The 288,358-nt window shown below is 37.4% G+C and overlaps 2 protein-coding genes across 2 annotated transcripts; one reads left to right on the forward strand and one right to left on the reverse strand.

The window, feature by feature from the left end:
- Window positions 1–4,298: 4,298 nt before the first annotated feature.
- On the forward strand, window positions 4,299–98,319 carry KLHL32 (kelch like family member 32; the record flags this gene model as incomplete). The annotated part of the gene is made up of 10 exons (XM_084202353.1): window positions 4,299–4,321; window positions 6,853–7,033; window positions 25,901–26,008; window positions 36,392–36,490; window positions 59,870–60,085; window positions 81,232–81,958; window positions 91,522–91,580; window positions 93,984–94,176; window positions 96,267–96,361; window positions 98,158–98,319. 10 exons carry the CDS (start codon window positions 4,299–4,301, stop codon window positions 98,317–98,319), a joined length of 1,863 nt encoding a protein of 620 aa, XP_084058479.1.
- Window positions 98,320–107,123: 8,804 nt separating this feature from the next.
- On the reverse strand, window positions 107,124–194,338 carry MMS22L (MMS22 like, DNA repair protein; the record flags this gene model as incomplete). The annotated part of the gene is made up of 24 exons (XM_084202840.1): window positions 107,124–107,208; window positions 109,480–109,647; window positions 110,746–110,842; window positions 112,261–112,427; window positions 114,732–114,943; window positions 121,492–121,661; window positions 124,671–124,830; window positions 124,988–125,130; window positions 125,890–126,032; window positions 128,758–128,908; window positions 131,330–131,520; window positions 162,922–163,431; window positions 165,816–166,036; window positions 166,459–166,578; window positions 171,846–171,908; window positions 177,302–177,481; window positions 178,480–178,593; window positions 182,433–182,563; window positions 184,545–184,638; window positions 185,781–185,958; window positions 186,060–186,147; window positions 188,713–188,765; window positions 191,941–192,066; window positions 194,160–194,338. The coding sequence occupies 24 exons, from the start codon at window positions 194,336–194,338 to the stop codon at window positions 107,124–107,126; spliced, it is 3,744 nt and encodes a 1,247-aa protein (XP_084058966.1).
- Window positions 194,339–288,358: the final 94,020 nt, after the last annotated feature.

Below are 288,358 nucleotides of genomic sequence, written 5' to 3' on the forward strand. Positions count from 1 at the left end.
AATGTTAGTAAATATATCAAAATGAGATATTGCTATCTGAAAAGATACATTATCTGTACCCAGAGAAATGGAAAAAACCCCACATTTAATGTGAAGTTTTATGGATCAAAGAGCTTTTTATGGTTACTGACAAGTAAAATGAAGTTTTGGAATATAACTAACAGCTACTTATGTGAAATGGGATTAAAATCTGTGTTTAAATACTCAGGGTTTGGCTACGTGGTTTGAGTGAGTTAAAATTAATGACTTGAAATATATTTTTGCTAAGCAGCATTGTTTGAAGTAATGTGGTAATCGATAAAAAATGGGTGCCTTTCCCAATACAAAGTAAAAATTTCAAGAAATTAGAGGGCTTTTCATACACTGGAGGACTTTGAAGGCAGAGCAGCACTTAACTAATGCAGTGCCATTCTGTGAAGTTTAGTGGTAAACAGTGGCTGCTTGAAGACATGCCCAGGGCTTCTTGGTTCTTCTAGCTCCCTCCAAATGTGGATTATCACCAGAGCGGAGATTGCATCTGGCTGCAGGGGAGATTTCTGTATGTTGGCAGCCTGGATCTCAGAGAACAGTTTGAAAGATATTTAGCTCAAATTTTATGTCGCATTTTTTCGCTGTTAAGCTATTTTCTTTATGTGGGATAAAAGGCACCAAATGCTCTGTAATTTTCCACCCTGTCTTTTAAAGGAGTTTTGATCCTGGCCGTGTTTGCAAGAGAACATTTCCTCTGTCTACAAAAGCATCTTTTAGCATCTCTTGAATCTTGTATTAAGCTGAACTCTGTGAAGTGGTGGTTCCCTGTGTTTCGCTTTGATTTTTTTCACTTTTTTATGTCAGTCTAGCCAAATATCTGAGGAGGGCAGAGTCTCACCTCTCCCACCACAGCCCCGTGTGTTACCTAGAACCATGGAGGCAGTCAAGTGGGGTTTTTCTGGCTCCTACATAGGTAATAGAACCCTTGCTTTCCCCTAAACCTAGTCTGGGGCTCAGGGGATGGGAGTGGGATAGTTTAGTGACTCCTGCCTAAGAAGTAACTACCTTAGTGAAGAAAAGAGTACAAGCTTTTTGTCCAATGCTGTTTTGTTTTCGTATTAAAACAAATTTAAAATCAGGATTTTAAAATAATTCTATTTTTGACCTAACAGAAATAATGCTTATATCAGGTTTTGTAAGTGAGTTCACGCTGAAGTTGATTGTAACTCAGTTCTTATTTACTTACAGCAAATGGGAAAATTATTGATGAAACCACCAAGGTGGTAATTATTTTATATAAGCTTGAATTGTGTAGAAAACCTGCAAGTTTTCAGGCATTATTAATAGATTGTCATTTCCATTATGAATATACATTGTTTAGTAGTTTGCAAGACAAAGAAAGCATAATTAGGGTGGAAGAAATGTTTCTTAGGTACCCAGTATAAAATACAGAGACTGTTTATGCAACAGAGTAAGTTTTGTGATGATCTGGACTATGGTTTGGGCAACTCTGTAAAATCAGATATGTGAACTAGGGAAAAAAAGCTTGTTACATCAATGGAGAGGAAATAGTGAATTTTGGGACATTTAAGTTATTTTCAGAAAGTAGATTGAACATAAATTTTATTTTGATCTCCTACACCTTTCCCCCCTTAATCTAATCCATATTCTGGTGGCTTGAATTTTCAAGAATTAATAAAAAATATGTTCTCGCCTTTAGTTTGTTTCTAAATGACACAAGATGAACAAATAACCCCCCCCAAATAAACCCACCAAAAGGATGGGAAAAGGTGTAATTGAAATTCTTTCAATGCCTCATGCATTCTGTGTAAATTGGGAACATGGTGTTGGCTCCTCAGGATTAATTTAAATGAACAAGACTTTTTCTGGAAAAGGGAACATGCATTCTGCCAATAAATATTTTGGATACTAAACTACTTTGTCTAATATTTCCAAACCAGTGCTATATCCGATTAAAATAAAGGAAGAAATACTACCTGCTTAAGTGTTTTTTTTTTTTTTTAGTGATCTTTGAACAAATAATTCCTGAACTCCCCTGGTAATTTAGATTAAAGTGGCATAGCCTAACTGTGCAATGGATGTGGTAGAGTGACACTTCATTCCAAGATTTCCTGAGAGTGCACAAAACCTACTGTTTATTTTGCTGTGTCATAAGACTGTGACAAAAATGTATATAGAAAGACTGACATTTCATTAGGCAAACAGAGCAAACAGTTTTAGTGTATTAGTTTGTCATGATCATTTGCATGGGCACTGTGATTTCTTTTGAATGGTTTACCTTTGAAATCCTTAGATACACTGTGTTTACGTAAGGAAACTACTGTTGAGGGTTTTTCTTTTTTCCATTTGGGAATGGTGCACCATTCCCTACCAAAACAATATGTTTTTCCAGTGCTAGCTAGATCATTACTAGTTTTATTCATTTGCAAATTTTTAATTTTAGCACTTTGCTAGGATGTGAAAAAACTAATGGAGCAATAAGGAAACAAATTTTACTATATTATTGGGAATTAGTGTTCATCACAAAATCATAAAGAGTAAAATAATATATTATTTTTAAAAATGCTTTATAGCAATTTTAGCATGTATCTCAAACCTAGGATGTAATGAGCATTTTCTATCTGGCCTCTATTTTTCCTGTTTATTTCCAGCATTAAGGAGTATTTCACTATAACAGAAGGATTTAGGTGGATTTAAAGTTTTCCATTTAAACCAAAAGTCTTATCTTTAAGTTTATAAACTAATCTTTTAAGCCGATTTGATTACTTAAAGGAGTTAAATAGAAAGACAATAGTATGTCTTAAACATTCTAATGCAAAGAATTTCCTTAGGTACCAATCACAGTTTATATGATGGAGATGTATCCAGCTGTCTGAAATAGAAATAAAGTCTTGGTGCGAATTATTTTAGGACTGTTCTGGCACAGCTTATCTATGCAACAGGTGGAAGTGCCTCCTTAATTTATTTTTTTTTTCAGTAGGGATAAATAATGCTTTCAAATTTCCCATTATTAAAGATGTTTAGCTGCTTTAATTCTACATGGATAAATAAAACCAGTTCTGCTTTTTTTTTTTTTTTTTTTTCCTGTGTATGGAAAGAGAGTTTGGACTTCTAAAGGTTGAATTTGTTCTCTACCAGTCTCTGGATGGTGTAGGATTTCCGAAGGGCTGACATCAGTATTGATGTATGGGTGTATACAAGAGCAGGTACATTGATGAGAAGTGGTTTTGGTTCCTTAGCTGAGAATACCAACTTAATATGCTGTGGTTTTCTGTCTCATGAAGGATAAGTTGAATTGTCTTAATAGAACTAGAATGGTGATCCTCGATGGAGAGAGTGAAATGATCTGAAACCACCATGGGAAAGCACTGGAAAGCACCCATTTGTTTAGTATCCCCCTGAATCATCAGCATAAGTTCTCTATGACCTCACCCATTTGCTCAGAATTGCAGTCTTTTTGGAAAAGAGAGAAGAATATGGAAATTTTTCCCATTCTCCAGATTTTGCTGAATTGTAATACTGAGTTAAACAATCCACACATGGTTAAAATAAGCAAAGTAGTGTACTTTTCTTTTTTGACTATTCAGTTAAAACCTATTTTTTCTTTTATAATTCCGATATGAAGTTGAAATGTCATGTCAGCTGTGCTGGCTGCTACACCAGTTAAAAATTTGCTGTACAACCCTATTTTCAATAACTTAGGTCTTTGGACACTTCAGCTCTTCTGTGTTTATGTATATGGTCACTTTAGTATTTTTCCTTTTAAAAAAAGAGTTGTTATGTTTATAAAAATGATTTTACTATACTGCTTCTATTTGCCAGGAAGATTATAGCATCATAGAGTCATTTAGGTTGGAAAAGACCCTTAGGATCATTGAACATAAAAACTCTGTGTTACTCAGGGAAGAAAGCAAACACCAATACATGTCTTTGGCTTACTCTTCATGTTGAAGGAATTTTGGTACACTTACTTCCCTCCTCACCATTCTTCAGCTTTTTTGAAATGATACGTGTTCCTGAGTTTGTGGAAAGCATTTCTCAAGGGCAGCAGGTGGAGGACGTTCAGATGGGAGGGTGTGAATCTCTAAAAAAGACTAGAGGAAAGGCCACTTTCTTACAGAAAGACTGTACTCAAATCTAGACTCTGAAAGTTGCTTTTGAATTGCACATCCTGAAAGTATTGATCTTTAAGGCTGAGGCTGTGTATGCTTTGAATTTTAATGTTCCTCTCCATTCTCTTTTTCTAGCTGGAACACTCACAGCTTTCCCTAGAGGATTATAAGTTTTGATATTCAGAAGACTGAAGGATGCCATCTGAGAGGTGCCTGAGGTACAGTACTTGGTAGTGTGTAGGAAGTTATTAACATTTAGGATGATGTTTACCAAAGATTCAGTTAAGAAAGTAGAAAAAGTAAAACTCCTAGTTTTGTTCATTAGATAGGAATTCACATTATTAAACACATATCCATGTTATAATCTGCAAAATATTACCTTGTTGTTGCTTCTTATCTCAGGCGAGGAAAACTATGCCTGGGATTGATTGGAGGCCCACAGGCTCCTCATACCTTATCTTATTTATGCCTTAGTCTATACTTGGAATTTTTGATTGTGAAGCAACTGGCATTTTTGCATCTGGAATGGTGGCTGGTGATAATTTTCGGTCTGTTCAGTGTTCCACTGTTCGGGACATATTACTTTTCCAGTTATGTGAAATGTCTTCCAAGATTCTCTCCAAATTCATCTTTCTGCCTTCCCTTGTGTCTCCTTCCCAATGTAGCCTTTCTCATTTGTTTGTACCACCCATTCCTGCAATAGAGAATTTGTCATTTATAATTTAATTACTTTCTGGGAGCAGAACACGGTTCTTTCTGACAGAACACTCTGCAGAATTTATTAACTGAATTGGTTTTCTGCAGAACTTTGCAGTAGTGTGATATGCTGGTGGTTCTGTTTTAGAGTAGTTAACACTCTGATCTGGGAGCTCAGAAAACTCCCTGATATGACTGGGACACCTTATCATTCCAGTTCTGTTCCCCTTTCCCTGCCATGCTTCTGCAGCAGAAAAGAATCAGAACTTGCTTGCTTTTATAGCTATTGAATTTATCAACTGACAATATCACTACAAATAATCAGTCATGTTATGTTTAATTATTCTATGTATTTTCATTCATAAATTCCAGTTAAATTGCCTTTCATGTGTATCCATTCTTCATATGTTATTAGCACAAGGGTTACAGGCAATTGATTTTTCACTTTGGTCACTGAATTGAAAAATGGATTATGATAGAACTCAGTTTAAAATCCCAGATAAGTTCTCTATTGAATGAAATAGTCCTCTGGATGATGGTGAAAAAAGCAAGAGGAATGAAGGTGTTGATTTACAACACTGGGAGAGAGGCTAATAAAAACAGAAGTAAAAAGAAACCATCTCAGGGTATTCATATCATTAATGTATTATACTTGCCCTAGTTTTAGTCACTTTGCTATAGAAATTACAGAAGAGAAATAACCATTACAAATAATTCTCTTGTGTTTAGCAAGTTAGATTTCTTGATAACTGTCATTTAGAATATGAGTTGGGTTCCACAAACAGAGCAATGAAAAAAGAATAATTTGAACGAGTCCTTTTGAGATGTATTTAGGGCATGTCCATATGTGAAACCTGAACTGTCAGAGAGAGAGTAAAATTCAGATACATTCTGTTCCTGTGTTATTTCTCTTTGGCCAGCCTTCTTCTAGAAGTAATGTTTTAATTGTTGTCTTTCTAAAAGGGCAGTTTAGATTAGAGCAAACAGTCTGCAAGGCAGGTCTGCAGTAGTTTACAGGTGCCCGAGGTGCAGGAGTAGGATGGGCAGAGAAAGGAGAATATCACAGCCACACAGCTGCTGCATAGTACATGTATGCAGTGAATTACATGATGGTGCTGGAGAGATGATGGGTTATTCACTCCTTTAGAAAAAAAAATCTTTACTTTGATTTATACTGACATGACTCTCTGTAAACTATAAATGTTCTATAAACACATATGTGGATTCTCTGGCAATTTAAATTGGTAGTCTCACAGAGCTCAAATCAATTGCATTGTTTTGTACCAAAGAGGATTTGCTGATATGTTTTTATTTGTTTCCATTTGCATCAACAGTTATCTTGTCTCTCCTTTTACTACAGAGAAAGGAATCTGCAATCAGGCAGTCCTAGACTGGATTATATGTGAATCTTATATTCATACATGGAAATACTCAGAGGTGGAGAAGGCATTGGCATTTTAAAATTGAGCAAACATCCTCTCCCTTCCCCCAACACAAAGGAGACAATCAAAAAAACACTACAACACTAAATAAATATGAATATAAATTTGAGGTGGTCTGAAAACATTCAGTGTTCAGACTTAAACATTCAGCATGACTTAAAAAGGCCACCTGAGACCATGAGGCATCATACTTTTTAGTAGAACTTCTTGCATACATAGATATACCCTCCTTTTCACCAGTGCTTCAGTTTTAACCACTTAAAGTTTTCTGGTGGTCCATTGACCTAAGCCCTCTATTGTTCTCATTTAATCCTAAAATTAATTAATCCTGTGAGTTCAGCTGACTTCTGGTACAGGAAATGAGAAATCAGAACCATTGAGGTTTTTAAATTTGAGTATATAATCAGTTTTCATAATGCTTTGTTATATTGAGCTTTTCTTCTGATGTCTACGCTGTTTAAAGATTTTTGCCTGACAGGGTTCATGACTTTTGCTTTCCGAGAATTATCAAACTACCTTGTCTTGTTCTGTATTCCTGACAGAATGTGCTTGTTTTCTACTTTTGTGTTTTGTTTTGTTTTTGACAGAATCTTTCCCCTTTCCCCTCTCAGTGTTCAGGAAATGCTGACAGGTCAGAGGCTTTGTCAGTCTAGCTCCCACAACGATGCTGTCCTGGCAGCTCTGAACCAACAAAGAAGTGATGGCATTCTTTGTGATATTACCCTTATTGCTGAAGAGCAGAAATTCCATGCACATAAAGCAGTCCTGGCAGCCTGCAGTGACTACTTCCGAGTAAGTCCCAAGATTTGTCTATTTATGTAATTATATTAAAAATTATCATTGTGGAAGATGGAGATGATTATATATATCATATTGAACAAGATTTAAATTTGAACCTTTGGAAAATGCAGGATTATTGCACCCTCTGTATACAACTTTAAATATCCATAGGAAAGAAATGTAAAGAACAAATCAGATTTTAAAAATAATTATTTATAGTAAGTCTTCCCCTCCCTCTGTCCCCAACAGAGATAAGCAGTGCACGTCTTTCTGTGAATTTAATGTCCCGGTAAAGCGAGAAAGATATTCTAGTATGCAGAAATTTTTGTAGAACACTTGAGATCTGTGATTAGAGGATGGGACTCAAGGAAACCTCATGAATCTGAGTTGAGACATTTAGGTTGGATATCAGGAAAAGTTTTCACCCAGAAAGTGTTTGAGCACTGGAACAGGCTCCCCAGGGAAATGGTCCCAACACCACACATGACAGAGCTGAAGAAGCATTTGGACAATACCCTTGGGCATGTGGTGTGACTCTTGGGGTGTCCTGTGCAGGACCAGGAGTTGGACTTGATGGTCCTGGTGTCCCCCTTCCAAGTGAGCATGTCACTGGAAGTTTACAAGGCCAGGGTGGATGGGGCTCTGAGCAACCTGGTCTAGTGGGAAGTGTCCATGGCTTGAAACTAGGTGATCTTTAGACTTTCAACCCAAGCCATTCTATGATACCATGATAAATGCAATTTATTTCAACTTGAGATTGGATTTTTGCCAGATGTAAATGGTTGCTCTCAAAGAGGAAGCCATAGTAATTTCTTAAATGTGATAAAACTTATTTTCAGAAACAAGTGTTTCCAAGACGTAAAATAAAACATTCCCTGGGAAATCTGATTCAGACCATTCCAGTCTAATTCCAGTCTAGAATTGGAATAACTGAAAAATTGTGTTTGCTGATAGGAGAAGTATCCTTTATATGAGGCAGTTCTACTAACCTTTATTATAATGTGCCCACTCAAAATGTTGGGCCATCTATAGCTCTGTAGTTGACTGGTGTTTTTAAGTGTGAGTCATCCTGTTAATCAGAGACTAAAGCTGAAATTAATTTAAAGGTCTATTTTCTCTAACAAAGTAAATTTATTAAATATTTTGTCTACACAGTAATTGTAGTGTGATGAACTTCTTTATGGGGATCTTTTTGTCTTTTTACAATAGCAATACAGTGTATGACAACTTCTCTGTATCTCCGATTACCTGAGCAGGGTTTTTATCTTCCTGTCAAATCTCTCTGACTTTTGGTTAGAATTTAGACTTAATTTATTCCATGTATTTAAGAAATGTTATTAACCTTGATGTGACTTTTGCTGTGATGGTGTTGAGCCAATTGATTGCTCATTTTTTGAGCTTATCTGCATGCTTCTGGGTTCTGCTACAGCATAGTTTGTACTGCCACGGTTGCTGATGTTTCTTCATCATGATGCCCAGGCCCTGCTCTAACAGAGATTGCTTTGCATTTTTATTTCCTTTAACCCCAGTGCACAGAGAGGTATTCTGGACCTTTCTACTTGTAGCAATGGCTATTATACTTGCAAATTATAAATATAGTGCCTGTTCTGGTTTGGTTGAAATATTTTCATAAGGGTGCCATGTCATCTGCACCTGTGACACTCCTTCCAGAGCTTATTGTAACCTGTGCATAGAAACATCATGAAAAGAGCACCTATGCCCAGTGTTTCAACAGTGTGGTAGGAACAGCTTCTACTTTGGTCACTTATTGATTGATGTTGAGATTTGGGGCACTGTGATTTATCCTGTTATTTCCAGCTGAGTTACTTGATATTGACTGGACTGTAATTGCAAATTAAAATCTTAATGCTCTTTATTGCTACAAAATATTTTTTTATTTAAAAAGTGTTGAGAGAATGCTTTATGCAGCATTGAGTAATTTGGTCTGCCTCTAAACTCTAATGGTTTGGTAGGATGTATTCTTCAGACTTTAGATATTAACTGTAAATATGGAACCTGTGCTTTCTGAAATCAGGCAAACAGGTTTTTTATTAATAGACAAAAATATTTTTTTAGAATATTGTGAAGTAAGATCTATATTCTGGAGGAGAATGGCAAGAAAGTTACACTATGTTCCTAATTCTAATAATTTAGAAAAAGCAAGAGTCAATTAAAAAGTAATAATGTTTTGAGAGAGATTATTGATCTTTTTCAGTCTAGGGAGATTTTACCTAATTTGAGCTACTTGGGTATTCTTTTTCTAAGACTTAGAAGAATGAATCAAGCTTAATTTTAGAGTTGGTAAAAAGAAAGAGGCATTTACAGAGGATGATAAAGGAGAATAGCAGAATGACATGAGTGATGATCTGGAAGTTCTGCATCTCTCTCAAGTGGCCATAAAGGCCAGAGTCACGTGCTCCAAACTTAGCTGTTATTATTATTTAATTTTTACCCTATTTTTTTTTTCTGGAGGAAAACTTTCAGATTTTCTAACCCTAAAGTCATTTATGAAGAACTCATTGCCATGTGAAATTTACCAGGATGGACCTGCTGCCGGCCAAGGCTGAACCAAGCAGAGGATGATAGTAGCACCTCTGTAATCTGTTAAGAAGGGGAGGAAAAAAGTTACTGTACAGATGTAATTGTGGCCAGAGAAGAGCAGAGAATATGGGAAAGGATCAACTGTACACCAAGGTCGGTGCAGAAGGAGAGGCAGGAGGTGCTGCTGGAGCTGACGTTCTCCTGCAGCCCATGGTGAAGACCGCGGTGAGGCAGCTGTGCCCCTGCAGCCCATGGAGGTCCATGGGGATGCAGATATCCACTTGCAGCCCCTGGGACATACCCTAGCCAGAGCAGGTGGATGCCTGAAAGAGGTCTGTGAAACCCTGAGAAACCTGTGCTGGAGCTGTGGAGAGAGAAACCCATGCTGGAGCAGGTTTGCTGGAAGGACTGGTGGCCTTGATGGGAGCCCAGGCTGGAGCAGCCTGTCCTTGAAGGACTGCTGCACATGGCAGCAGTTTGTGGAGAACTGTTGTCTGTGAGAGGGACTCGCACTGGAGAAGTTCTTGGAGAACTGTCTCCCCTTGGAGGGACCCCACGGTGCAGCAGGGCGAGGACTCCCCTCCCTGCACAGTGGGAGAAACTGCTGGTGATGAACTGACCACTACCCCCATTCCCTGTCTCCCTGCACCTCTGGGGGAGGAGGGAGAGCTGAGAAGGAGGAAGAGGCTCAGGGAAATTGTTTTTAAGGTTTATTTTACTTCTCACTATCCTGTTCTGTTTTTCTTAGTAATGAATTTTGTTTAAATCCCCAGTTTGGGTCCATTTTGCCCATTATGGTATTTGCTGAGTGGCCTCTCCTGTTCTTATCTCAACTCATGAATTTGTCATTATATTTTCTCTCCCCTGTCCATTTGTGGAGGGGATTGAGAAAGCAGCTTTGGTGGGTGCCTTGCATCCAGCCAGCATCAGTCCCCTAGAGTCTTTTTTTCAGGTCTCCAAAAATATGTTCAATTCTATGCAGGGCTCTATCAGAATGAATAATATGTTTTTACTTTTTTGCCACTATTTTAAAACAGTTTCTACAAGAGAATTGATGTTTGCTTTCCACGGAGGGTTTGTATAGTTTTCTGCAGTTTTGTTCTGTGTCTATTTTGATTCAGATAAATCTACTTCTTAAATTGTAGTGTTTTCTTGAGCAGTATATTTTCTTAGAAATTGATACTTGTCTTTCTTTTACTGGAAAGAAAAGTTTGTTAATGCTTTAGAAGGATAACTAAATGTGTGTCATTTTACAGACTGGGGCAATTGAAGCCACTTGTGTGAGGAAGAGTGGACAGAGAAGGCCAGAAGTTTCCTTATCAAATTTTTTTGGGGATTATAGTTTGGAGTAAAATCTTTTGCTTTCTAAGACAAGCTGGAGACCTGGGCTTCAGCAAAATACTTAAAGGCCAGCCTTTTAGGGTATCAACAGGCCTTACATTCTTCCTGTTGGTAGAGTCTCACAGTTCCAGCTGTGCAGAAACATTGAAGTTTAAGTCCTGACTAGCTCCTGGTTTGGAAGTTTGCTACATTAGTACACCAAAATTTTGTGGGTTTTCTCGTTATGAAAAAAAAAATCCCTTAGGGAGTTGTATACAAAGACTCTGTACATGGAGTTAAACTGCAAGATTAGACATTTGAAAATTAGGAGTTTTAATTTGTTTTCTGCTGCTGAAGTACCTCTTCTTTCAAAATGTCCAAAGGAATATAGTAGTTATCTCCATACTCTAAGAGACTGCTGTAAAGAATAGTAAACATCTATTTTTATGTGTTCTTTTTAAAGCAAGAAACATCATTTTAGGCAAACTTTTCCATATTGACATGCTATGATTTGCCGTTTGTCTCGATCTATTGCACTGAGACAAGGCAGTTGAATTAATATGTGTAACTGTGATAGCTCTAGCAAGCTAAGTCATTTCCAATTAAAAGATTCCTCTGCTTTTTTCCCCTCTGGGAGCAAAATGAAATGTTACTGCATGACTTCATTAGTAGGTATTTACAGTGTTGGCAGGGATTATATAACCTCAAGATTTTCTTCTACAAAATGCATTGGTTTTCCAGTTAGAAAAACCTCTTCTTCTTCCTTGCTTTTCATTTGAGTGGGTTTTTAGTTGCAGGACTTTGATCTTTCTCAAAAAGATGCAGATTTTGCATCTAATTTAGAAGAACAATTATATCAATTATCTGTAATAGATTTTAAAATGTCAATAATATTCTGATTCTCTTTCCACGAGGAGCATGCTCAATTCTCTAGGAGAATTTTTCTTATCTGAAATGAACTAGTGATAATAATTTTGCACACAGACTTTGTACTACGAACTGCCACAGTTGAATCTTAGGCACTTTCTTCTCAGGGGTTTTCTGTGCTCTCTTTCCTGTCTGTTGTCAGATAGTTTCCTCCTTTGTCCACAACATTGCTGATCATATTTTACAGTATATTGCATTGTTTCATGATAAGGTTAGGAATTAATTTTTATAAACCAATTTTTATAAACCAAGGATTGAAAGGGTGATTGATGCAAATAGCTTTCCAAGTTCTGTTATATTAACCATAAAGAGGAAAAAACTCTCCCTGGTATGTCTTAGAGACAGCTCTAAAAGCCTAGTTCTGAGAAAGCAGGGTTACCTGCTGCTTTTGCAGTATAATGCATTTTGTCTCTTTGTCTTTCGATATTTTACAATTGCTATGTGTCAACTAAAAAAACCCAATATCTTCCTTTCTATCATGCCCTGAAAGTGATGCTACTTAGAAATTGTCTTTCCAGATAACCTTTAAAAATGTAAGCTCTTCCCATTGGGCCAAATCAGCTCTGTTCTTCCAAACAAACAGTAGTTCTCCTTGCAGTCCTTCCCTAGCCCCAAGCCACATATGGATAGGTATGGCTGCCTCTAAACTTCCTTCCTGGAAAACAGGATAAGGAGCAATGGCCATACATTTAAAAAGAGAAGTTCCACCTCAACCTGAGGAAAACTTTTCATTGGGGTTATCATAGCACTGGAATGGGCTGTCCAGGGAGCTCTTGGATCTGCCTGGTTTTGTGAACATGTTACTTACATGCCACCCTGTTGAAAGGGAGAACTCAGTGCTGCTTGCTTCTCATTAGAAAGAAAGGAACTGGTCTAAAATAGGAGGAGGCCTAGAAAAAAATGGAGTTAATTTACTAGGATATTTTAAAAGTTTAAATACAAATTAGAAAGTTACTACTAATTATTCAGTTATTCCAGGCACAGTTAAGTGTCAAGAAAGCTGCACATGCCTTCACTTCTCAAAATATTATTTGACATAGACACTTCAGTTGTTTTACTAAATTGAATCAAAGCATTGGAAGTCATATAGCATGGACAGGTGTGAGGTGTCTTTTATAATGTTCATCTGAACAAACTCTTACACTTCTGCTTCTGGAGTATATACGAAAATGGTTTGCAAATTTTTTTAAGCTTTCTAAATAAATACTTTAATATTCTTTCGAAATGAAAAAAAAAAAGGAAATGGATCTGGGTTATTTTATTTTGTTCATCCTTATCTTTGTATATAATGAGTTTTTATTCTGTGAGGCTCTGAAGCAATTTTTCTTTGCTGCAGATAGAATTCCCACAGCTCAGCAGTGTTGGTTCTGACAAAAACATCTACAAGAATCTTCTCTTTTCTGAATTCTGTGTTCAAATTCCCAACAGTTTTTATTCTGCCTGTGTAAATATGTTTCTGTTGCAATTCTCATAGTTCATGAATGAATTCATTGCAGTTGTTGGATGGACAGTTGAATAGACAATATGTGGTGGTATCATCTTGGTTTGTTTTGGTTTTCCTTTTTTGAAGTGCCTGTATGGTAAGTGTGTGCACCGTGGCTGTATATGGCAAAATCAGCTCTGCAGTCAGTGAGATAGGCTGTGGCTCACTCAGATGAGTGTGATAACAACATGTGGTGTTTGGCTACTGGATTGATGCATTCTCTCAGTTTAAAACCAGGAGAGAAAGGAGTTATTACAGCCACGTTCCTCTGGTTGTCCATTTTCTTTACTATGTTCTCTGCTTGCTTCAGGCTACCTCAGTTCAGTTTTGCAGTGCTGCCATAACAAGTATTATGAGTGTTGGCTGGGATCAAGTGCATTTCTATGTGGCTTAGTGTTTGCCCATGCAAACCAATTTACTGGGGCAGGCCTGTGGCAGAGAAGCATTTTGTACCTGTGTTCTTCTCAGCCTCTATAGTCTGGTGAGGAAATCTTGTGTTTCAGAGCATTCTTGGATGCAGTAGATGCTCTTGTATATCTTGTAGTCTCTGTCAGTATCTTCCTACACAACCTCTGGAAAAATAAAATTATTCTGTGGGCGTAGTGAAGCTGAAAATACCCGAGGGAATTATTTGGGCAGCAAATCACTTTAAGCTTCAGTGACTAGGACCCACATACCATTCTGATAACATGACAAGTATCCAACAAAAGAGACAGAGAGGTGTTAGAATTTTTTAGCATTCTTGAAATAGCTATTTTTCTTTAGGATACCCCCTCAGGGAGTGTTCCAGTCTCCTCTGTTTGTATAAGAAGCCCATTACAATGCAATTCTGGCTTTTGTGTTCCACAACATGCTTGTTTGAAGTTTATAGGAGATACCTTTCTTTTAATAAATTCTTCAGTTGCTTCATTGTCAACAGTGCCATTATTTTACATCCTTTTAACACCTTCATTTTAGTAGACTGAAATTTGATGTTGGTGAATTGAATTCATTTCACTGTAAGCAGTGAATCTTGTGAAAGGTTGGATTTAAGCAGTGGAACCTTTGCATTTGACTGTCCTGAACAGCTTTGTAAAGTGCTGCTGGTTGCTTATCTTTGGCAAGAGTTAGTCTGCTCCAGTCAGCCAGGCTGCAAACTTTAGACATCAAAAACTTCTCTAAATCCCAGTCCTCTCACTGAACGACCTAATGTGTGAGTGATGACTGGATCAAACTGCTCAGTCTGCTACCTGATAGGTAATACCTCAAAGGAGAGAGATGCCCTTAGGAGCCTTAGGTGAGACCATAGGAGCAACCACACTGAGTTGGATCATTGGCTCCTTGCTTTAGCAGTAGCTGTTTGTGATGTCTGGTGTAAAAGAGTAAATCCAGGGTAAGTGTATGTGGTGTGTTCCAGGGAATTCCCCGGCTGTTTTCATCTCAGGGGCATTTCAGAGCAGGGTGTGATTCCTGCCTGTTCAGCAATCCTTACTAGGTCTTTCTTCTAAGCTTTTACCTTCTTTCCCATTGGGGCTGTGTGAGATTTCTCATCCACCTTACAGGGTGGCCAACTGCCTGTTGTGTGAAGATCTACTTTTGTTTATAGTCAATCTGATTTCTACCAATTCAATTTGTTTCCTTCTAGTTCTTCTATTGGAAAAGATAACCATTGGTTCTTCTCATGGCACTCAATCATCTCTTTTCCAGGCTGGGAACATTTGTCTTAATCAGATGCTATTTAAATGGAAGCTGTGCAGGATGCTTGGGGAAGCTTCTTGTCCTTCTCCAAAATTTTGACAGCTCTGGTATATGTTTTGTGAGCTGAGGGTAAAGGAATTGCATGCAGGAGGCAAGGTGTAAATTTCTGTATGGGCATAGGATTGATTTCTATTTTGTTGTCTCTTGTAAAAAACATTTCTAAGCTTTGATTACCTTTGTTATTTTTTTTCATTTTTATTGCTGAGGACTGGACTGATTTTTTATTAAACTCATATGTTCATTTTTATAATTGCCATTTTAGAAACCAGCTGCTTATTCCATGCAATCCTTTTACGGTTTATCACATTATCCATGCCTTTACTACTTTGCATAGCTTTGCCTCAATGGACTTTCTACCTGCAGTGCTCTTGCCCTTTTCCAGAACTGCTCTGCATATGTTGAACATGAGCTGCTCCACAGGAATCATCACTCCCTGTGAAAACTGCCCCATCTTTCCTTGTTCACTGTTTTATGTATTCAGTCACTTACCCAGGCAAAGATCTCTTTTCTCTCTTGCCTAGTTTGCCTTCCAGGCATCTAAAGGCCTCTGTCAAAAGCTTTTTGTGAATCCACATTGTGAAAAAGCAATGGTTACAGCCCAGCATAACATACTCTTCACCATTAGGTTGCATCCATTACTCCTATATGTATAGAACACAAGTTTGTGTGTGTATGTGTGCAAAAATCAAATTATCATGTCCTCAGACAAGTGGAACATTCTTAGCTACTGATGAAATAACCTGCCCTTCTAGGGCCACAGAGTGCCAGTTATGCAAACAGGCAACAAATGTACACAAAGCCCATTTTATATAAAAATCAGGAATATTAAGACAACATATTAAATGTTCATCTGCATTTTCAGAAGCTCTTGTAGCTGGCACTTATCATCTACCTTGGCAGGGTTGATTTCAGCCAAGAAGGAATAGGTATCAAGCCTGGAGAATTTATGGGAATAATTAAATTAATGTTGTTGGGGTCTGTTAGCTCAGAAGCTCTGTTAGCTTGTTTGTTAGAGTTGAAGGGAAAGCCAAAGGATAAATGAGCATGGTAAAGTGCAGACAACTAAAAATAAAGTGAAGAGATAATTTAATAGAGGCATTTGTTCCAAAGGAAGTAGGTGATGGAGGGTAGAGCTTAGCTGATGATGAAAACTGCTGTGACAAATGATTCCAACATTAGGACGAGCTTGGTTAGTCAAGTCATTCTTCTTTTATTTTGCAAATTGTTACTGTTTGTTTACTTTTTAAGGTTTTTATCAGTAGAAGGGTGTGAAAGAAACAAAGAAAAATAGTCAGTAAGCTGGTTTTATTACTCTGCCTTTGTATGAAAGAGTTTAATAAATATGTTGGTGGGAATTAAGGGTGGTACTTTAGCAAAATTGTACTATATTTTTAATGAAAAATAAGATTTAGAATCATGATGGAAAATAGAATTATTTTAAAGGATATGAAGGTTATCTAGTTCAAACCCTCATAGAATGGGCCAGATAGGGAAGATAGCTAGTGCAAACTCTCATAAAATGAACCATTTAAAATTTCAGCATTAGACTTCTCACATAACAAGTATGCTTTTGCAGTTAGGATGCAGAATAGAAGTAATTGCCATAGTTTACTATTGCTTGGAACATTTGGATGTCAGTGCCTAATAACATTCACATCCCATTATATAAATGGCTTCTTAAAAAGGTAATTATAATAACAGCTAAGATTGTTACTACAGTTCTGTTCGATTAGGCCTTGCTGTACAACTCTTATATTAGAGCCTGCATACACTAAGGTGGGACACTTGTTCTAATGGTATTGAAGCATATTTTAAAAATGAAGTCCCTTAAAGGTGTCCAAGTTTGGATCATGGTTTTTCCTTGGAGAGGGAAAAATATCGCAAGAAGCTTTGCCTTCCTGAATTAAATGTAATGTGGTAGTTAAAATGCTAGTTCGAGAGCTAAATGACTTTTATTGCAATTTTATTCTGGGCTTGCTTTTGATATCACTTGCTAAAATCATCGAAGGATGTGAACAATAGGCTTATGCATTCACAGGGAAGCATTAAACCAATTTAAGCCAAAATTTGCAAATGTGACTCATGCTTTTCTGTGCTTGACTGGAAATGCTGGAAAAAAAATCTGGTTTTAGTTATGCTGCTTTCTTTATTCTCCAACAGGCAGGCCTGCTTATAGGTATCTGTTGTTAGGACAGACTGTACATTATCGGAGTTTTATGCAGTGCTTTGCACAGCAGTGTCCTTGCAATTCAGTTTTCTTGCCTCTGCCATAAAATAAACAATAATCTTGATAATCAGGACCACCTGTGGTGACTTTTTCATTTTGAAATATTGGAACTAATAACTTTACTGTATCTGTAATAGTTCACAGTTTTGTGTGGCTTTTTATTCTGATACCAAGTTGCACATGGAAATTGTAGAATTGTTTTGTTTTTATGGCACTATTTAGATTTGGAATATGAGTCTGTTTAGTGATGATGCAGCAACTCATTATGAGCAGCATGCTACAGAGTGCCTTTTTCCATGTGGCTTAAATTATGTCTGTGTACCTAAGCAGAACTTTGGGGAAGACACATTGCACTGTTTAACTCTGACTATCAAAACATGAATTATGTTTGATGCAGGTTCAGTCAAGGATATAACTTGCTAGCAACACATTTTTGATTTTTTTTTTTTTGTTTAATTTGAGTTTTTTGTTTGTTTACTTTTGTTTTGTTGTTGTGGTGGTGGTTGTTGTTTCAGGTTTCTTTTGTTTTGGGCTTTTTTTTTAATCTTGAAGATTTTATTTTGGCTAGGAATAAGGACCCTGTGCCTTGTTACAACCAAGTAAATCACTTTGTTCTTGATGGAATGTCCAATATACAAACAGAAAAAAAAAATCTCACATCCTTAGGTTCCCTAAACAGTAAGGTTTAGAGACTTATATTGCAATTTTCATTACTTGTTTTGAAGGATACCAAGAAAGGGATATCTTTTTGTATCCAGATGTGATGTAACAAGTGCCTTGCACATATCCTTGATTTGGTAAGCTCTTTGGGGCCATGTAATTATGTATCACTGTCTGACACTGATGTAATAAAAGAAACTCTAAAGGTTCAGTGGAATTTGCTTTACTAACGGTAATATGTGACACTTGAATACTGTGCATAAAATTGTATAGTTTGCTGCTCAGTTTTATTTCTTTAACTATATATTCTCTTAAACTATGAATGATAGCTGACCTTTCCATTTAATGGGATTCATTTTAGTTGCTTGGCAAATTCTTAAAAACCAATATTTAGGTAAATTTCATAGAGCAGATGAATTACCGTAGGCTCAGATATCAGTGACTGATGTTATGTGACATTTTCTCTGTGAATTTATAGGGAACTTTTTTCAGATGAATTGTGTAATGAGCCTCTTAATCATATTTCATGCAATTGGTATTGATGGATATGTTTTTCAGTGTTCAAGAGACTCCAGAGGACATGGCTGATTGGCTGATGATTGATTTAGGATAGAGAGGCTTGAATTGGGAGGTAAACAAAGCTAGTTATAAGAAGAACAAGGCACATTTTTACATGCTGTAAAGAAACATTCACATATTAAATTGGTTATTTGGATAAGTATACATTGCACATCTAGAGCATAGTTGATATTTGATGTGGGCATGGTCATCTGTCAAAGTAGTATTTTGATTCCTGTTCATAGATTCTGAATGTGTTCTTTTTTGTTATGATAGGTGAAAACAGCAAAGAAAAAATGACATGGCTTATGTAATGAAGAATAAGAACATGAAGCTAAGGACATCTAAAGGTTATTTCAGGAGTAATAGAACAAAGTAGATGAAATAGATTATGATTTATTTATTTATTTAATATTACTGTTACATGAACAGGGAATAGCTATTTTTAATAGAAACTGCAAAGTGTAATGTTTTGGCCTGAAAAAGTTTATAGCCCAGATAGAAAAGAGTATGTCAGAACTGGATACTTAGTAGCCCAAGTGACAGATAAGCTGAGGTCCCAGTCAGAAAGAATGTGCCATTGATAACAGATCATTGATCCCAGTAAGATTTCTCACAGGCTTAAAGTCACACGTGAAATGAAAATAATCTTGAGGTACCACATCATAACTAAGTTTCCTGAGCAGTGTGGGAAATTGATCTGAGATCTCTGAAGTAACGGTTTACTTTCTTCATAGCTTTTTTGAGGCCCAAGAAGAGAAGTACAATGAATTTCCCATAAAAAAAAAGGCTATGGAAAAGATGAATGTAGAATTAAGTACATTCTCCGTATGATGTGGGAAGTAAATTTGAATAAAATACTGCCCTTAAGGAAGATGCCTGTCTATTTTAAAATAATTTTTAAAAGAACTCAAGTCAGTATTGTTTATTTGTGGGGGAAGAAATTTGAGATGACAAATCAGCTCTTTCCAGAGTAAAACAATACTAGGTAGTGCTAATTACTCAGACAATTCAATGTAACAAGGTGAATAGCTAAGGAAAACCTTGGTGACTTCATTGATCAGTTCTTTAGCAATTAATTTGCTAAGTGGAGGTAATTCTAAAGTATCCCAGGATATCATTGTTGTGCAACTAAGTCTGTGGTTGAACAAGAATTTGTGTAGGTCAGAGCTATGCCTTGGTGGGAAGTTCCAAATGTTTGTTTTGTATTGTAGTAGAGTTGGATCTAGGGCTGCTGGTTGTTACCAAAGCAGTGTTTGAGAAATCAGAGGGAGGAAATGTTACTCTTGGAGTTACTGTAGGTTGCTGTAGCAAGCTCAGCTTACTTGTCTGTTTTTGAAAGCTTAGCTTTCTTTTCAATGTTGCATTTAAATTTGAATTGAAAAAAGTGGAAAGTGAGGAATGTTTCTTCACAATCTTGCTGAGGGAACTTTGAGATATTTTAGATGTTATTGCTATGCACTGGTACCATGTACTTCTTTACTCCTAGAAGAGGGAGGGTATTTCTTGAAAGCCTCAGGTCACAGCAAATAGTTACTTATCATTTCAGTCACAGTGCTGTCTTTTTAACAGCATAAGGCATAACCATTTGTTCATTTTACATAATATACCTGTCTCCGGACACTGCATTGTTTTGATTCTGTTTCTTGCCTTTAAAAGGCCACTAAGATATGTGGAATTCACTTTAAAAATTTGCTTGTTTAAAGTACATACAACTTGGTTAAGTCGTTTTGTGATCATTTGCTGTTTGCTATGACTGACATGGCTGTAAGGTTGATGTGTACAAATGAGGAAAAGCTCATTACCCTCATGGATATGGAACACCTGAGTAAGTAAGAAAATGACTCAAAGGCAAGGAGCAATTTGTATGTCACCATTGTGACAGTGAGCAATTTGTATTTTGGGGATTTTGACACACATCTTGTGTGTGTCTTACCCACGTATCTGTTCCTGAAGTGGTATGTTGTGAAGGAGTCCATATGTGTTTCTGCAGTGCTGCCTGACTGGTAAAATCAATGTGTCTGGACATTTTAACAGTAATACATTATTCTGATTTGGTGTTATTTTACAGCTATTGTGCATTTTGTTTTTGAAAGCTAAACAACATGCTGAGCATGGCAAGTCAGACACAATGACTGTGCTAAACATCTTTTACTTTGACAATTCTGCCTGGTTGCATCAGATCTGTTCACATCTAAGTCTATACACCCTGTGGTTGTGTTTCATTCAGTTTTGAGCTCTTGTTCACTTTTGTATTCTATGTTTGTAGAAGAAAATGTTTTTATGAAGGTGCTTGTGACTGCTCAGGGCCATGTTGTGAAACTACAGGTGTGCTCTGTGTTAAATGCTCACCAGTTTGCCACATTTCTTTGAAGTCAAGTTTCCAAGAGTCTGAGAATTTTTTTATGGCTTGAATATTTTTATCTAAGGACTGTGTGTTTTGTTTTCTTTTTCCTTTGGGAAAAGGAAAAAGCTTTGTTCTGTAGCTTTGTTTCTGTTTCAGGCCAAGATTAGAAGAAGAATGGAGGGTTGATTCCTTCCTTCCTCCAAAAAGAGGAACTATGAAAGTATCTGCCTGCCTCACAAAAATAAGGCCATCCAAATCTGTAGTATCTGAAATAAGTGTGACCACAGGTGGAATTCCACAAATGGAATACATCCATTTGTGTCAGCATGTTGAGACCTGAATTTTGGAGCAGTTGCCAAAAAATGGCAAGTGGGTTGTACTTACTTTGCATTGGGGGATTTGCTTTACTTAGTTAAAATCTTAACTGAAGTATCAGAATGTAAACAATCAATCTATTTACCACAATGTTGCCTAATTATACGATTGGGTGGCAGAACAACATCTGGATTATTAAGAAGCTAGAAAAATTGTAAGTTCTCTCATCAGTGGGTTTTATTATAAAAGGGATCTTTGGTTAACAGTGGCAACTTGTACTTTCAAGTCTTATAAAGGTCTTGAAGCAGAAATGAGGCATAATAAAATATATTTTATTTCAAGTTGAAATGTTTTAAAGTAAAGTATAATAGCTTTGTTGAATTAAGTCAATAAATAACGTTGTTAACATTTCATGCTTAGTCAAATTTGGTAGCTTTTCTGATAAGGCTGTCTTTGAGTTGTGCATTTGTCCTAATATTTTGTATTTCATTTGTTTTTCTTGTCTGTCGCTTCTGCATTCACCTGAGATATTTATCTTATTGCCTTGCTTTTAATGTACCCAAGGGAAAAATAAAGTAGGCTAGTAGCCTTGTGTTAAAAGCATGACTGATGGATCTATATAAGCTCACAAAACCTCAGAGTGTTTTCAGGGATGCATCTGAAATTGGAGTTTAACAGCTTAACCATAACTCATTCTCCAGGTATTGGTGAAATCTCAAATCAGAATGTAATGGTCCATTTTGTTTTTACAGCTGAAACTACAATATTCAGGTACAGGAGTGCAAATTAAAGGCTGAGTTTGAGTTCAACTAATGCCTATGGTAGAACAGATTTTTTTTCATGCTGGATTAACCTCAAAAACAGTCTAACAAGGAAATTTGCCTGCTGGTGAAGGCAGTGTGGATCAGTGAGCAGTACAAAGTTCATTTAAGTGGGAGATTACTTTCCTGGAGGCTAATCAAGTTCAGCTGAATGTGAACTGTCTGAGGACCATTGCAGGCCTTGTCTTTTCATGAAATTATTTTTTCCTGAAAAATAGATGTAGTTCTTACTCAGTTTCAAAAACCTTCACAGAATATTTGAGGTGTGACTACCCCAGTGACAAGGGAAGAGCTACAGACATCATCTATCTGAACTTCTGTAAAGCCTTTCACCCAGTCTCCCACAACATCCTTGCCTCTAAATTAGAGAGCTGGATTCAATGAGGGGAATGGTAGATGGAGAAGAAAGTGTTTGGACAGTTGCTTCCAGAGGTGAATGGCTTAGAGTTCTGATGGGCATCAGTGACAAGTGATGTCCCTCAGGAGTCTGTATTTGGACCAGTGTTATTTAATACCTTAATCAAAGTGATTGAGTGCCCCCTTGGCAGTTTTGCAGATGACACCAAGCTGGGTGTTGCAGTTAACACACCTGAAGGATGAGATGCAATCCAGAGGAGCCTGGACAAGCTTGAGAAATGGGCCCATGGGAATCTCATGTGGCTTAATAAGACCAAGTGCAATGTGCTGCACCTGGGTCTGGGCAGCCCTGGTATTAGGGCAGGCTGGGGGAGGCACAGATGGAGAGCAGCTCTGCTGAGAAGGACTTGAGGGGGATGACTGGACATGGGCCAGCAATGTGCACTCCCAGCCTGGAAAGCCAAATGTGTCCTGGGCTGCATCCAGAGCAGCGTGGCCAGCAGGGAGAGGGAGGGGATTTCCCCCTCTATTCTGTTCTCATGAGACCCCACCTGGAGTGCTACATCCTGCTTTGAGGTCCTCAGTATAGGAAGGACTTTGACCTGTTGGAATGAGTCCAGAAGAAGGCCACCAAACTGAGTAGAAGAAAGGTGTGTCTGTTCAGCCTGAAAAAGAGAGGCTTTCAGGGTGTGTGTCCTTTCATTATGTAGAGAGACTCTTCAAGAAAGCTGGAGAGGGACTTCTGATAAGGGCATGTAGCAATAGGAGAAGGGGAAGGCTTTCAGTTTAAGTGAAAGAGAGTAGGTTTAGATTAGATATCAGAAGAAAGCCTGTACTGTGAGGATGGCCAGAGAATTTGTGGGTGCCCTGGCCCTGGAAGGCTTCAAAGCCAGGTTGGGTGGGGTTTTCAACAAGCTGGTTTAGTGGGAGGTGCCTCTGTCCATGGCAGGGAGGTTTGGAAATAGATAACCTTTATGGTCCCTCCAACCCAGACCATTCTATGGTTCTTCACAAAGCCACAGTTTTGTGTCTTACTGGCAGCTACAGTTCTGGTAGCCCATTGCACTCCTAGACTGTAGTTATAAATAAGGTGAATGAGGGCTTGTTTTCTGGCCCTAAAAGGACTGGCATAACACGGCTTGTGACAATATGGCTAAACCTCTGTGGACATTTTGGCTTTGTCCATGCTGCCTATTTGGAACAGCCATGGCTTGAATTGTCTCCTGGACCGTAGTCTGGGCATTGCCTGGGAGAGTGCTAGTTGGCAGGGGTCAAAGCTCTGCTGGAGCTGTGCTTCTTATGCACTGTGGGTGATTATGGACAGTGACTGAGTTAGTGGCCTGATCCTGCTGAGTTTACTAAGTTAGGTGTAGTAATAAACCCTGTGTAAAGACCATGTTGGAATCTCTGTGTTAAAATAATCTCCTTAAGGTAAAGTTAGTAAGTGTACCCAGAAGTCATATGGAATGACTCCTGGTTTACAGATAGCATTCAGTTAAGTGTTTCTTTGTACTTGTCAGCTTAACTCATTGTGTGGAATGTTATCCCATGACCAGAATAAGAGCTGTATTAGTAACCACATTGTCTTTAGATGGTTCCTATGCGCAGGTCTGTAGTTGTTACTGTAGCATGGTTGGAGGACACAGAGCATCTTTTACCTCTCAGCATTCCCAGCCTTTCTGCAGAGAGTCAGTGTCGGGGTTGAGCATACAGAAGGTGTGCAAATCTACCCCTCGGCAGACAGGTGCTGCTTTGAGACTTGACTCTCTTTATTCAGGAATTGGTGTGTGAAAGGAATATTTTCCAAAATATTTATCTAGTAGTGAATTTCTGAGAAGAGAAGCTTATCTCTCCCAGACAGCGAGTGCAGGTCTGCTTTTCCAAAGAGTAGGTGGCTGATGAGTGCCTTGCAGCTCCTGGCAAGCTCTGAAACCTCACATTAGCTACTAGATGACAACAAAATATCCACCTCTAATTACAATTTTAATGGATAAGAAAAGTGGCTGAACTTGTTAGAAGTTTGTTGTTTTTTTGTTTTTTTTTAATCCCTAAGTATATTTCATGGCTGTGTCTTACTGTATTTGTTTGATAAAGCTTTTAAACTATTTGTTACTTCTTTTCTGTTGCCAGTTTGGAAGAAACCCTGGTATCACTTTAATTCAACAGAAATTTCAAACTCAGAGGGAATGACTGTATGATAAATGTCATTCTTGTTTATATTGGATGATTTCCAGGAAACAGATTTATGCCAAATTATGGTGTTTCAATCATGAAAAGTACTAATATTTTCTGAAGAAATTACTTATTTGCAGGAAGCACTCACTTCTTGAAGTCACCTGAGTCTAGGTGAAACATGGAATAATTTGGGTAAAGAAGATGTTGTCATTCATATGTGCTAAATATTTAGGGAGGGTAGGGCCTATTTTTTCCCTTCAGATTCAGCGCTGCTTGGTGGACACATTGCACATATAAAATCCAGTGGGGTTGTTGACTGTCTCAGCTTCTGCAGGTATCAGCCAGAGTATAGAGAGAAGGTATCAGGGGTTATGTCCATGAGAAGTGCTTTGTTACTGGAGCTCCCCAAGGTGCAGTTTGGTAGCCTCCCTAAAGACATCGAGTATAGCAGAAAGCCTCCTGGGGATGAGTTTAGACTTTCTTTAGTAATGGCAGATGGCAGAAGTGTTCAGTTTATTTGTTCACAGTTTACTGTTTAAAAACTCTGAGTGGTGTATTCTGTTAAAAAAGTGTGGGAGGGTGCCAAAGAATGGAGAATGGGGCTGGTAAGTGGGGAAGGAGTGGTAAGTAGAGGTAGTGCAGCAGGAATGCAGGTTGGGAGGGAAGAGTGAAGGGCAAAGTTGTTTAATGGAGATGAGAAGAAAAAGATTCTCACAAGAATTCAAGGGACTGAAGAAGAATTCCAAGGAGACACTGAAGACAAATGATCTGGAAAGTAAGGCTGGATGAGAGGGAGAGTTGCTCTCCTCAGTGGTATATTCAGGGAAGTTCCATAGCACCGTGCCTGTCTTCAGTTTAGACTGTATGATATGAGAAACTGAGGCTATAACAAATAAAGGGAGGTTGTGAGTTTGGGTGTCTGCATCTCCATCATTCCTCTTCATTTCCTAAATTGACTACTGCATTGCTCAAGTTCCAGTCTCAGATGCTGAATTGAAAAGGATTGCTTATAAAAGACAGTTTTAACTTCCCCTTCTTCTCAAAGTAATTGTGTATGGCTTACTGCTCCTTCTTATAGACAATGATACTATACATAAGCATTGCTTTTAGTGATACTTGTGTAGATTATTGTTTTCCCAGAGTCCAATTACCTTTTTTATTGAATGATACCTTATTGTGTGACTGTTCTCACTGATTTCACCTGAATGACTTAATTAAGAAGAAGAAAATTATTTCTCTCAGTTTATCTAGAATAAGTTTTGTATTTCTTTAATGATAAAAGGACTCATTTGATTGCTTTGCTATGGTGTTACTGAAAACTTGATATAGAGCTCATTCTAATTCTCAAGGCTGCTGCTATTTGGAATTCACATGCAAAATTGCTTAATGGCCTTTCTGTTTTTTCCCATAGGCAATGTTCAGTCTCTGCATGGTGGAGAGTGAAGCTGATGAGGTGAATTTACATGGTGTCACAAGTCTTGGTTTAAAACAAGCCCTGGACTTTGCATATACTGGACAGGTATTGTACAGTCCTTCAAATTAAGAAACACTATCAAAAGCAACTGCAATAAAAACTGAGTCTGACCTTTTTAGAGATCCTAGAAAATATTGTTCTTGTGCACTGCTCAGTACAAGCTATTTGATTTAACAGATCTTAATTTTCTTATACTGTGGTGGATTTTTTTCTTTAGAAGGATTGTTTTATAAAAACGCTGCTTGAAGTGCATCATTGTCAGGTAGGGAACCATGTAGGGCTTGCAAACCTTTTTTATGGTTGCCTGACTATTCATAAAATCTTAATGTGAGTTAAATCTCCTTGTTAAATTAGATGTAAAGAAAATTGTTTCCCTTATAATAAATATTTGCAAACTCTGCTGTGTTTGACAAATACTATAATTGAGGGGAAAAGTAGTCTCTTACTCTCTGGACAGATGCAGTTGAGGCATCTTTGTAAGTGCTTGTAAGTACTATGCATCTTCCTTTTGGCCCATTCATTATGGTACTTCAGAAAATGCAGAGTGATGCTCCTGTTCCCTCTGCCTCTTACCAAAAAAAGCCCCTCAAAACAAAAAAAAAAAAAAACAAAAGAAAAAAAGTATTTATGACCTGCCATATCTCTGCACTGTATGCTTGGAGAGTGTTGCTGTGTGACTTTGTCTCAGTTCAGAGTTCATGGCTAGTGAGCTCAGAACACTCAGCTATTTTTGCTTTGGACTTAAAAATTCTAGATAACCAAACTATTTCTGGAATATCACTACAGCAGTTGAGTCCATTGACGCACTAGTGACGTTTATTAGTTAATTTTGAAAAGGAAGGCTTAAGTCCATACTATGATATTCTGAAGAGTTGTTGGATTATAAAAATTTAAGGCATCTGCTTCCATACTGTGAATTGAGTATATGTCCTTATGTGGGGGTTTGTTTGTTTGTTTGTTTCTGTTTTTTGTTTTTGTTTGGGTGGGGTTTTTTTGTTTTGTTTTTCTTTTTAAATAAAACTAAGTAGAAATAAGGGGGAAAAAAATACCTGTTTTAAAGGAGCTATTTTTGTCACCAGCCCAGAAAACAGTTCTGCTTTAGCATTGGTCTTGGATTTCTTGAATTTCTTTGAAAAAAAATTGTTTTGGAAAACATGATTTATTCAAAGATAAATTTGATTTAAATGATAAACAGACATGCCATACTGTATTAGTGAATTAACTGAAGATCTCAGTACATGACTTGTCATTGGTATTCTTTTTTTTCTTTCAGTTGAAAGCTTTTGTTAAAAATTTGATGTCTTTGGTAAAAATGAAAATGTTAGGTACCTATACATCATCATATTAGTAATTTAAATCTACAGGTTGATTATTCTGAAGAGAAAACTCTGGTTAAATGAAAGTATCATTTTAGAAGACGAGTTGTAATTGATTTCTATCTGACCCATCCTCTAATCTGTGATTAGAGGCATTCCCCATCTTTCTGCAAAATTCAAAGTGCAACAAACCCATATAAAATATATTGAGAGCCTTTGAAAGGATGGATGTGACTTTTATGTAACCCAGCAAATGACCCCAAGTTGCTTCCAGGATAAAATCCTCAGATCCCTAGGAATTATGTACCTTCTGTCATTGGTCCTTTAGAGACTTTTGAGTCTCATTTTCAGGCATAACCTACTTTGAATAAGTGAGTGGGTTTCCTGAGTTAAGTATAGATGTGCACGTACGTAGTCACTCCTATAAGTGATTATAAGGCAAGGCTGGCTCTGTGTGTCTGTCAGATGCACCAAGTGCTACTTTGATGCACAGACAAATGAGAGGCATTCTGTAGGATTTGTCGTGTAAAGATGCCTTTGAAGCACAACTCATTGAAATGTGGGTCTGACGTTTCCCTTTCATCCTTGGAATTCTCTTCTGGCACTGTGTATGTATTGAGCATTGCTTGTGCTCTGACTCAGACTGACAGAATCTGGGTGAACATTTCAAGGCAGTGAGTGGGAGTAATCCACAAAGGCTATTAATAAATAACTGAATTACTCCATGCTTATATGGAGAGTTCTGAAAACAGATTTGTCTTTAGCTTGGTTTACAAACTCTTCCTGTTTTTATAAGACAAAATATTTCTCAGTAATCCGACAGTCACTCATGCCAAATATAACCTTATATTGCTCTGAAAATATGGGTATCAAGATGTGAAGTGCCTCTTAAAAGTGAAAACCATGAACTCTCTCTTCTTTTTTTTTTTTTATTTTTTAAAATCATATTTGGCCAAAATGTTAGTTCAAAATATTGGTGTTTGCCTAGGTAACACTGTGGAACTCCCTAAAATGTCCATGTCTAAACAGATAAGTAATTAGTTGCAGCTTTCTTCTCTTTACTTCTTTAATATACTACACTTCTATTTGGCACATTACACTTCAAATGGAGTGCAACTTTCTGTGTAAACTAATATGTTGGAGACATCTGGTGGAAATATTTAATATTGCACAATGGTAATATTTGGTGTCTGCAGTTTTTGAAAGTTATTAAAATGAAGAAATTTAATTTTTAGGATGACCATGAAATCTGAAATTAAACTCTGTCATCCTTACCTCTTTCTGTTAATTTGAAATCTTCCTGTGGACTTCAAATACAACCTTCATTGTCCTGGCCACTTAGGCAGACAGTACCTTATTATAATTACTGTTGAAAATATTTTGCTTTATAGGAAAAATTGATTGTTCAGAAGAAAATAATGTTTCAAAAGTCAAGTTAAGTATAAATAATATAACTCCAACTGAACTAATCTATTACTATGGTCCTAATAATTACAAAGAAAGAAATTTTGGTACAGAAATAAATAAAAACTGACAAAAGGAAAGGCAGTAGACTTTGATTTTGTTCTTTGCATGTATGTTCTCAGTAATACTTTAATAATAAAATCTTCAGCAAAAAATGTCGTAGATAGATTTCATCTTGTCCATAGGCATTTTACTATGTAATCCCCATATTCAGAATTCAGAGATACAACTCTTCTCCTTCTTAGGTGACTCTTTTCCTGTTATAGTTGCTGTATCCCTTCTTCCCAAAAGGGCTTTTATGTCATTCTCTTTTACTTCATAGCTGGCAGTGGTAAGGCCAGGCAAGAGTCTCAGTGAGCAGATTACTCACCCTTTCTTCACACAAGGGCATTTTGTGAGTCAGATGTGCCTTGGGAGGGAGATGGATCAAGTTCCAAATCAATTTACAAACTATATGTTTTAGAATACTCCTGTAGAGAAGCATTTCTAGGCAAAGAGTTTGGAGCTCACAATTCCTGCTGTCAAAATAAGAGCCTAAGTGTCAGAGACTCGTGGGCATTGTCTACTCTTTTTGACTACCTTTTAAAATTTTAACTATTTGTTAGAGACATAATCTTACTTGGAGGAAAGGGGTAGCCACTAAATAGGCCAGTGTAGTTGGCTGACAAGTCAGAGGAGCACTGGCTTTAATTTGCAGTGAATGGTTGTGATCCTAATTCAACAAAAATACAACTAGAGTCCCATGTGTACTGAAATGCTACAGACTTGGATCTTCCTTCTTTGTTAATATGTTCTATCATATGTCTTTAATCTATGGTAAAAAATATTTTGTATTTAGATAGAATTTTATTTGAGGACTTCAGAACACATTACAAAAGCAAGTAATCCCTGTCCTTATTTTTTTGCATCACAGGCAGGAAATTAATTTGGAAGAAAATAACTTTCCAAAGACAGCACAGGACACTAGTGGCTTCTTAGTACATAATACCAAGTTCTCCTAAGTCCTATTTTCCTGAGTGGCTGCTCTGTTTATTCCCCTAACCTCTAACATTTTGGTTTTTGTATTATTAGAAATTGCATCTTCCTTAAGTTATAATATTATCCTGAATTAGTAAAGCTGAAATGAAAGAATTACTGAGGAAGCCCTTATATATAAGGCTTTTAATGTTCACCTCTTTCTCCCATAGTGAATTTTGAGGTAATTTGTCCTCTGATGCTTTCTTGGCCCAAGATTAACACAGCCCTACTTTCTAACTATGGCAGTTGAAATGTTTCCTTTTATTGAAAGCCACATACAAAGTTGCACTTACAATGATTCAAAAATAGGCTTTAAACTTTGTTATTAGCATATTTAACAGGTTTTATTTTACTCACAAAATGCTAATGTAGCAGCAGTGTTTCAATAAAGGTAATATGAGTATATTATTCCACTTACAAATCTAGAACTTCATTTTATTTCCGGGTATGTTGCTCCTAATATTACTTCAATGCATTTCCAGTGTGAATCCTATTTAACTATTGCCTATACTTTGTATTCAGGTGGTTTGAAACCTATTGTCCCCTTAACAGCTATTATTACTTTACCAAACAGGAATTGGTAGAGTACCATCACGTGATTTTTCAAATTCATGCACACAAACCTCTGATTAGTTAAAGCATTATCTTACAGCTCCTTTTTAAAATTGTTCTTTTAGTTTTGCTATTTCTTTAAAAAAAGCCATGAAAGAGTAGAAGATCTTAGATAGTAAAGAAATAGTAGAAATAATTATTATTTCAAAGTAGAACTATTTCTCCTTATGATTTATTGGATTCCTTTGTAGCATCTTGGGTTTTGTCTCTCATCTGCTCCCCTCCTCATCTGGTGCTGACAGTTTTTCTAGTGATCAACCAGTATTTCATCTGCCATTTTTAGTTAAGACCAGGCTGAGGCAGCTGTCAATATCTTAGTGCCCCTTATTGTGTTAATCCTCTCTTGTGGGTGGAGGTGTATTACAAAGCTGTATTGTGATGGTTGATTTTCTTGGATAAGTGACCTCCTGCATCCTGTGCACAGCAGTTCCACTGGCTGCTTTTAGATTAAAATGATTCAATTAAATTACCTGCTGTCCCTAGAAAAATGAATTCAGCTCTTTTCTATGGGGGACAATATGCCAAAGTGATGGATAACTGAATACAACAGGTCTGTGTCTTACTGTAAATACTTAATATCATTTTTCAATGCAATTTCAAAGCAAAAAAATATGAATTTGATACTTAGATTTGGGCACTTCTTTTTTCACTTCTCTCAGGATAATCTTCTTTCTGTATCTAGCACTAGGGGTTACAGATACTAGGTCCTAGGTTCACAATTCAGCTAGAGATTGCCTAAAAGGCTTAGACTAATACAGAGCTTTAATTAACTCACTTTATGTAGTTAATTGTAGAGAAAATTGAATATTTCACTTTTTTTGCTCTGGACAGGAATTTAGCTAGAGACAAGAGATCTTTCCTAGTGCTGAAAGTGATTAACCTCACCAAAGAATAGTGAATTTGCTTGGAGTCTTGCTTATCCAAACCCTCTTTAATTATAGTAATGGTACATAACAGTGGTATGTCAGGGAAAGTTCAGGCTGGCCATGATGAAAAGGTGGCAGGTCGCTGGTACAGCTTCTCCAGGGAAGTGGTCATGATACCAAGCTTGTCAGAGTTCAAGAAATGTCTGGACATGTGTTTAGTTTTGGATAGTCCTGCAATTAGCAGGGAGATAGGACTAGATGATCTTTATGTGTGCCTTCCAAATTGAAATACTATATAATTTTATGATGCGTATGCTGTGCACTTAACATGGATTTTCTTCCAATTTTCTGGGAAAATACTATGATGTATCAGAGAAATGCTGGTCATGATGCTTTCTGGCATTGGCTAATGAGACATCTGGATTTTGTAGCAAGTGCTACCAAACATTGTGTGCCAGGGCTTTGGGCAGTTGCCTGCAGGGGACTAGAACGTTTCTTTCCTCACTGGCTTTTTTTAAGCAGCACTTGTCAATGTGCAAGGAGCTCAGTATTCAACTGAATCGTGAATGAGCGGGGAGACAGGCAGAAGTGCTCTCTGGTTGGGAGTGAAATGCAGTCTAAATTACTTTAAAAGAAAAGTTAAGGTGTTTGATTGCTCTTAAGCACACAGAATGATCTCCATCAGGCAAAAACAACTGATACTTGTGTTTGATGCCTGTCTTGTTTGAAATGCTGATCAATGCAAGTGGAGTCAAGGAGGAATTTTTTTTTCATCAGAGTGGCAGGAATCTTAGAAATTTTTTTTCATGTTTTCTCCATTAAATTCCATACAGTTTATTTTCTAGAATTTTCTGGCAGGGCTGCATATTTCCTTATTTTTGGAGAATGGGACTTAGGAGAACTTGGTATTAAGCACTAAGAAGCCACTAGTGCTATGTTTGGAAAGTTATTTTCTCCCAAATTAAATATGGCTGCACATTTCCTTACTGTTACAGCACAATACTGGTGTATTTTTAATGTGAATCATGCCACCATCTCACTTTTCTATTGTCCCACAAACAGCTGGATGGAAATGAGAAAAATATGGAGGATATATGAGTAGCTGGAATGAAGGTGATAAAAATGCATCTTCAACCTGCAGTTTAGCCTTCTTGGGCCTAAGCAGCTATTGCTTAGTGTCTCTAAAAATGTGTGGATAAATATAGTGGCCTGCAGTATTCAGGGAATAGAATGTTCTAGTTGTTCTTTCCAGATATTAACCTCATGAGACTCCACAGATGTGACATTTAATCTGGATCTTAACTTCTCCCTCAGGCTCTAAGTTGATTTGTTGGAAAGGACAGTTAAGGAGTTTCCTTTTTATTCTTTTTTGACTGCTATTGCCCTCTTTGCTCTGACCTTAATTTTTTTTTTTTAAATTTTTTTGGTAGGCCTATAAGGGTTTGCTGGCTGTAGGGGGGTGGGCTCAGGAGGCATTAAAAGACTAGGAGGACATTTTTGATCTGGACAATGTGGAGGTGAGGCCTGAGTAGTTGTTGTTAGGAAAGTGTGGTGGTTCTTATACACTCTGTTGCCACAACTCTCAAAGAAGATTGAAGAGAGAGGCAAGATACACAATGCCGGTTAAGTATTTTCCCATGCTTACCCATTGTCCTAAGGTGTTGAAGGGGATGCAGGTTGAGTTGGGAAAGGAAGAAAGAAGTGTTGGGCTAAGAGGGAATAAATTCTAATTTTGAACTGCTGGCTGGAGGGTAAAAATATGGGGCAGGGTGTTAAGGCACGTGTGTTTCTACAACAATGGGACTGGTTACAAAATTCCTGTTTCTGCCTCAGTATTGTGCTTTACAAAGTCAGGTTTAATTTACCATTTTCTAGTTCTTGCATTTGAAGAGAAACTTTCTGCAATATATCCATGAAGTATAAGTGGATAAGTTTCCAGATAGATTAATATTGTATGTCTAAAAATAGTGGATCTAAGAAATTACATAATCTGCCTTTCTGGGTCTTGTGACCTCAGCATTCTGTTACAGACAGCCAGATTTTGCAGCGCTTTCATCCCTTGGGTCTGACCAAAGTAGGAAATTAGGGACCAGACTGTATTTAATGTATCCTCTCTGGGGGGTTCGTGGCAGGATGGAGAGTAGAAAGGCAGCTTTGAGGAACAGGTTTCCTGTTTGAAACAGTCATTGGAAGAGCAAAGTAGTTTGTCAAAGTAAATCAGTTTGAAAAGGAGCAGTATGTCAGGCTTGATGGCTTAGGAAAGGAAGTTACTCATGCATCACAAGATCTGCCTGTTGTATACAGGGAAAAGGTGCTTAAGGAGATTTTCTTGGGTAACATCAAATGCCAGAGAGAAGTCAAAAGTATAATGAAAATTAACCCCTTGAGATAAGGGTTGGATAGAGGGGTGATTGCAAGGGGCAGCCAGGTGCAATACCTGAATTGCATCTAATTAATCTTAATGTAAAAATAATACAGCAACCAGTCTAATATAGCCTGTGTCATGAGAGAGCGCATTCTTCACTGGTGAAGGTTGCAGTGTTTGTCTGAATTTGATGAGTCCAAATTACTCTTAAGTTTCTGCCCCAGTAATTATGCCTCATAGTGCTTGGGTTGAGGATGGATTAGAATGATTAAGCTTCTCTCTATTTTTTCACACTCAAATTTCTGATGAACTTTGAAGTTGTGAATCTAAAGAAGACCTTGGTTTCACTCTCCTTAATTTGCAATAAGCATCATTCTGTAGACCTCAGATCTGTTGTTTTGAGAGTTAGACAAGCAGAGAAGAGTCAGTCACTGTGTGTGCTTGTGGTGTGCATTTGGTGGTATTTATGTGCATTTACTGTTAATATGAAGCTGGAAGACCTGTATAACATATAAACACCTATGCTGGTAAACCCAAGCAATTTCTTTTGTGTATAAAAGCTCAAAGATGTGGAATAATTGTGAATTACCCCAGTTTCAGCAGAAGGAAGGCTTGCAATATTTTCTTCCTTCTTTACTTATCATTCTCTTTTCCTTGTGGATTTTACCAGCATGCAGTTTCCCAATGGTGAACATTTAGCATAGATGAAATAGTATTTTTTGCCTATATCCAAGTGAATGTTGAATAAAAGTTCAGATGGTTCACTTTAAAGCAAAGTTTTGTGAAAAGATAATCTAGACTTTCCTCCCCTGTCTTGGGAAGCACAAAAGTGATTCTGTTTTCTCAGTAGAATATAGCTTGCATGGTAAACGAGGGCTGTAAAACTGGAAGAACATGTAGGAAATACATCTGCCACCTTGAAATGAACTTATGTTGATGACTTTGTGCAAATCTTCTCTAGACAGTAGCCAGCCACCCTCCTTGCCTCTTGTCCTACTCCTTATCTCAGAATGCTACTAGTATTATTTGTGGATGGATTGCTGTAGCTTTAAAATGCATGAATATTATTATCACAGTTAGATATAGTCTGTCTGTGCCTCCAAGGTACCAATCTGATTAGAGTTCTGGTTCTCTGGCTGACTCTTAGTAAGTAATGTGCCATAGGATGGCAGCTCCCTCAGTGTCAATCATGTCTGAATAAAAAACACTGCAGGGTCTATACCAGCTTGTTTTGTCTGACCTTGAGTTCTCACTTGAAATACTTGAGAATGACATGCTTTTGTTTTTTGTTTGTTTGTATTTAATATCTGTGTCTGTTGGAGATATTTTTATTACTGAAATCCATCCTAACTTTCTGTTAAACTACCTCTCATCATTCGTAGCAACCTCAGTAGCACCAGCCAAAAACCAGGATTGTGCTGGGCCTGCTTCTCATTTACAGTAGGATCCTTACATGGACTTCTGGCTAGATAAAGAACCTTCATGTTTTATATAGTATGTAAATGACATATAACGTTCACTTAAAACCTAGCATTAATAAATGTAGTGATTTGCACAAGCATTAAGGATTTACACTGCCAGAACTCAATGTAAATGAGTTCTTGATATAAGCAAGGATCGATCGCCTTCTCTCCTCCTCCTAATATGTCCATATGTTGGAGATATGTTGTGGTTTTGCCTGAAGAAATGTATACACTTTTTTTCATTTTCCTCCAAAATAGTTAAATTACAAAAGATGCAGTATCTTTCCTTTTGTTTTCCATTTTCCTTATTCCACTGTACTTGAGGTATACAAATGATGCTGCGAGATAAAACTGAATTGTGTGAGCAGAAAGGAAAGAATCTGAAAGTAAGCTTTACTTCCCTGTGGAGCAGTGAGAGACTGACCTCATGTGGTGTGAAAGCAAAGTTGCCAAGGGAAGTACAAGGATAAAATTGAGTAAAGCGAGCAGCTTTGAAAATTTAAGTTTTCTCATGCATTTCTGATTTTTTTTTATGTTGTGCTACTTAAAAGAGTTTAGTCTAGATAGTTTTTAGTCTGATTGCTAATAGGAAGTTGACTAGTGTCCATATTCCCAAAGACATTTTTGTGTCCCAAAAGAGATGCTCTAACAAGCTGACCCCAAGACAGCAGTCTATGAGCTGTGGCCCAATTATCCTTACTACTGCCTGTACATGATTTTAATTGAAATGAGTAGGAGTTTCATGTGAGCAAGTAGCTGAAATAATCAGTCTTGGTTTCCAAGCCCTTTCTGGCACTTCCCCAGCAACATGCTCATTGTGCTTTCAGAGCCCTGCTCTCTAAAATGAAGACAGTGGTTAGGAAAATTATAAAGTGGCACCATGCAGAATAGGCAGGATGTTCCTAGTCTGTATATGTTTTACATGCATGAATAATATTATTTGTGGAGACTTCTGAGTCAATTCTGTTGGCCTGATTCATCAGTGTATGTGGAAGGATCTAAGCATACAGATAACAAAAGGAGGTTCTGTTATTTTGAAAAGTCTCCTCAAACACATTTAGTTTCAAAGGATTAGAGGGTATTGTGGCTTAGGGACTCTCACAGGAAAAAGAAAGTATATTTTAAAAAGTTTCAAAATCCTTTGGGAAATTCAGATGAACTTTAGAAAATCTGTCCCTATTTTGTCAAGACTTCCCTATATGCTTAATTGTATTCCGTTCTTTATATTGACTTAAATATCTGAAATAACAAAGGCCTTTAATATACTCTACAAGTACTCTAAGTACATCTTCCAGATGACAAACCTTCCATTTTCTTCTTTACAGATCCTCTTGGAACCAGGGGTGATACAGGACGTCCTAGCAGCTGGGAGTCATTTGCAGCTGCTGGAGCTTCTCAGTTTATGTTCTCACTATCTCATTGAGGTGAGGCTTTTTGGCCTGATCAGCTGTTTCTGTTTGGCACACTTTTGTTTCAAGCCTAATTTCAGTAGGAGACTATTAGTACAATACCTGGTGTAATCTATATGGCAAAAACTGGATTTCAGGAGATCTGAATTCTGGGTGTAATTTGGGTATCAGTCTATGGTCGATGCTTTACCCTTCCATCCATTTGGTCCATTTCATTCCTGAAAACAGCAATGGTCCACTAATTAATATGAGCACATGAGAGTTTGATTCCTCCTTTTACCAGGGAATTTGCTTTCTTCTACTTCAGTGTACCAAATGTGAAGATATTTCCCTATTAGGATCATGAGTGTTGTGACAAATTCAGATGTGTAATTCACAACAGAGCATTGACATGTATTCCAGGGCACTACAACCTCTCACTGAAGGAAAAGGGCTTATTTTAATGGTACCTTATTTTCAATGAGCTTTATGCCTGTACTGCCAATGCCTTTATCAAACAAAAAATTTGAGTTGTGGTAAAGATTTTTTTTTTTCTGCTTGGCTTGTATAGGAAATGGCTTATGATGGTAGCAAGAACACGGCTTTGACGGGTATCTGTGAAAAGCCTTCTAAAAATAAAACGGCAATAGCAGTTCTACAGAGCTGTTTGCTCCTCTCAGTAACTTTTCATCACTTTCTGAAATGGGATGTGTTAACTGCACCTGGGCAGCACTCGGGCATGGAGATGCACATCAGCACAGTGCTCTTGGTGTGCACTTGCCTTCCAACAGCGTGACTGCCTTTGAACAGTGGGAGTGTGCTTGGCAGCACGCTGAGCTACTGAGCACCAGGGGCAGGCAGCATCTCGTGTTAAGAACTTCAGGATGTACTTGATGGCTCTGTGTCTTACAGGGAAAGAATCTGTTCTTTGAGTGTTAACCTTAGGAAATCCTTTAAAATGTATATTCAGATAAGAAGTTGGTATTAGTTTGTGTATTATAAATTGGTTAGAAAGTTAAAGGAGCTGACAGAGGACTGCAATTGGTATATTTTAATTTTTTTTAGGAAAGTAGGAAGAGATTTAATTTTTCTGAGAAAACAGACATGGGTTGTGATGGGAAAGATGGTTGGTTTGAGAAATAAGAACTGCAAGATACCGGAAATAAGAACTGCAAGATACCAAACAAGCCGCAAAACCATTTGACCTACTGATTGTCAGGCAGGTATGAGAAGGGGTTGCTGTAAGGAGAAAGATACAAATCTAACACTGGTAGTCATATACAGTGTATTTAATAGTCCTCAAACAAACCTGTCAGTGTGAGTACGTCTTTGATGCTCATGTGGCTCTTACTTTGTCAGAAATTGAACTAAAGAGACTATTACAGCAAAAAAGCTATAAAAGATATTAAAGAGTAGGAAAAAGGTTGTTTGTTGTGCTCATCAAGTAGGGATGTGAGAGGATGTAGGTATATACTCAACATAAACCCTTGTGCTAACTTTTTCTGTTTAGGCTAAACTAAAACTTCTTTTCTATTTCCTGTGTTGAGTAGCCTCTGGTATTTGTAGCTCTTGTCTTAGCACCATCTTAATACTTTTAATCCTGATGCCATTGCAGGGGAAAGACAGACAACTACAGAGTTAGCAGTGCTTTGAATCTTGTCCTTAATGTGCAAGCTATAGTCAATTATTTAGAAATAGATTGCTGATTAATTTAAAAAACAAATCAAAGCCAAAATCACACTAGCCCCATAAAAAAACCAACATTTTGGAGTTAGTAAATATTTATTCCAAATGACTCTGTAATTAACAAAGCAGTGAAAATTTTCTGGACATGACAGTCAGAGAAATCTTTAGGTTGGAAAAGCCCTTTAAGATGAAGTCCAACCACAAAATAACTTGCAAAAGAATCAGAGGCATTTTAATTCCTGTCCTGCTAATGCTTTCCCTGTTGATCTCATGTTTTAATTCATTTTGTCTCATGGATATGTTTATTTGCATGTTTTTTTCTATTTCTACAATTTACAAGGTTAGTATATCTTTCATGAGTCATAGAAAACACAACTTTGTGGTCTGTAGTTGCTGTAGGATGTGGGAAAGGTGTGAAAAAGCAATGTTGTGCCTTGAATAGTGTGCCCAGGTAGGACAACTGGAACTACACTGTGCTAAAAATTAAGAGGAAGTGGGACCCAGTGTCCAGACTTACAGTAGTGGAGGTAGGGAATAACGTAGGGGATGAAGGGGAAAAAAGAGGAGAATATGTGTTGGAAGACAGAGAGCAGTGCTAGTTCTGTAACCTATTTTTGAATCAGGGTCCCATCATAAAGGCTTGGAACCTGCATGCACATCTGTGAGGTGGCTGTAGCTTGTATCATGTTGGGATGTAGGCTGTATTTTACTCTTTTTACAGTATTTTTTTAACAAGTTCACATCAGCAAGGCCTACATGTAGACAGATCTGCAGTCTGAATAGATCACAGTAAGAATTTACCTGTCCTGTTTGTTTTGTACGGTTGCAGTCCATGCAAGTAATCTGCCTTGAGTGGTTGCTGCAAGTCTTTTTAACCGAGGTCAGCAAGGTACTGCACGTTAAAACTGTGATATCTTTCAGGTCCAAGCTAATTAAATCAAATATCTGTTTATGTTCTACATATTGCTGTGTGACTTTAAAAAATAGCTCTTGCTTTATTGTAGCACTATCTGCAAATAGAATCCAAGTAGATAAAGAAGGCTTCCTTAAAACCACTTATCATCTCTGGGCTTGCTAACTGGGGTGTCTTGTCACCCCACGTGCTGTGATACGGATGCTGGAAAGGGAAGCTTGCCCTTTCTCTTCTCTCTAATGAATGAGTGTGCCAGAGTTCTTCATTTTCAGTGGTGCTGAATTTCTTTCATGCTGTTTTGAATTGTTCAGATATCATGAACTTAGCTTAGTTTAGCCTGAATTCAGGAAATACAGTGTGTGGGATCTAGCTGTCATTTATTGTTGTGTAATGATGACACAGAGCTTTAACTTGTTAGGATTGTTTCTAACTGTTTTGATTAGACCAAGCTTTTCCTGTATGAGTGCTGCTCTTATTGTTAGCACTTGTTCCAGCTCTTCTCTAGATATTCCAGCCTGACAGTTCATTGGAACTGTCTTGAACACTTTCATCTCTTTTTGATACTTTTATCTGGGACCTGTAATAATGCCATGCATTTCAATAAGGATGGGGTTTTTTGGCTACAAATGCAATTGGCATTTCCTGTTCATATATCTGTTTCAAGGCACATTGGTAGTCTGTGAGGTTCCAAAGAATACTGTAATGATCTGATTCATCTAAGATGATTGCTGAAGTGTCTGATTGTCAAGAATTATTTCTAGTTCACTGGGGACAGAATAATTTCTAGCCAGTGCTGGCTTTTATATTGACTGGTCTTTAAGGAATTTCCTCTTGGTTGTCTCAGATTAAACAAAATGTTATTTTGACTATGACAGAGCCTCCTTTTTACAGACTAAACACTTAGAGGACTTTAATTTTTTAATGAATTTCAAAAAAAATTCTTTAAAAATTGTTTAAATTGCATTTCTGGCAATTTTTTATTAGAGTTCTAAATCAAAAGAAAGACAGGAAAAAGGAGAGGAACATTTTCTCCCTACCCTCAGTTCAGCAATACAGTGGAGGTTTCTGACAACACTGCTAGTTTATTAAATGCCTTTTATCATCTATAAACTTCTCATTATCAAATGTTCTGTAGCATCTAATGTTGATTCAATATTTTCATTTGAGAACTCATGCTCGTTTTAGATTGATAATTTACTAGTTTTCATTTTAAATCTGTAGTAAATCATATTTTCTTTATTTTCAGACAACAGAAATGCCCAAGTATTCCTTACTTTTGGTCTTAATTCCAGCTTTGTGCAGCACAGACTTCTCCCCCCATATCAGCATTGTCATACCTTGAATTATTATTATTCCACAACCTCTGCTGTTTGGGGGTTTTGTTTCTAGCTTCATTTGTAGAAGGGACTCTTTTGAAGCACGCTGATGTATTTTATTTGAGATACATACATATTCATGAATCTCTCATGTCATCTGCATAATTCTCAGGTACATTAAACATTGAAACAAGGCTTGTAAGAGCACACATCTGTCTCAGGCTGAACGAACGGTAAGGCAATGCATTTTCCTTAACTGCTGCAGAGGTGTGGGAGAGCTAAAGACTTGAACTCTGTGTACCTTCAGTGGCACTGAGGTCTGTGATCGCTCACACAGCGTTTGCTTGCAGCCTGCACATCCAGTTCTCTTAGGCTCTTGTTTCCCAAGTTCCTCCTCCAGCTCAGGTTGATTGTCAGTTTGGGCTGAGGTTTTTTAAAGGAAGCTAATGCAGAGTGCTGCAGCCAATAGGCAAACTTTGAAATATAACAGGAATGGGTTGTCTGAATATCTCCTTTACCTCTTAAAAGCGGACCATATTTGTCACATGATATAGGAAAAGGCAAGAGATAAGTAGTTAAAGGCATTAAATGTGGTGGCCATCTGAAATGGGACTTTTTAAATGGAATGTAGAGAACATGGTATTAGGTAATGTGTTGTGATGACCTGTTTTGCACTTTAAAGCTTGTGAATGTTTTTCTGAAGGATACGTGACAACTTTTTTCTTATGCAAGAGAATAAATGTGTTAAAACATTTATTCAGAACATAAAAATGTTTGTTTCATGAGTATGTCTGAGTTACATAACTGGTTGTAGATCTAAGAAATTTTGTCTTTTTCCTCAACTGTTTGTGTATTCAGTACCAGAGAGCCACAAACTGCAAATTATTTCAACAATCAAAGAGTCTTGATAAGGAGGGAATGCTATTGAGAATATAAGTTTTTAATGGAATTTCCTTATACTGATCAAGAACAGCTCAGTATTGTGTGGGTAGTAATTGGTTTTTAAAGCAGAGGTTGATTTCCACTGGTATTCAGGGATCTGGGATATTGGACTGCCCATAATTGAAATCTCAAAGCTAAGTGATTTTTGTGTATATTCTGAAGTACATTTTTTTTTTTCAATGAAGTTCTAGTTACATCCTGAATTACAGTCAAGGTATGATAGTTGTGGGTGAGGAGTTTAGAAGTTGCAGAGCAGCCCAAAGCAAAGCTTAGACTCATTTTTGAGAGGCAGGATGTGGCATGATTGTTAGATTGCATTTATCCCTTTAATTTTCTGCTGCCAGATTAGACACCTTTCGTGAAGAACAAATTAAATTTACACACTGGACAGTTGGGGATATAAATTATGTAATGTATATTGGTTGGACAGTGGCATAGTTTCAGTACAGGCTTATTTGAAGTGACTGTCCTTGTACTTAATTCTGGAAATTATTTCTTATTCTCATAGTTCTAGGAGGAGCAGGTATAGTAGACATTAGCAGTGATGATCCTTATTGCCACTGAAATTATTCTGGCTTGTAAAAATTCTTCTTGGGATCCTAAATGTTTTTTGTGTCAAGTGAACTTGAAGCTTTGATGCCAATTTTCCTACTAGTTTTCAGTGCATTAGGTTCCCTGCTAAATGGTAGATGTACCAGATTACTTTTTAGAAGCTTCATTGCATTAAATGAAACTCTGCTGCCTTGCTACTGATGTCAGTCATACCATCTTTGAAGACAGCTAATTTAAGATAAAAAGAAAAGAACATTTTAGGTGAGTGACTAAAATAAGCCTGGGCACAGCATTGTACAAGAGCAGTCATCTGGAGTTTTCTTGGAACTGCCTCTGTCCTGCTCTGGATTCTTGTATATAAAAGCAGACAGTAAGGAGTATCAGACCTGGGATACAAAAATAAGGTTAATCAACTGACAAATCCTTCTGGAATAATTCATGGCAATAATTGAAGCAGGCAAATTGTCTTGGGTAGGGGCATTTGATTTTTAACCTTCTACTCTAATGGTCAATTTAGGCTTAAAGAACAATTTTTTTTCCTGGTGTACAAATTCCTAATGATCTAAATATTTTCTTCTTCTAATTTTAAACTATCTGAATGTGTTGTAGATTGAAATATGTTACTGATTTTAAATGGAAGAGGCTACAAATGAATTTGTATGTGGATTAAAAGGAGTGTGCATGGTTTATGTATGTGGGTAAGCCAGAGCTTCAATGCTATTTATTTTTTGTAAACCCAACTTCTCCATTTGGAACGGTGCCAATGACAATCCCAACTTTCACTAAGATAAACTCCTTCAGAGATGAATTAATTCGTACACCAGAGATTGAGAGCATCACCTTTGTATTGCTAGAAGCCCCAGATCAGTTGGGATTTTAGCTCCTGGGTTTTTCATATAGAGTGAATTAAACTGCTGGAAAGAAAATCTAAAGGTCATCTAGCAACCAAGGCTTGCTTTTTTTAACTAATACTGAGTTTTTAATCTAAGTACATGCATGCACACTCTGCACACTCCCCTCAATCCCCCAGAATTAGTCACCACCAGCAAGCTTAAGTCTACCAACTTTATCCTGTGGTGCAGTAACCTCCCCATGCTAAGAATACAAAGTAGACAAAAATAATGTCTTACATTTTCCTGTTTATAAGTGTTACACAACCAGTTGTTGCTGTGCTAGCCTGCTATTTTTTGAAGGACCAAGTTTTGTCAGCTGTTGTCATTGAGCTATTGATAGTCATTAGAACAGTTCTTGTCTCAAAACTCAAAAATAACTTGGGGAATTTTTTTCTGTTACCTCTTTAATATACTGATACATTACAGAGATAATAATCTATATATATGAAATGTGGTTGCACTAGTAAGGGTTCCAACTTAAAATGGGACTCAGGAAAAAAAATGGTGGTTTTTTCCATTTTTCAGTTGGTATCAGTGAGGAAAGTGAAAATATACCAAAGTGACAATACCCAGTCACTTGGAATCCCATTCTTACTGCAATCCACTTGCTGCTATTTATCTGCAGTGTGAATTGAAACTGATGATGAATGTGTAAAAAAATGATGCTGCAACATCTAGGTTAACTGTTGCTGGCAAGATCCACGCTCCCGAGCTGTCTAGGCAGTTGCATGGATGCACATTGCCAGTCCTCTGCAGCAAAGTTACAGGAGAGGTCACAAGTTGGGAACAGGCAGTCAGTGCTGTATCTGCCATCTCTTTGCAGATGCTGTCAGGAAGGGCGAGCAGCTTTGGTGTGTGTTTTAAATAGGAGCAGGCAAACTGTGTTGCTTCACAATTTCCCTCCCTGCCCTTCTCATGTTGTCATTCTAGCCAGTGTAGACTCCTTAGATGACTTTTCTGTCCATCATTCCCTGAAAGATTTCTGCTTCTGGAGTTTTTCCAGTATTTTTATAAAGCTGCAAACAGGGCCTGATTCATGCCAGAATGCTTACTGTACAAAATTCTTCTTTGGTTTTATTGCCGTCTGATCGATACTAATGTTTTATATTCTCCCTGTCCCTCCCTGTCCCCAGTGTATTTCACTTTAAATTCTCCTTACAAGTTGAGGCAGTTTGGATGCACTTCCAAAATGGAAGTATTTGTAACTGGGTGGTGCAGCTATCTTCATCTGCTTTTTGTTCTCAGCGACATGTCCACTTAGAGGTCTAGAGGAAAATTTTCTTTATTGTAAGAAATGACACCCAGAATGGCTGAACTGGAGTTGAAATGAGGCATTCGGGGCCCTTCCTACCCGGGCCTGGGCAGCAGGTGGCAGTGTGAGTCCATAACAGTTTCAGCAGAGAAATTCAAGCTAAAATCAGAAAAAATGAAAAGAAAAATTATTTATTTTTACTCCGTATTAGTCTTCTGACCTAATCAGTAAAAAAGTCATTATTCACACAACACTGGGCAATATGCATTGTAATTTTTAACAAATAATAGGAAACTGTTAATGTTTTCACAGGAAATACAGTTCTGTCTCGTGCAGCAATGGTCATTTATCACTGCACTTTGTGAAATCACTCATTTGTTCTAATTTGAATGTAAATGACTCTAAGGTTTTACAAATAAGGTGACAGACTCACATAAATGTAATTGCAGGGTTCATCTCTCTCTTTTTATATATCACTCATTAAGTTATGAATTAAATACATCGTATTAAACCAGGGGCATGTCCAATGATGATATTGTAATGGCAAATTACTCTATGCTATTAGAGGTGTATTTTTTATTCATGGACATTAATTTGTCATTAAGCGGCATTAGTTTAGCACTTTTATGTGGAAGACGTGACCTGAAAGAGGAGAGTTACAGCTCTAATGTGAAAGAGGAGGAATATAGGCACCAGACATAGAGAGGGGTGTTTTACCTCCTGGAAAGAAACAGAGAAAAATTTTACTTAAATTTGTTTTCATCTAAAGCACTTTGAGTTGTATTAAGCCATTTTAGTGAAGGTATCTCTGAAACAAGAAAATCCTTTGATTATAAAGTATTTACAATATGGGAAAAGCCAGAATGCTAAGTACGAAATGGTGACTATAAATCATTGGTAACCTGTGAACCTGGAGAGAACATTGGGCTTGAAGTGAGCTACAATCTGATTTTATCTCAGAAGTATCACTGTTGTAGAGCTAATTGTTCATCTTTTCCTTCCTCTATACTAGCTTACCCAAAGTAGATCTGATAGTTTTCATTCTTCATTATGAAGTAAATATCTTTTACCTCTTTTCTACTCTATTTTTAGATACACTGTTATTATTTTCATGGGAGTCACTTTCAAATTCTAAATGCAATAGCAAAACCTTTCTTCAGAAAATGAATGAGAAAATTTATTATTTATTGGAATTTCAGGAGGGAACTTAGCACCTGAAGCATTAGGCTAAGGAAAATAGTGAATGATTCAGTCTGCTCTGTCTTAAAAAGATGTCAAAAAGACCTTGTCAATTTAATTTTAATTTTTCAGTCAGCTTGAGAGAAGAGACTTTCAAAACCTTGTTTATTTAATGGTGAAGAAGGACTGAAGTAATGAAGATCCAAGTTGATACGTTCTCCAGTTATGCAGTATTTGCGTTTTAGTCTTTTTTTGTGGACCATCTCTCATTAATGGCATAAAAAATCTGGACTTGTATTATACTATGGATGTATATTGGACTTGTGTGATACTATGTATTTAGCAGTTGGTACCATGCCCCACCAATTTTTATGTTTTTCTGATGGCTTAATCGTTGCTGTGTGATCCATCTACCTGAACTACTTACAACATGCTCAACTAATTGTGCTAGTTAAGAAGAAAGATTTGTAAGGAAAATAACCTAAGCCCACGTTATGTATAAGTAGCTTTAGAAATGGAAGAATTCCAGATTATCATCTCTTTTAAATTACTGTTAAATACTGTTAAACCATTTGTGTTTACAGGGGACCACAAAGAAACAAGTTCCAATAAGGCTATTGATGTTTTCCAGTAGATCTTGTAGCAGCAGTAAATGAAACAGTATTTTAGCACATTCCATCATTTATGGTATTTTGTTTGCACAACTGCATGAGTAGAATTTGTATTTTGCTTTAGATTAGTGATGCAGACTAACTCCATTTAGAATAAAGATACCTTCCTGTCCAAGGTACTGAATAGGCCTTGAAACCTGAATGAATTTAAATGTATACATGCTGTAATGGCTTACTGAATCTTCAGCCAGTGTGTGATCAGAGCTTTAAAAGTTATAAATTGTCTTCATTCTTCTCACTGATTCTAAAAATTAAAGATCCATGCCTACAGATTAGTGGCATCAGTTTTATTAACCATCAATAATGTCCTGTGAGTGTGTTATTTCAAACATGAAAAACATGAGAAATGCCTATCACTTCATTCACCTGTTTACTTGTGTAATATATTCAAAAAATCTGTTTATTAATTTGGAGGAAATTTTTGCTAAATTTCCCACTTGTTTTAACAGTTTTATGGAATTTGTGATTTCTGTCATAGAGTGTGTCTAGCTTTATAAGCAGCATTAGATCTTAAACCAGGACTTTTATTTACAATTCAGTAGGAACTGAACTGGTAACACATAGAATTCTTTCTCCTTGTTAATTCTTTCTTCCGTCTTCCTTGTGGAATGTTTTCTCTTTGTTGATTGGAAGCACTGTCTATTCTAATTCTGTATATAAAGGGCCTTGAGTTTCCATAGCATCTCAGCACACCTGACTATCATGGGAAAGTATGTTCAGGTATATTCAGTTGGCAGCAGTCACTAGGATTGGAAATCCAACTGACTTGAGGTGGCATGTTGTGGACATGAAAAACACCAGGGGGACAGGCCTACTGTCATACACCAAGCCCCAAATCAGTGTTTATATGTGTTTGCATTTGGGTTTGCCTGCCTCTCAGTGTTTTTACTCATATTTGCCGCATTACCATCTTCATGGGTGACTGAAGTATGTAGGAAGTGCATGTATGCAATGATGACATCCAGGACCCCCAAGACTGCTACTGAAAGTTTACTGTAATCAAACACTTGAAATTATTTGACTTTCCTAGGTACTATTGTGAGTCTTAACTTCCTGATCAAGTTCTAGACTCCCATAGGACCATTCAGCCCTGGACCAAAACTTGAACAGGTTAAAAAATTTCTTGAAAAGGAGCAAAGCAAGTAGCAAAAATGATCAATGTGTGAATATTTTGAGGTGACGGGAAAACAAACAGTATTAGACTATGTAACCTGTTATAAGCTGTTGGTAGGGTTTTGCTTATAAGTGTGGTTGAAATCTTTGAAATTTGAATGCTTCAGCAACATTTCTTATTGAAATTTGTATTTGAAAAGGACTAACTTTTATAACATTGCATGGAACAATCATTGGCTAAAAACTTCTTCAGTAAGCTGTAGTTAATTTTTGAAAGCAGTGACTTTTCTGCAGAAGTACATTCTTTTGGAAGCAACTCAGCTATGTCTCATTTTTAAATGCCCTTCAAAGTTCTGTGAAAGAGTGTTACAGAATGGGTTAAGTTGGAAGGTTAACGTGGTGGGTTGTCTGGTCCAACCTTCCTGCTCAAGCTGGGTCATCCTGCAGCACAAGGAACAGGATTGGGTGCAGACAGTTCTCAAATGTTTCCAGTGGTGGAGACTCCACATCCTTTTTGAGCAACCTGTTCCATTGCTCAGTCACCTGCACAGTAGAGAAATTTTTCCTCACATTCAGGTGGAACTTCCTGTGTATCAGTTTGTGTCTGTTGCCTTTTGTCCTATTGCTTGGCACCACGAGGAAGAGCCTGGCTCCATTCTCTTGGCACTGTCCCTTCAGATGAGGTCCCCTCTCAGTCATCTCTTCTCGAGGCTGAACGGTTCCCTCAGCCTTTCCTCATCATACAGATGCTTCAGTCCCCTAAACATCTTGGTAGCCCTTTGCTGGACCTGCTCCAGGAGTTCCACGTCTCTCTTTCTGAGGAGCCTGGGGTTGGACACAGCTCTCCAGATGTGGCTCCACCAGGGCAGAGTAGAGGGATAGGATCACCTCCCTTGACCTGCTGGCAATGCTCTTCCTGAAGTACCCCAGGGCACCATTGGCCTTTTGGCCCCCAGGACACACTGCTGGCTCATGGACAGCTTACAGCCCACCAGGACTGCCAGGTTGTTCTCCACAGAACGTTGCTTTGCTTGATTCTATTACCTTTAAGGGGAAATACTGGAGAGGTGCCTTTCAAACTCTACAGGATTGAAGTCCTGGCGTGTACCTGTAGTTGTGAAGACTTAAAAACTGAGCCTACAATAAGTTGTTCAGCTTATAGAGGTTGGTGTATTTTAGGTGAAATCTTGAAGTCAGTGGGAATTTTGTCATTTGGTTGTGTTAAATATATGGTCCATTGAATAAATGTTCTTCTCTTCTCTGGGGAAAAAGAAAGGCTTTATGCTAAACAAGAGATTCTGACTGTAAACTGTTTGAGATTTGGAAGTGAGGGATTGAATTATTTTTTATCCTTGGTAAGAACCGCTAGAAACAAATGGACCAGGGTTGTCATGATTTTTGAAGACTCATGGATTCCTGCTGGTGCTTGGCACCTTCAGCAGTGTGAACAATCACATGTATTAGTTTGGGGAGGACTTGTGACTTGTTTAGCACTACTGAAGGTCAGATGGAGGAAATCAAACTGGATGTTGAGTCAAGGCCCATTTTTTTCATTTGGCCTTCACCCTTTCCAGGTTTTCTACTTTTGAAAGTCAAACTTACAATAATTTCTGACTAAAAGAATGATGGGTAAATCCCTAGTCAATAATGTTTAAAATGTGCTTAGTCTGGAAAAATAAAAAGGAGGCTCAGAGGAGACCTTATCACACTCTACAACTACCTGAAAGGAGCTTGTAGCCTGCTGGGGGTCCATCTCTGCTCATAGGCAACCAGCAACAGGACAAAAGGACACAGTCTTAATTGTGCCAGAGGAAGTTTAGACAGGACCTTAGGAAATAATGCCTCATAGGAAGAGAGATTTGCTGTTGGAATGGGCTGCCCAGGGTGATGGTGGAGTCGCAGTCCCTGGAAGTGTTTAAAAAAGACTGGATGTGGCACTTAGTGCCTTGATCTAGTTAACAGAGTGGAGTTAGTTCATAGGTTGGGCTTGATGACCTCAAAGGTCTTTTCCAACCTAGTTAATGCTGTGATTCTGTGAAAGACAAGCAAACTCCTCTTATCTCCACATGTCCAGATTTTTTTTTTAAATTCAGTGGTTCATCCAGATTTTTCTTATTCTTTTACTTTTCTCTCTATTTATGGCCTACCATTATCCCTTCTAGTGCTGTATATCTCCTGAAATCGGTCCTGATTAATAAATTCTAAACCTACTAATAACACAGCTCCAAGTTGTGGGGAAAAGAGATGTTCTTTTCACTGTATAAATCTGGGGAAAGACAGTTGTAGGGAGTTTTTGGTTCGTTTTTTTTTTTTTACTGGGGTATAATGCCTATACAATATACATTGCAGATATTTTGCTAATATATTGAACCGTATATATAAGTTAAAATTCTGTTAAAGTTGGTGAAGACAGGAATTATCTAGCTACTAGAGCGCTGGAGTGGGTTCCAGGCATTTGAGGTTCTCTTCTTTGTATATTCTGCATCATGGGAAATCTTTTTAAATTATTCTTCTGCTTCTCCTTTTTTCCTCTGTAAAATGAGAGTTTGCCTTGGTTTAGTACTATGAGCAACAAAAATAAAATTCTTAGTGATTTTTGAGCTGAGGTCAGATATTGCAGGAGCACAGAGATACCTGAACAAATAACAGTTTTCCAAATAAAATGGAAATGTTGCCTTTTTATCATTCACATACTTACAGTCAGGTTCTTTTAACTGCTGAGTACTCTCATATCTTCCTGCAGCTGCAACAAGTCTCTTGCTTTTGAGAGGAATGAGAAACCATTATAACCCCAGCAGTCCAATTGCACAAATATTTCCTTCTTTACCTGTACAGACAGTTGTCCAAAAAAACCTAGTTTTATTGCAGTCATTTTTTTTTTTTTTATGCAGAGCTGCAAAATGTACATAATCCCATGAAGCCAATGCAAACAATCCTGTACTTTCTAGTTCCTTGTCCAGGGCAGCTCTGATCCTACATTCATGCACCAGAAACTATTTTCTGAAAATTTAGTTAGAGCTATTTTTCCTTTCATATAGTCTCTCCACGTTATAAATATCTTTGCTCAAGACCAAATCCTCCAGGAGTCTTTCTTTAAAAAACTAAGTTGAACACCTGAAATCTTGCAAGGTTGGTTTTCCAACTTGTAGATTTTAAGTATCCTTAAAGTTTGGACTTTAAGAACTGGGACCAATAATTAAAGATTAGGTTTAAAATGTAGTATTGAAGCAGCAAGAGGACTTGTTTCTTTTATTGTGCAGCACTGGGTGCATTTTGTGACATGAGCTTTTTCCCCTTTCCCTTTCCCCCTCCCTTTTTCCACAGCCCTGTTTTGAGAACTAATGTTACTATTTAACTGCTTCTTAGTGCTTCCTGATGGCTTGTCAGTGTTGTTCCAAATAGAGCCTGGTATAATTTCTTTATTATGTTACTGGGTCCCAGATAGCTTGACAATAGTCATGCTGTCCTTGCAGAGTCTTCTGCAGACTCTGCAGACCAAACATCATTCTGTACTTCAGTTATGCTGTTAACAGTATTGGATCAAAATGGATTCCTTGAGGACTTTTGTCTATCAAAGTTATACTCATTATTGAGTTATCCTGCACTGCATTCAGCGTTTCAGCAGATGGAGTATCAAATACTGCCTTAAAATTCTAAGGAAGTTTTGTTGCTTTGGGTTCTTTTGCAAACATTTCTGAGACTTGAATTGATCTGTGGTAAATAACCTATTATTCCATGTATTTTAGGCAATTTGTTTAATTCTTTGATGTTATTAGATGACCAGCTCACTTTTCCAATTCTCAATTCTTAATAGCTGTGTTTTTTAGCTTTGTAATCCTTAAGCATTTGGTGACAGACGGTTCCCTGAAACATGTTTTTAAGAAAAGTGGCTCCTTGCTGGGCTTAATACAGAGCACATGTACACATCAATGAAATGTTCCAGAAATAAAATGCCATAAAAACATTATGAAAGCATTGTTTGTATCATATTATATATTCTTTGCGCATAAACATCCTTGTTTTTATTTATACCTGGAGAGTTAACATTAGTATATGGATAATTTTAAATATGCTCCCTGTTATTTAGTGTAATGTCTTCAGTCATGAATGTTGCCTTCCTTTTTTTAGTTAGCGATGATGATGCTTTTTATCAGTTTTTATCACTTTTTACTTACGTATATTCAGAGTAGTTGGAGGAACAGTCACTCAGCCTCCTCGAGAAGCCGTGTCTTCTTTGACTTCTAAATCCCCTGCTATATTCCAGCACTGTTTGCCTCCTGTAATCCTAGGGGTCTGAATCTGCTCTCATGTTCTTTGGTCTGGGATTTTTTCATGCTTCTGCATCTGAAAGTGACAGTGTCTTTTTCTGATCTGCTGGGTCTCCAAAGTGGATCCAAGCAGCACAATAAAAATAGACTTTTGGCATTTGGGTTTTGTTATTGGGATTAGGCTCACAGTGCACTGTGATGCAGACATAATCTTGCTTAGCTGTGGAATAGATTATGGGCAGTGCAGCTAAAATGTGATGAGATTTTGGACTGAAAAGTTCAAACAAGGTGTTGCTGAGCATATCCAAATTATTTTTCTATAGGCTTAATGAGGGGTGTCAGTGGAAGTTGTTCACAGGGATGGCAACTCCTATGATCTATTTCCATTCTGAATATTTTTAATATGGAAGAGCAATGGTCTTCTCCTGTCAGGCTCATTCTTAATAATGTATAATATGCTTTTAGGGACATTTTCAAGAGGTTTCAAGTGATTCATCTTGAAGCTGGAAAACTTCTGCTTGACTTATTAAATGTTGGCAAAATAGCAAGTTATTTAAAAAAAGGCATTGGGAAGGGAAAGTGTTAGGTACACTAATACCTCTATTAACAGAGATATCAGGAATGTTGATTTAAAATTTTTTTTCCATCTCCCTCTGTCCTCCGTGCTGGTAATGGAGATATGAATTAAGAATAGAAATTGCACTTTAATGTACTGTGAATTAGAAATAATTTTTCTTTTTCTAAAAGTTTTCATACTTAATACTGATTTAAGACTTTGGTTTTCAGTATATTAAGGAGGATTTACTTACCTAATTTTCAAAGAATAGAATCATAAAATCATTAAGGCTGGAAAATACCTCCAAGATCGAGTCTGACCTTTGACCAAACATCACCATGTCAATTAACCATTGCACTAAGTGCCATGTTAGCTTTCTTGAATGCTTCCAGAGAAGGTGACTCCACCACTTGTCTGGGCAGTCTGTTCCAATGCTTTAACCACCCTTTCAATGAAAAATTCTTCCAGGTATCCAACCTGAACCTCTCCTGCTGCAGCTTGAGGAAATTTCCTCTTCTCCTGTCACTGGGAGATGAGACCAACCCCCACCTGGCTACACCCTGTTTCAGTTGTAGGAAGTGATCAAGTCACCCCCAAGCCTCCTTTTCTCCAGGCTAAACACCCCCAGCTCTCTCAACCACTCTTCCTACCAGTTACTCTCTACCCTTCATCAGCTCTGTTGCCCCTCTCTGGACTCTCTCCAGCCCCTCACGTCTTTCTTGAGGTGAGGGGCCCAGAACTGGTCCCAGCACTCGAGCTGTGTCCTCCTCAGTGCTGAGTACAGAGGGACAACCATTGCCCCAGCCTGCTGGTCACACTGTTCTTTATCCAGGCCAGGATGCCATGACCTTCTGGGCACACGCTGGCTCATGTTCAGCTGCTGTTGACCAGCGCCTCCAGGTCCTTTCCCACTGCACAGTTTTGGAGCCCCCAGCCTGTGGTGCTGCCTGGGGTTGATGTGACCAAAGTGCAGGACTTGGCCTTTTGAACCTCACACTGTTGGCCTCAGCCCCTTGATCCAGATACAATTTGAAACAAGTCTGAAAAAATCATTGAAATCATTTCCCCCCCAGTAACTGGTATGGAACAGGACAGTAACAAGATCTGTTACTCAAAGACTGCAATTAAAGAAGTGATTGGAAAATAGTTTCTGAGCATCCTCAGTAGAATCTATTGCATCATAATTCTCATTTGTAATATGTTGCATTAGTTCTGTCTGGCCTGCCAGAGAGGCTGTTTCTGATGGCTGTTTCTGTGTCTCACTTGAGGACCAAGTTCACAGAGACTTTTCATGTATTAAATCATATGATGACTAAGAGCTACTAATGTCATGGCATCAAGAAAAAGGCAGTTGGACTTTCATACAAGTTAATTTATAAAGCTAAGGAAGTATTAATGCTACTTTACAAGGTACTGCTGAAAAATCAGGAGTACTGGGAAGAGTTTGTCCATGCAGAAGAATAAGTGAAATCAAAACTGTGAGAGGTGTAGAAAAGGTCAGCTAAGATGATCAGGAAGGCCTGCTGTACATGAGGAGATTAGAAGACCTTTTCTTGTTTAGTCTAGTAAAATGAGGGCTGAGGAGGAATATAATTGTTTTCTGTAACTATATCAAGGGAGTAAACATTGAGGGAGGGAGCAGAGAGAGAAACACTGTGCTGTTAAATCTAAAAGATAATTTTGGCACAGAAACAAATAAATATAAACTGTTTGAGTAAATTGAATGATATTAAGAGATGGAGTCTCAAAATCGGCTGAGACTTCTTGTAATACTGGTTGGGAACAAGATGGATCTTTCTTAATTTATGCTGAAGATGTTTTGATGAGTTTGTGGCATAGTAGAGGAATAGACTCCCACTTCTGTATTCACATGGCCTTAAATAGGAGCCTGTAACCAAAAAAATTTAAAAAAAGGAAGTAATAGTATCAGAAAATCCTATTTTTTTTTCTTGAGAATGCTTGCCATAAAAAATTACTGCTTGTTGATGCATTAGCCAAATAGTTTTCAGCTTTCCTTTTAAACTGTAGTAATTCCAAGGAGCTAGCAAAAATGTAAAATGATAAATCACCTGTAGGGACCATATTCTGTTAGAGTAAAGGATATATGAATGTGTATGAGCAATGTTATTCCTCACAACATTTTTGAAGAAAAGGCAAGCTCCCATAATTGGCAAAAATGGTAAATGTTGATAAATTTCGCCAAATCCTTGCTTTGTGTTTCTACTGTGTGAAATGATAGAAAAGTGCCAGGTGAAGGGTTAGAAGATCTCCATGTTCCTTCATCCCTGTACTTTTATTTGCTAAATACAATATATTGCTACAGTTATATTGCCAGGAGTAGCTGGTAAGATGTGAAACTTTTCATTTAGGGGGTTCCTATGCCAGGGACACTTAAAATAATTTTAAAAATTCCTATAGCAGCATCTGATAACCGAGGGAAAGCAGCTATTGAAACCTCTGCAGAACCTTACCTGTAGTTCTTCCTCAGGTACTATGAAAATTTAACTGTGTAGTCTTAATATTCCATTATTTTATTTCTTTCCATGATACATATAATGCAGATTATAAAAGTTATATATAATCAGGGTCACCTAAAATATTTAATTGGATTGGCAGTTGAAGATATTTTTACTATTTAATAATGCAGATCAATCTGAGTTTCTAGAAAATGTTTTCTTTTTTTACTTTTACATATGGCATGCTTCACTTTCTTTTTTTAAATACCACACATTTGTGTCATCACATGAGCAATCTGAGAATGTCATGTCTTCCCTCTGTGCTTGTGAAGCTCACAGGCCTCCTCTGTGCCTTCAAAGAGGGTTCTCACTAGCACCAGCCAGCGGGATTAAACCTGAAAACTGAGCAGATGTAGAGAAACAATAAGTGAGAAGGGAAATGAATTCTCATAGGGTAATGGAAAAATAATATGTCTGAAATGTTTTGATATTATTGGTCTTTTACTTAGCTCTAGACCTACTTTGAAACAGCAGCAAGGATGCAAATTTACTTTTCATGCTCAAAGGAGGAAACAAAAGCAAGAATCACACCACTGGAAGTGGTGAGAAAGCAGTGATCTATCAGAAAAATTAATTGTATAAAACGAGTCACTTAAAGCCATCTTTTACTTTGTCTACAAACACATCTGCAGCCTGCACTTATTTCATAATAAGAGTAATCAGTTTAGCACATTGAAAAATTCTGCCAGCTGTTCCACTGAGACCAGGCTTCAGCAAAATGCTTTTAATGGCTCAACTGGATGACTTTGGTGTTTAACAGAGGCAAATTTCAAACAAGATCTAAAATATACTTTTTGTGCTTAGGCTTATTATGAAATGTTTCTGTCTGTTGCTGTGCTGTTGAGTGTGTGCCTGATCTGTTAGTTCTTAAGTAAATGTGTGAGGTTTTGCAGAACTAAAACCTTTGATATACAAAGAAACAGTTAGACCCAGCAGAACTGATTTTCTTTTATCTTAAAATTGTGTTGATCCCTTTTTTTTGTCATTACAATTTTTCATTTTGTTACTACCCCTTATCTATTTAGGGTCCATCTTTGCTATGATTATTGTCAAGGATTTTTTCTGAATGGTACAGCTGGTTCATAGTATTTAATGTGGCAGAGAACCTGGAGGATGTAGGGTCAAGACCTGTTCTGCTTAAGGATTTTGAATAGCTATGTCCCTCTCTCAGAGACCTCACACTTGGGGCTGGTGGTTTCTTTGCTTTAAAGAGGCTAAACCCTTTTTAGAAAAGGGGGAAATAGTGTCACCATGCAAGTCTTCCCTGCTACAGCAGCAGGGCTAGTCATTTAATACCTTGATTTATAACAGCATTGTAATCTAGGAAGCAGGTGGAGTTACAACTGGTTACAGTACTTTGGATATTAATGGCTTGGCTTGGCAGTGGAATTCTAAAGCTGTATATACTTTTGCTGTTTTAATTATGCATTCATTAAAAGCTTTTATACCCAACAGAATAAAGTAAATATTGTTTGATCTCCATAGTGTGCTCCCAGACTGTAGATTTGCACAGCAGGGTCTTGATAATCTGAATAAATTGTATTTCCCCAAGGAGTTTATCTTTCAAATAAGGTCATAAAGAAATGCATTCTTTCCCCTTAGTTCTCCTTGTGCTTTTTCTGCTATTTATAACACAGAGCACAGGAATAGAGCTATATTGTAGTCTGCTGTGTACTTGGTTATGATTAACTCTAATTTATCAATCTGTTACATCCTTTTCTGTGGCTTGTGCAAGGCAATTATTCTTTAAGGTACGAACAAATAAAGATGGTTTTGGAAGCAACTTAAACACAATGTTTATATCTATTTTTCCTCTTTGACAATTTATCATATCTCTATATTGAAATACACCTCTGTATCAAAATATTCACACTGTCACATCATTTATTTTGAATATTTAATATTGTCATCTTTCAGATTATGTTTGTTTGTAGAAAATATTTTCTTTTATGAGGTTTTTAAATGTCAGCTCATTGTTGAATTGGTTTGGCATATAAAGGTTGATACTACTGAGTCAGAAGACCCTTGGTGTAGAGTAATAGATTCCCTTGCTTCAGTGGGGGGATGCACACTAAGTAGAATTCATGGGATCTAAGGTAGTTTCTTATTTTAGAAGTAGACACTGATAAATAGTTTGGACAATTTACTAAATTGGGTTGAGCTCACTGTGAGATTTCAGAACTATTTAAACTTGGCTTTAAGTGCTGTACCTGTAATTTTATGCATATTTTCTTAGCCTGCATGTGTTTCAGTAGTGTAACAAGCATCCTATTAGAAAAGGCAGGATCACTACCTTCAGCACTCAGTGACAGTTCTGCTTGTGTCCATATTTCATCCTTCAGTTCAAAAAAGAGAAGTGGCATATACATAGAAGTGTATGAAAAAGGGGTTAAAAGTTTCAAAAATTTACATAAGCCTGAGTTGGAATGCCTGTTTTCAAAGAACATATACTGCAATACAGTACCACAAGGAAGTCACACACTACTTCAAAATTTTGTAGTTGCTCAGTTAATGCAATATAATAAAATCTATGGAAAACAGAGACTGCCAATACTCTTACTCATGAACACACCTGAATTTCGTGTTTAGTAATCTATTTTACAATTTACCAAATTTTTTAATTCAATTGAGGTTTTAGCATGAAAAATTTATTCAGATCAGACTGAGCTGACAGTGATTGCTTTGATCCTTCCTGTGGGACTTTTTTAAAGCTAGAAGATAAGGTGCATTTTTCTTGCAACTAATTTATATACTTCATTTTAGACTGTTTTTGAAAATTTTACCACTTACAAGAGCAAAGTTATGTGATCTAGGATATACATTGAGCAATCTCGATGTGACATTTTTGCCCTCTAGGATCATAACTGAGGCAGTAGTGTATAGTACTGTATAAACTTGATTTTCATTTGTAAAACCTAATGCAATATTTGCCTCTTTGTCTGTGAAATACAAACCTGTAGATCAACTCTAACCTTACAAAATTAGAAATGAACATTACTGATTCCAGGCCAAGGCCAGTTTAACAAAACACACTTTCAGTATTCATTAACAAGTAGACTGGAAGTTCAGCAGGTAACTAACACATTATGTTAGGAAGCATCAAAAATCATCTGAAACTTAGCAATGAAAATAAGTAAACACATAACACCTCCCCCCAAAAAAAGCCCAAACAACCACATACATAATAAGCATTTGAAATGAGTGACTACATGCAGTATAAATAACTGGTGAGATTTTATTTATAAATCCATGAGTATATTTGGCCTCTTCAACTGTAAGACAGCTTTCATAAAAACAACTTTGATTGCTGCTGATTTAAGAGGATAGGGGAGTTTGGAGCTCATGAAAAAATATACAAACCTAAAATGAGGTGTCTTTCAGATTTCACTGAAAATGTGAAGATTTTTCAGGGATAGATTGTATTTGTGTGTCCCATTACTGGTTCTGTCTATAAGGATTCTGTTATGTTATCCTCCAGTATTTTCCTCCTCTGAAGTTTGCTAAAAGCCACCTCTCCTTCTCAACCAACACTCAGTGGGGTTTGACCAGGCACATATTTTAGTGGGACTGTTGGTCCTCAGCTCAGAGTGTTTGATTATTTATTTATTTATTTATTTATTTATGTCCCTAGACATAGCCATTGACCACAAAAGAGCTCAATAAATACATGCTGAGCTCTTCTAAATTTTTTTCTGACATTTGGGATTTATTCAATCGGTGAGTTCTTTGAAAAAATAGTTTTCTGAAGCAGGGACAATAGACTGCGGTTGTTGCTTGTCAAATACTGTGGTGTTTGCTTGGATTAGACTCCTATGTGTTGTTGTCACCATTGCATGGCCATCACAGGAGTGGGGTTGTGAGGTGCCATCTGTGATCTGAAGATAATAAATCACCAAGTGAGCACAAAGACCAGATACTTTTCATGTAAAATTAATTCTTTTATCTTTCTTTCTGCAACTGCAGATTTAGTCTTACCTCCTCTGAGTTAGTGTGAGGAGGAGCTGACACTGGAATAGCTGTGGCTTTTGGGATGATGGCTGTTAGTGCTTGTTCTGACAATGTAAAGAACTTACCTTTGTTCTTCCAAGAAAACAATAGGAAACTTATGCAGAAGTCTAAGTAGATAATGAGTAGGATTTATCTTTAGTGTACAACTCTGCTAGGGAAGGTGAACTGTTCAGACTAGGAGATTATGTAACAAGCAGGAACCTCCAGAGGAATTTGATTCCATTTCCTCCAGTACTGACTCCTCTGAGCAGGTTAAAAAATTCTTTCTCCACTCTCCATTGCATATGCATAAACAGCTCCACAGTCATCGGGACAGGCACCCAATTCACACGTTCAAGATGTAGTCCATAAAACATTCCAAAAAAACCCCTCTTCGCACTTTCCCATCTTCCCTGTTGCTCTGCTCTATCTGCCAGCCGTGCAGCTCATTTGACATTTACAAGATTTCTTGTCAGTTTCATTTGGTGCTGCCATTCCATCCAGCAGAGCAGTGAAAGTGAAATTGACTTAATTTAGTCTGTTTCTCTTCCTTGCTCCAGTCCCCGTGTTAACTCACCAGCAAAGTGAGACTGACGAGGCTCCTTGTCATTCTCACACATGGGGCTGGTCAAGGGGAAGGCGGTTGATAGGGAGCAGTGCGGTAAATTGGAAGATGAGAACCGGGATTGCGGAGGAGAGGTGTGAGCATGCAGCAAGAACAGAGAAGATGGGTAAACATGATTCTTTCCCAGGTGCCCTGGGTACTTTTGTCTAAAAGAGGTGAATTCTTGGCCTGTTCCCTGAAGGGAGCAGCGTGGTCTAGAACAGCGGTAGTTAGTTGTCTAGGTACTAATTTATGAGGGATGCCAAGTCGAAAACATTAGTCCATAAATATTGATCATCTGTTAGCAGAATGGGCAAAGCTTTCTGCCTTGAACCACTATAGCTTTTGTCTCCTCACATTTCCAGCTGCTAGAAGGAGAGAGAAAGAGTAGGAGGCCAACATCCACTATATTTTGATGCCAGTGGTTGGAGAAAAAAAAGGGTTCATTTGTTCAATGAAGAAAAATTCATACATAATAAAATGTAGCTCAGAATCTTGTATTTTGTGAGGTTTCTTAGAACAAAAAGTTGTGCTACACAGGTGCTCTAGTTCAATCAAAACAGTAAATAACAAACAAACAATTGCTTTGTAACAAACCATTGTAGTTAAAAAATGCATTTTTTTAATCCACTTGTTAGCTCCTGTGAGCTCTTGACATACAGTGTAAATCATGCTGGTTTATTATATTATGCTCTAATCCATATTTCTTTCAGATGCTTTATGCATATATAACCTTAGGAGTTGCAATATAAATTCGTACTATCATATATATTTGCATATGCAATGGTAACACATATACATTTTGAATGAGGCTGTGTTAATTAACTTCAAGTTATATTGCCTTTCTTCTCCACAGCTCCAAAAGAATAACCTTTTTTCATTATCTGATACCTGTGTGTTTTAATGTTCTCTGTTTCCTGTTCGGGATATTTCTGTGACGTGTATTTTGTCTGCTTCATCCATTTAGGAATTAAATAGTTTTAATTACTTGGACCTGTACAAGCTTGCAGATCTTTTCAACCTGACTTTGTTGGAGAATGCCGTCATTGGCTTCTTAGTAAAACATCTCTCTGAGCTACTGAAGAGTCATCCTGAAGAAGTTCTGGCACTCCCCTACTGTCTTCTTCGAGAGGTTTTTAAAAGCGATAGACTCACTTCACTCAGTGAAGAACAAATCTGGCAGGTAAGGAGACTGGTGAACAACCAGAATGTGTGACGCTCTATAAACCATAGCAGTAATCTGTTGTTTGAAACCCTGGAGCAATCTCGAGGGAGAATAAGCACTTGAGCAAAAACTGTGAATAACAACTGAGGGAAATTTCTAAACGAAATTCTAAAAATGTTGTGTTGTGTTAATGCAATTACTTTGTTTGAAAGAGAAATTTGTCATGCTGTTTAACTTCTGCTGCTTAAATACAGCCAGAGATTTTCCTCCAGATTCAACTTCTTTGATAGGACGAGATGGCTGATGCATGCAACTCAATTATAATTGCCTCTGATGAGGCCAGTGCCGTGAGTCTGGTGGCAAACCTGCTTCTGCAGTCTCTCTCCTTCACTTCAGACAAATTTAGCTGTATAACTTAAATAGTCATTGAAATTGTTTGGGCCACCACAGCTGACGTTGTCTGAAGCAAATGAGAGAATCATCATACAGGCAGCACTGCTCCAAGATGAGTGGAAACTTTGATGGAAGGTTTGTGGCAAGAAGCCTGAGATAATTTCTTTATAAGAAGTTGGATCTAGAAAAGGACCAAGTTGCTAGCCACAAAGTATTAACAAGATAAAGTGTTGTGTTGTTACCTTTAGTGTGTATGGGCTGGAGAAAACCTAATGTGAGAAAAACACATAGCCTGTTAAGAGAAACACAAAAACTAAACCAAAATTTGTCCTTGGAAATGTTCCCATCATATGTCTGTAAAAATTCATTATGGAGTGGGAGGAAATCTCTGTAATATGGATTACCCAATGATGTTTTTCTGTTTCTTTTTTGCTGTCTTGTTTTAGAGAAGAAAGTATTTCAGTGTATTTCGAGGTAGAAGGAAACTTGCTGAAAAGAAACCTGTGCATTTCTTTTAGGAAGTGGTTTATATTGGTCCAACAGAGAAGACTGTGATTCAGAAAACTGATTTTTTTCTCAACCCCTATTGTTTATCTATCTTTTGGATTATTCTAAGGAAATAGCTACATTTAGATGCCATCAGTTTCTCAAAGTGCAAAGTGTGCATTCATCAGTGGGATGATTCATGGTCTGTGGATGAATAATGTCGTGCAGGATAAAATATTCATTCTTAAAAAAATAAAAATATCAGGTTAACCAGTATGAAGATGTAACATAGCCCTTCAGTTATGTAGCAGGCATATTTTTTTCCAAAATTTTGAGGCTTTAGATTATGGAGTATGTTACAAAGATGATACTTTCTGCAAATACCAAAAGGAAGTTTGACTTTTTCCTGTCCTAGTCCCTGGAGGATGCCAGTACAGCAGAACCTGCAGTACACTACACATGATGATGGGTTGTGTTTGGTTTAGGTTTTTAAGGCACACTACTCCGGAGTCCTAGCCCATATTCCCTTTATCAGAAGCAAGTTTTGATGTACAAGTTTGTGCATGGAGTATGGATGATTGGGTTTCATCATAATTTCTCTGCAGAGCCAGTGGAATCCCCTAGCTACATGCTTGGGTATACTTTTGCTAGAAGAGTTTCTGTGGCAAGCCGTTTAAGTATAACTCAATACTCACTCAGTAATATGCCTCTGTAACCTGCTATAATGATGTTTGGGAAGTGGGAGTTTTCAAATCCTCTCTAACTGTCCTGTTCTGCAAGACTCAGACTCTGAAGTAATTTTCTTAATTGTGTGCACTCCAGTCAATGAACACTTCATGAGGCAAATGTGACAAAGCCTGTGTTACTGTTTCAGGGTCATACTTGGGAGAAATAGGTAATATGCTGCTCTCTGAGTGGCAACAAACTCCACACTGTCCATTTAAGTGTTATCATAATAGCCTCTCTAAAGGTTACTCCTGCTATTCTGAAGATTTTTTTTTAACTAGGTTGCTGCTGCAGGCAAAATGTGCATGCATCTTTTTAATTCAGTTTGTAAAACCAGGAATAAATATATATTTATAAATATTCCAGGTTCCCAGAATGGATTAAAAGACACATATAAATATTTACCAATTTGGACATTCAGAAGGCAATAAGAAACTGGTTTCTTGCTTTATCTTAGTAAATAAGTAATTCCCTCATAGTCAACCCAATAGAAGAAAATCAAATCAGACCAGCTATATTGCCTCAAGTGTAGTTAAGTTCATCATTTTTGCTAAGGTTATAGTGGTAATGCAATATACCATGGAAGAATCTAATATTCAGCCCAGGGTGAAGATTGGGTATGCCAGAGGATTAGTGTCAGGGTGCTTTATAGAAGTGAAACTTGATGGACAGGCTGGAGACAGATCTACAGAATCTCATTAAATTGCTGAATTGTTCATTACTGAGCACTCTCACTGTAATAAAGTGCTCATTGACTTTGACAAATCCCCATCCCATGTCTTAAGGAAGAACAGCAAAGCAAGAGGTGTTGGGGAAGCTGGAGGAAATTTGCACAAAGTGGGGCAGATAATAGAAAAGCTGATGGGGGGATGCTACCATGTGCTTGTCTGTGTCACCTGTGACTAGTGTGGCCTCTGCACACACACATGGCTGCATGTCACAGCAATATGAATTCAGCATGTCCCCAAGGCACCTTTGCTAGTAGGGCTGCCATGAAGCCCTAAGCACAAATTAAAACTGCCCTCAGAGAGGAAAGGGTGCCACTGGCTGCAGAGCAGAGTTTTTTACGCCAGTTTGAATTCCCAATGTCCACTGGGTGATCTGATCCTAGTGCACACAAAGATTAAGGTGGTTATTTTAATGCATCAAAAGGTGTATATGGAGTGATGCTTGAATATTATTTAAATGAAGTGATTGCAGCTCTTACCTGTCATACTTTGGATTTTTCTAGGCTATCAATTCACAATTGGCTAGTACTAGTGAGTGTGGTGAAATATAACTGTGAACAAACCAAGTCTGAGAAAGTTAAATTAATATTAGTGGCAGTGTGCTAGGCTGTGGGTGACTGCCAACTACTACAGAAATTCCTGTTGACTTTTCAGACTCTTTGGCTTGATGTGTCCTATTTTAAGTGGAGACAATAGACAAGGACCATCGTGATGCCTTTCTTAAAACAAATAAAAACCAAAACCCCACCAGAAAGCCTGTGTAGGCTGTAAAATTTGATCAATTTATGAGCCTCTTCAATCAGGTCTTTCTTAGGTAAGCTAAGATAGTAATTATAGTTATTAGTTGACATATGTTTTCATGTTGATTTTTACATTCTATTAGCACATGAGATTATGAAGTATTTTTTTTTACATAAGAAATTTTTGGTTTGTCAGCTGCATTAAAATGTGTAAAGTTAAGTCAGTGACGCGGAAAAAAGGATTAAATTTAAAAAATGAAGAAAACAAAGGAAAGAATCATGGGGAAAGTGGAGGAAAATAAACTATTTTTTCTGGTTTGTACTTTTTCATCATGACCTGTGAAGCACCCTTCTTTTTTCCACAGGAAGCAGTCATGACAGGGACATAAATGTCTAGTTTGTCATGAAATGAAAAGGGAATCTTTCATAATTGACCAGTACAAGAAAGATTCATTGGCTGTACTTCAAGGAAGCAGGTGAATCCTTTGCCTTGGTAATTGAAAAAGTAACCAACCCTGTAAGATGGAACAAGTTTGCCAGAGAAATAGAGCAGTAGAGGGCTTGTTGTTGGAACCTTAGCAAGTAGAAAACAAGCCAAAGATTTAAGTAAAAAACTAATGTTAGCTTTAGTTATAATTATGCCTTATATTTGTTATTAGAAACTTCAATGTCACGAGGCTTAAATATTCATATTTCAAATATAATACTAATGGTTAGAGAGAGAAATATTTACTGTATTTTTCTGTCTTCCTGCAGTAGATTGGTTAAATGGGTCTGTATTAAATACTGCACTTGATGCAAGGTGGACTCTTAAATCATATTTGGAAAAAAATCTTAAGTGAGATCAGTATAGATTAGTTTCTTCCATCTCTGCTACTGTTTAAGTAGGTTGTTAAAGGATACGTATAATTTTTAAACAGCTAACAATAAAGGCAGGTCAATTTTAGTATTTGTCAATACTTCTTCAGAAGCAAGGTTAGAAGTTTTCCCTTGGCTTTCTTTGGCTTTTTTTTTCTTTTTTTTTTTTTTTTCCTTTTGCTAAGCAACTTGGTTACTTGGTAATCAACTGATAAGCAAGCAATCTAGGAAAAGCTGGTAGATAAAACTGCTTGAGTGGTTTATTCAGCTAGGATGCATGCAAATGCGTTGTGCCTTTTCCAAGGCGTTCCTAAGACATTCTAGCCCTTTTAAATTCCTCATGTGTAACTTCTGGACTTGTGTTCATGCAGTAATATGTTCCATGTGTGAAAGTGTAACACTAATTATTCCTTTTATCCCTGTGGATGTGCAAAAACAGTGTTTGGTCTCTGTATTGGAGAAATGTCTTTGCTTGAAAAAATAGAAAAATGAGGGACAAGAAGACTGCAGTGTTATAGGTCAATATGAGCTTGTAATGTATCTTTTATAAAAATAAATGTACAAATCCAGTTTTCTTATTAGAGTCCTGTTTATCCTCTTCTGTGCCCTATTTTCAACAGCCTTTTCTTACTTGAGCTCCATTTTGGATTTCCTGATGGCATTTGTGAAGGACCAAAATTTTTCTCCTGCAGAAATCCCACATTTCAATGCTGTAGGAAATTTTGTGGTGTACACATTGTGGCAGCCTGATATGATGGAACAGTGCTGTGCTGATGACAGGTCCAAGGACATCTTCCATACATCTGCAATGATGCACACATTTGCCTATGCAGAACAGCTTCTAAAGTGGATTGTCATGTTCTGGTACAAGCTTGCCATTCCTTCATATCAGTATTTGATTTTTTCTCAGGGGTATATATATATCTTAATGAAACGTGGCCTAAGTGCCTTGCTAAATGTGAACTTAGATTTTACTGCCAAACAAGTAACAACATAAAATATATGTGAAGGAAAGCATCTCAGTAATCAATGTGTTTAAGCAGTATGTTAGCCTTTCACTATTCAAGAAATAAGCTTAAGTGCTCTCTTGGGCAATAAGTGAAATAATGCCTACTCTAATGCTTGTTCCTAGTGAGTATTTTCCCTAAGCAGAAAACTACCTCTCTAAAATGTGGCTGTCAGCCTCTCATCAAGAAGGGCATAGAAGAGGGAAAAGGGGCTTGATGCACATCAAGGCTGAGGTGAATAGGTGAGGCTAAATGAGAAAATGAACATATTTCCCATGTGTGTTTTGCTGTGCTTTTACCTCCTCTTTTGTACCCTTTTCATGAAAGTCTACATAAAAGTGCCAGAGAGCCACCTGTGAATACCAGTATCCAGTGTGCTATATCTGTGATGGTTGTGCTATGTGTGTCAGGACACACTGAGCAAGCAAAATCACACAGTTACCCTCAAATCAAATTAGTATGAAAACATAACTTCTGACAGGCTGCAGGTTTCTTTTTCCTTAGTCTAATCCTGGAAAACATAGGTGTCTCACCTGAATTGTCTCTGTGCAGTGGTGTATTTCTCACAGTCTCTCCAGACTGGGTGGGATTAATTTTTATAAGGAGTGTGCAGAATTGGTAGGACATCCATTATAGATAGGCCAAGCTGGTAGCTGTGGCCCAAAGTCTGCAAGGAGGTTGGTGTCCCCTGGAATTGCAGACTGGCCAGGGTTCATGCAGGATACAGAGGGTCAAGCAGTGGATGTAGGCAGCAGGAACTCACACTGCTCAGCTGATGTGCTCTGGTCACACACTATTTTCCTGATATAATTTCTGCATCATTTGTAATAGGAATGGCATTTTGGCTATAGGGAAAATGAATGCTGTCCCTGTTGGCATTGTTCCCCTATTTTATGAAACACCTTTCTCCTTTGTCTACTTTGGTTAAATTCAAATGGGCTCCTAATTTGTCCTTTACAGTAATATCTTGTGAACTTTATATATGCTTTTGTTCTGAACTTTTAAAAGTTTCCTGTTTTTTGAGTGCTAGCTAATATATTTACTGTAATTTATCAAGTATTACAGTATAGAAAGTGATTTTCAGTATTAAAGCTGTGCTAGGAGGTCTGTTCTTCTTCTTTTTGATATGTGTCAGAAGACTGGATTATTTTGCTGCTATTGTTGTGAGCATTGGAGAATAACTAGGGAGCATTACTTTGGTCTTGCTGTCCTACAGTAATATTGCCTCAGTTTATTTATCCCAGATTACCTTCAGAAGTGCACAGAGCATCAAACCAGTATTTAGGAAGGCTGCTGTGCTCACAGCTCTTGGATTTAGGTCACTTCTTCAGCTAAGCAGTGGATGTGCATTTTGATTTGGAAAAAGACACCAAGGTGTCCACACAGCAAGACTGCTTCTGTGTTACTGCATTCTATGTTTGAATTTGTCTGCTGTGGGGGGATTTGTATTGACTGTTGCACTCCTTGTGGCTCGGACCTGTTGGATATTATCTGAAGTATAATTACATAAACATACAGATATATGTGGTTACATTGAAAAAAAAAGTTGCTGAAGCTGTTTTGAAAGCCAGGTGTGGCTGAAGATATACATCAATTTTTAAGTTAAAGACAATAACAAAGTCTAAAATCCGCAGATAACACAGTTGATCAAATACGGCAGTCTGTTGTTACTATCTCAGGTAATGTCTTCCATTCACACATATAAATGTTAGTAATCTTAACTCTTTCAAAATCTTAGTAAAGCTGTTTAACACTCTTTCCAGTGGGTTTAAGCTTGTGGAAAATGATAGGAAATTAGAAACTCTTCTGAGAATTCCCAGCTCTGTATTTCAACAGATTTTCCTTTGGGAGCTGATAGAAGTATTACTTTTAATTGTAACCACAAAGCCAAAGAAGACGGCGGAAGAAAACTGAATTCCATGTTTCCTGCACCCATGCACATGGTCATCCATGTGTTGGGATAGCTGGAGTCTCATCCTGGGGCTGAGTGCCCGGAGTGCACCCAGTTAGATGCAGTGAAGTCGCACTCGTGTGTCTGGACCTGCTGGCAGGTGTGCTGGCTCGGCACGGCTGCTGAGAGCTCAGTAGCTGGTGCCCTGTGCTATCACTCCCACCCCAGGAGCAGGACTTTGGTGGCCCCAGGAAGGTGAGGAGGCAAGGGGATGGAAAAGCAGTGTCACTCCTGCACAGCCTTTCTTACTCCAGCTGGGACACCCTTGGCAGCTTCCAGATGTGCAAGTGAGCTGCAGAGCTGAGGGTTTCCTTGCCTTGTTACAAAGGGTTCCTTTTACTCCTTTGATCACTTTGGACTCCCTCGTGCCAGGGAGAAATGGAAGGAATTAAGACAAATAGACTTGTCAAAAAGATCTTAGGAAGATTTCCTGTGAAGTGGCTTCCAAGCTAAAGGTCTATGTGGGATAGTAATGACAGATTGAAAGATCACAGTCTCTGAAGTGAAAATCTGTGCTGAAGAGATTTCAAAGTGCTCCTTTAGGGTGGAGCCTATTTCAATGTTTGAGTGAAACTATAGGTCATAATTTTACAAGGTTTGTCTTATAGCAGTTACAGGTGTTTTAGTTTGCTTCAGGTATTATTTAGTAGCTTTATATAACAAATTCATTTTTGTTTTAATCTTGTAGTGGGGAAGCTCTGACATTTCCAATTCATTAGATACTTTTGGAATCTCAAATGCAATTACAAATGTGGCTCAAAGTGTTTAAGTCACTTTTTGAAAGAAATAGCTTTCTTAGAACAATTAGTCGATTTTGAAAAATTAATGCAGGACTCATTTGTTTAAGCAGTGAGCTAATCTGAAGTCCATCATGTGGGGATTAAATCAAAGTCAATCAAACTGACTGAGAGAGTGGGGGTTGTTCAGCCTGGAGAAGGCCCCAGGAAGACCTTATAGCAGCTTTTCAGGAACTAAGGGGGCAGACAAGAAAGATGGAGAGGGGTGTTTTTTAAGGGCATATAGGGATAGGACAAGGGGAAATGGCTTTAAACTGAAAAAAGGTATATTTGGATCAGAGCTACAGAAGACATTCCTTATTGTGAGGAAGGTGAGACACTGGCAGAGAAGTTGTGGATGCCCCACAGTGGATGTGCCTGGCAGTGTTCAAGGTGAGGTTGGATGGAGTTTTGAGCATCCTGGTCTAATGGACACTGTCCATGACAGGGGGTTGGAAGTAGGTGATTTTTAAGGTCCCTTCCAGCCCAAACTGTTCTGTGACTTTGGTTGGAAAATTTGGCATCAGGGGTTCTGTAGTAACACAGTGTGTTGAACAGATGCATATTTATAAACCAGCTAAGGAGAGCATGTACTCTGAGGTATGTTTTTGTGTGTGACCAAAGATATTGATGACATACAAGTCCTGTACAGCTGTTGTAAAGATTATTACAGAAAATGATACATTTTTTTTGTGATTTGTTGGATTTGCCTATTAAATCCCTAGAAAATTATACCCAAACAATAGGGAAGAAAGGAATAGGAATCCTTTTACATTCAAGAACCATTTAGACTAATTTTCACAGAGATGAATTGCATTTTTATAGAATTTTGTCAATTTTGTGCCTATTTCATTTTCTAACAATTTTTTTACTGATGAAATCTTGTAGGTTCTTGTCTCTGGAGTGAGCTGCCACACTTCTAAAATATATTTCAGAGGGAAAAATAGCAAGAGAGGAATAGCAATAAAAACAGTGTGTATCAGACTGTAAAAATTGTCTTTTCCACTTATTAATTATGTACCAACTTGTTTTGGTGCTAAATGTGGCTATGTAAAGTTCCAATGCATTTCATGCTGACCTGAGTGTTTTCTGTAAAAATAAAAATGAGCAATTCTAGATTTTGAAATGATGGCTGCTGGAGGTAGGTCCTTTTCTGCCTCCCATGTTCTCTGTCCTTACCCTGTTTCAGAAAAGATAAATGCTATTGTAAACCCTAATCTCCTTAAACTAAAATCAAATCACAGTTAAGAGCCCTAGTTAAACAGCTGTGTTTATGAAGGGATAAGCTTCTGTTCTTTACAGCTTCAGAAAACTTATCAGATATAAAGCACCTAACAATGTTGGTTCTACCATCACAACAAATGATGGAGGATCCAAACTTGAGCATTTTTTGATGCATTTGAAAAGGCACAGCAAGAAGTTGTTACCTCAGATCTTCTTGTTATTTTATCCAGTTATTAAAGAGAGGCAGGTTTTATGGGCCTATGAAGCTACATTTTAGGAATGTTGATGTGACGATGCAGAGTGACGCAGAGTCCCCAGGCAGTGCCAAGGAGAGCTGCTTTATTGCAAAAACCCAGCCTTTTTAAGCAGTTTGGCCTTTATCAGCTTCATAGCTTTAAATCATAGCAAGCATAATTCAACCGACCACCATGCACCACGATGTGAACTCACAGTGGTTACAGAACTTGTTTTTCTACCTCTAATTCAGCTGAGTCACTCTCCCTTTTCTGCTTAGCCGAAGTAACAGACCATGGTTTTACCTAGATGCAAAATGTTTATGGTGAGGAGATTGATTTCCTTGTAATTTCTAACTCTCTGTGGCTGGACTTGTTTGAAAGGAAAAAGTTGAGATTGCGTCTCTGGAAAAAGCAAGGTTGAGTCTCTGGATGCCATATTACGGAATTGGTTTTATTGGTTTGCTTTGCTCTCGTTTCGTTGGCTTTGCATTGTCATTCTCCACACTCCTTTTTGATGATCTTGTTAAAAAAAATCTGCCTTGATTCCAAGAGTAAGCAGAGCCTTTCCAGTGTGATCATTCCCAGCTCATTTATTTTGTGTGTGCAGACTCCCAGGTGTGAGAGCCATTGCAGTGCACGGAAAACAGAGTGGCTGTGAGTGGTGGGCTGGCTGTAAAATCTGTTGCAACAGAAGCTGCACACAAGCTCATACAGCTTTTAAACACAGGCTTGTACAAGTGGAGTGCCACTGAGAGGGGCTGCCCAGGGCCTTGGTTGCCCCTTCTATCGCAGTGGAAGAACCAGTTAGGTGTGAGAAGCGCGTTTGTAAATCTGCCTTGGTAGAGAAGCTCCAAGTGACTGTAGGGGAAACTCCTCCGTGGCTTGAGGACCTGATCACACAAGAGAAGACTTGTCTTGAAGCACATTGTGGGACAGTTTTGTCTTTGCTGCTCCAAGGTTAAGAAAGGATGCAGTGTTTATTGCCTGCATTGCCTTGCACTTTTCAGCTGCGAAAATATCCTAAGTACTTTTGGCAGACGATACTTAGGGAATTGTTTTGTCCTCGCTTTCAGATACCTGCATATCACCAGACTTTGTTCTGTGGAATGAACGCCAAAATTTCTACTGGATTTTTGTGGTAGAATAGAGACTCAGTTGGACAGACTGAGGGGACAGAAGATTTTGGTTAAGACAGCAAATTTTTCCCTTAGTTCCCATTTTGAGAAATTGGTTGAAATGTAAACTTTTCTCAGGGAGGCCTGAGTTTTACTGCTTATAATTTGCTTTTAGATACTTGGAAGGAATGTTCTGTATAATTTTGAAGTTCAGAGTCCCCAGAAGGTGTAAAATGGCAAGCTGTCATGAGTTGTGATAATTTACAACAGCTGAGAGTTTACCTTCTCTCTGTACCCCACTTTACTTTGAACTCCAGTAGATTAGAAGAAGAGTTTTTCTATTATAGCAACTCATTGCTTTAATAGGATTACTTACCATATATAATATTATACATTAATGTAGTTCAGCTAGCCTTTTGTGAAGCTGATTTGCTATCATAGTTATTTTATTGTAAGTCTAAAAAGATGGAATATCTTTATTGAGTTTAATCAATGTCTTCTAGGTAAACTTCTTACTCTCGTGACTAGTAAATATAAGAAATGGAGAAAGTGTGCAAAGGAAGTGAATGTAATTCTGAATGCATACATTCTATTATTTACTTTTGTTGCAAAACTGGCATTTTTTTCTATGTGTTTCATAGGAAACACATACATAAAAAGAGGAAACTAGCACTGTCTTTCTCTCAAACCTTTTTTGTAAAATAATGTCCCTTTTGAGAAGGCCACTATAATTATGTAGCACTAGGGGCGAAGGAAGCTTGCAGTAAAGCACTGAACTGACAATGCAAGAGACTGTATTGGGTTGGTGGAGAGTTTGTCTTTGACTAAAGAATTCCTCCCTTTCTCAGAGGATGCTGGGCAGAAACAATTATTAAAAATTTTGGAGATGGAAATACAGGTGTTAAAGTTGTTACTCCTGAAGCTGTTTGATTATGAGTAAGAAATGTGCCAAAGATGTGTGTGTTTGTTATCCTCCTTGCACCTATTGAAACGCTGGGCAGGACAACATTTCTGTCCAGCAGCAATTGGTCATGGATGCTTTACTGCTTAAATGCTTTAAGGAGGTAGATATTATCAGCAGTTATTATTATCACCTGAGAAAAATTGAGAAGTATTTTTAATACACTGTGATTGACTTTAATGCTGTGCATTTTTTATAAATGTCTGTTGTTTTTAATACACCTGCATTTTCTGTCTCAGCTTTAATTACAGCATATTATCATGAAATGCATAATTTTGGTGCTAGAGACTTTGACCAATAACTCTGCTTGCTGCAGTGTTTTTCATCTGAAAGATCAAAATCAAACTTCTGCCTCTTGCAAAGCGGCTTACAGACTGCAGGGCTCATGTTCTGAAAGTTGCAGGTTGTCACCATGACATCACCTAAATCCCAAACCAGCCAAGAGATAGAGCATTTCTTATTTAGGTCAACAGTTCCCTCTGTAGTACTCTGGACAAATCCACTGCAGCTTCTGCAGAGCCTGATCAGAAGTCAGGAGGACATGCTCTAACAAGTGCTTTCACTCTCCAGAGATAATGAACCTTGGTGTTCTTTAATCTTCCTTTGGGGCTGTGTATTTCCTGAAATCAATTCATTTATATTTGGCTTCCCTCTTTATTGCCAATGCCTCAGTCCTCCAAGCCCTGTCCATTTGTAAAGCTGAGAGTCTGACTCCATCACAATGATAATATTTGGGTCTGGAAAGATGCATATTTTTTCTTTCCTGCCAGCTGTGATCTTAGTCTTCAGTTTGGGAGCAGACTCCAGGGGCACCCATGTACACAATACCAGTGCCACTGCTGAAGCAGAGTTCTAGCAGTAGTGTGGACTCGGCTGGGTAGGAGTTGGGGACAAATAGCAGAATGACACAATCTTTGATTGTGTGCAGTGGTCCCTTGTGGTGGGGAAATGTGAATTTCTGAGACACCTCTCTTTATGTAGAGAAATGTTTGCTTCGGAATCTTCTTTCTGCTGCATCCAACAAAACACATGTTGGCAGCTTCCCAAACTCTTACTATTCTTCTTCCCTTCAGAGGTTTGTGAGAAATGTTTTGGGTTCATTCCCAAGAGTTCACTATATATATGTGTGTGTATATATATATATATATATATATATATATTTCATAAACAGTGTCTTTATATTTGGAAAAGTATAGACTTCAATAATTGTAAATAGCACCCTGTGTGTCAGTAAGGATGTGCAAGCCTGCTTATAGCTTCTTTTGCTGGGGACACTTCCACTTAGCTGAATGTTCTGCCTGCCTACAGTCCCAAACTTTTAAGGAAGTAAAACTTCCCTTCTGTAGTGTAAGAAGAGATACAGGACATTAAATTTCTTAAAAGCCTTCAGTGTTTGGATCAAACTTCTCTATCCACTCATCTTTCAGACAAATCCTAATCTTTGCTTCTAGGCTATATGTTTTGTGCTTTGGTATGCTGATGTGAACATTGGTATGAATTTTGTAATATTTGACAAACTAGAGAACATCTGATGATGACCAAGACCACAGAACAAAAGATTTACCACTCACTACTTGAAATACTTGCTTCTTTCAGAGGTACAATCCAATTGGATTATTTTTATTTACCTCACCTTCGTTGCAGCAGCCTTGTGAGAAGGGGAAGTCATATGGGCAGAGCAGGGTGAGTCTGGGAGAGGAAGGGAACCCAGGAGAGGAGGTGCAGGACACTTGAATCTTTCATTCTTTTCAAATTTTCTGTAAGCAGCCCCTACATTTTTTCCCTTTTTTTTTTCCTGTTCACTTCTGAGACACCCTGAATCAGTGCTGATGAGTAAGGTAAGAAACACCTAGTGGGATTGATTAATTTCCCATCCTTTAAAATGTGGGAATGAACAACCCAACCCACCAGAAAACTAAATATTGATGCTGTCAGTGGCATGATAATTGGTCTCTCCTTTCATCTGCAAACAAACCCTTGCTTGGATTCTATTATTCATTCAAAGAGGAAAAGGGTTATTAATGCAGTGTTCTTTAATTTATATTTTTATTTTGTGTGTGTGTGAGAGAGAGAAAACAGGAGAGCAGTAATACAAGAAATATATTGGCTAAGAGAAAACATTTGAAAATGATCCCTGCCCATTTTTTTAAATCTTCTCTTATCATGAAGAATGTGAACTGTGATAAATTGTTCTGCTAATCAAACAGAACTGAAAGGTTAGGTCATTGGAAGTCTTTAGTCATTTTGTGCTTTTCAAGAGTGAATTTGTTAAAATTATGCTGAATACCCACTTAAAGCCTGGGCTGAAAACCCTACCTGTGTTTTATAACTCTGCACTGTCAGAACCCATAATAAGTCAAACATTCTTTCAGAGGTACTCATAAGGGAGAAAAAACCCCGTAAATTCAAGAGTAATTTCAGATTGTAAATGAAAAAGAGAGGCACGACTGTTCATTTGCACCAATCATGCCTTCCTTTCATCTGCTCTGATTAGGCCTGGTGCGGTTTCATCAAACTACTCCATCACTGAGCTGTCACTCCAGTCGTCTGTTGATTGAAAACAATCAGGGCTCTGATGGCACAATTATTCTGACCCTTTAACTAGAGGCTGCTGTGATAATGAAAGGTTGATTATGATAGTTTGTGCCTCTTTCAGTTTGCCAAGAAGGTTAATTTGGGCATCAGACGGATGTTTAATGGGCGCTTGCTGGCTACACTGAGGTAAATGAGAACGTGCAGTCTTCGATATTGCACGGATATAGTTTGGCTGTCAATCATTGTCATTTTGAGTTTGTGCCTCACACTCTGGAAATCACATTTTATTTTTTCCTTGGGATTTAATTTATTCTGTGCCCTGAGGAAGTTCTTTCACTCTGTGACCTTCACAGTAGCTTTCTCTGTCTTTTTTCGCTTCCCTCACACGGAGCCCAAAGGCATAATACATCTAGAGGAACATTTTTCTTTCATTTTTTACATTAAAAAAAAAAAAAAAGTGAAATTTAAAATCCCTGTTTATCAGCTCACCCTGAACAGAGCAAATGTTTTAATTCTGATTGTAGAATCCAAATGTGCAAATGGAAGCACGCCTGCTTGCTAACGCAGCGCCACACAGGGAGCCGCTTACGTAGACACACATTTGTAAAACTGACAAACAGGTAATTTAAAAATGTCTCTGTGTAAAGAGACTGGGGGATGGCACAGCTTTATTTTCACAGGATGCACTCCTATGCCTTAGCTCGGTGCCTTGTAAATGTGGTCTCAGTCCCTGCACTGCAACTTTTTGCGTTAGAAAGTCTCTCTTCAGGGTTCAGAGGCAGAAGGCATTTCATTGCTGATTCATAGATTATTAATATTTACTGTGCTCAGATTGAGAGAATCATATGCATGATTTTGTAGTTGTTTGGCTCAAGGTGCAAAAGAAATGCAAATACCTCATAATTTTGATTGTTCCACATGCAGCTCATTAGAGTCTTATTTTTATGCACATTTTAAATTCAAAATAAAAAGAAGAAAAAGATTTCTATCTTTAAGGCTGTCTTGCATCTAGGCTCAAAACACTTATTTTTCCTGCTGTCCACAACTGTGTAAGATAGTACCTGACTGATAAAATTGCAGGAGTCTGGAGGCTGTGCCTGCATGGTTACTAACTCCTAAAAATATTCATGTGTAACTCATGGCTTTGAAAAATTGTGTGCGTGTGTTTTGTTGTGTGGTGGGACTTTTTCCCTCAGCAACAGTTCTTACATTTTTCATCTTAAATGGATGATACAGACAAATTGGGTTCATCCTGCTTAAAATGCTTCAATGAATATCCTAAATCCCCTCAATTTTGTCCTTTGTAGCCTCTAGAGACAGAGAGAGGATGACCTCTAGAGATTCAAATTCAGGCCCTTTGGAAATCCCTGTTCAGGCCCTTTGGAATCCCTAATTTTAGATTAGGTGAAAGTTCCTCCATAGCTCTCAATGGACTTTGTTCAGACCTTTGGTAAATGTCCTGGTTTATCCATAGATTCTGCTCCTCTACTTGAAATTTGAAGAGTCAGGGTGTTGCTGACAATTGCCAACTGAAATGTGGTTTTGAGACAGGAGGTCCCAGTCTGGAACAACTCAGACTTGCTGAGTTAGATAAAATCTCATAAAAGGCAAAATTATGTGTGAGTTTACAGCCAGAATATATATCCCTAATGTTTCAAAGAGTGAGCTAATAAAGTCCAAGTTTTGCTTTTTGAAGTTCACTTGGTGGTGCTTTAAGGTGATTACTGTTGTAGTACTGAGTTGCTTTCATGACTCTTCTTGGCTTCAAAAATCAATAGAATCAGGTCTACAGCGCTGTCCAATATGCTACGGACACAAAGATATTAATTTGATTTCTTTTATTGCTGGCCAAAAACTTTTGCCTCTGTTAAGGAACAGAAGAACTGTTCAGGTGAGATTTATAGTTCTTTCTCTTCCTCTGATTTAATATAATCATCAGATTGTCACACACAAATTGAGTCATTTATGTTGCACATATCTGATCTCAGTCCAGGAAAATCTGTCTTCCCACTTGTATCTTTCCACTTTTTTTTCATATTTAAAATTTTGTTTTCTCCTAAAATGAGAACGTTCACTAGGTTATTATAATTAGGATTTCCATTTGTTTTAATGAGACAGTGTGAATTGTTTTAAAACCTTAGAAAATTTGTTTCCTTCTATTTGTTGTTGCTAAAACAAACAAAACACAAAAAAACCTCAACACTCCAACTGCCTCATTTTTTCCACCGCTATCACTTTTTGACTTCATCTCTTTTGCTAGACACCTTGGATGATATAAAGTAGCATATTTGCAGTCCGTTGGGCTACAACGTGAATATATCAACTAAAGAGCAGGCCAAGATGACTTTAATAGAGTTCCTGTGGCCCCTCACAGAGCCCAGGTTTAGGTAACTTTTTTCTTTCTTGGAACTCTGTCAACAGAAACTTTCCCTGACGTTGGCTTTGTGACTTAGATTTGTTTCTAAGCGGACCTGAGTCTGATAAATACGAGTATGTCAGGCTTTTTGCACTCATGGAGTGGCTGGGCTTTTCTGGTTGGAGGACTTGGTGTGGTGTCAAGGGAAGGTCTGGCACCTTTCCCAGCAGAGTGGCTTGACAGGACTGCAGGGGATGAGGAGCAGGCAAGGCACAGGAGTGATGGGCTCTCTTGCTCCCTGGGATAGCTGGCAGCCCAAAGGACCAGGTAGCTGCTTCTTGCAGGGCTGTCTTCAGTAGGAGTGAAATTCCTGGTTCAGCTTTTACCTCCCTTGCCTCCGTGGCCTCTCTGGCTGTGGGATATATGTGGTGTGTTCACTGTTAACAGCAGGGAGGGAAGGACTGTGCTGCAGGCCTGTGACTTGGACTATTCAAGCACTGTTCTGGAAGCAGAAGCAGGTGTTGGAAAAACAATGAACTCGCTATCCAACATGCAGATGTACTTTGATGTGTGCTCCAACTGTGCCACGACATATTTTTCCATCTCTTTTCTGCTGATTTGAGAATGCACTCCATTGATAGATCACATAATGTAACCTTGGAGAAGAAAAATCCTTTGGGTTAGGGCATTTGAATAAGAGAATTAATCTGGTTTGAAAATCCTGCCCTTCTGAGGGTCTACTTTTGTCATTTACTTAGTTTAGAAGATGAATATGGCAAAATATATTATTTATTAAAGTTGATATAGGCACTAGGCTGTAGCTTCCTTTACTCACACACTCATACATTAAAATTAATAGAAAAGAAGCTTCTAGCAGTTTAAACAGAATTTGCCTATATAGGAGTAGGAGTCTTTCCTTATTTTTGTAAATTATTTAGCACTGATACAAATATTTTAAACCTCAAAATTGTAGATTTTTTTTTTGCTTGCTTGCTTGTTAGCATTTTAAGCACAGCTGTAATTTCAAGTGCTATTGGTATTTTCTTAGAGAAGCCTTAAAGTGTCTTTTTTTGCAGCATCATAAAGCCTGTAATGGCTTTGAGTTTATTTTGCCAATACTGATTATAGTTGCTAATTATTACTGCCAGAGAGGCGAAAACATAGGCACAATAATCAATGTATAGATGGGGTGAATTCTGCAGTTTTTATGTAGGCACCAGCTTTTTGGGTCTAGATTAAACAAAACCTGAGTAAAGGTGTTATCAATTGTGTTGATTAATGTACAGATGTGTGCTGGTCTCATACATGGAAGTTTGTGTCTGCCATATGTTGATGAGAATTATGTATGCCTCCTTTGCACTGAAGGAAAGTTAGAACTGTGTTACAGTCCACCAGTGACTACTTCTGCTACAAGTGAAAGATGTGTTTGGGAGTTCAGTTTTCTTTCTTTTGAACTTTTTCAGCCCTCCAATACTGCTAAACTGTTCACCCACACCCAGTTTTCTTTCATGCCTCCACAGCGTGAGACACCATGTTTTGCTAGAGAACATGGAAACAATGTGCTGCAAAACCAGTGTAGAGGTCTAAGGCTCAGTTGATGAGTGTTCCTGAAACCAGAGCTGTTCCATAGCCTTGTGTCACAATTTAGGAGTTTGTCCTGTATTCTCTAACTATAGATATAGATATAGATACATACATTTGTAAATTCAATTCCTAGCACTTGTTTTTAAGTAGTGACCCAAAATGAATTTTAGAATTGAAATTGTCACAGATACCAAGACAAAGTGATAAAAACAATATAGCTTTTATCTCTTAAGGCCTTTTTTCTGCCTTGGAGCGTCACATATTAGGTGTGGGTCACACAGGGCAGGAGCTTCTAAACACATTGTGATTCACAGACCTCTGTTGCTTCCCTAAGACTCAGTGAAGCTTCTCTGTGTTCTGTCACATGCCTACAGAGCATCCTGGTGGTGTGCAGGGTTCTTAGCCCTGCTTTCTAAACTCATACAATAAAATGAAGTCTTCCACAGCAAACTGACCTCAGACATGGAGTCTGGTGAGAGCCAGTAGCACCCTACACGAGAGACAGCCTGGGAATCACATTGCCCTCCCCATTGCTGCTGCAGCTGCTTGTCAGAGGGGAAAGGTGGAAGTAGCCCTTCCAAAGATACCTTGGGGTGCAACATGTAGAGAATCCCAAGCAGGCTGCAATGAACTTAATTTGGAAAGGTTCAAAGGTTTTCATAAAAAACGATGCAGGACAGGTGAGTGGGTATAAAATAGTTGGAATGGATAGAGAAGGTTTAGGTTCAAGACTCAGAATAGATTGTACATTTCATATGAATGCCAAGAGAATCTTTGTGTTGCTTTGGAACCATCACTGTAGTGGTTTGGGGAAAAGTTAAACATTACTGGTTTCAGTGAAACATTTTTTTACAACTCCAGGACTATTTTCAGTAGAGACATAATTCAGTACAAACCAAGTTGCATATGCCAAACTACCTACAGCAGAGAAAATATAATGTAACAGAGATATCCATGCCTTCTGTGCAGATCACACACCCCATACCCAGAAATGAATGCAGGTACCCTTTCTTTGAAGTTATGTTAGCTAGTATGTGGTGTTGCTCGTGTGTTTATACAGTACTTATTGGGGGACCAAAGGCAGGACAATGAAATGAAAGCAGATGGATGAAGTCCTAAGATAAGGCATTAATATTAAACTTCCTCTAAAGGACTTGTGGTTACCAAGTCCTGGTTTAGATTAGTGCCTGTCTTTTACAGAGTCTGTAATGCCCAGATGATACCTCTGTGATGCCATTTTAGATGTGAGCAAAGGCATGAATTTATAGTTCCAAAAGTCTGTTGGACGCAAGGGCTGATAGATAAGAACTCACTTTTTGTAAATTCTTCTATCTTAACATGGTAATCCACATATCATTTAGTTGATGTGTGCTGAAGCTAGCCTGAACTTCTCCTCAATTGCAAATGACTGAGTGATGAGAGCTAAGTGCCTTTCAGGAATCATTCACACGGCTAAAGACACAGAATAGGAAGTTGCCGGATACAACTCAGTAGGAGACACCTGACACGTGGGTTTGGTGGATTTAGAACACCTGACTGTAAAGCTCAATGATTTCAAGTTCAAATACATTTTCAAATACATTTGATTATTGTCTTTTTTGCTAGCAAGTCAAAATACATATAGATAATGCATGCATTTGAAACTCAATACAGCATTTAACTGACTGAACTGCTGTTGCATTTTTGATGCCCTTCATTGATTCTTTGTTTCACAGGGGTTCACAGTGAGGAAAAAGTGTTTCAAATTAATCTTGGCAAAAAGGTGGTTTTGGTTTTTCATCTTCCCTCTCTGACAGAATACAGAAACAGTAATAAATTTAATACATCATGTATGAAAGTCATGAATAAGAGCAGCCTTTATTTTCAGCTTTTTTTAATGTGGCATTCTCAACAACAGTACAGGGCCATAAGATTTAATTTTTTTATCGCTCAACTTAGAAACACCCACTCTATAAGTTCTGTGTCAGAATGATTTAAAGTATCAAGTAGAGTTAGTCCTTATTCAGAACTAGTCAATGTCTTTGATAATGACTTGGATGAAAGGATAATAAGGGATTTATGTTTCCAGAAAATCAGAAGGTGAAATTGTTTTCTAGCACTTTTGAAAATTCAATTTGGATTGAGAATGATCTTGACTGGAGCAGTGGCCTAAAGTAATAGTAGAGAGTTGGGTAATGGCAGAGAAAGCATGACACCCTAAATAAACAAACCAACCAACCACCAAAAAAAAAAAAAGTGCTCAGTCATAAGCTTAAATATGGATCAGCAACATCACAGTGCACTGACAGTCTTATGTGGTGATGTACAAGCAAGAATGGCATAGATTGTTACATTCAAAGAGATTCTTCCAACCTATTCACTACTACTACACCCTTTTGAGGAAGATTATGTCCAGTTTTCAGCAGCAAACATTAAAGATTTCAGTAACAGAGAACTCTGAGCCAAGCAGCAGAGATTTAGAAAATATGACCTAAGATGCATTGAAATTCATTTTTCGTTCACTGAAGAGGAAACTCACACCAATATTAAAATGCATCTGAGGTGGAGAAGGAAAAGAAGGTAACAAAATGCTTTTCATCCTGTATGGATGAATAATTTTCAAGGGTTGCTCTGCAATATAAACCCAAGTGTGAAAAATGGAGCGATGAGTTTAAGGGTTTAAAGCTTCTGCATGTGTAAGAGGAAGATCTGTCCAAGAGGACATGAGAGCATGGGGATGGTTTTCCTGAGGAAGTTTTGGTATCTTCATTACTGGATGTTTTCAAAAATAACTTACTCAACAATTCCTGAAATGGTTTAGGCCATTCCTAACCTCTTTTTAGGACTAGTTGGATTCAATAAGCTTTATGTGATTTGAATGTTGATACTAACTACAATTGGTGAATTTTTGCTTTCTGTCTGCCCCAAACTAGCAGGGCCTCTTCTGTGCTTCTCTTTTCTCTGACTTAATTTTTTTGTTGCCTTACACCTTTCTCCACTTTATAAATAAAATAAATTAAGAAGAAGAAATATATTGAAGGATTCAGTGTGTAATGTGTTACATTTCTTCAATATTTTGTCATAAATAGGATGAAATAGGGAGGGCAGAAAAGGCTTTTTTTTTTGTAGTCTTCTGACATTAGTCTTCTTTCTAGTGTCCAGTGATCCCATAGCCCCTGTGTTAATATTATTTTTCCACTCAGGGATAGTATGGTCTCCAGCAGCACTAGCAGATTGCACAATGAGAGTATTGCATAGAGAGTATTGATAATGCTGTGGAAATTGTTTAGGGGAGCTGGTGCAGTACAATGCTTTTGTATATACACTGTACCTTTTCATGTGGACTAACAGGCTTTCACAGCTGCTTTTTAGATGCATAGATACCACGACTGAGGCAAGTATATATATCTGCTTTTGGAATGCAGGCAGATTTCAAAAGACCGCGTTTTGACAGAATTGTGTGCAAATAACGCGTGTCTTGTTTCTCCCTTCCTTCCCCCCGCTTTTAGCTGGCCGTGAGGTGGTTGGAACACAACTGCCGCTACCAGTATCTGGATGAGCTTCTCCAGTACGTCCGCTTTGGCCTTATGGATGTGGACACACTGCACACTGTAGCTCTCACTCATCCTCTCGTCCAAGCCAGCGAGACCGCGACAGCGCTCATTAACGAGGCCTTGGCTTACCACCAGAGCGTCTATGCACAGCCCGTCTGGCAAACTGCAAGGACAAAGCCTCGCTTCCAGTCAGACACTCTCTATATTATTGGAGGGAAAAAACGGGAGGTCTGTAAAGTGAAGGAGTTGCGGTACTTCAACCCGGTAGACCAGGAGAACGTGCACATCGCGGGGATCGCCAACTGGAGCGAGCTGGCGCCCATGCCTGTGGGCAGGAGCCACCACTGCGTTGCTGTCATGGGAGACTTTCTTTTTGTGGCCGGTGGAGAGGTGGAGCACTCGACAGGGCGCACGTGTGCCGTGAGGACTGTCTGTCGGTACGACCCCCGCACCAACTCCTGGGCAGAGATAGCTCCGATGAAGAACTGCCGGGAACACTTTGTGCTGGGAGCCGTGGACGAGTACCTCTATGCCGTGGGGGGCAGGAACGAGTTGCGCCAAGTGCTGCCCACGGTGGAACGCTACTGTCCCAAGAAGAACAAGTGGACCTTTGTACAGTCCTTTGATCGGTCGCTCTCGTGCCACGCGGGATACGTGGTGGATGGTCTTCTTTGGATATCAGGTAGAGAACGTTTCACACAGTTTGAGGTACTAACAAAATACCAAAATACTGCCTTGAATTAAAGTAATAAATCTTTGGTTTATATGTCATGATAACTTTTCTCTGCGGAGAGGACAAAGAATTGAAGCCTCATTAGAAGTATAGGAGCGTAATGTATCTTATACATATACTCGGTATTTCTGAGCTGCTGATATCATACGTGCTATCTCCAGTTGCCATTCATAAATCACAGTGAACTGGAATGATAATGCACTTTTGGACAAATTTCCCATGATAAATTCTGTGTGCTTCCTAAAAACAAACTGAAAAAGACTTTGTTTCTGTAATATGATCTGGTGCTTTTGACAGTCACAGGACTCGAGGGAATGGTCTGAAGTTTTGTCAGGGGAGGTTTAGGTTGGATATCAGGAAAAGGTTCTTCACCCACAGGTTGATTGGGCACTGGAACAGGCTCCCCAGGGAGGTGGTCATAACATCACCCTGACAAAGTTCGGGAGGCGTTTGGACAATGCTTTCAGGCACATGGCGTGGTTCCTGAGCCTGTGCAGGGCCTGGAGTTGGACTTTGATGATCCTTGTGGGTCCCTTCCAATCCAGAATATTCTATGATTCACTTATTCCTGATGATGAAATAGAAAATTAAGTGCATGTTAGCTTGTGTTGTTCCAGGGCTTGAAGGCAAATGTATGATTTGCTCCCACTTGCTCTTCAGAATATTAAAACACGCTGAGATGGCCGTTTTTGGAAATCATCCGTGGCTCTGTCCATAGCAGTGCACTGTCTGATGTAATAATGGCTTTACGGCACAGATAGATCAATGTATAGACCCTATAATCCTAAAAGAACGTGTCATTTGCAACTGAGTTTTTAGTTGTTATGCTCCATTGATGGGTGTGGGAGGATTTAGTTACCTCAGTCCTTGTAGTGGTTATTAGTTATTTTGGAATACGGCTGATGCTGTCTACAGAAAATTTGACAGAAAAATATTCCCCCTTTACTAAGAAGTGTGCCACGGAAGGTTATATAGTTATAATATTTATTAAGGAAGCTAATGAGTAAATGGGGCCAGCCCTTGAGGTAAATGTTCAGTGATTGGCATCTTCACCATAGATACCCTCTGGGGATTTTAATATGGTCTGGAATGCCTGTGGTGAAAGGATGGAATATGAATGGAAGATTAAGTTAGCTTCTTAGGCCTGTGCTGTGCTTCTCAAAGTGTGTCGTTTAGCTAGCAGATGTACCTTTCTGTCCCTATGGATTAAGTGCCCCATGGGAATGGATTCCCAAGCATTGGCAGCAGAATTAGCAGGTATCTCTTTTTAATACGTATGCACTAAAGTCATGAATGATGGCTTTGGAGTTAAAAGCAGGACAGAACACAGCAAATCACCAAGATCCCTGGCAGGTACTTAGGGTCATTTTCTTTAGTGACCATCAGTTAGGGAATCTTGTAACAAGAGTTTGTGCTGTGTGAATCCTGAGGTGAGACCCAGGCAGAGGTAGAGGAGCAGGATTTCTGTGTTAGGCTATCAGCTGGGTGTATTCAGAGCATTATCATGTTCATTCACTACTTTTCCTATTTTATTAGCAGAGAGGGATGTGTGTCTGCAGTGGGCACTTCCAATACATGGATGTTACTACTGCTGTGTCTTGATTGCTGGTTTTTTTGTTTTCCTGTATTGTGGTTTACATTTGTCACTATTTATGAAGAATAGGATCTTTTAAAAAATGGTATTATGCGTTTTCACATAAAATCATTGAATGTGCACTAGAAATCTATCAGTGCGGTCTTTCCTCCAGTAAATGAAAAAAGTAATATTTTTTGTCTTAATATTATGAAAAAAAAAACCCTAAACAGCAAAACAAAACAATCAAAACTCAGAAAGTATTTGATAGCAGTTTTTAAGTCAAACAAGAAGTTGGTTGAAGATTAAATTTAATCTTTCTGCTAGAAAAGGGGAGATTATCCTAAGGATTAATTCATGTGCCTAGTTATGTAGGTGAAATGTGTGCATGACTGTCTGTTTTAAGTTCCACTTTTGTTTTGAAAATGATGCAGTGTGATACTGTGTTCAAGGATATGCTTCTAACAGAGCTGTAGAATCAGTGGAAGAGGTAAGTGGAAGCCTACTGGATGAATTCTTTAAAACTGGGCAAAACAACAAAAAATATGTTATCAGTATTGCTCCATTTATATTTGGAAATGCCACCAACAGTGGAATAAGGTAGACACAGCTTTTCATTTTGATATGTTCTGAGAAAATGCTTAGAAAGTTTTGAGTTGCTCAATTATGACAGGTTATTACGAAGTACGAGAGCACACTTACTGTGCTACACTTCAGTAGATATCGATCTGAATTTTGTCCTCTTACACTGAAACCTGGTTGTGTATTGAATAGAGTTATTTTAAAAAGAAAAGTGGATGGAGATGTAATAACTATAGCTAGCTTTCTCCTATTAATTAATTGCTTAGGATCAGAATGTAACTTGTGGTACATGTACATTCAGGGGCAGGGGAATAGTACAGAGAGATGTTTTATTGTATCATCGTCACTGCTGGAAAATCCACTGTTCATCATTGAATATAAGATGTTAGCATAAAAGTAATTAGTAATGCAGGAGGGAACCTAATTTTGAAGTATGTGGCCTAAAATTAAGTAATTAAAAAATTAGTCTGAGTTAGAATTGTTTCTGAGCTGTATCCCTGCTGCTTTTTCTGGGAAATACAGGTCATCAGCAAAGAGCTCTCAAAGTCAGTCTGCTACTACCAGCTGGCAAGGGAACCATGGAAATGTGCCCAGATTTTTAGTGAGGGAATAAATTAAATAGTGATAAAAAAGTTTCAAGCCCTTCTATTTGTGGAGAGCATCATCAAAGCTTGATCTGCACACTGACCATTTACTTACTCAGTGCCTCTGCTACAGCCCCATGCCCTCTTAAAGGCTTTGCAGATCAAAAGCTAACTAGGCTTAAGGGATTTCTGTTATTATTGGGATTCATTTTCAGCTTTGCTTTCATGGTCCTTTGGGACAAATATGACAAGGATTCAAAACTAATAGGCAATAAAATCATGGCAAAGGCAGCAGGAAAGGAAGATGGACAAAACAAACCACTGTTTGAGTTTATGCACTGGCAATAGTAGGTGGGTGGCTGGTGTTCAGGTGACAGAGGGACTCCTAAGCTGCCACCACCTCTTTGGGGTTTTTAACCTGGCAGAAGCAGAATAAAAGAGGGAGCCTTTTGCATACTGGAACTAGTCACTAGTCAGTCTGCTCTGCACAAGGGGGTTCAGCCCTTGAGTTTTTCAAGCTCCATATTTTCATATTTATGTCATTATTTTTTGTTTTCCCCCACAGTTCTCATTTTATTGTCTTATTTAAAGAAAAACAAAACATGGGAAGTTCTTAAAATAATGTGCTGGTTTTGACTGGGATAGAGTTAGTGTTCCTCATAGCAGCTGGTCTGGGCAGTGTTTTGGATTTGTGGATTTGGATTTGGAAACAGTCCCGGTAACACAGGAATGTTTTTGTTATTGCTGAGCAGTTCTTCTACAGAGTGAAGGTGTTTTTTACTTCTCACCCCACCCTAGCAGTGAAGAGACTGGGGATGGGCAAGGGTTTAAGAGGGGACATAGCCAGGACAAGGGGATGGGCAAGGGTTTGAGAGGGGACATAGCTGACCCCTGCTGACCGAAGGGGTATTCCTGGTCCTGTGGTGTCATGCTCAGCATATAAAGCTGGGAGAAGAAGGAGGAAATGGGGGACATTCACAGTGCTGACGTTTGACTTCCCAAATCATCATTATGCTTGATGGATCCCTGCTCTCCTGGAGATGGCTGAACACCTGCCTGCTCATAGGAAGCAGTGAATTAATTCCATGTTTTGCTTCACTTGTGTGTGTGGCTTTTGCTTTACCTCTTAAACGCTCTTTATCCCAACCCACAAATTTTCTCAGTTTTACTTTTCCAGTTGTTTTCCCACCCCATTCTGGGGGAGTGAATGTGTGGCTGTGTGAGGCTGAGTTGTTGACTGGCATTAAACCACAACAAATAAGTTCTCTGTACTGACATTGCATTGGGCAGATGGTTTGGAAATTTTATAGAAAGGTGATTCTTCCAGGCCCCAGTTAACATCTGGTGCCATGACCAATTTCACAAACGAATTGCATGCCACAATGCTTGTAAAGTGAAGTATTTCAGTGAAAGAAAAATTAAGTGCACTAAACACTTTGGAGTTCAGCATGGCTAACAATCACTATCTATAAAAGCGGGGAGATATTTTCCATAGGAGTGAGGACTTGAACTATGCCCGTTTCCCAGCATCCTCTGTGGAGTGCACATGCAAATCTGGAGACCTCCTTTTATCCACGTTAACCTTCCTCCACCTGTATGGGTCTGGTGCCCCTGGGGACATCGAGGGACAGGGAACCTCTGCCAGGCACTCCAGCTCTGGGCCATTCCTGCACCTGCATCTTGGGATAATGACACTTCCCCTTGCCTTAGGTGCTCCAGAGATTAGCACATGAAAAGTCTTGTTTAAAACACAGTGTTACACTGGTGTTTTGCAGAGGCCCAAGTTGTTTGACCCTAAGTGTGTCAGCTAAAATAACATCTTGACATGCACATAGAAACTCAGCTTGGGGGAAGGAGGTAAACAAACCATCCCTGTAAAGTTGCTTTGTAATTAATATAGGAGATAATTTTTTTTTTCAAAATTCAAGATTCATTCTTTTGGTTTTTAAACTGTTGTTTTTTCCCCTAATGGTGAAGATTTTGACCAAGGAAATGATGGTGATAACATATCTTGAAGAATTATTCAGAGTGTGTGAGTGATTTGGGATGAAAAGTATGACCTTACTATCAGTATATCAGTATGTTGTCGTGAAATAAAGAATTTTTTCTCAGGAAAAATCTGCAAAATTTTTTTATGAAAAATAGATATGGAATCATAGGAGTTTACAGAATATATCCAAACCAAGTTTTACAGTTTGGCTGGCACAGGATTTACTGGGAATGGGAGGTTAACAAGCGCATAAAAATTGCCTCAGTGGCCCAGTTGTAGTCTCTGTATGTTCCATATAAACAGACTTAATTTTTCCTGTATTTGAATGAATGATCTCACACCTTTCAGTGCTAGGACATTATTGGTTTGATGCCATTGATTCTCCTTAGACTGAATGTAGATGTCCAGCTTTAATCATTTAAACAAACCTAGGGCTTGTGCCCCTCTTGTTTGTGGCTTGATTGCGTCTGGAGTCAAAGAGCACAAAGCAGAGCTGCTGTTGGCCTCTTCCAGGGGGCTCCTTGCCTTGGGAGAATGTGCTCCAGCTCAGCTGTCCTCACTGCACCTGGGCTGGCTGCAGTAAGAGGCAGCAAGTTTGCTTTGCATGTTGAGGAAGGATTATCCTGTGTTTATACACACAGATTATCTTGTGTGTATCACACAGACACCTGAGAGAGGAGAGATTTCTGGTTTAGAATAGCAGGGCACCTTAGGGTACATGTCGTGGGTTTCTGTATATTCCCTGGATTGCTGCAAGGAGCACACGTGGGAGCTCTTTGCCAGGATGTGGTATTACACGTCTCCCAGTGAACTCGGATTCCTGCTCGCAGCCTCGCGCTTGGGGACTGCTGTGGGGAGAGCTGTGATATTTCCTGGGGGATTTGGATTGGAGCAGGTTTCTCAAGTCATATGGGGGCCTTGCTAGGCCACGTTGTAAGTATGGCTTGTAAATTGTTCTTGAGGAAAATGTGGAATCTACTGCCTCCTACCCTTCTCTTTTTAGAAGTGTGTCTTGAAGGTGTTTTGCCATGTGGTTTGTGGAGTGTTTGGGAGGACTGTAATAATTCAAACTGTTTATCAAGTGTGGGAAAGGGATGGACGAGGTGTGTTTTGGAATCCTTGAGCAATTTCCTCATGTAGAGGAGCACTGTTGCATGAGTTGGGAATTTACAGGTCTTGGATGGCTTAAAAAGCAACATTTGCAGCCTACAAGGGAGTGAGAGAGAGTTATTGTGGCAGTGTAAAAACATTGTGAGCCCATGGGTTGGATGGTGGCCTTTCCATGGCGGTGTGCTCCTGTCTGTAAGAGCAAGAAAGACAGTCTTGTCCTGAGGGTACTCCTTGCTTCCCAGGAAATGGAATCCTCAAAGCAAGCTGCTCATGTAAAGTGGTGTAATCATCACTCTGTTTACAAAAACAGCAAAAGCTGACCAAACTGTAAATTTTCTGTCATTTAACCAGACAGACATTTTTTTTTTCTCTTTCTCTAACTGTTGGGTTACTACCACATTAGCTGTTATTGCTTGACATCAAATTTAATAGCATAGTTTGTATTTTTAACTACTTTCTCTCATTATGATGGCTTTCTATCCTCTCCTTTCCTCATAGAAAACATGACAGAGAAGTGTAAGAAATTCTCTCAGAACTACCCCATTTCTTTTCTGAGAAAGTGTGTATTATTTTTAGTGCCATTTAAACTCTTTTTCCCCTTCTTTTCTTATTTTTAAGAGACATATTGCTGCTCTTTCGCCCTTTCCCAGCTGTCTGTAGTGTTTAAAAAAAAATAGTTCAAGAGGACATTGCAAACTTGTTAAGTCTGAATTTTGGCAGAAAATTTTAAACTTTTGCTATAGCACTTCAAAGTTAGAAGAAACTAGAGTTTGAAAATTGATGCAGATATAAGATGGCATATTTAATGACAGATGTATCTATAGAAACCTGTTAAGATGCAGATTATCCCCCTGGGGAGGGGAGATCAAAACTGCCAATCTATAAAATATACTTGTTAGGGGAAGGCATGGAATCTATCTCTGCGAGCACTTTGATTGCAGGGGACAGTGTAGCAGCATGTGGCATCATAACCTAAGAGCAGACAAATCAGCTTGATGACTTTCAAAGCCAAGAATACTGCTGGAGGCAAGGGTACTCCAGTCTAGAAGAAATTAAAACATATAGAGACTGTTATTAATTCCAGATCTATTTTTGTGTAGTCAAATCTGTATGCAAATCCTTAGCATCTCATTTTGGCAGATTAATCTAAAAGTGAAGAGCAGTATGTGAAGGGAATGTAATGATAAAACACCAGAGATGAGCAATATTGCAGGGGAAAAGATGTAAGCTGTGTACTTGATATGAGGGGCCCTTTGTGAAGAGAAGGAAACAATTTTGCTTATTTTATTACTTTATGAGGAAACAACACTCTTCTTTCTCTTCTTCCGTCACATCTTTCCCTCCAAATTAAGGTGTCCTTTCAGAATGGAAACATATGACCCAAAATTGTGTTTCAAATGTGTCTCTTGTAGTGTAACATTTTGGAGGTAATAATTCAAATAACTAGGATTTTTATTTTTCAAATTACTAATCTGATGTCTCATTTTAGACATTGTGCTGGAAGTGAAAATAACTATATGTAAAAAAAAAAAAATTAAATTACAAAACAGATATTAGAAAAGATTGTTTTGTCTGCCTGGCTGATGACCACTAGCAATGTGAAGGCTGCACAACAGTGTGGAGACAAATAACAGATTGTGAGATCAGACACAGGAGCAGTCTTTGCTTTCCAGTGCCTGTTCTTGTGTGTGCATTTCACATGTGCTGTGATGGGCAGGGTGTGGCATAGTGTGACGGGAACAGTTTGGAGAGACTGCATCTCATCCCAGCTATCTCTCAGCCTGTGAGCGTCTCTGAGCGGGGAGCTTGGGCTGCCAACCCTCTGGAGATGCCCAGCACAGGCTGGTGCTTGCAGAGATGCACCCAAGCAACAGCATCATTTCTCCTTGCTGCTGCAGTTGAAAAAAAGACTCTAAAGTAGATACATCTGTAGTTTCTGCTATAGATTCTTGCCCCCACTCAAGTTTTTTTGGGTGAATAGAAGGTACTTCCATGTCAGCAAGTAGCTCAGCCCAGCAGGAGCAGATCAGCAGGTAAAACCTTGGCACCAAGTTCTCTGTGTTCACTCCATGTACCCCTCACATTTTTTGCTTTGGGCTAGGTTTGTTCTGCTCCACTGGCTCAAATGTTCCCAGTGCTCAGATGGTACAAAGCCAAAAGACCAGTTGTTATTTTGGACCCTTATGCTGCCATTAGGAACTGGAGCACAGATGGTGCACATCTGGAGCAGAGTGCTGGTTTGACTTGAATGTACACAGTCCCAACCTACAGCCTAAAATGACATGGAGGAGGTGGCAGAGTTGCTTCAAAATCACAATATGGCTCTGAACCAAAATGCTGCCCTCAGCCTAGCTGGAGGCTGGCAAAATGAGAATTCCCCAGCACAGAGCTTGGGGATAAAAGGGAAAAAACCAACCCAGCAACCTTAGTGGGACTGGGTCATAGCTCAGCCAGCAGGAATTAAGTCACTGTGCTACTGCCCTGGCTGGAACAGAGCATGCCCTGACAAAAAGGGAAATGTCAACAAAATGAAATGTAAGATGGAAATCCTTCCTCTCATTGCCGTGGATTTTGTCCACTTTTGGTGTGGGCCATTAAAACTGTAATGTAAATAGTTTGTCTGTCAGTATGAGTGTCACTGGTGTGTGGCCACTGACATGGCCTAGTTCTGCCCAGAGCTCGTGGCAGGATGAAAGTGGGGCACAGCTTGCAGGCATTGTTTCTGGTTCCATCTTCCCATGGGCTCAGCGTGGTGACAGAGGGGGACTGGGAAGTGTGGCAGTGCTGCAGTGACACCATGTCCCCAGAAGGCTTGAACACATTCAAAAACATGTTTGCACAGGTAAGATTACAGACTGAAGAAGTTTTCCATGTTTACTTAGTGAAATTTGCCATTTAAAACAAAACAAGAAGAGGATGATTAGCTATTAAACGTCTGTTTACTGTGTTGAGGTAAACAGCTGGTTTGCAGCATCTGCTTGGGTCAGAGTCTATTCTGAGCTTTTCTGAGGTGCTTAACACCATGCTTTCCAGACCACTATTGAAAAGTAAATGGTAGGGCTGTTTCTGGTCACTGTGGAGGAACCTTCCAACCTAAGTTTACAACTGAATGAGATGTTTTCTATAATACAAACTAAGTGCAGAATTTCTTTCAAATGCATAGAGAAGCGCAGTTGCAGAGGCTTGACCTGTGCTCTTAACGGGCAGTGGTATCCCCGTCGTGTTTCTGGTAAGGCAGAGCTTCTCTGTGACCTGTTCCTTCTCATTGATGCAAGCCCACCTCCTCCTCTTTTAAACCCTGTCACACACTAGATGATCCTCGGAACAGGAATGGGTTTTATCTTTGTGTCTTGATGAAGGTTGAATGCACAGTTATGTATAAAGAGATCCATTTTTTACTCACTTTTGGCCCATAGAATTAGCTTTACAAAAGAAGTGTATGGGGGCTGTTTATTAACGCTGTTCTTTGTTGCCATATGTTTGACAAATGGGGCTGCTTTTTCCCTTGTAACCAGATTAAGAAGTGCAGTGGAATGTGAGCAGAAGTGGTGGTATGTAATGTAATTATTATCTGCAGATGAACTATAGAATTGGTTATTTTGCTGTACCTGATCTTTCTTGGTCCTGGCTTTGCCTATATGAAAAAATGTAACCTGTATAAACTCTTTTATAGGAGGAGTAACAAATACTGCACAATATCAAAATAGACTCATGGTCTATGATCCTAAGCAGGTGAGTATCTGTGTTGTATATGTTTTGTTTTGCTTCAAATACATCTCTTGGCAAATACATACAAAGATTTTGTAAGGCTAAAAATGCTGACCATTTTAATTAGTGGTGTTTTAAATTCACTTTGTACTGATGTGTGAGTTTAACAGAGTGATGGAGACCCTGACAACTTATTATGTTTGTTAAGCCTATAGGAATTAGAAACATCCTAGGTTAAATACAGAAATGTGCTTTAAATCCCCTGTATTTATCAGTATTTATTTTGCTTGTGGTTTTTTTTTGTAATCCAGCAGCCCTGGGCAATGTATACTCAAAGTCAGCGTTCCAAAACCACTCCTTGTCATTGGCATTTCTGTTTTGAATTGCATATATGGGCCTTTTTGTTTCCTGAATACTTTGAGAACTGTACTACCTGGCCGTGACTTACTCTGCTGACTGCAAGGGTGCCTATCATTTCATTACCCAAGCACCTAAAATATCTTTTAGGGATTATTTCATACATAATGTATGTGTTTTGATTAGGTTAGCACGGCTCAGTAACCATTTCAGAGGGTTAGGGCATGGTTATGCCCTCTTGCTTGTATTAGGAATTAAAAGTCCCAAGCTTGCAATCAGAGTTGCATAGCCTGATTTACACCCACGTGGAAGAGTATTGACTTTTCTGATTGTAGGATAGGGGCTTTGATTGCTGTATTTGGAACAAAATCGTGCCAGGAGATACTTCCATGTGGTTCCCACTGACTATTTAAAGCATAGCACATACGAGGCCTGAAGCAGAAAGCAGGAGATGACACACCTGCCTCATTCTTTTCGAGGTGCAGTTTTGTCGTTGACTACAGATGCTGACTGTCCTAAATCCGAGTAGCTATTACAGGCAGCAATCCTACTTTGCTCGTGAGGGAGGCACGTATTTGGATACCCGGTCTCTGTTGTGTACCTTTCACTTGGCATTCTTCACTGGCTGATGTGAAAGTTGCACCCCAAATTGCCGGTGCTGGGGCAGCCTCAGCGTGCCGCGCTGACGGCGCGGAGCCCGGCCCGGCGCGTGAAGAGTTACAGAGGAATTGTGCACTTACATTCTTCAAACGACGTCTGCCTCGTGTTTGTACACACAAGCTCTTTTTAAGAATTCTGCTGGCATATTGTTTACGGTGGGTACTGGAAACCATCACATCTGCTCGCATCTCGCGCGGAATCTCAATGGCTCCATCACGGAGCGCCGGCGCCCGCTCCCGCGCGCGGCCTTTGTGGCGAGTCGATAATGCCTGCCATCTGCCACCGAGCACACAGCTACCTGCCAGCGAGCCGCCTGCGCTGACCTCTGCTTCCCCACCGCTGATTAGTATTCACACGCCGCCTTATTAGAAATGACCCTGCCAGGCCCCTCTGTTTCGCTGCCTTTGCAGTGCTTTGAGGCTCACCTGGCAGGCACTGCAGTGGAGGAAGCTAAAGATATAATCAGGGGATGCAGGCAGGCTTTGCAAAGCAGATGGTGTCTATAGTCTGGTGTTAAGAGACTGGACTACTAATGCAAACATTAATGCCTAATATTCAACTATTACACATTGAAATGTATAGCTATATATTGTGGAGGTTAAAAGACAGAAGGCTTAGAGACTCTGGAGTTGCTGCACACGTATCACAAAAAATTTCCTCATGGATTTTTAACTTCTTTCACTTAAATTAATCTTATCCCTTGCCAGGTTGTTTGGTTTGGTAGGCATAGCAGGAGCAATTGATTTCTCAGGTATTTTATACCTGCTTTAATCCCTTGTTTTCCATGTCTTCCTGTCTCTCCCCTATACAGGTAAAATTCTTGAATATTGTTAATGAGTAAGAAAAATATGCAAAGGGTTGGAACTTTGTGAGTTGCCACAAATGAAGGGTTGACATTAAACCAAATGAATCATTTCAGCAGATTCTTTAGGAAATTATTTTTCCTGTTGCTTTATTCCCCAAGGATAAGATCAAATAAGCATCTGAATAACAAAAGGCAGAAGAATCTCTCTTCTCACATAACAGAGCTCATTGGTACAGATAATTTTAGCACTGTATGCAAAGGAGACATTTAATAATCTGGTTTAAGGAGAATTTGCTACTGAGTTATAAAGGGAAAAAAAAGACCTTTGAAACCTGATGAGCTAGACAAAAAAAAAAATAGAGCAAGAAATGCCATTAAATTAATGAACTTAAGTGTGAGAATTATACCAACCATGTGTTGAAAGTCCACTATGCTTATTCAGAGTTACAACCAGCACACATGTTAGGCATACAACCAGAACCAGCATATGCACTTGTGGTTCCTGACCCAAGGGTAAGAAGAAGCCAGTACTGTGCTGCTGTTCCTTGCACTGCCGCTGTAGGTGTGCCTTTGAGCAGTGCTGGACAAGCCCTGTCTCGTTGCAGAACAAGTGGTTAAGCCGTAGCCCGATGCTGCAGAGGAGGGTGTATCACTCCATGGCCGCTGTCCAGAGGAAGCTGTACGTGTTAGGGGGGAATGACCTCGACTACAACAACGATCGGATCCTGGTCCGGCACATCGACTCCTACAGCATCGACGCCGACCAGTGGACCCGCTGCAGCTTCAACATGCTGACAGGTGAGCATTGTGCAAAAGGGGAACTGAAACATCTTTTCCCTTTAGATGCCTTTGGTCTGGGGAACTCCATGACTTGGTGACAAGTGCTTCCAATTTAGGGACCACTGTTAGCCTAGAAGACATTTTTCATTACAGTTCAGTGGTCTACAAAACATTTGTTTTCGTACATTGTACATTAAATTTTGAAGAAGTTGCAGATAAGTGTCATTTAATTAAGCAGTCAAAAATAATTTGTCATAAGTACTGTTTTTTAATTGTCCAAAAGCTTGTCTGTGGTATTGGTTTAACCCTGGTTTGAGTGTACAAGAGACTGATGTGTCTTTACCATGTAGCATCGTTTTGTAGTGGTTTCTGCTGGCATTATAGGACAAAGCTTTCACTGAAATCTGTTAACTCTTGCTTATTTCTAAACAGTATCTTCTTAATAAATTACCCAAAAGGACATGTCCTTGTTAGAATTCCATCAAGTCAGAAATTAATTGAGCACTTAGTTAACTACAGGATCTGTAAAGTTCTTCTTGACTTATTAGGAAGAACTGTTACAGCTGGAACTTGCAAAACACTGCAGCTCGCTGTCCCTGCCACCCCAAAGTTCACCTCCACCTGATACAATTCCCAGATGTAGTATCTCCTTGAATCCCAAGGAGAAACAGAATTATAGAATGGTTTAGGTTGGAAGACACCTTAAAGATCATCTAGTTCCCACCCCCTGCCATGGGCAGGGACACCTCCCACTACACCCATGTTGGTCAAAGCCCCATCCAACCTTGAGTACTTCCTGGGACTGGGCATCCATAACTTCTCTGGGCAGCCTCACCACCCTCACAGTAAAGACTTTCTTCCTAATGTCTAGTCTAAACCTACTCCCTTCCAGCTTGAAGCCACTCCCCCTTGTCCTGTCACAACATGCCCTTTTAGAGGTCCCTCTCCAGCTTTCTGGTAGGCTCTCTGCTGGCAGTGGAAGGCCACAGTTAGGTCCCACTGAGGCGTTCTCTTCTTCAGGCTGAACAGACCCCAGTGCTATCAGCCTTTCATCCTAGGAGAGGTGCTCCATCTCTCTAACTAACTTGGTGGCCTCCTCTGGACTTGCTCCAGCAGGTCAGTATCCTTCCTGTAGTGAGGTCCTGTGAGCTGGACACAGCACTCCAGGTGGGGTCTCACCAGAGAGAGCACTCACTCACCAGAGTGGAACAGAGGGCCAGAATCACCTCCCTGAACCTGCTGGCCACGCTTCCAGACAGGCATGTGACACATTCTTAGAGAAGCACCAACAGTAGGGTTGCTTGGTTTCCAAGTCAGGCCATCAAAGTACCTGATGGATGCTAGGGAGAGAGGCATGGATTAAAAAGGAATTACACGTGGGCAAACAGAACTAGTTTTTTATGTGTCTTTTGCTCACTAGTTAATTTTTTTATTATGTGGAGAAACAGACAGCCTTTGAGAAGGATGTCATCTGATTTGCAACTGCAAACCCTGGCACTGCAGGGGCCCTCTCATTCTGGAGCTGACCCTGTCCCACTGAATGCTGAGGCAGCCTCCTCTCTCCACTGCCTCCAGGTTGCTTCCACAACCTGCACCTTAAGAAGCTACCTAAGCCTTTCTTTCTGTCAGTACAACTGGCAGAAAATGTGCTTGGTGAACTGTGTAGTGCAGATTTTTTTTTTAGGCTGTAATTTTCCTTCAAAACTCCAAACTTGTTGGGAGACTGTTGCTATGGGGATGAACTTGGGCAGCAGCTCCTGTGATTTTCAGTGTACTTGTACCTGGAGGAGCGGGGCTGCACAGGTGTGGGCAGCACGGCAGGGGCACTCGGTGGGGACTGTGTCTGTCACCTGTGGCACACCTGAGGAGGGAGCTGATGGTCCCCTGCACAGCCACATTAATGCTCATCTGGGCAGCACCAGGCAGGGCTCCTGTAGAGAGCAAGGAACTGCCCCCCCACGCCTCATCTTCCATCTGACATGGTGGGAATTGTGAAACAGTCAAGTCACTGCCAGGAGTGTTTGCATCCCATTTCAGAACTCCGGCATTTGGTGTTAAAAGGGTTAATTAAACACTGAAAGTGGTTTCTATTTCCTTCTTTGCTTTAGGTCAAAATGAGTCTGGAGTTGCTGTCCACAATGGTAGAATATATTTAGTTGGTGGCTATTCGATTTGGACAAATGAGCCTTTGGCATGTATCCAGGTGAGCGACTCAGGTTTCTTTTAAAGTCTTTTCCAATAATCTTGCAAGTATAAGTTTTGCACAGTGGTTATTAAAAAAGGAAAATACATGTGAAGAGGACAGATTAAGGATATTTCTTATGCAGCCACTGAACTTGCATAAACAGAGGAAATACTGTAGAAATTAAAAGTATTTCCAGATGAGCCAATAGATGCAATTCCTCTAAGATATTCCAGTAAACCAGGGTTGAATTGTCTTTCCTTTGGCAAGGTTTGGATAAAATAACGTATATATATTCACCGGTTATACAATCAAGTTCAGAATTAAAAGGGTTGCAGAAATGGATGATGGGGCTAAGAATTTTTCAGTCCTTACTGGGATTTTTCTTTTCTTTCCAAGTTGTGTTTCTGAAGGGCAGCCAGAGTTGTTCATTGACCAAGTGCAGTCAGCCTGCTACCTGCCCTACTGCTTACTGCCTTAAAGTTTCAGTGGAAGTTTTTTGATCCCTGCCCTAGGCAATAGGTTGTCCTACAAACTCATCTGCTCCCCCATCTTTTATAAAAACAGCTCACCTGCAGATCCATGGCTTTCAGGTATTTTGGTACAGAAATTAGGAATTCTTATCTTTCTGCATGTTTCTGAGTGAAGCAGTTCTGCATCACAGCCACTGCTTTGTCACCAGCTGGGCAGTTAAAGGCAGAAACTCCTGTTCATATTTCAGTTTCTGCACTTTTGCTGATAAACAGCATTTTTATTAGCTTCCAACTTTTTGGATTTTAGAATTTCACCTCCAAACTGTCCCATAAGACTTGAAGTTAGGCTTAGCAGAAGAAGGGAGTATATTGCGTTGCCAAGCTGCTGGTCTGACACTGAACACATAGCAGCATGAATTTGTAAAGAGTAACATAACTCAAGATAAAATGTTAAAAATGTGTCTGGTCACTAGTATAATTGTGTTTTAGCAAGTTGTTGGATACCACACCAAAAAAATTATTGGAAAAAGTCATTCAGGCTGGCTTGGATATAGCTGACATAAAATGCTTAGATGGAGTAATAGCACCGTATAGAGGTAGCAGCTGTGCTCCACCAGTGGGCTCGTTTATAATCAACAGGTACTCTGCAGTATTGCACCTGGGTTTTAATACGGCTTAGTGACAAGCAAAAATAATCCTGGGATCTTGCTTTCTTAAATGGACATTTGTCCACATCCCCAGACTGGTTGTGAACTGGCAGCCTGCCTGACACAGTACCCACATAAAAGGGAAAAGAAATATAATGAGTGATTTGGCAGAGCTGTGTGTGCTGTCCCTCCTCAGCTGTTGGCAGTGTGCCTGGCTTTAACCAGCAAAACTAGCCCTTTTATCTGCCAGTTGAGGAAAACTGAGGTTGCTCTCTCCTTTGGAAGAAAAAATTCCACTTTTTCTTTACATTTCTTTGCTTACTTTAAGTCAGTCATTTATTTGGCATTCCCTTCTTCCACAGAGCTTCTGTGCCCCCTAAATACCTTGGAGCTGACAATTTGTGCTCTGTGCTAACAGGAGCCCTTCTGTGCAGAGTAACCCACTTGCATGGCTGTGCATTCTCCTGCCAGGAAGCAGGATCCAATGTCATTGTTTGCTCCCGAGTGGCTGAGCACTCAGGTTTTGGGTTGGGTGATGAGAACAGCAAATGGATCACCAGATCCATAAATAATCTAAAAATGATCTGAAACTACCTTTATGCTGGGATTAATAGTAAATACATGAGGTAGGTGCCAGCAAATTTGTTTCAGCTTTCTTCTGTGATCCCAAAACTATTTTGTATGCTTTGCCATGCAGGTGCTGGATGTTAGCAAGGAGGGGAAGGAAGAGGTATTCTATGGGCCTACGCTCCCCTTTGCTTCCAATGGAATAGCAGCCTGCTTTCTTCCAGCTCCTTATTTCACATGCCCCAACCTTCAGACTCTGCAAGTGCCTCACCACAGGATCGGCACAATGTGACACATTCCTTGCGCTTCACGGAATTGGAAGTGGAGGAGGAAAACATCAAACCCCACAGGGTTTGATAGAAGGGTTTCTCTGGGTCAGTGAGAAGAATCAATCCACTTGGGCTGCTGCTTTACCATCACACATTTGTCTTAAAGTCAGATCCCAGCAGGCAGGAAGGAAGTCCCAAAGGCTGCGTGCGGTTTCTCTCCTCGGCCTCAGACGTAGCAGCAGATCTGTGAGCGCGTCGTGCGTTTCTGCCGGTGACCACTCGCTACGTGTCTTCTTCATTTCCTTATGCAACTTCGTCAGGCGCTGTGGATGCTCTCAGCTCTTCCTGGGCCGCTGCTCTTTGGAGTTTGCACATTCAGTTGTTCACCAGTGGCGCTTTCAAAGACAATAAAAAAGCTCTGTTTATGTTGACAAAGATGATATAATACTGTGCTAATTATGCAACTTACTCAATACCTTTGGCAAAAAGAATAACAAATGTGTTGACTTCCAATTCCGAACTCCATCGTTTACAGTTTCTCATTTAATAATACTTCATTTGAAATTTAAATACTTCAAAACAGATTAAAACAAAAATAAAAAACAAACAAGCCCTATAGGGTACGAGGAACAGATAAAAATTGTCTCAGCTGAAAGGCAAAGAAAATTAAGCCTCACGGTTAAACCCAAGTCTGAACTGAATGTGTTTGTCTGAGAATCTAAAGATTGTTTGGGATGTCATTTACTAAGGTCTGTTACCAAATAAATGTTACCTTCTGTCATATGATCAATTCTTCCTGACAGCTGGAGTCTTTTAATGGTGGAGATCAGCCTCTTTACTGTATAATTAAAATGTGCCATTTACTTAATATTTTTAATATCCAGTTTGCAAGGGGTCACCACATTTACAATTATCAATGAACAGTCTCATTTTGTCCAACATATGGTCCCACAAATCACTGGTCTCCAGAGGCTAAACAGGTGTAGAACAATGTCAATATTTATTTATTTATTCTTTCAGTTTATATAGCGTGTCTCCTTTCCACTCTCCAGGCATATGCCAGCTCACAGCAAATACTCTAACCTGATGTATTTTGGCTTTGCTTGGCTACTGCAGTCCCTGTCTCTTATCTCTGTGTTTTATTTACATATTGAACAAAAATGTCAATGTTTGTAAATATTAACCAAGCATGTAATTAAATCTTTCTCTATTTCTGATTTATGGATACTCTGCACTTCTCTGCCTTACCTACTGATCAGCTCCCTGACACTGTGCTGCCTGAGCAGACCTATCAAATTCCTGCTGATGCTCCTGCTAATACCACATGTGGAATGTGCTGCAGCAGTAGCCCGTGCCTGCTGGATAGGAACAGACTTGACTTCATCCAGTGAGCAGCACATTCTAATCAAAACTATCTTTGAAGGGTCTGATACAGGGAGGTAACGTTATTATCATTTCTGTCTCCCGCTGGGCAGTGTGGAACATCCCCTTTCCTTTTCCATACTTATCAGGTTAGAATGTTTTATGGTTGGGTTTTTGGTTGTTGGTTTTTTTTTTTTTCTGAGCTTCCTCACTTTCCTTGCCTCGAGCAGAGCTGCAGCTGCACAGTCTTTGCCTGGCACACTGACTCGAGCTGCTAACACCATCTCCCTCTGTGCACCAAGCACGCCTATATCTAGGCAGCACTTTTCTCTATGCTGCGTGGGAGCTGGATAGGCTGTACATCAAGACATGTTTTAATTTCTTGGTTTCATTTGTTTGATCTCCTGGAAAGCTGCATGCTCTGACAGCTCTCTGAACAGTCCATGTACAGAAATTGTTTCCCTGTGTGGGTAGCAGGGCCCAATCCAGGCAAGTATACAAACTTTGACTTAGGTGTGGCTTTCAGGGACACAAATGGAGTGCATGTCTCATTTCCAAGAGGAGAGTGGCTAAAATAATCAAAACCTGTGCAGGGGCTTTGAGTCTCATCCTAGAGGTACCACACCAGGTGAGTGATCCACTTTTGTTTCGGGGGCAGAACTGACACTTCCTGTTAGCAAAGCCCAGGGCACTTCTGGACAATTGTGCAAAGTATGTTTTCTGTGTCTCAGCTTAGTTTGGAGACTTTTATTCCTAGGTCTCATAGCTTACTATGGCTGTAGCAATGGAATAATATCTAAACTGCTGCTTCTGGAGAGCGGGGGGAGGGATCAGGATGACTGCTGAGCAGTGGCAGAAAGTGGCAGCAGTGGCCTTTGAGAAGCAGAGGGGGGCAGCTTCCTTATGCAAAGCAGCATGCGCCTCTTGGTCCGAGGTCTGAAAGGCAAGAAAGTTGTTTATCATGTTTGCTCTGCCCTTTAGACACTTCTACTGCTCTGGTTGTTGTCACCAATTGTCTGCACTGTGAATGGCAGTTTTAAACAGCTGTGCAATTGCATTATATTGGTTAGGGGTGCCTCTGCCACAGAGCCTCAGGACAACACATATGCTCCTATTAGTGTCAGGATCCTGCTCTGGCTCTTAATCATCAGGCTCCACTGATTACAGAGGTCTTTCACAGCAGCCTCTTAGTCATTTAAGTTTTTGTGTCACACTTTCCTATCTGGGTCTTTCTGCTTTTGTTGCAGGACCTGCAGGACAGATGGAGGGTGCTTTGCTGCACCTGAAGTCAGAAAATGCCTCATAGCCCTTCCCAGGTGAGCAAAACCCAGTTAATTATTGCCAGGTAAGAAAAGAGAGGAGTGTGGATGCAAAGAGCAGACAGAGAGCACCCTGCTGTGGCTGAGGGGTCTCAGCTGGAAGGAGTGAGGATGGGAGAGCAAGGCTGGCTTCACCTGGCACCTGCAGCTGGGCAGGACTCCTGCAAAGGCTGCCTGGTGAGCTGAAGTTTCTGAATCATCATGTCCTCACTCTGCCATCCTTCCATTGAATGTCTCTGGCTTCTAAAACTGCCAAGATTGCAGAATCCTGTGTATGACCTCCCGATCCACCTGTGATGTTCTAAATTTTGTACCATTTTGGGCAGACATGACTCTGAACCCAACCTTTGTCCCTGTCCAGCCTGCTGGTTTTGGTATGTGTCTCTCACACAGTTTAGCTCAGTTTTTCCACACAGCCTTAAAGTTGTCCAGAACAAGAATATTATTTTCATGCTTGCTGGTTCTGTTGCCAGTCTGACCGTCTTAGTGGGAGAGCAGATGCCAGCACAAGTCATTTATCCAGCTAGGAGTGTGCAAGGTAAGGGGACAAGTTGCAACCAGTGAGAACTCTCTACTGCTTCAGGGAAAGAGGTGTTCTTACCAGCAAATAATGCAGCAGTCACTGACTGCCCTGTTTGGAAAAAAGTGCAGTTCTGTGCCCTGAATTCCTTAGATTTAAACACTAAGGCTATGTATATCTGCAGCTAAGACTTTTGGGCCACAAGGTCTTGAAGAGCTGTACTGAAGAGCTAGTCTCTGATCTTTTTCAGGCCACACCCATAATGAATAATATTCCATCCTTTATATAGCTTTCATTAAAGTATATAAATATATATACTTCACAAGCAGCAGCAGCACTAACATCCTCTTCTGCCACTTTGGTGTCTCTTGAGCATTTCACACCCAAGTGCTGACTAAAGGAACACTCACATTTGATAAGCCAGTGTGCAGCAGTTCTGCTTCTGTACAGTAATGTTTTTGTAATCCTTTAACTTCTAGTTGTAGCTTACGATTTTCTTCTTAGTTTAGCAGCTTTGGAGCCAAGTTCCTGACTTTCAGAAGAGCTGAAACTTCTGTAACTCTTTTTCATCTAAATTTTGCCTTCCCCAGTTACTCTCCCCCAAACCTGTACAGACATTTAGTACATCAGTCGCAGAATGGTGGAGAAACAGATAATTGAATATTCACACATGCAGAAACAACCCAGGCAGAATGTGGAACAATGTGGAAACAGGCGCGAAAAGAGGCGGCATCTGTTTATTGAAAATTAAAATGTAGAATAAATTAAGAGGGCAAGGTTAAAACACTTCATCTGCAGACAGAGTTTGTAGGGGAAGAAGACTGCAGGAAATTTAGCACATACACTGTGTATAAAGGACTTATGCAGTTCTATTTTTGCAAAATGAGGAGTTTTTTCCCCCTCCAAGGACATTTTATAAAGGGATAAAGTGTCCACATAAAGAATGGTTTTCCAATAGAGATGATTATATATAGCAGTTTCACAGTAATGCCAGAATTAAAATGCTTAAAATGTTAATGTTGCAATGCTTCAAGTACTGAAGAACAAAGTATTTTTAGCAATACCCTCAATTCATGTAAGTAAATGCTGTGCTAATTTTTCCACCCGTGCCTCTGCAGGTCATGCTGGGCCTTTCTAAAACAAATAATGAATTTAGCAAATTTTCATTTTTAATGCCTGTTTTGGTGTCATTCTGTAAGGAGAAGGGTAGAGCCAAGATAGTGTTTGATGGACTGAAAAATGCAGTGAATTTGGTTGTAATGTGGAATTACTCTGCTAGCATTTCCAAAGGCCTGTAAAGATAGTACATCTACAAATAGAGGATCTGAGCTTTGGCCTTTTTTTTTTCTGTTTTTGTTCTGTACATATCTTTGTACATCAAGCTTGCAAAAGGTTTATCACTTTAAAGCTGCTCAAGTAGACAAAAGCCATATCCTAGTCATTCATCATAAAACCAGCTTAATTATGCTAGGACATATTGACACTGCATCAGATTTTTAATCTTCACCATAATTTTATAACCATTGCTAACAGATGGGCTGATTACACTGAATTTGAGTTTTAAGTAATAGTTAAAAATTCTAAAATATGATTAAACTGGAAATACCCATTGCATACCTAATTTTCAAAAAGCTTCTGAAAGAAGGAAAACCAGAGTGCAGTAAAATCTCTTTTTGTTTCCTGAGGGAACTGTATTGCATTTAAGTGCAGAGTTATGAAGTTCCTTAGATGACCAAGCAGTTTATGCTATTGGCAGCTCCTCTTCTGTTCAATTATAACAGATAGGCCAGGACCTTATTCTTTCCACGGGTCTGCTGCTCTATTCCAGCATAGAAGATGTGAATTTTTCTATTTCAGAACCTCTTTTTTATCAAAACATGTACCCTCCCCTTTTTTTTTTTCTCCATGGAAAATAAAAGCAAAGAGTAATTTAAATTAGGATGTTTCTGCTCTTCAATAAGAATAACAAATGTAAAATTCTTATGAAACAGAGGGACAGCTTTGTGGGACTAATGGAAGTCACGTGTGAATTCTGAACAGAAGGTAATTTTTTTCATGTTATTTTGTTAAGGTTACTAAAGGGAAGATAAGCCAGTCTTCCCTCTCCCTGCCTTGTTCATCATGTGCTGGACATGTGTTTTATATCACAAGGGTGATAATGGGTCAGAGGTGATTGGTATCCTGAATTCTGCAATAGGGGGAATATAAAGATTAAATACTGTCTATTTAGATCTCAGTGCTATACACTGCAGAAGAAAAAGGGTGCTTAGGTTAAATCATCACAACACATGCTCTTATATCCTGGGAACCATCCTCTGGCCAAGAAGATCATTGTGGAAGATTCCGGCAAGGCTCATGATGGCTAGGTTTCAGACAGGTCTCCCATCACCAGTATTAGCATTTCCAAATGAAAGGACACTGTTCACAGACTGAGGGCAAGAAAAAGCATACTGAAATTAAACATTTTGTTAAAACTCCACTGACAAACAGTGAGTCTATAGTTATGAGTAATTAATTAAGATGTCTGCTAGTTTTGGCTGGGGTGGAGTTAATTTTCTTCACTCTATCTTCATAGAGATGTTTCTGTTATTGCTGAGCAGGACTTACATAGAGCCAAGGCCTTTTCTGCTTCTTGCACTGCCATGCTGGGGAGGGGGCTGGGGGTGCTTGGGAGGCTGGGAGGAGACACAGCTGGGACAGGTGATCCAAACTGACCAAAGGGACATTCCAGACCATGTGACATCATGCTCAGTACATAAAGTGGGGGGAAGAAGGAAGATACATTTAGAGTGATGGTGTTCATCTTTCCATGTTACATGCTACACTGTTACATGTGATTGGGCCCTGCTGTCCTGGAGATGGCTGAACACCTGCCTGCCCTGGGGAAGCAGTGAACTTATTCCTTGCTTTGCTTTATTTGCATGCTATTCCTATTTATGGCTTTTGCCTTCCCCATTAAACTGTCTTTGTCTCAACCAAGCAGTTTCCTACCTTTTACCCTTTCAATTCTCTCCCCAGTCCCACTGGTGGGGGAGCAGCTGTGTGGGGCTTGGCTGCTGGCTGGGGTTAAGCCATCACAACATTCAAAACCACTTAATACCACCAACTTTTCATTATACAGATGGGTTTGAATAATGAAATTTTTCTGAATTAGGTACCCTAGCTCCAATTTTATTTTCAGGATCTTTTCACCATCCATTGCAGAATTTACAGCTGCAGAATATGTTCATCCATGCAGCAGTGGTATTTTAAAACAACATACTGGAAGACATCCTTGCCATCCTATAAGTAAAACACCCCTGCAATGAGTAGCAATCTTCAAATGAGTGAGGTTGCTTAGAGCCTTATCGTACCTGAATTTCAATGTTTCCAGGGATGGAGTGTCTACCAACTCTCTGAGAAGCCTATCCTAGTGTTTCACCATCCTCATAATAAAAAAAATTCTTTCATATATCTAGTCTGAATCTACCCTTTTTTAAACCAAACTATTCAGTGTAAAATACTATAGAAAGGTTTAACTTAAATGATGTTTATTGCCTTAAGCAGCCTCTATACAGACAGCATCTAATAAGATATATATTTTCTTTAGCTTTTAGGTTTTTCTATTTTAGTTAAAACCAGCATTTTCTTCGTTCCTCCTGATTGGTTTTGGACTGCTGTTCGGTGTATGCTTGGTAGGTCAGCATGAACTAGCACTCTGCAAGTCTTCCTCTCATTAATATTATAGGAACTATCAGTCACATCTGCAAATGTCCATACCACCCATCAGATCCCCCATTTGGCACTGGTTGATGACTATGATGCAAAATGCCTTGTTTCTGCTTGCATTAACTTTGTGACAAATAAGAATGATATTTTCCAAACTGTTTAAATTAGTTTCTTATGTGCGAGGAGCTGCTATGCATTTACATAAAGTCCTGTTGCTTTTTCAGAAACCTCCAGCCATTACAGATAGTATTAAATATGTCTTTAATAACCTACTAAACACATCTTTAAGTGCTTCATTGTAATATCTGTTCTTTCCTTTAAAATCACAGTTTCTACTTTCAGGAAGTAATACTACAGTCAGACATCTGTTCTGGGATCTACTGTGTGGTAGGACTCAAATTTCAAAAGCATTTTAATTTCTCTTGGAGAGGGGTGTTTTTAATTTTTTTCAAAAAGCTTTTTAGAAGCAGAATCCTTCTGGGATGAATAAAACTCCCAGGTACATAAGCTTACAAGAAGCTACAATGCAAGTTCAATAAGTTACTTTCATAATGAAAAGAACCTCCATGTTCTGCACTATTAAGTAGCCTAAAGAGGCTTTTAGTTACTGCATTATCTGAAGCACTGATAGCCGATTTAGGCAAGAAGATTATCTAGTTCGACTTGATAAGATTACTGTAACGAAAGGGAAGCTGCTCTGAACAAGATTTTAGGGATTTTTGTGGAGCTATTAGACATCAAAATAATTTTTTCCTTCCTGTTAACATTGTAAAATTAAAATGTGAGTAACTTACAAAATAAGAGTGTGCTCACCGGTGTTGCCATTAATGGCAAACCCACTCCAAAGTCCAGTAAGTTGTTTCAGAAATTTTCAGAAAGCTTCAGATTATTGAGGGAAGTGAAGAGTATAGAGACCATAGCCATTACTGAAAGTTTCCTGAGCACTTGAGGAAAAAAAATGTAGAAAAAGTTACAGAGCTAAATCCACCCTGGAAAGACCCATAACACAGCAAAATATTTGAAAGAGCCAACTTTCCCAGCAAACAGGAATAATTACTAGCCTATCATCAAATGATAAGTATTTTAATTAGAAGTCTGTCCTCACTTCTTTTTCCCTCCCATCTTTCACACCTAGTATAAGTGGATAACTAACAATGTCATGACTAATTAAAAGACCATTGGGACCCCTGGAAAATACAGGTCAATTTTAAGAACATGGCATTGAAAAGGAAGGGAACAGGAAATCTAAACCTGCCTTTTCTTATATTACCCACAAAGAAAACAGATTTTACAATGGAATATGAAATACTGAAATGTTTTAATACAGGTGAAAGTTTAAGACAGCTATATACATTCTGTGCAACATAAACATACTAAAAAAAAATACTCTCTCAACACAAACTTTATCACACTGGCACAACCCCTGGTGAATGCACTGCATTCAGGAAGTTGAGTACTAGAGAGCACGTTTTTCCCATTCTATTAAAATAATAAATTAGAAATTACAAAATTATTATTTTCTTAAGAACAGACTGAATAAGATTTTCAAAAATACACCATTAAGAGGGACAGGTCTCATTCAATGTGAACTAAGTTGTGAAATTCTTTGAAATCCTGTCTTGTATGTTGCAGTATAGGCTCTGTTCATACAGATATTGGAATCTGTAATAAATTAGCTTTCAATATTTCTATTATATTGAGTCAATCTCCAAATGCATGACAGTAATAAAATACCATAGTTTTTTTTTTTTTTTCAATTAATACATAAATTGGGGGGAAAAATTGTGGAACAACCACAAAAATTGATACATGTATTTCCATTGTAAAGATAAAGAACTTGTCTAGTGCGTCGTAATCTGTAGTTTTATGTACCAACAATGTCATAATGTCCAAGAGGAAAGGATTAATCACCAGCACATTACTGATCTGTCTCATTTTCCAGTTTTTGTATCTCACTTTGTCCAGCCTCTGCAAGGTGAGATAAGAGTCTCTTATAGGCTTCTCTGTTGGGGAAACAAACCAAAACATATAACATGTTACTTTAATAATCTCACACATCCTAGGAGTAAAAGTGTGCAATTCCCAAACACATTGTTTAGATATTGAGATATTAAAACATTTTAACTTCCCCCCCACCCCCCATTCTACTGCTTTTTTGCTGTGACTCTTTAGCATGGCCAGATCAGAGGAAGAATAGGGACTGCACTGTTTACAGCCAGAAGCGTAGTTGAGCTGCTTAGAAGCCTACTTCTTTAGTAAACTGCTGTGAAATATGAGTTCCTTATTTAAAAATGTGGAGTTTCCAAGGCCTAGATGACATTAGCATTCAGCCTTGATGACGTTTGCTCTCTCATTTCTGCCTAAACAATCCCTGTGACTCTCACCACAGCACAGTGCTGTGAGCCCCTCACACTTGGGTGCAGCCCAAGCACTGAACCAAATTCAGACCACCATCCTCAACCAAGGACAATGACTGCATTAAAATAAACCTGGAATTCAGAAGGGAGCTGTCACTCAAGTGGATTTTCCAGAAGAGTGCATATGTTTTGATGAGACTTTTCACCTTAAGTTCATTCTAATACTCTCCAACTCAAACAATGTAATTATTGTTTAAGTACTGCCTCTGACATTTAGGTCTTTTCTAATTATCTATTTTTGTCATTAAATATTAACTTGAGCAAACAAAACTGCAGTTTTCATACTAGTTTTTTGCAATTACAACACTGGACATCACCACTATAAGCATCTAATGCAACTTCTGAGCCTTAGTTCTTTTATAGAAATGGATTTGCACTATAATGTCTACAGTAATTGCACCGAATATGTTAATATCATGTTATTTAGAGTCTAGGACTGAAGAGAGAAAATCAGGTGTTCTTGAAGAGAGAAAATTAGTGTTCTTACAATAAAATGCTCATGGATCACCTCAGGCTGCTGGATAATAGAGCACATTCTAAATACACATTACTAATAGAAAACATCGACAACAGATTAGCTAATATATATGGTTTAAGTGATGAGGATAAAGGAAATGGAGCTCTTCAGTAATTTCCAAGCATGCATTTCAGGAAGCTCAAACACCCTGCATGCTTTCAGCATTTTGTAGATAATGGGATGACTGTTACCATATTAACAGTATTTAACAAAAGAAAAACAAGCAAAAATTTTAGCTATGAAACACATTATCAAAGGATGAAAAGCAGGTCGTGTGGAAATCCTACATATAACGGTACATCAGGCTGATCCTGGGCAAATTCTCTTAAATAAAAGCAAATGCAGTTGTTGGCAGTGGATAGTAAAAAGTGAGTAATATAATTATAAATTAATTAAATACATTTTTCATTAAATAGAAGATGAATACCCTGTGAGTACCCTTCAGTGTCTCACGAGTTATTCTTGCAAAACTCTGTCTTTTGGACTTATAGCCCAGGCCCTGCCAACACACACCTCAAAACTTCCCCAGTGTGAGGCATGAGTGGATCTTCTCCTTTGAGTAGTCCCAGGATGTGTAGCAATGCAAACACAAGGGCCAGTTCCTTGCCCAGACCACGAGAGAGTCATGGGCAGCCTTCCAGTGAACAGCACTAACAGGACAAGCTGCACACAAGGCAGAGCTTCCTGGAGTTTTGTAGCAGTACTTGCAAAGATGCTGGAAGGTCAGTGATGCATCTGCACCCAGACACCACCATCCCTGCAGAGCTGCTGCCCTCCAGTGCCATTTTCTCCTAATGCCAGCTGGATTCACGTGTCAAATATTTCTGTCCTGAGTTCTTGGGGGGCAGACAGAGGAAGTGTGAGCCTGCTGTGCCTATCAGAGTCAGTCTTTCCTGGACACCCACAACTCTTCTAAGTTTAGATTATGAGAGAGCTCTTGATATTAAGTTTGGGGTATTTATTTTCCAAGCATCTCAGACCATACCTGAGGTCATTTCACATATGACCTATAAAGTCCTCTAAAACAGGGACTAACAGGAAAATTCTTTGGGTAAGGAATTCTTAATTCTGTTTTGCAACATACATTGTAGAGACAACGTGGCTTCACAAAAATTCTATTCTGGTCTGTGGATCCTAGTATCAAAACATCCTTGGAAATATTTAGCAAATATAGACGGCTTAACACCATGAAAGGCTTGAGATAAGGGAGATTTCTGGCTGAAAACACTTAAAAATCACTCCTTTTTGAGTGTCCGTGCTGCTGTCTTAACACTGCTTTCTTTCAACAGAATAAAGCTCTACTATTCATTATCAAAGATAATATTAAATGAAAATCAAACCTCTGTGCAGCATTTCTTCCAAGGCCTTGTTTGTGCTCAGAATCCTTCAGAGACTGTGTGATTGTGGGAATCAGGCTGGTAACTAAAGTCTGATCCAAGACTGCCACTGTTTCCAGTATGCTGAAAACCCGGTGATCATAGACAGCAGTGTAGTCCTGGATAAACTGCCTGAGGGGGACACGGGGCATTTAATGCAGGGTCAAAACGAGATGTAGACAACATGCCAACAACAACTGTAGAGTCTAATCAGAACAAACAATCTGGCTGCATAGCAATTTTCATGTTGTTACACTGGAATACTCTACCTGGAATACTTTCTCTAAACAAAGGATGGTTTTGAAGCCTAATGCTAAAAATTCCACACATTATTTTCAAGTAATTTGGCAGATTCTGCTGCTGTTTCACCAGGACTGCCTTGTTTGTAAAGTGTGTGAATGCAAAACTAAACAATGTATTTATTATTTAATAAATAATAATTGTAATAAAAAGACTAACAAAACAAGAGTTTTAGATTAAATTTGCAGAAAAAATGTTGGCATTTCTTATAAAGCTCCCCTAGATCTTAAATAGGGCAGATCATTAGATGGAAGCACATCCATTTGCCATCCTGAGGACCTGAGGACTTTAGGGCTCACAGATTACATTCACATCAAAATTAGCACCCTAGGGATGACACATCCCACGAAACTGATGAATCACATATAGACTGGCATTCTCACAAATACCCATTCTTTTTTCAGTGAGTATCTCTCAAGGCTTTCACCTAGACCTAGCCCAATACAGCAGCAGTGCTGAAGGTTTGCAGAATGTCTTTGAGTGCCAGATCATCCAACTCTTCTACTGTATCCATGCAAGACACAGGATTCATTTTGCAGAGCTATGAAATAAGGATAACTTACATTATAATAATCTATTATTTTCACAAAATCTAATAAAAAACCCTAAGCTTGTTTGATGAATATTAGCTGCACTTCAAATTAGGCACACACATCTTTCACAGCACCATCAGCATTCCTGAGGAGTTTTTCCCATCACAGGAAAAACTATATGCCTATCAAAATAGTACCTCATCCATGAGGAAGCAGGTATGCCTCTCATTTCTATTCCTCTGCTCTGGCTTTTTGGCAAAGCTGTGTTCAAATCCCGTGCCAAAAGTACCATTACTGAAATACCATAAACAAGCAACATTAGTTATTTTAAGAAAACATGTTTACTGTCAATTGGCTTGCAGCAGCTTTGCTGCCAGTTGGCATATTTTCTGGTTACCTAAATACAGAAGTCAGCTGGGTGGCATGTTCTCCTCCTGACCCTGCTTGGCAGCCTTCTACCATGTACTGTACAATGTCTGTAGATATTTTTTTAACTGCAAAAGAAAAATCACAAGATTCACACAGAGCTCTTGAACTGACCATCTGGAGAATGTCTTTTATGAAGACAAAATTTTTTAAATGAGAAAAAAAAAGGTTGCACTTGCACCAAATATTACTTTGGTGCAAGTGAAATTATTGTGAGAGCACTTAGATTGGCTATAAAGAACAGAATGAGTCACAGGTTTATGCAAAAGTCTTATTTTCACCACCATTATCCTTTAAACAGATTTTAAAATACACTATGTTTTTTTTAATTTAAAGCCATGAGATATACATTTAGACGAAATAGAGGTTTTACTTAAATCTAAGTTCTGTTTAGATTCTTTAAGCATCCCTACTTGATTCAAAAGAAAGGTAGTCACAACATTATATTCTGCTCAAAGCTGTGTGGATCTACTCCATAATTTCTGTGGTGGAGATTGTTCTGAAATGAACCCTAATTCTTTTTTTAAGGAAAAAAAAAAAACTAAAAAACCCAACAACATCTCCACTATTTTCTCAATAATTGTTTCCAAATAAATACCCAAGTTGCAAGATACAGTTCTTCCTTTATAAATGCGGAACTGGGCTGCAAGGACTTTTCTAGAAGGGTGTGGCAGAGCTCTGTCCAAGCAGGCACGGAGCTGGTGGCTACAGCAGCCCAGGACTTCCAGCTCACTGCCCAGCACATTGCAAGGTGGTTACTCAGCTTTCAGCAGATCTGGCTGTGATGGCAGAAGTGGGGAGAAAATTGGTGATGACTGAGCCAATTTCCTAAACACATCTTGTCCCTGAAACTATTATAGACCAGAATCAAACAATACTTTAACAGAGAAAATTCCCAGGAGAGCTCAGAGGTGAATCCAATTTTTGCTTAATGCCTCTCTAGCAACAAGAAATGGAAATTTTGAGCTCAGGTACATTCGTTATACAATGGTGGGGTGAAAAGAGTGCTTCATTCTTTAAGTACCTAAAAATAAAGATGTTCTTGCTACAAAACAAAGCATGCTAAAAGAAGAAAGAAGGCTCAAAGATACCTTCAGAGAGCAACATGCTACTTTTAATCCATTTATAATGCCTTTATGGGGAGAACATACACTAGTCTTAATTGGCCTCAAAACTTTAGGTGGAAGAAAAGTTCCACGACTGCTAATGGAGGAGATTATATGGGAAGGATAGGGGAAAAGGGAAATGCCTTCAGATTCCTGAGAAGCTGATTAGTTCATTAGAGAGTTAAATGAGGCAGGACACCTCTGCCTGAGAGGCAGAAGTCCCAGACCAGTTAATGAAAAAAAAGCCTCATCTACTTTATCTGGCCAGATTGTTTTATTCACCTCATCTGAGAGTCTTAAACACTGCGATGAAAGATGCTCAGCAGTGCAGAAATCTTGCAGGCGTGGAGAGATGTACTTAAAGCAAACAAACAGCTCACCTTGCAGCTCGTTAACCAGCACCAAGCACTTCAACACAGCTGGGAGAACCGAGTCTATGTCACACAGTTCAGTGCTCTGGGTTCTTTGAAGTACTTCAAGAATGAAAGCAAGAACAGAGGCCAAGCGAGGAGGTGGAGCATGCCCTTTGAACTGCAGGTAGTTTTCCCTGGGAAGACAAAGCAAGCCAGAACAAAGTCTATGATTTGGGTTTTTTTCCCATGTAATGCAAGCCCCATATACCTTAAAATAACTGTGATATTTCAGCAGGAGGCCTATTACATAGATTTCTATCTTTATCTAGGCTTAAATAATGGCTTCTATTTATCTTAGTCATAGCAATGACTCCCAGTTTGTCAAAGGACAGTGATATCTTCTGACTGTTCTGTTCAGAGAGGAGTGAGAAATAAGAGCCATCATAATTACAGTTAAAAACCCAAGTGTGACTATTAAAAGGTAAATAAAGGTAGCTAAAAGGTAAATAAAGGTAGCATAATATAATTGAAGGAATAAAGATTCTAAAATCCTAAACCAACATGCATAATGCAGCTGTTATTTAATTCCATTATTTAGCTTTATGTGCTTTTGCAAACTCACAATCATACTTGTGGTAACAGCTCTGCTGTTACACTGGTGGTGTTATTTGAGTTTTGTAAACAGTATGTTGTAACAGGACAGCCAATGACTGATTTTGTTCTGTCAGAATTAACACAAACATCTCCAATATGAAATCTGGCACAAGGATAAAACGTGACCTGTCAATCTGCAACAAGAGCAAATTTTAACATCACACACATGGAGTGTTCCAATTTTAACACATTGATTTGTTCATTTTCCACAAAAGAATACAAGAATATGAATTAGTGTTGACTTGGCACCACAAATTAATGGAATCTGAAGACAATACGTTTTGCAGGTGAAAGAGAACACAGCATTTATTCATCAGTCAGCAAGAGCACTCTCAGCACCTTCAAGAAAACATTTTATGATATTTAGTATTAGGTACTGGTACCTACTCAAACAATGCACATATGTTGGCTGAGCAATGCACCAGTTAAAAACCAGCATCCTTATTAAATACTCAGTAAAGAGTGCTTCTACTACGTTCAAATGCAATGTGACTTTCAGAGCTCTGTGTACTCCATTGCACCGCTTCAGGGCACTGGTGCGACTTGGCCAATGAAAGCTGTGACACCCACAGTTCCTGTATCATGGGATCCGTCTTACTTTAATATTAGCAACTCTGAAATCTTCTGTCTCATTAATTACTCTGAAAATTTCCCACTATTTTTTTTCTTGGTGTGTGTTCTTCCACTACAACAGCTCTGTGAGCTGGGTAATACAATCCTGATGATGTGGTTCCCTTTCCCCTCTGCAGCAGCAATACATTCACTGCTTTCATATGGCAAAGTGGTGAACAAACTGCACCTATTTGTGTACAGACCCCATGACTGCCTCCTGACCACCCAGCACTTTGTAAACCAGCGTGCTGCTCAGTTCTAACACATTCTTCCCAGATCACTAAGGAATGTTTCACATCTTAAAAATCACCAAGTGCCATTACACCTTCAAAACTTTCCACTCTCAATCCCCGTGTTCACACATGCATGCACACATTCAAAAATAACTTTAATAAGATGACAAAGTTTGAGTATCCAAAAACATGTCAGAACTAAGATTGTGAAATCTTAATTGACTCCTTAATAAGTGATAATACAAGGCTTTACTTCCAGGATTGCCTATCGTATTTACCCAAGATCAGCACTGTCATTTTTTTTCTGATCAACATGTACACCCACTCTTTAACAAATAAAGATCCAATTACTGTGGATATAGGCCTGTATTTGAGGGGGTTTAAATCCTTTCCCAACATGGAAAAAAAGTACAGATTGTTCACTACTCTGCAGTACATAAAACCAAGTGTCAGCCTCTCAGCAGCAGGAACAGAGATTTGTAGCTGCTGTTGACACCATGGGAGTGGTGACAGCACAGTGAACAAATACTATCTCCCTGCCTCTCTGTTTTCCTTTTCCCAGTTTTCCATGTCCCCTGGGCAGCTGGCACACTTGTGTATGCCCTGACACTTAGAGAGCAACAAGGCCCCCAGTGCACCTGTGCACCTGTGGCACTACAACTCTGTATCCCTAAATGCAGCCTGAGACACACACGTGATGATGTCTCTTGGAGCATAATTTTTCTAGAAAAGGACTTGCATTTCACGTGACCTCCTGCAATATTTTTTGTTGTGGCCTAGGACTTTTATCCTTAATTAATCTCTCACAAATCTTTCCAATTTTACTCCTCTGATATATAAACACTCTCCTTCCTTTGCTCCCTGCCTGGAAACTCCCAGGCTCTTCCAAGAGCCGCACCATCAGCTGAGAGGAAAGCCATGGCCCGAGCTCATGAGCTGTTTGTGAAATCCTAATCTGAAACCTGAGTAAGTGATGTTTTATATGCCACTGGTCCTTACCTTATGACATGCAAGGTGGTCTTGCGGAGACGGAGCAGCTGGGGGGCGGTGATGGAGCTGCCTAAAGCAGTGAGCAGAGGATGCTGCCCGGCACCGGCCGCGGTCGGGGAGGAAGGCAGGAACCGTCCAAAATAATGGCGAATAATGCTCCCAAGGAGTTGATTTAAATAGGCACCCTGTGTTTGGGACTGACAACATATGAAGGACAGGCCCTGTGGAAGAAAATTTTAGAAAGTGAGGAATTAAATAAATTTTTAGCAATACAGTTGAATAAATCTTTAACAACTGTATGCTGAACACTCACTGCATGCTGTGTAAACTGCTGCACGCAGAGTAACTATGCCTGACAAATAAGCATCGCTGATTTGCTGCAGACATGATGATCCGCAAATGAAGACAGAGGCAGGCAAGGCTTGCAAAGCAGAAAAAAATCTTTCACTAGACTAATATATTGGAAGATAAGCTTTGGGACATGCAAGCTCCCCTTCAAAATCAAAATAAAACTCTGGCATTTCAGACCTGAGAGAGCTTCTGTGCCCAAAAGCTTCTAATTTCTGTTTTCAATCCTGCATGTGGTCTAAGAAAGTATGTTAATCAAGTAAGATTCAAGATAGGACAGAAAGAATAAATACCTCATTTGCTTGTAAAGGACTGTGTGAAATTTTTGTATAAATGATACAGCAGAAAAATGAGCACTTAGAATTGAGCTCCAACAAGAAAAGATTTGCTCATAGTATGAACAAATTAGGGTAAATTAGGCACCATTTATAAGGGATTTAAAAGAGGTTTTAAAGTCTGTTTAAGATAAGGCTAAAACTGCTGTGATTTATCCAATATAAGCTACATTGATCCAGAGAAAAATCTATAATGAAAGTACTTGCCCAGAAAGTGCTTATCTGAACTCTACCTGTAGTTATAGAACATATATATGGTCCATCCCTGAAAAAAAAAGAGTAGTATTCTTACTGGAATGGATTCCCATAAGAGAAAGTTAAGATCTTGTTTCCTTCCCCCTCCTCTGATTACTGAGAGCAAGAAGAACAAAATCACTAAGAAAAAAATAAAAAGGTCCTGTGATCTCCCATCTCAAGGGTCACAGTCAGCAGCACAAACAGAAGCCTCTTGAGAACTCAGTTTTCACAATAGTTTTGTCCAACAAGAATAATGGTGTAAAACAAGGTCAAGCACAGAGCTCCCTAGACAGCAATTTCAACAGTACTTCAAATTTCCATTAGCATTGCAATCCAGACTCCAGTTTTGGTAGCAGGAATATCTGTCTGAATATTTATGGTTGCTGAGGTAAACTAATGCTCCTCATATAGGAATGAACAGATCAAGTCAAGCTGCTTTTGTTCCCTAGCTATGGAAAAAGTGTATTTCTGTTGCTTTTTGTATAGAAGTCAAAAAAACCCCATTTTTTGACTCCCCAAAAACATTTTCATCTATACCTGTCTGTGTGAACATGACAGAACATTCAGGGGGGAAAAAAAAAAAAAAAAAAAAGCAGGCTGAGGCATCACTGAGGGTCTTGAAATGCTGAGTTCCCACTTTTGGTTCCACAGTAAACAAATACAGGAAACATGAGATTTCAAGAAATGAGGTGCCTGAAGATTTGGTGGCTCTCCTGAATGCAGATTTAAATTATTGTAGGAAAAAGCTGCTGCTGAGTTATCAGAATTCTTAAAAAAAGAAGTCTGATACTTCTTGGCAAGTAGCAGGCTTAGAGACTGTTAGAGATGACAGACTATTTAGTGTGTAAACTTAAGTGTTTGATGTTTTCAGTAAGATATTGCAGCAGGCATAAAGAAGAGTTGCCTGTGCTTTCTGTAGTAAAGCTCATACAGAAAGACAGAATGCATTCCATAATCCCAGTATCGGAACGGGCACTCTTAAGACTCTAGACTCTTAGTGTTTTAACATTAAAAGAACCCAGACATCTATGACATAGTGTATTACATTATTGGATAAAAGGAACACAAAGAACATCACAACCTTGCAGAGGATACCTGCAGGAATACATGAAGCAAGCAGCACCTCTGCAGAACTAACACTGACAGTTGCTAAAATAAGACAGTTCTTCAAACTGAGGATCAACAAATGATACACAGCATCAAGAAGACATCAGTTATTAACTAGTAGGAGTTACTGTTTTTAAGAATGATGCTAGACTTATTAAATGGTTGCAATAAAAAGAAAAGAATATTAGAATTTAGATATCTGAGGGAATGCTGACTAATTTTTGCAGGTCTAATAATTTCATTTCAAAGCGAACCAACAAACCTAGCCTGATCCTTCATAAAAGCATTTTCATTTTTTGGGTTGAAATAAACTGGTTTGGAAACTGCATCCCAAAAAATTAGAAAAGAACTTGGATTTCTCTCTTGGACAAAAAGGCCTACTGACTTCAGGTCAACACTGTGTTCTTTGTTTTTGAACTCTTTCTTTTCCTTACAAGTGCAGAGAGCAACAGACCTGCACAAGGTCTGACAACACCATATCCCAAGTGGCACAAGGCATGAATTACTAACACTGCACAGTAGGTGCAAATCTCCAGCTGCAATGGGAAAACATCCTAGGTAGTGCTGGCCAAGGATGTGATTGCAAGATAATCACACAGAAATTTCTTCTTTTAAATCCCACCAGTAATTAAGCAAGATAAAGGAAGCTACTGTTCAAATGAGAGAAAAAAGAAACACACATACAACTGGACTGCAATTCTGGACCAGAGATTTGAAATCAATCACATCAGACCCTCAGGACAATCCCTGCAAAGCAGATGGACTTTAAAGGGTTGATAGAGTTTCTTTCTTTAACTATGCTCTTCAGCCATCTTCTGAGGTTAAGATTAAAAAAAAAAAAAGACATTTTAAGGGGAGCAGAGAAGCATGACATCATCTGCTCTTTATTTTAGCAGAAAGGCAACAGATTCCTGTGTGTGTTCACTGCAGGAACCTTTTGTGGCCAGAGCTGCCTCTTCTGATTTATCTGTATATCTGTAAATCACCTGTGGAGAGCAAAGAACCGATTAGTGTGGATTACTGGAACTATTCACTGCAGAAATGCCAAGCTACCTAATGATGACTTACACTGTAAGTCCTGCTGTTGGAATAAATCTGCTGTCCTCCAATTAATGTTGTACAATTCCCATTAAATACATATTATAATTCACAAAATGTACTAATAAGCTTGCTCAAATATCGGACCACAGATGTGGCTCATGGGAGGGCTTTCAAGGTCTGATCTCTGACAAATGCTGAGCCTGCAGAGAGCCATTAAAATCACTGGGAAGTGTATGGGCCAAGCACTACTCAGAATGAAGCTCTTTTGCTGTTCTCAGTATTTAGACAGAAATCAACAAATCTTCTGTATTTGGACAGGAATAATACTGATAAATCAAGCAGGGTATCTTACCTTCCCTGTCATTATATATACAGTGCTTATTCCATGCACCCACACTGTAGCTTGCAAGATTTAAACTAATATTTCTTCTCCAAAACAAGCTTCTTACACTGCTTCAGTCTTTTCCCATTAGTATTATCAGTAAATGTGTACTAAAATTCTTCCAAATTATTCTCCAAGAAATCCATCAAGAGCAATATTAGTCTGAAACTTCTTAGGATAGATTTTAGCAATCCACTACTACACAAATCATCTCAACTTCTTTTTGCAGGAGTGAAATACCTACAGTTAAAATTTACATACCTCGCTATCTCATAATTAGGAACAGTCACACACAATTGTAAAATGGCTGTTCATTCACATTCTTTGTGCTTTACTTTCCAAAGTCAGTAATTCAAACACATCTGAGGGCTCAATAAAAATCTTTCTTAGGTCATCAAGTATTACCAAAACACATGTGCAGTGAAAGAAATAGTACCCAGACAGTAACCCTTTAGGCAAGATAAAAAACCAAAAAATACTTTAAAAGTTGCTAGAGCTAAGCTATTTTAGCAAGGCAGTATCAGTGACTGAGTTTGAAAAAAAAATCTTGATAAGCTCCCTGTACAGTAGAGACCAGACCAGCTGCCCAAAAACTGTCAAAAGGCAGGGGTATAGCCCAAAGTTCTATATAAGCACAAACTCAACAAGTAAACACAGTCAGTCTGAACTGATGACAGAGAGATGCAACATCCAGTCTTAATTAGTGCCTTTGACAATTATGTGTGCTTGTGTAAAATGAAGCAAATAAATTTGGAGGTTTGGGGTGGTGAAGGATGGTGAAATGCAGCCATTTGTTCTGATGAATTGTGTAGTAACAAACTACATTGTGTGGTGAGAAGGAGCTTTGTATGTTGTCCTAAAAGATGAAAATATTCAGGAATTCTATAGGATTTCATAAAATCGCTGCATCAGTGGATATGTAAAATAAACTGCTACTAGGACTGACTTCAAACCACTTTAAAACCCACCAAAGGATCAAGTAAACCACATTAAGATTAGCTGCTACAACTCTGGAAAGAGGGAATTTTTTTCAGGTCATTGCTAGCAAAATTAAAATGTTTTCTGAGATCTGAAGCAGTTTTTTTGAGCAAAGTAGGAAAAGCCTATACTGTAAGAACCAAAGAAGAAAAAAAGATAGAGCCTGGAACTTTTCAGAAGATTAAAGAAAAAAAAATTAAAAAGAAAAGGCTGCTGAGTAGAAATTCCACTGAAGGGCTTTTATACTTTGACTATGAATAAAGAACTTGCATGTATCGGAAGATGCTTTGCATGGTCTCCAAACTCCTGTTTCTAGTTTCATGTAACTGTGAAAGGATTAAGTTGTAAGCTGGAATATGAACAGGGACAGATCTACAGAACAATGTTTGTCTAACATTAGGGTCAATTAAGGCTCCTGCACTAAAAAGCAAGTGCTCTAGCTCCACAAATGAGCACCAGGCACAGGGCAGCTCCCCAAGAGTGGCCTCATCACACATTTCACCTGAAGTTTAGGTTAGTCAAGGTGAGGTTATTCCCAAAGAATTCTGTTTCTCCATCTTCCCTTCCACATATACTGTTTTATCACTTTTCTGATAGCCCATTTGGGGTTTTGGGTTTTGTTTGTTTTGTGAGGCTAGTTACTATTTGATTCAAGTCACAAATCGCTATTCACAGAATCATTAAAGCAAATTAAATGAGAATGTGTATGGTGGTGAAAGGGAATTAATGTAGCTTTAAGCCAACTGTGAAACAATCACTTGAGATGTCAGAGAGTGCCTAGAATCCATTCAATCTCAAATGATCTCAGAGGAGTTTTTTTTTTTTTGTTGTTGTTGTTTTTAAACTGATCTTGAAATATTTTTGTTTTGAGCTGATTCTAAATTGGAATTTTCCCACTTCTCCACACAAAAGAGAAAGAAGTATTTTTGAATAAATTAAGCATTTTGAGACACTTAAAAATATTGGAACCTTGTAAATACAAACAAAAATTAATAAAGTACAAAAGTGTCATATTGAAACAGGAAAAATAACTCAAGAATTCTCCTCTTTTCTCCCCAGAAGTGTTTATCAAATTAAAGAATTACTTGTTTTCTAAGAAGCAGTGTTTGTCTAAAATATTGTGTCACACAAGATCATCTAGCATAGCTGGAAAGCCCATGGACAATGCAGCAGACTGCTGAAGAGTACAAAAGTGAGGTCTGGAAGTCAGAATCTGGCAAATAAACCAGGAAACAAGGGTACACAACACTCAAGACTTCAAAACCAACTCAAGTGGTTTCATCTGAACACTACATCTGTCTATGCAGGCTCCAGAGAAACTGGCTCTACAACTGAAATACCAAGTTAGCAAATAGATACTCACAGTCCATGCTAATACCATTGTCCAGATGGCCCTACATGTACACAGCTTCTGAAAATACCTACAGAGCAATAAAGCAAAACATACTGTGCAGAGCATTGCATATCCACATTCACTTCCATATGACATGCCTTCGATCACAATGAACTGCTTTTGGAACTAATAAATTCAAGTGATGTCACCACTGCATTGTTCCACAATGTGAAGTAGTGAGTTAAGACCGCAATCAAAATGAAGACTAAGGGAGAAGGGAAAATGGTAAGCAAAAAAGATGCAAAGATTTACAAGGAAAACGTGTCAACTTATTTATTTTCAAAATACAGTCTTTTCTCTTTCTCACCAGCAGAAATTAGTCCCTTTCTACAGCATCAACAAGCCTTACAGAGTTTAAAGAGTGAAAGGGTAACTGAGAAAAGAGTAGGATGAACAATAGGGAAGAAGGCTTTAGTCATGCAATCAGAAGCAGCAGGAACCTGATTTGGCAAAACATCCTCCAGTATTAAGACAAACCAGTGGCATAATACACCAAGGATTTTCTTTTGTTCCTAAGAGCAACAAAAAAAGGGGTATTTCATTTATAACTATCTACAGTTAGCCAAGTCAAGGATGATTTAAAATATTTGTTCTGTCATCTTAACAATTTTCTCACTCCATATTATAATTACTTGATGCACTGCTTGAGAGATCTGTCACATTGGAGACCAGTGTAACCAGCAGGCTGGCTAAAGGTTTTCCATATGCAGTGAAGAGACCAGAAGCTCTAGAATGTACCACAGCATAGCTGCCTGCAATGAGGAAAGCCAAATGGGTGGCAATTTTCCTTTCACTTCTCTAAGAAGAAAAAAACTTCTCTTACTGCTTTGGTAAATTCAGTCAATGCTTGTTGACTAGGGAAAAGTAAAGAAAAGAAAACATCCCCTGCAATATTAATCTTTCCCTGAAGATTCATTTGTGTGCTGGTAATAGAGCTGAGATATTTACCTGGAGATAAAGAGGAAGGCTTTCCTGAATGGCAGACAGCAAAGCCACAGGCAGCTCCTTGTCCTGCTGGAGCACAGAGTGTGGCAGCAGTAAGCAATCCACAATGCGAAACAAGAGCTGCTGTGCCTTGGAAGTAGCCAGTATTGGTGCACAGAACTTTACCAGACATCCTGTTGAAAAAAATTCAAAAAATTCCAAACCAATTTACAGTTAGGAAAAAAAAATTAAGAAAGCCTTAAGAAGCAATTATGTTAGATTATATAATCTGAGAGTAGCAAAAGCAACTGATTTGTCTCACTCCTATGTACTCATTCCATGGCATCCTGTTAAAAAATCCCAGTCCAAAAACTCAAAAGTCCATTTACATTTCATCAAAATAAAATACTATATTGATCCAACACAATGCATTTAGAAGTTTTTTAGGCAAGTGAAGATGCTTTAGGAAAAGAACAGCAATGCTAAAGATAGGATGAGTCTCTTAGATCCCGACAGAAAACTTAATTAAACTTGATCCATAACCCTACTGCAATCAGCACACGGGCACTTGAACATTTACCTTGCTGTGTGCATTCATCCCTTTTGCAGAGAAATGCTGCCTTTGCCTTCCCTTTACATTTGTCTAACACCACTGTGGCAACACCACATCAGCAACTACTCACACAGCAATTTAATGTTAGCAAAACATTAAATATCCTTCAAATTGCATGGAATTTCAGCAGATTAAGAAGAATGAGGGGCAGCCAACTCCATTAAGTCTTTCCAGGTCTTTGTGGGCTCTCAGTTCACAAACTGAGAGCCTCAGAGAACATCTTTCTTGTTTTCAGCACAATAATGTATCACTTGCTCAGCTTTGAGCCAGTTTTAAGATTGTTCATTTGACTTTCAGAAAAAAAAAAAGTAAAAAGGTGTTGATGTGTAAATACCCCAACTTTGAAAAACATCTTTATTGCAGGCAAGGTGTAATTTTTCTTGAAAAACTATCTCCATACTCAGAAGTGTTAATACTCAAAACACACATTAAATAAAACCAGATTCTTATGTAGACATTTTCAACTTTACATTTCATTAGAGGCAGGAAGAAATTTTCTGGGTTGAAAATACAGGAATATCCCTAGGAAACATGTTTAAGACTTTGAAAATAATGGAAAATCAAAAGTAGGCTGTTACAAGATATTATTAATCTATAAAAGTCATTCATTATCATCTCTAAAAACAACGCAAAACAACATTAATCTTGTGTAGTGAAAGAAAACACAATGATCAATCATCGAGAAAGAGAACGATCACCCAACAATACTTCTAATAATGTTGTCTAAGCTTCCTGCTTTGAAAGAAACATGGTCATTCCAGCTCAAAGTACTCCTTCTATTATCACTGTGTGATGTATGGGACAGTACAAGACACAATCTAACTACAGACAGGAGCTGTTTAGATTTGTTAAGTTTTGTGCTTTGTCCTTATAATTTAACAAGCCCACAGAATGTGAAGCAGTGATCGAAATACACTTGATTTTTTTCTTCTTTTAAACCTTATGTTTTCTTAAATAAAAAGAAAGGACATTTTCTTGCACACAACAGCATGACTGAAGATTAATCATTTCCTACTGCAAAGAACAAAAAGGACAATACCAATCTAAAAAGGAAAATACCAAACTAAAATTACTTTTCAAGGCTCCAACCCACATTTGGGTATCTAAAAATGTTTAATTTTATATACATCCTGTGTATCAATGTATGCCAATCTCACAATATAAAAATTGAGTATTTTTAAAAACTCTAATTCCAGTACATTAGGTGCACCTCCTGCATCTTGGTCATGCTTTCCCTGTGCTCCTTAGAATCATGATGTAAACTGTGTGTGCATACAAATCATTATCTCTGTTTTAAGACACATAAGGTTTACTCTGTTTTTACAGGTAAGTGTGTCAGATTGGCACATTCATTAAGAATTAAAGCACTCTTCGTTTTCCACCCTATCAGTGGTTCCACATTTAATAAATAAATGCTAGAACTGCATTTTAGTAAAGTACAGTGCTTGTCAGAGAAGGGGTTCCAAAAAAGAAGTGATACCTAAGCCGATTTGGCCACAAACGTAATGCCACTGCATACCATGCAGCCTGCCATAATACTGCTTATCACAGAAGAGTCTCAGCTGAAAGGGACACACAAGGATCACCAAGTCCAACTCCCAACCATGCACAGGTTGGAGTCCCCCACCAGAAGTCCCACCATGCGCCCAAGAGCATTGTCCAAACACTTTCTGAACTCTGTCAGGCTAGTGCTGTGACCACTTCCCTAGGGAGCCTTTTCCAGTGCTCAGTCCCCCTCTGGGTGAAAAACCTTTTCCTAAACTCCCTAAAACCATAGTTTTAAACTCTACCTTACCCCCTCCACATTGGCCCTAACAAAATCTGCCTACAGTTTGCTGAATTCTGCAACTGCTGCACTTCCACTTCTACTTAAACTACATAGTGATTGAAAAACCCATTCAAATAAGTGACTGCTACAGTGTTTTCTTCGGTGAGTCAGGCTACGCTCCATAGCATGGACACCTAACACCAAATGTTGCTTCTAACACTGCATGTTGTCTCAATCCACATGGCTCAAAACTTGGAATTCTTTCAGAAGGGTGTACAGTGACTTTTATGTTCTACAGGAAGAACTCAGAGCTCATCACTTCAATTTAAAATGAGTGGGCAGAGGAAGGAAGCAATAAGAGACCTCATACAAAAAGATCTCATGACCCTCTCTGGGAAGAGCAGATCCACTGTGGGTACAAACTGCTGTAACTTCAGGAACTGCTATGACTTATGACAATCCTCACTACAGCTAAAGAGCCAGAAACCAGCTCCTGTCACCAAGTCTGAGTTTGTTTAGGTAGAACAGGTGGTTCTCAGTAATGAAAGATACAAGAACATCTTTTAAAAATGCTGGTTTGCAAGGGTAGTTAAAAAAGATCCAAAAAAAAAAAAACCTCACAAGGAGGTTAGACATCAGTATCGAGAGAAAATCTGGAAAAAAATCTAACTGTAGCATCTTGGTGACTTTCTTTTCTTGGACATTAAATAGTATAGAGAAAATATATATCTGGATAGTATATAGGGGAAAGAAGTATTATAAGTTTATTTTGCTGATTCTTTAAAAATATTTCCTAAAAGATAAGACGTGTAAAATAATTACCTATGATCCAGTACGTAAGCTGCAGACCTTCTGGAGGTCCTTTCGCCTTCAGATAGGGTTTTACATACTTTAACACATCACCCAAATACTCCAGAGTCTTTGCTACCATGGCAGATCTCTCAGGGAGTGTCTGAAGACCACTGTAAGTTTTACCAACAGCCTGAGAAAACAAAATGATTGAAATAAATATAAATCAGTCTCTCATGAGACTTTTTTCTAAATGTGCCTAATTTCTTTTTCAGCACTGGAAATCTGATACATAGCCTCTTTTCACTGAAATTGTCCTATGAAACTAACACAGGGTAGATGTACAGTACCTTAATGAACTGGACAAGAGCATGTTTTGGGTCTTGCTTGAAAACTGACTGTCCAACATTAGCCTTTAAAAGAATGTTTTCTACTTCTGAGAGTTTAAAAACCAGTCTTGTCATTTCCGTCAGCTGCTCCATGTAGGCTTTTCCTGATTATTACAAGAGAGCACATCAATAAATACAGTATAAAGTATTTAATTCAGTCACAAAATCATGAAGTGAAACATAATTTAAAAATATCTAAAACACGAGTATTTGGCAGCCAACAGCATCTCTCCAGATAAATAAAACAATTCCAAACCAGTTATTTTTCTGATATAATTTATAAGAAAATAGAGTTTTAAGTATGGCTTGCCAAGCTGATGGACTTCTTTTTTTTTTTTTCAAAATCCACAAAATGTGTATGAGAAATAGTGACTGGAAGACATGTTCTACAGATAATGAGAACTACAGTGGTTTTAGAAGAAGGGATGAAGTATTGCTGCAAGAAAGCAAAGTATCCAGTGTAAAAAAGGGGAGAATTAATTGCAGCTAGATTCCCCCACCCCTCCCTTTTTTTTTTCTTTTAGGCTATTCACAGCATGATTTCTGACTATTTACTTCAGATTTTCACTTTTTTTAGAGCAGTTTCTCCATGGGGGAAAAATAACTTGTCTCCTTGGGAGCAAGTTTTTATTCTTTGCTTCCAAGGAAACAAGCTCTTTTATCTTTGTTTGTGATAAATTTGTCATATGCAGAGCAGGCAAACTATCAATAAATAGCACAAGCAGTGTAAAGAAACACATTTTGTAATTAGGTAAAAGTAAAGGAATACAAACAAAAATATATTTTGTAATTAGCTGAAAATGTTTGCCAGCTTTGCAATATAGCCCCGTTACTGCAAACATGAGGGAAATGTGAGCACTTACCAACTGTTCTCTCAGCATCTGTCTTGGCCAAGGCGCCACTTGGTTGATCGAGGAACATTTGCAAAACGCAGCGAAACCACGAACGTACTGTCAAAGCTTCGTAGGATGTATAGCCCATGCTAGAAAAAGCTTCACACAGTGAACTGCGTAGGTGGAAGGGAAAGAAAAAAGGTACAGAGATCTAATAAAAGTAGGCAGAAAGGTGACAGAGTATCTCATTTGGCTGCAGATGCGTATATATTTGTGTATATATGTTTTGGCTACAGAAAAACAGAGGGAGGAAAATTCACACAATGGGAAATGCCTTACTGTAACAATGGATGATTCGACTGCATTATCTAACTGAGAATGTACAATGCTGGAAATCGTTTATCTGAATCAGCTTGGAACTTCATATTGACACTGCTCACGCTTCTCCAGCCTTTCATATAAAGCCAGCCCAAGTGTCCCACACTACTCTGAAGTCTGCTTAGTTCTAACAACATTAAAGACGGAGAAGAGAAGGTCTGCTTTAGCAAATAAAGATAGGCCATGTACAAAACAGATGCAAAAGAGAAACATAAAAGAGCACCTTGGAGATGAAGAAGGAAACTGCTGTACTAGGCAGTACACATATTCATTTAGGTATATATACACACACAAGTATATCCATTCCCACATAAACCTGCTATATATACTTTCAAACACTTGCTACCATTCTACCAGTCATGTGTCAGACCAGAGTCACTCAATGCACAGTCCCTGTACTCTACTACTCTGTATTCCCAAAGTTTTATCTGTCTCACCACCATGAGTAGCTGATGCAGTCATTTTTCCCAAGCATATCAACCTTGCATCATTAATTCTGGAGAAACTCCTTGCTAGAAGACAGCAGATGTGTGCTACACTCTGTTCCCATTTACTATCAAATGAGGCACATGTGTGCTTCAGGTCATGGATATTTCTTGAAAATAGTTACACTTTTGATTTGAGAGACTTCCTCACTGGTCAGTCCTAGATACTTCAACTCCAATGAAAAATGCTTGTACTCTTTCTTGTAAATCTACCTATTTTCTACTGATTTTCTACTCATGCTTACAACAGAATGTCAACAAAGGTCCAGATGGAAACCAAACTGGATTCTACTTCTCACTAAACAACATTAATAAAGTTGAGGGGTTTTTCTGCTTCACTTACTTAAAACCAGTGATATCTGTTGTGTATATTTTGTCTGAACATCCCTGCTGAAGTACTATTGACAAAATAAGTAAGGAGACCAAATGAAAGCAAACAAAACAAAAAAATTAACACTGAATTCCAGGACCAAAAGAGAACAAATAGGTTGTCTGTGGACTTGCAGTACCATGTAAAGAAGTTCAGACTCATGTAATCTTGATGTACACAGCTAGTCTACTTGGTCCCAAAGGCTGACAAAACCACTTTCTGTTGTAGTCTCACTCTTGTTTCTCTTGCTTGCTGGTAGGTGGGCCACTTAGGCATCTTCCTAGAACTGGAAAGGAGTATACTCCTAATCCTTAGAAAGGAAGGAACAATAACTACCTGCTGGAAGCATGGCAAGTGGTCCTTTTCAAACAGTGAGCTTATTCACATACTCAGAGTTAGTTTGGACAGGTTATAACAACTATCATGCACTACACAACATGGATCTGGAGAGGAAGGTTTAGGCTCTACTGCAGAAGAAATTCCAAAGTTCATCAGTATGTTGCCAGAGATTGCAGGGTATAACAGTATTGGAAAAAAAAAAATCTTTTTACTTTTTAACTGAGAATGTTTGATGGGAAAATTATCAGAGCACAGAAACAATGAAGTCTTAAGACCACAGCACTTAGATAATTTGATAACTTTTGCAATAAAACTGTATAAGGTAAATAAGTACATGAATCATGCTAAAAAAAAGTGCTTTCAAGACCACAGTAATACCTCTATATTCTACTAAAAATATCTTACCTTAGGTACTCACTGTCCTTTCACAAGGAAGCTGAGCCACGATAACAATGTATCTATGTATACATTGTTAACAATATGTCAGGTGCTTAATGAATATTGGTGACAAATACTTAAGTAATTGCTTTCAAACACCTACTTGAGTGAAGAGAATTGGTAATTAACCTTAAGACCTAAATAATTCCAAAATTCAAGTTTAGGAATCAAGATTTTTTCTTGCTCTCACCCAAAGAGCAACAAAATTCAAAATTATAAAATTCAAATTATAAAAGGAATTTAATGTGCCTAACTCTTATTTAATTCAGCACTTGCTAGGTATCTGCAACCTTGAATGAAACTCACTCTATAAAAACAATAAAAGAGAAATTTAGCAGAGGATTGAATACTCCTTTCCCAAGTTCCAAACTGACACACAAGGAACTAAATTCAACCTTTTCTAACACCTCCCAGCAAGAAGGCCATAGCCTCATCTTTGTCAATCACACTTAAATAATCTTTACCATATCCTGATTTACAGTTACTGTCCTTAGCACACTATGTACCCTAAAAATGTGCAACATTTTTCACTTTCGAATGCAGTCCGACACAGAAATATTCCCTCTTTCTCTCTCATTTCTCACCTCCCCTGCTTCCAAAGCCTGATTCAGAAGCAGGCAAGGCAGGCAAAAAAAAAAAGCACACAACAAAAACAACCACCATCCATCCATCTTAGGTTCATAGAGGATTACTTAGTGAAAATAAAATTTCTCAGGTATATAAAAATTTTACTGGATTGTCCTGGACAATCTGCACTAGCTGATCCTCTTTGAGAAAATGCAAAGAATCTGGACTATTTTAATGAAACAGTACAGTCTGAAGCAAGATTTTCCTCATGCCTAATGAAGGATGAAATGGTACTGGAAGAACAAAGTCACAACTTTTCACCTGTTTTCAATTAGATGACTTAGATATCTTGACACCAGCTGGGGCCACACCATGTCATCCCACCCAAAGAGCCGCATCATTGACAGAACAGGCTGTGGCTGCAGATCTGACAGGGCTTTGCTGGGTATATCCAAAGCTAAGAGAGTAAAACCTGGTTTTAGAGAGAGAAAAACATTGCACCATTTTATTAATTTCTCAGTATAATCCCTGTTCCACAAAGAGTACTGAAAATTAATTACATTCACTAATGTGCAGTCTGGAAGTACCAGAAATCTCAATTAAAACTGGGCAACTGTTCTAACAGTGATTGTTTGTATCCACGTTAAAAATGTAGTCTCTATCCCAAGCAGTTTGTAAATCATCAAGACACATGGGCGGCAAAGGAGGAAAAATGGATCCTAACACATGCAATTTTAAATAGATTCACAAAACCACAGTTTATAAATCCTGAAGGCATAGTTTTACCACCTCTGCAGTGTCTTAAAACCTGCTTTTTCATCTTCTTGACTTCCTTTTCTTACCTCTATCCACTATATCTTGCCCTGTACACTTAAGTATTACTGTGCTTTACAGGATTGAGCTTTATTTATTTGTTTTGTTGTTTTTACACACTTCTCACAGTGAAAAACTGTATCTGGAAAGAATTCACTCAGTAAAAGCTGGTACCTCTCTATTTTTAGAAGACTTTCATGTATCAAAAGTTACCATATAAATAAAGCACTACAGAAAAAAAATTCTTCTTGCAAAGGATCTCCATATAACTGCTGCAGATCTAGAAACTGGGGCAGTACTTTGTGCAGAATTTTGTTAATGAAGCATAACCTCTTGCTGTTTCTGTTAAGTCCACTGTAGATTCTGTATCCAACAGTACCAGAATAAAAAATATAATGCATTATTAATACTGCAAACGACAAGTGCATAAAAACTCAGAAATTAGATGTAATCTTAAATGCTGAGCAGTTACTGGGTTACAGGAAATGAGAAGCATCAAATGAGTCAGGAAAACTGACTTTGGAGGGCAATGAAAAAGGGGTTCATTAGTTCCCAATTTCTCCAATTCAAATAAATATAAACCTGCATGCACTGACAAATTGACTTTGAATTAGACAGAAAAGGCTAGTTTTCAGAAACAACAATAAAATTGTTTTAATTAACAGTACAGGGACAGACTACCTTTAGCTATGAAGGATTTCCCATTTCCTTATGTGCCTCAGAATAAACAATAAGGTCACACAGAATCCTCACTCTGCCTTAGGTGAGGAAACAATTTGTGCCAGCCTTTTTCCAGATTATCACCTCGTTTCTGCAGCATCAGCCTTAAGAGAGGCTGGGGAGAAATGGGAGGCAGAACTTGCTGTGAGGCCCAGGCTGTTTGCCTGGCAGGGGGAGCAGGAGAGCTGTGACAGCTGCTCTCTCTCTCCTCTGGGCTGCAACCTTAAGGCAAGAAGCTTAAACAGCATGGGAAAGGTTTGCCTGTCTCTGCAGTGCTACCTAACACATCTCTATAAAGCAGGTCACAACTGCACTCCCCTCCTTCTCAGAGGAGTTTATAATAGCTTGCTGCTCTTGCTATTTCACTGTGCTAATATAGAATAGAAAAAAAATCTATGTCACTGTAGGAAATGAATGAAAGTTTTGACATTAACAACCTTCTCCTTTGATTTGTATTGCTGTTTCTCACACATGTTTCAGCAGTGTGAGACCACTACTGTTGCACACTGCCTCTTTCATTAATGCTTCCTCCTAACTACCACAGAGCTGCTTCAAATGAAGGGTCTTTTAGCTTTTCTATTACCAACTCAGTACTCCTGAGCTTGTAACTTTATCTAATTCATATCACGATGGGAAAAAATATTTTATGTTTCACTCTTCTGAATTTTAGTTAACTGGATACAAGATTTCATTGTAACTGCAGAATGCCATGTTGGCTACTGATGTGAAAGATCAAACTGGGATATCTTTCTATTCACTGCCAAGCTGACTCGTTGCATGTGGAGTTCACACACATATGGAATGTGGTACTTCAAGATTAAAAGCCTTCAGTGTAAGGCAAGACAAATAATTAGAATGAATAATAAAATAGTTTTATGACCACAAACATAAGGGTTTGTCAAAAAGCAACAGTCAACTCACTAACCTTTTAAAAATTGCTTTCAAATGAAAAATAGTTTAGAAAATTTAGTTCTAATCTCAGCCATTATGACTAGTTCAACACAAATACACTTCTACAAAAACAAGTAAATTTTGGATATAGTGAAAAACAGTATCCTTATTTATACTGTATAACACTTGCATGTTGATTATAATCTGTGACTTCTAGTGAAAAAGAAGTTAGGTTTGTGTAGCTTCAAACCCCTTTGGCATTCTCAATGTGTTCGCACCCTATTAAGGAATTCAACACTACAATACTTCCTTCTGTCAAAACATTTAGCAGAGATTCTACTTTTTTCCTTTATATACACTTAAGTTACTGCACGGAAGGAGAAACATCCCAAAGTACAAACTCCTTGAAAGTTTGTGACCCAGAGAATAGCACCAAATCCGGTAGGTTGCAGGCAGGGTCAGTGCTAACCTGCAGCTGTATCAGCAAGCTGTGGGGAAGGCGGTGTCTGTGACATTCTCTGGCTCTTCAAGTAGGGAAAGAAATTTCTCCAGAGAGCACTGGCGACAGCAAGGTGGTGCTCTTTAGCCACTAATGGAAGCTGCGCATCTGGGGCTGTGTTTCCCAGTTGAGGTCCCTGGCTTACACGTTCGTGCACGCTCCTAGGGAGAAACAAAAACAATGTTTATGTACAATAAATGAAAAATTCACATCTTTTTAAACAGCATTTACAGCTACTTTAAACTGTAGAGTCTGAGAACTGAAGGATCATTTTGAGCAATTAAAACCTTTATGCAAAGACATTATGCATACCAGTTATTTGATGGATGAATGATGGCATATTAAGCACCATAAAGTTAATGTTAATTACTAATGTCAACCATTAATTATATGCTTTTTAATATGTCAGATGAAAATGAGAAATTGGCAGCTTTAAAATTAATATCTGCACTTTGCAACTGTTAGCATGACAAGCAAGTCTGCTTCCAATCCAAAGGCAGGTGCTTCTTTAAAATTTCTGTCACTAGGATTTTTAGGATTGAGTTGTGTACAGCAAATAATGGCAAATGATTTTGATCAATTGTAAAGCTTCCTTCTGAAATCTACTTCTCACTTGTACAATCCCACTAGGTACAAGTTTAGATAAAAGATTCATTTTATCCCGATGCACTGCAGACAATTAGGTTTGACAGCAATGCCCACAGCTTTGTTAGTACAGTAAAGACAAAAGTTACCACTACACATAACTCCCATCTCTTCCTCAGACAATGTGGCATGAATTCAATAACACACTCAATTTTCTTTGATTCTTCTAGTACCATTCCTGCTACTTAATCTAATTTGGAAGTTGTGACTTTCTAGAGGTTTAATAGAGATATGTCTGCAGGGAATCAATGTTCTCTGAGAAATAGGGGGGGGACATTAATAAATTTTTCTGGTAGAGCAGGATAGGAGGCATTATAGTAGCGGGCTGATCAACTAAATAACATGCTTATTAAAAACAATCTGTAGGAACGCACTATCATTCCTGTTCCTATTTATCTTCTGGTCAACCCAATTGAGATTGTGCATTAAAGCACAAGCAGCATTATTACATTTGCTTTATTAAATTCTATAAACAGCACTGTAAAGTCAGAGTCGAGATATTTATAAGATAATGGCAAACCGCAGAGGCATCGAGAATTGCCTTAACACTAAGATTTCTATGCTACAATGTTTTTTTCTTAACTGCCATTCTCACAATAGCAAGTGTTTCACAAAAACCTTCCCCTAGATCTTTATTTTATGCTTACCCTAATTTGAAATAGACCAAAACAAAAATAGAAAGAACTCCAGCTCCTAGTTCCCTTCTGGGAACAGAGGAAAATTATGAAAGAATTACACAACTCACAGCACTCATTAGGACATCTGAAATGGAATAATTTTAAATAAAGAGTAGGTTGGCTGCAAGGCCTTCCCGAACTACGGTTGATATTAGAAGCGCATCTCATTATATCAAATTAGTATCCAAAAATTCTGCCCAACACATAATTTAAAACATAAAACATACTGGCTGTCAAAGGTAACGATACCTTATGCCTGCCTGCAGGCATTCATTAGTTTCAATAGGACAGACAGAGAGAGAATTGAGTACCAGCTACTTTTCGAATGGCTACATTTAACAGACAAGGAAAGGTATGCAGCATTAGGAGGAATCAAGGATTTCTTTGAGAGATGGCATGAGTCCAAACACAGGAGCAGAAGCCAGGAATTCTAAACCCAACATTTATTCCCTCTGTGGCTTCACATAAATCATACAGCCTTTGTTAGCCTCAGTTTCCCAGCCATGATATTTGGATAGTGAGACAGCTTACCCTTTAAGGATGCTGTGAAAACAATCAATGCTTAGAAACTGAGGATTATATTCAGTATGCCAGTTGCTATTCCTATTTACAAGGCATATTCTCCAAGTCAACATGAACTGAAATAGAAGCAAGATTAGCATAAAAAGTCAAGCAACACTTCTTTGGGAGCATCCCCTTATGAAAAAAAGGACAAAGAAAGGGTGCAGAAACAGTGAGGTGTAGAGGTCAAATGATGAGAAGGTAAAAGCAAGGTGAAAGACAAAAGTTAAAAAAAATATTTTTGTCTATTGCAGAAAGAAAAAGTTTAACAGTAAACACAAAGGGCTTTTCTGTTCTATTTTGTTAGGAAAGGAAACATGATGCCTCATAATGCAGAGTATAAAAACTTCTGGGACCAGATTCTGCCCTACTTACACCCAGACTACACTGTAAAACTGCACAAAGACCTTTTTCTCTCCTCTAAATTGCCTCTCCAAAGACGGGTGCCTTGCATCTCCTTTAGCCATCTATGCAAAGTAGAAGGGTGCACAGACTTCCAAAGTAAGGTAATATATCTCTGTGTCAGTGGAAGGGCAACACGTACAAGTCAGTATTTATGTTTATTCATAGTAACCTACACAAATGCTGGCAATAAGGTAAATGCTTGGAATAGATGGGGCATCAATACATGCTGCAGCTGAAGTAGCCAGCTACTTCTACAAACTAGCACATTTTTTAACTCTACTAAAATATGAATAAATGCAATTTTTATTTTTATACAGGTTTCTACTTTTTTTTAACACTAGACAAGCATACCATCAAACATAACTCAATTTCTAAAATTTTTCACATTTCATTTCTTATTCTGCTAAGAACTCTGGAACCACCAGTTGCCTTATTACATTGGTAATAACTTGGTGTGGATTTTACTTCTTTTAAATAATGAACTTTCTATTTCTTTAAAAAAAAAACGTGGGTGGGTTTTTTTTTTCCATTTTTCCAACAGATCAAATAAACCCTGAGCTTATTAAAGAAGGGAATGCTTGTGCTACCTGAATGACGATTGTGCTGGGTGTGTAGGCATAATAGTAGCATACATTATTTTCTATATCCTACATATTGCTATCCTAGCATTATTTTCTATATCCTACACCTAGGGTAAGGAATTGCAGCCATTCATCTGGACGTAGATACTATAATCATAAAATATGCTCCTGCAAGCCTGCGTTACTAAAACAGAGCCAAACTTTAGGTCAAGCCAGAAGAGTAAAACACAAAACTCATCAGCCTGCCTGTATAATGGAAACTTTCAAGTCACTACTAGTCTATAATCTGCACTGGATGCATAACAGCATTCCAACTTAATGCAATGTCATTTAATTTGATCTACAAGGGTTCAGAACTCCCCAACACGAGAGAAGACCTCTCTCCTACCAGGATTGCCAGGGGCTACCACCCTCAGGGTCTCACAGGCTATGAATACAGACACTGGTTTCTTCACAGACAGTATTCCCAGCTCCTCCAGTCCCAGTCCAAGGCAGGCCAGCCACAGCATCAACAAATCTCAGCTACTCAATACAGCCAAGATTAAGCTCAAGAAAGTCTTCTTAAAGGACTTGAATGACCTTTTGATGTTGAAACAAATTAATAATTAAAACCCACCACCTGAAGGACCAACACACTTGGATAAAACTAGGAGGATTGGGAAGAGATACATGAGTATTTCTAAAATGGTGAATGGTTTTGATGCATAGAATTTCAACTACAGTCATCAGTTATTTCCAGAAAAACTCAGGCAATGTGAAAGGAAGCAAATCAGATTCACAATCAGATTCAAAGAGAGGTAGTAAGTACTTTGTGCCCTTTGCAAATCAATGGAACTTGCACAATATCTCTTTTATATCAATAAGATTACCAACACAGATGATGGAATCATAGAATTGTTTCAGCTGGCTGGGACATTAAAGATGACCTATTTCCCACACTCCTCCATGGACAGGGATGTCTCCCACTAGACCAGGTTACCCAAAGCCCCATCCAACCTGGCCTTGAACACTTGTGGGGCATCCACAACTCTTCCAAGCAACCTTTTCCAGTGTCTCACCACCCTCAAGAGTAAAGAATTTTTTCCTAATAGGTAACTTAAATTTCCCTTCTTTCAGTTTGTACCCATTACTCCTTGACCTATCACAACAAGGACAGATGCAGAGTCCCTTTCTGGCTTCCCTGTTGGCCCCTTCAGACACTGGAAGGTTGCCAAGAGGGCTCCACGCAACCTTCTCTTCTCCAGACTGAACAGCCCCAACTTTCTCAGCCTTTGTACAGAAGGTGCTCCAATCCTCTTGTCAACTTTGTGGCCTCCTCTGCCCTTGCTCCCACAGGTCCATATCCATCCTCTGCTCAGGTACCCAGATGATGCCATGACTGACAGCTCAAGCAGGGCTTGGGGAGGGCCTGGGGGTGGAGCTGGGCACTGCCTCACCTTTAGCAAAGCCTGGCTGGCTCCTCCCACCAGACAGATACTGGGATTCCAAAGTGTTTCAAGACATGAAACATCCAGTCTCTGACAAGCAGTACACTCAGATTTTAGCAACTGAACAATATTTAGCAAAGAGCATTGCAGAATTACTTGCAAACTACTTATTCAATTTCACTTTGTTCAAATGTCATAAAACACCAATACTTCTTGGCTGGACAGTGTCCAGGCAGAAAGGGACCTGGGGGTGCTGGTCAGCAGCCGGCTGAACACGAGCCAGCAGTGTGCCCTGGTGGCCAAGAAGGCCAATGGTGTGTCCTGGCCTGTATCAGGAATAGAGTGGCCAGCAGGGGCAGGGAGGTCATTCTCCCCCTGTACCTGGCACTGGTGAGGCCACACCTGGAGTGCTGTGTCCAGTTCTGCCCCCACAGTTTGGGAAGGATGTTGGGATGCTTGAGCACATCCAGAGGAGGCAACGAGTCTGGTGAGGGCTTGGAACACAAACCCTGTGAGGAACGACTGAGGGAGCTGGGGGTGTTTAGCCTGGAGAAAAGGAGACTCAGAGGTGACCTTATCACTCTACAGCTCCCTGAAAGGTGGGTGCAGTCAGGTGGGGTTGGTCTCTTTCACCAGTCAGCAGCTGACAGACCGAGAGGTCACAGCCTTAAGCTGCACCAAGGGAAATACAGGTTGGATATTAGGAAAAAGGTTTTCATGCAAAGAGTGATAAAGTACTGGAATGGTCTGCTTGAGGAGGTGGCGGAGTCCCCAGCCCTGGATGTGTTTAAGACAAGACTGGATGTGACACTCAGTGCCATGGTTTAGCTGAGGATTAAGGAATGGGTCAGACTCAATGATCTTGAAGGTCTCTTCCAACCTTGTGATTCTGTGATTCTTTAATACCTCTACTGATTTTTTTCCTGTCATAGCACCTGAACTGCTATTTACGACCAGCACTGCAAGCAAGGTTTGACCACAGCATCCCAAAAAAACCTACTTCCTCTCAAACCACGACAAGCAGAAGCCATGCACATTTCCAGTAATTAAATCTATCCAAGATTAAGCTGAAAAAGTTCCTTGTGTGCTCTCCATATACCTTGGAAAATCCAGTATGAGTGTTCAACTAGATGACTATTATATAATTTAATTATAGAAAATTGCAACTGTAGCACCTATTTCATCGATGCCTGTGGATACCAACTCCCATGTTAACAAACTCACTGTTCAACTTCTACTTAGTAATCTGTTCATAGGCATTTATTTATTTTTTGTCTGTGCTTCAAATATGCAGTTAACACTAAATACATATAACTTTTCTGAATCACAACCACTTCCAATACAATAAAATGTCATATGAAGTGTAAAGGAAAACACACTTTTAGAGTGAGTTAAATACTTTGATAGAGGATTTTTTAGAACATTAAAGAAGAAAAACTAGTTTCAGTCTGAACTGTAGTACTGGCACTCAAAAAGGCAAAACCAAAATGGCTGCATCTAGGTTCAAGTCTGCTTTCAATGCAGTATCATAGCACTGTGCCAAGTAACAAACTGTAGATTTCTACCTCTTACAAATGCAGATTCATGCAAAAGAAATGGATCTGGGTTCACAGAAAAGGCACACTAACTGCATGGTGCTGCAGCTCAGAGTGGTGGCAAATCACACATGTGGATTCCAGGCATCTCATGATAAAGGCTTTTGGCTTTCTTTTCATTGGTGAATGACTGTGACCATCTGACCTAATGTGAGAAGAGGTGAACCTCCTTTCTCTTGGCCCCAGTTAGGAATGCAGGTGTGCCAAGTGGCAGAGCTCCGCACTGAACTCCTGGTTATCAGCATGTTTAGCAAGGGCACTGACAGCATGCTTACAAGAATTTTAAGTGCTAGAACATCTACTTTATGGCCTCAAGGGACCTAAACTGGATGCTAAACAGCTAAGGCCTATGAAAACAGCCTTAATGTCTCTGGGCCGAGGTTTTGGTACCTAGGGAAGCTGTGTGCTTAAAGTGGAGTCATCTACACACCGTCAGACACTTCCATATTCAGTCTGTTTCAGTGAGACATGCATGAAGGAAAGTGACTAAATTCTACCCAAGTCTGATTCAAACATCCAAGCCTTCTTTTAAATCTGTTTCTAAGCTCTCTGGGATACAGTTTAATTTTTATATCCCTTTATATAGCACCCAGTATATTGAGACTGGTATGACTGCAGCAGGAACTCCTTAAGTGCACAGAATTTTCACCCATCTTTGTGGAATTAAATACTACATTTCAAAGAGCTAAGCAACACAAGAAACTTAAGACCAAACCCACATTTTCCCATCCATTAAAAAAAACATTTGGAAAAAGATCCCACCGTTTATAATGTGTCAGCACTGTGCAAGCCATGACCATAGCACCACCACCACAGAGCTGTACTGCTGTACAGCAGAGTGTATGAGCAGAAGCGGAAAAATCATGACACAATATTATCAAACATCAAATTACCGCTATCAGTTCACTATTTATTAAATGATGTTTTAGTGTTCACCCTTCATTTTAATTTGCTTCAATAAACCATTTGTTGAAATGTTTACTCAAAAAAGGAAGTTCAAATAACATGCCTGGTTATGAATGTGTATGATGATTACTGACTTATGCAATGGAATAGGGAGGGCTAACAAGAGAAGAGGGATGTTTCTCAGAACTTTAATAAATAGGAATTTTATCAAATGCTTAAATTCACTAAGGGTGCTTAAGTTCATTATAGTGGACTTGCACAACACCATTAGTATCAGTGCTACAGCACACCTTCATCAGGAACAACAGGAGGCATACACAAAGTGATGTTGGATGAGATCCAAAGAGATACAAGGATGTAATGGTTAAAAAGCACAAACAGATATCAGACTCCTGAATAACAATTCCCAAACTGCTCACTTAGTCGGATCACCCTCTTTTGACCAGAAAGTTCCCTAGATGACTGCAACTAATCTACACAAAAGCCTTGAGCTGAGCATCTGATTCAATCTCTGTCTACTGGGGCCCAGAAATTTGATCATGACTAATCCACACCAAAAAAACAGGCAGGCTGCATAAGGTGCAGCAGTAGCTACAGTGTATTCTGTATTTTCAAACACAGAATACACTTTTCTTTATGTAGCAACCAATGAATCACAGCATCAGGGTGGAGGGCAGCTGGGTCCAGTTTTGATACCATTTTGGGCTCTGCTTTTGATAGTGAGTTGTACATTAAGTCAGTTACTGGATAAAAATGTGAAATCCCAGAACAAGGAATGGACACTCTTCTCTCCCAATATTACATACTAATCACTAGAGAGCAGATATCATCACTGCAGCTGCTGCCCATGATTTAAATAACAAACAACCAAACCAAACAAAATCCCAAGACGCTTAAGCACACACCTTCAGCAGCTGGGCTCTACAAGTGGTTCCAAACACACAGATTTCTGTTTTCATGACACTAAATCAGATGTCTCTGGGCCCATCACACACACGCTGGATTCAGTTCTTTACATTTTCTGTAGGTTAACAGGAGACAAAATCCCAGAGAGGAGGCAAGAGTGGTTTGTTGTACAAGACACATATACTACATGTGTCAAATGTGCTGCTGGTGAGCTGGATCTGTTACTGCAGGTCATTAACCATTGCATCTTGGAAAACCCCTACACCATTTGAGAGCAGGGTTCTTCCGAGTGCTGGTAACCTTTAAGCTTACCTGAACAGAGCTGTCAGGCAGAGACATATCCAGGAATCAAAGGTAAAAAGAAGCCAACATCACCACAACACTGCAGAAAGAAAATGATACACAGAAAATTCCACCTGAACACGAGGAAGAACTTTCTTATTGCATAGGTGACTGAGCACTGGATCAGGTTGCCCAGAGAGGTTGTGGAGTCTCCCTCACTGGGGATACTGAAAAACTGCTTGCACACAATCCTGTGCCATAAGCTCTACGATGATCCTGCTTGAGCAGGGAGGTTGGACCAGATGACCCGACTGTAGTCCCTTCCAACATGACCCAGTCTATGATTTCAATTACTACTGCTTCCCTGTAAAACCTTAGCTAAAGACACTCGACCTTTCTCCCCCCACAACTCCTACTCAGACTGTGTTTGGTTTTTTGCCACACACACATTAGGAACACATCACCCCCAAACACCTTAAAGCGTATTTTGCATTGTGTTGCCTTAATTGAAAAAACACCTTTTTACAAAATAAAAAAGGCTACAGATCCTTTCAATTTACTACACATCAATCATTGCCTGAATAGAAGCAGATCACATACTCTTTCTTACTGAAGATACAGCAGGTTTAAATAGAGCCATTCCATAGTTCTTTCATTGGTGGTATAAATCTTCAAATCTCAGTGGAAGAGCCCAGTATATTCCTATTGTGAGTGAATCATTGACAGAACAGACTCAACAGTTAAGAAGATTCTAATGTGACAATTTATATAAGCAGAGTAATTAAAGTATATTAGAAATCCAGATAATCTCTCCCAATCAAGCCAATGAAGGGCAGCCCATGGGCATTCAAATTACACATTGCAATTTAGCTCAGGGTCACCTTCCCAAGTTAAATAATACCAACAGAAAATACCTTCAACAAAATGATCCTTACTGATAACCAAAGCTATTGAGGAAATGACGTAAAGCTCTTTGAAGATACACACATTTTAAGAAGCTAACTTCTTTAAACCACTACTTTTTTCCTTCTGCTGATTTGAAGACTAGGGTCAAATTTAATTTCTCAGACATTACTCGAAATATTCACTAAAACATAGGGAAGAGAGGAGAAAAAGTTTCAGATCCCTTTACAAGTTATAGTAAAGTATGGCAGTAATATTTTCTCACATTACCTGAGAGGGTGTTAAAACAGATGACCCAAGATGTAGTAATTAATGAATTGCACTGCCAACAGGTAAGGAATCTGGTGCTTATGATATTTTTAAAATTCTCATAAGCAGTTTTTTTTTACTGCTTTTATTTTTTTTGTTTGTTTCATGCATCTTCTGCAAATCAGTGTATGGACTACACAATTAAAAGCAATTAATTACATTTTGACATAAAATTAAATCAAAATCAGTATGTATATAGTTTTCCAACTTTGGGGTTGCATTAAAAACAAAACAAAGCAAACAAAAAGCTCCCTCACAAAACATAACCATTGCAACTGATCCCATAATACACAAAAAATGGCAAACATACACTATTCAAATTTTAAGTCCAAGTTACTAAAGTTTTTAATATACAACTTAACTTCCACTTCTTTACAGAAATACAGAAATTTAAGAAATGGGGCTCTGTCTGAAAGTAATACAGAGGAATTTGCTAGATTTATGTTCTTCACTGAATTATTTATATTTGGATGCAACAGAGCAAACAGTATGTACCACAGGAAAAAAATGGAACTGGAAGTCTGAGGCTTCTAAGACAGCCATTTTTTCCACAGCAATATGAAAACAATAATGCACTATGATATATAACCAGCAAAGTTCTCACTGATTAAATGATCTTCCCAATCAAGGAATCACTAAAACCGGCAAAAGCAGCCATTACCTAATCTTCTTCAAAATTTTCAAACCAAGCATTCAGAGTAAGGAATGTTAGTTTGTCAAACTGCAACATTTCTGAACACACCAATCCCTGGAAACTTCAAATATTCTTTGGGAATTCACCTTCTGGAGTTTTAGAAGGAAACTGCACATTGGTGTGACAAAGACTCAAAATCTAGGTGCAATTCATACATACTCCTTTACTTTTTTCCTACTGGCTGGCAGAAGTTGCACAAAGGCCAAAGTGGTACTAGCCCAAATATTCCTGCCCTTCACTGAAGAGCAGCGAAACTTCCCAAGATACCACCTACAGACTTGGCAGAGACAAGAGAATAAAAGAAGACAATATCTTTAAACTCATGAAATTGCAGGAAGAAATGTGGCTATTCTTTGAAGAGGAAAATGGGCACACAGCAAATTCTATAGAATTTAACTAAGAAAGAAAAAAAATTAAAATACACAAATGAAGGGTCAAGCAGAGACAGTTCTCCCTACTATATTATACCACTTCTTTAACCCCATTCTTCCTGCAGTGACCTTTACCCCATGCACTTACAACAGAAGAGAGACTTGGATCCTCAGTGAGACTTGCAATGAGGCAGGCCAAAGAGATGACATAACCATGAGATCCAAATGAATACTCCATATAAACACTTACAAGAACTTTCCCTGATTGCTTGATGAAAGTCTTACATAAATAGAGAAATGGGTCAGTAGTCTACCTGAAGTAACTCCTACTAAATTACAAGAAATAGCAAGGATTTGGAAAAGAACTAGCATATAATATAATCATGGACAAAGTAAAGAAAATCAAACTTGGAATTCTTTTCTACTGACTGAATTCTCTTTACTTTAAAGACACCAAGTACAAGTGGCACCAAAATTCTGATTTTATAATGTGTAATATTAAAGATGGGGCAATAAGTTCCAATGATTTTTCTATGCATTTAACATCAGATTTTAGAGGAAAGCTGTTCATTACTAGGCTTGCATTAATGACAGAAAATGTCAACAAATCTTTGTTGCTCTTTCAATCCACCAATTCACAGATAATTTGTGGATGAGGAACACTAGGAAATGCTTTTCTTAGTTACTCCAACTTGTGCATTTCTTTTAGAACACACATATGTTTTCCAAAAGCATTCACTAATTTGTAAATGATTAAACAGCATAAGAACCTCATAGTTAACCACTAATTCGTTAATCAATAAATTGTTTTACCCATTTTTGAATGGCTAGGCTTGATGATTATTCCCTCTACATGCCTAAGTGAAGAAATGTCCGAGGCAACAGTTGCAAGACCGCATTAAAAAATAAATTTTAAAACTAGAAAAATTATCTGCCCATCGAGGGACTCATCTCCTGATATAAAAGAGTCTAATCTTCACTGGGATTGAAAGTGTTAATGCTGTGAATAAAATATTTTCAACTGCAAGTGAATCATGTGAAGATTATCAATATAGCAGCAATGTACAGAGGTGCTCCAGCAAGGTTACAGAGTTTAATATAATCCTCTCTATAGCTAAGCACAGTAATAGAGAACCCTGCGTTCACTGTGACAGCATGTTGTGTGCGCTCAGTAATACTTTTAAAATACATGGGGAGAACAAGAAATCCCCAACATCCTTACCATTCTCAAAGACAAAGTAAAGATATTAACAAGAACATACACACAACTCTAAAACACGAAGGTGCAGAAAAGCAGAACATTCAAAGCTGCAGAATATTACTTAGCACTTTCTCCTTAACCCTTCTAAGTGTGTTTAACTGCATCACTGAAAAGACAAGTTGTTATGACTGTAATCTAAATGCAAGCAACAGAGCCTGAGCTTGCTTGTCTAGGTCTGCTGTGGGGGAATATTACATCTGCCACAGCCACCCTACCAAATTTGTGTTAGAGAGCTGTTTTCTTTTCCTAATCACATTTAGAAAAGATAAGGTTGCAAGAGCAGCAAAGACAACACAACCTGTGTTAATTCAGTGCAACTAGTTCACATTTTAGTTTGTGGAATACTGTTGGGAAAAAGAGACACCTGATTTGAGCCCAACTGCAATTTTCCTTCATTACCTTCCCTGGTGTTCAGCCATGCTAGCTTCTCCCCTGTGCTATGCAAGCACATGCTAAGATTGCAGTTTCCTCTGCGTCCGTAATGCAAAATACACACTGGAAGGCACAAGCACACAAAGTGACCCTTTGCTGTCCCAAAATCTGAAGTCCTAGGAGAGAATGTCCAGGTATTCATTTTAGCATAAGGGCTTAGCCATTCACAGATCTCAGTCAAGAAGTCTCTCCTAGATTCTGTACTATTCAAGGCAGTGGGAGTCATCTTGTTGCTTTGAACAGGTGCCTACTCAGTTCTTTTGAAGAAACAACAGAAAAAGTAGAGATTAAAAGACATTTAGTTTCCCTAAGCAGACTTTCAGTATAGGTCAGACACAGAATTTTTTAATTCACTGAAAGAACAAAGAAAAATAAGGAAAAAAATGCAAGAAGCTGCATTGAAATTGATAGTATTCCCTTTTTTTAGTTCTAATATTTATAAGTCATTGCCATATCACAAAACTTAAAAAAGCTGCAATCCAATTTTTAAAAGCCTTATTTTGAATAGAAATATTTTGCAACATTACAATTAGTTTTACAAAGACAAAATTCCCCAATAAATTCCCTGTCAGCTCACAAAATTAGAGTTCAAAAGGAAAACACAAGACATACTCATTCACCATTGATGGGAAGGAGGAGGCTTACAGAAATCATTGGAAGTTCTGTGATCTGCCCTGACCATGAGACACTTCAGCCTTTGGTTTTGAAGATTTTGTTAATTTCTTTGTTTAAAAAAACACTAGTAATCATTTATCTAAAATATTTCTTAGAGAACTGGGAAACTGTCATTACACTTCAGTAAATTTAAGTTATCAGGCACCAAAGTTCTTTCTTTTTTTTTTTTTCTTACAGGAGATTTTGTTTCCAAGCTATTTTATATTTGAAAGAACTGGGAGCCCAGTTCACTTCAGGCTATATTTACTCAAGTTCAGACTTCATTAGGAACATAAAGGCTACTATTTGCCACAGAGGGAACAAAGTGTTAACTGTAAGGTGTTTCTATGAAAAAAACACATCACTGCTGGTACCATGATTCTTCTTTCTTGCCATCAGAGCAGAATGCTTACAACAAAAGACTCAAAGGTCACAGCTAATAAGTTTAGCACCATTTGTTCCCTGTTAAAGAGTATCTTCCTTCAAAATGATAAAAAAAAAATCCACTCAACCCCATGACGACCTTCTGAGTGAACTCCTTGCTTGCAGAAGCTGACTGCCCATGACCATGTCCAGATGGCTTTTGAATAGTTCTTAGTATGGAGACTCCACAATGTCCCTAGACAACCTGTAGCAGTGCTCAGTCACCCTCACAATGAAAACAGAAGTGCTTGCTGGTGTTCAGAGGGACTCACCTGTGCCTCTGGTCTTGTCACTGGGCACCAGTAATAGCCTGGCTCCATCCTTCTCCACCCTCCCCTCAGATAGTTCTATTTATTGATAAAATCCCTCTTCACCAGTCCAGACTAAACAGTCCTGGCTCTCTCAGTCTTTCCTCACAAGAAAGATGCTCCAGTCCCAAAATCCTCTCTGCAGCCCTTCACTGGACCCTATCCAATATGTCCATGTCTCTCTTGTATTGAGCGGCCCAGAACTTGACACAGCACTCCCAGCTGTGGCCTCGTCATGAGCAGAAGGGAAGGGTTCCCACCCTGAACCAGCTGGTAATGCCCTGCCTACTGCAGCACAGGATACCACCAGGATCCTTGGTGGCAAGGGTACATTTCTTGCTGAAATCCTCGATGAAGGCATATGGAAACCTTCCACATCACTATAAAATGACTCATACATGAATATAATTTATAGTGAGAATCAGAATGCCAGATTATCTGAGAAACTGAAATGCTGAAGTGAGGAGCAAGTGCTTTTATAAACCATATTACTTAATAAACAGATAAACTGCAGATTGCAAATAGGTATCTTTCATAAAACTCTTCCATTTAGGCAGTACTTCTAAAATTCATAATACTCTAGACATTGTGTTAAACAGGATTTCCATTTGTATTTTGGCACTTGTTGGTTTTCTTTTGTGCATTTTTATTAAAAGCTAAAGTCACAGAAAGAACCGTTTTTGGAAGGGACCCCTGGAGGCATAACCCTTGGCTCAAAGCAGTGCCAATCTTCAATAAACTAAGGAGGAAAATTCTACAACCTGTCTTAGAAATTTGTTCCAATGCCTGTGAAAATGTTATCCTTATTTCTAATAAAAACTTCTTTCCTCACAATCTCAGTCCATTGATTCCTACAACCTTTGTGACGAATTTGATTCCATCTTACCTACCACTCTCCTTTCGAAAGGATGAAAAGCTCCTCTTTCTCTGTCTCTCCTTGTAGGAGCATTTGCTCCTGCCCCCTAATGATCTTGTTCATTCTCTGCTCAACTTAAATTGCTATGTCAATGCTTTTCTTTTACTGGGAACCCAATATGCTGCTTACTTATACATCATAATTTATTTGAACCATATTCCTGCAGAACACCAGGAGGGCAATGAAATGCAGCTGTCTATAGCTACACAACAGCCCAGACTCAGATACAACATATTTTCTGGATTTTTACAAGCTAAGTCTTTTTTACCAATTCCTTACTGTCTTTTTTTCTCAGAAAAAAATTTCATGAGAAACAGTAACTATATCGTGTGACAGGAATGCCAAATAATGGGGCTGAAAGGCCAGCACTGAAATCCAGTTTTAGGCATAGTAATTTCCAAAATCCTGCCTTTAGTTCTTCCATGGGACTCTGAGACAGCAGCAGCTGGCAGAGAATTATAATGATGGGACAGGTTCATCTCTTCTCTAAACTATTGTTGACACTTTTAAAAGTAATTTTTTACACAGTACAGATAGCTGAAATAAAAATTAAAGCTTAAAAGTTGAACCTAAACAGATAATTTCTTACAATTCAGATCCCAGTAGTTAATCAGACTCCCAGTGCTGATGGACTCCTCACGGTGGGGAAGAGACACCCACTGTATTGAAGCAGATCTCTCTTTCAGCTCAGTGTTTCATTCAAATATATCAAAAGAATGCAGATTATTTTGAAAGAGTTTACAATCTTAGAAATGTGATGGCAAAATCTGGCTATGCAAAGATCATTAAAATTCTTTTTAGCCATACTATAAAAAAATTAAAAAAAAAATTCTAAAGTTCAACAAATTGTGTGAAACATTCTCTGAGGACAACTTCACCAATGTTCTCCATTATCTAGCACAGCTTTAGAAATGGAGTTTCTCTCACTGAGCATGTCCTCACCCAGGCTCGAGTACAAAGAAGCAAACACAAACTGGTAAAATTGTTATTCTGGATGCAGATATTCATATGCTGAGTTGGTGCCACCTCAGTTAAAATTTTCTGGTGAGATCAGGAGATGGGAAATGGTGTAAGGATAACTGCACTGAGTCCTGAGGAGAGTATCAAAATATTAGATATTAGAACCCAAATACTGAAAACAAACCAACTAAAAGTACTACTACCCACAGACCTTCTGAAATAATTTCCAGTAACAGACCTATCTTACCATTACACCTGTAATACTGTCAGTATTATCACACAACTCACTTTTAAGGCAGGAAACTTGAAAAATACTTGAAAAATACTCTTAATTTAAAATAAGATTGTAACAGAGAGAGGATCTGTAGTTCAAATAAAGTTTTTCTTTTCTAAAATGAAACTCTCTTGCTCCAGCTTCTCTAGCTGTCTTTGCAAAAAACCAAAACCCATATGCATATGGATACTGTCTAGCAAGCTGCTCAGAGTCACATACTGTAAGTGATTTAGGAAAATCTTCCTCTCAAGAGAGAAAACAGATTTTGGAAGGCAGAGAAACCTGTACTCAAGATAATGAACAAACTTGTTTCCAAATTCCAAAACAAAGTATTTCATTTCCTTCCTGCAAAATCAATTTTGTTCCTTATGGAGTATCTGTTGCAGGAAAGGATGCTGTTTGTGTAATACATCTTTTTAGTGGAGGTGATTACTTTGGGTACAAAACATCCCATAGTAACATTGTTCCTAACACTGCATAATACAGAGCTAATCTGTCATCCAGGAAGAATGACAGGCTTTCAAAACTTACATCATCATCCCCTCTAAAACACAGTAAAAAATCACTGTTAAAACTGATCATTTATTAGATCAAAGGGACCATCAACAATATCAATTCTGCCTGGTAGCTGTAACAGGAAAATGTTTTACAAGTTCAACCACTGGGCATCCATTTAACTTCCAGCACCGGCTATGCTGTAAAACTGTGCACGTAATTTATCTTGAGACCTGTGTGTGAGAAGCATTATCCAGGCAAAACTTCTCACAGTCTGACAAAATGCACTGTTCAGATGATTGAACAGACTTTAAGCAATCACCGACAATAGTTTTTATCTTCAAACATGCTTAAGTGTAACACTACATGAGAGCAACCTATTGCTTTAAGACCAGATTTGATAGAATACAAATAAATGAACAATTACTACATTTGAAACTTGTCCACATCTTATCCATTAGGCTTAAGTATTATTATAGTTCACATTTATCTTTCACATTTTTAGCAATTTCTCCACAAAACACTCCTAATGCTTCTATGGTGTCCATGGTAACATCTTTGTTTACATATAGCTTAAACAGGCATTCATTCCAATTAGGTGAAGTAAACAGAAAAGAGCCATTCATAATTCCTCCAGTTTTTGTCATCTTTTCTTTTACATAGCAATCAACAGCCTTCAGACAGTTTCCAGTTTAAGTCTGTCACATGCAGTTGATGACAGACAGGTGTGCCAATAAATTCTCTTTTCCACATTGTGGCAAAAGCAATTTAATTATTCCCAATAATATGCACAATATTTAAAAAAAAGTATTTTCCAATAATTCCAACAATGTAGATTTGATAACTTACCATGTTTCTTTTCAGTGTAAATGTATTGCTACTACTGTGCAAGGCTTCCTGAAGCTTAATCTAATATTTTTCTATACTACAAAAAACATTTGATTATAATAACACATGCTGTAATGCCTTCCAAAAGACTCACCTCAGACAGAAAATATGCACAATAAAATAGGGTTGCATGAAATTGCGCTGGTTTTGCAATATTGTATTGTATTTAATATCAAAAGACAGAGATGTTTAAAAACTAGCAGCGCATAATTTTTTAAAACATTCTGATTTTATGTACCTGTTTGTTACTTAATTTTTTAAGATGCACCTGCCTAGTTTGCAATATTTGTTTTTTCACTGAGAAAGTAGCTGATGAAGGTGTTTTATGATGTTTTTTCACATAAAAACCACTATAGTGTAAAACAGCATGAGCCCTGGAACACCTACCAGCTCCTACTACTCTGCCTATGTTCAGCATGTCATGTCCTTGCCACGCAGCATCACCTACCACAGGTAGACAACACATTGTTAATAATGTCACAAATAACTTCAAAAGTTTTCTATGCAGCTGCTGAAAGAACTCAGAGACAACTTCAAGACGCAGAGTTAAATATTGCAGCTGTCTTTCCTATTTTGCTCTTCAAAACTCTAAACTAGAAAATCCCTAGAGTGAAAAGTCAGAGAAAGGCTACCATCCCTTCTAGGGTTAAAAGATGCTTTTGTAAGATTTTTAGGTCAGATTAACCTTTTGCTCACAATAGGGCTGGTTATTGGTTTTATTTTTTACTGTCTTTAACACAGGTAAAAAAATCAATATGAAGCGAGACAAAGGGCTCTGGAGGCCCTGGCTGCACCAGCTTTTGGTTTGGCTCATACACAATCCTACAACATGCTGAGGCTGGGAAGGATTAGCCTGCTTGTGTTGAGTAAACCGATGATACTCAATAAACAGTTTCTGTTGTAAACCCCTTAGGACGTGCAAAGCCACACTAGTTGGCATTAGACCAGATAAGCTGCCGAACCAGCTGTAATCTCATTTAGACCTGAGCTGATCCTCCTGTCCTTTCATTCCACAGGATCAAAGCAAACCACTGAGGAGGCAGCTGTATTATAGCAGCAGTGCTTGCTGGATGCGGCAAACATTTCATAAATTCCTCTCCTTGAAGCAAGCCTGCACATAATCTACCCAGAGCCAGTTCAATCAATGGATTTCTGAATTCATTAGTCTTATTATTACAGGATAACTGTTTTCTCTACATAGTGTTGTAGCTGTTGCAAGCCAACTTTGCAAAACAGCTCTTATTGCTGACCATTTCTTTCTGGTAATGTGCCTTTGCATTTTTGCACAGCCACATGAAAATGATTTAAATCACTTCAATGCAGTATTTTTTTAAAGACTAGAAATAAAACCAATTCACGAATATTCAAGTAGGGAGCCTTGAAATATAGTACACTCTTCCAAGCATAATTACTGGCTACCTGTTTGAATGCTTCCATTCCTCAGTAATAATGATCAATGTTTTCTGAGCTCAAATGATAACAGCAAAAGTAGAGATTATATCATTGTAGCAGCATAAATACAGACAAAAAAATACAGATGCAAAAGCAGTAATTCTAAGAAAGAGATTTCTATTTGCCTTTTACTCTTTGTGTTCTCTGGAATTAAAAAGAAGAAATATTTTTATTGTTGAAGAAATTAATAGCACAACTTAGAAAAACTGGAAAACCGCATAAGCAACGAGTCTTTTTAAACTAAGCAAAAATGAAAACCAAGGCACTGGATCAAATAAGGCTAGAAGGTGCAACATTTGATTTCTGTATCACATTTGGAGTTTTCACTCCAGTTGCAATTATAGATAAAAAATATTATAGTATAACCTTAGAGCTTTAGAAGAACCGAATGTGTAATTCAGAAAATGCATCAACTGATCCATTTCCCACCGGTGAATGCTGCAATATAGCACATACTCAAAGATAAACAAAATAAACAAAGTAAAATTATACTTTTTTACTTACAATGGAATAGAAAAATATTATTTTAAATATTTTTCAGTCTTTTTAATTGCTAATTATATTAATCATTAATGTAAAGACTTAAGTTTTCTGAAACAGCTTCATTGGAAAAAAAAAAAGAAAATTGATGTAATGAGAATTATGCACCACAGCAGCAATTTTTTTAGGTCATATACAATAACATTACTGATTCTTGGATCACTCCTTGAGGAATGAGTAGCATGCAGAAAAAAAAAGTCTGGTCTGAAAAAATACGGGAGGCTAGGTAACCCTAGGTGAGGCTAGGTAAAAATAGCAGTGTTTGTGACTTATTGCTATTTGCAGCCAGTATAAATATGCAGCACATTCACACACAAACTGAAAAGTCAGGAAGATTCCCTCACAGAGAACTGCTCCAGGTTTACAGAGCACAAGAGAAAGAGCTGTATCATCTTTGCAGGCACACCCTTACCCTACACTACACACATCTACTGAACATCTGTATCTGGCTGCTCATGTTTTTACAAGAGTATGAAAAAAGGTTCTTGTAATAAAAAGATTCAATGAAGTAGAAGCAAAGTTTAACACATACAAATGATTTTTAACAGATTACAGAGATGTTTAGTATGAAACTTTTTCAAGCTCTACAGTACAGATATGCTAGAGCATCTCATAGGCAGCTGGCAAAGATGAACAAAAGGTATTTGCACCTATCATCTACAGATGTGTAAAAAACTCACCACACATCTCTTCCTCAATCACTTATAAACCATCTGATGTGCTAGTTAATGATTCCCCTCTCTCCACTTCATTCTTCAGACATAAAGGGGTCCCATTTAACATAATCACTTAATAACAGCAAAGTGATGGGTATCAGAACTCTAATTCTTCTAATATTTGCAAAATCCAGCTCTTTGTAATAATAATAACACCATGATAGCAAACTGTAAAACTGTGTAATTATACTTTAATTGTATTGTGAGGCATGCATTAATCACAAAGTTTAAGTACCAAGGATGGAATTATAATAATTCTGTAAAACAAATTTAAGCTAGCTAAGTAGGTCAGAACCACTAGCATGCAACAGGAGACCTCTGGGAATTTATCAGTTAATGGCTATTTATGTGCAAATGAGTGCCCTCCAACCCTCCCAAATCCTGTGTAGCTGAAGGGTATTTCTGTTAACCAGGAGCATGCTTAACTGCTGAGGCATAAATTAAACCATTTATTGGAATGATTTTAATTCTTCTCTCCCCCCACCCACTCTTACTACTCCCCTCCACCCTCACTAGTAGCACAATTTACAGTATTAATTTACATGGAGATAGGATTGCTGAAGAGTTTTCAGAAATTACTCTGTTTCAAGAAATAGCAGGAAAAAGAGAATGGGGGAAAAAAAAAGATCAAGAGACAAACTTTTAGAAAGAGACAGTACACCAATGCTACACTTAATCTTCAAATCTTGGCAGGTTGAGCTGTTAGAAATTCCAGAGGTTCAGTATCACAGCAGTGCAGTGGTAACACTCATAATGAACTTTAATGAAATGAAATTCTGTTTTACATCCTCACAGAATCATAGAACCTTTTAGGTTGGAAAAGACCTTTAAGATCATCAAGTCCAAGCATTAACCCAGCCCTGCCAGGTCCACCAGTACACCATTTCCCCAAATGCCACATCTCCTTTTTCTAAATACCTCCTGGGCAGCCTGTTCCAGTACTTGACAACCCTTTCCATGAAGAACTTTTTCCTAACACCCAATCAAAACTTTCCCTGGTGCAACTTGATGCCATTTTCTTACCTCACATTCTAAATTTGAAGAAGACAATGAAGCTCAAGGGGGACTGCATCCACTGTATTTTCTGTCCTAACATTCAGATGTTCAGACTGTACACATATCAAAGGTTTTCTTTCAGGAAAGAAAACAACAAAAATTTCTTGGCTGCAAGAAAAGAACACCTTCAATTTTTGAGTTTGACTTGGAAAAAGCTAGTCATTTTTCATGGCTTGGGAAAATAGATACCTTTACAAACTACTTGGAATCAAGATGTATTGAATTTTCACTGTGATGTAAAATGGGGATGATTTACAGACAATATAAATGATTTCTCAACACTTATAATCATAGCAGTAATTCAGTACAGCAAGGCAAGATAATGTAAGCATAACTTCAAGATTCACTTTTAAGCTTATTTCGTATGCTTGGGGTTTCTTTCTTTTCCTAAGTGCATGCATACATATTCTGGCAGAGCTTAGGGTCTCAGAACAATGAAACAGCAAAAATCTGATTATCCTAGCATCAATTAACCACAGTTTCCTGTTACCCTAAATAGGGTCACATCTCCCCAGTGCCTAATAATCATATTGCAAAATCCCTTGATTGTCTGAATATATTCACTCTCTCTATGATGTTTGGATGATCATGGTTGTGTTACAGTTAATTATTATTTAAGACATGATTGCAGTATATTACTCTTTCTGATGTCATCTTTGCACCTAATATAAAAGTCCTCATAAATGTAACACACTGGACAAAAAGACACAGTTTTTCCTCACCAATTCAAGCTATTGTAGAATACTTTTTAATATAAATAGGTGTGGCATAAATCAGAGGAATTTCCTGGGAGCAAATCTTTAGCAGCTCTAAAATATTTTTAATTGGCAGATATGTGGAACACTTACTGAAGTATTTTCAAAGGCACATCTCCAATAGCTAAACAATATATTCATGTCCAGAAAAGCAAAAGAATAACAATAAAAATACTCTGTTTTATTCTTATGGTTGAATTTTTGTAAGGAAAACGAGACTGCAAAAAGCAGTAGAAAGAAACCTCATTGTCCTGGCAAGCACATCTGTACTTGCCTGTTCTTCCCTTCTCCTGCCCCTCAGTGAAGGTTGACACATCCCTGGCAGCAGGATGCTCCTGCTGTGTGCATAATGGCTGCTGTGGCTGCCTGTGCAGCCCCTGCATTACCACAGAGAGAGCCAGGAGCTTTCTGCCTCTTAACACAGATTTGCAAGCACGCACATTAAACCAGACACTTCATACAACTCTTTGATAACAGCCAGAAACTCATGAATGAACAGAACTATCTGACCAAAAAAAAAGTTCATGTCTGGATTTTCAGAAGCATTAACACATGTGCATTATCAGAACATGTGACAAGCCCATGGTTCCCTCCCCCTTCCCTACAGTGAGGGGCTGCAGCCTGGATTATGTCTGTACCTTACAGTCACTAGCAGGGGCTCAGTATTGCCCTCAGGCTTTAATTAACCCCAATTAGAGACAAACAGGGCCTCCTGGTTGTGAAAGAGGGAACAGACAGCACCTTCAGCTTATCAGACAACTACGTAAACCGCAAACTGCTTTTACCTTTCTTTACTCGCTTGTCCTAAAAAAGAAACGTTAAGAAGAGGTCCCCACAAGATCCTGAGATGATGCACAATGAACATGTTGCAGAGCATGCCTTCCTCTTTCCAGTTTGTTTTTAGGGAGGATATATATGGTGGTCTACTATTTTGGGCTCATTTCCCATTAAACACATTTTTACTGTCCCTGTTTTAGTGCCACTGTAAAGAAAGCTGGAGCATTTAGCCACAGGCAATTAGTGACACTTGGACTTGCTCCAAACCAAATAAAACATGGTGATGCACATCTACATGCCCTGTATCAATGCCTAAAAAGCATTTGCAAAGTGATTTTCTAGACAGATTTCAAGATTCAAACAAAACCACCAAAAACACATCACCCTTTCCAGCAGGGCCACTGTCCAGCACACACAGTAAAAGCCATCTTTACACTCCCACCCCAGAAATTCCAAGAACAAGTAGGCTACATCTTTAGATGTAGAAGCCATCTTTACACTCCCACCCCAGAAATTCCAAGAACAAGTAGGCTACAATAGCACTAAAAAGGTTCAATTTTCCTCCCCAAGCAGAACAGGAAAATTAAAAAAAAAAAAATCTAAGAAGAAAATAAGTAAGTTTGATACCACAAGTCCCTCTTGAAGCCTCCCAGAGTGCTACATTTGCAGCCTACTCTAAATAACCACCTTAAACTTCTATCCAAAATTAACCATTTCTGTCTTCAGTAGCATGAAGAACAGCAGAAAACTAGTAAGATCCTTTTACATACTGGGTAAGTTCAAGCATGTCTCCCCTCAACTCTTCCTAGCTGAAATCACTTCCAAACTTATACCAACTGCCTACTCTAGTCATTCACATCTGTGACTCTCTCCAATTTTCAATTTATTAATAAATATTTTGTAAAATGACATATCCAGAACTGCATACAGAACAAAGCAGCTAAAGACAGAATAAGCAGCTCTTCTCACCTGCAGGAGTTTTATTAACACACTTCACAACAATATTTAACTTGCATTTGTTGTTTTTTTCCTAAAGAAGAGTCACATCAGGTCCCGCTTTGTAATATCACACAGGCTGTGTGCATAAAAAAAGTCACTGTTAAAAGTTACTTAGCCAATAGATTTCAGTCAAATTTGAGATTTTTTTTTTGCAGATACTACGGTCTTAGAAACTCACATAAATAAACATCCTCTAAACAGAGGTGAAAGCATGAGTACCAGGTACACCTCACACTCCTGGCAAGATACAAGTGAATCCACTTCACAAACAATTCCAATTCACAAACAATTCCAGTTTTTCCCCCTGCACTCGGTGGCAACTGTGCTAGTGCAGGGACAATACTGGACCTTGCAGGAATCTGTGCTGAGCAGGCAGGTAGCAAAGTCTACAAGGAAGGGCAGAAATCGATCGGGTAGGAGCAATGGCAGCTACCTCACTACAGCCAAGCCCAGATGTGGAGATTCCCTGTTTCTCTCACCTCCCCATACTTTGACAATATGGCTGCAAGTCGAGCATTCCATGTCCTATTTCCATGTGTTCTTCCTAATTTCAGTACTTGGTCTTCACTATTTCCTCTTGTTGATGGTAATTTGCTTCAAAATATCGAAGTAATTTTAAATTCTGGCTTTGTTTTCCATTTGGACACAGAGAAATACTGTCTAATTTCTGGCTACATGCAAACTCAAACCCTTTTTCATCTAGTACAACTATTTGTGCTAAACAGTTCTTCATTTTCAGTGATCTGAACAAGTGTCATTAAATACTAATTAAAATAATACTAAGATTACACAAGTAACACTGAAGCCTTACGCTACCAATGATTTTTGTGAAAATTTTCTCTTTCATTCCCATAGTCACACAATTTTAGAGAAAAATTGTTTGTACTTTTAAGGCTGCTGTTTTCTTTTTTCTACCTTTTTTTTTTTTTTGCTTAGGATACCCAGGAATGAGTGCACTAGAAGCTGTTTATGTCCAAGAAGAAATTCAATCATAAGCAAAAGCATCCTAGGGGATGAAGAATCAAACAGTATATACCCAGAAAAACACTAAGGAGCAAACAGAAAACACAATGTATTGAAATTCACCCCTGCTCTTCACTTGGTCATTGCTTTCAAGAAAACACACCAAATTGTTTTTGCTGTTTAGACAGTCCCAGAAGTTGGTAGCAAGAGATGATGCTAGTCGGTTACAGCTGTCACGAACAAAATCTGAAACAAATTTAGAAAAAAATTAAGCAAGTGGCTATTTCCATCACTATATCTATTACCCAGCTGCTGAAGTATGAGTGATGGTGGGCTTGTTCTACTGAACCACTGAACTGAATCTTTCAGAACTGCACAAAGTGCTTCAATCTATGTTGTCTTGTCCAGCATCCAGCAGGTGCTTTCCTTGCTTTTCATTTTCCTCCATTAAGACAAGTACGTTTATCTGTTTGGTTAGCATAAGGATTCTCCTTGGAGTTGGTTCAGATTTCTTCCTCCACTTTAAAGGTCAACTTTCTTTAAAACACATAGGCACAAATTAATTCTACTCTCCAGAGATATCAACTCCCATCTCAGGGGCTAGCAATGGAGAGAAGAGCACAAAGGGAAATATTCTGGGTGAAGCAGAACCAGATGCGCCTGTTTCAGTGCACATAATTGACTCGTCTAAACATTCTTGACGCATCCAAGAGAGGGGCTTGCCGTTGTCCCAAAATGTACACTCGCTATTTAATCAGTCATGTTTCTGATTCTCTGCTGAGAGCCCAGAAGCCCCGGGCACGGCTGGGCACCGGGGCAGGCAGGGTGGCTGAGCCCTGGGCCCGGAGCCAGCTCCATCCTCCCGCGCAGGCTGTCAGTAGGAGGCAGCATTGGCTCTGCCAGCAGCGGCTCCGCAGCGCAAAGTACTTGGGAGCGGGCTTCATTCTTCTGTCATTATATAAGCAAGATGACACTGTTCTCTAATCCAGCCAAAGCTGATAAGTACCATCAACCTGTCACTTCCTACATTTCAAATTCTAACATTGCAGCATCAAAGAGTTTTTACATTTCGATTTCTTTTGCTGGCAGCGGTCGGTAGCCTCTCATTCTCCCACGGTGTTCTAATGCAGCATTTGCACACCGGGGTTACTCCCAGCCTGAATAGCAGGTCATCCCCTACTCACTGAGCTCATCTGCGGCCCATGTGCTAGGCAATTTAGATCCAATCAGCCCTTATTTAGCTCAAGAGTAATGAGCAGCATAGTGACACAGACTTAAGCCTGACCCTCAGGACACTGCTCATCAAGCAGTAAAACTGTGACAAAATCATTCATCTTCCACCCGCTGGCAAGAAATAATACTCGCACTCACTGTATTACTTTTTCAAGACATAGAAAAAAAAAAGGTCCTGAATTTTCATGATGTGAGACATTAATTTGCAGAAAGCTGAATTCCCTTAAACCCCCCTGTTGCTATGAGCTCACCAGGGGGAAATAGGCCTTAGGAGACTGAAATGGAATAAAGAAAATTGCTTCAGCTTTCTGTTCATTTTAAATAAGCCTTAAATCTGACATGAGATATCCTAAAGAGAGAAGAAATATAGATCTTGTAAGGTAACGAAGAAACAATCAAAATTAAGAGATTAGAAGGCTACTTGCATATAATGATTTTATTGGCAAAAATATTTCTTTTGTTTAACATCCACAACAAAAAAAAACCCCACTCCATATGAAAAGCCACTTTCATACCTCATGTGAGGAATAAAAGGAAAACCGAGATGAAAGTTAATTTAGGGAAAATAGTTTCACAAGTGAGACACTTCCATCAGAAAACAAATCTGTGCTTTATGTCCTTCAGGGAGCACGTATTTCTCTAAACAACTGCAGGGTCCCAAGCAGCAGGTTCTCAGTACACCTGGATATGGTTTTACTCTTTTTTTCATGGATTTACTCTTTCACAACAGAAGCCTTGTACTGTTGTCAGGTAGGCTACAGAAAGCTTATGTGGATTAATATTTGGAAGATAAAATGGATACAATGGAACAAAAAAGTGTTTCCATCTGTAGCACAGGGGATTGAACTGTGTATCTTCATGATTCATGTCTGAGTACTAGACTTCAGTGAATTTCTTTAGCTTTGGGTGTCTACCAAGATTGACTTTTTTGGGTATCAACAATTAGAAGGTTTTTTGATAGTTTTTAATGTTTCAATTTGCTCCAAAGTGATTCTAGAACAGAACAGTAGAATAGACTATTCTATTATAATAGAATGTTCTAATATAATAGAAGGGATGTAAAATGACCACCTAGTCCAGCTGCCTAAGTAATTCAGAGCTGATCAAGAGCTAAAGCAAATTATTAAAGGTGTTGTCCAATAGCCTCCTAAACACTGACAGGCTTGGGGTAGCAACCACTTCTCTAGAAAGTTTGTTCCAATGCCTGACCGTTCTCTCAGTAAAGAAATGCTTCCTAATGTCCAGTCTAAGCCCTCCCCGGTGCAGCTTTGAACCACTGCCACATGTCCTATTCCTGAGCCCAGGAAGAAGGGCTCAGCACTTCCCACTCCACTTCCCCTTCTCAGGAATCTGTAGAGAGCAAGAGTCGTGCCTTAGCCTCCTTTTCTCCAAACCAGACAAGCCCCAAAACCTCAGCCACTCCTCCCTTGCAGGACATGCCTTCCAGCCTTGCTGCCCTCCTTCTAAGGCAGATGTTGTCTATAATGTCCTAAACATCAATGTGAAATTAATGCTAATCTATTGTTCAACTTTCATGTGTCTACCTACTGACTCAAGAAAATGGGCACTGAGAAGGGGAGGTGAAAATTCTTGCAAACCTGAACAAGTGACAGACATATACAGGAACTTTCTATATGCAAAATATTTAGGGACACATTTCCAGTGCATGCTGCTGTCTCATTTCATTTCTTTACACAGTAATACTCTCAGAGCAGAGGAGAAACAATCACAACACACATTAGTTTTAGCTAGTCAGCTTTGAAGGTCAGAATACAAGGAACAAATCTGTAAAACATTTTAGTCTCCAATAAAAACCTGAAAAAAACCCCTCAAATCCCACAAAGTAAGAAGAAAATTCAGTGTTAATTACAAAAGCCACACCTTAAGGCAACAACTGTAGCTAAGAACACACACTATTTGCTCAGAAGGTGGTAACAGATTATTTTTAAGGATTTAGACATAGGAAAACTCTCAAAATTCTGCTATATTCTAAATCCGTGCTTGCTTCTCATGCATTAGAGCATTTAGAGACTAGATTTTCATTACACTCATTTTAACACCAGTTTTGTTAATGGAATATCTGAACTTCAAAAAAAAAAAACAGTAAAAATACTTTAAAAGATGGTTCAAGTCAGCAGAGCAAGGTGTGCTTGCTCCCTAAGCATAGGATATTTGTTGCAAAGTGAAAAAGGAAGGATTTATTTCATTTTTTTTCACACAGGTGAGCAAAGTTCACAACAACTTTTAGTGGTCGTTCATTAAGAGTGGGAGATCTTAGAGCTAAGCTAACATCTTCTGACTCTCAGTTTAGTGGCTTAGTCACAGAGTTGCCTTCTGTGCTTATCAGGACATCACAGCTGGTAGCTCTAAATATCCTCAGAGGATGGGATGGGTAAGTGAAGACTCACGATATTCCAAACTCTTCTGAATACAGTTTTCAGAAGCTCAACATCAGAAAAAAGATTTTACAAAGACTAACACTATAACCCCTGAGGGGGAAGCAAAGAAGGAGGGTGGACCTTTCTATTCTCCTCCTGAGCTTATCTGCTGACTTACACAGTAACAGAGAGGGGGAGAAATGCTTCTGTTGGTCTCAAAAAAGCTTCCCACAGGCTGTTTTGATGGCAAGTATAACTCAAAAAAAAATTACAAATGAATGTACATTTCCATAGCAAAGATATACTGGATAATCCATTCCTATTGTGGTTTCTCTCACAACCTCAAGGCTAAACACACTCAAACAGATAGAAACATTCAGTTCTCCTGTTACCCATGGCCCAATTATTAATGTAACTTTCTACTAGAGCCAGTTTACTTGGTCAATTTTGCTGAAAGGGCTTATGAAATTTATACATTAAAATTTTAAAAAATTAGCAAAAAAGTACAAATGGGCACGAATGTACAAAAATGGTTTTCAATTTAGTAGGGTATTAGGTTAGTGGTACTTCTCATTTCTCCTACAGGAATCAGTACCAAGTCTCCCTAAAACTAGGCGAAGATGTTTGGAGCACAGCAGGGTATCTACTCACATTTTATAGTCCTGAAACTCTGTGCTAACACTCAACAAAACCCAAATGCCAGGATGACAATAATAAGAGAAAGCTCATGTCAAAGCAACACCCCATTACAATACAAGACATTTTAGCATGTTTCAAACACTTCTTTTAAGTATAACATATTGCAGTGCCAGCACCTACAGCCAATTTCTCTCAGCCTTGTATCCATTTTTACAGCAAGTTCTGTCAAATCTATTTAATGCCTGTATTTTTATTAACCTAGGGCTTCTTTTTGTGCCATGATGCACTCAGATGACAGATAGTGCTAGAGATTTGGAACAAATGAAAGCACACATGGGCAAACATCCCACATTTACCTTTCAGTAAAAAAAAAAAAGAAAACCAAAACAAAACAATAAGGAATTTAAACAATTTTTTTTTGTGTTTTTAAACAAAGGAAAAAACTTATGTCTGAGCTAGAAGCAGAATAAGCAAACACAGGAAGGAAGCACTTCACGTTTTGATTTAGGCTGATTTCGTGATTATTTACTGTTTATTTTGCATGCTTTTTAAAAGGAGACTATTAAAAGTGTAGGATTGTATTAAAACACAATCTTACTCTTCACAGTGAATCTTACTATGAAGATCAAATACTTGCAAGTGCCAGCAAGTAGCATTTGATTCCAATTACCCACTCACCATGTCTCAAAAACTGATAAAAATGAATTCTCCTGCCAAGACATAGTTCTGTTTAAATGTATGGATCCCAAAATAATCAAAATGATAACAATCAATTTTAAAAAGTGGTTTAAGAAACCTTATTTAAAATAGTCTAACCATAGGTAAATACAACAATCAAAAGCTACCTGTACTTTTCTAGAAGACTAGAAAAATACAAGAAAAAGCTGGAAAGGGGTATTTTAAAACACTGTGGTGTAAAAATAGTGAAGGTGGGGGTCTCTTTTCAGATGTCTTTTAAGAAAAAAGAAAGAAAGAAAACAAGTGTACTTTCAAATCCTTGTATGCCAAGTTTTAGCCCAGAGCAAGTTTTCACTGCTATGTTACAAAACCCTTCAAAATAAAGGTTTATAATGGAAATGCTGACAGACCCTTAACCACAGCAGCATGAATAGCTATAATTAAAGAAGAGCTTTTGGCTACACCTCACTCTGACAATGAAAGACTAGAATTTTTACAGTATCCTCAAGTAAAAACTGGGAAACCTGGAATGAGATTCCAGCAATCCAACAAGATATGTTAAAGGGGACTGCTAAAACTATTTGACATTTTAAGCTTTAAATATTGAGGCACTTAGTTAACACAACCAAGTCAGTATTTTCATAATGCTACTTAATCAGCAATAAAGAATGCTCCTGTGAGCCATCATCTGGGGTTAACAGAAAGTAACATATGAAGTTATTATTTCCTAACAGCCTAGAGGGAGCTGCTTGTCTCTTTAATCAGTGATCTCACTTCCTTCCTACCTGTAAATTCCCTGTCATATAGTTATAAAATTCTTAAGAGTGCAGTGTACAAAAAAATTATAGATATGAAAATCCTACTATCTTATATAACCCTGGATTTTAAAAACAAGCATTTCATCTTTTTCTCAGTTTGAAAACAGACCAGGCCTAATCAGTCTGGTCAATTCAGTAACATTTTAGCGTCTGGTTAGCACAAAGTCATCCATATCTTCTGAACCAAAAAAATTGGTTTTTGTGTTGTTTTATTTGCATGGCAACAGAGGATTGACTGATTGACTTCAGTGAGTCTGTCGAAGCAGGAAAATCACTAACATCTTCCTGTTCCATACAATCTGAAGATCAAAGTGTTTCATAAGTGTTAAGGAATTTAGTTCCTCTGAAGATAGGATAAACAGGCTGGTAGCAGTAATCAAATGTATAAATAAAGAAACTGAAATAACTGTTGAAAGCAAGGTTCTAAAAATCTCTCCCCTACCAATTACTATTTGAGCATGTTGGTAATTCAAACATTTCAGCAGAACTACTTCTTGCAAAGATACTGTCCTGTATCTTGTCTCTGATGACCTGAGAAGTCCAGATTGAACTTCCATGCCCTCTTCCCTGTGTTACAAGAGGGCCACATAAGCCCCAGTCCTGGAAAGCTTAAAAATAATGCCAAGTTATAAAAATAGGCAATTTTTTCACCAGCCTGAAATTTCTCCCTATTTCATCCTTAAAAACAACACAGCAAATGCTGTCTATTAGCTAATAGAGAAAATGTCAAAGTATTTTTGAAGTCTCCAATTTATTCCAGGAATACATTCAGTTGAACTGAAATAATAAATAATAAATCAACTAAACTTAGTTTTGTGCTTCATCTTTTTTCAAAAGACTGCCTGCAAAACAGTTGTCTTTGGATCTATAAGCTATTGACAGCTGCAGTCAAACTACTAGACAATAACAAAGAACCTACTTAAAGAGAGATCTTGCATATGGGCCTCAGAATTCCTATTATGTACTCTTCCACAGCTCTTTACACATATTTCAGTCTTGCACATTTGAAGTAATGGCAGATCAATAGCTACCTCTTAATATCTTATGAAAAAAAAAAGCAGTTTGGGCTTCAAACTGGAGGACTGCTTCTCAAAGGCATCAGTAGACAAAAAATATGCTTATTGAAGGGCACTGTGGATGTTGAAAAATGAACTAGTACATCAAAGCAAAATTGCTTGAAAGCAGTAAAATATGATTTCCTTCTTTCCTATCGAACCCCAGACAAGTATTTAAATCTCCATAACTGTAGAATTTGAATGCAACCTTGGTAAAAAAAAGAAAAAAATGATAAAAAACAGAATACATTCAATGAGCAAACAAAACCAAAAAAACAATACCCTCCAATTAATGCAATTAACACAGACAATAATTTCCAAGTTTCCTGTACCAAAGAAAAGCTGATATTTTCTGAAATAGAAGCAACTGGATCACTTTCTAAAGAAACACTAGTTCATAACGAAACATCAGGATGTCAAACCTAATCTCCTGAAATAATAAGGAAACATTTCAAAGATTCTGTATTCAGTGAGGTATTACTGAATTTTGAAATTTAATATATCATTCATAGCCCTTCAGAGATTTCTCTTTCCATTTACTCAATTTTGGTAAAATAATTAATAGGAACTACAGTTTAACCCTAAAAACAAAATGTTAGTTTAAATCCACAACTTAACTAAGTTACTTACCGAAGTCTGGCTAGAACCACCTGAAGAAAATTCAGCACCATGCTCAGCTCAGCTCCTCGACACGCAGGCAGCAGCATGGTAAAGCCATCATTGAGCAACTTTTCCTCAGACAGGCTCAAGTAGCAGCTGGTCTCAAACACTTCCTGGACCCCATCAATGTAGGTTGATAGCAGAGTCCAGAGATTTTGTCTCTGTGTGTGGTCGTTTTTGCTTACTAAAAACTCCTTTGCCTTCTCACGGAAAGCATTTGAGATTTTCTCAGCCAGGGCACTAATGTCCATATTCTTCTCAACATAAATTAAGAGAAAAGCAAAATGACCTCTCCAGATGAGAGCTCTCCGAGCCATGGTGATGGAGGATGGAGTCAGGAACTCCAAAAGATCCAACACCCGACTGACGATATCTTCTGTCTCCACAAGAATTGCCAGCACGAGGAACAGGCTAAAAAAGTTCTGCAGCCCCACTTCTGTCAGCTCCTGCATTCTTTTCCGATGGAACTTGGAATAAATTCTACATTAGAAAAACAAACAAAAGAAAAACAGGAAAGAGAAAGTTTCTTAAAGTATGCAATATTTTATCTTCTTGAGTGACTGAAATTGTATTTTCATGCTTTTAGTTTATGGTTACCCACTTCCAGTAACCCTTAAATTTTAAATACTCTTTTTTCTCATTACTCTTATGGTTACTGGAACAAACATGCTCTTTCAGTTTCTGCTTTTAATTTAAAGCATACATTGTTTTCAATTGGAGGTGCAGCCTAACCCTTCCCCCTTATCTAACCTCTACTACCAAACTGAGCACAATGTTATGAGCAGATTCTGCACTCTGTCTGTGATGGATGTCCTCCATACGGGCCTTCAAATCAATTAAGTTTAACCCATGAGGGCTCCTAGGAAAGGCAGCTGTCAAGTGGCATCTCTTTGCAGCAGCAAACCATTCCTGCACACCAACTTCTTTCCTGGAAACTTCCTAATTTCCACCTGGAAATCAGCTACTGGTTTCTGCTATTATGTTATAGTGCTGCAAGCTGCAGTGATCAAAGTCTCACCTACCAAACCATCACTGCAGTAAAAGGAAGATTTCTGTTGGGAAATTCCTTTTCTCCACAATGCTTTGCCAAAGTCTTAATCAACTTGTACTGCTCACCTATGGTATGGACACTTTTGAAAGAAGACAGAAACTGAGGCATTTGAAAGACAAACCTCTCTCCAGGTAGGAAGATGTTATGAAACTTTATCTGCATTGCTTACAGGACAATGCTCAAGTCATAAACAGCTGATGGTGACAAGCACTGCAACTTTGAAACTTTAAAATGGTTGCCAAAAAGGAAAAAGCTTATACAAAGAGATCTTTTCTGGAACCTTTGCTTGGATGTGGAGTTTTATTTAAAAATCACCATTCCTACAACAGAGGAGCAAGATGAAAATGGCATAACTTTATGATTATTGTGTTTAAAACTCTGGCTATATCTTTCACCTTTAATTTAAAATAAGTTCCACCTATAGTAGTTAAACATCCATAAATGCTGTTTTCCTATTCTGTCACCTGGAAAATAGTTGGAAGTGGTGCTGAGGTTATCAAATCTAGCCACCAAAAATTACAGCAAATCCAATTAATGTTGTTTAGTAGTAAATTACTACTGACAGGCATTTATGTTTTTCATGCATCAATTAATGCTTGGTTAGCTACTGAAAACAGAGTTCATCCCAAAATCATAGCTGTAGGCTGTTAAATTTTGCTGCTTGTGTAATTGATTTTTTCAAGGTAGAAATGAAGAAAACTGGTTCAGCAGATTGATGCACTGTGTGTTGTATGTTATTACTCCCCCTCTTAAATTAGGGAAAGTAACAAGAGCACAGTAAGTATAATTTTATTTCAGTAAGAACAGAGTAGGCTAATTAAAATTTTAAAAAAATAGCAAGACACTGATACGGAATCCAACAACATATTTGTCTGTGAGTAGTTGCAGAGATTCATAAAGCCAAACTTTAGTGACTATAACAACTTCTGAAGTGCACATAGACATTAGGCATACTGTTCTTTTCTGATAGCCAAGATAATCCTTCTTTTCTGGAAGAAAAACACCACAACTTCGTAAGGTGTGTATACATGTGGGCATTTTTTAATGTTTATTACTTGTGTACATGAAGATCTTACTAATGTTTAATAAAATTTTAATTAATTATATTAATACTTAACAAAATCTTTTTAAAAAACTCAAAAGCCTAAACCAGAACTATTTCTGTTTTCTCTATCTAATGAAAAAAATTTTAACAAGTATGTACTAATCATTACAACTGCTGTCTCATTACTATAAGAAAAGTCTTATGGATTAGTATGCATCTAAAACATCAAGGGTTTCATTTAGAGCATATATATTTTATGGTTTTTTATGTCATGACTGTACTTAATTAGTATGTTCCAAGATTAAGTGAAATATTAAAATCCTCACAAAAATATTATGAGAAATTTTGAAAACCACTGAAAAGAAAATATTTAAATGAAAATGCAGGTCTAGCAAGTGTCAGTCTGCGTGTTCTTGAACAACACATGGCTCACCTGCAGCTCAAACACAATTTTTGTGCTTTAATTACATTATCTGTCTGGCAACTGGGTTGTACCACAGCACTGGTTGCCAGTCTACCAAATTCCTGGCCAGTGGCATGAGGTAAATCATCCCACTCTATGGATGCCAAGGTGATTCTTGGACCCAGTTACAGCCTCAGCTGGCAACACAAACTTCAGCAAACAACTGCTTTCTTCAAATTAGGAGTCATCCTGGATCCCTCACTCCCTTTACATGAGCAGAGTGCCCTCTGCTTCACATGTGGCTGGAAGGGCCCCTAACCCACTACACTTGCTACAAAATGAGACAAACTAAATAACATCCATACCGTCCTTTAATTTGTTTCCAAGGATGCACACCATTGTTTTCTTCTTTCATAATCCGTGCCAAGATGCTGAGGAAAATGAAGTAACTGTTGCTGGAGTTGTACAGAGAAGGGACCTGCTGTTCACAGCAGCAGCGTTTCACCAACTCAAGCATTGACAAAGAAGTCTTACTAATATTTGCCAGATCCTTCAGACCAAGCCAAGGAACAGTAAAGCAGCTGTTCTAAAAGAACAGATGAAAACAGAAAATATTATAAATAGCAATAAATGCCAATATTACAAAGGCAGTAAGATGCACTCCTTCACAGGAACAAAGGGATATGTTCCTACCATGGCTAAAACAATAAAAATGCATTGTAACTGTGTGCAAAGTATTTTTACAAGATCTTAAACTGAGTAGTCTTGATGAAAAATAGGACTTTAAATATATTATCATATTCTATAATTTCATAACGTAACGGACCATAACAAATTTAAACATGATTTCATTACACAAACATAGCAAATTTAAGGATACTGTCATTGATTAGATAGTTTTATCCAAGTATAGCAATGAAGCTTGGCTACAGAAAAATCAGAATTAATCTGCAAAAATCAAGGACTGTCTACATGCAATTCTACATTTTTATATATTCATCTACTTACCAGATTCTTGCTGTAATAATCCCAGAGTATGGTGACAACTGATAGGTTCAAATCCCAGAAACTACACAAAGTCAAACAGCACTGAAGATGCATTCGTAAGTGCTCCTCCAACACACCAGTCTTGAACAGGAAGTAAGAAATTAATTGTAGGATACATAAAACCAGTACTACCAGACTATTCAAAGTACTTTCCTAATATAAATTATATTTATATTCTATGCTGTTGAGTAAATGCATCTTGTAATACAAGCAATGAACACGAAGACAAAAGCTGACAATTGCACCCTGCAAACCAGCCAATGCTGCTTCATCGCAGAATCATAGAATCACAGAATCATTTGGGCTGGAAAAGACTTCTGAAAAGCTTCATAGGAAAGAAAAGAGGAAACACCAAACAACTTGAACACAGTGAAGCATTTGGGTGGTAACTGTGGGATAATGAAAGTAGAATCATTCTCATCCAGCTTTTGGTAACGAAACAGAACTTTCATGGAAGGCAGGATATTAAGAGCTCCATGCTCTGAACTAAAATCATGTGTTTAACCCAGCCTAGGCATCTATTTTAGGGTGATAATTCCTGTAAGGGCTTTATTGTCTCCACTGCCTGCAAAAGTGCCTTAATGGACCAACTTGTGTGCAGCTATCTTAAGAGTAGACTTTTACAGGTGTGAGTCAGTCTAATACCTCTACCCCACGGCAGGGATATGGGAAGTAGATGATCTTTATGGTCCCTTCCAAACCAAACCATTACATGATTCTATGATTTACTCACAGTGCTACTTCTTATGACTTACTATGTCTTTGAGCAGTTTTTTTCCCTGTTTTCAACGCCACATAAATGAGTCTAACTCGTCTCTACCTTCATGTGGAAAACTTGACTTGCTACACTTTATCACAGCACTGCAAACAAGTATACAATCACCTACAAGAACTTCTAAGCACATCTGCCTTCTCTTCTCATGAACAATTAATGTAGGACATATGGCTTCTAAAGTGGTACACTCCTAAAACAACTTGAAAATTGAAAAGACATTTTCAGTTGTCATAGAAAACTATATATTCAAGACATTATGTGTAAGATACAAAACCCAATGAAATAGGAAAGTAACTTTCCAGTAAAGACTCATTAAAAATATCCAGATTAGTAATTCAAATGCCATAAAAATGCCTACAAATGAAAGGTGATACTCAAGTATTTTTTTAATATATGACATATCTATTAATTCAACAGACGTCCCAAAACAACCCCAATCTTGCACAAGAAACAAAGGACAGAAAAATTGCTCTTGTTTTTAATGAATAAAAGCAAGAATCTTGAGTAAAACAAAAAAATCTTACAGCTGAAAATACCTATTTCTCTAGAGGGATCTACCCAGTTACAAAGTTGTAAAAAAACCAAACAAAAATTAAACAAAAAAACCAAAACAAACACCATTCAAAAATTCCCAGAAAGGGAATGCTTACTCTTGAGGTTGTATTTTGAATCTAGGGTTATGTTAAGGACATAATTCAACAAACAATGACTGCTTCAGTTAAATTAATTCAACAATAAACACAGCAGTTGAGCAGCTTCAATTTGAACCATTATTTATCTGTCCAACTGTAGTTTTAGAACAGTTTCCAAAACCAAGATAGCACTGAAGGCTTTATCTCAAATTTAATATAAAAGAGTATCCAGACTTCAAATATCCCTGGGATTAATGGATTCTCTCATTGCTCTTTTGCTTAAAATGGTCTCTTGCACTGCTGGAAATACTATCAGAACTCTTGAGGTAGTCAGCTTTTAATTTATCACAGAAGGGAGGAACACCTGATACTATCAAAATGATAGTACTATCTAAACATAACATTTTTCTCTTATGACCTCCTACTGTAGTAACAAAATTGGTTTTCCTAGAAACCAAAGAAATACTTCTCTATCTCTCTTAAGGTAGAATTAAACAAAAACCACAGTGAAAGTATAACAAAATTGAGGCAGAAATGAAACAGCACAAAGCATTTTTTTTCTAAAATGAGAAGTCTAATATGACAGATTGCTATGACTTCTTGCAAACTAAAAAGCTTTTGATTCTCACAATAAAACTTCATAAACACAAATTCCTCTTATACTGACAACCCATAAATCTAGTCAGTTTGATGTTGCCTACTAGACAAATACAATTATGATAATATTACTACTACAACAACTTCCATTTTGTAGTACAAAAAGAATTGTAATCCAGCTTTTTTTCTTCTTTTAGACAAGAATTCCAAATTACAGAAAAGGTAGGAAACACCTCATACAACTAGTTTCCCCAAAGATGCCCTTTTTTTGTGATAGAGCTGGGAGTTTTTTCACATGAGCAATTTTCTTCAACTCTTATCTACCTGGAATTTAAAAAGAGAGCAATTTGTGGCTGAAAAACTCAGCTGTTGGTCAACTGTTTGAAGCTGAAAGGATATATCCAAGGCAGAAGCCCACTACATTTGCCCAGGTATCCATGACTGCTCCTATCAGAGGATGCTTTTGGTTCCCACCACTATTGATCCCACAGGATGAACAGCAGCTTCACATCTTTTCCTTGCTCAGCAGCAGGCTGACTGAATCCTAAAGGAACCCCTGTAGGGAACAGGGCATTATTGGGGCACCCCTCAACCACCTTCACCTGGACATGCAGAATCTTCTAGAGGTCGCCAACACATCCAAAATCAAGCACATCCTGGACTAACATGCCTTAGGTTCTCTACTACCTGCATGTGGACCACTAAACACAACAGTATTACTGAAACTACCAAAATTGAGCACTGGTTAGGCATTTTTGTATCCCAATACTTAGCTGTCCTAAGGATGTTAAAGCTAACTCCAGCTTCTGCTGCTTCATGATGCTCTGTTACCCTCAGTGGCTGCAACAACACCAACTGAATCATCTTTTCACAGTATAGAATTTGAAGCTCACATGAAGAGACATCAACAGTCATTGGTAGGACATTATCAATTTACCTGACAAAGGTAAAGGTTCTGCACCTTTTTCAGATGCTTTTGAACACACAAAACTATACTTTATTTCTTCTTCATATCCCCCTATTCAGTGTAAATTGCCATTCTTCTGAGCATGCACAGAAGTTTACAAGCTATAGGGAAATTGGGGAGCAACAAGCACAAGATTATGAGGCTGATTAACACAGTACTAAATATGGTTAGTTTTTAAGTTGCCATATACCTAAAAATGAAGTTTTTAACTACCAACTCCTACCCTTTCTAGCAAACAGGCAATTCAGCACTATTATTTCTTTTATTTTGCACAGCTACTGCTGTGCATCTTTAGTAGATAACAGGCTATATGCTGAAAAGGATGGCTCAGATAGGATTAACTAACAAAGTCATGCCAAGTGTTAATAGGCAGTATCATCAATTCTGTCCTGCTGTTCATTCAAAGAGTACTATTATCAGGTTTGCTTTTTCCCACTTTTCAATGCTCTGTTTCACTACTGACTTCTTGATATCTCATTGTGCTTCTCATTATTACATTTTCTAGACTCAAAAATACTTAAGAGATGTAAAAGGATAAGATAAAAGGTAGGAGTGGCCACTTGAAGCTGACAGATCCACAGAGAAGATGGACATGTCTACTGGCAAAAGAATTCTCCTTCCTAGATACTGTCAAGAAGGCTGCTGTGCAGGAATAGGGAGCAGGATGTGTGTTTTAATAAAGTACTCCATTCACTCGTGCATGCACATACAGGAATTAATGTTCCCCAAGGAGCACTTCCCTCGGGCAGCTAACTCCATAATGCAAGAAAAAATAAGGAACAAATAAAAAAAGGAAATAAACTAGATGGCTCCTTAGATGGTTGGTAATAGTTACAACCATGTCTTTGGCAAATGAGGGTTTGGTTTAATTCCAACAGTGGTTGCCTTTGGAAATTAAACCACATATTTGCTTCATATTACTGTGTCATGACTGACTCAATATGCAAGTCTTCTGAACTTGGCCACTTAGCTGCCTTTCTAAACTGTCTACAGTTCAATACTTTTTTAACAGAAGCATCAAAAACTGCATATTTTATGTATGTTCTGTTTCAAAGTAATCTTTATTCAAAATAATAAACACTCACAAGAAAAGGGGATGATTTTGAGGAAAAGAACATTAACTACAAATGCGTGTCTCAGGTTGCTGCCACACAGAAGATGCAAACAGGAAGGTGGCTAATAAGCTACTCAGTTTTATGCATCTTATCTAAATCTCTCCATTTTCTCTCACAGAATGGTAAGCATCCAATAAGTAATGTCATCACTTGGGGTTTTGATGTATATGCACAATTTGTATTTTCAGTCATATACTGTAAAATCGTTCAAAAAGACTTAATCTTTTAAGCTGATAGACTACAACTACATAGCCAAGCATCAGAGTTTATGTTTAGAGTATTAAAAATCTGAAAATTCATGCTATCATTTCAACTCTCCTAACAGCCACAAATATTTTCTCTCGAAAAGTTGTAACAAGTATTGTTCAGTATTCCAGCTTTAACTACAGTTGTTGCTACTCCATGAGCAAGACAGTTATAATAATTTTAAAAACTGAAAGAACTGATTCCCCTTCTGCTTTCAACAACAGAACTCTGCAGGGTCTTTCTTTATTTCATATACCAAATGAAAAAATAAACATGTTCATTCTTGTCTTAAACATAACTAAATAAATTATTTTTACAGGCATTGCTGATACAACATTTGCAATTTGTACCAATGAACTTCAGAACAAATTTACAGAGCTACAATGTAACTTATTTTAAAAACTTGATGAACAGCATATTTAAAAGCATATTAAAAGGAGGTCAATTCTGACCTCTGGGCCATGAAGCATTGCATTAACAGTTCTGCAGAAAGAAAAATGATAAGGTATGAAATGAGTGCTCAGAAACTAGAACCTTATCAGTAAGAGTTTGATTCAAGCCTGTAAGACAAATTGCTCAGCAAGGCAAGTCACCTTCCTGCTGTGATGAGGATATAGCTGAATTTTCAATGCAACTGACTATCTCCTTCATCATGTCTCCTCAACTTGATATCCTTACAGTCAGTATCTGATTTACATTTTCTAAGCATCCAGTTCTTATTCTGAATACATCTTGTCTAAGAAGCCATATACTACCCTTCCAGGATAATTATCTTTTTTCTTTATCTGACAATTTAGCATCAAGCACAAGCACTTTAAAGCAAGTGGAACTGCTAACAAGGAGGGAACTGTACACTGTCATAGTTTAGCTATGTCAAGGTTGTTCATTTACCAGTGATAAAAACACTACAACTCCAAAAATACACTTGTTAGTTGGACTTTGTTTCATGCAATGTCTTTTCCTGAAAGCATCCCTGACACTTTCCTTGTTCATTATTCTTTCCTTTATACACTTACTTGAGCATCAGTGGATTTTTTAAGGAGTTCCTCCACAAATTTCCAATTGGATTCCTTCTGTTTCTGAAAAATAATTATCAACATGAAATAGCATTTGTATCCCTTACAGGAAGCACTATGTAGTAACACAAAAAGTAAGCAGACAAAATATTTCCAGAAATATTTAACTTTATGACAGAATACAGTAGTCATCACCAAAAAGAGCTTTTCTGTTACATGAATGTAATTGATATCTGTCCTAAAAATTAGCCCTCAGAAAGCTAATAAAAATAAGAAGTATGCAACTTGAACCACTTCAGGTGACTCATTTACCTTCACTTTTAATGGAGATGCAAAAGAATCAGGCATTTTTTATTAGCCCAAGCAGTATGCCTTACAGTTTCTTTCTTTAATGTTCTGTAAAAAGGAAGCTATAAGGAGTAAGAAGGAAGAAAAAATGTATAATCTCACATTTTCTTACTTGTTTCTTTTCCATCTATTTATGCAAAGCGGGAAAGAAAAGGGTAAGAAGGCTTTGCAACTAAAGCCATTTTCTCAGCAGAAAAAAAAAAGGCAACAAGGCCAATATACTTACATTTCTAGGAGATTCAACAATGACCTCTTACATACAGCTACGTATATAGCCTCTGTAGACAGGTAGATGTGTGAACATAGTACTTCCATCATTGTCCTGCCTTATTTGTTCCCTCCACTACCACAGCTGTTAAGCCTTGTACATTATTTTACAGATAGCTGTCCTTTAAACATCAGCTTAGAATTTACAATAAAGAGCATTTTATGCTTTGGTAATTGAACTATAACTACTTTCCAGCAGCAATACCATTGTGCTCCATCCTCCTCTGCTACTGATTAAACTGGTTAATGGTGTGGCTTGGTGACAGTTTCACACAGAACTCCAGAAAGTACCAAGATAATTTTAAAAATTAATTCTTTTAAACAATGCACTAATACTCCTCCAACACTATCTGACTACTTGGTGACTTTACATTTACACCACAAGAAAAAGAGAATACTGAAAGACAGACAATGATAGCAAGTCACAGCCCATAGACTGTTTATGGAACAAATACAACTGAAAGAACAGATCTACAGAAAGTTACACTAAAGCTGTCATTTCATGATTCAAGAACTTGACCCGTGTCAGTTAAGAAATTCCCACTGCTTCTTCCTCATCCTGAGCTCCTCTTTCTGCCCTCACAGCTACAGCATGCCACTACTCAGTTGTTCTGGTACTTCTGTTTGTGGGACTCGGAGCCAGAATGGTGACTCAACACAGAGCTTTAGGAGAGGAAGAAAGAATGAAAAAGGGAGTAAGGCCTGACTTAGGTCACAGGAAATGGACACCAAAAATTGTGCCAGAACAGCAGAGGGCATACAATGCCTAGGGTGGTAAACAGGATTTAAGCTGCTACTGATGCCAAAGGCTCTGTATCATGAAACCAGAGCTAGCATCCTATCAGGAGGACATTGCATCAACAGACAGTCAAGGAGTAAAGATAGCCCTTCAATAAGAGGTAAACTCAGGGTTAGGAACAATCAGCATTTCCAGACAAATCTGGCAATTATGTACATTCAATTTTTGACTGCATTTTAGAGCCTGATGTTATGTGAATATCTACACACAGGCAACATCCTACTGCAGATTTCAAGGCAAGCTAAAAGACCAGTTTTGGCAGCAATAAGTAGATATTAGAATTATGCTAAATGTCTATAAGAATAGTGAATGTTTGAATCAGCCTGCTTAGAATATGTTTTTAGCAGTACCATAAACCAAGGACACATGTTTTATACAACAGGTGTTTACTGCCAAAGTTCCAGCTCGTCTGCAGTATGCAGATCACCTTACAAGATCTTGGAGTAATCTAGGGCAAACTCCTGACACCGACTGGGATTGATTACAAGAGTGCACCCAAGTTCAGTCCAAACTCAGAAAAGGACACTAACCACCTGCTGCATTGTTTTTAGTTACAACTGTATCTATATTTTAACAGACTTGCTTCATTCAAATCCCAATAGATTTATATCCAAACAGTATTCCCTACTGCACTGGCAATATGGCACAGCACCTGTTTACCATTGTTTACAATCTGTCCCTGTCAAAACATACATAGAACCTATATCTTCGACTCCAAACCGTGTGTCTTAACACATCCTCCCCCCACACCCAGAGAATCCTAGAAATCAGCAGAACCCAGAGACCTCAAAGTGCATAGAATTGTTGCTAAAACCAAAAACTTGAGCTGAGTTTGCAGGAAGAAACTTTTGAAAGGACTAGCAGCTGAGTACCTGGAAAAGCCATATTAGGCTTCGTAGCTGGAAGTCCATGTTTGCATATCTTGCCACATAGTCATTTCAGATTATTCTATTCAAAGGCAAGAATTCTTAGCCCCAAGTAACTCTGCCTATATTACCTTAGCCTACAGGATATTAAAATTGACCCCTGCAATGTTCAGAAGTGGCAAATTTTTTCATCAGGTCCCATTTGAGTTTTGAATATACAAATCCTACTTTTCAGAAGAGTGAAGTGGGAGCTGAACGGGGGAATATGGAAAGAGACACGCACTGTACATCCCTCAGAACAGTCTCTAAGAAACCTGTCCAAAACTTTCTAGTTTAAAAATGTGGTTTTCATGTATGTGAAATATATATTCAATATATATGAATCATTGCATATTTGAAATTGCGTTTTATGAGCTAAAGGGGGAAAAAATAAAAAGAAGCAAGTGTGAACCTATTTGGAATTTTAAAAGCTTTCATAACAACCTTACAGCCATGCAGACCACATTAAAAAATAGAAAAATCTTCCACAGATGACATAGGCTTAGAGGCAATTTTTGCTACAGGGCACATGAATAACCATCATTATGACACATTGCACTCCCACCTCTGATCACAGTTAATTAAAAGAAAGCATGTGCCACAAAGCCATTGCATCATATGTTTAATCAACAAAACAGGACAACAGAGTCCTCATGTAATTCTACTGACTTCACAAACTCATATCACAGACTGTTTTACCTTATAATGTTCAAAAAATATTTTGAGGTTCCAATTCAAGGAGGGGAACAGGACCTAAAGGGATGGTTACCATCACCTGTCTATGACAGATTATAATACTGTGGTGGGTGAGAAGGCCCTGATGTCACTGATAAGATTTTTTTTGTGCGAGAACAGGGATCCCTGGACAAACTCAGAGTAACTCAGAAATGCAAAGCAGAGCTAACAGTTTGAACATAAAGACTACTGGAAACATCAAGAGAAGCGTGCACAGGATGGTCTCATGATTTACAAATCAAGACTTGGAAATTCTCTTCTCCCAGGTGGGGTCTAAAGCAAAAGTACCATTTAATCTTGGGAAAGTAACTTCCTGTCACTGTGTTTCAGATTCCTATTTTAAAATAAGAACAACAGGAATCCTTTTTCCCATTCTACATGGTTTTTTTTTGGCTTATGTAAATAATACATTGCCTGGGGCAAAAAAAAATTATCTTTTATAAGGCTAAATACAGAGTATCTATCAGAGTGAGATACAGGAAAAAAGCCCAAATGATAAAAGTAATCAGTATCACTGTATTTGGATTAGGGCATTAAATATAAGAAACCCAGTATAAATGTGTGCTTCACACAGATTTCTGTATTTCACCTGGGAATAACCTTTCCTCACTTTCTAAATTCCGCTAAGAAGCAGAAGTGTAGTAATTCTATTTTGCAAGGTCCCTCTAAAAATACACTCTGGACTGGGTTCCTCTCCCCCACCACATAGTAACATGCAAAACCAAGGGAAACTTGGGACAACCTTCAGTGTAACAGTCAGACCTGGACTGCAACTTTACACGGTGTAAATGTGCAAGAAGTTGCTTCACTTTGCCACATGACAACAAGCAGCCTGCCACGGCCTCCAGAAGGATTTGCAAACTGGCAAACAGAAGAAGCATAAGCATCCCACACCCCTCTAGCGAACAGACGCGGTCATGAGTTTTTCAGTGACGTATTCATGGACTGAATTAACACACCTTCACTGCATTTAAATTTTGTTAAACAAATCTGCAGATTAGAAAACCCAAATAATTCCTAATTTTTTTGGAAAGTCTGATTTTACTTTGGATTGTAAGCATTCTCTATTTAGGGACTTTCTGCTTTTAAAGATCTAAAGACAAAGAGAGGGATTTTAAGTTATTAAAATTGCTCAACTTGCATGATCATTCTTTCCTTCTTACAGATTTGCAGTTCATAAACACATTTCCAGGTTTTAACCTTTCATCCTAAATCAGGAATGGAAATCACAGTACCAATTTTAACAGAAAGAAGGTATGGCCTTTCCAGTTTTAATACGCACTGTTAAATTACAAATAATTAAAGACAATTCACAATAAAGGGCAATTAAGCCCAGTTTGTGGAAGATGCCACACAGTTTATGCTTAGAAAATTAGGGAATATGGGCAATGCAGCCTCAAGGTTAAAAAAGCCTCCACAGTAAAAAACCCCAAAATCAAACAAAGAGGCCATCAATATCCCCTCCCCCCCAAAAAAAAACCATCAAAAAAACCCCGCCAAACAAAAAACCCCAAAGCCAACAGAAAAAATAATAACAGTAACAGCATAAAAGAACAGAAGGAGAAATGACAGAGGATGGCATGACCAGAGTCTCCCCAGTGCAAAAAACACTGTTGGGGAAAAAAAAACCCAAGCAAAACGCATTACACCAAAAACACCCCAAATCCCACAGTTTCTGGGTCTTCATTCACCTCTAACGAGCTTCCTCTATAGACAATTAAGAAAAATTGTCCACTTTTATACATCTCAAAGTGTATAAATGTATGAAACTTGCACTCAGCCAGTCCAAGTTTCCTAAACCAAAACTTGAATTCAAGTTATTAGACAATATCTACTGGTAGCATACCAACATAAAAATGAAGCTGTATACACAAATGTATATACATTTTATGATGTTATGGCTGTGATGCAAAGGTAATGCAACTAGACAGATTGAAATTTATCCAGAGCAGAGCTATCACTTTAGAAAAATAAGTGGCATTAATAATTACGCAGTCAGCGTAATACTTCATAATACTTTATACTTCATAAACCACAAACTCATGTGCTCAATTCCTAAAACAACAAATCCACTGAAGTATTTATGCTGCAGGCAGATAATCTTAAAATATATGCTACGTCATTAAGTTTATGTGCTACTGACTAGTTGGGATATTTCAAGTTTCCTTCACACAGTTCTCTACTGAATATCTGGTATGTAACATGAATATGTCTGGGACTCCTGGAACATTTACTGACTTGTACAAAGCACATCTTAACACTTCCAACCTAAAAACAACTTTTTTTAAGGAGTATGAAAATTCCTGCGTTACAAAGTGAATTGTTTTCTGTCAACAAAAATAACCAAAGAGATCAAAATCAATTATAATAACTCTTAGGTATTTAGAAAAAAGCATACCCACCTTTTCATCTAGATTTCCATTACGGTCAAACTGGTAGAGTGGTGCCAGATGACTCATCATCCACCAGCTAAAACTCAATGGGTCTTTACATTGAACTGTGTCAAACCCAGACACACTTTCAGAAGTACTTGGCTGTTCAAAGATATTCTTTAGGGTTGTGTTCACCAAGCTCCAGAAACACTAGAAAATGCAAAGGGTAATTTGAACTGTCTTCAACAACAAAACCTATGTTAATTTTCTCTACAACACTATCCTATTGATTATTTTGCTTTTACAGAGAACAAGCAAGATGACAGTCATTTAAAGAAAATAACAAAAAGCAGTTGTGAGTACTACCACAGAAAACTCAAGGCTACCTTAGAAAGTCCTCTCTCAAATGTCAGTAGAAAGCATTGTGAAAGGACAAGCTTGGGTCACCAGTGCAAAATACTTCACAGGCAAAACTACAAGCTGATGGATTGATGACATGCAGACAGGATGGTGCCCCAACACTCACAAAAGAAAGATTAGAGGTCTTTATGAAGAATTGTTATAACATATTTCTGAAAAACTTCTCGTGCCAGACTATCCTAACCAAGAGGAATACAGTAGATGGTAGAGAATCAATCTGAAAGACAGCAAACAGAGATTTTAGTTCCCTGTTTTGTCACAGTCTGTTCCAGCACTGACAAACTGATTAATTCTCATTGGCTCAGACCCTTGCCTATATCACAACGTACTTCTTATAGCCTGTGCCTATCTTTCCTACTTTTAAGGAAGCTCTCTGGCATGTTATTTCGTCCACCTTAGCTGGGTTCTGGTAACAAAGACAGAAACATGAGCTAGCTGGATCATTGTTCTGGCTACCCATGTTTTTTCTAATGACTGGAGATGACTCATTGCGTGACATATCACAGAAACTGCAAATAAATTTCTTGAAAAAAGGGTAAACATGACTTTTTGTATTTTGCTCTTCCATAAAAAGAACAGAACTTTGACAATATATTCCTCTGCTTTGCTTTCTTTAGCACTAGGAGTGCTCCTTATCAATGCCCTAGGTCATAACCCAAGGCATCACAGTCAGCATGCAGTTCTCCTGAGCAAATATGAGTTCAGCTCTACCACCAGATCTGTGCATTCATGGCCATATGGGAACATCTGATGACTGTACTGCACATGCAGCAGTATTCTTCCTTTACCTCTGTATTAGACCCTTTATTTCTGTGGTCCAGCATTTGAATAAGTAGAATCCATAGTTCTTTAATGCAGGTACAGGAATAATGGCTACTGGTAAGAGCCTCAGAAGGTCGCACCTGAAGGAGAATATAGAATAAAATTATTCACAGAAGTGGTTATTTTTGAGATGGTGTTTTATATATCAATATTTCTTCTTGTCTTGGCTGTTTGGTTTGAGGGTTTTTTTTTTTCAGGTTAATAATATAGTTACAATTACACATTCAAAGGTGCATTATTTCACTAACATCCCAAATATCTCTCTCATACAACATAGAGTCTTTCCTAATTCTACGTAAATTATAGGTTGTGTTATTTCCTAGTTTCTTCTGATCCACTCCCAGACATTATATAATCACATAAAAATGGCATTCCATTTCGTAAATGAAAAGAAGTTACAATAAATACTAATTCATTGTCTGATAGTAGGGAAAAGAAAATGATTGATTACATTTTCTTGATGTTCTTCAGAAGAAAAAGATTTCAAATTATTTAGCAGCTATTATTGTTATTTTTAACTGAAAAATCCTTAATGACTAGGCATAATGCTAGTAGAATATGTTGTTGTTGGCATGATGAGGATGTTAATGTTCCCACAACATTTCACAAAATCTGCTTTTCGGTAAATTTACTGCAAGGCATTCTTTTAATATGCAGAAAACAGCATATTTCAAGTCATGTACATTACTTGATTACTATTCCATATTTAACAAAATTCACTCAGACTGATGCATTTCAAATGCAAAATAGTTTTTTTGTGATTCATCTTTCAATTTTACATTCTCTCAATTGTGAAACAAAACAAAACAGCAAAAGGAAGTGCTAAATACATAAAAAACCCTGTATGCTACCAGATCTGTATTTGAAATAATCATACTATAGATAAAACTTCACTTACTCTATCCTTAGACACATGAACCCACTGAACAGTATGCAGAGGTGGCAAAAAACCATGAGAAAAGCTTTGCTTATATAGCTCAGTTCAGCACTTTTTACCTTCAAGCAAGGACACAATGGCAGAAATGTAGAAAGAAAAGAGGAAAAACAAAGCAACTTATACTCATTTTATTCCTAAACAAAGAGTAGTCCTAGTTTGAATAATCAACCTACACCTCTCTAAAACAAAGGGGAATAGGTACCTAGAGAGATTAAGGAATCTCACTGCAGAACAGTTGTTGTCCTTCCATGGCAAAAAGTACCTCAGGTGACTAGTTTAGCCAACTAACTCCTAGCCATCCATATGATGAGGTGGAGCCTGAATTTTTATATCCTAATGTTTTTTCTAATCCATTCACATACAGATATTCTCAAATATATTATTCTAAAAAAATTTCTGAATTTGGAAACCTAATAGTGCAAATTAAAAATTAAATCAAAACATGAAATGCAAGTGACAGCAGTGGCTGTGTGAGACATTATAGAAGTGGGAGTGAATGACTAAAAACCTACACTTTCACAGTTAGAACAACAAGTATATCGCCAAAAATTTCAAATCTGTATAATATTCTATTAGGATGCAAACTCCTCATTTATTATCCACCTTTAGAATATGTTTACAACTACAGTTTCATACAGCTCCAAATCAGGTTAAAATAATTATAAATATGAACTTACATTCATACATAAAAGTGAAACAACTTGGCTTTTTTCTCTCTCAAGAATCCTCTTTATCCTATGACATTCACATGGTAGACCTGATCTATTTTAAATAATGCTTTATTCACTTTCCACATATACTCTCAGTATTTCTCTTTCCTCACACTTTTAGTTAAAGACACATTACAGGAATTTCTCAACAACCTAAACTAATTCTATGTAAATATTATCTTGAGAATAAACAGTATGGCCACTAAAGTCTCTTGAGAAAATTCACTATTTAACTATAAACTTTCCAAAACTGAAGTGCCTCAAAAATACCTATGGTTATGACTCACCACCAAAGAGCAAAACAGATCCGCTGGAAACGAGCAGTCTACTTATTACAGATGCACTGCAACACTGGAAGTTTTTATAGAAGTATTAGGCAGAGAAACTATCTATCTTGGAAATGAGTTTCATTTCAGAGTCCGCTTTCTATGTGGACTACCAGTTGTTGCAGCAAGGTTTCTTCATCTACTGTTTCCATCTGTTACTGGGCTATTCTCCAAGACTGCAGGATCTGTCCTGCAGAAAATGTGCACATCTGTTCAGGATAGAGTCTGGGTGGTAGTATCAAAGCAAGACACCATACAGATAGAGCTTAGACTAAGGATAGCCATAATACTGCTTTCTTCAGAGATACTCTGCATTTCCTCTCACAACATCCTCGTTTCGGTATCTTGGGCAGAATGTTTAAAGCCCCAAATTGTGGCGCTGTTGGGACAATACAGTTCTGGTGCCAGAGGTGTGGCTGCTAGAGACAGAAGAAAGATATCCATGGATATATACTTCTTTGCCAGACATGTCTCAGAGCACACTGGAGTCAGTACATGATCCAAATCAAGCACCTTGATATCAGAGCTGCCCAGGAAACCAATCTGAAAATATGAGTCTGGAACACTAGTTTATGTCCCTCCTTCCAAGGATAGCCACAAATGTTAAGAACTGCACTCATGAATGTTCTCAGCCAATAGCCCAAGGACATGTTTTAGTGATGAGCTGATGGTGCCACCTACTAGGGGTATTAGTTGCATTTTCAACAATTTTGAGGAACGCTATTTCCATTATGGGATGACAGAAAGGTTGCATACTGTAGGAGCCACCACCTCAAGCACAAGCTTCATTTCAAAAATCAATCTCAAATAGAACTAATTCAAGCAGTGTGGCCCAAGCCTAGAGAAAGCTTAAGAAAAAGCAGTTGCAAAACAATCTTGTCTCTTTGTAACATGGCTCTGTGAAAGTATGTAGAATCTGTCATTTTATCATCTGACATTTCCAAGCCTACCATCAAGCACTGTGTTCAACAGATAGATACTACTTGAATTTTCTGTAATAAAATATTATTCTCATCTATTTGCCTTTTGTCAGGGGAGAAGGTTGCAGTATTATCTGAATTTATTATATCTAAACTGATTTTAAAAGGTAACAGTTTTATACAGGAAGGTATTTTAAAAGAACAGTTATCAAGGGCTAGTACAGCCATTTTCCCCAAGCCTCAAAAGTAACACGAAGAAGAGGGACTCTTATTTCTTATGCTTTTGTACTAGGAAAACATAAATTATACAGTGGTCACTGCTATTTTTTCCTCAGAGTTCAGTCCTGCATTCATGGATCACACATGTCCATCTAAAGCAGGTTTCACAATGACACAAAGATTACAGAGCTCTTTTACTGGCTGCTATATGGAGCTATTACAACTTTCTAGCTCTGGGGTGCTCAAAACAAGAAAGAAAAATACTGCAGCTACAGAAGGAAAGTAAAAGGAAAAGAGAAGACACAGAAAAGTTTTCCCATGACAAATGCAGAAGTGCTGTAACAGAAAGATGAGGTGGTGAAAATAGGCACACTGCAACAATAAACTGTAATATGACATTCTCTAAGTGTCCAGTTAGCTTACTGCCAGGATTAGAGTCATCCTCTTTTTTGTTCCTGTTCAGAGAGTTTAAAAAGACTTTTTTTTTTGCATTTATCTAAACCTTTTAGACTGTGCCATGTTTGGCATTAAACCTGGAACACTGAACTTAGAAAATGTGGCACTCACTTCTGCTCTGTACACAGTGCATTTCAATATTACTGTCTCATTCAACTGCCAGATGGTCATGAATAAATATAACACAATTTGAGCTCCTAACAAATAACACTCTTTAAAACATGGAAATACAAAGCCATTCGTAACATTTACAACTAAGCACTAAGAAGTCATCTATGCACTAGTGCAATTCATATGGTTCCCAGTAAAAGCATCTAACTCCCCATGGCCTGTATAAGAAAAAAGAGTTACCTTTGTATATTTGTTGATGGCCAACCTTATTAAATCAGATATGAGATTTCCAGAGTGTTTTTCAAATAAACTGATATTGGTTAGATTTTCTCCAGTTAGATTAATGAAATGGTTAGCATATACAACTTGTCCTAAAATACAAAAGAAAAGTATAATTGTTTAGTTCCAGGTTTGGTTCTAGCAATATAAAGCAGACAGGATATATATTTATATATATTAGATATATATATATTTTAGAATTGGCTTGTTGACCTGTATGTAATTTTAATTTATAAATTCATGCGAGAAAGCTCATCCTAAATTCAAGCTAATCTCCTTCATCATTGCACTGAAATCTGTTATTATTCAGGTTGACAGTAAAAAATCTTGGCACTTTACGGCCTTTTATTGGCACAGATTTTGCAGAGGAATAAAGATTTATTTATCTGCAAGTTCCTCTTTGTCACATGGCAGTGCGCATGTTCTGGAATCATGACATGTTTTGCAGATATGCAAGTTGATGACAAACAATTCTGGAGAGGTCTAACACTTTCCTTTGGATGTGTTGATGTAGAAAGCTGGCATGATCACGTTCCAACTTGAGCATTTGTAGGCATTAACAGATAAAATGTTGAAGTTAAGAGGCTGTAAGATCTTATCCCACAAGCTTTTCAACAGTACATCTCCCTTGACATCAGTGGAGCAGACAATACGTAGAATGAGCCTGTATTTCATTCCTGGAAATATAAGGTGAAGCCCTGAATCCACTATCCTGCCACTGGTCTCAGCAGTGTGAAGTTTCCACTCAGAACACTTTACAGAATGAGATAAAAACCTAGAAAATTCTAAGCACATAAGAATACAACATGTATGCAGAGAGTCATGAAGTGAGCATGACTGTCTTGACTGGTAAATTTTGTTATTAAAAATCACAAGCTTTCTCTTACAAAGATAGACGACTGCATTATAACTCAGAACATTAACTAGAAATAAATACTGAATTCTGGAAAATAAATCGCCTCCAACAGTTTCACTATCCTTTCTCCAAAATGCTCTAAAAAAGGCAAACACACTATCCCAAAATGGATCATAAAAGAAACTTAGAATTATGGAACAAAAAGCCAACCTACACACTATACAGCAACGTAGAAACAGAGAGAATGTGTTAATGGGAGCAAGGCTGTGTTGTGACAGCACTCTGAGCAGGCAAAAGCTAATCCAAGAGTTCACATTCAACACCAGTTACTAGGGTAAGCATACAGCACCTTCTTTCTATACCTCAACAATACTTCAACTGTTGCAATTCCTATATGGAATTTATATATATTCACAACTCATAATCAGGTGGTGTGAGAGAAGGTATGGTTGCAGTGACACACCAAATGTAAAAGAAAACACACTTTTGCAATTTATTTTGGTAGAATGGACATGGAAAACAGATATAAGCCTCACAAAGCAAATAAAGTTCTTTCCTCTATTTTAACAATTCTTCAGCAAACTGAACTACTCTGAAATTGAGTTTTTCGATTGCATTCTATGACCTTTTTAATCTAACTTCTATGAATAGCTTACTCTTATCAACTTACTTTTTGCCCTTTTAAAGCCTTATAAATTTTTTTTTAAAAGATACTGCCTTGCCCTTTTCTTTCTGTACTTTTATAAGCTCCCCTGATTGAGGCTTCTTCTTTTGCCCAATATTTTCTTAGAGTCACACATGGTTAGCAATACAAATTCCTCCAAGGATCTTTGTTCTGGTCCATGCCTGGACACTTCTCCTACATTGTCGTCATCAAATTGCTATTCATTGTTATGCATTCTGCATATCTGTAAATGCATTTTCATTTGTGATGTCAGGAAGTGCATTGTTAATAAATATTTATTATGCTGCATCAGTTGAGTATGAAATCTGTGATCTTTGACAGAGCAATTTCCTAATACAATTTTATTTAATTTGAGCTGCACCATGATTAATAAAGAACCTACCTTTACCATATCTGAGTTTACCACATTAAACACAGACAACTATGCTTAAAAACTAACAAAAGTAGTTTTGATTGTGGACAAATCAAGATGGGAAAATTAGGTAAGTCATATGTAAAAGAATAAGTTCAAGAAAAAGGCCTGCATACTTACTTTTCAGTTTTTCACCTAGTACATGAAGAATTTCTAATACTAGCCAGTTAATATCCAAATGGAGATGTAGTAAGTGCCATGATGGAGGAAAGACCTGTGATCAGAAATACATTTACTTATATTTAACATTTCTTTAGTGAATTCTGGATGCTGTGCTAAGACAGGGTAGTCAGGCTTTGGAACAAGCTGCCCAGGTTTAGTGCTGGAATCACTATTCCTGGAAGTGTTCAAAAACATGCGGATGTGGCATTTGGGGACATGGTTTAGTGGAGAATGTGGAGGTGCTGAAGTAATGGTTGGGCTTGACATTCTAAGATGGACTGCAATGACCATTATGAATATCTATGATCAAATACAATGTAACATACAAACATGCCATTCAGTTCAAGAAAAAAACCAAAAAGTTTCATTACAATTGTGTCTCTAAGAGGCTGTTTATGAAGTTTTGGTTCAAGCTTGACAAATTACAACACCCTTAGTTAACCTTTTCTTTACAGAGAAGCATTATGTAGCACAAAAGTTGCTAAAGTGAGCTCTTAAAATAACTCCAAAATTTTAGCATTCTCTTCCTTAAAGTTTACTTGAAATTACTGTTTTTAATCAGCTCAACCACTACTGACAAGCTAAATAAAGGTCCAAAATGCTGCTTCTCAGCAGATCATTCCTCTCCAGATACTAGTTTATACAACATAAGCCTAAAATTCCTTTTCTGTCTTTATAAAAGACTTGAAAGCATTAGCTGTGTGTATGCACAAATCCTAATGGTGTATACTTCAGTAGTATTTAATGCTGCCATGCCTCCTTCCGTATCTGCACTTTTCTTTTCTAAAAAATCTTTTCCCATTCTGAGTCAGATTTCAGAATGTATTTTTAAAGAAATGCCCCTCCTACTGGGATGCTCAGAAATTTTAAACATTACTACAGACAAACACCAAGGAATTTTTATACAAGCTATGCTAATTCAAGCCTACTTATCTACCTGTAATTGGTACTATCATTTGTATACTTTAGGAAGAATTCTAAAGCTACAGAACAAAAATAGAATAAAAATAGATAAATAAAACAACAACAGAAAATCCAGATCTCTTCTGTTGTGTTTACTAAGTACAGGATGGCACTTAATAAAGAAAGAAAAAAAAAAAAAAAACCAAAAAGATTAACCTATATTAAGCGAAACTTTTTCAAATTGAATATATAATGCCACATAAAAAAATAAAATTATAAAAAGACACCAACCTTTGCCTGATTTTGAATAGTAAATGCTGCCAGGACATTACTAGGAAGTTCACAAAGGCGACCAACATGCATGGTCAAAGCATGAAGCTCTTCCACCAACACTGACGGTAACTGAGCTTCTAGTTCTTCATAAGGACGTAGCACTCCATCATTTTCCATCTTAGGGGGTTCCAAATACCTGAATGTACAGAAAAATACAATACACACAATCAGAAAACAGGTAAGTAGCAGCTACACAAAGCTCAGTACCCAATTTAGCAAAATGTGTGTAAATCTCACCTGAAGATGAAAACTTTCACATAATGCAAAAACTTAAGACATTGATGCCTGATGCTCTCTGCTTCAGAGTGCAAGTGTGCAGCTTGACCTGAAGTAAAAAAGACCAGCAGCTTAAAGCAGATGACAAGCACACCATGACTTGTTTAACATTTGCATTCTCCACAGTAATTGGACCAGACCACTGGAAAGGCATCCTCTGAGGACAAGCTGGGAGCTAACTGATGGTAAACACCCACTTCTAAATGTCATCTTGTCAGAGAGATCCATTCTTTGTCTTATCACATATCCCGATACAGACAGAAAAGAAGACACTCAGGAAAAGTGAGGGTAAGCACTCTCAGTGCTAGAAGAAATCATCCAGCCCTACTGCCCTGCTTCCTGACTGCTTCCAAGACACCTTCAGTAAAGATATGGGTAAAACACTTTATCAGCGCCCTTTTCTCTTGACAGACTTAAACTGTGATAAGGTTCAATAATAAGGTACAAATAAATTCAATAAGGTGAACTTATTTGTAAATACGCTTTGTAACTTTTCCTTGGAAGCATCACTGTTGCACAGAACCTTCAGGTGTATAATGCTAAGAGCATCAATTCCCAATCCTGCCTTTCACTTGCAGCTCTGTATGTTTTCAGGCAATTATTCTGGCTGTATGTCTCCCCTCCTTTGTTCTCTGAAGCTGTTGTTCTTATGGTGTTACCATCTTCACCTTGCACCTGCAAGCTGAAACACCCCCATTACAGCAGAGATTGACTGGAAGTTATTGCCACTTCTTCAAAGCAAACATCAAATGAGGACCTTGAACAGGACCAAATGAAAGTGCATCACCCTAGAGGAGATGCATGGCAAAAACTCTTGGTCGCCTACTACAGTGGACTGCACAGCCAGGGAAAGAGTTCTCCTTGCTCCTCTCCCCAGCTGACCACTGGGGAGTCTTCCCATTTTTTGATCTTGCTCTCACTCTCCCTTTTGCTTTCCCCCATCTCCTCCAATTAACCTGAAAGTTCATATATGACACTAATTACAGACCCCAAAAATAATGCTCCATGCATACAAGCCTATCTCAACATCTTTTGAGCAACAACACTCAGTGGGCAAAGCAAATCAACTGGTACATGCACCAGAATATTCCAGTGTACAGCCTACCTGCACCACACCAGAAGCCATATTATCTGCCATGGTAATGAACCATAAATTTAGAATAGAGTAAATTGATCCTCTTAAAGTAATTATTTATAGATATTACTACTGATTTGTACAAATAACAAATACTGTATCCTAAATTCTCAGAAGTTCTGTTTAAGTAAAATTTTATATTACAGTATTTTCACATGCTTTCTACATTACACAGTTCTCAGTACAAAGTCTCCAAAGACTAACAGGAAACGAAATTTAATGTATAATATTGATATCTATATAAACATACAGTACAACATAGATTTACTGAGCTGAAACTCTTAAATGGGGTTTTAAACAGTGGCGACAGCACATTTATTCAAAATATCAATAATAACTAATATCACTCTGCTGACCATTTTAAATACTTCAGTCCTCATGACACCCTTCTACTGCTAGCTCACTTCTATAAAGAAGGAACTGAGTCCCAGCTGAATCAGTCATTTGCTTCTGATTCAGAAAGAAAGCCTGGTGCAAAGCACAAAATTCAAGTTCTTAACTTTACTAGCTTAATTGGCAAGTGGAAGAATGGGATACAAAGAAAAGAAGGCAACCAAGCAGGTGCTTAAATTTAAGTGAAAAAAAAAATAAACCTACAGAACAGTTTCTTGATGTTGAAACATACAGTTCTGTAGTTGAAACCTACAAAACAGTTTTTGATGATGAACCGTATACAAAAGAAGCTTGATAATAAATTCACATCATTTAAATGGCAGAACATCACAATATTAAAAAAAATAGTAATGTGTAAAAATATTCACTCAGAGAACACTAGCATGTTATCTGTAATGAGAAGACACTATAGACAGTTTACTTCTGAGTAATTACTGAACTTCTCAACTTGCTAAGTAATTCAGCCTTCAACAATAAGCCCAAGGCTGCAATAATCCTTCAGAAACATGCTGCTTCTCATGCCTCAGTATTTAATTGAAAGAAAGCATTTTGTAGTGATCCCGTTTTATCGATCCCACTGCAAAGATAAACTAATTTTGTAAATAACTCAAAACTAAGCAAATCTAAATAGTTTAAATGTAAGCCAATGAAACATTGAAAAAAGATCCAAGCCACTACCTTTGTAACTAAAATAATTGTTAGGATGATCAATGAAATTTTCCGGTTTAATTAAAAAGAGTTAATAGTTTTGCCAAATTCTGCTCTAGGGGTGACACCTTAAATCAAATTAATGCAAAATGCCCCATTAAGGATTGCTCTGTCCATCTACCATTACAGGCAAATCTGGTTTCAAACTGACTCCCAGCATTTCCACTATCTATTTCCCTAATATTTTACCTCACTTGGTTGTCTATATTTCTACCCTAACTGCAGTTTTATGCTGCTTATAAAGGAGCTGTTCTGAGGCACACTCCGAAGTCCCCTGGTCAAGAGTCAAAGCACAAGCATGATCTGTGAGAATTTCCTTCTTTAATGAAAGGCAGTCAGTTGCCTATTGCAATGTCAAATTAAATTCGTAAAACTTACCAAAATCAGGTGAACTCATTTGTACTAGGTTTTCCAGTCTGTCTATCTGTTGCCTAATTAAAGGAATACAAAGATTTATGGTATTTATATAGGTAACAGTTGTTCAACACCACTTTAGTAAGCATAAAATAGAACAGAGAAAGGTAAGAGCTGTTTCTTGCTTTGTAACTCTGCTTATGGAAATGTAACTTAGAAAACAGTTGTAGTGAAAGGCAATGGACACATCCAAGTGTTAAGGGATAACATTGAATAGACTTTGTGCATGTTTATAAGCCATTAAACACAGTAAAAAAAATCCCCAAACGATTGGCTGAATACTGGGGAAGGCAAAAAACAACAATACAGAAAAAGAAAAACCCAAAAGCCATTCCCTGCAAGTGAATTTACCACAAGCATAATTCAGGTTCATATTTGACCACAGAATAAACCTAAAAGTTAGCCCTCATGGCATACACTCAGTACACATTAAATTAATCCACTTGTGAATGTGCATTAGTACATCCTGTCTCCAGCTTCTCCTGCTTCCTGCTTAGGATGGTCAGCTCCTTAACTCCAGCAAAAAGCATAAACAGCAACAAAAAGAGTAGAGTAAAAGGAGGTGTCTTTAGAAAAGTTAAAGCTCAGTTTTGGAGAGGAAAGAGAACACTTTTAAAGAATCCCAGCACCACTGCAAATGAATATTTTTAAAAAAAGCTCTAACATAGGTAAATACTTGGCCATACTCTGTAACAACTGTTATTTGCAAGTGGTCTTCCAGTAGAATCTCTTCAGAGATAAAGCAGTACAAAACTGAATATATGAAAAGCACAACTGTCAGACAGACTTTTGAAAGAAAATGCTGCATAAATTGAAGACAGAGCTCTCTGCCTCATTTCTTATACAGTCAAAGCAATAACTACTGAAGGATTCTAAAATAGGCTACTTGGATCTAACATAAATCAAATGTTCGTATGAAAAAAACCCTGAAAACTAGGAAGCATTTAAAAGACACAAGAAGCATCTAAAAGACAAAACTACAGGTTGTAACTTGCATACAGAAGTGCATACAGACAGTAAAATGATCTCCCTTCACTCTATCTTGTTTTCTTGGATAAAGCCATGTCAGCTACCCTTCCATCGTTTAGGTGGGTTGTCGAGTTTTTTGTCTGTTTTGAAATCAAAGTTGAATTTCTGCCTGGATTTTTCAAGGATTTCAACCATGTAAAAAGAAAGGAAGTCTGAAGCAGGAGGGCTTTATGCAAGAGGGCTGTTGAGACTGGTGTTTAGAGAAGGAAGGTACGAGAAAGGAGTGACAGGAAAAAAAAAAAGAAAAATACTCTCCAGTGAATTGACAAAGACAGAACACAGTGAGCTGATAAAATTAGAGCACAAACTGGGCACAAGAAACATAACAAAAAAACCATCATTTAAATAAATCATTTTAGCTTCAAATTGCATTTGTACCTTAAGGATTGATCCTCATGGCTGTTAATCATTAAATCATTTGATTTGCAAATACACATTCTGACAGATAAACTGGTACTTCTGTTTTTTAATCACAGATATATTATCTTAATATACCCACTTAAACGGTTATATAGTCTCCTTCACTTTGACTCACACTTCTATCACATGAAAGCCCATAAGTAAAATTTTTACTATGCAGTTACTACTTTAACTTGCAGTTCTGCAGCATACTATTATTTATTACAATATTTTAAAATTGCAAATAATTTTAAATTACAATATTAAGTATAATCTCAGAATTAAAAGAGACTAGCTTTCTGTAAGCATATATTTAAACATAGATATTAACTGTACTTCATTAATTTAACTATTTACAGCCACCCTACCCTAAAAAACTATTGTAATTTGTACTTAACATATTCAATTTCCACAGTGGAAAAAGGAGTTTTTCTACTTTCAGTTGTCAACTGCTCCATAAATGAAACTGTTCCATTTTATGACTGAACAAATAAACTGAATGTCTTTGCAGAGACATCTCCCTTTGCAGAAGGGCTTGTCACACCAAAAGACAACTTAGCAACCAAACACTTGGCCAAGAGTTAGCTGAAATCTATTATTCCTACCAGGTCAGTAGGTTTTAAAGAATGTACAGCTGGAATAACTTAAAAAAACCACATTATGCCTTATGTTCATCTCTATTACAATTACAGAGCAATTTACATTACAGGAAAAAAACGTTAAAAATAGCCATCTAATTCAACATTCCTGCGTCACTGTCCAGCAATTTATGCTAATGAACAGTTAAAAAAATCAGACTAAATACTGCAACTTTTAACTAAATTATACTCCTATCTCCCACTTTATCATTTTGGGTTTTTTTTTTAAACACAGTAGGGTCAAAGCTTGCATCAAACAAGCAAAGTTAAATAATAGTGTTTTTAATACACTTCCAGTCATGTATGTCATCATGTTCCAATAAGCCAGACCCTATTAATCATGTTGCACATCATGCCCTTGGTCATACCCTAAAGGGATGGAAGAATCCCCTGCAATGAGAAGAACGATGGAATACACCACATATATTTGTGAAATCATACAAAAGCTCCTCTCCCATCCACTCTCTGTATGTGCTGTACATCCTGAGGATTATCAGTAGCAAAGAGGATTATCAGTGATCTGTGTATTTGCATTGACCAGATTAAGCATCTACATTGAATTAGTCAAACACTGAGTAACTGTATCTGAAGAGATTGCTGAAGCTACCCTAATCCAAACAATTGAAGAAAGCACTGCATCCAGCATTTATAGTATTTGATTTTTAACCTCCACTTTCCTTTATGCACAAAAAAAGGACTAAAAATCTTCAAAAGACAGCTTCAATTATATGTGTAGCACAATCTCATTCAAGGAAATCTTATATAGTCTATTCATATAATTCTGAAGCTAAAGCCTTCTAAATTAACCCCAACACTCTGTTGTAATAACTATACTTAATTTTTTTTTATCTGGTGATGCCTCAGATATGCATCACACTACTTAGAAACTTAATAATAAGTCACATAATATTAAGAATCCGTGACACAATGTACTTCTTCCTGCAATTCCATCTGTGTCTTATCCATCACTTACTGGAGCATTACACAGACAGCATTAATCATTTTTGGATGCATTGCACAGCCCACAGTCTTTTATGATGTTACTTTTAAATGTGAAGTTTGTAACAACCTTACAGCAGGTATAATTACAGATGTGGATTATTTATAAAATACAAAATTATTGTACCCAAGTAATCCAAAGAGAAATCCACAGGATTCAACTAATGCCATTTCAGTAACCCACTGAAAGCCAAACAATTCCACTGTATTCTCTTCATAGTCATGTGGAGAAGGATCTAGTCTCAGCAAAACCCTGCAAAATAAAGCCAATAACATTCATATATTTCCAGTAATAAACCTATGGAGTACAATAACTTCAGCTGACTTATGTACCACCAATACTTTCTGAATATATCAGCAACATGTACATCACAGATGTCTCAAAGACAGTTGTACCTTTTAAAGTAATATGATCTATAGAAATATGACAACTCCTAGCTTTAAATGCATAAAAACAGGATACAGTCACAGGTCACAGTAGATTTTGGAAACAAAAATTAACAGGTTACCCCCCTGATGTATCTTCATACTTACAAAGGAGCTGAGACATAACACACAGACTGTGAAGAGAAGAGGCTGCTATGTAAAATAACACACTGCTCTGTATGCTTGAGATCTGTCTCAAGACACACTACATACCTAGTAACTAATGCTAGAACATTCATTTGTTCTACATACATTTAACAATATTTATACTGAACACACTGCTAAAAGCACACTTTTAGGCAGATGAACAGATGAGGGTCAAACTGGGACCTTGCCACTATAACTTGAGCTAACACTAGGCCATGATTACACTTTGCTCTTGCTAAAGGAAAATTAAATAACACCAGAATTACCATTTTACTCAAAGTGGAGCAAAATCAGACACCTGTGTTGTTAAAACATCATAACTGTACAAATAAAAAAATGTTTCATTAACATTAATTAATTAATTAGCATTAACATTAATTAATTCATTACCACTAAAAAAAAATTGCTGGAAACTGCACAACAGCATGGTAAATTATTTTAGAGTTTTCCCACTGCCTTTTATAAAATAATCCCACACAGATGAAGCTCAATTCTCTAATATGTAAAAGTTATTTCTATTTTAAAAATAAAAATAATAGGCAAGCACTTAGTTTCCATTATATTACACATCAAATTCATATTCTGCTTGAACTATGCACTATTTCCAATTTCATTCTCAGGAGCAAAAAGAAAATCTGCTGAACTATTGGCTCAACCTCCCATAACACTTTAGTTCACTTGGTAACTTCCTGAACTTCCTGCTTTGAAGCCTCTAGCAACTAAATCCAGTTACTCCAGTTCCAAGCAACGATGACAGAAGAGTCCCTCACATGGAGGCTTTTCCAGGACTTTGCAATACATAACTAGACAGTGGAAGAACAGTGTTATCACAACTATAGTGACTGAGAAACCTGTCTACATACAAGCTCCTCAGTGAGTTATAATAACAGAAACAATTTCAGGTGAAATGCTTCTTTGTCAATGTGGAATCCTCTACTGATATATTCATGCAGATACAGGATCCCTCAATCATCTGTTTGACATCAATTTGAATGAATGTGTTCTGATGCAACTAAAAAATATTATAGATAAGGCAGAGAAAGGAGGAGGTGCAGTGGACCCCCCCCTTAAGCCTTTACAGAAAACACTGTGGAAAAAAAAGCACCAACAGAAAATACAAAGCTTGGTGGAGGACAGACAGAAAGACTAGGCTTCTGTAGGAAAAACAAGACAACCCCTGTAAAATGAGCAAACAGCACAGAAAACTAAGCTGAATGACAGACAATTAGACAACAATTAAACCAAAGTGACATTTTAAAATCTCACAGAAAATACTTATTTGCTATGCCTACAACCTCAGAATCTTAAATCCAGAATGCATGCAAGGGTGAAGCTCTGAGAAAGATGGTCTTAAAGCTACTAGGGCCAGCCCCAGCAATTTGGGGAAGCCAGGCAGAGTGGAAAAGAGAGAAAAATGGCCAGCATTTATTAGACCACATGACTGGGAAAAGCAGCACTGAAGCCTCTTCAGAAATTCAAGTGATCTCAGATGCTACTGCCCAACAGGCCAGTTTTGAATTATCTTAACAGGCTTGTAAAAGTCCATTACAGTATCTTAAAAGTTTAAGTTCAGAAAGCTAAGAACTGCATCTACAGCACCGTTCAAAGCTGTTTATCAACACAACAGCACTTCCCACTTTGGTATCACCAAGTTGATTTCAGGATCAGAAGAGCTGGAGAACAAACTGATTTGGAAACCTGTCAGCACCAAACATGAGTGGAAAGAACATCTTAGAAGGCTTTTATATTTGTAATTCAACAAAAATCCCATACCTCTTAAGAGACCCACTTGCTAAATAAGACTCTGCAGAGAACCTTCTCCCTCCATTTTGGCTGTCAAAAGCACAAGAAAAGAAAGATGGCCTTGAGTTCTCATGCTCCACTTCCATCGCCAGCTCCAAGCTTTCAGTGAGAAATGGTGATGTGGAAGAAGCCCCAAAGTCATCCTCCATTGTTTTCACCTGGCCCAGAAAAAAAATAGTTAAATAGAAAAATACTCATGGCATTTCTTCAAAAAAATTCCTCATTGTTACAACTCCACATCATCCTTCAGCTCAAGCGAGGACACAGATCTGACCAACTGCAACACTGAAGTAAAAGTTGAGAGACACCACCAAGAAGGGCAATCAGGGCAATCATGGTGACATACCCTGTCACACAATTCTGCACCTTTGTGCAGCCACATCTTCCTCGTTGAACAGAACCTGTTTAAGAAGACACATCAAGGTTTTTAAAAAAACCCAAACATCTTCTGGTTTAGCTCTCTAAATGGATTAGTGATGAGGTTAGACTAGCAGTAGGTTATAATACAAGACAGGAATACATTACAAAGCTACTTCCAGCAACACTTCATTTTATGACCAGAGTAGCTATGCTATGGAAGTACATCATGTATTACAGGCTCACAATATTAAAAAAAAAAAAAAAATCTAACTACCCAGGAATCTGAAAAAAGAGAAACAAAACCAAAAAAGGATTACCATGTCCAAGAGAAGCTCACTGTACAGATAATATTAGTGTATTCCTACTTTATACAATATACTGAAAGAGCAGAATTAGGCAACAGGTGTCAAAGAGTCCTATAAAAATATGCAAACAATATAACTAAAACCCTAAATTAAGGTTTTCAACTTCTTTGCCGGTAGATCTTGATATGGTTCTTGCAGAAACTAATCAACACAATGGCTAGAGGTTGGTAATACAGAGGCTTAACTAAAAAATAAGTTCAAGGGAAAAAAAAAGAAGAAAACAGTTTCCGTTCTACTTTCTCACATGCATTCACATTCCTGCGGAGCAGGCGGCTGGGAAAGTAGGAAAAGAATGACTTTTTTGGTTTGGTCTGGTTTACCGCCAGACCCTATGCAGGGCTGTTGGGACAGCTGGCGAGGCAGCGGAAGGGAATGCTTTCGGCACAAGAGCTCCTAAGGAAAGCCTGCTCAGTTCGGGGAACCAAAATCGCCCCACAGGACACAAGCCCCTGGGGGAACAGTTACATAAGAGGGCACCTCTTCCCGGCCACCACTCCCATCCGTTCCATACCTGTCTACCACATCCCACACGCAGCGGAAACAATTAAGCACTTCAAGCACCTCCTTGTCCTCCAAGACGAACCTTCCAGGCGGCTGCAATACGCGGGCAGGAGCTGCAAAGCGGCGGGAGCAGCGCGGCGGGCAGCCGGGACGCGCCCGTGAACACGACCCGCACGTGGAACGCCTCGGCGCCGCGCCGCCGCCCTCTGCCCGGAGGCGCTTCCCGCCGGGCCAGCCCCGGGCGGGCGGCAGAGGGACTCGGGCGGTTCCGGCGCGCCGCCCGCGCCGCCGCTGCCCTTCCGCGCCCGGGCCCGTTCCGTACAGCCCGCGCGCCGCCGCCAGCCGCGCTCTGCGCAGGCGCCAAGGCGCCCATTGGCCGCCGGCCGCTCCTCCCCGGCCGCGCTTCCTCCTCCCGGCCCGCCTCCTGCTCCCGGCCCGTCTCCTCCCCGGCACGGCGGCGCCCGCTCCGGCGCCCACCCGCTCCCTCCCACCTTCTTCTCCCGCCCTTCCCTCCCGCTTCCTCTCTCCGTCCCGCCCCACCCACCCCAGGGCGAAGCGCCGCCCGCCGCTCCTCCCAGGACTCACAGGCCGCCCGGTTTCCCTGCTCAGCTGGGTGTCCCTTGGCGGGCCGGCCACCGCGAGTGGTTTGTGGCCACCTCGCACATGAACGCCGCCGTCTTGCCGCTGTTGTTCAGCTGCCTCCCTTGTGCTCACAGAATCATGGAATCATAGAATGGCTTGGGTTGGAAGGCACCTTAAAGATTATCTACTTCCAACCCCTCTGTGGTGACTTCAAATACTCCAGGGTGTTGAAAGCCTCATCCAGCCTGGGCTGAACCCTTCCAGGGATGGGGCGTCCACAACATCGCTGTTCAACCCATTCCACTGCCAAACCACCCTTACTGTAAAGAATTTCTTCCTAACACTTAATTTAAAGCTGCTGTCTTTCAAATTGAACCCATTCCCCCTTGTACTGTCTGTACATGCTGTCTTGGCCCATCTTTTCTGTAAGTTCCCTTGTACTGCAGCTGTCCCCTACCTTTCTGTGGTGTCTTTCTTGTCTAGACTTTAGCTGAACCTCATTTCCCTTCTCCTCAGCTTTCTCAGTTCACTCATTCTCATGTTCCCTTGCAGAGATGGACATAAAGTTCTCCTGGTCTTTTCAGATGTCTTACATATGGAGATCCAACCTTCCTATGTCTGCCAGGTAATGCCCAAACACACACAATTCCAATCAGGCTTGGGAGGTGGTGTTCAGTGCATTTGAAATTCAAGCTAGGTATCACTCCTATCATTTACTGCATCATCTCCATTGGGTGTCACAGCCACCACAGAATGCGGGCCAGGGCAAAAGTCCTAAAACCTGTGCCTGGCGTAGCCTGGCATGCTGTGCACCTAGGGGCTTCTGGGTCTTTTTTTTTTTTTTTTTAAGTGTTTTACTTATTTTGGATTGCTGTGGTTTGATTTTGTTTCAAAATGAATGCTTTTCCATTTTTGCCTGGATTTTGGGTGCAAAATAGCAGCAGTGCACGAAACTTCCTTCTAGTAAGAAAGTTGCTATAAAAAGTTTTGCTGCTGTTGCTACAGCTTGCTCTGAAAGCTTTGCTGTGATTTAAAATGCTTCGTTTGCTCCTGTGTCTGTAAGAATCTCTCATTTCCTTCTTTAAATTCCTGTCTAATTAAAAAAACAGTACATCATGGTTAAATAAAACTGTACCCAGGATAACCCTGATTTCCATATGCAGATTTATCTGCACTGACAGCCCCCTCTCCCTCTCTTAGTCTTTCTGTTTCCTCTCCCTCCCTCACTCTCCCTCTTTCTCTTCCCCTCTCTTTCTCTCCTTGTCTTTTTGTCTCTTTATGTCTATTGCATTATGCCTGAATAATTTTCAGTCCTTTTTTTCCTCCCCTCTTGCACGCACATGCTAAAATAACTAGACAAAGATGCAAGGTGGTTGCTGCAGTCCCTGTCTCTAGGACAAAACCAAGAAAGCTTGTGATTGCAATGCCACCTTTCCTTTTTTTTTTTTTTTTCTTCTTCTTCTTTTCTTCCCCAGCCATGCTTGGTGATTAAACTTCCTCAGGATGGGGAAGAAAAAGGAGCTGGAAATGAAATAGGGTTGAGGAAAAATCCCATTGCAGCAGCTGCAGCCAGTGGTGTCTGCTGCCAGATGTGCGAAGGTTCCTGGGGTCCTTGTCACTAAAAGGCAGTATTCAAATATTTGGAGACAAAAGCTGCATCCTCAGTGATCATTTTCTTTATTTAATATGGCAGCAGGCATCGTGTGGGGAAAAATCAACATGCTGGATGTTGAATCGGACTTTTCTCCTTTCTGGGATGAAAGGATGTTATCTATCCCGTGCCAAGAGGGAACTGAGGTAAGAGAGCTGATCCAGCTCGGTTTTTTTCCTAGTATATTTCCTAAGCATCTTTTCTGAAACAACCTATATATATGTGAGTGTGTGTGTATACATGTTTCTATGTTGGTATATTTGTGTATTCGATTTCAAGGCAGTGAGTGGTAATGCTATTTTTTTCTCTGCCTTCACATCAACCCGGAGAAAGTTAATTCACAATATATATTCAGAGCTTGTTCAGAAGGGTCGTTTTGTAGGATTTTTTTTTAATACCTTTTTGTTTCCAGAGAAGACTTCAGCAGTGACATCATGGTCGGCTGCTGATATTAAACCCTATTTTCAAAGTCTATAAAAAAAAAAAGCCAGTAACTTTGTGATAAGAAATTGTGCAGGAGATTCATATGCTCTATTTTTCAGTTGCACTCTAAATATTGGAAGTCTTATTAAAGCGATAGGGAGAATTTTTTATTATTATTATTTCTAGCACAGAAGCGATGAATGCTGCATAATTAAGTACAGTATTTAATTTGGCTGTTGTGAAGCAAAAGAATAAGGTAATAATTTTTATTGTACTAATCAGACTCAAGATGTTCTCTGTGTTAATTGGGTTAAAAAAATTGCAGTACTTATTAGAAATTCTAATTTCACAATGCAGCACTGACAATAAGCTCAGCCAGTGAATTATTCACATCTTTAATTTGCTCTCTTAATGACAGTGTTCTGTAATCAGAGTGCAGCGACTGCTTCCTATGCATTATGTATGATGTTCAGGACTTAAATGCAGGACATTATGAAGCCTCTCAGTGGCTCAGTAATTAGTTTTCCACAAGACAGGGCTTAGATATTCACAGATAAAAGTCTACAGCTGAGATAATGTTAAGGTGGTGACTCATGCTAACAAAAGCAGGGAAGTTCAAATTTAATGCTGAAACTGCTCTCCATTCTCCCTCATTGTGCGTAGGTGCAGGGGGAGGGGAAGAAAGTCTCCCAAAGTAGCCCGGCATGGTGAGTACCCCGCGGACAGCCCGAAGGAGCAGCCCGGGGCTCCTTTCACTCCGGGCCCGTGGTTTTGGCAACTTTACTGATCGGAGGGTGGAGGCGGAGCGGAGCTGCGTTTGGAGCTGCGTTTGGTGCCTCTTTGTAGGGGTTGTGAAAAGGGCAGTAATGTACACACTGTCAGAGAGCAACCATGTATAGGTGAGATGTATTTTAAAGGATTTCATTTGAAGCACTGATGTTTGTAACTTTGTCAAATTACGGTGTTTTGAATGGGAGCTACTTTGTTATGTGTAGGAACTTTGAGAACACCTGATCCTCGCTGTATTGCTGTTGTACCTACTTCAGCTGTCAAAGTCTTTATCAATCTTAGAAACTTTTTTCTCTAATAGCTTAGTTCTCACCATCCAAAAGATGAACTGGGATGCAGGTTTGTTCTTTTTGCCTTGGATCATGTACCTAGTGTTAGATCAAGTGATTTAAATGTAGGGAATAAGTATGGCTATGTAACTTTCCTACTTCTACATGCTGCTTAATATAGAATAATAGGCAAGAATATTGAAATGAAGCTGGAAAATGATAGGTTTTCCGAACTTAGTTGCTAATCAGACTGGGAGCTGTACATTTGTCCTGTGTTCTCCCTCCCGTTAGTCAGACATTTTTATTGGAAGCAAAATAACTGACAAGAGAAGGTTCTTTACTTTGTGTTAACTCTCCAAAGACTCCAAAGACTTGTGGCCTTTGTACAGGATTGTGATTCTAATTATTAAAGTTGATCTGCCCGTAAAAAGTTTAGGCTTAAATTAAAAACAAACAAACAAAACACTAAGGATCCCAACTTAATAGTGAAGTAGAGATATGATAATAAGAATTTGGAGTACATCTAGATTTTTAAAGCAAAATATTGTAAAACTAATTCCTTTAAATTTTTCAGCAGTCTACCTCTGGAATTCAGCATTATTAGCAGCTGTTGCTAGTATTGTTTGGCCTCAAGGTCATGGGACATGTTACTAAGTAATTGCTTTTAACAAGCAAAATCCTATATCCTATGGCTAGATCAGATATTGGTTGTATATAGTCCAGCCCTGAAAGTCGTTACCATTAAACTGTTGAATGAGGAAGCTGCAGATTGGATCAATGTAGCTAGGTGATTCATAGATTGTATCAGAATCCAAGTGATTGTATACATGAAGAACTTGATTTGGTCTTTTCCAGAAAAAAGACTTTCCTTCCAAGTCAAGATCCCACAGCAAGTGGGTCGCTCACTACGCAGCTACATTTTTTCAGTCACTTCAGCATGGAATCATGCAATTGAAACTTATTCCCTAAAAGCATCATGCTTGCCCCCCCCCTCTTCCTCCAAAGCAACAATCAATAAAAGTTGTCTTTTAAAGTGAGCACTTGCCTGTCTGCCTAAAGATTTGTTATGATTACTTACCTAAGTTATCTATTCCAGCATTTCAATAGCCTTCCCATTAGAATGTTTTTTGTGCTTTCTGATCTTAAACTTAACCTGCTAAAAGTAAATTACTTCAACCCATTAGCTTTTGTTAGTTAGTAGTTACAGGGATTTTTATTTTCCTCTTTGCCCCAGACTCACATATTTGAGATTCTCAGTCATGTTTCCACTGTGTTACTCTTTTAAACAATCCCTGGTTTTTGTTTTCTTTCTTGAAATGCAGTGTTCTAGACTTAGATGTAATTTCATATGCCATAGAGGTTCTATACTTTCACTTAATGAAATGGGGTTGTCACTTCTTAAGAAAATCTAGTTTTCCCTGAGAAAATTACTTGCATGTGGTGGGTACAAAGACATCTGTTGACCCAGGCTACAGTCTAGGGTATCTACAGTACAATTGGAAAAGGTGCAGAATGTGTTTGAACAGGTTTTTAATTCAAGGATTTATGCTTCTAGCAGGAGTCTTTATGGATATTGTTTCCAATATCCTTATCTCACAAGATAAGTACCTGTGACTGACCTGATTAGTGACATCCAGATGTGAGCTATCCAGCTGTAAAGAATATCTGAAGTGTTCAATCCTCAGGATTGTTTCAAGTTGTAGAAGTACTATTGCAGAATCAAAACTTAATAATGCCCATTTTTTAAAGTAGATGGGTGGTTAGAAGTTAAAATCTGAACTTTTCCAGTCAGATTAGACAATCTCAATTTGAGGCACTATTACAGGCAGGTGAGAATACTTTTTTACAAAAGTGACAAGGGTATTACTAGCAATCAAAAATAACAGACCACAGTTAACTGTGCAGCAGTATGTTTTAGGTTAAAAAAAAAAAATTAGAATGTTATCCCATTCTAACTAGCCTAGAAGGTTGACTCTACATCTGAGCTATGCATCTGGGAAAGGGCCAACTGTTGTCTGCCCAAGCTATTAAAGTGGAGGTCCATTCAGTTTTAGCTCAGAGAAAGGAAGGGCCCACTATCTTTCCTGGGTCAAAGGAACATAATTCATACTATCCTTGAGCTGTCATGGCATGAGAGGAGAATAACACTTGTGAAGTCAAAATGGAAATCATGTGTCTGAAGAGTTAAAGATGACTGGCTATGCTTCCAGGAGATCAGGTTTAATAGGTTAAAATAGACATAGGGATACCAAGAAAAATTTTGAGGACCTTTACATGGTTACCCAGACATCTAATTCATATATCTGCAATGTATTTTTTACTTTTACTGTCCTCTTACTGATATGTGACTTCTCTGGTTTAGGAATATTGCAAGTCTTTTGGAGTGATCTGATTCATATTTCTTTATTTGTTCATATATCAAAAAGCAAGAAAAATAGTTTTAACTCTGTTCAATTTTATTGAAAAAGTTAAGAAAAATCTATCCATCATATATTTCCAGGAGTTGTGTTTTGTACTTTTGTTTATATTGCTCCAGGCTTAAGTACCATGATAAATATTAGGTTCTGAAGTGGTATGATGAGTGAAGTATTTCTAAATGTCTTCTCTTAATCTAGCCTAATAATGCAGTCTTTTTATATGCATAATTCCCATGAAAGCCAGTGGGAGTACTACATTATAAAAGGAATGATAGATACATATGCCAAGATGTCTTCATTTTGAGTTATTGTTTTAACTTGATTGACAAAGAAGAAAGTTGACTAAAGGAAATATATACTGAGAGTCAAAAGAGGGTTATTGATAATATTTTTAGTTCCAAATTTATCTGTTTCGCCACTGAAACATATATGCCAATAGAATGACAGTAGTCAAAATATCTGATAGAAATCTCAAATGAATTTATATTCACTAATGCTTTCTAGGAAATATTCACAAGTACAACATATGCATTCTAGTCTATAAAATTCCATATGATTGACTCACTACTAAGAATTCCAACCTATATATAAACCTATGTATATATTATGCGAAATAGAATAGCGATAAATATTCAGAATATAAACCAGTTTGGCTTTTTTTTGCAAAGTCAAGCTGGAAATAACATAATATACTGGATGAGTTCAAATACTCAGTCTTCTGTAAAATGTAAATCCATAAAACTTTGCAGTTATTATCTGTATCTGTAGTAGGGTGGAAAAAATATTAGTAGGAATACTTAATAGTGTACAAAAGCATCTCACTGCTTCCAAGTAGCTTTTCTTCTGGTTATTATCTATACTTATTTTCTGTACTGACTCTCATCCAAGGAACTACTTAATATCCTCATTTAACCTGAGTTTTCATTTCTTGTGTGCTAATTTTTCTGCCTTTCTTTTTAAGCTTTCCCCCATACTCTCTTTGAAGCTCATGTGTCTTTTCCAATTCCCAAAGCATCCCTCCTTAAAATTCTTGTTTTGTTTCTACATGTGTTTGCAACAGTCCTTGAAATCTTCATATCACATTATATTTTTTTCATTGTTTTCTTGAGGCATCCCATTTCTTGTCTCTTGCAGTAGTTAGATTGCAAGATCATTGGTGAAAACAAGGAGTTTTTCTGTGCATCTAGAGAAGACAAAACAGAGGTTTAGACTCCTTCTAATAGCAGGAATACAAAAAGTATGTGAAGTTAATAATTTTAACTGCAACCCTTCTAATCCCTAGTAACACATGCTTTTCAACTTTTAACAGAAGGAATAGCTTTAGCCTCATGGTTGTGGTACAGCTGTCTATCAGCATTTTTGGTGTACTGTGTTGCTAGTATCAAATATGAAGGTGTATTTGGAAAAGTTGAAGGCGCAACTGTGCAGTCCAATATAAAGCTTTGCAGAAAGCTCTGGCTATACCATATCACAAACTTTTTGATGCAGAATTTTTTAAACCAGAATATTTGCTTTGCCACCACTGCATGGATTTTTACTTGACAGTATTTGAATGAAGGCAGTTAATTTCAAAGTGGTGCAGTTCTCTGGCTCCAACTATCACTCTCCACCTCATACTGTCTACTGTTGGGACAAAAGGCTGGGCTCCCACTTTTGCTAGTCAGCAAAACTCTTTCTCCTCACTTGTCTAGAGGTTTTAAGTTTAGAAAGCAGATCAATGTTTTCTGTGGATGCAAATGTGGATATCATACAAAGGCACTCTGTGTAAACCATATTTTCAAAGATGTGTACAAAAAGAAAAATAGCTAGCTTTGACCAAGATAATTTGAGAATTACAGAAATCATTCGAGAAAGTGGATCTCTAATAAGCTTCAGCAGTGGTTTCCAACACCACACAATTTTGTCCACTCTTATGCAATCTCAGAAATATTGCCTTTTCCTTTTCTCAGTGTTTTGTCTTCAATATTCCCTTTTCCTTTTCTCAGTGCTTTGTCTTCTTCACCTCAATGTAACCTGACCAAAAAAATTCAGATGACTATTGGATACTTAGCATAAATTGGAAGATTTTGTATTTAAAAATATGTTGGTTTTTTTGCCCCTTTATATAGTGGAAGGAAGAAAGTGCTCTCCATATCTCAGGTCCTCCTTTATCAACTTAGGAAACAGAGATATAATTAGCAAAAATGATTGAAAGGTGATGGCTCATATTCAGTTTCTCATTCTACATAGTTCATCTGCATGATTTTAGGAACTCACTTCATTCTTGCATCTCCATTCCTCAGAATCTAAAGTTCAAATCTCTTTGGACAGTATGAATCTTAATGCGGGTTTTGTCTCTTAGCGTGTCATTAAAGCACACCAGTGACGTCTTAGGATTGTTTAAAGGCACTGGGAGGCTCCTAGAGACTCTAGGACTTGAGTAAATGTATAAAAACAGGTTGGTATGAGCATGTATGGAGATTAACCAGTGTTTCTAATGGTCATCATAAAGGAGTTCTGATGAGCATTTGTGTAGTGAGATTCTTGAAAGAGGTGGGGAAAGAGTTGATTTTTAAAATGATAAACACTTTGCAGAAGGGGTCATTTAATATGCTGCCTGTGAAACATCTTTTACATAAAACATCTTTCTATAACTCCATTTCAAGATTTGCAAGAGAAATTTGTCAAAATATTAATTATTAAAAGGAACTCTGCATTGAAGCCTTCAAATTCAAATTGTGTTGTCTACTTTTATTTTGCTTTTTATTTATTTTTGGTCATGGTTTTGTGTTCATGCAAAGGTATTGCACATTTTTAATATGATTTCCCATTGCTCTGTTTCTTAGAGCTTGGTAGGCACACCATCATATATCCCTGAAGCTTTTCCTCACCCATTTAGATTTCATTAAGCATGGTACTTACTTCAGTGTGTGGGACAAGGCTGTCTGAACTGTGTCATAAAACTATTTTTTAGCTGCTTATACTAAAAATATATTTATAAACTTATTTTCTATTAAGTTTGTGGGGTTTGTGTTGGTTTTTTTTCTCCCTCAGAAAAAGTGATTAGTGAAGAAAGGATGACCTTTCTACTTAAAGGCATTCCAAAACGTAACAGGAACCAGTAAAAACAAATTCTTTTAAAAAGGTAGCTAGAAATCAGTGCAGGATGTCCAAATATGAGCTGTTAGCCAGTACACTAAGAACACTGTATACAGATACTGTTTTTATCAGTTGATTTCAAAGCCTTTGCCAAAGTAAATGAGCTTACCCTTCATTTTGCAGATGTCCTGGCTACCTAATTTGTAAAACATGGGTGTAAAATGATGTAATCTTTGTTTTGACAGCAACAACTCAAATAAATATAGCTGAAACAGGCATTCTGGCTGAAGAGTTGGTAATAACAAACTTTAACATGACTGTACAAAGGAGCTATTCTGCAGTGTCTGTCAGTCATGGATAAAAAACAGAAGAGTTTTGTTCCTCTATCTGCTATCTAACCTTCAAAGGCCTCAGTCTGTATGATAACTGCAAATAATGCTATTTTGATGATTCTATCTCCAGATATCCATGGTAGTATGTGAATAGGAGTTGTATTATCCTTTTGGCAGAGAAAGGTTATACTAGATAGAAGGGTGAGGATGATGTTTGATGACTAGATCTGAAATCTCGAGAAGGAAATTTCTTTCTGGCAAGAGAGAAGAGGAAGTTTGTCTGAAGTAGTTTTCTGTTCAATAAAATCTCTTAAATTTTATTCTGTCTCCGCTATTTTTAATAAACACACACGCAGAAGCTGAAAGGAATTATATATGCATTTTTAGAGACTTCTCAGGTTTCCTGGGGAGAGTTTTGTGTTGTAATATTCCAGGTATGCTTGCAAGACTTAGAACTACATTCAACTTTCCTTGTTGTCAGCCTGACATATGCAGTTTAAGCTTGGAGCAATAAAAGTAGAGAGCAATGAGAATAAATTGACAGCTGTCTCACAGCAAGCTAAAACTAGAGAAATGAAAATATCTTATCATGAAAACTGTATTGGAAAATGCATCTCAAATTAACTACTGGGCGTAAGTAATGAATCTTACCTAATTGCATGTTGCATATTCTAATAGATTTAACAATACTTACCAAAATAAGGAAGCCACTCTATTTGAAAAATGAAAATTATGCAATGGTGTCATACAACAGATTAGACCTAATAATTTCAAGTGGGTTGGTAAAAGCTGTAAAATTTGCTGTAATTACATTTAGAGCTAGATGCTTTTAGTCAACCTTATCCAGTAAAACAACACTACAAAGATATTGTAATTTATCCCCTGCTCAGACTGATGTGGTTTTCAGTATATGGCTATCCTTTGCGGACTAAATTAGAAAAATAACCTCTCCCACTTCAACACTGAGTACAAATTCAAGCTGAACATTCCAGGAGATTGTGAAAGCCCATCTTAGAGGAGGAGCTTAGTCAATGGACCTCTCTTATCACTATTTCTTTGGGAAAAAAAAAAAAACCCAACAGGTTTTTAGAGGTGCATTGAATGAATGGTATTTGTGTTTCACCAAGGGATAAATTATAAGCAGCCCTCACCACTCTGAGCACGTACGGCTGACCCCTGCACTTTGATGGGAAAAGTTCCTGTGTAGTTCCTCGTCCCAGTGCATGAACAAATATGGTTCTTAGTAAAAAAACCTCAAACAAACCCTAAGAATTAACCATTTGCAGTAGTGGGGAAAATTTACAGTTTTATTTCAGTGTGATGCGCACCTGGTCACTGAGGCAGACACTTGAATAGACAGATATTTGAGAAGAAATTCTTCCTACACTAATAAAAGGTAAAAAGATTTTTTTGTTTGCTTGTTTGTTTGGCATGATGAACACCACAGACAATATTGTTGGTTGAAATTATTAAAATAGTTTTGACCTCATCTAGAGCCTAGTTAAGCTGAATTTTAATTTTTTAGTTGAAGGTGTGATATCATAAATTGTGCAGAAGCAATTAAAAAGAAAGCCAACAGGAAACTCACCAAGAAACTTGAAAAAGAGAATGAATGTCACAGTTTGACTGTAATTCAACTTTTTGGGTATTTACCAGTAGGGAACACCTTTGTACTGCTCAGTAAAGCAGCTGGATGACAAAAACTTGCCAGGTTTATGGAACAGAATGTGTTGGAGAACTTACAGTGAAAATCTGGCAATTTAATTCAAAATAGATTTATTTTAGATTTTTTTTTAAATAGCAGCTGGTTATTTAGTAACAGCAGTTTGAGATACTTCAAGACCAGGTTTTCTGAACCTTCATTTTGTGGAAATTGTTTCTTGTTCCTGATATTTTAGAATTCACATTTTTGACTGCTTTTGAGTATTTTGATTTTATGTATTTAGCTAAGTTATACATTAGATATTCACCGCAGAGCAGGGAGCATTTTTAGATAAATGTTGCCAGTCATCTTTACTAATTGAATAATCTCTTGTATATTAGCACAGTGGTTTAATCTTTTTGAAATCAATACTGTATCTTAATACTTCTTAGAGCGAGCTATTATTAGCTGGGAATCAGCTAGATATATGAGATAATCACAGCTACACAAAAGCCACCTATCCATTATAAATAAACAGTATGATAATTAACCCACAAGATTCTTCCTGACCCTAAACTGAGGATCAATCAAGCTGGTTGTGTTATATTTGAAGTGCAAGTACACTGGCTAGGATCTCAAAAATAATAGCACTAAACTAGCATATTGTTTTTTCCAGGCTGCTGTACTGTGCATCTTAACGCAGCAGCTAAATTGAACACAGCTTTGTGGTGATGCAATACTGCTTCTGCTTCAGGACATACCTTGATCTGAACGAATATTTGGGATGTCTTCCTAGTGTACACTCTTGCAAATACAAATTGCAATCTCTCTCCATATTCATTTTGAATAGTAGATTTTTGAAAGTTGAGGTTTAAAATGTTAATGCTTTTCAAAATATTATTAGTTGGCAAGACAAAGCAGTATTCTATTTTACCAGTGTTAACACTGTTTATGAACTTTCTTTCATTCCAGCTCAACTGTAAACATTGTTAATAAAGCCAAATAAATTGTCATGGGAGGCTCAGTATCATGCAACAGTCTGATATGAGATTTTTTTTTAATTTAAATTCTGCATATTTAAGTTACAGTAATAACAGAAGTGATATCATCCATGTCTTGTTACTAACAGTGTTCTCCAACTGCTGCTTTCAACCTATATTGGATACTAAGCCAGTTGGACTTTTGATCTGATTCCATTCAAATGTTCTTAAAGCAACTGTTATACTAAATCTGATTCAAAGAATAGATGAGCTTCCTATTGCAAAGAAAACAGTGTGGCATAGTAGCAAAATGCACATTTCCGTACACATTGCACAGTTCGCTAGTTATTTGCAGCATTTTTTTGTCAGAATGTTAGAAAAAGTAGAAGATATTAAAGATACTTCAATTCCATACCATTTTTGGACATTTTTTATGGGCATGATTCTTGATCATCAAGAGCAGTGAGAACTAGATTGCCTGTTTTGGTTATTAATCTGAGATTTGTGGAAGTTTGGTGCGTAAATACTGGATAATGGCAGTCAATGCCAATCAGTGCTCTTACAGTTGCCTAAACCAGCACATCCCTTAAATTCAGCACATATATGTTACTATGATCTTAATTTCTCCTTAAATTTAGCTACCCAGTGCAACCACTGCACTCTTGCTTCACTTCAATGTCTGTTAAAATCTAGTGATAAAAAGGGTGGCACTGAAATGCTGCCTTCATCTTTGGAGGTGTCTGATATGTTTTGGGAGAGGTACTTGGTACGCTCTCAGTGCAGATGGGCAGCACTAAGATCTGCAGAAATCCCTAAGTGTGATCACATCTGTGTTTTCATGTAGCACGTTTTAACTACCAGGTTGTTCAATAGTCTGAGAGGGATGATGGGGGAGCCAGTGGGTGCTGAGCCACACTGCAGGCAGGAATGCCAGATTCTTAGTGCAAGGGAGAAGAAGAAAGAGTGGTGGGCTGCATGCCAAAGAGATGGAGAGAGTGGAATGAGCAGCATATTGGTTGGTTTTATGCTTTGAATTAGAGAGTTTTGGTTTAAGAAATAGTCCTGGAAGACTAAATTAATCCATATTGCCTATGGGTTTGGATTTGTGAGTTGGTATCTTTATTGAGTAATACTCAGGTTGCAATATAAACTTAACCTGTATTAAACAAAAGAGAATCCATTTGAAAAGGGGGCCTTTAATGAGAAGTGAGGTTTACACTACTAAGTAAAAGTTGCATTCATGTTGCATTTTCTTTTTCTTGTAGCTAGCAGACAATCAATACAGCTATCTGCTTTCACAAAGTTTGTAGGAATGTTAAATCTTTGAGACCTTTTCCCATGTATTGGACTTAGATGGAATTGGTTACTGGAAGTGATCAAGAGGAGCTGAGCAAAGCAGCTCATTTTTTTCAGGAAACCATGTAAAAAGGAACAATAGTCTTTGGTTCAAGGAGCTTTTTGTTCTCTCTGAGTCTACAAAAAATGCTGCCAAGCTTGGTGTCTTAGTAAAGATATGGTGTTTCTTTCATTTAAACTAATTTAAATATACTCATTATTTCTTATTCATAGAAACCTGATCCATATCCTGAAGAATCAGGTCAGGTGCCAGGCTTTTAGGAGTAAGAGCTTCTGATGGGAAGCTATTACTGATTTTCCTTTCTACTCTTACCCTAGAAAACTGAACCACATGCCCTGCATTCCTATTTCTTTACTGTCCTCTGCTCTTCATGCTCTATTATTTTGTGGTCTACAGTATTCACTGTTTTCTTTTTCCAAATGATTATTTTATTATTTTGCAATGGATTGTTTGCTTTCCTAGACCCAAACAATCCATTCCTTTTCCTCAATTCTTTCATCATCATTAGCAAAAAAAAAAAAAAAAAAAAAAAAAAACAGCAATTATTGCCAGGCATTTTCTGAGCTTTTAAAAAGCATCAGGTTTCTTTCTTATTGCTTTAAAAATATTTAGAAATTTTACCTAAAATTATGTCATTTTAGGTTTTCTCTGTGTCATCAATTTTCTTAATTTAGGAAAAAAAATATTGGAATATATCTACAAACATGAAGTGATAAATAGTAAAAAGTTGACAGTTGGTAGTAGTACTTTAATAGAATCATCTTCGATAACAACTCCTCTGGTACCTGTTATATGTGCTCATGAATAGCCTCTGAACTAACACAAAACATCTGCTGCTTTGGCTGAATCTAAATGCCCCAATCTTATAACCTTGTCGAGAAATTTAGCAGTTGTCTAGAATGGAAATTCACGTACCAGTCGTGATCCATCAAAGGGAATGAGACTCCACGCACACAGAAATATATGTTAGCAGATCCAAAGATTTTGTGTTGAGCATTTTTTTGTACTGCTGCGTTTTACCTAGGGGTTAATGGTTCAGAGTTAGGGAGTATTGTAATTATACAGGTAAATATGCAGGCACTACCTACAATGTAGCCCTGAAAAAATAGGCAGAAAAATGTGTTTATTTAAATTGGATTCACTGATGCGTGCATGCACAGATTTTATAGAGTAATAAAATTTTGCATGCAAGACCTGTTCTTATTCCAGATTCTTAAAATTTTCTAGGATTCTTCACCTAAAGAACACTGAAAGAAATATTCCTTTTACAGTATCACAGGCATTTACAGTGTATTTGGGGGGAATATTTTATATGATGTATGTTGAAATTAATTTTCCAAGGAAAAAAGCACTCTTACATACTTATAAATTACTGTGACTTTTCGCACAATATCTTTTTTCCTGATTGTGTCAGTTGAGTGCCCGAAGGAAGCTTCTTACCTCTTTTATCAATGAAAGTGACTGATACATGTTTTATTTTTGGAAATCATTGAGTGGACTTACTGGTTTCTCACTGCTTTTTAAAAACTGTGGTTCTGTTTTATGTATTGAATCTAAGCTTTCTGATATTTCCATCTTATGCCTTTTAACTTTTCCAGTTATTTTTTAGAAAAAATCTTGATGGTATGACTTAAGAAATCTTAAGGTTGCCACAGTTACTCTTTTTAATCCTCAAGTGCCTTTTTTCCTCTAGCTCTTCCATCCTAGCTTCTTGTGGTGGGCTTGAAAATTAAATATACTGGAAAGTAAAATAAATAAGTCTTTTAATGTGTATTGCAATGTTACCCATTTCGAATCCTTCAACACTTAGAAATAAGTGTTTAGACATCTTTAGTCTGTCAAAGTCTATTTTTTTTTTTTTTAAATCAAAAGGAACAGCATGGAGAAAAAGAAAGTATATAAAGTGTGTACTAAGGGAAAATATTAAAATCCAGTTTCATTCTTGAATCTCAACAGCACAAATGTATGACATGGTTCTGCAAATCTAGACAAGGTAATCTGTAGAAAAGTAATGCAGAGTCCTGCACCTGGGGAAGAACAGCCCCGGTACCAGCACCGGCTGGGGGCTGACCTGCTGAAAAGCAGCTCTGCAGAAAAGGACTTGCTGGCCAGTGGAAAACCAACCAATGGGCAGAAACTGCTGCACAGGGAATTCCATCTGAATATGAGGAAGAACTTCTCTACTGTGCAGGTGACTGAGCACTGGAACAGGTTGCTCAGAGAGGTTGTGGCGTCTCCCTGACTGGTGATATTCAAGAACCGTCTGGGCAAAATGCTGTACCACGTGCTCTAGGATGACCCTGCTTGGGCAGGCAGGCTGGAGCAGATGACCCACTGTGGTGCCTTCCAATCTCACCCATCCTGTGATTCTGTGATTCTATAAAGTACAGCTTGTTAAATTCTAAGTTATCTTAATACCATGGCAACTGGAACAGACTTGAGACTGGATGTAGAAGTACCTGGGGCTTCTTCTTGGAGGTCCTTAGCTATTTTTCTGTGAATTTACATACGTACTTTAAGTACAAAGTTTCTGTATTTGATACAATGTTGGCAAAAATGCAGTACATTAAGGAGAAACAATTTAAAATGCAACTTGAAAGTTGTTTCTTGTAGCAGTTCCCTGGCTGACATAGATTTATTGCTATGGTCTTGTGGAAAAGTAGCAGGACCTAATTTTTTCCAAATGTATGTAAATGCAGAAGTATTGGGTAAGTGTACATATTTGTAGATATGTGTATGTGATTGTGTATAGTTGGCTACATTATTGTTCTCTAGAGAGCTCCGATCCCCTTCAATGTTATCCTAATTACATAATAGATAAGTAATTAAGACTTTTTTCACTTATGTTCAGTCATCAAATTGCTCTTTTTTACCTTTGTTTGTGTGTGCTTGTTTAGGTGATCAAAAACTAGAGGACTTTTCAAAGACAGGATTAAGATTCATAGTATAAGTGCACATATTTTTTCTATTGTCATCTGCACATCTTTCTATATTATCAAACATGGGCACTCTAATTTTGCACAAATTAATAATTCTAAAAAAATTAAGTAATTCAATAATATTTTACAAGATACTTCTTCTCCTTCTTATGTAATTAGTAGCTGTATTACCTACAAGTAAAATCTAAAGTAATCTCATGAGTTTCTTGATCAGTGGAGAATACTCTTAATTTAAAAAAGAAAACAACCCAGACCCAATGTATAATTGCTAAAAAGTTACAAAAGATAGGGAGTCTGCTGAAAAGTCTATATTGAAAGATCTTATAAACTTTCTTGAATATTTTATCTCTAAAATGCACAGATTTTTGAGCAAACACAACAGTGCAACTGAAGGAAATGACCAAATTTCTTAGAAGAACTTAAGGAAAATAAGAATAAAGTGGAGTCTGTTTCATTTTTGGTTGGGGATTTTTTGGGTTTTTGTCCCTTCAACTGTGCAATTAAAAGAGTTCGCAGCAAATGAAAGAGTTTGAGTCCCAACATAGGGACATGACAAAATGCAAGAATAATGCAAAGTTGCCAATGACTCCACATCTTGATGGATGTTGGTGACTAGTGGTGTCCCTCAGGGGTCTGTACTGGGGCCAGTGCTATTAAATGTCTCCCATCAGTGACACGGACAACGGAATTGAGTACATCCTCAGCAAGTCTGCAGTTGACACCAAGCTGTGTGGTACTGCTGACATGCCTGAAGGATGGGATGCCATCCAAAGGGATCTGGACAAGCTTGAGGAGTGAGCCCATGGGAATATCATGGGGCTCAATTGTGCCAAGTGACTTGGGTCCAGATTACATGTGATGGAGATGAACCTAAAATTTGCAGGATATTTCCACACTGGTCTGTGCAGTATTATGATGCATTAGACTAACAAAAGGTAAGCCTCAGCAGGTAATACTAAAAACTCCAGTGAGACCCTGATGTTCTTAAATACTGTGTTAGACAGACTGGAACATCTGAAAAGAAAAAGGCACAAAAAGTGACTTTATGAATAAAGTTGTCATATATGTAAAGAGGAACAAAAAGTGCAAAACTGAGGTCAGTACTATTTTCATTTATCTCTACTCCTTTGACATTTTTGTTAGTGAGCTAGGAAATCAATAAAGACTAATTTCATTGGCAAGGATTAGAGAGTACATAGGAAGGAACACTATACACTCAGAATGTGTATAGTTGCTTTCAAGGGCATTTTGAATAAAATGTATTTGTTATAAAGTAAATTGAATGGTTCTTTTTGTCTAATTGGCTCATATATCAAACATTATTCTTTGGAAGACCCACTACACAAAACTAAGTTTGCAATATTGAATATACTTAAAGTATTTTGTTTATTTCAGTTATTTTTGCACCCTCATAATAAATGCTTGTCTGGTAACCAACGCCCTTTCATAGAAATAATAAATCATGTAACTCTGAGTATCAATATAATACAGGAAGTGTCCTTTTAACACCCTCCTAATCAATAACATTCAAAATTTAAATATATTCCATGTGCATAATCTGTGATGTAGATTCTCTGAAAGAAAAATGCAGGGATTTGTGCCTGCTATAGGACATTAACTAATCACTATCTGTTGGAGCTGTTGGTTCTGGAGTTAACAATGTGGTTGCACACTGGATACCCAGCAACAGAAAACAGGCTTTGGCAGGAGTAAAAAAGATTCTTCAAAGCTGAGGAGGATCCAAGTGTGCTTTCCAGCAAAGCTTTTGGGCAAGCTGACCCTCAGCTATGCAAGGCTGATAGGAGGAAATGGGGAGGGATAGAAGTAGGAATCTCCATGCAGTTGGGGCTGGAGACAACTGTTTGCCTACCCAACCTGTCGTCTTAAGAAATTTTCTGCTTGCCTGAGATCTGGACCCGGGCCTGTGTTCCCAAATCTTGTCCAGACCTGTGTTTGTTGCTCTTATGTGTAGGAACCTGTGATACTGCTGGTGGCAACCTGGGGAGTATCAAAACAGACTGCAGAGCTCTGGAGGATATATTCAGTGATGTGGGGGGCCAGCTCTTGTTCTCCATCTTGCAAGGAAAGGGAGGGCTGCAAGGATACGGCACATCAGGGTTTGGTTAAAGAGCTGCTGGTGGCAACTGAGATTGGGTTTCTATGACAAAGGGACCCTGCTTGAAGACCAACACCTACTTGGAAGAGATTGGAATCCACCCCCATAAGTAGGCCAATGGTGTCTTTGCCAGCAGAATGTCTGACCTGATAATTAGAGCTTTCAAATACCCATGTCAACAAGCACAAGATTTACCACCAGCTCTATGAGAGAATGATGGTCAGGTTTAACAGCAAAAAGCTTGGGGTGATGTGAATGAAAGGGAACACAAAATTAACAAAAACAGGCTAAAGTGAGGGCATTTCAAGCATTTGTGTGTAAACAAGGTGCCATATAGAAAAGTGGCATTATGGAAAAAAACCAACAACCCAGACTCTTTCTGAGAAATCAGAATGCTGGCATGTCTCTATGATGGTCTGTACACTAGTGTGGAGAATAAATATGAGGAAAATTAGAAATTTATATGCAGTTGCAGGGATATTATCTTGTTGGGGTCATTGAGATGTGGGGTGGTTGCTTGACTGCAGTAGAAGAAAAGATGGCCCTGCTTAAGATGGGGGGATGGACAGATGACCTCCAGAAGCCCATTTCAACCTCAGACATTCTGTGATCCTGTAAATTCAGCTAAAATTAATACATGATCCATTAAACTCACTATTTATGATTGTATATTGCTGATAATCTTGAGTAACGAGCACTGGCAATGAAGGGCATTGTAACCTGTGTTTTCCAGTGAAGTAATGCTGTCTTAGTTTGTACAAGAAATGTCTCCTAATGGTTTCCTTTGGAGGAAATAAGCAGAGAAAAAGCTCCAGTGTATGCATACTGAAAGTTTGATGCAATACATTCCAAGGTGTGTTTCTTCTTTACTTACTGTCTTAGCCAAGCATTGCTGAAGGGAGAATTATGTTCTTCACATCTACTTTTAAAAGACTCCTGTAGAAGCAATAAGTCTGCTTCATACTTCTGGTCAGATTTATTTCAGAAAAAATTAAGTGTGCAGTTTAGTTCCAATGCATATTTTCCATAAAATCAAGAATATTTAATCATTGCTGTAAGTCAATATAGCTTGTAGTCATGAATAAAAGCATGAGTACTTAATTCATTGTTGAATTCTTTGTTGGCTCCCAGCTGACATAGAAGACAATAAGAGCACCAAGGTGTTTTTAGTGAAGATTTACATGTTTCTCATATGGCCTCAGCCTAGCTGTAGAATAAATCTGTAAAGGCAAAACATTTAAAGACAAAAGATCTAATTCTATACTTTAAGGCGTGCTGTGACTGTTGCTGTAATTTTGAAGGGGCAGACAAGGGAAAAATTCTGAAACATCCTTACTGTACTTAACAAATTCAAAAGGAAATTTTAGCAAAAAGGACTTATTATCACTTACCAGTGCAATATACCACCCCTGCATCACATGACTTGATTGCACTTTTGGTGTTGCATAACTTTTCTATTCTTCCCATTCAAAATATTGAATAGAGTATGTATGCTGCCAGGTAGCTGTATTATGTGCTTCTAAAGAACGCTGGAAAAGATAATGTAAAGAAATCTTTATTCCCTTCACAGTATCAGCACCCTGCTGAGCAAGTACTTCCTCTTATTCTGGAATAGCTACTTTACAGTAAGTGTTTCTGAGGGAATTTTCTAATGTAATTTCAACAGAAATCTAACAAACAAGTGTCTTGGATAATATTTTTTCTGCTTTAGAAAGAGTTTTAAAAATCTAATAATTGTCCTTTAGAGAAGATATTATATTTTTATACCTGATTAACAGGATTATTCAATGTAAACATACTACTCTTGTTTAGTTTAGTTTAGTTTAGTTTAGTTTGTTAAACTATTGAATTAAGCTTATAATTGCCTCAGTGTCCTACACTAAATCACTACTCTACTCTAGGAGACGTTTATATAAAGATGTGAAATGATGATTCCTTTAGAGAGGCTACATACTAAAGACACCCATATACCAGACACTTCATTGTGACTTCATTGGAGCTACACACACATTAAAATTAAGCACATGTTTGCAGTGAGCTTGAGACCCAAACAGAAGAGTGTCAGGAAAATGAGATACAGTCAAAATATGTAGAGTTATAGGCATATATATCCCTGAGTACTGTGTAGATATACAAAACTTCAAATCAATAAATTTAATACAAGCAAGAAATTTTAGAGGTAATGTTGTTTTAGTCTTTGTTGTCTCTAAATCCTAAACCTTTTTTCTCTTTGGTTTGTGTTGTCATCTTTTAGATCTTTCCTAGTGTGTGTTATGTATTTACTTACACATAACACTGAGACCTTCAGTGGTTACATTGTCAGCCAAATAGCTTTAAACATTGGGATTCTGTTGGTAGACTGTCACTTCACAATAACTGAAACAACAGGTAGGCTCAACAAATGTGTTTTATATGTTACAGATTTAAAGTGCTACATGATTTAATTATAATGATACCTTTATACCTAGATTTTCTGTCATCAGAATGTCCTTTTTTTTTTTTTAATACATGGAAGAGACTGAGCTAAGAGTTAATCTGGCATTTAGTTATACACTGAATTATTATAATGACAAGACTTAAACCCTGTTGCATGGAGTCCAAACAAATTTGGTTAATGCACATCATAATTCTAAACCTGGAACTTGGACTGAGCAGAGCTTGTAGCTCTTATCACTTAATCTCTGTAAAGCTTCATAGGTTACCTATAATAGTGTGTTTAGCGTGGTGTCAAGCTTCATTAGTTGGTGTCTGCCTGTTGAGGCATGAATCTTTGTTACCAATAGGTCTATAGCTAGGAAAAAACCCAGATACCTTTTTGCAAGTTTTGAAATTTATCAATCTGAATGGCACTGCAACAGAAAAGTAGACGGCAGAATCTACTGTGGGTTGATATTGAACAATTTTTTGGGGGGAAATTCCGTCAGCATACTACAATGTTCTCATGAGACTGATGAAGTCAAATCTGCCAGTTTTGATGCTCTAAAATCTGCTGCCACCAGAATTTCTTTTCTTAATGTCAAGGTCTGCCTTGGCAGTGAAACAGGGGTCATGTTGTGGAGCTGAAGAAAAAACAGTTTCAGTGCCAAAAGACATGAAACAATTGGTGCATAAGGTCAACCGATGTTCTTGCCAAATGCTTCATGGCATTAGACCCTTCTAAATCTTCCTTTAAAAATCTTCCATCAAAAGATTGGAATACATTAATCTTGTCCTTTAGTACTCCACAAAAAGGATGAATAGTCTGGTATTAAATTTGAAGGTAATTTCTAATGAGAAAGAATCTAAAGTTTTTTAGAATGGCATTTGCATCTTTGAAAAAGCAATATTCTCTTATGCTTTCTAACCCAAGCTGATAGCTTTTTCCTGAGTTTGTTTTCATTTTCCTACAAAAAATTGAGAACTATTGTTTTTGTTGTTAGAAAAGTGTAGTTATGGAGAATGAATAAAATATAATCCTTTTAGTGTAAGAGAAATCAAACTATAGAAAGCTTCCTTTCATACAGTTTTATCTATCACTTGGTAAAAATGGCAAGCAGTAATTCCTATTTACATCCCCAATATACATTATTTTTGTAATTGGTGATATATGGCTACTTTCCTTGCAAAGCTCTCTCTAAATTGATTTCATCATATTTCTGTTTCTTTTGCATGCAATTCTTCTAAGACAATACTTGGCAAAATTCTTCAAGCCTTGTGTGCCTAGTATGGGTCATAGTCAAACCTGTAATACCATATTATTTAATTTATTTTTAGGTTAATATTTCTTATCAGTTTCAATGGTAAATTTGGTAGGACTGAAGGTGGAAAATTGGTGATATGTAATTTTATACTTTTTAATATACACTAGAAATTGTTACAGAAGGTCATCTCAGGGCACTAGTTTAACTCTCTGAATTTAAACACTGTGCAGAAACATAGAGTTGAGTATAAGGGGAAAGCAGTACTGGCGATATTTTCAGTTGCTTTGATTGCCATTTTATACCGGTAGAATTTACTCAATGGCTTTGCTTTCCTTAGTTGTGGGTGCAAAACTGAGCCAGAATCAAGCACTCATCTGGAAGCTGGCAATGGATTTGGTTGGCTGGCCCATTTCTTTTGATAGGAAGGGTGTTTTTCCTTAGCATAAGATATAGTTGACCTTGAGTTGTCCAGAACGTCGTTAATGCTGAAGAAATGGCTGACAAACAGCAATTATGGAGAAACATGTGGTTGTTTCTATTCTTATGCTCATCAGGTGTTGTTACACAGTTGAGGTCAGACCGTGAGAGGTAACATTGTGGATGAAACAGGGGAAAAGAAATAGTGTTATTTTCAAACTCTTTATTCACTACTACAGATATTTCCTATATGATTTGCCCTTTCTATCACAGTGACCTCTACAGATATGATGATGAAAAATATTAACAGAAAGATAAGAACTAATAGCTGGCATAAGGAATTATTCACAAGGACTAATCTAAAAGCAGACAAATAATTGCGTGAGTTGTTGTTGGCAACACAGGAAGTATAAAGTCAGATCTGGTTTTCAGACTTACCAGTGCAAGTACTTCCTGCTGAAAGCATGTAACAGATGCAGGATTTTCTCAAGGTTAAATGTGATTATGGTGCATGCACACATACAAATGTAGTCAGAGATAGATTCAGAAAATAATGAGATCTTTTCAGAAGGTAGTAAACTATTCTGATTATCCTTTCTACCTTTAAGATATGCTTGCGTTTTAAATCTTTATACACTGTGTTTATTGGGTAACTGCATTTAAGCTGCTATTATGTCATTGAATTTGAAGGTTTCTGCACTTCATTGTATTACCTGCAGAAAAAAATTAATGTAATGTAAAGGATCTATAGTTTTACTTCTGTGTGTCAGCAGTCAGAATTATCTTCATTTTTTAGAATTTTTTGTCTGATTCCTTACACATCTGAAATGAGATACTAAAAATCACAAGAACATATTAATGAAATGGAGACTGTTGTAAGAAAATGAAATAGATATGAATAGGTAACATTCTGTGCCCCGTACTGAAAACAGATTAGTTTAAATTTATTACTAACTGTCAAAATAAGTGACTTCAAAACTCCAAAATCCTACAGTGAGGTGGATTAAAAAAATAATATTTTATTATCTAATATTATAAAGTGATGATTTAACTCAAATGGAAAATAATGAACTGGTTAGATTGCCATAACCAGATGGTCTCTTAAGGCTGTGTCTGCCCTAGTGATTTGTCTTGGTGAATAAAAAATATTCTGTGTGAACTGTTCTGGTTCAGGTTTCCATGTAGTTTGATGCACAAAAATAGAATTCCTTTTTGAAGAAATGAAATCAGAAGTCCCAATCCAAAAGTATTCCAGTGTAATGCTTTTACATTAGACCCCCCATTCTATGGTGATTTAAGAGAAAGTATCTGGTAAACACAACCAAAAAATTAGGTTATGCCAAGTGATTGTGAAAGTAATGAAATAATGGTGGAACCGAAGGCTTAAACTGATTCAGTGTGATGCTGCAAAGAGTTAATTTTCAAATTAATATGTTAAACAAAGCAGTTTCTAGTGTATTCTGTACTTGGTCCCAGCTCTGCCTCAGAAAGGACTGAATGCTTCCTCCATTCAGAGTAACACCATATTGTGCTATCCAGAAGTTTTTCACAAGCCTCCACCAAAAGAGTGCTATGCCTTCAAGGCATAACTAGAGCTCACTGGAAAGCTGTTCCTTTAAAAAATGCTCATTGAAAGATGCAGTTTCATTGAAATGGAAATGTACACAGTTTCATGGATTAAAAAGCCAGAAGGGAGTACTGTGATCATCTAGCCTGGCATACTGTACAACAGAGACCTCATGGCTGTCTTAGTTTCTTCCCATTTGAACTAGGTCATGTCTCTCTCTAAAGATAAAAATCCTCTCTACCTTTCTTTTTAAAAAGCATACTTCAAGGATGGGAGTGTCTGTCACAATTTTCAATGAGGTACTCATCATTGGTAATTAAGATGTTAACTCTCTGTCTTCAGTTTGTAGCCCTTGGGTCTTGTTATGCTTCCATCTGTGAGATTGAAATGAATTTTGTCTTCCTGTGTATATATTTATAGACTGTAATATAGCTATCCATTATACCAAAAAGGTGAAATTTCTTGATTCTCCCACTTTAGGTCATGTTTTTGAGTACTTTGATGGTTATATTGTGAATACTTGGCTACTTACTGATGTTATTTTTGATTTGTGGATGCAGAAATTGGATGTGTTACTTGAATACCTAAGTAGCTGATGCTAAGTAGTGTCTCCATTCCTGTTTGAGATTCCACTGTTTATACATCCATGTTCATGTTCTTTTTTTTACTGAGATTAAGAAAAGTTTGGAGCTATCCAGATGGTCTAAACCTGCAGGGAGTTCTTTGCTTGACAGCTTGTATTGTAAGCTTTTAGGTGTTTGTAGTTTACAGCTCTGTTGTCACCTCTAGTGACACTAAATCATACGTTGTTGCATTCTTCCTTGATGCTAAGTCTTTTTTAGGCTACTAATTCGGGGAGAAGCTTTCTTTTAAAAAAATCAGAGACCTACTGCATTTTTTGTTTACTGAAATGCAGTCTAGGTCTCTGCTTTTGGTTTACTTAAAGCAAATCACAGTTTGGGATGGACTTCCCCAAATAAAAGCCTTCAGAAAAAGTAGAAAAAAGTTAAAAAGAAGGGTAAGGACTGGACTGATGATGTAAATGATAGTTTTGTTGCTCTATCCATTTTGTGTGAGAGTTCGCATGCTAGAATCTTCAGCTCAGATGTGGGAGATCTTAGTGCACTTCCTTCCTTTGTGTCAGGAAGGACAAATTTGCTTTTCCTCCTCTCCCTGAGAATACTTTTACTATATAGACAGAAAGGGATTTTTTCTCTCTGCCAGAATGAATATATAAGTATTTAGTGTAAAGCTGAGTAGAGGCATGAGTTCATCAGTGTACTTCAGAGTATCTTCTTTTATTTCTTAACTAGAGCAAAGAGTCGCTTTGACCTCTCAATGGCACCTCTTGACCACCAAGACAATAATGATGCAAGTTTTTTCCAGTTTTGCTAATTACCATTTAAAAAAAGAAAATTCCCTATTTATATTAAAAAAAAATCTTAAATTTGGTCTCTTTCTTCTGGTGAATAATGAATGTTTAAGATTTTTTCAAAAGGTAGACCTTAAAGAATTTCTAGAATACAATTAAATTACTTTTAAACTGTTTTTTGAGTACAAATATGCCATCTCTGGATCTTCATTGTCGCTTCTGCCAATATTACAGACAGGCATTGAAGTGAACTTGAAAAATTTATGGCATTAAGGATATAATTATTATTTATCATGTGGTGAAATGTTTCTAAAACATTTTCTTTCTAAAAGATAGAATCATATGATAATTACAAATAGTTTGGTCTTTGCAAAGGAACAGTATTTCCCAAGGAAAGGTGTAAGAGATATGGATATAGGTTCTATTACAGGCCCATTTTCATTTATTTGAAGCTTGTATAAGTTTAAAAATTTGATGCAAAAATTTTCATGCTGATGTCTGCCTTAGCTAGTTTGTTATGGTCATTACAGCAAAATGGCCCAGTCATTGAATAAAAAGAAACTAAAAAGAAGGGGGGAAAAAAGAAAAAAAAAATCCTATTTTGAATTTAAATACTTTGTGGCTCTTGTGCTTTGACATGGACTAGTTGCTACATCAGAAGTATGACTTGGTTTACCGGTTGCAGAAGTCTCTACCCAAATCTTCCACACTTGGTTTTTCCTTCCACATTCCCTTCCTTCAAGATTTATTATGTTTTAAAAAACTGTGGTTTGTGTGCTCAGTGTATGTATAGTCAGCAGGGACTTCCTGGAACTTAATTTCTAATTCTCTATCATAATCACTAAGCATACTCTATACTTTCATAGTTTGTAATTGTAAGAGATGGCAGCTGAATATATTTCTCCCCTTTACATCTCCTACATCTAACAAGAGCTTGTGCATCCACCATACAGTTGTCTCATCAGTTTGTACCTGGGCCATTCCCACTGAACTAGTTTTACCTCAGAATAAATTTCCTTCTTAGAGCAGTTCTGAGTCAGAATAGCAATGAGGCATCAGCTCTGTGATTTGCAATGCAATTCTTTTCAGCCGGGCCCCTGTGAGCCCTGGCCTGGCTGCTGGTGCTTGAATCAGCTTGAGGTTGAAAACAACATGTCTGATGAGTCTTAAAAGATTGAGAAAGAAACTAAATGGGAACTGGAGGATAAAGCAGAAAGTAATTTACTTTTTGGAAGGTAGCTTTAAGCTGAGAAGCTGAAACTGAGAGATGAGAAGTGTAAGAGTTTTATTTGCCTTGTATCCACTGTCTTCGTCAAATCTCCTTTTTGCTTTGTATATACAGTTCCACCTTTCCTATGTAGCCACTCTAGTTCTTACTCCAAGTACTTCTCCCACTTGTCAGTCTCATTCATAGCCATGTCCAGTCTCACCTTTTGCTAGTATCTTAACAAATTTTCCTTCCTACTCTCCGTGTGACTTTCCCGTATAGTACAGCTATTAAAATATGAGTGTTTATCTCATTTCTCCTTGTGGCTTTTTTTTTTCAGTTTTTGCCGAGCTACTCTTAGGCTTCTCCTCATTCTCTGCTTCTTTGTCAGAATTCACTTTCCAGACTCCTTTTCATGTCCATCTACTACTTTTTCCATGACCAGACACTTTTGAACTCGTTGCTCTCTGACAGTTAAGTGAATTCCAGTGCTTACTCCCTAACTACAATCTGTGCAATTGAGATTAAATATGTGGATATTAAATACAGGTCTCAGTTGCAACTGTATTTCAGCTTTGTTGGCCTGTTGTTTGACATGTAACCTTGTGCCTTCTGTGTTGCTCATTTTTGCTCTGAAGTCTGAATTACTGCATTTTCATGCTGCTCAATGTCTGAGTCTTCATAATCTTAATTATTTTATTTCTATAATCTTCTAGTGAAATGAGGGAGGAAAGAAAGTGGTTTTATCCATATAAAATAATCCAGGCTATACAAATTGAAAAAAAAACCCAAAACCTTATAACCTAATTTTTCAGAGTACTTAACATTAAATGCTGTATATTAACTTCTGTATGTTGAAAGCAGAACTCTTCTGGATTACATTTGCAACTATGTTATCAGCATTTTTGCAAAAGATATTTAAGGAATAAGTTGGAATGGGATATGTGTGGGCACAATTAATGATGCCTCAGAAAGGCTCCATTTAAGTGCCTTATCAATGTTATTAAGGCATGCAGCAGGGGAACACAATCCAAGTTTTCCAGGGAAGCTATCACTTGTTTTGATCATGATACTTTCTTTTCAATTGTGCAGTTGTTTATTACACAATTTCCAGGTGCTGCAGCAAATGAAATAAAAATTCTACTTACAATCATGGTTTTCTATCAGAGCAGATTCCTCCTGAGCATCAATTGACCCTGGAGTTTTCTGGAAAGGAATAGTTGTTGTACATGAAGTACCATAGAGTTGTTAGTCAAAGGTACAGGGAAGCAGAATTACTTCTGGATGGGTGTTATAAGTCTGTGTTGAATGTATGATGTGTAATCCCAATAGTGTTATATTAATTTATCAAGGTAACTGTGGCAGCTGAAGTTGAAATGTTCATCTGTGATAAATATCTACTTCTCTGTTCTTAATATAAACTTTGGAAAAGTATTAAATGCTAAGAGGACTTTAAAAGATAAGTATAGTGTTACACAGTGCAAATGGATGTAGTTTGGATGTAATTGTTATAAAAAGTCAGCTGCTATAATTTGCTGATAAGCAGGGTTTAGACAATAAACAGTAATTATAGGAGGTTCTTTGACTGACTAGGGCACCAACAGCACGCTTTGACATAAAAGGTGTGTTTACTCGCTACCAAACTCTTATGAACGGAAATGTGTTCAACTGACATTTCAGACACTGGAAACCTGAGCTAGTTCTTTCAACAATTAAGGTAGGATTTAATAATCAAAATAGAAGTGTCTAGTACTATTTGAAATGCCCGACCACATTTAAGCTAGCCTCCAGCTGTCACTCCAGAAGGACTCATTTCCTCTAGCCTCATGTCTGCTAGCCCCATGTGTCAGATACCCTAGGTGTCTGAAATATCTGTGTTGGAGCCACTGAGTCAAAGCTCTCTTTCAAATGTGCATTTTTGATCTAAGTTGTATAGATCTTGGTCTGGGAATCAGAGCTTAGAGATCTCCTGAATTAGGAAGATATTTTTCTTGAAGATTTTTAATTTTCATAGCCCTTGGTAGAATTTTGTTTCCCCCATGAATAATTTGATAAAGTTTGAGTGAAATTTAACATCCCTGGTTCTATGGATATGTTTGGAGGATTATCTTCTTCTGTTTGTTTTGAATCTTCTGTTAGCTATTTTCCTTATTTTTTTCCTACTGCTTCTATGGGGAGGGACAGTAAAAAATGCTTTTCTTTCACATTCTTAATGACAGTTTTAGTGTAAGGTCTTTGGTATGTCCCTATTTCTTTTCTAGGCTAAAGAATTCTGGTCATTCTTTGTACAGAAATTGTGTCAACTTTGATCCATCCTTTTTCCTTTTCTGTACCTTATCCAATTATATTTCATTATTTTTGTCGTAAGAAGGACAACCAGATTTATACAACCTATTTAGATGGAGCTGTGCTTTTTATGTATTCTGTGGCAATAATAATAATAATTTTTCTCTTTGCTTTTTTTAACTACTATTAAACATATTCCTGATATTTAAAGAGAGTGATCTAACTCCAAAGGTCTTGCTGTTTAAGAGTATATACTTCAGAGTCTATCACTGTGTATGTAAAGCCTGGATTTCTTTTAATTTGGTCTTTGCATTTATATTGTTTATTGTTGAATTTTTGTCTGCTTCTTAATTGCCACAGTCAGACAATATAGTGATATTTGAAACAACTATTACTTTACCAACAAAAGTGTGTAAACTCTATAAACTTCCAGCTTTCACATAATTTATGAATATGTTTAGCAGCACAGGTTGCAATATGGGTTCCAGGGAGATGCTACAATTTTTACAGTGAAAATTGCCAAAGTATTCCTACACAGCTCTCCAATGGACCCAGAGGTGGCCAAAGCTCAGCTATCCAGGGTCGTGGTTTGACACTGGCCAAAAGCCAGGCACCCATGAAAGCTGCTCTCTCACTCTCCCCTGCTACAGCTGGGCAGAGGAGAGAAAATTTAATTAAGTGTTCATGAGTTGGGATACGGACCAGGAGAAAACACTCTCAGAGAAAAACAGTCTCAGCTTAGATATTTTAAGTAAATTTATTACTAACAAAATCAGAGGAGGATAATGAGAAGTAAAATAAGCCCTTGAAAACACCTTTCCCTTCCCAACTCCTCCCTCCTTCCCTCTGATAGTGCAGGAAGACAGGGAGTGGGGGTTTTGGTCAATATATCATCTGTGGTTTCTCATGCTGCCCAGGCAGAGGAGTCCTTCCCCTGCTGCACCATGGGGTCCCTCCCACAGGACACAGCTCTCCGTGAATTTCTCCAGCATGGCTCCAATCTCACAAGCAACAGCCTCCCAAAACTGCTGCAGCAGAAGTCCATCCCATGAACAGCAGTACCCCTCAAACTCCTGCAGCATGGGTCACTCTTCCATGGGGTGCAGTCTTTCAAGGATAGGTTGCTCCAGCCTGGGAGCAGGGCCTTCCTCTCTCTCCATGGGTCACAGGCTCATCTAGGCATCCACCCATTCTGGCATGGGCACCTCCCCCACGGGCTGCAGGTGGATTTCTGGATCCCCTGTGGGCTGCAGGGGAGCAGCTGCTTCACCATGGTCTCCCCAGGGGAATCTCAGCTCCAGCGTCTGGAGCACCTCCTGCCCCTCCTCCACTGACCTTGGTGGCTGCATGTCGCTCTCCTCTCACAAATTCTCATTCTTATTCAGGCTGGACTTATAACTGGGGCCCAAAATTTGTTTTGATTTCTTCTTAAATGTGTTATCACAGAGGCATGACCCCCATCTCCAATTGGCTCAGCCTTGGCCAGCGCCCTGTCCATCTTCAGAGCCATCAGGGATTGGCTCTGCCAGACATGGTGGAAGCTTCCAGCAGCTTCTCACAAAAGCCACTTCTGTGGGCCCCCCTCTACCAAGAACCAGGCAGTGCAAAACCCACACAACTTGTGTTTGGCAACTCCTCAAATGCACAAACATATTTAAGAAAGGGCAGAAAGTACCAAACAGAAAGAGAAGGAGGGAGAAAAAACAGTGAAGCAGCAAGAGAAACAGTAGAGGCTACATCAAGGAGGAGGAAAAGATATTCCAGGTGCTGGAGAATATAATGATATAAATACTTTGTCTGACTAAATCTGTATCACTACAGATGATCAAACACAACAGTATTCCAAACATGGCTGCTGATGATCCATCAACAATTCTTCCCTGGTTGTCATGTAGTAGAATCGTCTTTAATTTAAATATTTTTGGTAATGCAGCAAATGATGCTATAAGCATTAGAGAAGTGCCCAGTTCTCCTTTTTGTGTTGTTGCTCTTTTCCCTCCCACCCACTTTAACATGTAAGAGTCTGTGAAAATTAAAAATATTTTAGAGTGTAAATATTTTATGATTAATCTAACAGAGGTGTAATTGCTAAATTTCTCACAGTAACTTTGAAATATGTATGCACCAATTAGAAACCACAGAGGGAACAGGGTGAAAAAAACCCACTCAGAAAGACTCTCCTCATTACATTATAATGTCTTTAAAGTATGTCACATGTTAGATACAAATGGCTTGACAGGTAGCCATTTTAAGGACTTTTATGAATATAATCAATGTAATTCTCAATAGTTATATTTCTAATAACCAATTTGCTGACTTCGTGTTCTTGTCAGGATAATTTATATATATACACACCATATGTTCTGTGAAATTTTTCTTTGCCCAGGTGAGCATTTAATCTTCCTTTCTCCCTAAAGGAATTATCCACATCCCTGAAATCAGAGGATCTTCCACTTATTTTTCCCGTCTGTCAGACCTTCCAGCCATAAGACCTCAAGTCATAATGATCCTTTTTTCAGCAGAGGGCAGCATATGGCATTCTCAGAGTCCATCTATTCCACTGTTTAATTGGCTGCAGAAATCACTGTTGAGCTAAAGCTGATTCTGAAGCTCTTCCAACTCTTCTTGACTCTTAGGCAAGATTCAGATTTTGGTATCCTTTGTGATTGTTTGGAATATTTCTCAGGGGAATGATCTGTAGTAATGAATCCGTTGAAGAAAATGAAGGTTGTTTTTCCTTTTTCTTTATTGTTGCAAGAAAAGAATATTCATCTGGGTGAAATTTTCTTAGTAATGATAGTAAAGATTGCATTGTTCCAATAAATTGAATAGGTGCTAAATATTTGCATTTCAGATAATTTTCATCACTGGTAATCTTAAACCCTTGCCTTCATAATAATGGTAAATCTGTTATGGAGAGAAATCATTATTGGCAAACCATTTGATATTGGAAATCAGACTGCCAAACACTCTGAGCTACTAATTCTGTTATACAATAATGTCAAAAAAAGAAACATTTTATTTCTTTAACAAAACCTTTCTGCCATCCATTCTGTATAGAAGGAAGAATGAGTTTTCATCATGTTTTGTTATTTATATTTTTATTTTTTAATTCTATCACATTTTTATTCTTTTTCTTTCCTTTTTTTAAACTAACAACAAATGCTTTCTGATTTACATATGTTCAAAAGTTCTCAAAATGGCAGTTCATTTTTTTTTGCATGCTGCAAAGGGCTCTTGATAGATTATGAAGTTTAAAATAATTTTTACAATATCATACAGTCTCTGTTTTCTGTGAGCTACAAAAGCATAGAGTATTTTGGATTGTAAAGAACTTTTTATGGTCATCCTGTCCAACCCATCTGCGATGAGCAGGTACATCTTCAACTGGATTTAGATTGCTTGAAGCCACGACCAACCTGGCCATCAGGTTTCTGTGGATGGGGCATATACACAAAACTTTAGAATGACTGATTCTTGTAACCTTGATGGTGGAATAAAATAAGAGAAATAAATATTTTAAGAATTATTCCACATTTTTTTGTTCAGTGACTCTGGGAGAATATATTGTTGTGCAAGTCATCCTGAATTTCTGTTTTGCTGTTGCTTTAAGTATCTGTTGTTTTTCACAGAAGGGCAGAAAATTTGTAGGTGGACTGTCTTTTGATAAAATTTCATGCCAGCAAGTGTCTTGGCAGTGACAATGAATGCCCGAAATTCAAATGTAGAAATATTTTGTTGCTCCACGTGCTGTAATACCATAAGCATTAACATGAAAAAGTATTTCTGAATCACTTTAAGGGGGGAAAAAACCCCAAACCTAGTAATTTGCAGCTTTTAACTAGTTAATAGGTGGTGCTGGGTTGATTGAGTCTTACTATAAAGGAGACCAAAAACTTGTTGACTTTGCAGAAAGGACAACCTATTCTACACATAGGTTGACATTTAAGCATGGTTGACATTAAAGACTATACCTTGAAAGAGGCTTGGATTAGCTCACACTGTTTGGAGGGCCAGGTAGAGGTTTGTTAGTCTAGCAGCAAAAGGGTTTTATTCAGAGTGCTTAAGTTGTTCACCTTTGGCTGGGTATTAAGACTGCTGGTCTTAATGAAAATGTATTTTTTTGATGTGATGGTTAATTGTCTTGGGAAGTTTCATTCTAGGCCCTTAGAAATTTTTGAAGCATTTGACTCAGTCACTTAAGCATTTTCCCACTGTTAATGTAATGTGCTTTTACAGTTCCACTATGCCTCCTGTTTATTCTGTTTTAATTTTCATATTTGGTTAAAAACCTTCAAATGTATTTTCTATATATTAATTTTTAACATTAATTTTTAACATTAATTTTTAACATTAATTTTTCTGCCCCCATATTTTTCAATTTTGTTTCTTCTCATTTCTTGAAATAGAGTAGTTGAGGATCTGCTCTTTCTCCTCTTTGATATCATCAAATATCTTTCCACAGGAATTTTTCCAACCTTTCCATATCCTTTCCATAGGAATTTTTCCAACCTTATTACTGACTAGCAAAGAAGCACACAGAAGTGAGTGTGACAGCCTATGTAATTTAGAACACTTAATTTATCTATTATATCATCCATTGAGTGATAGCATAATTTGGGCAATTTTAAGTGTGGCATAACCACCCAGTGCGTGGTTAAACCTCTACAGTGTAGTATGTCTGACATACGGTTTAGCAGCTGAAATTTACTCTCTAAAAAACCCTAAGAGATCCCTCGAAGAACTTCGGCTTGGAATGCTTCCTGAGTACAAACACTGCTTGTGGTGCTTCAGTAAAGAAATCTTGGAGCCTTCAACTATTGTTTCAAAATGTTTGAAATCGTTATGGCACTGCATACACTGGGAAAATGTACTTCTGAACAAAGAATTTTGGGCCATTCCTCATTTTTCCTGACCCTGAGGTTAATATGTATTCTGAAAGTCCTTTAAAACAAGCTGAGAAGGATATTGAACTTATGCTAGGGAAAATATTGTCTCAAGACTTTTTCTGAGTTTTCTCTATATTTTGTCACAGCAGAGGACAAGTTCTCAATATTGGGTATAAGCTTTCCATTTTCTATACTGGTTATATCACCATCAGAGTTAAATAGTTTTCTGCTATCATTTAAGACTTGCTTAAGGCTATTTCACACTATTTTAGCTGTTGAAAATTACTTAAGCGAGGGCTTTGCATCACTTTTGTTTCTGGGAGTGCCCACTTTTGGCAATTAAATAGAAGTAGCATAGCTATACAAACCTTATAGGAGTTTGAATTCCAGCTTGCATAGTTTTGTCACATTTGCTTTAATCCAGAACAGCCACTTCATCTTCAACCTCTCAGCCCTGCTGCTCAAGGGAAACATACAAAATACCTTCAAAAGATAATTCTGGAACTAAAATTCATAACTCTGCTGGGCACTAAAAACCATGGACTCAACAGAGACATTGGTTTTATGGCACATTATATTTTTTGCCACCCTAGGATAACCTTTCCATGCTGCACAGACAATAAATTACTTGTGATTCTTCCTCTCCATTTCTTTGTCCCATAGGACCAAACAAATGTATTGTCTTTCCTTTTGTAATACTTCCATGCCTCATATTTATGAACTATATTATCTTTCAGTAAATTCAATTGGTTTGATTAAATTAAAGACCAAAGCACTTGTTCTTAACTTTTATTTCATTTGAAAGATTGGTATTTCTACTTTAGGCTGGAGGAAAGTTTTGAATACCTGAAAGCTTATCATTTTTCCCTAAAATATTAAATTTAGTCTACTAGAAGATAGCAACACTTCTTATAAACTGTACATATTTGTACTGTTAGAACACATGGCTAGAGCAGTACCACTTAATGCACATTAATGTGATGATTACATGCAACTACCTTCTCCTGTTTGTTTCCAGGAGTTCTATTGTATTTCAGTCTTTTAATAAACCATACACCTGTCCAAACTCCTAGGTAGCTATGTTTTTGTATTTTTAATATTTGCCATTTATTATTCTTGTGTTACTGTGCATGTGGTTTATAAAGCATTTGGAGAATGAATTGGCTGAGGAGTGGTATGTGTTCTTCCTCTTTCTTATTTTCCAACAAAAATGGAAGCAACTAAAGGAACAAAATGCACTTGATCACCAGTGTCCCTGTTTCCAAGATTAAACACTCTCTATGGAATTTGTTAATTTCTTGGTGCTCAGTGACATCCTCTGAAAAGGTGGTAAACTTCAAGCTGTATCACCAGTAACTCAACTCTATTCAGTTTCTAATGCAGTCAGTAGTGTTCGATAAAGCTGGAAAATGCTGAAATGCTGACAGTGTTTAAGATAATCCTTTAAATGGTGGTTGCCAGTACCAATAAATTTTAAAACAGAAACAAATCACTTGAAAAAATGCAATAAAATGATGTGTGCATTATTACATACTCTTCACATCAGAGGTTTCTCAGAAAAAAAAAAAAAAACCCAAAATAAATAGCACATGCTGTCTCTGCAGGTCTCAGACATCACAGGAGATTTTTCTGAATACACCCTCATGGTTTAGTGCTTATTCTTAGATGGGAGAAACAATGCCATAAATTCGAATCTTGTGCCTGTCTTTGGTTTTATAAAACTTCAGTAAAACAAATGAAAGAAAACAAAGAAGGGACAGTATTTGGGCTCATGGCATTATGACATACCATCTGGGTAGGCAACACAAATAGCCTGCAGCATAGATCAACTTTATCTGTGGTCTTGTCATGTTTCATAAACTGGGGCAAAACTGGGCTTGGTCAGCATAAGATACAAAGCCTGTAAGAAAACTGTTCATAATTCACAAAGTAGTGCATGTGTTTCAGCTGTTTTGCAGTGTTTTTTTCAAGATCTATAGAATGTCTTATTACAATTAAAGGGGATTTTTTTTTTCTTAATGGAGGATGATAGGAAAAGAAACCAAATTTTTTAATTAACATCCTCCCCTTTCTGTTTTTTTCTCTCTTTTTTCCCCTTTTCTTTCTTTTTTTTCTTTTTTTTCTTCTTTTTAGATTTTGTTGTTTTTTCAACATTTTTGCAAATGCATCTGACGGTATTCACTGGTTTTTACTATTAAATATGATTGAACTATATTTAACTTCAATCACCTTAAGAAATTAAGATTTTCATCTGGTTATTTTTCTTTATGTGACTAAACACAAATACTGTCTTTTTTTGGTGTGTATGGGCCTAACTAGCAAAATTAAAATTCAGAGACATAGGTGTGTGTTTTGTAATAACATCAGGAAGCTACTAATTTGTTGTAGGGTTTATTATATCATATTTAAAATCTAAACATAAATCTCTGTTATAACAAATCCAGAACACTCTCAAGACTAGTAATTTTTGAACGTGGTGCTTGTCTGCTACTGACCCTGTAGGAAAGATTCAGTGTTATTTCAAAATGCTCTTTGTTGTGACAAGCATTTAATGATAGAAACTACTGATAGAAAGCACTAAATGATAGAAACTTCCTGGCAGAAACTACTGCCATAGCATTGGTCCTAGCTGGTCTACTGAGTAAATCCCTGTTAAAAATCCAGTCTCAGTCCTCTCTTTACCCTTGTGTTTAATAGAGAAACTGTGTATCATTTTTATTATATGATAGTATCTCATATTCTTAACCTAGACCCAAAATAAGAGTGGAGTTGGATTTTAAAATTATTTTTCTTTTGTATAATTAGCTTCTGCTAATGGAACACAAATTGCATGTTTAAATGATATTTTCTGTTTAATTTATATTTTTATTTTGCTCTTAAATATATCATGCTTAAATAATTAAAATGAAAAATAAATGTATTCTGTTCTTGCATATGTGCAGTTGGAAAATTCTAAGGTTTTCATTCATTTTGTGGAATTTCAGTTGCATAATACTGCAGTATTTGTCGCACCAAAAGAAAGAATTTAAATCTGTCCTTGCCCTCCCTCCAGTAGAATTTAATAAAATTAGGAATCTTCTTTCTTGATAGGTTGGTGAAATTAAATTGTGTTCCAGTGTATATAAGTAAAGTTTAATCTTTGCTGGTGAAACCAAAGCATTTTCTTAAAAGTCCGTTGCTGTAGGAACAGAGGATTAAGGCAGGTTGAAGCACTGACCTGTACAGCATCTCTCACCCTGTACAACATTAATAATGGATGTCACTATTTACTAGCCCTCAAGAGCCCACTTTAGAATATATCATATTTACTGTGAAACTTGAATAAAGGCAGATGCTGAAGAAACTGTGTTGTATACAATCAGCCATGGGTGAGTTTATTATTATAAATCCTGACTAGTTCCAGTCCTGATTACTTCTAGGAGTTCTGCTTTCCTTCTTCCTAGCCTTTAAAAATACCTCCCCCTCTATTTAGAGTTTAGACAAGTAGTCTCAATTTGGCATTTTGTAATGACAGATTTAACAAAATTATTTTAATGTGATGTGTTCTATGTATTAATTAATTAATTAAAAATTTAAAAAAAATTAATTAATGCCAGGAGTTCTCTTAACATGGTGATATGAGTGGAAATGCATCCTTTGGCACTTGCTAATTTCCTCATGGAATAGGGTTGCTATTTGTTACCTCCAAAGAAGACAATGTGGTTTTTTTAAGAAACAAACTTACACCCTTCCAAGAACAAAGCTTTAACTATCCCTGCAGCCCAGCAGGTGGAATTAAGACATGTGGTTCCATTGTGCTTTCCAGTTTCAGTGGAATGGTGAGATTGGGAGCTAAGGAGTTGGTTCCAGGCTGTAAAGAACAGCTAGTCTGAGGATTATGGATTCTTCTGGTTGGTTCTTTACAGCCTGGTTGAGTTTTACTTAGCATTGGTTCTTTCTCCTCCTTTCTTCTTTCCCCAGGTCTCTTTACCTCAATAATCTTGATTGCTCATTTCTTGCATTTCTGATCTGTCCCTTCCCAAGTCATCTAATGCTGGACTTGTCCAGACTCACTATCATTCCTAACACTACTTTTTTCCTTCTGTCTAACCAATTGTGCTTCAAGTCACTTGAACCAGTTGACTTTTTCTCAGCTGAGGTCCCACTCAGTCCACCTATGCAAATAATTTTTTTATTTCAGTCTCTCACTCAGTTCATGGCATGGTAGTTCTTCTCTACCCTCTTTTGCTTTCGTGCAATAGTCCCACTTCTCTGGTGCGTAGTTCTCAGTCCTAGCCATCCTAATCAGTCAATCCAAGGCCTCTAACATAAATCAGGAGTTCAACTTATGCCCTTTCTGGTCTTTCATTCATTCTACTGACACAAAGGTCCTTCTCTCGCCAACTTAACCTCTGTTAGTACTGCCTTTGGAGAGTATAGGACAAGACAATCTCTTTGTTCTCCCCAAATATGGATTGGAATATAGCAAAAAAAGTGCATTTTTGGAGAAATATAGGAACCGTCTTGGGATGGTGATTACTTTGTGCAGGTGGAATTGTTCATGATTTTGGTTTTCAATTGTTACATGTCTCTCCTGCCCTTGTTGCGATTCTAGTTTTTGAAACCTTATTGTCTTGTGTCCAAGTGGTTAGTGCAAGGTGCTAGTAGTGCCAAGTTTGTGGGTTCAATCCCCATATGGGCCATTCGTTTAAGAGTTGGACTTGATCTTTGTATGTCCCATCCTACTCAGAATATGTGATTATGATTGAGACCCAAAAATTTCTGCAAAGGAAGTAGGCAGAATTCTTTTAAAGGTAAAAAAAATGTAGTCCTTCCCCCCACTTTCTTTTTGGGAGCAAATAATTGGTGTAGATGAAATTACACTTGTTACACTTTGCTTCAGTGCCATTTGAAGTTGTCAGTTGAAATATTCAAAGAATATTTCATTTGTACCTGTGAAATATTCTTTGAATTGCTGAGTTTGCCTTTGAAGTTGTATGAGTGGGTTTACCAACTCTGCTTTCTAGGATGGATTTATACTTTCCTGGAAAGCAAGAATCTACTGAGGTACAATTTTTATAGAAAATTTTATTTTGAAAAAATGAGTAAATTCTGCAGAGCTCTAATTTAGTACAAGCAAAATAGTTTGATTTGAAAAAAAAGCAAAGAGAATGTTGAGGAATATAGTTTCAGAGGATAGAAATATATCCAAAACACTTTTACCAATACCTCAGTGGTGTCAGTCCCTTACTGAAAAATATGGGGTTCTACCATTATGCCTGTCTGCAGGGGAATGAGCCTGTATTTTCCTTTTTCTAAAAGAAAGCTCTGCTGATCTAGGTTGTTCTAGGTAGATTGATTTTGATCTTTTGTTATGGAAATGTTTTATACTGTATGAATTATACAGGGGGGATATTCATCATCAATTTGTTGGGTTTTTTTCTTCTCTCTGCACTCCCAATTCCTCTACATCCTCCTCAATCTCTGACTTACTCTAAATACAGACCAACTACAATGCCCCATCCTGGCTGTGGAGCTCAAAATGGCTTTAGGCTGCATTAGAATTCGTAGGAAAAGATTTTGTTTGAAATCCAGCATGAATCATGTTTAGAGTAGGTTGAGCAGTAATGTCTTTTTTGTTTTGTTTTGTTCTTATTCAATCATCATTTAGCTAAATAGCCCATACCAAGTAGACTGGCATAAGCAGAAGAAATACCAAGCCAAAAGCCTCATGCATTGTCCTGGATAACACTTGATGAAATTTTCATCTTAAAGGTGGGAGCTGAAACTTAATCTTTCATGATCTTCATGGCTTCCTTTCCACTGATTACTGGAGTTAATTTCATAGAGTTGTAATCTGATTGCTTAGCTAGACAACAAAAATAAATTTCAGTTCAGTTTCCACCATCTCAATCCTTGGCCCCAAAAAACACCAATTGCTAGTGGAAAATTGCTAGTGCCCATCCTGCATGATTAAGGTTTGAGGAGGGACTTTAGAAATTTCGATTGCTTATGTCCACCTATAAAAATGCCTTGTAAGGCTTTGTCTGTGCTTTTGATAGTAATCAGCATCCAGAAATACTCTGATGCAGTTGGTAGGGATTCCATATGATAGGCTTTACTAGATCTTTTCAGAAGTATCTAGCTGGTAGGATCTCATTCAAGATCTGTTTTTAAATCTGACTGTGCAGATACCTTAAGTATATTTTTTCAGCATGGCCATGTTTATTAAAGATTATAGGTTTATATTATTGTGGACTGCAAGATATGAGATTAACTGTTTTTATCTGCTGCACCTTAATTTGCACCTAATGTTAAAAAGAGCTACTATTTAGTGTGGAGTGGAATTCAGTCACTGTCTGCTTCTTCCTAATTCTTGGACTTTCAAGAAGGATGCAACGAAAGACATGGCTGAGGAAAGACAGAAGTATATATATTCAAATTTAATTTATATCTAATTGCTGTTTCAAAAGACTGTTTGAATTATAAGTGCTGCAAACACTACAAGAATATAAATGAACATGGCCACCCATAATGTGCAAAATTATATTGTCCCATACATTTCAAAATTAATTTTTAAATTCTGATGTTGTACAGCTCTTAACAGGTACCTAAACAAAGGGGAATGTAGGTGGAAAAGTAAATTTGATCTCTACCACTGCTTACGCCTAATATCACATCTACTTAAAAGACATCCTTCTTGTTGTTTTATCACAGGTGCCACACCAGCATATTACTCAGGATGATTTTATTTGCTACTGCCATATTTTTAAAACCAGGATCTAGTGCCTAAGAGTTAGCATGTACAGAATAAACTTTCAACCAGATATTAATATTGCCTAATTAAGATACCTGTAGTATTTATCCTATGCATAATCTTGACTTTGTCATCTTTTCTGTAATTAAATTTTCTAGGCAATTTATGATCATAAGACTACATTTTAAATTAATATTTCATAGAATATATTACAAAAGGACTTAGACCAGATATTCAGATATTTGGATTAGCCATTGTTATTAAAATTGCTATACAATCAAGTGGTCATCTTCCATTTTGATGTTGAACACTGAAATTTTTCAGAGAATGCCATTTGACCTTCAGATCTAGTGAACAGCTGGACACTGGTAAACCACTGGATAAAACTAGTTAAACTTGTATAATAAAACATATAAGAAGGGGAAAAAGAAAATAGTCATGTAAGTAAATCTGCAAAGTAGTTTATGTTTTAATTTTTGAATTTGTATTAATAAAATCACATGGCCTAATATCACTTTGCTTTTAGACACTGTCAAACAGCATAAGCCTCTTAGATTCCCAAAACAGTGGGTTTTTTTGCTTTTATCTTTTTAGTTTAATATTGAAACTAAATTTAAAAAAATCTAGGACTTCATTTTTTTTTTTTATCCAAAGAAGAAGAAAATAAAATACAGCCACCTCTGGGTAAATCCTCACTGTGAACAACAACAACAAAAGAAGATGCTTACACTTTTATCCCTTGTGGATTTCTTTTTAATATTTCAGAGCAATGAACATATGGCTGTTACTATCAGCGCTGGTGTATTTGCGGCGATGCCTATCAACATCCACCAGAGAGCAGGGCAGCTCCAAAACCCACATCTTTTATGCTGTGGAAATTGATGGAGACAGCAACACAGCCAGCTTCTTGGCCAAACAACATGGAATGCAGTTCATTTCAAAGGTCAGCGCATATTTAAACTTGCTTCATTACTCCCACCTTTATGCTTGAGATTTTCATTTTTTTAAAATCAGTTTACCTAGAGGTTCCTTTAGAGACAGAAAAATGAAAGTGCTGAATCCTATTTTCATTTGGGGATATCAAGCTTTTTATCAAATTATAGAGGTGGCGTTTCAGAATATTTCATATCTGATCAGAAGGAAAATCCAAAAATAATTTTCTCTTTATTCAGGAGTCTTTCAGCCACTGGGACTGTTTTATTTATTACTTAATATTGTGCTCCAGTCAATCATTTTGAATTCAGACAGGAAAATGGAATTTTTATTTTTAAAAGGAAAAAATCCAGAGGAAAAATGCTATTGGAATAAAGGAGATTTTATTATTTTTAAAAATAAAAATATGTCTTCTTTTCCTCTGCTAACTGTTTTATTTTCTTTTAATCACAGTGCTTTAATATGAAGACATATATTAAACAAAGGATCTTACATAAAATCACATATTTATTAATTACAGGCATTTTTTTCCAGAGCATTTCTACAGCATTTACCACTGAGCTGGAGAAATTATGGCCTTGTAACACAATAAAGGAAAAATGTTTTTCTTCCTTTGGAATAGCATCTCAATGCACATATTTTCTGTATATGTACTGCATATATGTGTATAAACATGAAGTGTGTATTTATATTACATCTAGCTTTATTTTAACTTTGTGTTGAAAGAAGGTTATTCCTGAGCTGTGTGTTAGTACCCTGGGACACAGCCCAAATAGAAGAAACACATCAATATCTTTCATTTACAGTTACTGGTCTGCAAAACTGGACATGTATACCAGTGACACAGTGTTAAATTTTCCTGTTGCTTCTAGTCTAGAAGCATATTGCATCAGTTGAAGTAGATCACAAATAAATTATAAAACTTTTAATATGTTAATCTGTTGCAGCCTCCATTCATTGACCTGAAAGTTCTTTGCCAATTTTAATGAATTAAGCCTTGAAGTGCTCCTTTTGCTTTTATCTCTACTTCTCAGATGTGAAAAGCAGAGGTAGAGTAAGTAAAACAATTTGTTCAAGATCCACACAGGAAGACTGAGGCCCAGTGAGAAATGGAAAAAAACATTCTAAATTTTCATTTTTGTGCTGTAGCTGTAAGAAATTATCCTAAGAGAGAAAATGTAATGAGCTTATGAAGAGGAGGCAGTGCATTACATGTGCTTCAACAGCCACTATGGTCTACCCTAGGCATGGAAATCACTGAAGGGCCCCCAGGAAAAAATGCACCCAGTTTTCTGTTAGAATGGCAATGACACAACCTTCCCAGTGTGTTCCCCTTAGTGTATAAATATTAAAATTGCCACAGGCTGTTGTATTGAGGATGCTAATAAAAAAGCCCAACAAACAACACTGAGGTATTAGACAGCATTTCTTTAAAGGTTGTCTTCAATGACAGGGTTGCAAAAAGGGTTTCTTCAGGGTTTGAGAAGCACGGAGGTACTTTGTACCAGGGGAAGAGGTGACAGTTTCAGTTGCTGTATAATCAGGGGACTATTTATAGCTAGGTTGATGGGAAGATATTTGGTAGTATAACAGAGGAAGTCACACTGTATTCTTTGTACAGTGATATTTATCTAGGAAACACAATTTTATGACAGTGATTATGAATAAGAAAAAGCAAAAGATGGAGACAGAAATGTGGGAGATGTAGGAAGGGTTTTCCTCCTGTGAATTTACATTTTACAACCTGTTCTCTAAGCAGATACCTTTCTAAGCATTCTTATTTCATATGTGGGAAAAAAAAAGCTTCTGTGGTATTTAAAGCTTATGATCTTTAAGCCATGAGGAGCACTGGTGAAGTATTAAAGATTCAAATATGATTAAGCTTAAAATTTTTTCAAACTTTTTGTTGGCTTCTAATAAGCTTACAGCATGTGCCATGTGATAAGATGATACTGAAATATTATTTAAAAAATAAACCTGTAGAACATGATAAAATTTGTTGTGACTAAAATCCCTAGGGTAGTCAGGATTATTAGTATTGCAGTTGGGAGTTTGGCTCCTATTTTAGGTTCCCATATGACAAAGCATTTGAAACACATACTTGAGTTCAATCCTTTTTCAGAAAAAAAGAATCATAATTATGTACCTAAGTTAAATGGGATCTAGATATATCCTCAAGTGCTCTACTGGTTAAGGTTGGACTGTTGAATAGGGCTCTTGGTGAAAAAACAGTTTTGTAGGAGAAAAGTGACATCAAAGACTGAAAATGCTATCTTTTAAATATGCTACTGTCACCACAGGAAACAGACTCCTGTAGAAATGGTAATTATGTGTAACTGTGACATCCTGGCTTCAGCATGTTAGCTGCAATTTAGAGTTGCAGTTTAAAGGCCTAACTTCCCTTTGGCATCAGAGTTCACTCTTACTATGATACAGTGGATAAAGGCAGTGAGTTAAGTGTGTTGCATTGGATTTTTTTTCTTCATTAAATGGTGTTACTTATTAATATGCGGATGCTTGGCAACAAAGTAGGAAAATTGCAAGTGTGAAAAAGGCTACCAATTAGGTATCACACTGGAATACACTCTTGAATGACATTTAGTGTATGAAATCCAAAGTGGTAAACTTTTGACATTGGTTGCAATAGTGCTTCATTTCACATTCTGTACCAGCTCTAACTTACCAATGAAAACAGGGTAGTGAAGAGGTTTTTTTAAAACTTACCGTTATGATTTCTCTTAAACTTAAAACCATTGATTTAAAGTTTCTGTAAATCAAAACACTCTTTAGAAATTGTGAAGATACCCCCAGCATGTAGGAGAGTCTCATCAGTTCTAACACAATTAAAATATTTTGCAAAGAAATGCTTCGTTTGGTTGTAAGTTTTGCTTTTCTACGTGATGGCAATACACTTAGTAAAGATTAGAGAAGACAGCAGATATTAAATATAGTTATATATCAGAAGTATACATTAGAATCAAATGTATGTTAGTATTCTTTCACACTGTTGAAATTTGAGTAAACCAAATTTCTTTGTTTTTATCACTATTCTAATCTACACTGTACACAAGTCTCAAGTCTTTGCTTAAAACCCTCTATTTAATTGCTGAATCTGTTTTGAAGACTTTGGCAAATACATACACACATATGTATATATAAAAATAAATATACATATATTTATATGTGTGTGTGTATAACTATATATAAAAAATATATATATATTTTATATATATATACACACACACATATAAGTGTAAAGCATAGATGAGTGTGTGTTTGGATGCACACCCTCTGTAAATACTTATCTAAGTGTATAAATGCAGGAATGCAGGTAGTTTATAAATTTAATTTTCAACAAAGTTTCCTAGATATATTGGGTATTTGTTTTTCATCAGCAGAACTCTGGAAAGTATGATATAAAAGGTACATGGTATTTGAGTATTATATCTAAAAATTTCTTCTTGAAACACTGGAAAAACCTTATAGTGAATATCAAGGTCTTGATATTCCTGAACTTGTATAGAAACTCCAAGCAAGTCTTGGATTTAAAAAAATGAAGATTTGAAATGAATTATTCTGATCATGAGTCAAAAATTGATTGTATGTCTGTATATATATATGTATTCAGAAGGTAAAGTCAAGCTGGGCAGCAAACCCCACTTTTAATAAAAATGGGTTTAATACAGATACTTTCTAGAAGTGAAAGCAAGAATGTTGAATGACATTTTGTCTGTGAGCTAGGTTACTTTCATATTTCTCACCCTATTTTTTCTTTCTTATCTTATTTTTTAAATTGCCCTTTCTCTTTGATTCTTCTTTCTTTTTTTTTTTTTAACTTTCCTTTTCCAGTCCAGAGAAGTTTTTAGTGGTTTCATTATCACTTCTTGTTTCCAAAGTCTGTATTTTCCTTATTAAGCTTCCCTGGATATTTTACAAGCTGTAAGTAGAGCAGATATAACATAATGTTTCTCAGTGTATTTGTTATTTTTATTTTATGATATATCCTTTCAATTTTGTTGTATTTTTAAAAGTCAAAATACACAAAATCTAAGGAAACTATGGAAATGCTTCTTCCTGAGCTGGATATGGCTTTAATAGAGCCCATTCAAGAATGACTGTTAATTTACATGACCTCACTCTATGGGCAATTTTTTTGAATTGGTTATTTCACTTTCAAGTTTTGCAGCACTCATTTATTGGATTGTATTTTTTCAGAGTGGTTATGGGATGGGCATTTGTCCTCATTTCCCCCCCCCCCCCCCACTCTACTGCTTTTATTTATATGGAAAGAATATCTTACATTTAAATTACTACTTTAGAATTTATTTTCTCCATGTGTGATTGATATACCAAACTTTTTAAATGGGGAGAGGCAGGGGGGCAGGGTGAAGATATTGTTACAGGTTTTGATAGTTAATTCCTTTGCCTTGGACTGATGTGCAAGAAAATCCAGGACTTTTTTAGAAGGAGGAGAAATTGTAAGAGATACTTCTGTTACTCTTCTCTCTGCCATCCTGTGAAGCTACTGAAGCGTCTGAAAAGTTTTCTTGTTCCACTTTTGGCAAGGTGAGGAACAATCCCTCACTTTGAGACTTCACACTGAAGTCTAAAATAGTAGTGACTGGGGAAAAGCACAACTTGGGTGGTGCTGTTTGTTAACACAGCTGATGAATACATAACGATTTGAAAAGACCATCAAGGTTTCTAAGACATATTACAGAATGAGCTTTCACTGTTTTCACTTGTTTACATATGTGATCACAGGATATCCTAAGTTGGAAGGGACACACAAGGATCATCTAAATCCAACTTCTGGCACTGCACAGGACAGTCCCAAGAGTCACACCATGTGCCTGAGAACATTGTCCAAACACTTGATGCTCTGACCACTTCCCTGGGGAGCATTGCAGTACCTAAGTGCACTTTGGGTGAAAAAGCTTTTCCTCATCTCTAGCCTAAATGTTATAGCTGATGTTTTCTTTAGCGTGGCAATTACTAATTCATCCTATTTTTGTTAAAAGAAATGATACTTTCCTCAAATATTCTGCTTCTGGAGTCATGTTTGCTTTCAAAGAAAGTCACATTAGTCTATCTATAACATAAAATAAATACCCTGTTCAGCCAGTTATTGCATCATTATCATTTGGTACGAGTGTAAAGTGGGAGAATCTGTTCTCATAATCTCAGCTGAAAATTTTCTAGAATATTTTGACCATTGTGAGCTGTAGATTCAGAAGGAGTGTACACCTTTCCCATGGTTTTGTCTGTGCTGTGCATCACTATTCAGTTGTGTATGTGGTAACTGTTAATGTATTCACCCTTCTACCAGGTGAATGCTCCTGTGCTTGAGAAGGGCTTGCAAAAAGGCAGAGAATTATGAGCACTCATTAGTTATTACCAATTTATGCTAATATACAAGGAAAGTAATCATTTAATCGTTCTGATTGAAATGATGGGCATGATTCACAGGAGATGTAAATTGGTATAGCTCTATTTAAATCAATGAAACTATACTGATATGTGCCAGCTGAGAATCAGGTCCCTCATCTTTATTTGAATAATTTAATGGTAGGCTGACCAGACTATTAGAGAATACAGTTAATAGAACAATCCTATTTTGAAACTAGAATGTAATATTAGATTAATTTTAAAATATTTTTTTCCTCTCTATTGTCCTGTTTAGTAGACAGGTCTTAGGTCAAGTTTAAGCTTTGAAGTTGCTGGCATAATGGTACATTTAGCAAACAACCACAATGTGGAAATATATTAGAAAATATATTTTCACATTACTGCCAAAACAACCCGCTTTTTGATGACTTTTGAAAAAAAGTAAAAATACTTTTTTTAACTCTGTTTTCTGTGTGTGCTTAATCTTACCTGTTCTGGTGTTAAAATAGTAACTACAATGCAAAAGAAAAGATTAATGAAAAAGACTCAGCCAGGTCTTGCTAATGAAGGAACATTTCCCATTATATATATTAATTTCAGATTCTGGATAACAGTCATTGTAAGGAAATAGTATAAACATGGTTGCCAGTGTTTTATTTTTTTTTGAATGAAAGTATCTTAAATAAAATTATGAAATTTCCAACTCTCCCTGGAACTACAACAAATGTTTCTTCTCAGTTCATATACCTCTGGGAGTGTAGCACTGGAATATGGTTGCAAAACTCTATTAATTTTCCAGATGCTTAGTACTGAGTTTCTGTCTTATGTTTTATGTCTCACTATTTTTTCCCTGAAAGAAGAAAAAAGAGCAAGATAAATTTGGTTTTTGTTTAATTTAAAACTTATTAGTAAGCTAATATATGAATGTCTATTTTTTTTTTTGATTATTGCCAGAGGTGTTTAGCAAGCTGATGTCAATACATTGTGTGTGCATCTATTACATGGATTCCATGTATGTATGAACTACATGGAAGGCCATATTATTTATTTCTATCATTTTACTCTGGAAAGTTCATGGTTTCTTAAGAACAGTTTGATTTTAAGAAGTTTGCTGTCAGGCATTTGAAGTTATACAGTTATACAGTTTTCTGCATCTTTTAAGTTATTTCCAGAGACAAAATCGCACTACTGAGATCCAGCTTAGTTTTGGGGCTGCATCGATAGGCTGCTTTATTTGGAAGTTGATGTAGTGACAAATTTAAGCTTTGGAACACAGATTTTAAGAGAGAAGTGAGACTAGAAGGAGAAGAAAGGATTGCTTCAGTTGAACGGTCATTGAAATGCTTTTGTACTTCACTTAATTCTTTTACCATTAAAATACTTTTTTTTTTTTGTAGCACACTTCATTCAATATGGTAAAGGAAATTTTCACAGTGTTTTCTTCAAAATGAAATATCCCAGCAAAACAGAAATTAATATTTATATGTGTAAATGTCTTTGGAAATTATAAAATAAAAATAAAACATACTAGAAAAAAAGAAAAATACCAATTTAACAATTTTTTAAAAAAATTTTTTTAGTTTCTACAAAATTTGCAGAATTAGTGCATGATTGAGGTTGGAAGGAGTCCCTGGATCTGGTCCAACCCCACATCTCAAGCGGGGCCACATAGACTCAGTTGCCCAGGAAGATATTCAATATCTCCAAGAATGGAGATTCCACAGCCAGTCTGGGTGGCCTGTGCCAGTGCTTGGTCCCTCTCACAGTGAAAAGAGTGTTTCTTGGTGATTCAGGATTTGTGTGTTTCATTTCAGTTCAGGATGTCTGTCCATTGCTTCTTGTCCTGTCACGGGGCACCACTGAAAAGAACCTCACCCCGTCTTTACCATTTCCTCACTTCACGTATTCCCCTGAGTCTCTCTCCTCCAGGCTAAACAGTCTGAGCCCTTTCAGCCTTTCCTTGTAGGAGAAATACCCAGTCCCATCATCATCTTGGTGGCCCTTCACTGCAGGCTGACCAGTGGCTCCACATCTCTCTGGTACTGAGGAGCCCAGAACTGCAGCACTCCACCTGTGCCCTCACCAGTCCCCTCACCCAGACTTCTCACTCCTTCTTCCTAATTCTCGTGTTCTGTCCAGCAAACCAAAGTTCTTGGTTTTTCCAGCTCTGGTTATCACAGTCATTCTGTATATTGATAAGATCAATTAATTTCAAGGGCACACTATTGCTTTAATAGCAAATGATGGAGAATTAAGTCCATAAGTCCTGTTTGCTGCTGTTTATGGGGAGACAATGCTAGTGAGAATACAAATCAAACCAATTTCAAAGAGGAAGTTTGGACAGTGGTAAGGAGAGATTGCAGTGGTATTGAGAGGGTAATAGCTCAGAAAATTAGTGCTTCTTTGGAAATGTTGATTGAAATAATAGTATAAATGTGATGTAATATTTTGTTTAATATTAAACTGCATTAAGCTAACTGGAATTTACAATGATAAGATAGATATCTTTCTTACTTCTTTGACTTGTGTACTCAGAGAGTTTTCTGTATGTGAATTGCTCTTCCTTCCAACCAGAAAGGTTTCCTAATGTAGTGTGACCTGTCAGAGCTGTATATAGACAAAAAGGAAGCAACAGGCAAATGAGGATTTTACAGGTAGAAGTGCAATAATAGGTAAGGATGAAAATATTTCAGCACCAACACACAAGAAAGTTTTCTAGATAAAAAAATCCAGTAATAAATATCATCTTCTACACATTAAATCATCATCATCATGCTCACCATCATTCTCAATAAGGCTTTTTCAAGAACTTTGCTATGCAAGATAACAGCTGGGATTATCCAGCATTTCAGTGCCAGGGAAGAGGCGACTATGACATGAACACAAAATGTCAGTGTACTTGCAGGTATTACTACTTTTTTTCATGGACTGTGGTAACCACTGCTTTGCAGTAGATGACACAGTGCCAGTGTGAATTGAGAGTTTGTCCCCAGGAAGATATAGGGCATTTCTGCACATATGTAGGAAGGAAAAGAAACAAAAGAGCCAAGAAACCTTAAAGGTTTTCCTTGGCATTGGTTTTCATATGCTGAAATCCTCCTGGACAGCCTCAACTGTTTTCAGCATCACCTGAGAAAGCTTTTTTGCAGTCAGTATCAAAACTATGCTTGTCTTTTTTTGGCATATGTTAGCATCTTCAAAGATTTGCATCATTCCAGATCTGTGTTTCCAATCAGTGTGCGTGTCTGAGTGTGCGTACTGCAGCATGCACATGCACGCGCATGCAAGCAAAGGAGCACCTGTGTACAGCTTTACTTGCACTTCTTTTAGGGACTAGCACAGCTTTGTGTGCCCTCTCTACATGTGATTAAATATTAATTAGGCTTCTAATATAAGAAAGTGAGTTCACAGGCCTGAGTGCCACATAAATAATGCATGAGGTACCCGAAGGCTCAGCCCGAGAAGCTGATTGGCCACCTTGGATTTGTATAATTATGAAGTTTCATTATTAACAGTGGAAGCAGTGGAGAGATTTGCCTAGCTTGAGGGACTTTGAAAGCATAAGCTGTCTCATTAGGGAAAAAAGGGAGTAAGGCATAATATGCAAACTTGTTAGTAAAAAAAAAAAAAAAAAAGGAATAAAAATTAAGCATAGCTGTTAAACAGAAGTATTTTCTATGTATATATAAACATTTCTAAGTTTATAAAAAGACTGAAATTCAAATAGGTGAGGTCTATACTACAGCTGTTTAACAATTTTGTTTGTAAGAGCTCTCGGTTAAAAGCTTTTGTTCTTGGTATAAAACAATCTTTAATATTTTACAGAAAAATCCACAGGTAGCCTAATGGGTTCTGCAAAGTGAGAGGTACGGAGGTGAAAGAGAATGAACACAGTCCAGGGTTCTTGCTAGAATGTGTGTTGTGCATGCAATTAAATCTCAAGGTCAAACAATTTACAGACAATTACTTTTCTAACATCTCCAGAAATGCCTGCTTACACGTCTTTAATTTTAAATGATACTGATATTCCAATTCTCCCCAAAGGTTAATGCTGACTAAATCCAGCTGTGACCTGACACGATGCGACAGCACAGTGCCTAATTATCCTCTGGATAGTCATTTACTTTAAACCATTAAAGAAATAGGCTGAGAGGAAGATTTAGGACCCAGAAAAAATGTTAGCCTGACTTCTTTCTTCTTGAGGATGGGATGGGCTGAAAAATAAAAATAAAATCTTGCTAAATGTTAGCCATTTGCTTTGATGGCAGAAAATTGTTCATCCCACTCTGTTTTTTTACAGGTTAAATTGCTAACTAGTTCATTTTATCCACTGCCTACGGCTGGCGCTAAATGTCAGTGACAAATTTTGTACTTGTCTTGAAGAATGAATTAAGTTATGCACAAAAGCTATAGTGCTTTTTTTAAGATGAGTGAATTGCAGAGAGGAAAAATAAAGTTGCTCATTTGAAAAAGGATTATTTCGATTAAAGGCCTTTTCTATTGTAGTGGAAGACAGGTAGTGGTTTAAGATAATTCTGACAGTTACCTCCCACAGAGGCTGCAGTCCTTTACTAGAAATTTCTTTAAGAGCACTTGCATCAGATTATGCACTATGATTGTTATTGTAAGACCATTTGTGACAGTAAAGGGGGGGAACAATTACAGAAAATGGCAACTATTATTCATTAACTAAGGTAAAACTGGTCTTTCTTCAGTGAGGTCAGCATTCCATCGCCTTCAAAAAACCTTTCTATGGTTTGTAGCAGTGGCAATTAAAAACCCCCTAAGTACTGTCTGCCAAATATTGGTGAGAAGGAACAGCTCATTCAGAAATTTCTATTGAGAAGACCTGGCACAGTCTTCACAATCCATCTGGTTTTCAGTTGTCTGGCTCTTGTAGCACCCCATAATCTCTGAGCAAATAGCGTACCTAAGAATGTTTGTCACCATCAGCGTTTGAAACTCTGTACTGGTTTACTATCTGTAAGCTCGGCCTAAGGGAGCTCTACATGTTTGTATTTTATTTTATTTGAGTTTTATTTTCATGTGCACTCTATCTGTTTATTGAAAAGCTAAAGGGAGCTTAATTTAAGACTAGACTTTACAGCCATGTCTCTTACAGGGAGGCTTCATTAGTCTAGATCACTCACACTGCTGAGGCGGCATAGCTGATGTTCTGTTGTATTTATAGTGCTTAATTTGGGCTATGGACAGTTACTACTAAAGGGCAAAAATTATTTTTACTGTATTTTTTTGTGTTATGGAAGTGTCTGGTATTTCCAACTGTAAGCAGAATACCATTGTGCTGTGCGCTGTAAAAAAACCACAGATTTGAAATAAATGTTTTTAGTGGCACCCACAGGTTTTGGCAGATACCTTTCTTCTCTCACTGTGTGCATAAATATTTTCACTGATACCAGCTGTAGAAAGTGGTATGGTAAATGCTAATCTCAGTACAGTCATAGCAGTCACAAATGGAAGTTAGATCTGTAATTTCAAGTTGAAAGCTGAAGTGAAAAATCTAGTGATTATGCACTACTGCCCTAAGCTACTTTTCTCTTTCTTTCCCCTCTACACTCATTCTCAGGCAAAAGGATAAGGTTTCCTCCCCAGGAGGAAGAAAAATACAGATTATCAGTTTTCTGGTGATAACAGTGCAAGTCCTGAAGACAGTCTGGCTCTAAAAAGCAATATATGCTGGGTTACATCTCACCTAACTTTGGATGTAAGAAGCATAGATGTCTCAGTCTGAGCTGGTTATTTTTGCCCCTGTTCTGCTGAGGAGAGAAACAGGTATGACCAGATGCATTCCATGTAATTTCAGGGTTCTGTTTAGGATGAGATGAATTGTCCTCTGAGCTGCTTGGTTCTTTCTGTTAACTTTAAAGAGAAACCCAACTTGGTTGCAGTTTTAAATTCCCACATTTGGGCATCACACTAATGATAATTGTCCTATTCCTTAACTTCTCATCTCTGGCTTGCCTGATTGCTCTTGAAAAATTTATTTCCACTCCCTATGAATGAAATAGCATCCCTCAAAATTTTTGTGAAATATATTTTCAGCTTTTTCTCTTATGTATTTGTTCCATTTGTAAATGGAACCTTCCCTTTGATAAGCTAGTTGGAGCACCTTTGGTCCCATATTTTTGCTTTTTTTTAGGATCTTGCATCATTTACGCAGTTTGCTTCTAAGTTTTGTAGTTCACGTGTACTTTGCAATGTGAGTAAGTGTTACAAGAGTGGCCTCACTGAAATTTTGAACACAGAGATACTATTCCTTGTTTCCACTTTGTGGTATATGAAAATTTTGTTAGAGACAAATTACTACATGATGAAAATAAATTATACTGAGATAGATATTTATAATTTCCTGTAATGCTGCTTTTCAAAGAAAATTTTAGGGTTTTGCTTCAGTTACCTCTTTTGCTGCATTAGACGACATAAATTACTACATTTGTAACTGCAGATTTTGCAGACTGCAGCCCTTCAGCTAAGGGTTGAGTTAAACTCAAGCCATTGTTTATCATCCTACAGACCTCTCTGTATTGTTAGCTCAACTTTCTGAAAATTATTTCTAAAAATATTGTGATATCTGGCCAACAACTGTTTCTTAACTTAACCCAGCATTGCATATTGACAATTGGATCTATTTGATGATTTAAAATCTTTATAAAGAAACTATTGCACCTGTCAGTGAGTCAGATTAGCTACAACTTAGTGGTTTACCGAAATTTAAACATTTAACCTAAGCTGTGAAGGCAAGCAATTGAGTGAGAGAGGCATCTTCAGAGGGTAACCCATCTCACCAACTCCAAAGGAAAACTGATCAAAATTTAAATTAAGAACATGAAAAAAGAAAAAAAAAAGGTAAAGCTACCCAAAAAAATTCTTTTCATATGTAGCTTCTCCAGAAGACAAAGAGTGAAGGTGAAAAGAGATGAATGGGAACAGATCAGTAATATCCCAAAGGTGTGCAAACTGTGGGGTGGGCTCTTTCAACATTGCCATGTTTCTCTTTGCTGCCTTCTCAGTAGAACTTGGAAACTTATCTTATACTAAATATTTAGCATTTGGATGGCATAATTTTCACGGGATGAATATCAATTTGTTTGAAAATTATTTTCTATGTTTTCTGTTTTGTTTATTTGAGAATTAGGAGAACATTATTTAAGAAAATGTAATGTATTTTAATATGCCAGATATGATGTTCAGTTCTGCAGAGTAAAAGAAACATTTCAGTTTTATATTTATTCTTAGAGTAGAATTCTGGAAACTTATAGCCTTTTTTCACATCTTAATTACTGGATGGTCCCCTGGTAAATTTTATCTTTTACTAAATGTTGCAATTATGTTCGGCTGAAACCTCCAGCTCGGGTTATAGAACTTTACTGAATCTTGTTACCAGTCCCAGGACAAATCTGTACTGAGTCATAGATTCTGATCCATAGACCCTGCTTGTGTAAGAGCACTTTTAGGAGTAAGAAAAGACATAGTCATTAAGAAAATATTTCATCACTGGTACAGCTGTAGTTTTGAGAACAATCTTCCCAGTAATATTACTTCATAAAATAAAGAACTGAGTGTGATTATGTTTTGGTACCAAAATGACTTAAAATATTTGAAATATTTCCAGTGAATAAATTTAATCTAATTTTTGTAAATGTTGGAGGAATATATGTTTAGTAATAAGAAGTAGAGAATATGCCTCTGTTTAATTTTATTTTCCCTTTAAAGCTAAATGCATAAGCTAATGTAAAAAGTTCTGTTTTACTGGTTCTGTATAGTAACTTACTCCATGAGCATTTGGACTGAAATCAGTGGGAATTTTGTGGAATAAGTTAAAATTTTCTGTGAAGGTGGGAAAGAAAATATTTTTCTGACTAACAATGCCAGGAAGCAAACAAGGAGTAAATATATATAGATTCTGGTTAAAAATGAACAGCTAATTATGTGGGCACAATACAAGGAGGGTGGTGGTGAATAAAGCACAAATCTCATACTAAAATCATTTTGGAGTATATATTTAATTTCTTTCCTACAGAGCTATCCTTCACTTGTTGAATCCAAGTGTCTGGTAACTTAGAGTAACAGAAATTTTCCTCCCTCTTTTCCTGTGAATACTTTTTCTCTCAGTAATGAATTAATGGTATATCCAGGCAGAAATAAATGGAGAAAATAAAAATATCCCTTTGGTTACAGAAGGAAAGAACAGTGCCCTGGCTGCAGGCTCAGGTCCTGATGGCTGCTCCCAGCACCCAGGGCAGCAGGACTGAGCCCATGGCATGAGCAGCACCAGGCACTGGTCTCCCTCAGCTGAGCATGACTAGGAGGCACATTTGGGACTAAAAATGGTTGTTAGAAAGAGAAAGGATGATGGGCTGTTTGTCTGGAGGGAGTCAATCTGCTTGCTGCTGGCAGTAAGGTAGTAGAAATCATACAATGTGCAACCATGGAAAGCTTAAAAGCAATCAGTAAGGTTGTTACCTTAATGATCACTAATATAAAATAGATAGTAAAAAGCTGGAACTCTACTGCATCCCCATGCAACAATTTGTGAAATCTGAGCTTCACAAATGCAGATTTGAATTCAAAACGGTCCATTTTCAGTTTGAGTTAATAATAAAATCTTGTTAATGTTTCGCTGAACAAGACATGCTTTTCTTATTCTTCTTATGCTTTTCTATGCATAAGAAGAATTCCTCTTGTAGATTTTTGAAGTACTGTAGTGATTGGGTATTGTGACACCTTATGGGATGGGTTGTTTTGTTTTGTTTTAGGGTTTTTTGTATGTTGGTTTTGGGTTTTTGATGTGTTTGGTTTTGGTTTTTATCTTTTTTTTTCTGAATGTGAAATATTATGTTTTCACCTGAAAATCCCTACCAACTGAAATTCATCAATTGGTCATATTGCCACAAAGCGGTTCCAGCACTATTTTTAATCTTTCCTCATTTTAAACAATCATTTATCTTGATCTTTTCTTAAGTGATGGTTTCAGTCACTTTCTAATTTTTTCTGAATAATACTAATACTAATACTAATACTAATACTAATACTAATACTAATACTAATAATAATAATAATAATAATAATAATAATACAGTAGTAGTAGTAGTAGTAGTAGTAGTAGTAGTAGTAGTAGTAGTAGTAGTAGTAGTAGTAGTAGTAGTAGTAGTAGTTTTACAATTTCAGGACATCTCTTGAGGCCTGCTTGTCAGCTCACTTCCCCTCAGCATAACTCAGAGCCCATTTGGAAAAGTTGTATCTACTCTGGATCCTCTAAGGAAACTTAACCCAGAGTCTGTCCCTAGTGTCTGACCCATTCCAAAAAAGTATCCAGTTATTTTCAGTTCTAAAATTAGAGCTGAGCCTAGAGTAATCTTAAACTTTAGCCTTTATTGTTCCAGTGATGTAAGTGTCCATTATTCTGGATAGGTTCTTTCACAATGAGAGAAAATTCAGTTTTATTTCTAGTAGAAATTAAATTTTTATTCTTACTTTTTTTTTAATAGTGTTACATAGATTCGCATGTCTCAGATGTATGCCACTTAAAAAAATAACAGGACGTATATTTAGAAATTGTTGGTTTGCTCCAACCTGAAAAATGTTGAAAAGGGAGCAATCATTGCCTTACCAGTTCTTTTTTCCCTGTTATTTCAAAGTCACTACATCCAGGAAAGAACACATTTGGATGTCTGTCAGATATTCCTAAGTTGTAGCAGAAGCAGTATACAAGCAAGAACAAAGTCAGATTAGTTTATTTTTGTTTTTTTAAATACTGTCTTGGCATGTGAAATGTTCTGAAGCTAAGGGCATTGCATAAATAGAAACTGTATTATGCTACCATGTTTATTAAATGCTCCTCATCTACTGCACCACCCCCATAAATCCACCAAAGCTGTTATTATTCAGGGGTGGGAAGGTGGGGAGAATGGAGTGAAAGCTACAGAATGATTTAACACTGTGGGAACTTAATCAATAAGACTGTTGCAGTGAACTCCCAGGAAAGAGTGTTGTTTTCCATCCAGATGATAATGAGGCAGACTAGCAGCAACCTCTGGAGGAGGAATGCTGGAGCACTGAATATGTGGTGCAGCTTTGCTAGTTGCTAATTAATAGTTTGAGGCCAGACACCTTTTTGCCATCCTGCTACTTGCAGTTTCTTTCTGGCTTGTCCCACAGACCTCTTTCACGGGGGTCAGTGGGTGCTAACTTAGATTCTGGAAACCAAATTTAACAACAGTACTGAAAATTCAAGTTTACCTTTCCTCTCCCACCTTTGTTCTTGGCATTATTAGTACATTTTGTACGGCTGTATAGAATGTAATCCTTCCTTACATTGCAAAAATAGTTTTTTCTTATTCCTTGTGCCTTGTATTCTAAATTTAGACAGCTGAAATTATTTTGGTGTTTGAAAACTGTGGTCAGACTGGAAAATACCATCAAAGGCCAAGCTGAATAAAAGTTTAATCTAAGTAATATTTGTGATATGCAGATTTAATTAGTTATAGGTGGTGGTGGCTTGAAGAGGTTGGGAATGATTCTTCAGTGGTACTTAAGCTCAGTATTGATTTTTTTCACTTTTATCTGGAGTCCAAAACAGAACAGGGATCCACTTTAACAAAGCTAAAGCTCTGGCTGAATGATGCCATTATATCTTTATCTTTGCAACACATATAAGAAGTAGAGAGAAAGCAAGTATTTCTTGCATTGCCAGGGAAGAATTGAGGCAATGGAAAATGAAACAGGGAGGTCAAAGTTGGCTGTAAAGTAGATGGCTGTAATACAATGTTGGACACTGCAGTCTAGCCATGTATTGAATCCAGGTTTTTGAAGCATATTTAATGGGAACATCTAAAAGCATGTTATAGGTAAGAGTGAATTAATGGATTGTTTTGCTAAAACATGGGTAAAACCTGCTGCACTCACTAGGAAACACAAGATGAGATTTGTTTTAACACAGTGAAAATATGAATAGCAGTCAGCAGCTGTCCTTCCAGGCTTCCAGTCTAGTAGCATCACTTCTACACCACCTTACTTCTGTAAGATTATTTATTTTAAGATACTTGAAAACTTTTCCTAAAATGTTTCCCAAACTTGCTATAATTAATCAATTCTAAGAACATATTAGTTATTTTCTTTTTATTGGTGATGCATAATGGCTTTTGTTGCATTTAGTTTTAGTTTACATAATATTTTTCTAATTATTCTGTTTTCCTGACTCGATTGTTTCATCTTTTTGCTAAGCTTTTCACGACTCTTGTAGTCACCCAAAGCACCAGTATGATAGCAGAGGAAACAGTGGAAAAACTGTACCTGTGGGGCATTGTAATTTCCCCAGCTTCACAACAAAAGGCCATTGAGCCTAAAAATGCTCATTTGATTGTTGCTGATATGAGAGGTTCGTCTTTGATATTTTGCCACAGCAGATCAAGATTTATATAGAAAATAAAGCATTATCCAGAACTTTCTAGTGCTAAACATTTTTTAAAAATGGTATTTAGAGTTTGAAGAGGTAATACAGATACATTTTTTGCACTGAATTTAAGAAACACCCACATTAAAATCACTTAATCTACTAATGAGTGATGTGAATCAAACTCATATTCAAAAATGTTTCTGTTTTACCTAGAAATTCAACTGATGTATGCAAAATTACCTAGAAAACTTGATTTGGATACAGAGCTCCTGCAGAAATTAGCTATTCATTTCCCTAGGCAACTTTCATTTTTTAAGCCTAAAAATAGCACATTGACAGTATAATTTGTAATTAATAAATCCAGCTGGTATTTAGAGACTACTGACAATTCCACTGATAGTATTTTTTCCCATAGCATTCCTCTCTGTCCCTCAGTAGTGGAATTGCTGCTGGTCTTGTGCTTTCAAAGTAAGATGTTTTGGGTAGACACCTTTCTTTGGGTCAGTGTCTGGGGCAGCACCTACTGCTTTGGTTTCTCAGGTCAGAACTGACATTGTAAGAAAGAAACATGCCATTAGTAAATTATTTAGTACTTTAAGTGTCTGTCATCTCATTCTTTAATGCTTGTTCTCATCAGTGACTTATGCTGCAAAAAGGTTTGATATCACATTTGTATGGGAGGGCTGAGTAACACTTCACAAAATAGAAGATATCTTCATAACAGAAAGAAAACAGCAATGTTTTATTCATTGGTACACTGAAAATTATAGTGCAAATACAGATTTAATTTGGATTTCAGCACAGGGCTGTCACAATGGCATATGGGCAGGAACAGCAGACACCAGAGCAGGAGTCATGCCTAGTAAGCACCACAACAATACGTGCATGAGCACATGGGCACACAAATACACACACAGTTCCTAAGTACAGTCTTTGTCCTAATAGATATCCATATATTGCTCATGATTTACAATGATTTTTGTTTGCAAACCAATTGAATTTTCATTTTCTTTTGTGCTTTGACAGGATATAATTATTTCTGAAACATATAATAGGATCAAAGCACATTTCATTATTAAAGAACTTATTGCATTATGTTAGTGCCCTCCTGAATGCATGAAAATGTTAATCCAGTTTTGTCATATTTTTCAAATAAGTAGTTTTTTCTTATGAAAATTTTGTGAAATTAATTGTTTGCTTTCTCCCAACCTCTGAGGGGTCTATAGCTTCAGAAGATATCAGATAAAGGATGATGACATATAATGAGAGCAAGATTTAGCTATTAAACTTTCTTTGACTCACTTTAAATATTGATTAGAGAAACACTTCTGGGCAAATATTTATATTGAGCAATAATATAATTCAGTGACTTTTTTTTTTTTTATATTTTCTGAATATCATTATGTCTTCAGTAATTTAGCTTAGAAAAATACATTGTTACCCATGGGTTATATGAAAAAATCCTAGATAGATGAAACCAAGAAAGAAGAGTAAAATTTTCCAGCAGTAGACCATCATTCATAAGATGCAAAGATACTCTGTGCTGCATAGCTTATATCTGGCCTTGCCCAGGGTTTAGGAGTGCTGTACCTGGGATATTGGCTTCAAGCAATTTCTTATATAATGCTAGTGTTGTGACAGATACTAATGAAACCATGCTGTTTCTAGATGAAGCTGATATGATATAGGTAGAAGAGGTAATTTCCTTATTCACTTTCTTAATGAACTCAACGAGGATGAAGGAAACTTCCTGCATCTATGACTATCTCCTAGATTTTATTAGTTTTCTTCAACAAGAATAAATTTTTTGCATGTTTTTATTTGCTTTATACCATATATAACAATAACAGCTGCACCTACTTGTTGCATAAATGAGTGATGTTCTCTTTGCACAGGAAAAAAAGCATGGTAAAAAATTCTCAGAAAAAAAGTCTTGTAAGAGTAAGAAACATCAACATAATTGTGTTTTAAAATTTCTTCCAAGTTCTTACCCAAATGGTGAAGAGTCCCACATGAGTATGAGGCATAAAGGGACCAAGTACGTGTGTTATACATAATATTTGAGTATAATCTCAGTGTGAAGGCTCTGTGTGTTGTTTAATGACTAGTTTTTGTTTCTTTAATTATGTTGAACCTTTGGTTACTAAACACTCCAAACATTCTCTGAAAGTTTGAGGTATCCAGGTTGGAGAGCACTGTGGACCCTCCCCACCCCAAGGCAGCACTCTCAGCTCAGCTGTCACACACTGGATGTCCTGCTTGTCGTACTCGGTGTTGCTGGTCCAGGCTATGAACCAAGTACTGCAGAGGGGGCTAAAGCAGTAAGTGCTTGCCATGGACTTGAAAGGATATCTTGACAGTGGTAGCTGAGGAGGAAAAGGAGAGTGTGAAGCCAGTTATCCAGATAAATCTGCCATATTCATTGATCCTTTCAGCAAAGTTAGATCTCTGACAGAGAATATTTTTGCCTTACATTGAAAAATCAGTACAAATTTACCAGCCATTTGCATGTATTCTTATTATTCCAAGTCCTTAAAAAGATTATTTTTACCAATAAGAAAAATTCTCCTTGGTCAGTTTCTCAGTTAGTGTCTGTGTCTATGCTACTACCTAGATTTCAAGCAAGCTGATTTAATTTGGGAGAACTACAGAGCTTGGTGTATTGCCTGTAAATACTTTATGAAATAGTCAAATCAGTTTTATCTTTTTTTGAGGTTGTAATACATCAGTAATGAGTGTATTACAGATGTACGCCATGACAAAAACCTGGCTCTGTATTGAAATGACATCCATATGTGCATATTTCAGTACAACTGGATCTTTCAAAGTTTCATCTGAATTTTGAACTAATGTTTAATAGTTAATTTTAGATTGTATTAAAGCAACAAATTTATATAATTTTGGATTGCTGATGTGTAATATTGAGATTCCTTCAATTTCTTCACCTGAATCTTACTTTCTTACTGGAATACAGTTTCTTATTGCTCTAATTCATATTGTCCTCTTTCAAGTAAGAAGTAATGCAACTTATTGTTTACACCATTTATTGAAATGAGAGGAGTATATACTTTTCGAATTGTGTCAGGACCAAAATCCACACAGTGGTTTCTAACAGAGAGAAAAGAGATGTTCTAAATACTCTATAATGAAAAACTCCCAAAAGAAGCCTAGGTTTCAAAATCTTTAAGTGGTAAACTGAGTGAACAGGTAAACATTTGAGGTGCTTTTTGTCATCTCAAGGCATGCAAAACCACATTCTTAGATATATATGGTCTGTTTGCTAAAATATGGGGGTGAGCCTGAAGTAATACTCTAAGACTTCCTGCTTTTGTCAAGGAATGATCTGGCCTTAGGGATTAGTCCACAGCCTGGCTGAAGCAGAGGTTTTCCTCAAACCAATGAAGGTGTAATAAGCCAATGTGTGTGGCTGTGCAATAGCTGCAGTTTAAAATTCTAAGGTTATACAGATGTCTCAGGAAAGGCCCAACCTCTATATGAAATGAAAAGTATAGTTTTGTCTTAGGAATGGCAGTGATGCTAATATAATTCATCAAAGAAGGCATTTGACAACAAAGTAAGTGCATGTTAAATCTGTTTCTGACTCAATATAGAGGTTCATGCTATGGCAGTGTAGCCAAATCAGTTTTTCTGATCATTTAGTTTACAAGTTAATCTAAAGTACTGGAAGACTTTTCTTTAGTGTACTATTGATTTCTGATTTTTCTGCTTAACTGTTTTTTTTCTTTCTGGTCAGATATTGTCCCAAATTTCTATGAATGTAACGTTCTGAATGTGATGGTGAATACAAGCATATCTAGTTTTAAGAGATATCAGGCCATTTTTTTCCCTTCATGCTTTCTATCAGTGTTTCTGACTTGTTTCTGACTTCCTGTAATTGTGTTCCTACAGCAAGTTATTTCTCCATATATCTAGGCTGATAGATCTTTCATGTCCAATCACATTTTTCTTATATCCAAAGTGACAGATTTTCAGAACTTCTGTAGCCTTGTAGTTTCAAAACTTCTGTATTTCTGAGCTAGTCCAGGGCTTATTATCTCCTTGGTTTCTTTTTTCATTTTTGTAAATACATGGGCCAATGTAGTGTGAAATTCAGGATCTAATTTGTTTAGTTTCTATTTTATTTTTGTTGCTTTTTGTGTTCAAAGTATCTTCTTCCAGTGTCCTCTTTCCCAGGCTAGTGGCATACTTGAGTTAGGTCTCTCCTTCCAGCACAGAATCTGAGCATCTTTCCTTATTGCTGTGACATTTCACATGCAGAGATTTAAGTCTAGTTTTACTCACATTTTCTTGTCTAAATGCCAATCTGGACAGTATCCTTACTGTCAGTCATTGTGTAATGTTTTTTTTTGGTTGTCTTGTCCATGCTATTTTCCACATTTTTGGCCTTGCCTGTGTGAAACTGTAGCTATGAAGGCCCTACTACACACTAGTGTAGTACCTAGTGTGTAGTACCTACATTAGTGTGTAGTACCTAGTAGTGTGTAGCTGAGAATGACTGAATCTAGGATAACAAAAACACAGGCCTCTGTTGAACTCAGAGATTCTCAAGAAAATGTAATTCCACATGTAAAATGGCAGAAAATACCACACAGAGAAAATATCCTTGATGGAAAAGGAGATTTGTTAAAACTCCACTCATTACAAATTCTCTGCAGATATGTAGGACACCAGAATAAGGTTTAAACAGCACTTTCAGTAAGCAACTGCAAAAAATAGGTGTCTTAGAATAAAGACGTTAAGTGGTGGTGTTACTTCTTTTGATGGGATGACAGTCATGATGTTTTCAGTTGTTCTCACTTAAATCTGCTAAGAAAACTAGCTGTATTAGAGAAATTCAATGAGTATTCAATTCCATATAGATATAAACCACATGCTTTTTCTGAGCATTTCCTAATCAAAGATGTAAGTCTAAAAGTGTTTGGGAGTTATTTAAAGACAAGCTTAAATATTGCATGCATGGGGAGCTAATTGAGTGCTTTCTCTGGGACCCTACTAGGTCTGGGACCTTGGACAGAAGATTTTGGAAAGATGCTGACTAATCCAGATTTTAAATCTTTAAATTTTGTTTTCCTTAGTGAGACCAGGAAGATGCTCAGAGGAGTGTAGGCAGTACCTTGATGCTGTGGGTAGAGTAGAGGGTCTGCAGTGCTGCATAAAACACATTAGGCAGAGAAGCATTTGCAGACTAAAGGAAGCACCACAATTGTAACACTTATAAAGATAAAAAGTACAGGAAAAGTCTGCTTTTTGAGAAAAAAAATGCATGAATGGAACTGCATAGATTTTAAGTTTGTTAATTTCAATATTTTCAGGCTCTCACAGGACATCACTACCTGAGTGCTACCTCAGAGAACACCCTTCAGAGAATCAGTAGTGGAAAATGCAGTCAAAGATGACTAACTGTCAGCTTGGAAGAAGCAGGACAGAGAGTGATTTATGTCTGAGCAAAAGCAGTAATGAGATTCTGTAACATTAACACTACAGGAAAAACTGAAATAGTAGAGAAGAGAGATTGTGCTTTTTCATTCAAAGTGTATGCTAAATGTGTATTGTTCAATAAACAAAAACATAATCTTTAATGGAATCTGGGAAGAAATCCCATGATAAAATTAAAATTTTGGTAATTATTTAAATTAATCTCTGAATTCAATCAGGTCCCTGTAGGGGTAGGGACCTGATAGGAGAGACTTTGGAAACAATTGTTGAGAAGTAGTGAGATCTCCACAAACTCAGAGTACACTAACCTAACTTGATTTTTCAGTAGCCTTGTCTAGGGTGAAATATGGACTGAAATTTTTAGCCATGAATGCTTTTTGTAGAGACTAATGAAAATCAGTATCACTATTGAGTACATTGACCCCATTCTTTGTACTCTCTGCTGTTGTTGAGGAGTCAGACCTGAATGGGACTGTGTTTATAGGCACTAGGATAGAGCTGCTCAAATTATGAAAGAAAAATATGGTGATAAGAAGACAGAGATTAGAAGCAGAAAGTCCAAGGGAAAAATATAATATCATGGGTATCATGCAAAAAACCATGTTAGAGATATCTGTTTCAGCCTGTTGCAAATGTCAGAGATGTTGAAGATCAAGTTGAAAGAAAGATTCTTGTTGATACAACTTGTAAAGATTCTTCCATGGGACCAAAGCTGGAATAGATTTGAAGCTGGTTCTGGGCTGATTCCCATTTCTGAGAGTGCCCTTTGGAATCTACTGTAGGTAAAGTCCAGTCGTATATGTAAGTTTATTTTCTCTTAGCACAGTAAATTTAACATCTGATAATCACCTATATTGTAGCAGGCATAAATTCAAACATATTATTAGATTTAATGTTCTGATTATCAGCTTGAAATACATACACTGATCTTATGTAGATGCTTAACAAAGGGAATTAATCAGACTGTAGTACACAGAGAATACAAATCACAAAGGACCAGCTCTGTCACCTTTAGTTGCCCCTGAAGTGTTGAACTACCTGTGTATTTTATGTTTAGATGTGCTTCATGCTCAGATCTGGAGAACTAATATGTTCTATACTAACAGTAATTTTAAAAATAAATGTGTTTAGATGTAACAGTTTTGGATTAGATCTCTTTAATTTCTCTCTCAGTTTGACAAACATGCTCAGCAGACACACAGAAGTATGGAAATGGAAAAATCCCCCAGTCCCCAAACCAAAAGCCACAGACTGGGAGGAAATACTTGTCAGAACTGAGAAATTATCAGAAGTACTTAATTTCTTGGATTCTTGGTGAATCCTACAGAGTCATTTACAATTAAAATGAAGAAGCTTTATCTTTGGTTTGGTTCTGGGAAAAAAAAAAATCTTAATTTCTAAATGCTTAGACTCCATTTTTGATTGTCTAAACCAACAACTTTCCAGCCTCAGATTGCTCAATAAAAAAAAGCACAATTATTTTGATAATTATTTTAATGAAATACAGAAAATGAACTTGGAAATATCATAGCAAGTTAGGGCTTTATTGCAGGGATTTTATAAGTTTCACCTGTAAGAGCTGGGGCCAGGATTTGGAGGTGGGGCTGTGCACTGACAGTGTCGTGAGCGCAGTGACAGCCAACCATATGTGCCCACTGTTTTGCATCATTAGCACTGTAGTGAATCTCAGAAAAAAAAAAAGAAAATGTCCAGTCTTTTTTATTACTTCACTTTTTTTTTTCTCTTTTTTTTATTTTTTTCTTTATAAAGCACCTAATTTAGGCCACAGACAAAAAGAAAATGTATCTTGAATATGCATCACAGGTTCCAAAAATGAAAAGAAATTGGATTTGGATAGCACTTACTCAATAGACAGATATGATACATGGTAAGAAGGTGCACTGTCTGCCCTGTGATAGATTAAACTACTTTGTAGGAAAATTACTGTGAGCCAGTCACCACCACCACCGTGGCTAAATCTTTAATAAAATTCTCTTCCATATTCAAGAGCGAGGTATGAAGTACACAATAAGCAGAGAGGAGTAGAGTGCCATTTATCAAACCACAGCTAGGTCTGTAATCTCCTGCTTTATCCTTTTTTAGTACTTTATTTGTCTTTATTGTTGCAAGGAAGCACATTTACCCAGGGCAGTGGGCTTCTGGTGCTGATAAACCTTTTGCTTTAAATTCTACCTGTGGGGTTTTTTTCTTTTTTCCTTTTTTTGTCTTCTTTTTTTCCCCCTTTTTTGTTTTTTTCTTCTTGATCAGATATCCATCCGGTCACTCTATGGGAGTAATTAGTCTGTTTTGGTGGTCCCTGACTTGTTCCACATTCTTTCACCCTTCCTTGCCTGACCTGACCCTACCTCTCTTGTCTCTATGCTACAAAAAGAAAGGGGGGAAAAAAGGCATTATAACATCTAAGACATTTTAAAAAGAATACTCATGCCTGTGCAGAAGATGGTCTGGGGTGTATTGCATAATGCTTTTTTGAGGCTATTTGGCAAGATGGCAGTGTTGAAGCATGTTGCAGTTGGCCCCTGGGTGGCACTACATGGCTAGATCTGGGACCAACAAAAACAGTTTTGGATAAAGGCAGAAAACATAATTGAAGCATTTTTCTTCTTAAAAATTAAAGACTTTAACTAAATTTGTTGTTATTTGCTGAATTCAACACAAATTCACAGTATTAATAAATTGTGTTCCTCTAATTGAATGACATTCCAAAATGTTCCCTGTATCTTGGCTACCTGGTAATATCTGGATCATTTCTGGGAACACCCTGATGTTAAGTACAGATCCAGTGGAAGGGTTCCTATGGGTAGAAGTATGTGACTAGAACTGCTTTGTGCTGCCTGAATATGCATACTACCAGTCTGTGCTGCAGCCCTGGGGGTGATTTTTTTAGTACTATTATAACCCTTTTTATTGTTTGAATAGCAGTTTTATGACAAAACATTTATATTCAGCCTGCCTTTGTACTTGACTGAAAGAGAGCAATCACTGAGAATGATAAGGCAACAATGGTAATGATAACTGCATTTATGGAGGCTTACAGAATTTAAACGGGCATGCAAAAATAGACTTACCGTAGTGCTCTACCTGTATTTGAACTGGCTTGGGTATATTTCTTGTGCCTGCCCTATGTTTGATTGTTGATGGATATGTTGCATTTTCTCCTGTTTTTCTCTCTTATGGCTTTTCTTCTGTATGAGTCTTACCTGTGTGAATATCAGGTTTATCTTAGCACTGAAAGATGTCCTGGTAAGATGGAGGAACATAACCATTTTTCAAGATCCACATCCCTGAAATTGTTGCTTAACTTACATATTAAGATTTCAGAGTTTGTGGTATTATGATCTTGCATCAGAATGGTCATTGCTTGTCTTTCAAGGTTCTACCTCTCAAGAAAATAGGCAATTCTTTCACGCTCCCTTGAGAAAAAGTGAGAGATAATAGTGGACCTGGGAAAGCAATCCAAGAGTTTAAGATCAGTCCTTCTGTTGCCCAAATATTGTTAAGCCAAATCAATTCTAATTTTTTCTTCCTTTGCTATGAAGTTTTCTTTCCTCTGAGGTTCACTCAGACACATCCACAAGGACACACATGCACATTTGTGTATTTCCTTAAAATGTCTTGCTTGTATAAGGACATAAGACAGCAGTGAGAATGTTCATTGTGTTCCCCCAGGAAACAAATAGTTCCTGGATCTCCAAATTTTTGTGCGAGGGAAGCAGAATAACACCAAAGTTTACATATATTTTAGTGTGGGTTATGAAGAAAGGAGATGTGCACTATACATTGGCCTAAAGATATTTTAAGTACAGCCATACTGCTCATGGTCTGCAAAGTAGACTTCCTGGTGCTAGAGGGTTTCTTACCAAGGAGGAGACTGCTCTCATGTAGTTAGAATGACATGTTCAGCCTACTCACCTAGATTTATTTTTTCAATATTTTGAAATAATTTTTTGAGGGAGCTATTTTTTATAAATACCCCTTTCTGTAAACAAACCAATATATATTTTTATAGAAGGGAATGACAGTTTTAAAGACCTTTAAAATTTTGAGCCATACATTTAGGTTTTATTGTTTTCAAGAGATGGGAACCTCAGTACAGCCCAATTTCTTCCATGCTGCTACTTTTCCCATGATATAATTTTTTTCTTCACCTATATTTTAATATTTCTGTACTTACCCATCCATTAGAAGTTTACAGTATATAAAATCTGGGTGGAAAAACATTGTGAAAATTAAGTGAACAGAGATGTAAAAAAAAAAAAAAATTAGTTGGTAAAACCAAAGATTTCTTTTATTTTATTTGTGTGTTATTTTTCTATTTCAGAAGCTCACTAACTACACTCCATTTTTCAATGTATGTATATGATCATTGTATGTTAACCTCTTCATGTGCTTGTCTGCACTAGTTAGGCTTTAAATATGCTTAAATTAATAATTCAAATTCTCTTTTGCAAACGAAATATAAGTAATGCAAACATTAATTCACTTTGCCTTATAATATTCTGGAATGCTGCATTCAAAGATATGTCATTTTCTACTAAATATCTTTCTAATACTTCTGTGCAAATGATACCTTTTCCCCAGGCCCAGCTACTTAGTGGATATTATTGAACAAATGTCTTTTATAGGAACGAAAAAAGTGAGGCATTATGTGAAAGAAATTTTTGAAAATGTGCATGGACTATTTCGGAATATGCTTAGTGAATATTAAGCAAACACCTGAAGTTCCTGTGCTGCTGCCTAGAACCAGCACTTCATTACCTATTACGTGCAGTGACTTTGAATTTTTTATTAGGTACTGGTCTCTTAGCCTGTAAGGCTTGTGCATGATGTCTGTGAGAGAAATTTCCAGCAGAGCAAAAGCCTTATCACAGATTCACCTAAAAGGTAAGGATATTTTTTAATTTTTAGTTCACATGCTGAACAGCTGCCTGCTGAACACCTGCCCACGGAGCAGGAAAGAAATTTGGTTTAAGGGTTGATTATGCATGTCTTACTCATATACAGTAAGTCCAGAAATAGGCATGATGAACTTCAGATAAACCCAGAATATGCAAATGGAGAGTACAATACCAGAATATCTACCCTCTAATTTTGTGCTCCACTACATTTTTAGTGCTTTTTTTTTTTTAGGTTGGTGAGGACATAGGAGAAAGGCTTATATATACTTCTGATTTATTTAGTTTCTCCCAAATCTGCAGTGTTACTATTTTAAAAAAGCAAAGTTGAACTATGAATCTGGCAGGTAATGTAAAAGAATCATTGTACTTGGCATTCCTCATATTTGCTAAGCATGTTAACAAATATGAATAAGTAATAGGAAAAAACCAGCAAAGCTGGAGGAAATGATGAAAAATCAAGAAGGTAACTAATAAGAATGAGAGGAGAAAGGACACAACAGTAAACTTAGAGATCCTGAAGGAATGCTTTGATTACTTTTTCACTGAAAATGGCTTAAATGAACTTTTGCGAAGGAGGGACCTTATTACAATGGATCATGAGTGATAAATTTTAGACTATCACTTTGAGGAATTCAAATCAGGTAATTTAGGGGTAAACAAGTCTTAACAAAGCAAGGGCTACATTCAGAATGTGGGGAGAAACTGGTGGTTAAAAGAACAGACTTTGGTAAAAGAATAAAAGTGACAAACTTTGAAACCCAAGACCAATAGGGACCTTCTTGGTCTCCAATTTTCTCATATTAGCATAATAAATTTAGCAAAAATAACTTCCATCTCAGAGGTTTTTGCTTTTTCTGATAGAATTCTTCTCTTGGACTTTCTTTTAGAATCTGATTTACTTTTCCTTTTTTTTTTTTGATTTACAATTTATAAATAACTCTTGTGTCAAAAATTGCATCTGGATTGGTAACTGTCTTTCAGCCTGATGTTCTACACTGCAGAGCAACTTATTGCTATTTCTTTTTTAGCCAATCCTTATCCACCTTTCAATTTCACTGCTTGACTAAGTGTTTTCAACTTTAACTAACCTTTTCACGTGTTGTTTCATGAAGTATCTTGCTGAAATCCAGATGGATATTTCCTCAAGCACATCAGTTATCTTAATAAAAGAAAGCTATTGGTTTAGTCTTCCTGCAATTAGTATATGCTGTAATCTAAAGCTGGAAATGTCTCCTTTTCTTCATCATATCAAAACAGAGATGTTAGTGATAGTGCAATGAAATTATTGCTCATGCAAAGGGAGAGCCTTGTCATCCACACTTTCTGAACAGAGAATTTGGGTCATGCCATTTAAAAAAAGGCTTTCTTGAAAGCAGTCTCTTTTTGATACTAGGGCCTTCATCCATTCCCCAATCAGCCTGAGCATGCATATCATGACAAATCTTTCCTCCATTAAAATCGTTTGCTATCCTAAAATGAATTAGCTGAATCAATATACTCTTGCCAAGGTCTCCCCGAGGAGACAGGAGCAGCTGCTAGAGCAGCAAGCGCTGCCTGAGCAGTCAGATGCCGAGGCAATGGGGCCACTGGTGTCACCAGGGAGCAAGGAGCAGAGCCTTGCAGGGAACTGGGGGAGAGGGTTACTCATGGATGGCTACCATGGTCTTGCTGAGGCAAAACCAAGGATCAGCTATGACATCAGGACTGGCGAAGCTGTGCATTCCTGGAAATGTATTATAGTAACACAAACTCCAGGACAGCAGGATGAGAAAGAATATTGCTGTTTCTGATGTGTCATGCTCTTCTAACTACTTGAACTTCTTAAACAGTTTGAGGTAAAGGCTAGTTTGAGGTAAAATTTCTTACTATTTTGTTCCTTATGCTTGATAGATGTCACAATATGTAATAATGAATGTATTTAATAATGAGCATATTCTCCACCTTTTTCTGAAGGCTATTTTCCTCTAAAGACCTGCAATGCTGCAGAGAATAGGAAGAAACAAGGTAAAAAATAAAAAGTCGACATAAGTAAGTTGAAAAAGTGGAGCTGGATGCTTTCAATTGGCTTAGTTTGCACAAATTAGCAGACTAGAATTTCTGCAGAGATGGTAAATATACTGATTATTTGAAATTTTTTGTCCAAATTGAAGTAGAAAAAACCCAATGCCACTGCACAAGTACTTTTCAATTGAAAATTATCATTACTAGATTTTTTATGGCAGAGTGTTTTTATTTTTATTCTCTCAAAATGAATAATTTTCAAGGAAAGACTGTGTAAACACATTGAGCTTTACAATTAAAATTTGTTCTCAGCCTCAGAAGAGCCAATAGTAGAACTTGATTTGGAATTCTCCATCAACATTATTTTTCAATAGAAATAATTAATGCTTTGAAATTAGAAGTGGCACTAGTATGTGTTGAAAGTAGAAGTCCCTTAATTTAACTTGAAAATGAATTCTTGACATTTTTGCAATTAGATAACTGAAAGTTTGAAAAGTGATTTTTTTTTTTAAATGTAGCTTTAAAAAAATCCTCTGGTCATAATAATTTTATAATTTGTACTAAAAATTGCAAATCAATATAAAAATATTTTGGGTGTTTTCAAATTACTGACCATATGTATTTAACATTTTCAGAGTTTATAATTTTTTTCCTGATTATTTCAATAGGATGGTATTTTGAAATTTAAAATTATTTTTTCCTGTCTACCCCATTTCCTTGCCATGTTTGCATGATGTACACTATCAGCTGGTCTTTCAACATGTGTCCTTAAGCAGTGTATTTTAGTGTTTACATGAGACTTTAATTCAGTAAGCAGCTGAAGTAGTTTCTGTTTGTATGGCACACACTTGTCCAAGTTGCAGATTTGTGTATTGTGAAATGACTGAATATGATTATGAAAATCTTGGTTATTTGACTTATGATGGTTACTTTCATCAGCAAATAATATAATTTTCAGTATATGACACTGATTCCTTCTTAGGCATTTTTTTTCTTATTATCAAATTGACGGTTCATTTAAATATCAAGGCTCTATTTCTTTTCTTGGTAGTCATTTGAGTTGTTAGGATCATTCTTTTTATAAAAATTGGGTCTTTTCTTAAAACCTCTTTCTTTGTTCAGCACAACTTTAATGTGTGGGACATATCTCCTTTCATCACAGCAGGGGACACTGTGTATTTGTGGGATAAACTAGTTTCATATTAGCAATGTGGAATTGTTTGAGCTTGTTTGCATATGTTGATAGTGCCTTTTGTGATGGTAAGTGTTGGGGAATTCTGTCAGCAATAATATTTTTTTTCTCAATAGTTAATTCATATCCTGTAAATATGCTGTTTCCATTAAGCCTAAATGCTATTTTTATTGTCTATGAATATAGGATATGTTGATAATAGCACAAAAATAAACTAATCTGAAATTAATGGTTAGTACTGATGGCTGAATGCCAACACCATAAATCACATTTTGCTTCTTAAAAGAGAATCTCCCATAGTTGCTGTGTTGAAAGCTTTTAGGGTTGTTTGGAATATGTGGGCGTAAGAGCTTATTCAGGGATCTGGAGCTGTGAAAGCACTTAGACCATGTGAGTCTCCACATTGCACACTAAAAGTTTGGTACATGGAGAACTTTGGTGAGAATCTCTCACAGCAGGTCAGGTGCCAGGGCTCCTTGTGAAATGTCTACAAGGGAACTTGTGTGCTCCAGTGAAGAGGAGAACTTTTTAGTCTGGGAATTTAAGTCAGGTTTAGGTAACCAAGTACTCACCTTGGTTGGTCTGGTGTAGCCTTAGACATGCATGGGAAAAGGAATTTAGGCAATTTAGGGATATTAGTGATAAAAGTGTATTTATGTATGTATTTTTATGACTTCACATTACACACCACCTTTTGACCCAAGTCCCACTTCAGATGCCTCACTTGATTTGTAAATCTTACTCTTTCATTCTTATTTTATCAAAAGATGCGTGTTGATATAAATGATCACTTCAAGTTACTTTTTTATTTATCATAAGAGCAATCTTGACTACTTTACTTGTGAGTGCTCTGCTGTGCCCATTAGAGGCTATAAAGAGGAGAGTGAACATTTTATTATTTCTGTAGAAAAATTAACTTTCTAATTTGATTTTTTAAGTCTGCCTAAAGGAAGTTAAACTTCATTGTAGCTACACTATCAAATCCTCTTGATCAAATCCTCTTGATGGCATTTTTAAGGTTGATCTTATTCTTATATATTTTAAGAAAGAATTATTTTAGACTTAATTTTGTCTGGGAAGGACAGGAGCAAATATGCAGTGAGGCTGTTTGGAACCTACACTATTCTACGGAAAATACTAGCAAAGAAATAATTTACCCAGGAAGATCTTTTTTTAAGAAACCTGCCAGCAAGCTTTTTCCTTCCTATAAGGTTCACATTTAAACAGTTTCTAATGTTGACTTTTGGCCAACAATGTCTCTTTCTCCTTCCATGATGGAAAGGAACAGCTCAGTAATAAAAACTAATTTCTATGTCTTTCACATTCATGTCTGAAAAGACATGCAATTTATAGAAGAAAATTACAAATCACATTATGAACTGCTTAAGAATTTCAAGAAAAACAACTTCTGGAAGAAACCATGAGAAAAGTATATAGGGACTAATATCTTTTCAGAAGCTTAGACATGGTGTTTCCTCTTTTTGTACATCTGTGATACCTCATAGAAGAAGTTTTAAAATTAAATGACAATTTCCATCATGAAAACAGAAGGCAGTTTTTTGCTATGGTCAAAAGAAAAAGTGAATATTTCTTATGTGGACTATTTGAAGGAAAGTATGTGACTGCATCCAAACTATTACTAACCTAAATACAAATTCACCTGCACATTTGCCTCACAAAGCATGTGATTTAATCACACTAATAAAATGTATTGGTGAGGAATTCTGAGGGAGTGGATATGAACTGGTCTTCCTTAAAGCAGTGACTATGTTGCAGTCACCAGGCTTTGAAGTGGCAGTGCCTGATCTTCCTAAAGTATAGTTGGGAAATGCTAATTTAAAGCATCAGGTTCATAGGAAGGAAAAAATATTCAAGAGATCAATTATTACTCCTGACTCCCAGTGTGTTCAAGCTGTCTTTATGACTTGTCTCTGAGACAATAATTTGATTTGACAGGCAGATTGGATGTTATTAAAAGTAAAGGATTTCTGTTACCTTCATGCACGTGCAAGGTGTTACCAAGATCTTCTTGAAGAGAACCAAGAGGACTGTGGCACCAGTGTGGTCTGCAGGTGAAGGAGCTGGAAAATTTCCCAGTTTTGTAATTGGGTGGTGAATTAATTGTATATAGTTGTCCACAGAGGGCATTAACTAACAAAATGCATCTCTCACATTAAACATTAAAGTTGATACGAGCACCTTTTTCAAGGAAAAGAGGAATTAACAGTTTAGACTGAGGGCTCTGTCGTGCTACTGGTGTTATTATATTATTTTTTATTATCTAGTATGAAAAATTCATTACCATCTGGATCCCATTTTACTAGATACTGTATACTCATATAAAATAAAAGAAACTTATATTGAATAATGAAAACAAAAGAGGAAAATATTGAAAACTAGATAGATGTAGGAGACTAAAAGAAGCAAATCATGTATGATTCCAGCATGCATTAGAAACCTTTTATGAATGAGTAAAGCATAAGAAAATCTTATTTGGGATTCTCTGGAAATGTTCCTTGGGAAAAAAAAAAAAAAACCACTTCATTATTATTTCACCAAAACAGGCAAGTACTGATCTGATCATGAAAACATTTAGAATTTAGTGATCCTTAACTGTTCTCTGTTACTTCTGTTTCATTATTTTGTTATTTTGCAAGTGGTGAAATTGGTACAAACACATGATCTCTTTTTTAGGAAAGCTTGCCTCTTTTATAGAAATCCCAATGAATTTAGGCATATCTAAAGAGTTTTTTTTCCAAACTTTTGGTGAATTATGTATTATTTCTTGCAATATAAATTTGTGAGGGCCTATACACTCCACTAAGGGCCTGTGTTCTGGTCATTTTACAGCAGTCCATTTTTAAAATACTTATTTTCAGACATTTAAGAGCAACAGTTTAGAAAATGTGTGATTCATGAAAGTCCTTCCATAAACATCCACTACCAGCTGGTAAACCATTTAAGCCTTTTAGGCTGCTCCTTTGAATTTTTAGAAATATTCATAATAGTAACAAGTACCTATTGCTAGGATTTTTTAATATGTTTTCTCCTTTCAAAGAATGTATTTCTATTGTGCTCTAATTCTAACCCTTACTGTGTTGATTTTTTTTAAGATGAGCAAATATTAGTAAATGCATAGGTAAACTTACCAATTAAGTCTACTTGTAATTAAGTAAATGTAAATTGCCATATGCTCAGTAAATTTCATAACCATGAAGATAATTATTACCATACCTGTCTTATAATGGCCTGACTTTCAAAACAGGTGGGATATTCTATGTCTTTTTGTTTTTTATTAGTGGTTTTGGGATGAATACTAAAAGCAGTTACAAAATGTTATGAAGAGCAAAACTGTGTTCAAATTTACCAATGCAGACTTAAAAAACTATAAACTCCTATCATTGCAGGTGAGGGTAAACAAATAAATAATCTTCAGTCTGTCACATGCAGCTACAAATCTAAAGATCAGGCAATTAAAAAAGTTTCTTCAACTTTTGAATTGCATTTACATGAATCTTTACAAAAAAGGAAGGAAAATATTTAGGATATTGACACTGAAACTTCACTTTCTGAAATATGCCATTTTGTCTTATTCCTTTAGACAATCCTCCCATGTCTGAAGGGCAAATATATAAAACTGTGGATGTGATTAAATAATAGTCTAAAAAGGAGAGCGAAAGGATTTTTTTTAGAATTTAACCAGTCATAAAGATGACTCATCAGACTGTGCATCCTAAAATACTTTCAACTATGTCTCTGACATGCCCTTAGTCATTCTATGATTTCCCTCAGTCTCTTCATCATTATTAAATACTGAAATATGTTCAAATATAGTGCATACTCTACATGTATATTGATATTACTTTTTAATCTGTGTTATAGACACTGGGAATAGTCAGTTGTTTCTATTGCTAAATTGGCATACACTAGTCCATAATTAGTTACCCTCTCTGAGAAGTAAAAATACAAATATGAAAGGGCTTTCCAAACTGCATACAATTAGTGACACCAAAGTCCTTTCAAAATTCCATGAAACTTTTCACAGATCTCCTTCTGCTAATGGTAACTACCATGGTTCTTATCAATGCAATTGGTGGTACCAAGCAATTGGATTTTCCAAAAACTTGATCAAGGGAGAGTTATGGATATGCAGTATCATTTAAGACTATGGCAATTCAACCTGAGGAAGAGCTGCCTTCCTCTGGATTAGAAGCAGAGAGGAGGAAACTGGAGCTGGTGATGTAGTTTTGTTTTGTTTCACTTTTGAAGTGAAATGAAAGAATAGCAGTTAAAAGGAATCTATTAGGGAAATTATTGATATTTTCATTCCCACTAAAAATAATTTGGTAACTTCTGTAAAAATCTGCTTTGGAATATATTCTACAAACATTTTTTAAAAAGATGGAATATTCATGTGAAAGACATTCAATTCTTTGCCTTCATCCTTCCTTATTCTATTCACATACTCTTTCTCCAGTTTTTGGATGACAGTTTCTGCCAATGTTGGTAATATAAAAATCAAACCAAACAAAAAAACCCAAAACACAACAACAAACCCAACAAGACAAACAAACAAAAACCCCACAACAAACCCTGAATGTCAATAGAAGATTTATAGAGGAATGCAATCAAGAAGATGTTGCAAATCAAGCCTAGAATCAGACTATCAAGAATTCAAAAACTTTCAGCTGTTTGCAATTACAGTGGTAATTGCTATTTTAAAATGTTTTCCTTTTCCCAAAGAAATGCCATGTTGTTAGCTGAAATTTTGGGGATTTTAAATCACAGCAAATCTCTGTGCAGCTGATGAAGGCTAAATATTATATGCAATCAAAACAACATATTATCTACATATTTCAGCTGATTAAAAAAAAAGTAGCTTTTGGAACTTCTTTAAGAAGTTATTTTACTATGTAGTTCTAGCTAATTACAGCATATTTTTCAGACCAAAACATTAGCATTAGATATTTTAAAGCAAAATGTGATGGATTTTTAAGGAAATTGCTCCTGAGGTCTTTGCTGTGTTATTTTACTCTAAAAAATTATTCCTTTTCTTTCTGTTGTGAATCAGTTTTGCAGTGAAGCCTTGGTTGTAAACAACGTGTAATACATAAAATTAAAATTTCCTTAAAAATACTGTAATTTAAAGATTGATGTATCAACATTACATAATATGAGTGGAAGGTGTCCCTGCCCATGGCATAGGGGTTGCAACTGGATGATCTTTAGAGTCCTCTCAAACCCAGGCCATTCAATGGATCTGTGGTTCTGCTGGGTGTCTTCTTTTAGCAACAGTTCATTAGTTAATGTCTAAAGAACAGATATAATGGTAAAATTGTAAAATTGTAAAATGTCTGTTTGATCAATACTCAGCATTTACAGAACTTGTTTTGTGTTTAGGAAAAAAGGCAAATGAGTATTTTTATAACAGTTATTATACACCCACTAAGTCTGCATGAAGCAAATGCAAAGGATTGGCAGGGCAGTGATGACACAGCACTGATACCACTGCAGTAGGATCAATGTTGCTGGCAGAGCCCTCTGTGGAATTTTTTTGAAGTTGGAGGCAAATTTTCAGTGCAGGATCCTGACTTCCAGACCTTATTTACATAACAGTCAGAATGAGCAACTGTATTAAAGTACTAAAGTTAAACTGTGTGAGTTTTGTGCTGTGATTGGGGTTTTGTTTGTTTGGTTGCTTTTGTTTGTTTGTTTTTTCCTTGAAGTGGGGCTGGAAGGTGTCTGTAAGTTTAGGATAAAGGAAAGTTTTTAGACACCAAAATAACTGCAACTAACTGTTGGCATAAAATAGAGATTTGGTTAATCTGTTAAGCACCTAATTTTGTACTCACTGATTCATACCATTGAGGCCAAGAGCTTCATAAATATTTAGCATCTTTAGTAAGCTTGTGTGACACTTTCAGACAAAATAAAGCAAATAACCTTAAAAACCAAGCAAAAATGGTTCACAGGTTGAAACCACATGAAACCACATACTGTTGTTTAATCTGTAGTACTGAATTATTAAATCTTTCAAGGTAGAGAAATCTCATATAATTGAAAGAGTATTTGGGAAAATGACTTTTTGACATTAGAGTAAACCTGTTAAGTGTGAAAATACGATTTTAATCAGGGCATGTATGTTGGGGATTTTTGTACAAGTAAGCTAGTCTTGTGAATCATTGAAGAAGGTCACTTGAAACTTATTTTTATGATCTTCAAGATATAGGAAAGTTAGGGTGGAAAAAACCTATCATGACCTTTTAAGTTTTAAGTATATGTTGCTTTTCTGAGTTCATAAGTAGCTTCCTTTTTTATAACTAAAAAGTGGGCTAGAAAAAAGCCAAAAATACATTTGGATCACATTTATAATATGGCTACATATTTAGAAGCAGATCTCTCATACATCATCTTATACATTAGCAATAAAGGGATTTCAGCAGAGATCTTTGGCTTGTAGGACCTATAAACCTGAAATTAATTATGAAGGAGATACCATGGAGGTTTTTCCATCTTATAAGGTGTCTCTAAGTCTGATATGACATGATACTAAAGGAATGAGAAAACAGTCATTATTTCAGATATAAAAAGCCTGAAAATAAATCTGTAGTATTGCAACCGTGCTTGGGACAACACCACTCATTTTATTCTAAGGAATTCCTGAGCCAGCTGATAGATTAATCACTTCTGACAGTAGCTCACTTTTTGACCTGTGTGGCAAGGAGAATGTCACAGCAGTAGGAGAGGTTCTGTGATAATTGGAAAGTGAAGGGGACTTGGTGGTGCAGTAGCTTAGTGCATTAGCCTTTCCCCTCTGGAGACCTTGGTTCACATTCTGCCTTAGGGTCACTAGTGAAAATTCATGCTTTTGGTATCCTACCTCGATTTGTACATATGACACAAAAAGGCCCCTTTTTGGAAAAATGTTGTCTTTCTTCACTATAAAATGCTGTATTGGCCAGGTTCTTAGGGCCAATGTGCATTGGTAGAGGACTTAAAAAGCTTTTATTCCTGAAATACGTGTCTGCTAAGACCATCTCCCTGGAAGAGCGGTCACTCAATATGTTACTAAAAGGAAGAAAAAAAAAAAGGAAAATCTTCTAAGCTGATATGCATGAAAATAATGCAAATAATGAAGGGAACTCATTTGCAATATAAAAGCTGCAGTGATATTTTCCCCATTTCCATTTGGAATTAACTCCTGTTAATATTTCTTGCACTGAAGTTATATTTATCTTAAACTGTTTTACTTGAAACTCCTTCTGACTAAGATTTTCAAGTGCCAGAGAAGTGCTATTTCATATGCGGTGGAGTGGAGCAGTGATGACATGCAGTGATTAATTAATTCAAAAAGTACATGTTCCCTAAAGGTATCCTGGGAACCACTTTCCAAGCCTCTTTAAAAGAAACATATTGCCTGCATTTACAGGTGGTAGTAAGCTGAATATAGATTGGTTATCAGTGATGTACTGCTTTTTATTACATCTGAAGTGCTTACTCTTATTGCCTTGTAACAAGGGTGCTGCAACTAATTGTGCTTAATGATCCAATGCAAAGAGCCTGAATTTGTATTATTAACTCCTCCTATGTTTATCTTTTCATCTCCTTCAAAATTTACAAGTTCCAAGTTACATTAGGGATTTGAAGCAATGTGTGAACACCTTAACTTGAACAATTGTGTGAGAGCTTCCCTCTCTAAACATGAATTAAAGGTTCAGGATGCGTCCAGCCTGAGAACCTTGGTGACTAAAGCAGCCTGTTTAAGGATGCAAGAAACACCAGGGAAGATCCACAATTTTATGCCTTTCTTCCAGGCAAGAAGCAATAACAATTATGGCTCCATCTCTGCAGCAGATCACGGGAATTTTCAGCTAACCACAGTATCCAGGCTCTATCCCGTTTTGACAATAGTTTCCCTCTTACTTTAGGGAAACATGGATTAGAGATTAAAACTCTTTTCTTCTTTTTTCCTTCAATAATTACAAAAAATATAGAGAGAGTAACAGAATAAGCAAAGGATTAAAGGAAAAAGACCAGACAGAGGATATTTGAACAGGAAGCAGAAGACAAGAACAGAGCTGTTTGACTGATAAATCTTTTCAACTGTGCTAGCCAAAGAAACCTGAATAAGCATCAACAAATTAAGAAACTTTAATTTAAATTTATACTTTTAAGGGCAACCTTTTAAGTCACCTTTTTATCGGGTAATAGGAGACTTCATTTGAGATCTTTGCTTGCACGAAATTCTTCCAGAATTTGAAAGCCTTTAAGTGGTTTCTATAGTAAGTAGACCCTAGATCTCTTTTAAGTGTCCTAGATAATTAGCTTTCCTTGAATAATTAGCTTTCTAATTTTTAATTTTTATTGTAATTGTATATCTGATGTCTTAAACTAAAAACCTTATGAATAATTCTCTTCCTAAATCAAAATACTGCCTTGTATATAGCACATTTTCATCATTTGTTCACTTGTGCTGTGCCACATCACAAATGAGGTTCTGAATGAAATGAAAGATGTTTAGATTGATGAAGCCCTGCTTCTGTTAAAGTTGTAGAAAGAGGAATAGTACTGTGTGCTTCTTCTGGAAGCCTACATGAACATCCCAATGAATTTTTTAGGACTGTTAGTTTTGCTTAGCCCTCTTTTCTCAGAAGCCAGATAGTATTTTTACTCAAATTTAAGTCTTCAGCGGTGAACAGCGCTTCTCACTAATAAGTGGCTATTCATCCTGACACAGGTGAAATTTGTCTCTATTTTTTCCTGTGCTCTCACAGATGTGTAGAATTTAAACATGCTCATTTTTAGAGGTTCTTTTAGCTTTTGTTTTCAATTATGAAAAATAGAAGGTAAAGGTAATGTAGCAGTTGCAATGAAGTGCTCAGATTTCTAGCTGTTAACAGAAGTGTGTATACTTCTGGATTTGATATTGAGTTGAGAAAATAATCTGACAACTTATTTTTACACCACTTAAATATTGGTGTGGGGTTTTTTAAGTATCAGTGTTGTGAGGTATGATGCACAGAAGCAGGGTGAGAAAGTGATTTCATGCTCTATTTCTCCAGATGAAGTTTAGTGCTTTGTTGACGAATACTGACATGTAAACCCAAATTGCAACTTCCCAGGTTGCAATAATGGTATATTAAAAAATTGTTTAGAGAAGCCAGAGGTGGACTTTTATGGGCCACACAAAACTTTTGAAATGAGTTGATACCTTATCCTCAAACAGGTTAGCTTGAACAAAAATATCTTTTTTTGGTTTTAGTACTTCTAAGATGGTATATATGTTTTTTAACTAGGTTGTTTGGTGCCAAATTTTAAATTATATTGAACCAAAAAAAAGTTTAAAAATGGTGACCACGTTGGAATTTTGTTTTCTTGATTGTCTACTGTCTATCAAATAAGCTTACAGTACTTGGCAGGATATAAAAGGACTAAGTTATCTGATCCATGAATATCAGAATTCATCTATAGCTTTACTTTTAAAATCTCTAGAGTAACTCTGTCTTTGCGGTTACTTAACCCAGAATTTTACCACGAGACTATTTTTGGTTTTGTTTTTTTGTTTGCGGGTTTATTGTGATATTCATGGCTCTATCCATGGCTCGTGATGTCTCTGAGAACAGAGCAGATAGGAATGAGAACTTCTCCAGCCAGCCATCCGTCAGTGGTAGCCCTGCCTCAGCCTTTAATCATTAGCTTACTGCAACTGGGCTCCTCATTGGGTTGATACATTTTCTACATGCAGTTGAAGAAAACACAGTTTTAATTTGAAGTAAAACAAAGAAATAAATGCTGCATATTTTTACTGGGAAAAGGCTTCTTTAAAAAAGTTTTATCCAGAGCTACTCAAAGTCGTTTATGGCTCTGATTCTTGCTCCTACTTCATAATCTCAAAAAAGATTGTCACCTAATATTATAGCAAGGTATTGTATTAGGCTGGTTATCTGGCCAGATAAATATTTCTGAGCTATTTCTAGTGTTTTATATTTATCTTTGTTTCCTGAGGTAGCTCTGTGAAGATAGAATTTGATTCCATTAGAAAAGTGAGTACTGTGGGTTGTATCTTGTTAACCCACCACTCTGGAGTATGAGAAAAAAATAGTGGAGAATGAGAAAAATTAGGTTATTAGTTTGATAATAGCAACAAAACATTTAATAAGTATCAGATAACATTATCAAAAGGTTTATGTAGTTGCCTACATTCCTAATGAGAATGTCTGAAAACCACTAGTTAATGATAAAGTATCTGAGGCTTCAGATGTTCTGTCCAACAAGCACTTATATCCTAATAGTGTGTAAGTAGGTTTACTAAATAGCTATAAATGTAATTATGGCACTCTGATATAAAATTGTTTCAGAGGCAAAGTTGTTTCAGTCCAAAACAATGGAGTACTTCTGGATAAAGTAAAATTATGGCACTCTGTGTTCATTGTAGAAACCAGCATACTGCTAATAAGAGTACTATTTAGCATGAAAATAAGTTTTATAGCCCCTTCTTCACTCTCTGTTCTTTGTGGCTTGGCATGTAGAAATTAGGCAGCTGTGGGTGGGTAAGGCTTTGAGCTGACTTTTTCATCCTGCACCCTTGATAGATTTTGCTGCAAAATATTCCCAGTCATAACTCTACATGACATTAGGGTTATAGCCTGATTATGTGACTACAGCCAGGTGCTGTACACCTGACAGATTTCAAGAGATATAGAAAAGGTGTTAAAGAAGTGTCTCAGTTTTCCAAAGTCTGTATCAGGGAGGAATTGGCTACCTCTGCAAGTATTTCTAACTCTGTTTTGCTCAAAACAAATCTTGAGTTTTGTCTTTCATGTATTTAGAACTCTTTAAAGGAATGATTCCTTCAAAATGACAGTGACTCTTGAAAGGATAAAAGCTTAAGAAAACACATAACATACTGAAATATGCACACATATTGTACCTCATCTTGCCTAGTTCTCCATGAAATGTCAAAAGAACCTCCTACTGTGATATGTCTGTGAGCTCTGCGAGACTGATTAAATTTCTATATAATGTCAATCGTTGCATCCTGTGAACCATAAATTATAAAATTTGTTTCTATTTTATCACTCCATAAAATGCTTTAAAACTTTTTCCTTATCTGATATAAAGAATAAATGATGACTCTCATTTTATTTGTGGCAATTTTATGCACATGGAGGAACAGAATGTAAGTGTAGAGTATACTCTTTATATATGTGTGTGAAAGGAATAGATCAAGAAAGCATTTACTACCATAAAATACATAATATTATGATTTATTTCTCAATTTTGCAACATCCCAAAATAAGGGAGGAAAATTAGGTGCCCAAAGCCAGATATGTTAAGGTCCCTTGAGAGCAGAACAGAGAATATTTGGGCTGTAAGAGAATGCAGTTTCTACCTTACACTTTTAACGAGTGGAATAGAGAAGTATAATCAGGAGATTGGTGTTAGGAAGATTTGCTTTGTGACAGAAACTAGTGTTAAAAGGGCTCGTGGTCATTTCTCACACCACTTCAGAATGTGTGGTTTCTCTTCAGAGTCTCAACTTACACATTTAAATCGTATTCAATGTTTTTGACCTTTTGGCACCACACACCAAGAGGCTCATGTGAGGAATCTGTTCCTCTTGAATTGCTGACTGTAGTTTAAGACCATTGTTCAGAGAATTTCAGGATTAGGAATTTCAAACTGAGACGAATGTAATAAAAATGCCTTTATTCTCATTCTCATCTCTGTCTCACACTCTGTCACTCTCTCTCACAGGGTTTTGTACTGCAGCTCATCACCATTGCATCTGAGTGCATTCCAAATAAAATAAATAACTGTAGCAAAGCCTCTAGTGAACATCATGGGGAACATCAACATCGAGAGGCAGGGTTTATAAATCTGCATGCAACACTGTATGAACGTGCTTAGATTGCTTCCAGACTGGAGCTGGCTTACATCCAACTCTTGAGTAAAGTGTACTTGAGTGACTCCAGGTCTATATTCCCTTTATGGATTTTCCTTTGAGTTGATGTCTCTTTCAGGGCTGGGATACAGTGGAAGAAAGGTGAAAGAGAGAGGACTGTTTGTAACAACTTTGTGCTTGTGATAACTATGCACAAAATTTTTATTCAGATTGTTAGTCTCACAGTTATGAATATCCCTGTGATTTCTTCTGTTATTCCTCAAAGAGAATAACGTAATAACTTTTTTATTAAAAAAACCCTCTAATAACATTTTTATTTTTAAAAAATTGCAATGGAATTAATTTGATTTTTTTCATGTAAAACCACATGCTTCTCTATTTTTTTATTTTTATAGTTTCTTGTATCTTTAGTATTGTAGTTATCCTGAACAATATGCCATTCAACCAAGAGCAAATGTAACTTGATCATAATGGAGTGGCTTTCAAAAATGTAGTATTAATTTTGAGAATGGATCATAAAGAGAAGCCTCTGGAAGAATTTAATAAGCTATAGTCTGTGGTAAAAAATATGAATGAAAGTGGCAATTGCAAGAATTTTGACATTTTAAGTGACAAGTATTCTAATAGGAAAATGTAAAGCAAACAGTTACAAAATTCCTAAAATCTGAGTCACATTAAACCAAGTGCAAGGGAAAAAAAAATAGGAATTAAACACCTTCTCTCAATGAAAGCACAGTTAGATTTTAGGCATCATAGGGGAGATATTGCAGGTGATTTTTTGTATAACCTAGGTGCTGCTAACTTAGATTCCTAGATCTGATGAAGGGACTTCATTCCAGTCTATTCAGAGGTTATCTTTATGAAACTTTCTTACAGCTGGCTACTTTGTCAAGAAATGGTTTGCTGAAATGTTTGAGTATCATCAAAAAGGCATGGCAACAGTAGTATTCAGTAATAGCCATTTTTCTCTAACTGCTGATAAAACCTCTGGAGTTTGGATAACTTCTGAAAGGTTAGTGAGTGCAACTAGATTTTTGAGTGAAATCTGCAATTGTAGGAATTGTGGTTCTAAAGTCAGAGGTATCGATGCAGTGCTGTGCTTTGATTTTGGGCCTTCTGCTAAGCTTCTGGGGGAATACACTTCCTCCTGCTGGGAGGAAACAAGGGTACAGGATCATCTGTGATTAAGCAGTTCTCTTTTTTTGGTACGTTGTCACTTGCTATATATTCTTTGCCATTTCTTGCCTAATTCATGTAGTCTACTTAAAACTGAAAATGTTATCAACCCTTGCAAAGTGACTAGCCATTTACCATCTATTTTTGAATCTGCAGAAAAAAAACAAAAAAGCCCTCCCAAAATCTGGTATATTTGGAAAATGTTGATTTTGTAATACATTGGTATGATTCCCTCAAGAGTGATTCTGACACAAAGGTTTTCCTGGAGAGGATCAGTATAATACACATACAACAAGTGAACAACTGAGAGAAAGCTGTTGAGTTCTTGACCTTAGAGGAAAAGAGAGGAATTTAAACCTCAGAACTCAAAGATTGCATGGATTTTTGCTAAGTTTGGTTCTGTAATTTCTATTCTTAAAGGATGCATTATTTACTTAAATAAGGAAGTATCCGTTAATGTTGTACCTGTAGTTGGTAACAATTTCATAAGCTAAATGAGCATGGCATACAGTTTTCTAGTTTTCCTGGTGTTGAGACAAATATAAAGACAATATCTCTTAGTTTAAATTGTAAAGGAATTAATGACTTGTGTTCTCTTCAATACCCAGAGATGAAAATATCACTGTTTAGAAACTAGAGAGTAATGAATCTGTTTTGATATGTAACTCAGAAAGTGCAAGAGAGATTTCAGTGAGATCTTTAAAACATTTAAAAGTAATTTAATTGGAATATGGCAAAAATACCAAAATATCTATCTAAATACATAATTTTTTTTTTCATAAAGGATTGGAAAATTGAATAAAATTCATTTTCTGAACCCAATAAGCTATTCCTATGTGTTCTATATAAGCCTTTGTAGAGAATATTTGGTGAGAGCATTTTAGAAGACATCAAGGAAAAGAATATTTCTCCTGGACAGCTTCTTTTTGATCATTAAAAATTATTTTGACATCACAGGTTGATACTACATCTGATGGGGACTATGTAAGTTATTAAATTTGTTTGCAAATGTTTAGTTATATTATTATTATATTTTGAAAGTTATTTTTTCTAGGTATTAATCAAACTCCTATTTAATTTAATTTTATTTTTATTTTACCTGGCATATTAGAGCAAAGTGTCTGTAGAGCTAACTAAAGACAGCAAAAGGGGAACATATGGACTTGAATCTCATGAGCTGCTGCTTTTGATATTACTCAGGAGGCAGTGTGGGTCTAGACTGACAGCTGAGAAAATGCAAAGGCTGAAGATTTGTATCTTGGTCACCAAACAACTTGCAGTGACTTTCTGGCTGGATTTTGCAGAGCAGCAAGAAGGTATGTATGTGGGAAGGAAAGAAGAGATTTAATAGCATTTTATCAGAGTTCCTGATGGAACTGAGCTTCTAGACTGCCAGCTAAAAGGGAGAAGAGAGAGAATATATCAGTAAACTTACTAAAACTGAAACTTTTTATTCCTTTTCAAGTGTTAGGATCTTGTTTAGAAGCCTATCAGAATTTTAAAGTTTTTGTTTGTTTGTTTGTTTTCTGCAGGGAGATTCTGTTTTAAAACCTTCACATAGAGCCTTAGGTTTTAGGATTTGGAACAAGGGAATTTCAATTAATAGATGCTTTGAAGAGTCCCAGTCTGTATTTGAAATCCGTTGGTTTCTATGAGGAATAGGTATGTCACAATTTTATTTCTTTAAAATGTTCCTTTAAAAATCAACTTATTTAAATTCAGATTCACTTGAAAACATTAAGGCAACAGAAACCTTCATCTCCTTTTCTTCCATGGGGTCACAGATACAGAACTTAATTCAATTTGAGAAACAAAAGCGAATAAATAGAGAAGTGAACATCCCAGAGATGCGGAAAATCACTCAGAAATGAGGAGGCCTCTAAGGTATTCCCTAGTTAAAGAAAATGTAGGAGGAATCAATAAATGAAGATGCCACTTATTTGAATTCTGGAAATACTGCTTATCCTAGCAGAAAGATAGCTCTTGTCAGCTCACTTTAAGGAAGACTTAGGAAGCAATTAATATTTTGAATCAAAAAAGATAGAAATAGGTGGAAAGGTCATATATATAGGAAAATGGCAGGGATTTTTCTAAGGAAAATAACCAGTTCCCTGGATCTGTAGAGGAGAGCTTGTAGACTAGCCCATGGGAGGGGCAGTAAAGAAAGCAACAGCTAAAGCTTTTCAGCTTTTCATTGAGAATGTCTTTCATTGCAATGTCTTTTGTCTTTCATATTCTTCCCTTTTCAGATAATTGACTTCCCGCAGAGTCCTTCCAATTTTGACATTAGTTGGAATAGAAGTTTGTTAGATGTTGGCCCACTAGCAACTGGGCTTCAGTATCTACTGTGCATCACAGAGGCTCTTAACCTGCCAGGCAAAGATAAAGGTCCACAGAGTTCAGAAATAATCACAAAGGTGAAAATTGTAGGTGTCTTGTTTTGCTTTTTACTCAGAAAACTTCAAATGTATCTTCAGTTTCTTCAATTACATTTCTTGGTGGCTCAGCATAAGTCTTCTTCAAAAACTGAAGAAGAATTTATGCCAGAACTTTGACCTAGAAACCCTAACAACAATTGAAATTTCAGCTCCCAGTCTTGTTACCAGGTGGTGATATTATATTTCAGAGAGCTATAGTACAAGAATGAGTAGCATTTCGAAGGGCAAAGGCATGGAAGTAAGCAAAGTGCTTTCCACCTTTCTAAAGCTTTGTAGCATTTTGGTTTGTTGTCTAGAATAACTAAAGTTATATGAAACATCATTAGTGAGAACCTATTAGTGTGTTTTGAGAAACATTGATGTTAATCTCATGTCATAGGAAGGATAAACAAGAATTCATTTCCTCAAAAGCTTACCATGTAAATAGTCAAGGCCAACAGGGAGAGGAGAAAAAATGAAACAAGTGGACTTAGAGGACAGGAGCAGTAACTTTATCATCTGCACATTCAACATCTATTACTAGTCCCTAAATAGGTCACAGAAGCATTCATATTCGGAGTGAGAGGTGATAAAGGTGAGACAATTACAAGAAGCAACTGTTTATCTTGGCTATCTAACTGCTAACCACCTATAATTAAGCAGTCAATTTAGTGCTCATTGACAGCTAGGTTAATGTAAATACTTTCAGCTAGTTGTTAGCTGCCTTTACTCTGCAGAAATTGAGCTGCTGCTGACTCAGAAAGTTTCATGGTGACTGGTGAGACAAAAGGAGGTCACAATTTACTAGAAAGTTTGAGAAATACTACATTAAACTGCACCTTATCTCAAATATTCTAGTCTCCTTCTGATTTTACTTCACAAAGCTTGACATTTGTGGTTTGCTTTTACAGATCATAGGGTCTGTTCATACATTAACTCTGGCTATTATTAACTCTGGTGAGTGTAGATAGCAAGCACAGCAAGAAATTCAGCTTTCTTCTCTGTGGCTGAAATTCAGTCACAGTCATGTTTTCCTGCATGGTAGCTCAGGTATTCACTGTTAGGTGGTTCAACAGCTTTATTTTTAATTTTGCCCTTAAAATCTGGTTTTGTCCCTCCTGTTGCTTATAAAAGTCTGTGACAGTCATGTGAATACTGAAAATAAGTCTTACACTTCTATTCTTTATGAAGAATTTATCCTTCTCTATCTGTCATGGTTTAACCCCAGCTGGCAACTAAGTACCACACAGCTGCTTACTCACTGCCCCACTCCAATGTATGGGTTGGAGAATCAGGGAAAAAAAAAATGAAACTCATGAGTTGAGGTCAGAACACTTTTGTAATGAAAGCAAAGTAAAAAAAAACCCCATCCAAACAAAAGCATAACAACAACAACTAGAACAATTGTAATAAAAAGGAGGAAGAACTAAAGCCCAATAAAAACAGCACAACTGCTCACCGCCTGACAAGTGATGCCCAGCCCTTCCCCAAGCAGTGATTGGCCCCTCATGGGCCACTTCATCCAGTTTACATCCTCAGCAGGATGTTCTATGCTATGGAAGATCCCTTTGCCAGTTTGGGACAGCTGTCCTGGCCGTGTTCCCAACTAGGATTTTGTGCAGCTCCTCACTGGCAAAGCCTGAGAGACTGCAGCAACTAAAACATCAGTGTGTTACCAGCATCATTCTCTTACTTTATCCAAAACACATTCCTGTACCAGCTATTTAGAAGAAAATGAGCTCTCTCCCAGCTGAAACCAAAAGAAAATCCAACCTCTTATGCGCAATTTCTCTGGGTCAGCTATTCAAGGAAAGCTTTAACATCTAGTTAGAAAAGTATTGTTAGGAGGAAATCTTTTAGTGCTTTATCACAGTACATCTCCCCCATAGTCCCCTCCCTGGTTCCCTGCCTTATAAGTTTTTCTAGAAGATTTTGGCTTGACTCACTATCTATGATTTTGTAAGATCTCCTGATGTGGAGTACAAGTGAACATTGTCTCCTCTGATGTGTTGGTATATAACCTCTAGGGAGCAAAAAGACTGCAGTTTAGTTGAGCCTCTGTAGCAGTTGGCTCTCTTGTTCTCTATAGGGAACTCTAGAATGGAAAAGGCAGCCAGTCATGCATGCTATAATTTACATCTGATTGATGAAAGGTTTAGATTCACGGGAACAATTTGCACTGGGGCTCCTGTGGGCATAAAACTGAAATATTTTGCCACTTCTATCCAGCATTAAGATTTCTCTTGATCACTCTCATATCCTTCCATGTCAAATTCATCCTTGGAATTAAGGCTTGAAGTTATATGTTTAGATGATGCAGTCTTTTTTCCTGCATTCAGCAAATGAGTAAGTTAAGTTGTAGCTGATAACACTGCCTAATAAACACAGAAATACATTTTCTTGGGAAAAAGCACATCATACAGTATTTGTTGTGCTTTCAAACTCAGTTTAAACTTCATTTATATAAGAACCAAATATCTGCACATTAATCCGCTAAGATCTTCAGAAAAAACCAGTTTCCAAGCAAAATGCCAGCATTAAACAAAAGCTACTGGAAATCTCAAAGAGTACAGGAAACTAGTACTTGTTAAGGAAATAGAATCAGGCCAATGGATTAATTATCAGTAGCTTCTCAAACACACATACTAAATGAAACACTGTTAAACTTACTATTATGTAAAAACTGTAGTTTATATTACTATCGTACCTCAAATATCGCTCCTGTTGCCCAATGAATAACTGCAACCACCACTAGGAAAATTTTGTTCTGGCCTGACATGTGCCACATTGAAGCTACAGAACTAGAAAATCCTTGAAACTGAATGGTTAAAGATAGTCGAGTTTGTTTGTTCTTTCACTGAACTTTACTGCTTCTGAAATATTAGGACATGTTGAAGGGAAAAAGTAAATGAATCTGTGCAATGTAAGAATAATCAAATAGTGTTGTTTGCAAAATCGTAAAATATTTTTTTCACTTACATATGCCTTCAAAATGAAACAGAAAATTCTCATTCTTTATCTGTACTTCCAAACTAGCCAAATACGTAAATATATAAATTTTCTGTTAAACTTATTAATGTGTATTTGTTTACATATTTTTATCTCAATTATCTATGCCCATAGGACCCATGCAATCAATTTTTCACTAAGTAGTTTTCAAAATATAATTACTCTTATGGGTTGGTCTATGAACAACAGTGTCATTTACACTATCGTTCACTAATTGCACTTCTAAGCCATTATAATGAATTATACTTGTACATTCTTTACGAAGATCAGTTAATGCTAATCATTTCTATCACATATATCACTGAGAAGACATCCATCTATAACAGCCTTTCCATTTACAGCCTCTTTCCCTTTTAATTTTCTTGCATTGTAAGAAACGGCAGTAAATGAATGGTGCGTGTTCACACGTTGCAAGCCTTGTAAACTTAGCAATAAAAGTTGGGATTTTAAATTTAGAAGGTGTGTTTTTCTATTTTTTAATAAACTTAATATGGAAATTATTAGGTTTGTGATTATTAAATGTTCTGGGACACCAAGTCAGGAATACTGGCCATGGGAATAACAGAAATAAACAGTAATGGTATGAAACTTGATGTATCTATGAATGGACTGTACAGAACAGGTTTCTTTTCATGTTGGGTTACCAGACTGATCAACCCAGATGCTTTTTCAGCCCATTTTTTGTTCTTTCACAAGGCAGAGCAGTATCTACTACAAAGCAAGGAGCTGAGTGCTTTTGTGTAACCAATCTACAGACTGCATTCCTACATGCAGGCAGTAAAAAGATTCCTTTGCAGGATGGGAGATGCTAAAGTAATGATCTTGTGCTTTCATGAAATCCTTCTGACTTGTTTGACAAGGAAGGTGTAATTTCTTAAGATGTGGGAAACTTTGCCAGGGATTTAGGTACAAGAAGCCCAGAGTCCTTGAGTGTGAAAAAACAGCTGCCACCTCTTCTCTCCCTGTTATCATCACAGAATATTAAGACAATGTTTCACTATTGCCTTACTGGAATTTCTAAGAAGTTGTAGCAACACCTATAGCAAGGATCTTAAAAATGTAATATGTACAAAAAATGAATTCATGTTGGTATGTGTATCTAGTATAAACAATAAGCACTAATGGTTATCACAATTTTTGTGGTTGGAATCCTCATAAAATTACCATGATACCTAAGCTACTGGTGTCTTTCTCACATTTGAGTTTCTAAGTGATAATAGTGGAAACTATGTATGAAAATATCAGAAATATGAAGCATGTGGTCTCTTTTGTATGTGAAGGAAAACACAGAAAAAAAGAAAATTGGTTTTTCAACACCAAAATGGCTGCTTACTATGAAAGAAAAGTTAATGATTCACCTAAAAGACCTGTGGTTTAAAAACATGCTTTGAAAGGGTGTGAGAAATTCTTTGTGAAAAAGTACAATATAAGAAAATGGAATACAACAGAGTTTTATAGAGTTTGAGTAGTACGTCTTCCTCAAGAGTCACACTACTCTCAACTCAGTAACTGAACCATATTTTTTTACAGATGGAGAGACAAAGGACAACAATATTTAAGAATTCTTTTATTTTTATCTGCTTAATACCTCTAGTTGGTGTTTCCTCACAGACATTTGAAAGAAAAATTTTAAATGGTGCAGTTTCATTAATCAGTTTACTACATCAATTTCATCTATAGTTGTTGACATGTATTCAGTAGATTTTGGCATTTTCATGTATGATTTTTGGAGTCTATTGAGTAAAACTAAGCAATCATCATGCTGGCAAGCCCACATTCTCTCCAGTTCATGTGGACAACTCAAGGAGAATAATTATTACAAAAGTCTGATAACTGGCGAATTTCCTAGCCATAAATAGAAGATAAAGTGATAAAGAGAAGGAAAATAAGAACACTAACTTTGCACAATAAGGGAAGAAGTGGCTGTGTAAATGGACCATGAACAGCACCTGGGAGATGAAAAAAAGAAGCTGTACAGCAGACTAATTGCTGAAGGGAACCTGGTTGAAAGAGGTACTGCAAATATCCTCCAAAACCAGGAACAGTCAGATTCTTGCAGTTGAAATCTGCTTGTCAACATGAATACAGTGCCTTGAAAAAAAATCCCTAAGAAGAGCTTTTCCTTGAACTATCTGCCAGCTGCCAAACTATGAAATGTGGATCTTATTATATATTATAAATCAATTTTATGGGAGCAAGGAAAAAAACCCACCATTATTTTTTATATCAGGAGAAATCTATAAAACATTGAATTCTTAGGATTTATACTGCAGTTTTGTCCTTGTACTTATGACTTTTTTTTTAGGTATTAGATATAGAGATTTTTCCTCAATATTAACATCTTGAAACAAGTATTCCTATAGAGATATCTCAGCCAAACTGTTTTGGTGTTTTGCAAGTT

The sequence above is a fragment of the Fringilla coelebs genome (assembly GCF_963513975.1).
Source record: "Fringilla coelebs genome assembly, chromosome: 3".
Taxonomy (NCBI): Eukaryota; Metazoa; Chordata; class Aves; order Passeriformes; family Fringillidae; genus Fringilla; species Fringilla coelebs.